The sequence below is a fragment of the Oncorhynchus masou genome, chromosome 5 (genome assembly GCF_036934945.1).
Source record: "Oncorhynchus masou masou isolate Uvic2021 chromosome 5, UVic_Omas_1.1, whole genome shotgun sequence".
Taxonomy (NCBI): Eukaryota; Metazoa; Chordata; class Actinopteri; order Salmoniformes; family Salmonidae; genus Oncorhynchus; species Oncorhynchus masou.
The window spans coordinates 17,857,459-18,124,174 of record NC_088216.1 but is presented as its reverse complement, the minus strand read 5'-3'; the positions used below and the strand labels follow the sequence as shown (position 1 = coordinate 18,124,174).

The window sequence follows — 266,716 nt, the reverse complement described above, 5'->3', positions numbered from 1 at the left end:
AGGGCAGACATCTCTTTCTCCTCTCTTCCACCTTACCAAGGGCAGACATCTCTTTCTCCTCTCTTCCACCTTACCAAGGGCAGACATGTCTTTCTCCTCTCTTCCACCTTACCAAGGGCAGACATCTCTTTCTCCTCTCTTCCACCTTACCAAGGGCAGACATGTCTTTCTCCTCTCTTCCACCTTACCAAGGGCAGACATCTCTTTCTCCTCTCTTCCACCTTACGTGAGGGAGTGCCTACGGTACATGCTGTACATTAGTGTGTGTGTTTGTGTGTCACAGGAGATTGGTGGCACCTTGATTGGGGAGGATGGGTTCATGGTAATGGCTGGAGTGTAATAGAGTGGAATGGTTTCAAATATATCGAACACATATGGCTTGATGCCATTCCATTTACTCCATTCCAACCATTATTATGAGCCGTCCTCCCCTCAGCAGCCTCCACTGGTGTGTGTGTCCGTCTCTGTGTGTAGTGCATTAAGTTGTACTGCTGCTACTGTGTCAGGGGATTATTAAGTAGAACCAAGTAGCACATGGACAGAATACAAAAAACACACTTTTCCCTTGATTGTCACTTAGCTCTTACAGAGGCAATCCTTAGGCAAGTCATTACATTTATATGTTAGTCCTTTAGCAGATGCTCTTATCCAGAACTACTGACAATCAGTGCATTCGACTGTAGGTAGTATAACCACATACCACAATCATTGCAAGTAAAACTTTCTGCAAGATAGCTACCATCTGCAAAATCAGTGCTCATGTGTCAGTGCTGCTGGCTAGTGGGTACAAAAGGTGAGAGAAAGCAATTCCTGGGTGGAAACACTGTGCTCTTTTCCTGGAATTATCAGAGAAAAATACCCACCATGCACCACACTGCGGAACAGAACAGATTTCACAAAGTTGAACTGGATTAAAGTCTTTATCCATAAATGAGTGAAATTTGGAACGACACGTGTAGATTGCTATCATTAACTTTTTTACTCCCATTAAAGTAACAGGGATGTTTCCTGCTGGTGAAAATGCAGTAAGATACCCCTGCAATTCAACTCCAGATTGTTGATTTAATTCCTTCTCCCTTTAAACCTTAATAAGAAAGACGGAGAGGCCTGTGGGTGTATATGGGTCTTAAACCTGAGTCTTAGCCAAACAAAAACACACAAGAAGCCATTTAAACAGGGAGACCAAATCTGTCTGAACAGCAGTGGAAAACGTAAGGCTGAGCCAAGCTAGCCTAAACCAAACGGAATGCTGTGTTCACCATTATGAGAACACCAATCACGTTGGTTTAACCAGGCTAAAGCCAATCCACAGAGAGGAGGGAGACATTTAAGAGTGGGCCAAATCTTATCCAGAAAATGTGTGATGAGCATGCAGGACCAAGCAAAATGTCAATCAAGACCAGTTAATCCTCTCTGAAACCTTATTATATAGTTGAGGCATATGAGACACACAACAACAGCAGGAGTGAACCAAACCAACACAAGCCACAGAGAGTGGAAGACATTTAATAGGGGGCCAAATGGAATAAGGGCTCTGCTGTGTGAAAAATGTCATTTGTCAGCCGGTGAGTATTTCATTACCCTGGACTGGGTTATCAGCTCTGTGAATCACTGATGTGAATCACTGATGTGAATCAGTCACTCAGAGAGAAGCAATCACATTGATACATATTTAGAATGGTGCGTGTGGGGGGGTCGGCAGGTGTGTATGGGGGGTATATGTGTGTGGTGGGGTGGGGGGATGGTGTGTGTGTGTGTGTGTGTGTGTGTGTGTGTGTGTGTGTGTGTGTGTGTGTGTGATGTGAAGACTGGGTGGATGGACGTGTGTGACAGTATGTGTGTGTGTGTTGTGTGTGTGTCTGTGTTTTGGGCAGTCACACACCGAGGTAGTCATAATGATAGGCAGAAGACTGGGAGGGGGTGGATGGACGTGAGCTTTGAAAGTATGATTCTTTTTGTATTGTTGAAACAAATCCAGAACATGAAATAGCTTTTGTTTCATATAATTACGCAGCTGCACTCAGATAATCCTTATGATGGAGATATAAAAGCTGAAAGAAGGGATGATGAGGGAAAGAAAGAAGGGATGATGAGGGAAAGAAAGAAGGGATGATGAGGGAAAGAAAGAAGGGATGATGAGGGAAAAAAGAAAGAAGGGATGATGAGGAAAAAACATGAGAAATGAAGAAACAAGATGATGAGGAAAAGAAACAAGGGATGATGAGGAAAAGAAACAAGGGATGATGAGGAAAAGAAACAAGGGATGATGAGGAAAAGAAACAAGGGATGATGAGGAAAAGAAACAAGGGATGATGAGGAAAAGAAACAAGGGATGATGAGGAAAAGAAAAACAAGAGATGATGAGGAAAAGAAACAGGGGATGATGAGGGAAAGAAAGGGAGGATGATGAGGGGAAAAAGGGGGATGATGAGGGAAAAAAGGAGGATGATAATGGAAAGAAAGGGGGTGATGAGTGGGGGAAAAGGAGGATAGATGAGGGAAAGAAAGAAGGGATGATGAAGGAAAGAAAGGGGGATGATGGCAGTTGGATAGGAGATGACTGGAAGTCAGCTCTGAAATGTATATGTCTTAGTTGTCGAAATAAAACCAGAACAGTGAAACAGTTATTGTTTCATGTAACTACAGTCAGACACAAAACCAATTGTAATGATAGCGAGAGACATGTTTAAAAAGGGCTGGATGGTGGATAGGAACCAGACCATGATTACTTACTGTGTGTTTTTATCTCTTTGGAAACCTAGCTACAATAATTAGGAGATGATATGATTGCGACAAACAAAAGTATGGCTTGAGCGCAATTTGTTGTAAAAAGAAAACGTTTGAGGCTTTCAAAGACTAATTGTGTATCTGTCTACATTCGATCATGTAGGACTATATGTCAACTATCCAAATGTCTGTTGATGCCCTTATTCAATTCTGAAAACAACTTCCCAATATCCTGTGAGATACTATAGGGCACTGTTACACTCCCATTGTGTCCACTGCTCACAAGGTTGACTCGGAAACAGATACAAGATGACACCAGTTGACGAATGTTTAGACATACACTGAGTATACACAACATTGAGAACACCTGCTCGTTCCATGACAGACTGACCAGGTGAGTCCAGGTGAAAGCTGTGATCTCTTGTTGATGTCACTTGTTAAATCCACTTCAAGTCACTGTAGATGAAGGGGAGGAGACGGGTTAAAGACCCATTTTTAAACCTTGAGACAATTGAGACATGGATTGTGTATGTGTGTGCCATTCAGAGGGTGAATGGGCAAGACAAAAGTGTGTTTGAACGGGGTATGGTAGTAGGTACCAGGCACACCGGTTTGAGTGTGTCAAGAACTGCAACGGTGCTGGGGTTTTCACACTCAACAGTTTCCAGTGTGTATCAAGAATTCCCACCACCCAAAGGACATCCAGCCAACTGTGGGAAGCATTGGAGTCAACATGGACCAGCATCCCTGCAGAACACTCTCAACACCTTGTAGAGTCCATGCCTGGACGAATTGAGGCTGTTCTCAGGGCTAAAGGGGGAGGGGCTGCAACTGAATATTAGGAAGGTGTTCCTAATATTTAGTATACTCAGTGTATATTGCAGAGAAGGTCATTCACAACCTTCAGCTTGGCTTTGAATCAATTCAAGAATTGATCACCAATCTTAAATTAGTGCTAAATATTGATATACTATGTTTATTTACAATGATATAATAGTATATGTTTATATGCTAAATACCTGCCTATCTGTACCTTGAGTAGAGCCCAACTTGAGCTGGTCCCCCATTATAAGTATCTAGGTATTTGGAATGATGAGAAGCTGTCCTTTAAAACACACATTGACAAGCTGACTAAACAGTGGTGAGTAAAGATTGGTTTCTTGTCTGGAAATAAGTTCTGTCTCACTTTTGAAAATAGGAGGAAGATCGTTCAAGCAACACTCCTCCTAGTAATTGACTATGGCGACTCAATCTACATGCAGCCTGTGTGTTAAAACCTCTAGATTCAGTCTAGCACTCAGCCTGTGTGTTAAAACCTCTAGATTCAGTCTAGCACTCAGCCTGTGTGTTAAAACCTCTAGATTCAGTCTAGCACTCAGCCTGTGTTAAAACCTCTAGATTCAGTCTAGCACTCAGCCTCTGTGTTAAAACCTCCAGATTCAGTCTAGCACTCAGCCTCTGTGTTAAAACCTCCAGATTCAGTCTAGCACTCAGCCTGTGTTAAAACCTCTAGATTCAGTCTAGCACTCAGCCTGTGTTAAAACCTCTAGATTCAGTCTACCACTCAGCCTCTGTGTTAAAACCTCTAGATTCAGTCTAGCACTCAGTGTTAAAACCTCTAGATTCAGTCTAGCACTCAGATTCCTCTGTGTTAAAACCTCCAGATTCAGTCTAGCACTCTGCCTCTGTTCAGTTAAAACCTCTAGATTCAGTCTAGCACTCAGCCTTGCGTTTTATCACTGGTGATAATGTCTGTACGCATCACTGTCTCTTAAATAGTTCTGTTGGCTGGGAGTCTCAGACGACCAGAAGGGCCCCGACATTGGCTGTTATCGTATATAAAGCACTTCTCCGGAAACTCCCATACTACCTCACCTCACTTCTAAAATGGGAAATCTCGTAACTATTAGACTCTCTAGACTGGATGGTTCTAGAGGTTCCGCGGGTCTCCTCTGAGTTAGGGAAACACTGGAATAACCTACAGGAGGTCTCTCTAAAAACTTGATTATTTGTTGCTTCCATTGCTTGAACTGTTGTTCTCAGGGCATCATTGGAAATGATTCCCTGGTCTCAATGGGTTCCCCTGGTTAAATAAAGTTAATAAAACACTTAGAAGTCACACAGACCTCAGCTATTGTCTATTTATTGTACTCTGCAGAGATCTTTCACAGAAGGCGTGTGTATGCTGTATGGCCAAGGTTAGCAGTACTAACACAGTGCAATGCTTGACACCTTACACTTGGGGATGTCTTAAGTTGTCAGTATTGAGGGATTCCAGGGACATAAAACGGATACAAGATGGAAAACTATATATTGTGTAAATCCAAAATGTCATGCCACTTGGCATCCTTGTTAGGGTTTCCAGACCAACACTGTGCTGCCTGCCCTGCCTTCCACACGGATTCCCAAAGAAAGCAATGGCATACAGTACTAAACCATAGTAACAGTGTCTATTCTGTATCAAATCTAAAATCTCTCCAATCATGGACTTTCAGAAATGCATATATACCCCACCAGACACACCACTATGGGTTTCTTCACAGTACCCAAACCAAAAACAGATTTAATGTGTTGCTCAGTTGTGTTGTGCAGTGGTCTAAGGCACTGCATCTCAGTGCAAGAGGCGTCACTACAGTCCCTGGTTCGAATCCAGGCTGTATCACATCCGGCCGTGATTGGGAGTCCCATAGTGCGGCGCACAATTTACCCAGCGTCGTCCAGGTTTGGCCGGAGTAGGCCGTCATTGTAAATAAGAATTTGTTCTTAATAACTGACTTGCCAAGTTAAATAAAGGTTAAAAAAATATATTTTATGCATAGAACCATGTCATCATGGAATGATCTGCCACCAGAGGTTACTCAGGCAACAAGTTTAACTTAAAACAACAACACACAAAGTATCCTCTTCTCTTTCTAAAGATCTAATTAAACTACTGTACGTAAGAATATGTAAATACCGTATGAATACTGTGTAAATAGCATTTTTGCTGTCTCTTGGTGTCTATATACTGTGTGTGTGTGTGTGTGTTTTATTTATATTATTTAGGGAATTTAATGTCATGCATTTGTATTTTACGTGGACCCCAGGAAGAGTAGCTGCTGCATGCTATTGGGGATCCTAATAAACTGATCAGAACTTGTTAGATACAGTATTATCTGTGTGGCCTGTAGGTAGTCGGTTTAGGGGTTTCCAGTCAACCCAGGAGTACGCTGCTGTGTTGCCTTCTCTGACTTCCCATATTGATTTAATCAGATAGAAACAAGTCGCCTATAGCCATAAAAACCTAGAAACCCCTAGAAACCACATATAGCTCTGTCTTTGTTGTAGAAAATCCCCAGCCTCTTTCACACTATATGCCTTGGAATAGGAGTTTATCATCAGATCGGGAGTCTGCTGTGCTACCTTGCCTTCTCATCCTTGACACATTGATTTGCCTATTTTATAAAGACAGTGCAGACATACAAATGAAATCGTACAAATAGTATCGAGCCGTATCTCTTTCTTCTATTCTGTAGAAATATTCCAATAAGCTTGTTATGTACATTATGTGGCCTTAGTGTTGGCAGTCAGGCCATCCAGGAGTGTGCTGCTCTTCTGCCGTCCACCCTGCCTCTCCTCATCCTGCCTCTCCTCTCACTCCTCATCCTGCCTCATCCTGCCTCTCCTCATCCTGCCTCTCCTCATCCTGCCTCTCCTCATCCTGCCTCTCCTCTCTCCTCATCCTGCCTCTCCTCTCCTCTCTCCTCATCCTGCCTCTCCTCATCCTGCCTCTCCTCTCTCTCCTCATCCTGCCTCTCCTCTCATCCTCATCCTGCCTCTCCTCATCCTGCCTCTCCTCCTCTCTCCTCATCCTGCCTCTCCTCTCTCTCCTCATCCTGCCTCTCCTCATCCTGCCTCTCCTCCCTGCCTCTCCTCTTCCTGCCTCTCCTCATCCTGCCTTTCCTCTTCCTGCCTCTCCTCTCTTCCTGCCTCTCCTCATCTCCTCTCCTCTCTGTCCTCATCCTGCCTCTCCTCTCTCTCCTCATCCTGCCTCTCCTCTCTCCTCATCCTGCCTCTCCTCTCTGTCCTCATCCTGCCTCTCCTCTCTCTCCTCATCCTGCCTCTCCTCCTCATCCTCATCCATCCTCCTCATCCTGCCTCCTCATCCTGCCTCTCCTCTCTCCCTCATCCTGCCTCACCTCTCTCTCCTCATCCTGCCTCTCCTCCCCTGCCTCTCCTCTCTCTCCTCATCCTGCCTCTCCTCTCAATCCCTCATCCTGCCTCTCCTCTCTGTCCTCATCCTGCCTCTCCTCTCTCTCCTCATCCTGCCTCTCCTCATCCTCCTCATCCTGCCTCTCCTCTCTCCTCATCCTGCCTCTCCTCATCCTGCCTCCTCATCCTGCCTCTCCTCTCCCTCCTGCCTCTCCTCTCTCTCCTCATCCTGCCTCTCCTCTCATCCTGCCTCTCCTCTCTCCTCATCCTGCCTCCTCCTCATCCTGCCTCTCCTGCCTCTCCTCTCTCTCTCCTCATCCTGCCTCTCCTCTCCTGCCTCTCCTCTCCTCATCCTGTGTCTCCTCCTTCTCATCCTTCCTCTCCTCTCCTCATCCTGCTCCTTTCTTCTCATCCTGCCTCTCCTCTCCTCATCCTGTGTCTCCTCTTCTCATCCTGCCTCTCCTCTCTCTCCTCATCCTGCCTCTCCTCTCCTCATCCTGCCTCTCCTCTCTCTCCTCATCCTGCCTCTCCTCATCCTGCCTCTCCTCCTCTCTCTCCTCATCCTGCCTCTCCTCTTCCTGCCTCTCCTCTCCTCATCCTGTGTCTCCTTTCTCTCATCCTTCCTCTCCTCTCCTCATCCTGTGTCTCCTTTCTTCTCATCATGCCTCTCCTCATCCTGTGTCTCCTCTCTCTCCTGCCTCTCCTCATCCTGTGTCTCCTTTCTTCTCATCCTGCCTCTCCTCTCCTCATCCTGTGTCTCCTTTCTTCTCATCCTGCCTCTCCTCTCTCTCATCATGTGTCTCCTTTCTTCTCATCCTGCCTCTCCTCTCCTCATCCTGTGTCTCCTTTCTCCTAATCCTGCCTCTCCTCTCCTCATCATGTCTCCTTTCTCATCCTGCCTCTCCTCTCCTCATCCTGTGTCTCCTTTCTCCTCATCCTGCCTCTCCTCTCCTCATCATGTCTCCTTTCTTCTCATCCTGCCTCTCCTCTCCTCATCCTGTGTCTCCTTTCTCCTCATCCTGCCTCTCCTCTCCTCATCCTGTGTCTCCTTTCTCCTCATCCTGCCTCTCCTCTCCTCATCCTGTCTCCTTTCTTCTCATCCTGCCTCTCCTCTCTCTCATCCTGTGTCTCCTTTCTCCTAATCCTGCCTCTCCTCTCCTCATCCTGCCTCTCCTCATCCTGTGTCTCCTTACTTCTCATCCTGCCTCTCCTCTCCTCATCCTGTTTCTCCTTCCTTCTCATCCTGCCTCTCCATCTCCTCATCCTGTGTCTCCTTTCTTCTCATCCTGCCTCTCCTCATCATGCCTCTCCTCCCTGTGTCTCCTTTCTTCTCATCCTGCCTCTCCTCTCCTCATCCTGTTTCTCCTTTCTTCTCATCCTGCCTCTCCTCTCCTCATCCTGTGTCTCCTTTCTTCTCATCCTGCCTCTCCTCTCCTTATCCTGTGTCTCCTTTCTCCTCATCCTGCCTCTCCTCTCCTCATCCTGTGTCCTCCTTTCTCCTCATCCTGCCTCTCCTCTCTCTCCTCATCCTGCCTCTCCTCTTCTCCTCATCCTGCCTCACCTCCTGTCCTCATCCTGCCTCTCCTCATCCTGCCTCTCCTCTCTCTCCTCATCCTGCCTCTCCTCTCTCCTTATCCTGCCTCTCATCATCCTGCCTCTCCTCATCCTGCCTCTCCTCATCCTGCTTCTCATCCTGCCTCTCCTCTCCTCATCCTGCCTCTCCTTTCTTCTCATCCTGCCTCTCCTCTCCTCATCCTGTGTCTCCTTTCTCCTCATCCTGCCTCTCCTCTCCTCATCCTGCTCCTCTCTTCTCATCCTGCCTCTCCTCTCATCCTGTGTCTCCTCTCTCATCCTGCCTCATCTCTCTCTTCATCCTGTGTCTCCTCATCCTGCCTCTCCTCATCCTGCCTCTCCTCATCCTGCCTCTCCTCTCTTCTCATCCTGCCTCACCTCTCTCTCCTCATCCTGTCTCTCCTCATCCTGCCTCATCCTGCCTCTCCTCATCCTGCCTCTCCTCTCTTCTCATCCTGCCTCTCCTCATCCTGCCTCTCCTCTTCTCTCATCCTGCCTCTCCTCTCTCTCATCATCCTGCCTCTCCTCTTCTTCCTCATCCTGCCTCTCCTCCTCTCCTCATCCTGCCTCTCCTCTCTCCTCATCCTGCCTCTCCCTCATCCTGCCTCATCCTGCCTCTCCTCTCCTCTCCTCATCCTGCCTCTCCTCTCTCTCCTCATCCTGCCTCTCCTCTCTCTCATCCTGCCTCTCCTCTTCTCCTCATCCTGCCTCCTCTCTCTCCTCATCCTGCCTCTCCTTTCTCTCCTCATCCTGCCTCTCCTCTCCTCATCCTGCCTTTCTCTCTTCCTGCCTCTCCTCATCCTCATCCTCCTCTCCTCTCTCTCCTCATCCTGCCTCTCCTCATCCTGCCTCTCCTCATCCTGCCTCTCCTCTCTCTCCTCATCCTGCCTCTCCTCTTCCTGCCTCTCCTCATCCTGTGTCTCCTTTCTTCTCATCCTTCCTCTCCTCTCCTCATCCTGTGACTCCTTTCTTCTCATCCTGCCTCTCCTCTCCTCATCATGTGTCTAATTTCTTCTCATCCTGCCTCCCTCTCCTCATCATGTGTCTCCTTTCTTCTCATCCTGCCTCTCTCTCTCATCCTGTGTCTCCTTTCTCCTAATCCTGCCTCTCCTCTCCTCATCCTGTGTCTCCTTTCTCCTCATCCTGCCTCTCCTCATCCTGTGTCTCCTTTCCTCATCCTCCTCATCCTGCCTCTCCTCTCCTTATCCTGTGTCCCTTTCCTCATCCTGCCTCTCCTCCCTCATCCTGTGTCCCTTTCTCTCATCCTGCCTCTCCTCATCCTGCCCTTTCTTCTCATCCTGCCTCTCCTCTCCTCATCCTGCCTCTCCTGCTCATCCTGCCTCTCCTCATCCTGTGTCTCCTTTCTTCTCATCCTGCCTCTCCTCTCCTCATCTTGTTTCTCCTTTCTTCTCATCCTGCCTCTCCTCATCCTGCCTCTTCTCTCTCTCCTCATCCTGCCTCTCCTCTCTCTCCTCATCCTGCCTCTCCTCTCTCTCCTCATCCTGCCTCTCCTCTCTCTCCTCATCCTGCCTCACCTCTCTCTCCCTCATCCTCATCCTGCCTCTCCTCATCCTGCTCTCCTCATCCTGCCTCTCCTCTCTCTCCTCATCCTGCCTCTCCTCTCCTCATCCTGCCTCTCCTCTCCTCATCCTGCCTCTCCTCTCCTCATCCTGCCTCTCCTCTCCTTATCCTGCCTCTCCTTTCTCCTCATCCTGCCTCTCCTCTTCTCATCCCGCTTCTCCTCTCCTCATCCTGTGTCTCCTTTCTTCTCATCCTGCCTCTCCTCTTCTCATCCTGGCTCTCCTCTCCCTCATCCTGCCTCTCCTCATCCTGCCTCTCCTTTCTTCTCATCCTGTGTCTCCTTTCTTCTCATCCTGCCTCTCCTCTCCTCATCCTGTGTCTCCTTTCACCTCATCCTGTGTCTCCTTTCTCCTCATCCTGTGTCTCCTTTCTCCTCATCCTGTGTCTCCTTTCTCCTCATCCTGCCTCTCCTCATCCTGCCTTTCTCCTCATCCTGCCTCTCCTCTCCTCATCCTGCGTCTCCTTTCTTCTCATCCTGCCTTTCCTCTCCTCATCCTGCCTCTCCTCATCCTGCCTCTCCTCTCCTCATCCTGTGTCTCCTTTCTTCTCATCCTGCCTCGCCTCTCCTCATCCTGTGTCTCCTTTCTCCTCATCCTGCCTCTCCTCTCCTTATCATGTGTCTCCTCTCCTCATCCTGCCTCTCCTCTCCTCATCCTGCGACTCCTTTCTTCTCATCCTGCCTCTCCTCTCCTCATCCTGTGTCTCCTTTCTCCTCATCCTGCCTCTCCTCTCCTCATCCTGTGTCTCCTTTCTCCTCATCCTGCCTCTTCTCATCCTGTGTCTCCTCCTTCTCTCCTCATCCTGCCTCTCCTCTCCTCATCCTGTGTCTCCTCATCCTCCTCTCCTCATCCTGCCTCTCCTCTCCTCATCCTGCCTCTCCTCATCCTGCCTCTCCTATTCTCATCCTGCTTCTCCTCTTCTCATCCTGCCTCTCCTCTTCTCATCCTGCCTCTCCTCTTCTCATCCTGCCTCTCCTCTTCTCATCCTGCCTCTCCTTTCTCATCCTGCCTCTCCTCTCCTCATCCTGCCTCTCCTCTCCTCATCCTCCTCTCCTGCCTCTCCTCCTCATCCTGTGTCCTCCTTTCCTCATCCTGCCTCTCCTCTCCTCATCCTGCCTCCATTCTTCTCATCCTGCCTCTCCTCATCCTCTCCTCTCCCTTTCTTCTCATCCTGCCTCTCCTCTCCTCATCCTGCCTCTCCTCTCCTCATCCTGCCTCTCCTTTCTCCTCATCCTGCCTCTCCTCTTCTCATCCTGCTTCTCCTCTCCTCATCCTGTGTCTCCTTTCTTCTCATCCTGCCTCTCCTCTTCTCATCCTGGCTCTCCTCTTCTCATCCTGCCTCTCCTCTTCTCATCCTGGCTTCTCTTTCTTGCCTTTACGTTCCACATTGATTTTCTCCAGCAGCTTGTGGGCTAATTGCCCTTATCAAAATCATGACCGGTAAATGATCGCCGTCTTTAATCGCCAGGAGCCATTGACATTTAGTCAAATTAATGAAGGCAAGCAGCAAGAGGATTGGGGCTCAGTGACTCAGACCTTGGTTTAAATACGATTAGAAATCATTCAAATACTTTGAGCTTTTGCTTTAGTCTGCCCTCAAGTGCCAGGTGGGTGGGGTCTGCACATGTGAGGCTTTGTAATTGGTTCCATTTCTACAGGCAAGCTCAATCAAGCACAGATAAAGTTTTGGAAATGATTTTGAGTAGTATTTGAACCCAGTTTAGAAGCGTCTGTTTAGTTGGCAAAATGGTAGCCTCCTTCACACTGAATAACAAGGCAAGTTAACAGAGACAGAGAGCGAGGGAGATGGTGAGACAGAGAGGGGAGGAATGTAAGAAAGAGAGAGAGCGAGTGTAATGTTTACTGTAAATTTGTTTGTTTATTTCAATTTAGTTTCAATCACGTTTCCCATTTCAATAAAGCCCCTTTGAGAGAGAGAGAGAGAGAGATAAATATATTCATTCATTTTCACCAGCTGCACTATATGCAATCAGGGACTGTGTGTGTGCTGCGTACGCTGCGGGCTTGTGTGTGTGTGGACAATTAATTTTCCATCGCCTACCTTGCTTGCCAGGTTAGAGACTCAGCGAGAAACAGAGCTAATTTGATAAACAATCAATTGATAAACTATCATTTGGGAACACTATTCTGAGAGAATAATAGGCTTCAAACTGGTGGGAAGCTACAGCTTTCGTGTCTGTGTTTCTTTTCCTCATAAAGGATCCAATAAACTAAGCTCATTTGTTTATTTTCCTAGAGCAAACAAAACAACAGAGCTCATAAACCATATGGAAATATTCTAGAAGCCTTTCAAATTCCAAATGGCATCAGTACAAATGTCTCAAATCCTCAAACAGGTGCAGAGTTAAGTATATGCATATATACACATTCATTCACACATACTGTACTGTATGTCAAAACATGCACCTGTACTATCACACCATCTGCTACCCAAACAGCACACTGATTCCCTGTACAGTTGATTCCCTGTACAGTTGATTCCTGTACAGTTGATTCCTATACAGTTGATTCCTGTGCAGCTTATTCCTATGCAGTTTATTCCTATACAGTTTATTCCTATACAGTTGATTCCTATACAGTTGATTCCTATACAGTTGATTCCTATACAGTTGATTCCTATACAGTTGATTCCACAAGTATTCAGACCCCTTGACATTTTCAACATTTTGTTACGTTCCAGCCTTATTCTAAAATGTATTAAATACATACAAATCTTCATCAATCTACACACAATACCCCATAATGACAAAGGGAAAACCGTATTAGTATTCAGGTACTTTGCTATGAGACTCGAAATTCATTGATCATCCTTGAGATGTTTCTAGCAATTGAGTCCACTTGTGGTAAATTCAATTGATTGGATATGATTTGGAAAGGCACACACCTGTCTATAGTTAAGTCCCACAGTTGACAGTGTATGTCAGAGCAAAAACCAAGCCTTGAGGTAGAAGGAATTGTCCGTATAGCACCGAGACAGGGTTGTGCCAAGGGGAAGGGTCCCAAAAAATGTCTGCAGCCTTGAAGGTCCACAAGAACACAGTGGCCTCCATCATTCTTAAATGGAAAAAGTTTAGAACCACCAAGACTCTTCCTAGAGCTGGCCGCCTGGCCAAGCTGAGCAATCAGGGGAGTAGGGCCTTCGTCGGGGAGGTGACCAAGAACCCGATGGTCTCTCTGAAAGAGCTCCAGAGTTCCTCTGTGCAGATGGGAGAACCTTCTAGAAGGACAACCATCTCTGCAGCACTCCACCAATCAGGTTTTAACGGTAGAATGGCCAGAGGGAAGCCACTCCTCAGTAAAAGGCACATGACAGCCCGCTCGGAGTTTGCCAAAAGGCACCTAAAAGACTCTTAGACCATGAGAAAATAGTGGGACTGGGAGAATACTCAGGATCGAGGGAAAGATGAACGGAGCAATGTAGAGAAAGGTGCGTGTGTGTGTGTTGTTCTCCACATCGGGGGAAGACCGATAACAGATTATGAAAAGTTTATCCAAGGGCACCAAGCTAATTCAGCAATTTAGTGTTTTTTGTAACACTTCTGCTCCAAACAAACAGAGATCTTGTTGTACTTCAACCTGTGTGTGTGTGTGTTCTACCCAATTGATGTCAATATTTATCTCTCACAGCCAAGAGCTCTCGAAACTGGGGAGATAACACCTGAAACATGAACCTTGTCCAACACCCACCATCATTGTTTCACCTCTATTATTTCAGAGCTGCCGACCCTGATTCCAAGTATATTGAATTATGCAGTGTGAGTCGAGGACTACTAAATTATTTTTTATACAAGACAGGCGATTCTGGTGATGGTGATTCTGCATAAGTGGCAAACATTGCTTTCCCACCCATAAAAGCATTTTTTTAAACCGTTAAAGCAGCAATATGTAACTTTGTGCAATCTGAGAGAATTAACCTAGAAATGTGAGTTATAGATCTGTCATTCTCGTTGAAAGCAAGTCTAAGAAGTGATCGATCTGTTCTATGTGGGCTAGTTCTATGCTTTTTGTTTTTTAAGATTTGTTTTTGCGTCTTTTAGTTTGGGTTTTGTACACCAGCTTCAAACAGCTGAAAATACAATATTTTTGGTTATGGAAAATATATTTCACAGTGGTTTAGATGGTATAATGACTATCTACACTATACTTGCTTGTTTTGTCAGATAAACTGAAATTAGGCGAACTATTAGAATTTTAACAACCAGGAAATAGCAGTGATAGCATAGTGATAGCTAGCATAGCAGTGATTTCTGCATAGTGCATGTATAAGTCTCCAAACTTAGGACATTATTTATTTACATCATGATGTGTTCAAAGGCAATTACAAACATATTGGTGATTTAATATAGTGGTGCAAAGTTATTGTTTAGACACCTATTGTATTGAGAGCTGGCTGTCCCAAACCCTCACTCCTAAACTTCGTGTTGTAAAGTAATTCATGTTTTTTGTAAAAAACAAAAAACATAACTCTATTTCAATAGAACAACTCCATTTTAAAGTTTCATGTGCCATGCTCTATCAAATTAGAGTTTTGTTTATTTAGAGAAACCATAAAAGGTCCCACCTGGAAAAAACACACACGTAGCCAGCAGGAAGGCTCCAACTGTACTGTGCTCTACTACTCTACTGTACTTTATTACTGTACTGTACTCTAATGTACTGTACTCTACTACTCTACTGTACTCTACTACTGTACTCTACTCTCCTATGCTCTACTGTACTGTGCCCTACTACTCTACTGTACTCTACTACTCTACTCTACTGCACTGTACTCTACTACTCTACTCTACTGCACTGTACTCTACTACTCTACTATGCTCTACTGTACTGTACTCTACTACTATACTGTACTTTATTACTCTACTGTACTCTAATGTACTGTACTCTACTACTCTACTGTACTGTGCTCTACTACTCTACTGTACTCTACTACTCTACTCTACTGCACTGTACTATACTACTCTACTCTACTATGCTCTACTCTACTATACTGTACTCTACTAATCTACTGTACTCTACTCCCCTACGCTCTACTGTACTGCACTCTACTACTCTACTGTACTCTACTGTACTGCTCTACTACTGTACTGTGCTCTACTAATCTACTGTACTCTACTGTACTGCTCTACTACTGTACTGTGCTCTTCTGTACTGTACTGTGCTCTACTACTGTACTGCACTGTGCTCTACTACTGTACTGTGCTCGACTACTGTACTGTGCTCTACTACTGTACTGCACTGTGCTCTACTACTTTACTGTGCCCTACTACTGTACTGCACTGTGCTGTACTGTGCTCTACTACTCTACTGTGCTCTACTACTGTACTGTACTCTACTGTACTCTACTTTAGATTTTTTTACAATTGAAGAAAAGGCCCATGGACTCTTGATCTAGTGGTCTTGGTCTCGAAACCACATACATTTTGTCTTTAACTTGTCATGGTCTCAACTCTGGATCTTGGACAAATGTCCTGGTATAAATCTTGGTCTTGGCTCCTGGATATTAGCTCAGTCTTTGGTTTCCAAATAACATGTCTAAAGTACATCTGTAATATAAGGTAGACCATTATGATCACTACTGTGCATGGTTCTCCCTTTATTGTCACTTTTCACTATGTTTCAAATGTAGTGTGGTGGTCAGAAATTCAGGGAAATATTTCAAGTAAGCAATACAGACAAAGTGTGTGAGTAGTATACTGTATGTCTACCTGACATTTTTATACTTTTTATTTAACCTTTATTTAACTAGGCAAGTCAGTTAAAAACAAATTCTTATTTTCAATGAAGGTTTAGGAACAGTGTGTAAATGCCTTGTTCAGGGGCAGAACAACATATTTTTACCTTGTCAGCTTGGGGATTGGAACTGGCCTGATGCTCTGACCACTAGGCTACCTGCTGTACAGTACAGTACTAGACAACAGTTTGGACAGACCTACTCATTCACAGGTGTTTCTTTATTTGTACTATTTTCTACATTGTAGAATAGTAGTGAAGACAGTGAAAACACATTTTAGATTCTTAAAAGTAGCCACCCTTTGTCTTGATGAGAGCTTTGCACACTCTTGGCATTCTCTCAACCAGCTTCATGAGTTAGTCACTTGTAATGCATTTCAATTAACAGGTGTGCCTTGTTAAAAGTTCATTTGTGGAATTTATTTCCTTTTTAATGTGTTTGGGCCAATCAGTTGTGTTGTGACAAGGTAGGGGTGGTATACAGAAGATGGCACTATTTGGTAAAAGGCCAAGTCCATATTGTGGCAAGAACAGCTCAAATACGCAAAGAGAAATGACAGTCCATCATTACTTTAAGACATGAAGGTCAGTCAATACAGAAAATTTCAAGAACTTTGAAAGTTTCTTCAACTGCAGTCGCAAAAACCATCAAGCGCTATGATGAAACTGGCTCTCATGAGGACCACCGCAGGAAAGGAAGACCCAGAGTTACCTCTGCTGCAGAGGAGAAGTTCATTAGTTACCAGCCTCAAAAATTGCAGCCCAAAAAAATGCTTCACAGAGTTCAAGTAACAGACTCATCTCAACATCAACCGTTCAGAGGAGACTGAGTGAATCAGGTCTTCATGGTCGCTACTAAAGGACACCAATAAAAAGAAGAGACTTTCTTGGGCCAAGAAACACGAGCAATGGACATTAGACCGGTGAAATTAGACATTAGACCGGAGATTTTTGGTTCCAACTGTCGCGTCTTTGTGAGACGCAGAGTAGATGAACGGATGATCTCCGCATGTGTGGTTCCCACCATGAAGCACGGAGGAGGTGTAAGGGTGTGGGGGTTCTTTGCTGGTGACACTGACAGGGATTTATTTAGAATTCAAGGCACACTTAACCAGCATGGCTACCACAGCATTCTGCAGTGATACGCCATCCCATCTGATTTGCACTTGGTGGGAGTATCGTTTGTTTTTAAACATGACAGTGACCCAACACACCTACAGGCTGTGTAAAGGCTATTTGACCAAGAAGGAGAGTGATGGAGTGCTGCATCAGATGACCTGGCCTCCACAATCAGCCGACCACAACCCAATTGCAATGGTTTGGGATGAGTTGAACCACAGAGTGAAGGAAAAGCGGTCAACAAGTGCTCAGCCTAAATAAGGTATTTCTAGGTGTGTCCAAACTTTTGACTGGTACTGTATGTGTCGGCCTATTTATTTTCTCTGTATTTCCCTATATTTCTCAAATTAGTCAACTGAATAGCATTGTCCCCTCAAGCTCCCACACTGACAGCTCCAAAAGGCTCATCACTCATCCTTGTAGCGCCGGCTGTGGTATAGGAGACTTACTGCCACTCTTAAAACGGCAAGCTGCCCCCCTGTGGCAGAGGGGATTTACTGCCCTCCTGGCTGTGGCATAGGGGGTTTACTGCCCTCCTGGCTGTGGCATAGGGGAATTTACTGCCCCCCTCCTGGCTGTAGCACAGGGGAATTACTGCCCCCCCCCCTGCACTGGTGGATGCTGTTGATACTATTTCTGAATATTTAACTCTAGCAGCGCCAAGGCAGTACTTTTGACTGCATATGAATTTAACATTTCAAATCTCTGCCATGTTTAAAGTCCTTTTCCTAAAATAAGTATATTTAGCAACAGTACATCACTGGGGCCAAGCTCCCTGGTATCCAGGACCTCAGAGGAAGGCCTTGAAAAATGTCAGACTCCAGCCACCCAAGTCATAGACTATTCTCTCTGCTACCGCATGGCAAGCGGTATCAATGCACCAAGTCTGGAGCCAACAGGAACCTGAACAGCTTATACCCCTGAGCCAAAAGACTGCATAGTTAACCAAATAGCTACCTGGACTGTCTGCATTGACCCTTTTTGCACAAACTTTTGACTCATCACATGACGCTGCTGCTACTATTTGCTATCTGTCACTTATTCCTATTTATATGTACATACACTTGAAGTCGTAAGTTTACATACACCTTAGCCAAATATATTGAAACTCAGTTTTTCACAATTCCTGACATTTAATCAGAGTAAAAATTCCCTGTTTTAGGTCAGTTATGATCACCACTTTATTTTAAGAATGTGAAATGTCAAAATAATAGGAGAGAGAATGATTTATTTCAGCTTTTATTTCTTTCATCACAGTCCCAGTGGGTCAGAAGTTCACATACACTCAATTAGTATTTGGTAGCATTGCCTTTAAATGTTTTAACATGGGTCAAACGTTTTGTGTTGCCTTCCACTATAAGTTGGGTGAATTTTGGCCCATTCCTCTTGACTCGTGAAACTGAGTCAGGTTTTTTAGGCATCCTTGCTCGCACACGCGTTTTCAGTTCTGCCCATACATTTTCTATTGGATTGAGGTCAGAGCTTTGTGATGGCCACTCCAATACCTTGACTTTGTTGTCCTTAAGCCATTTTGCCACAACTTTGGAAGTATGCTTGGAGTCGTTGTCCATTTGGAAGGTCCATTTGCGACCAAGATTTAACTTCCTGACTGATGTCTTGAGATGTTGCTTCAATATATCCACATAATTGTCTCCTCCCTCATGATGCCATCTATTTTGGGAAGTGCACCTGTCCCTTCTGCAGCAAAGCACCCCCACGCTTCACGGTTGGGATGGTGTTCTTCGGCTTGCAAGCCTCCGCCTTTTTCCTCCAAACATAACAATGGTCTTTATGGCCAAACAGTTCTATTTTTGTTCAGATGAGAACATTTCTCCAAAAAGTACAATCTTTGTCCCCATGTGCAGTTGCAAACCGTAGTATGGCTTTTATGGCGGTTTTGGAGCAGTGGCTTCTTCCTTGCTGAGCAGCCTTTCAGGTTATGTCGATATAGAACTCGTTTTACTGTGGATATAGATACTTTTGTACCTGTTTCCTCCAGCATCTTCACAAGGTCCTTTGCTGTTGTTCTGGGATTGATTTGCACTTTTCGCACCAAAGTACATTCATCTCTAGGAGACAGAACGCGTCTCCTTCCTGAGCGGTATGGCGGCTGAGTTGGTCCCATGGTGTTTATACTTGCGTACTACTGTTTGTACAGATGAACGTGGTACCTTCAGGCGTTTGTAAATTGCTCCCAAGGATGAACCAGACTTGTGGAGGTCTACAAATTGTTTTCTGAGGTCTTGGCTGATTTCTTTTGATTTTCCCATGATGTCAAGCAAAGAGGCACTGAGTTTGAAGGTAGGCCTTGAAATACATCAACAAATACACCAATTGACTCAAATTATGTCAATTAGCCTATCAGGAGCTTCTAAAGCCATGACATAATTTTCTGGAATTTTCCAAGCTGTTTAAAGGCAGTCAACTTAGTGTATATAAACTTCTGACCCACTGGAATTGTGATACAGTGAATGATAAGTGAAATAATCTGTCTGTAAACAATTGTTGGAAAAAATAATTGTCATGCACAAAGTAGATGTCCTAACAGACTTGCCAAAACTATAGTTTGTGTCACGTCCTGACCTTAGTTCCTTTTTCATGTCTCTGTTTTAGTTTGGTCAGGGCGTGAGTTGGGGTGGGCATTCTGTTTTGTATTCTGTTGTATTTCTGTGTTTGGCCTGGTATGGTACCCAATCAGAGGCAGCAGTTTATCATTGTCTCTGATTGAGAACCATACTTAGGCAGCCTGTTTTCCCCCTATGATTTGTGGGTAGGTGTTTTCTGTGTCTGTGTCTCACCATACAGAACTGTTTCGATTTTCATTTATTTCACTTTGGTTATTTTGATATTTCAGTGTTCATTAAATAAATATTGACACATACCACGCTGTGCATTGGTCCGATCCTTCCTACTCCTCCTCAGAAGAGGAGGAAAATCGTTACAGTTTGTTAGTAAGAAATTTGTGGAGTGGTTGAAAAACAACTTTAATTGACTCCAGCCTAAGTATATGTAAACTTCCGACTTTAACTCTACATGTATCCCTTCAATCGACACCGGGTTAGGTAAATCTACTTTTAGTTTTCTTTCACCTTACTGGAATAATCTCAGACTCGCTCTGAAACTGTATGAATTGGTGTCTCCAGGGTCATTCAAAAGGCTGATTTGAAAACCTTTTTACTGAAGAATGTGTTTATTTTCTATGACTGTATTTTGCTTTTGTGTATTGATGTGAATATTGATATGTATAGTGTATTGATGTGAATATTGATATGTATAGTGTATTGATGTGAATATTGATATGTATAGTGTATTGATGTGAATATTGATATGTATAGTGTATTGATGTGAATATTGATATGTATTGTGTATTGATGTGAATATTGACATGTATAGCGTATTGATGTGAATATTGACATGTATAGTGTATTGATGTGAATATTGACATGTATAGTGTATTGATGTGAATATTGACATGTATTGTGTATTGATGTGAATATTGACATGTATAGTGTATTGATGTGAATATTGATATGTATAGTGTATTGATGTGAATATTGAAATGTAGTGTATTGATGTGAATATTGAAATGTAGTGTATTGATGTGAATATTGATATGTATAGTGTATTGATGTGAATATTGATATGTATAGTGTGTTGATGTGAATATTGGTATGTATAGTGTATTGATGTGAATATTGATATGTATAGTGTGTTGATGTGAATATTGATATGTATAGTGTATTGATGTGAATATTGACATGTATAGTGTATTGATGTGAATATTGACATGTATAGTGTATTGATATGTATAGTGTATTGCTGTGAATATTGATATGTATAGTGTATTGATGTGTATAGTGTATTGATGTGAATATTGACATGTATAGTGTATTGATGTGTATAGTGTATTGATGTGAATATTGACATGTATAGTGTATTGATGTGAATATTGATATGTATAGTGTATTGATGTGAATATTGACATGTATAGTGTATTGATGTGAATATTGACATGTGTATGTGAATATTGATATGTATAGTGTATTGATGTGAATATTGACATGTATAGTGTATTGATGTGTATAGTGTATTGATATGTATAGTTTGATGTGAATATTGATATGTATAGTGTATTATTGATATGTATAGTGTGTTGATGTGAATATTGACATGTATAGTGTATTGATGTGAATATTGACATGTATGTGTATTTGATATGTATAGTGTATTGATGTGAATATTGATATGTATAGTGTATTGATGTGAATATTGACATGTATATAGTGTATTGATGTGAATATTGACATGTATAGTGTATTGATGTGAATATTGACATGTATAGTGTATTGATGTGAATATTGACATGTATAGTGTATTGATGTGAATATTGACATGTATAGTGTATTGATGTGAATATTGACATGTATAGTGTATTGATGTGTATAGTGTATTGATGTGAATATTGACATGTATAGTGTATTGATGTGAATATTGACATGTGTAGTGTATTGATGTGTATAGTGTATTGATGTGAATATTGACATGTATAGTGTATTGATGTGTATAGTGTATTGATGTGAATATTGACATGTATAGTGTATTGATATGTATAGTGTATTGATGTGAATATTGACATGTATAGTGTATTGATGTGTATAGTGTATTGATGTGAATATTGACATGTATAGCGTATTGATGTGAATATTGACATGTATAGTGTATTGATGTGAATATTGACATGTATAGTGTATTGATGTGAATATTGACATGTATAGTGTATTGATGTATAGTGTATATTGACATGTATAGTGTATTGATGTGAATATTGACATGTATAGTGTATTGATGTGAATATTGACATGTATAGTGTATTGATGTGAATATTGACATGTATAGCGTATTGATGTGAATATTGACATGTATAGTGTATTGATGTGAATATTGACATGTATAGTGTATTGATGTGAATATTGACATGTATAGTGTATTGATGTATATTCAGGGCTCATCTGTAAAAAAGACCTTGGTCTCAGCATGTCTCCCTGTCAAAATAAAGGTTAAATACATGAAAAAAAAATTATAATGCAGCAATAAAGGCTCTCCACATGTATAGTGTATTGAACTATCTTTATAGTGTTTGGTCAGTGGACATTGACAATCTATTCCTGTTTGATGTGTCAATAAACCAATTTGTATCTCCCCTCGCTCTGCTAGCTATTGATATTATTAAATGTTTGATGTGAATATTGACATAACATGTGTATGTGTAGTAAATGACTGCCCTCTGAGAAACGTATGTATAGTGTAATGTGTATTGACATGTATTTATTTGATTTGGACATTTGTGTCACTGCTGTGTCACTACTATTAAACAAACTTGATCTGGATTTGAGGCAGACCTGGGTTCAAAACTTTTTGCATTTGCTTTAGCCTGCCTTGATGTGAATATTGACATGTATAGTGTATTGATATGTATATTGGTTCCATTGCGCCAATGTATAGTTATTGATGTGAATATTGACATGTCATAGTGTTTGAAATAGTTCCAAACACTATTTGAAGCCGGATCTGATTTCAGGCTGATGCCAAAATCAAATGAAAGTAAATAAAACGTTAGTTTTTCATGACTTATAGTTTAATCTATGCCATAAACTCCATGGTTAGCAAAAATCAATTAAACAAGATGAAGCTAATCAATATACTGGAGACAAGTATAGAATCTGAAAATTACAATGGGGAAATACACACATGTCCAACAGTATGTGGACATTAAAATGAGTGAATTCGGCTATTTTAGCCACACCCGTTGCTGACAGTTGTATAAAATCGAGTGCACAGCTATGCAATCTCCATAGACAAACATTGACAGTAGAATGGCCTTACTGAAGAACTCAGTGACTTTCAATGTGGCACCATCATACAGTAGGATGCCACCTTTCGTCAAATGTCTGCCCTGCTAGAGCTGTCCTGGTCAACTGTAAGAGCTGTAATTGTGAAGTGGACACATCCAGGAGCAACAACTGCTCAGCTGTGAAGTGGTAGGCCACACAAGCGCACAGAAGGGGACCGCTGAGTGCTGAAGCATTGTCCTTGGTTGAATATTGATATGTATAGTGTATTGATGTCAATATTGATATGTATAGCAACGTCAGCACAAGAACTGTTAGTTGGGAGCTTTTATGAAATGGGTTTCCATGTATAGTGTATTGATGCAATATTGACATGTATATGTATCGCCATGTGAATATTGACAAGTGTCAGCTGTATTGATGTGTATAGTTCACTGCCATTGGACTCTGGAGCAGTGAAAATCGTGTATTGATGTGATATTGACTGTTAGTCCATTGATGTGAACGGACTAATCTGGGTATTGAGCGGATGCCAGGACAACGCTACCTGCCTCAATGCATAGTGCCAATGTAACGTTTGGTGGAGGAGGAATAATGGTCTGGGGCTGAATATTGACGGTATAGTGTATTGATGTGAATATTGACATTCAAGTGAAGGGAAATCTTAACGTATTGATGTGAATATTGACATTATAGATATTGATGTGAATATTGACATGTATAGTGTAACAGTTTGAGAATTGGCTGTTTAGTGTTTGATATGTATAGTGTATTGCCCCCAATATTGCACATGTATAGTGTATTGTCCAATATTGAAATGTATAGTATATTGATGTGAATATTGGTATGTATATGTATTGATGTCTATTGTTGTGGAAGAATTGACTGGCCTGCATTGAGCCCTGACCTAAAGTGTATTATGATGAATTGAAACATTGGAGCCAGTCATGTCAACCTCACTTGATTGTGGCTGAATGGATTGCAAGTCCCTAGTGCAATGTTCCAACATCTAGTGGAAAGCCTTCCCAGAAGAGTGATGCTGTTATTGCAGCAATGTTCCAACATTTAGTGGGAAGCCTTCCCAGAAGAGTGGAGGCTGTATTGCAGCAATGTTCCAACATTTATGTGGGATATTGAGCCTTCCCAGAAGAGTGGAGGCTGTTATAGCAGCATGTATGTGTCCAACATCTATGTGGAAAGCCTTCCCAGAAGAGTGGAGGCTGTTATAGATGTTCCAACATCTAGTGGGAGGCCTTCCCAATATTGAAGAGTGGATAGTGTATTATAGAATATTGAATGTTCCAACATCTATGGGAAGCCTTCCCAGAAGATGGAGGCTGTTATAGTGAATGTTCCAACATCTAGTGGAAAGCCTTCCCATAGAGTGGACATTATAGCAGCAATGTTCCAACATCTAGTGTAGCCTTCCCAGAAGAGTATAGGCTGTTGATGTGCAATATTGAACATCTATAGAAAGCCTTCCCAGAAGAGTGGAGGCTGTTATGTATTGATGTTCCAACATCTAGTGGAAAGCCTTCCCAGAAGAGCTAGGCTGTATTGAGTGGAGGCTGTTATAGCAGCAATGTTCCAACATCTAGTGATGTGAATATTGAGGCTGTTATGCAGCAATGTTTGATCTAGTGGAAAGCCTTCCCATGAAGAGTGGAGGCTGTTATATTGAGCAATGTTCCAACATCTAGTGGGAGGAATATTCCCATGAAGAGTGTAGGATGTTATAGCAGCAATGTTCCAACATCTATATGGGATAGTGTATTGCTGAATATTGGAGGTATAGTGCAATGTTCCAACATTGTGGAAAGCCTTCCCAGAAGAGTGATGCTGAATATTGACAATGTATAACATTGAGTATATTCAGGCCTTCCCATCTGTGGAAAAATAGCAGCAATGTTCCAACATCTAGCAAGCCTTCCCAGAAAAGTGGAGGTTAAATACATGTTAAAAAATCTAGTGCAGCAAAGCCTTCCCAGAAGATGGAGGTGTTATAGCAGCAATGTTCCAACATCTAGTGGAAAGCCTTCCCAGAAGAGTGGAGGCTGTTATTGCACCGTGTCAGCAATGTTCCAACATCTAGTGGAAAGCCTTCCCAGAAGAGTGGAGGCTGTTATAGCTGCAATGTTCCAACATCTATGGAAAGCCTTCCCAGAAGAGTGGAGGCTGTTATAGCAGCAATGTTCCAACATCTAGTGGAAAGCCTTCCCAGAAGAGTGGAGGCTGTTATAGCAGCAATGTTCCAACATCTAGTGGAAAGCCTTCCCAGAAGAGTGGAGGCTGTTATAGCAGCAATGTTCCAACATCTAGTGGGAAGCCTCCCAGAAGAGTGGAGGCTGTTATAGCAGCAAAAGGGGGGAACAACTCCATAATAATTCCCATGATTTTGGAATGTGATGATCGACGAGCCCGTGTCCACATACTTTTGGCTGTGTAGTGTATATCACCATTGAAATATGCATTCAGAGCAGATGCATGGGTGCTTCAATAATTCTGCATCAATGAAAAAAATACATTTAAAAACACATCAACTTCCATCAAGCGGTAAGAGAAAATAACAGTGCTGTGCTTTTAACCCATGGGGAGTGTCAGAGCATAGGCTGTTTCGGTCGAAGTAGAACATTTGCTACTAATGCTATGACATTAGTGGAAGGTTTGAAATTAACATATCAGGTTTCGAGTAGCGTAACCTTTTACTAATGCTATGACATGCACTCACTTTCAATGAGTAAACAAAACCGAAAATAACAATGTCTGCTGTGGGTTTAGCCGATGGGGACTATCAGTCTTTAGGTGATCTATAGGAATCTGTATTTATGCAAAGTAGGACCTTTGTTAATGCTAAGACATTAGTATAAAGTCTGAAACAAACAGAATAGACATGGTCTACGACCCAAATGGCACCCTGTTCCCTATTAAGTGCACTAGCTTTGACCTGGCCCATAGGGATTCAGCCATTAAGTAGCCCTATATCCACTATCCATGATACAAACGCTATCAGACAATCTTTTTATAATGTTATGCCAGACGGCTGGAGTATGTACCCTGCTGAGATCGGAGAGTGGATGGGCAACCTGGTGTGTGTGTGTGTGTGTGTGTGTGTGTGTGTGTGTGTGTGTTGAGAGAGAGATTATGTGCATGCAGGCGGGCATGTGTGTGTCTCAAATCGATCAGGAGGGGGATGGATGAACGGAGGGGGTCGAGGTCACCGGTTCGCCTGTTCATCTTTGTTTCATGAGTTCTAATGCATTTTCAAAAAACCTCCCCATTCGTGTCCCCTCACGTCTGGCTGGGCTTTTCAAGCATCAAATGGCCCTGAAGGTGGCATGATCTGCTGGTTATTGTCTGGTAGCATTATCTGCTAGTTATTGTCTGGTAGCATTATCTGCCGATATTTGTTGTTGTGTTGATTAGCGGGGGAGGACACCATCAAGGTGGATCAGTGGGGTTGAAGAGCTGAGGCTCTTCTTGTAGGAGGAATTGAATTAAAGAGGCTGTTGTAATGCGCACACACACTAACACATGCGTGCACACACACGCTAACACATGCGTACACACACACACGCATGCACACACACCGGTGCACCATATAGGGGATCAGCAGGGGGGTTGAGCAAAAGTTCTAGGAATTGAACAGGCAGTTCTAGCGGGCTGTTCTGTTCTTGTGAATTACCCACAGGGTTGGGTTTGAATGTGTCAAGATCTAACATCCATCATGGTTATCTTACTTGATCTGTTTCCAAGTTTAACTCGCAGTTCAGAGACACAAGAAAACAACAACAACACTCGCACACGCATGCACACGCATACACACACACACGAACACACACGAATACACACGTGCACACACACACCATATTTTCTCTTTTCTCCTCTAAACACCTCATCATCACTTGACATTTCATGATGTGAAGCGTCCAGCTGTAGTTCACTGGGTGGATAACAGAGACAAACACGTGTGTGTATGTGTGAACACCACCAGCTGTGTAGTATTTGAGGATGGCAGAGTGTGGCCCGAATGGCACCCTATGGTTCCTGGTCAAAAGTAGTGCACTATGTAGGGAATATGGTACAATTTAAGATGCAGCCATTGTCTTCTCCACTACACCTCTTGTAACCTCTTCAGGGATATGCCATAGGGAAATACATTCAGTGAAATACTTCTCTCTTTGTCTAGGCAATAGAGACTTCCACTCCAGGCAGATATAAATCCACACCTATATATACAGTGGCTTGCAAAAGTATTCACCCCTCTTGGCATTTTTCCTATTTTGATGTCTTACAACCTGGAATTAAAATAGATTTGGGGGGGGGGGGCTTGCATCATTTGATTAACACAACCTGCCTACCACTTTGAAGATGCAAAATATTGAAACAAACAAGAAATGAGACAGGAAAGCTGAACTTGAGTGTGCATGACTATTCACCCCCCCCCAAGTCAATACATTGTAGAGCCACCTTTGCAGCAATTACAGCTGCAAGTCTCTTGGGGTATGTCTCTATAAGCTTTGCACATCTAGCCACTGGGATTTTTTTCTTCAAGACAAAACTGCTCCAGCTCCAGAAATCTTTCAGTCATATCACAGATTCTCAATTGGATTGAGGTCTAGGCTTTGACTAAGCCATTCCAAGACATTTAAATGTTTCCCCTTAAACCACTCCAGTGTTGCTTCAGCAGTATGCTTAGGCTTATTGTCTTGCTGGAAGGTGAACCTCCGTCCCAGTCTCAAATCTCTTGAAGACTGAAACAGGTTTCCCTCAAGAATTTCCCTGTATTTAGCGCCATCCATGATTCCTTCAATTCTGACCAGTTACCCAGTCCCTGCCAATGAAAACATACCCACAGCATGATGCTGCCACCACCATGCTTCATTGTCGGGATGTTGATCTCGGGGTGATGAGATGTTTTGGGTTTGCGCCAGACATAGCATTTTTCTTTTTTCTGGCCACTCTTCTGTTAAGCCAAGCTCTGTGGAGTGTAAGGCTTAAAGTGGTCCTATGGACAGATACTCCAATCTCCGCTGTGGAGCTTTGCAGTTCCAGGGTTATCTTTGGTCTCATTGTTGCCTCTCTGATTGATGCCCTCCTTGCCTGGTCTGTGAGTTTTGGTGGGCGGCCCTCTCTTGGCAAGTTTGTTGTGGTGCCATATTCTTTCCATTTTTTAATAATGGATTTAATGGTGCTCCGTGGGATGTTCAAAGTTTCTGATATTTTTTACCCTTACTCTAAACCGGGATCATATCCTGTACCCAACCCTACCCCAAACCTTTACCCTTTCCCTAAACTGGGTTTGTATCTTGTACTCAACCCTACCCTCCAAAACCGTTACCCTTACTCTAAACTGGGTTCATATCATGTACCCAACCCTACCCTCCAAACCTTTACCCTTAACCCTAAACTGGGTTCATATCATGTACCCAACCCTACCCCCAAACCTAAACCCTAAACCGGGTTTGTATCCTATATCCAACACAACCTTACCCTCACTTTTATGTCAATGTCATTATTGATGTCAATGTCATTATGTCATTATTCTTTCCCCCTTTTAAACCCAATAAAGTTTGTTTTAATAAAAGTCAAGTTGAGAACAACAAGAAAAGCTGAACTACAATGTCCCTACACCCTAGTCTCCCACCAAACCCCAAGCCTCAACCTGGAAACCGAAAAGTCAAGATGAGAACAGAATCCCTGAGCTATCACTACCAGTATCAAAGTCTCTCTCTCTCTGTGTGTGTGTGTGTGTGTGTGTGTGTGTGTGTGTGTGTGTGTGTGTGTGTGTGTGTGTGTGTGTGTGTGTGTGTGTGTGTGTGTGTGTGTGTGTGTGTGTGTGTGTGTGTGTGCACTGTTCCACCATAAAGGATTCATTTATAACTTTCACTGAACAGTCAACAGTTCGATAATCTACATTCCAACTTCAGTTACAGAGCTTGATGACAATTTGAATTCAGGTGGTACAAGGCAACTTAAATAATTTAACCATAATGTCTAGATATCTTTTATACATTTGGATGAGTGCCCTTGAATAAACTGCTACATATTCCACTGTGAATATTTTATTTGACCTACTTACTTTTTATTAACTGAAGGCCAATAAAATATATATATATACAGTGCCTTCGGAAAGTATTCAGACCCCTTGATTTTTCCCCCATTTTGTTACATTACAGCCTTATTCTAAAATGGATTAATAAAAATCCTCAGCAATCTACACACAATACCCCATAATGATGAAGTGAAAACAGGTTTTCAGAAGTGTTTGCAAATGTATAAAACAGAAATACTTTATTTACATAAATATTCAGACCTTTTGCTATGAGACTCAAAATTGAGCTCAGGTGCGTCCTGTTTCCATTGATCATCCTTGAGATGTTTCTACAACTTGGAGTCCACCTGTGGTAAATTCAATTGATTGGACATGATTTGGAAAGACACACACCTGTCTATATAAAGTCCCACAGTTGCCAGTGCATGTCAGAGCAAAAACCAAGCCATGAGGTTGAAATAATTGTCCGTCCAACCATCTCTGTCCAACCATCTCTCACCAATCAGGCCTTTATGGTAGAGTGGCAAGATGGAAGCCACTCCTCAGTAAAAGGCACATGACAGCCCACTTGGAGTTTGCCAAAAGTCACCTAAAGACTCTCAGACCATGAGAAACAAGATTCTCTGGTCTAATTAAACCAAGATTGAACTCTTTGGCCTGAATGCCAAGTGTCACGCCTGGAGGAAACCTGACACCATTCTACAGTGAAGCATGGTGGTGGCAGAATCATGAGGTGGGGATGTTTTTCAGGGCAGGGACTGGGAGACTAGTCAGGATTGAGGGAAAGAAGAACGGAGCAAAGTACAGAGAGATCCTTGATGAAAACCTGCTCCAGAGCGCTCAGGACCTCAGACTGGCCCACCCAGAGCAGTGACGCTCCCCATCCAACCATCCAACCAGACAGAGCTTGAGAGGATCTGCAGAGAAGAATGGGAGAAACTCCCCAAATACAAGCTTGTAGCGCCATGCCCAAGAAGACTCGAGGCTGTACTTGCTGCCAAAGGTGCTTCAACAAAGTACTATGTAAAGGGTCTGAAAACGTATGTAAATGTGATATTTCAGGGTTTTTTTGTCAACCTAATTTTTCCTTTGTCATTATAGGGTATTGTATGTCGATTGATAAGGGAAAAAAACAATGTAATCAATTTCAGAATAAGGCTGTAACGTAAAAGTCAAGGGGTCTGAAAGCCATATCTCAGACTGGACAATAAAAAGAAAAGATTAAGATGGGCAAAAGAACAGACACTGGCCAGAGGAACTCTGTCTAGAAGGCCAGCATCCCGGAGTCACCTCTTCACTCTTGACGTTGGGACTGGTGTTTTGCGGGTACTATTCAATGAAGCTGCCAGTTGAGGACTTGTGAGGCATCCGTTTCTCAAACTAGACACTCTAATGTACTTGTCCACTTGCTCAGTTGTGCACCGGGGCCTCCCACTCCTCTTTCTATTCTGGTTAGAGTCAGTTTGCGCTGTTCTGTGAAGGGAGTAGTACACAGTGTTGTATAAGATATTCAGTTTCTTGGCAATTTCTCGCATGGAATAGCCTTCATTTCTCTGAACAAGAATAGACTGATGAGATTCAGAAGAAAGTGTCTTTGTTTCGGGCCATTTGAGCCTGTAATCAAACCCACAAATGCTGATGCTCCAGATACTTAACGAGTCTAAAGAAGGACAGTTTTATTGCTTCTTTAATCAGAACAACAGTTTTCAGCTGTGCTAACATAATTGCATAAGGGTTTTCTAATGATCAATTAGCCTTTTAAAATGATAAACTTATTAGCTAACACAACGTGCCATTGGAACACAGGAATGATGGTTGCTGATAATGGGCCTCTGTTTATGGAATATCTAGATAGATGTAGAATCAGCCGTTTCCAGCTACAATAGTCATTTACAACATTAACAATGTCTACACTGTAGATCTGATCAATTTGATGTCATTTTAATGGACAACATTTTTTGCTTTTCTTTCAAAAACAAGGACATTTCTAAGTGACTCCAAACCTTTGAACGGTAGTGTATATTAAAAATGACTTGCCTACTACCAGTACAGTATGTTTAACTGAAGGCCGAGCCTGAATGATTTGGGCGAATCAACAATAAATTAAATGCTGATTTAAAACTCCTGAAAGGCTCCACAGGTACTGAAATCTGTTGCCTTGTATTTGGTGTTCATTTTCTCAAATGTTCTCCCTCGTAGGGAGTGCTAATGGCTTATAAATATGACTCTACATCATTCGAATAAGGTTTTGGCTATTCCCAACTCCCTTGGGTACCAGTTGGTTGCCATTAGCGACACGTGGTCACTGGTGCGATCTTACGAAATGTGATTGTAACTAAACTAAGAGAAAAATGTTCTCAAACATTTGACTGTTTTTCTAAGGCCTGTTTTCCACTGTCATTACTGAGAGATGAGAGAGATGGGGGGAGAGAGAGAGATGGGGGAGAGAGAGAGATGGGGGAGAGAGAGATGGGGGGAGAGAGAGAGAGATGGGGGGAGAGAGAGATGGGGGAGGGAGAGAGAGAGATGGGGGAGAGAGAGAGATGGGGGAGGGAGAGAGAGAGATGGGGGGTTGAAAGAGATGGGGGGAGAGAGAGATGGGGGGAGAGAGATGGGGGAGGGGGAGAGAGATGGGGGGAGGAGAGATGGGGGGGAGAGAGATGGGGGAGAGAGAGAGAGATGGGGGGAGAGAGATGGGGGGGAGAGAGAGATGGGGGAGAGAGAGAGAGATGGGGGGAGAGAGAGATGGGGGAGAGAGAGAGAGATGGGGGAGAGAGATGGGGGGGAGAGATGGGGGAGAGAGAGAGAGATGGGGAGAGAGAGAGATGGGGGGAGAGAGAGGGGGAGGGGGGGGAGAGAGATGGGGGGAGAGAGAGATGGGGGGGAGAGAGAGAGATGGGGGGGAGAGAGAGAGATGGGGGAGGGAGAGAGAGATGGGAGAGAGAGAGAGAGAGGGGGAGAGTTGACCTCTTCATTGCTATTCTCTCCACTGTGAGTCATTTGCATGTTCTATGATTCCGTTTCTCTTTTATCATTAAGGTCATTAGTGATAATAATCTAAGAGAATGACTGATAGCTGTGTGACACACACACACACACACACACACACACACACACACACACACACACACACACACACACACACACACACACACACACACACACACACACACACACACACACACACACACACACACACACAGTGTTCATTTGTTCTCCAGAGGGCCATGTGCAGGACAGCCCAAGTTCACATGTATTGATAATATTCCTTCGTAATATTCCTTCCAGTTTGCTACAACAGGAAAATATTTCCACAGCAACAGGAAATGTGAATTATTATGTGGATTATAATTCAGGGACATTTCTGTAGGGGTTGATATATTTTCCTTAACGGAAAAAAAGTCTGAAATGTCAAAGTGGAAATTACAAACTTCAGAAGCCTTTTTAAACCTCAAATACACTACGAGTTTTAAATGTCCTGCACTGCAGGAACGTTCTCCTGCAACAGGGTGATCACATTAAGATCCAACACCAGACGGAAAGGTGAAAGGTTAATAGTCGTGATGAATATGAGTTATATTTCATGATCTCTCAGGTAGGGACAGTATGTGCAAAAGGCATCAGTCAACATTTAAGTGAAGATATACCAGTCAGTTATGCTTTTAACTCTGCGTGCTTCCTACTTCAACATAGCTACTTCAGGGAAGGGAAGATAATATATGCCATTTAAGCAGATGCTTTTAACCCAGAAGTGAGTGCATTTTCGTAGCAAGAATATCTTTATGAAGGCCATATGTTTCTCAACTAGCATCATAAAGGACCACGATAGACAGCATTCACCTCAAAGGACCTATGAACATAACATACGTTACTATCTGTGGGGTTGCTATCTACACAGCCAGCTGGCTGTTTTTATGCCATTTCCTTCTCATTATTTGCTGTCATGCTGTAGATAGATAGATAGATAGATAGATAGATAGATAGATAGATAGATAGATAGATAGATAGATAGATAGATAGATTTTGGAGTCACTTAGAATTGTCCTTGTTTTCCATGAAAACGTACATGAAATGAGTTGCAAAATGAATAGGAAATATAGTCAAGACGTTGACAAGGTAATAAATAATTATTTTTAATTGAAATAGTAATTGTGTCCTTCCAACTTTGCTTTGGTCAAAGAATCCTCCATTTGCAGCAATTACAGCCTTGCAGACCTTTGGCATTCTAGTTGTCAAGTTGTTGATGTAATCTGAAGAGATTTCACCCCATGCTTCCTGAAGCACCTCCCACAAGTTGGATTGGCTTGATGGGCACTTCTTACGTACCATACGGTCAAGCTGCTCCCACAACAGCTCAATAGGGTTGAGATCCGGTGGCTGTGCTAACTGCTCAATAGGGTTGAGATCCGGTGACTGTGCTAACTGCTCAATAGGGTTGAGATCCGGTGACTGTGCTAACTGCTCAATAGGGTTGAGATCCGGTGACTGTGCTAACTGCTCAATAGGGTTGAGATCCGGTGACTGTGCTAACTGCTCAATAGGGTTGAGATCCGGTGACTGTGCTAACTGCTCAATAGGGTTGAGATCCGGTGACTGTGCTAACTGCTCAATAGGGTTGAGATCCGGTGACTGTGCTGGCCACTCCCTTATAGACAGGATACCAGCTGACTGCTTCTTCTCTAAATAGTTTGTGCGTAGTTTGGAGCTGTACTTTAGGTCATTGTCCTGTTGTAGGAGGAAATAGTCTCCAATTAAGCACCGCCCACAGGGTATGTATGACATGGCGTTGCAAAATGGAGTGATAGCCTTCCTTCTTCAAGATCCCTTTTACCCTGTACAAATCTCCCACTTTACCATCACCAAGGCACCCCCAGACCCTCACATTGCCTCCACCATGCTTGACAGATGGCGTCAAGCACTCCTCCAGCATATTTTCATTTTATCTGCGTCTCACGAATGTTCTTCTTTGTGATCCGAACACCTCAAACTTAGATTAGTCTGTCCATAACACTTTATTCCAATCTTCCTCTGTCCAGTGTCTGTGTTCTTTTGCCCATTTTAATCTTTTATTTTTATTGGACAGTCTGAGATATGACTTTTTCTTTGCAACTTTTCCTAGAAGGCCAGCATGCCGGAGTCGCCTCTTCACTCTTGACATTGAGACTGGTGTTTTGCGGGTACTATTTAATGAAGCTACCTGTTGAGGACAGTTTCTCAAACTAGACAGTCTTATGTACTTGTCCTCTTGCTCAGCTGTGCATCGAGGCCTCCCACTCCTCTTTATATTCTGGTCAGAGCCCGTTTGCACTGTTCTGTGAAGGGAGCAATTTCTCGCATGGAATAGCCTTCATTTCTCAGAACAAGAAGTTTCAGAAGAAAGTTCTTTGTTTCTGACCATTTTAAACCTGTAATCGAACCCACAAATGCTGATGCTCCAGATACTCAACTAGTCTAAAGAAGGCCAGTTTTATTGTTCCTTTAATCAGAACAACAGTTTTCAGCTGTGCTAACATAATTGCAAAAGAGTTTTCTAATGATCAATTCACATTTTTAAAATGATAAACTTGGATTAGCTAACACAATGTGCCATTGGAAAACAGGAATGATGGTTAATGATGATGGGCCTCTGTACGCCTACAGTATGTAGATATTCCATAAAAAATCAGCCGTTTCCAGCTACAATAGTCATTTACAACATTAACAATGTCTACACTGTATTTGTGGTCCATTTGGTGTTATTTTAATGGACAAAAAAAGTGTTTTTCTTTCAAAAACAAGGACATTTCTAAGTGATCCTAAACTTTTGAACGGCAGTGTAGATAGAGGAAGCGAAACAGCATAAAGGCCCCACAGTCATTGTAGCCTATGGATAATCACACTGGGGAAGAATGTTGACAAAAGACAACACTACTCACCTAATCAAATGAAACCCTGAAGTTAGTTTTATGAGTCTGGGAAACGTGGAGAGAGGTGTTCTTTACTTCCAGCCGAGTCTAGCTCACAATTATCATTCTTCTCTCTGTACAGAGAGGGGACTGCTGGGAGATGGTTTCCATGGTGATGGGATAAATGCGACGAGGAAGAGGAGGCTTAATGTGACAATATTTCAGCCGCAATATCCCAGAGACCCATAACTAGGATTTCAAAAGGAGGGTATATTACTGGAGACCTTCAAAGTTTAGCACTAAACTATAAGGATTTGATCTAATCTAGCACATCACATCTAGTGGCTCTTTAGGGTACTTCACAGTGTCACAGGTATGTAAATATGTGTGGCCTTATCACATTTAAAATATATCAAATAATTGAATAAGATAAAAAAGTTGTAAAGCTGACAAAGCTGTAAAACGTTATCTGAAATATAAACCATCAACTTAGTGATTGGTGTTTTAATTTGAGGGTTTCAGTATGAAATATCCCTACATGTTTTTTCACAAACTTTTTTACTATATCAATATGTATTTGTTGTAAATGTTTTGGTGTCAATTTGGTGGCAGTTGTGAAAAAAAGTAATTTATTAGTTGCAAGAGTTGCAGAGTTAAATGACAATAATGTCATTGTTGATGAGCGTCATTAATGAAAAGGATCATCTATTTTCCTCTGAATAGTATGATCTATATACTAGAAAATCATGGATAATATGGACACAGATATAATACATTAATACTATATATGAATATATCTTTTTTTGTTATTCAATTATAAATGACCCAGGTTCTGATAGATTGCCATAGATTTTCTGTTAATTACCAAAATTACTCAACATGGTGGTAACTTTGCTAAATAGCCAGTAGCTTTGCAAACCTACTCATTATGAATGAATTCCACTCAATCGCTCTGGTAGGTAGCAACAGAGGGTGAAATAGAAAAACACGTCCGTAGAGAGAAGAGAGTATCATGGTATTTTTAAGACATTAAGATTTCTACTTGATTGAGCAGCTATGCTAAAACATGCATCTATGCTCTTGAACCAAAGTTTACTTTTATTTCTCAAACTTTGAGACTTTATTAATGTTCTGACTCAGGGTTGTAATCCCACTTTGAGCACTAGCCTTCTCTCCCTTCTTGGTAATAGATATGTGGACCTTTAGGGCTGAGTTAGTCTGGGTATTGAGAAAAACAATATGGAGTGAAAATAGGTTTCTTTTCCGCAAAGCCTTCCACACCGCGGGTGTACGCACGTCTATGGAGAAAGAAAGGGAAAGAGAGGGGGAGAGTTAAAGGAAGAAAGAGAGGGGGAGAGAGAGATGAAAGGAGAACAAAATCCATCTAAAGCCCTGTGATCTGGAAAAAAAGGTTCTGAGGAGAGACGGAGTGTGAGGGCAGTCAGGTCACTCGAGATCCAAGGCGATATTCGACGTTCATCCATGTCCCCAGGATGTCGGGAGATGCCTTCAAAACCGGCCATTAGAGGCAACGGTGAGCTCCATTACCATCAAGTAGGCTTGCGGCAAGGGCGATGTGGATGGCGGATAAGCTGCGAGCTCGGGGTTCCGAGGGTCATGTGTTCAATGCCAGTGCTAGGCAGGTCTTGAACCCTATCCCAAACCTTAACCCTTAACTCAACCATTCAGAATGAATGCCTATATTTAACAGTCAAAATGTGATGTGTATCCCCTCCCCCCTTGACAAACGTTGAATACTGAAGTCAAACCGTGAGATGTTGTTGGTGAGCTCTGTAAAAGGGTTCTGATGAGAGGAGGGGTGAGAGGGAATATGAAAGGGGAAAATAGAGAAAGTGTCTATGACAAAAAGAAAATGAGTGAGATGGAAGAAGAGAAGGAGACAGATAGATCAAGAGAAAGACCGAAGAGTGATAGAAATCCCGACAAAGCTAGAGCGAGAGAGCGTGAGGAAGCAAGCGAGTGAGAGAGCGAAGGAGAGAGAAAAAGAGTGAGAGGTCATGCCCTGGGATAATGGCCACCACAACCACATTAGCCACACAATACGGGTCAGCCACACACACACACACACACACACACACACACACACACACACACACACACACACACACACACACACACACACACACACACACACGTGTGTGGTGTGGCCAGGCGGGGAGGTTGTGAGATGTCATTAACCCTCCCAACAGCTGCACTGTGTGAGTGATATACCCACAATAAACAGGCACCAAGATAAATGGTGCAAAATGGCTCACTACACCATCCGTGTTAGATGGATGTGTGTGTGTGTGTGTGTGTGTGTTATCTGGCCTGGCGGGTGGTCATGGCTGGCGACGATGTCAATGAAAACGTTATTAATGTTTGTGTTGCAGGGATAATGGCATTATTTGTCTGGTTGCTCTTGTTGCAGTGTGTGATGTCGTATAGTGGAGTGTGTGGTGGGGGGACAGGATGGGACAGTGAGGGGTGTGTGTGTGTGAGTGTGTGCCTATTGTGCCTGCCCATAAGCATGCAAGTGTGTGGGATGTGACACATTTTTTTACTAAATAAATAATAATGACTGTCACAAGTCCAGCCACCATGATATAGTACACAAACGCCAACCCCCAGAGTTTATGTTCTGAATCATAAATACACTATATTACACCTATATGCCTACATTGTATTATTATGTTTGTTCTCTCACTCTGTTGAAGTGTAATAAAATGTGTTCTTCTCGAAATTGAAAAAATGTCAATACATGTGTGTATATATATATATTAAAAAAACAACTCTCTGGTTTTGAGAGTCGGGAGGCAGCTCTGGCCGATCCGTTCAAATCAATAACGAATTTAAGACGTTAGTGCTCGGGCCTCTACCTCATTGCTTTAGCTCATTATTTACAAGCTTGGCACGACTGTTCCTGGATGGAAGGAAAGTGTTTTACTCAAGAATCCCCCACATTCTCTCTCACTCTCTCTCTACCTCTCTCTACCTCTCTCTCTACCTCTCTCTCACTCTCTCTCTACCTCTCTCTCTACCTCTTTCTCACTCTCTCTCTCTCTCTCTCACTCTCGCTCTACCTACCCATCTCTCTCTTTGTCTGACTCTCTCTCTACCTCTCTCTCGCTCTACCTACCCGTCTCTCTCTGTCTGACTCTCTCTCACTACCTCTCTCTCGCTCTACCTACCCGTCTCTCTCTTTGTCTGACTCTCTCTCTGCTTCTCTTTATTTTTCTCTTTGTCTCTGTCTTTCTCTCTTTCAATTCATTTCAACAGTAAATATTACACTCACAAAATAATAGAGATGTTGCAAATGTCGTATTATGCCTATACAGTGTTGTAACGAAGTTCAAATAGTTAAAGTAGAAAAGGGAAAATAAATCAACATAAATATGGGTTGTATTTACAATGGTGTTTGTTCTTCACTGGTTGCCCTTTTCTTGTGGCAACAGGTCACAAATCTTGCTGCTGTGATGGCACACTGGTATTTCACCCAACAGATATGGTAGTTTATCAAAATCGGGTTTGTTTTCAAATTCTTTGTGGATCTGTATAATCTGAGGGAAATATATGTGTGTCTAATATGGTCATTCCTTAAGTTTGGATCAGTCACAGTGGTCAGGTATTTTGCCACTGTGTACTCTCTGTTTAAGACCAAATAGCATTCTAGTTTGCTCAGGTTTTCTGTTAATTCTTTCCAATGTGTCAAGTAATTATCTTTTTGTTTTCTCCTGATTTGGTTGGGTCTAATTATGCTGCTGTCCTGGGGCTCTGTGTTTGTGTTTGAACAGAGCCCCAGGACCATCTTGCTTAAGGGACTCTTCTCCAGGTTAATCTCTCTGTAGGTGATAGCATTGTTATGGAAGATTTGGGAATCTATTCCTTTTAGGTGGTTTACAGTTTTTTTCTATATTTTGATAATTAGTGGGTATCGGCCTAATTCTGCTCTGCAGGCATTATTTGGTGTTTTACGTTATACACTGGGGATATTTTTGCAGAATTCTGCATGCAGAGTCTCAATTTGGTGTTTTTCCCATTTTGTGAATTCTTGGTTGGTGAGCAGACCCCAGACCTCACAACCATAAAGGGCAATGGGTTCTATAACTGATTCAAGTATTTTTAGCCAGATCCTAATTGGTATGTCACATTTTATCTTCCTTTTGATGACATAGAAGGCCCTTCTTGCCTTGCCTCTCAGGTCGTTCACAGCTTTGTGGAAGTTACCTGTGGCGATGATGTTTAGGTCAAGGTATGTATCGTTTTTTTGCGTGCTCTTGGGCAATGGTGTCTAGATGGAATTTGTATTTGTGGTCCTGGTGACTGGACCTTTTTTGGAACACCATTATTTTTGTCTTACTGAGATCTACTGTCAGGGCCCAGGTCTGGCAGAATCTGTGCAGAACATCTAGGTGCTGCTGTAGACCCTCATTGGTTGGTGACAGAAGCACCAGATCATCAGCAAACAGTAGACCCTTTGACTTCAGATTCCAGTATGGTGAGGCTGGGTGCTGCAGACTGTTCTAGTGCCCTCTCCAATTCGTTGATATATATGTTGAAGAGGGTGTGGGGCTTAAGCTGCATCCCTGTGTCACCCCACGGCCATGTGGGAAGAAATGTGTTTTTTTGCCAATTTTAACCACACACTTGTTTGCGTACATGGATTCTATAATGTTGTATTTCTATCTATCTATCTACTTCTCTTTCTCTCTCTCAGTCTTTATCTCTCTTACTGACACTGTCCTTTAATTCAATTTGATTCAAAGGGCTTTACAGGCATAGGAAACATATGTTTACATTACCATAGCAAGTGAAATGGATAATGAACAAAATGAAAATAAACCATCAGAAATTAACAGTGAAACATTACCCTCACAAAAGTTTTGAAATAATATAGACATTTCAAATGACATTTGGCTATGTGCGGTGTTGTAATAATGTGCAAATAGTTGAAGTAAGAAAGGGAAAATCAATAAACCGATATAAATAGGTTGGATTTACAGTGGTGTTTGTGCTCCACTGGTTGCCCTTTACTTGTGGCAACAGGTCACAAATCTTGCTGCTGTGGTTGCACACCTAATAGATATGGGAGTTTATCAAAATTGGATTTGTTTTCAAATTCTTTCTGGGTCTGTGTAATCGGAGGGAAATATCTGTCTCTAATATGGTCATACATTTGGCAGGAGGTCAGGGAGTGCAGCTCAGATTCCATCTAATTTCTGCACATAGTCTGTCTTTTCTTGAGAGCCAGGTCTGCCTACAGCGGCCTCTATCGATAAGAGGCTATGCTCACTGAGTCTACAACGACACAGGATGAGACCCAGATCAGTCAGGAAGCTAAAGCTTGGTCGCAAATGGGTCTTCCAAATGGACAATGACAATGACTCCAAACATACTTCCAAAGTTGTGGCAAAATGGCTTAAGGACAACAAAGTCAAGGTATTGGAGTGGCCATCACAAAGTCCTGACCTCAATCCTATAGAACTTTTGTGAGCAGAACTGAAAAAGCGTGTGCGAGCAAGGAGGCCTACAAACCTGACTCAGTTACACCAGCTCTGTCAGGAGGAATGGGACAAAATTCACCCAGCTTATTGTGGGAAGCTTGTGGAAGGCTACCCAAAATGTTTGACCCAAGTTAAACAATTTAAAGGCAATGCTCCCAAATACTAATTGAGTGTATGTAAACTTCTGACCCACTGGGATGAAAGGGAACCAGGAAGACAAAGAGAAGTAAAACCACGCTGGGACAAGACAAAGACGAACTGAAAGACCGACAGAAAACCAGGTATAAATACACAAGGGATAATGGGGAAAATAGGAGACACCTGGTGGGGGTGGAACAAGCACGAGACTGGTGAAACAGATCAGGGTGTGACACCTGGTGGGGGTGGAGACTGGTGAAACAGATCAGGGTGTGACACCTGGTGGGGGTGGAGACAAGCACGAGACTGGCAGATCAGACACCTGGTGGGGGTGGAGACAGAAAAAACAGATCAGGTGTGACACCTAACAAGCACGAGACTAAACAGATCAACACCTGGTGAGACAAGCACGAGACTAATGGGGTGACACCTGATGGGGGTGGAGACAAGCACGACTGGTGAAACAGATCAGGGTGTGACACCTGGTGGGGGTGGAGACAAGCACGAGACTGGTGAAACAGATCAGGGTGTGACACCTGGTGGGGGTGGAGACAAGCACGAGACAGGTGAAACAGATGAAACAGATCAGGGTGTGATAGAGTCTGTACATCGTCAAAGCTTTTCTTAATTTTGGGTCAGTCACAGTTGTCAGGTGTTCTGCTACTGTCTACTCTCTGTTTAGTGCCAAAAAGCTTTCCAGTTTGCTCAGTTTGTGGGTGAAGTAATTATCTTTTTGTTTTCTCATGATTTGGTTGTGTTTAATTGTATTGCTGTCCTGGGGCTTTGTGGGGTCTGTTTTTGTTTGTGAGTCCCAATACCTCTTTCTCTATCTCCCTCTCTCTTGCTCTTTCTGTCTTTAACTCCACTCACAAGGACAGAACAAGCTGCTCCTTCCATGTCACTTTGATACTGTAGATATCTCCCCAAACAAAAAATATATTCCTACCACCCCTCCTCTGATTCTAAAATTGGTCTAATGCCCAAGTCTCCTCCCTTACAAAATATGTTGTTGGTTTTAGAAGGCAAGAGGTGGAGCAACAGAAAGTGATAGTGAGTGAGCAAAAGAAAGGGAGAAGGAAAGAGAGAGTGAGCTGTCTAGACACCCTACTCTTCTCGAAACTCTTCACCATGTGTCACGTTATGTACAGAACATCCTAACCCTAATCATGGAGCAGGGGATGCATCCCAAATGACACCATATTCCCTATATTGTGCACTTCTTTTGACCAGAGCCCCATGGGCCTGTGTAGTGAATAGGGTGCCAATTGGGAGTCCGCCTCCTTCCTCCTAGCTCGCCAGTGTTTACCCAATCTGTTTAATCAGGAAGTGACCACCCACGGATTGGAACTGGGGATGGAGACAGGAGTACAGGTTCAAATTCATTTGGCACACTGTAGCAAAATGTTTTGCAACCGGAAATTAAAACGAGCATTTCCTATTGGACAAGTTCAGGTAAAGACCTCCCATTTGTCTGTTTTTTTGTTGTTGAAACATTTGATGCATAATGAACCAGACCCAGAAGAACAGGAGTACAGAGTACCTTCTAGAGCTGCCAAATGAAGCGGTGTATATGTGTGTGTTAATGTACGATGTGTACTAGACCTACTAGAGCTGCCAAATGAGCCAGCAGAATCAGGCTAATCTATATGAGCTGCGCTTACAATGCTACGAGCTGCCAAATGAGGGTGTTCCCCTTAGAGCTGCATTCTGTGTACTAGCCTATTTTTGTTCTCTAGACCTACTAGAGCTGCCAAATGAGCCAGCATATGTGTGTGTTAATGTACGATGTGTACTAGACCTACTAGAGCTGCCATGAATGCGGTGTATATGTGTTCCCAAATTACATGTGTGTGTTAATCGCGATGTGTTCTCTGCCAAATGAAGCGGTATATAATGTACGATTTTCTCCCCATCTCTTTCTTTCTCTACCTCAGTCTCTCTCTTATCCTCCTTCCCCATCCATCTTTCTCTCTATTTTACTCTCCCCTTCTCTCGTTGTCTCTCTCTCCAATATAGACTTTGAAATGTGTCTTTCAAATCTGAGGACAAGTGTCTCCTGTCGCCTGATTCACCATAGAACATTGTTGATTCCACCCTCCTTTCAGGGCAAGACAGACAGGTAGGACTATCTGTCTGTTTGATGCTGCTAGGTGTAAATTGCAGGAAATTACATTTACCACCATTCCCCCACGAGTATTGACAATACCTCTCCCTTTATTCAAATACCGCTTTTATGTTCGACTTCGTCCCAAATGGCCACCTATTCACTATATGGTGTTCTAGGGCCCACAGGGTTCTGGTCAAAAGTAGTGCACTATATAGGCAATAGGGTGCCATTTGGGATGTTACCCTGTAAATTGAGTGGGGGGAGGAAGGGAGGAAAGGAAAATGGTATAAAAAGTGAATGCTCACACCGCATGAATGATAATTGTGTTTCTGTGGGTTGCTTGGTTACCGTTCACATGAAATTGGAGGTTGTGGAGAATTGTGATTCCGCTGTGGGTTTCCTTGCGCTGCTGTGCGTGAGCCGGCGCAAACACACTCCAGGAAATAGCACCATCACTTTGATATCATTTTTGAAAACAGTTTATGGGAGAAAGAGAGTTTGCAGAGAGACAGAATAGGCTGTATGACCTGTCTGTGCAGACAGATCAGATATTCTTCAACTGTTGTTTCGTCATTTCATGGAGAAAGCAGCCGTGCCAAAACTTGGATCACATTTTCAGTAGCATAAAGACACATGGATATTTATGAAAGAGCACAGAATATATTATCATGTCAGTCCAGAGAACAAACTAAAGAACCCAATGTACCATCCAGACAATGCATTTGTTATTGGCATTGACACACACACACACACACACACACTTCTGTTAATGACTGGCATCCTTTAACGAAGTACGACTCACATCGCACCTCATTTGCACATTCTAACCTTCACCCATAGACCCAATACATCTCCTCTCTCAGTATTTCTGCCAGGAAGATCAATAATTTAGGAGAGGCGAGGGAGATGAGGACAGGACAGCACAGGCGACGGAGAGGAGGGGAGAGATAAAGGGAGGAGAGGAGAGGGGAGGAGGAGAAGAGTAAAGAAGAGGAGATGTAACGTTCTAAATGTTCTGTCTGGTACAGTGATCTAATGACCAGTGGTATTTTCTAATAGGCACAATACACCTATTCCCCCCAAAAAGTATTTGCCTATTTGAGGTCAAGTAGTCCACCTACCGAATGTGATGAAAATGTATGGTAATCATAATTAACTTAAGTTAATGAGAACTACTTATTGACATTCACATTCAACTTCCCTCACCTCTTTTGTCGAATTGTTTGCCTGTTTCTTGTGTGTGTGTGTGTGTGTGTGTGTGTGTGTGTGTGAGAGAGAGAGAATGAGTGCATGCCTGCGTCCCCGTGTTTGGGTATAAGACCAGTATTGCTGGATGATTGAACCCAATTGATGAGGCCAAGAGCCTTTGCTGCATAACATTACTGGGGACTCGGGGTGGTTTGGGTCGTGGGTAGATTCCAGTGGAGGCTGGTGGGAGGAGCTATAGAGGGGCGGGCTCATTGAAATGGCTGGAATGGAAACCACATGTTTGACTCCGTTCCATTTATTCCACTCCAATGAGCCCGTCCTCCTATATTTCTTCCCACCTGCCTCCACTGGTAGATCTTGGGCATGGGAATAAGGTATTGCTGGATTCCCACGTGACTAACCTAACAGCCTTTGCACACCTAGCTAGCATTACTGTGCCTTGGTTGTGCTGGTGGTGGGAAGTACATTCTGGACATAAGAATAGTAATATTGGATGATGCAATACTAGTTATAAGACTAGTATTGGTGTATCCCACTATATGGCTCTGGTCTTGGGGTATCACTTCTTCCTATTGGAACATCTTTCATGACTATCGGAGCTCTGCTGCATGCATCATAATCCATTTCTTAGAAAAAGTAGAAATGACAAAATACTGTTTTTGGAAATAGTGACAAGATACACTATGTGAATATAAAAAACGATGTCCTAATGCAACCTGCCAGCCCATATGGAAAAGCGAATTTAACAGGATTCTTGTGTTTTCCTGAAACTTGTACATATGGCAGCAAACACACATGCAAGATTCATAGAATGTTCTTGTAATATATACTTATATGAGTAGATAAAATGTATACTTTACAAAATGCTGCGTGTATTATATAAAAAAAACCATACAAGCTCAGCCTTCTGAGGTCTCACATACATGGGACACTGTCTGATGTATTGAAGAAAGGAGGAGGAGGAGGAAGAGAAGGAGCCGGAAAAAGGAGGAGAAGAGGAGGAATGACTTTCATAGCAGTAGTGAATCTATTTCTATTTAGTGGAGATCTCAACAATCATTCTCATGATAGCACATTGGTCAGCGACAATGACAAATATCAAGGCTAAGCAGGGCTAGGTTAGGGAGACCGTAGATAAATGAACTGTCCCGTAGAAGGTGTTGCCCAGCTTTAACCATGGAAACTCAAATCTGAAAATGTACACTGAGTGTACAAAACATTAGGAACACCTGCTCTTTCCATGACAGACTGACCAGGTGAATCCAGGTGAAAGCTATGATCCCTTATAAATTTGACTTGTTAAATCCACTTCAGTCAGTATAGATGAAGGAGAGGAGACAGGTTAAAGGATTTCTAAGCCTTGAGACGATTGAGACATGGATTGTTTATGTGTGCCATTCAGAGGGTGAAGGAGTACGACAAACTATTTAAGGGCCTTTGAACAGGGTATGGTTGTAGGAGCCAGGCACACCAGTTTGAGTGTATCTAGAACTGAAATACTGTTGGGTATTTCACGCTCAACTGTTTCCTGTGTGTATCAAGATGGTCCACCTCCCAACATACAGCCAGCCAACTTCACACAACTGTGAGAAGCATTGGAGTCAACAGGGGCCAGCAACCCTGAGGAAGGCTTTCGACACCTTGTAAAGTCCATGCCCTGACGAACTGAGGCTGTTCTGAGGACAAACTCAATGTGTTCCTAATGTTTTGTACACTCAGTGTATATACAAATATTGGAATGTTCTTATAGTTTTTTATATGGTAAATTATAAAAACAATGTTAAACCTATAAGGAACGCATTTATTTTGTAGAATTGACATTGTCAGAACATACAATTGTATTATAATAATCATAGATGACTCATGTAATTAATATATTTTGTCTCCAATATGTCATACCATGTTCATGTAGGAAATTCATCACAATCATGTAATCAATTGTGTACGTCATTTAAGGGATATAAGTTAACACATAATCAACTACACCCCTGACATACAGCGCCTTCGGAAAGTATTCAGACCCCTTGACTTTTTCCACATTTTGATACGTTACAGCCTTATTCTTAAATGGATTAAATAAAACAATTTCCTCAGCAATCTACACACAATACCCCATAAAGACAAAGTGAAAACAGGTTTTTGAAAATGTTTATTAAATCCAAAAACCAGAAATACCTGATTTACTTAAGTATTCAGACAATTTGCTATTGGACTCAAAATTGAGCTCAGGTGCGTCCTGTTTCCATTGATCATCCTTGAGCTGTTTCTACAACTTGATTGGATTCCACCTGTGGTAAATTCAATTGGACATGATTTGGAAATGCACACACCTGTCTATATAATGTCCCACAGTTGACAGTGCATGTCAGAGCAAAAATCAAGCCATGAGGTCGAATGAATTGTCCTTGGAGCTCCGAGACAGGATTGTATCGAGGCACAGATCTGGGGAAGGGTACCAAAATATTTCTGCAGCATTGAAGGTCCCCAAGAACACAGTCGCCTCCATTCTTAAATGGAAGAAGTTTGGAACCACCAAGACCCTTCCTAGAGCAGGCCACCCGGCCAAACTGAGCAATCGGGGGAGTAGGGCCTTGGTCAGGGGGTGACCAAGAACCCGACGGTTACTCTGACAGAGCTCCAGAGTTCCTCTGTGGAGATGGGAGAACCTTCCAGAAGGACATCCATCTCTGCAGCACTCCACCAATCACACTTTTATGGTAGAGTGGCCAGACAGAAGCCACTACTAAGTAAAAGGCACATGACAGTCCGCTTGGAGTTTGCCAAAAGGCACCTAAAGACTCTCAGACAATGAGAAACAAGATTCACTGGTCTGATGAAACCAAGATTGAACTCTTTGGCCTGAATGCCAAACGACACGTCTGGGGAAACCTGGCACCATCCCTACGGTGAAGCATGATGGTGGCAGCATCATGCTGTGGGGATGTTTTCCAGTGGCAGGGACTGGGAGACTAGTCAGGATCGAGGGAAAGATGAACGGAGCAAAGTACAGAGCGATCCTTGATGAAAACCTGCTCCTGGGTTCTCAGGACCTCAGACTGGACTGAAGGTTCACCTTCCAACAGGACAATGACCCTAAGCACACAGCCAAGACAACGCAGGAGTGGCTTTGGGACAAGTCTCTGAATGTCCTTGAGTGGCCTAGCCAGAGCCTGGACTTGGACCAGATCGAATGTCTCTGGAGAGACCTGAAAATAGCTGTGCAGCAATGCTCTCCATTCAACCTGACAGGGCTTGAGAGGATCTGCAGAGAAGAATGGGAGAAACTCCCCAAATACAGGCGTGCCAAGCTTGTAGCGTCATACCCAAGAAGACTCAAGGCTGTAATTGCTGCCAAAGGTGCCTCAAAGTACTGAGTTAAGAGTCTTAATACTTACATTAATGTTTAATTTTATTTATTTTGATACATTTCCCAAATTTGATGAACAGTTTTTGCTTTGTCATTATGGGGTATTGTGTGTTGATTGATGAGTGGTTAAAAAAATATTTAATCAACTTTAGAATAAGGCTGTAAAATAACAAAATGTGGAAAAAGTCAAGGGGTCTGAATACTTTCGGAAGAGGTTAATACACAACAAGCGAGTGAAACACAGAGACCTACAGACATGGCATTTACAGAGAGATTGAGCTCTAGAGCAAACAACTGATGGGGTTTTTAAACCAAGGGAAAGGAACTGTGATTGGGTAGGAAACAGGAGGAGGTGTGTCTTCTGATTGATGATTGTTGACTGATTGGGGAGTGATGATTTTCACCTGTGAGGGGAGAAGGAGAGAAAAGAAACACACACACACAGGATACACACACAGGATACTTGTATCCGTAACACACTGTATCAGGAAAACCATTCAACATCTTACCAGATACTTGTTAGATTTTTGTACAAATCCTCTCCTGCAATACAAGGTTCTAATTTGATTTTCAGGATTCGTTTCCTTAATATAGTATATGATCAAATGCAGCTGGTCATCGGGGTCCATAGATACACATATAACAACTAATAAACAATACAAAAAAATGATAGATGATAAAATTCCACCAGGTGTGTCCATATTTAATAATCACACCACGAGATCAAATGAACAACCAGGTCCACACATTTTACATCAACTGATAAACAATGTGAAAATACAATAGTAGATGATCTAATGCCAACAACAGTGAACGAGTGACCTTTCAACCCTCTCTAGCATTAGTGGAGGAGGATGCTAAAGGTGGATGAAGTCCAAGAGTCTGACAAATTTCCAGCGCAAATCAGCCGCTGATGTCGGAATCATCTGTCACCTCTCCTTATAATGTACCTCACCCCTCCCTTTACTGAACATAATGGCTGGAAGGCTGAGCTGAACATAACACAACTATTACACACACACACACTGTCAGCTCATGGAACATACTGTACACGAGGGAAAGAGAGAAATATGTGGACATGCCTGCGTGTGTGTTCACGCACGTGTTCTGTATGCAAGGTGCACGTATGCGCTTGCATGCATGTGTGTGTGTGTGTGTGTGTGTGTGTACTAGCGAACCTAATGGAGGTCGTAGCACCTGGGTGATTACACCCCTCCAAGTATCCCTCTCATGGGTAATTTGGAGCTGCGTGTTCTAGAACACGCTGACAGACAGGAAACGTAACCATGACAAATAAGGCATTTCTCCAAGTTGTAATGTGGGGATAATGGGCCAGCTACAGATCCACTCCATTATGGATGGATGGTTGGTTCTCCCCCTCAGTGTTGTGTGTTGATATGAATCACCATAATGGCTGTTGTTTTAGACTGATGAATTAGACTTGGCGTTTTAATGGATTATGTACAAGTTCAGTGAGTGTATGTGTGTTTGGTTGTCAGGCTGAATTTAAGATGGAAATGAGTATTTTTGTGTCCTGTAGAGTCGAGGACTTGTATGAGTCATTGTAATAGATGTTGTTTTCAACAAGATGTATGTGTTCGACACGTGACAGACTGAAATTCCTATTATTTAATATACACTGCTCAAAAAAATTAAGGGAACACAAAAATAACACATCCTAGATCTGAATGAATGAAATATTCTTATTAAAATACTTTTTTCTTTACATAGTTGAATGTGCTGACAACAAAATCACATAAAATTATTAATGGAAATCAAATTTATCAACCCATGGAGGTCTGGATTTGGAGTGACACTCAAAATTAAAGTGGAAAACCACACTACAGGCTGATCCAACATTGATGTAATGTCCTTAAAACAAGTCAAAATTAGGCTCAGTAGTGTATGTGGCCTCCACATGCCTGTATGACCTACCTACAACGCCTGGGCATGCTCCTGATGAGGTGGCGGATGGTCTCCTGAGGGATCTCCTCCCAGACCTGGACTAAAGCATCCACCAACTCCTGGACAGTCTGTGGTGCAACGTGGCGTTGGTGGATGGAGCGAGACATGATGTCCCAGATGTGCTCAATTGGATTCAGGTCTGGGGAACGGGCGGGCCAGTCCATAGCATCAATGCCTTCCTCTTGCAGGAACTGCTGACACACTCCAGCCACATGAGGTCTAGCATTGTCTTGCATTATGAGGAACCCAGGGCCAACCGCACCAGCATATGGTCTCACAAGGGGTCTGAGGATCTAATCTCGGTACCTAATGGCAGTCAGGCTACCTCTGGCGAGCACATGGAGGGCTGTGCGGCCTCCCAAAGAAATGCCACCCCACACCATGACTGACCCACCGCCAAACCGGTCATGCTGGAGAATGTTGCAGGCAGCAGAACGTTCTCCACGGCATCTCCAGACTCTGTCACGTCTGTCATGTGCTCAGTGTGAACTTGCTTTCATCTGTGAAGAGCACAGGGCTCCAGTGGCAATTGCCAATTTGGCAATCTTGGTGTTCTCTGGCAAATGCGAAACGTCCTGCACAGTGTTGGGCTGTAAGCCCAACCCCCACCTGTGGACGTCGGACCCTCATACCACCCTCATGGAGTCTGTTTCTGACCGTTTGAGCAGACACATGCACATTTGTGGCCTGCTGGAGGTCATTTTGCAGGGCTCTGGCAGCGCTCCTCCTGATCCTCCTTGTACAAAGGCGGAGGTAGCAGTCCTGCTGCTGGGTTGTTGCCCTCCTACGGCCTCCTCCACGTCTCCTAATGTACTGGCCTGTCTCCTGGTAGCGCCTCCATGCTCTGGACACTACGCTGACAGACACAGCAAACCTTCTTGCCACAGCTCGCATTGATGTGCCTTCCTGGATGAGCTGCACTACCTGAGCCACTTGTGTGGGTTGTAGACTCCGTCTCATCCTACCACTAGAGTGAAAGCACCGCCAGTATTCAAAAGTGACCAAAACATCAGCCAGGAAGCATAGGAACTGAGAAGTGGTCTGTGGTTACCACCTGCAGAACCACTCCTTTATTGGGGGTGTCTTGCTAATTGCCTATAATTTCCACCTGTTGTCTATTCCATTTGCACAACAGCATGCGAAATGTATTGTCAATCAGTGTTGCTTCCTAAGTGGACAGTTTGATTTCACAGAAGTGTGATTGACTTGGAGTTACATTGTGTTGTTTAAGGGTTCCCTTTATTTTTTTGAGCAGTGTAGTTGTATGAAGCACTGTTAAGAACGACTGTTGTTTTGGACTCAACCAACATTCAACGAATCATATTCCTGAACTTTACAGTCGTCACATTGAAGTTGAGAATGAAACCCCTAGTACTTTATGCCGTTGTAGAGTTCAGTGACTTTACGTTTTGTCACGTTCCTTTTTCACATTCCTGTCACGTGCACAAAGAATGTCACAGCTGTGTTCAAATCAAAGGGTTCCTTCATCTTGGAGCTGTGGAGCATCTTACCCATTTGAAATAATTATGCAAAAATGTAATGTAGAGAGTATGCAAATATAATGTATCCACTGAGTAAAATGTGACAAATTTCAACCCTGTTAGCACACTCAGTACCATGTTTTCATGAAATTCAGAGTAAGCTGACATGTACAGCTAATCTCTCTACGTATTAAGCCCTTTACACACATACACACACACACACACACACACACACGCACACGTGGGTGTGTATAATCACACACCTTCCTTTGGGATCCCTCTTAGTCCAGTATGATTCCTTCCAAGTATACTGTGTTCGGGTTGTGGTGTGGGTCTGGCTTGCTATTGGTCTGGAGATAGCTGAATAGGCCAATCGGTGACATGCAGAGGTTGTCTCAGTGGGGGCAGGTTCATCCTGTAGACATGGTTTATTGTTACTGGCACTGCTGTCGGTTCTTTGCGGCGTGCTCTTTTCCCGTTAAACTCCATAGAGTCTAAGGGCCCGGGGCTGGGTTTCTAATAAGCTAACATATGTAATTGTTTTAAGATGGTCATACCAAGGAATTGTTTGAATTTTAGGACCCAACAAAAATAATAATTTGATGAAACATTACAATTGGCTTTCCTGCTATTAGCCCATAACAACACATTGAATAACATAGTAAAAAAATACATTAAAATGAAGCATATTTTGAAGCGTCTGTCCTATATCTGAGAGCTATAAGAAAGCTCAAGAAATTATTACATGTATTTTTCCCCATATTTAAGGCTTTTTTGGCACTAAAGTACCTCCATACTTCCATTCCTTTTTTTAAACTGGTACAGGGTTACTTCAGACAAATCTTGTGAAGGTTGTAAGCATCGTAGAGCAAAATCTGACATGTACGTGTTGGTGAGAGTCTCCTCTTTCTACAGTGGGGTAATTAGTTTGTAGCGCGTACTGTTTGGTCGCTACAGACATTTACATGAGAAGACAGACTTCAGATGTCTCCTGGTGTAGCTCTACCAGCTTCCACCGCAGATGGAAGGCTGATGGTCTGTGGACAGTAGCCCATGCAGAAACAGATATCTCTATCTAAAAAGGATGGATTTTGATGAGGATTATTTGTATTATGCTAATTAGATTAGAGTCAATCGCCTCTAGGGGGTAGTTCCCTTCTTTGAGTTCCATTAGTGATTTTAGTCCTCCACACACACACACACAGCCCATCCTGTCCTCATATGACACATACAGTTGAAGTCGGAAGTTTACATACACGTAGGTTGGAGTCATTAAAACTCGTTTTTCAACCACTCCACACATTTCTTGTTAACAAACTATAGTTTTGGCAAGTCGGTTAGGACATCTATTTTGTGCATGACACAAGTAATTTTTCCAACAATTGTTTACAGACAGATTATTTCACTTATAATTCACTGTATCACAATTCCAGTGGGTCAGAAGTTTACATACACTAAGTTGACTGTACCTTTAAACAGTTTGGAAAATTCCAGAAAATAATTCCATGGCTTTAGAAGCTTCTGATAGGCAAATTGACATAATTTGCGTCAATTGGAGGTGTACCTACCTGTGGACAATAATGCGCAAGTATAAACACCATGGGACCACACAGTCGTCATACCGGTCAGGAAGGAGGCGCGTTCTGTCTCCTAAAGATGAACGTACTTGCGAAAAGTGCGAAAAGTGCAAATCAATCCCAGAACAACAGCAAAGGACCTTGTGAAGATGCTGGAGGAAACGGGTACAAAAGTATCTATATCCACAATAAAACTAGTCCTATATCGACATAACCTGAAAGGCCGCTCAGCATGGAGGAAGCCACTGCTCCAAAACCACCATAAAAAAGCCAGACTATGGTTTTCAACTGCATATGTGGACAAAGATCGTACTTTTTGGAGAAATGTCCTCTGGTCTGATGAAACAAAAATAGAACTGTTTGGCTATAATGACCATCATTATGTTTGGAGGAAAAAGGGGGAGGCTTGCAAGCTGAAGAACACCATCCCAACCGTGAAGCATGGCGGTGGCTGCATCATGTTGTGGGGGTGTTTTGCTGCAGGAGGGACTGGTGCACTTCACAAAAGAGATGACATCATGAGAAATGAAAACTATGCGGATATATTGAAGCAGCATCTCAAGACATCAGTCAGAAAGTTAAAGCTTGGTGGCAAATGGGTCTTCCAAATGGACAATGACCCCAAGCATACTTCTAAAGGTGTGGCAAAATGGCTTAAGGACAACAAAGTCAAGGTATTGGAGTGGCCATCACAAAGCCCTGACCTCAAGCCTATAGAACATTTGTGGGCAGAACTGAAAACGTGTGTGCGAGCAAGGAGGCCTATACAAACTTTACTCAATTGCGCTAGCTCTGTCAGGAGGAATGGGCCAAAATTCACTCAAGTTATTGTGGGAAGCTTGTGGAAGGCTACCCAAAATGTTTGACCCAAGTTAAAGAATTTAAAGGCAATGCTACCAAATACTAATTGAGTGTATGTAAACTTCTGACCCACTGGGAATGTGATGAAAGAAATAAAAGCTCAAATAAATCATTCTCTCTAATATTACTCTGACATTTCACGTTCTTAAAATAAAAAAGTGGTGATCCTAACTGACCTAAAATAGGGACTTTTTACTCGGATTAAATGGCAGGAATTGTGAAAAACTGAGTTGAAATGTATTTGGCTCAGGTGTATGTAAACTTCTGACTTCAACTGTACATAGTTGACAAGGTTGGCGTGATAAACCTAAACCTATCCGGATATAGAGCAGGATCTGTAGCACTTTGTGATGATTAAATTGACTGAACAAGCAGTAATAAATCAACACACACAACTGTGTGAACACTGCCCATGCCTGGCTTATAGTGATCTATGAAGCGTGACCACATCACACACACACACACACACACACACACACACACACACACACACACACACACACACACACACACACACACACACACACACACACACACACACACACACACAGTGTTGGCAAATATTGTGAAGCGTGGCTGTCTGAGAATAGGAGCAGGGAAGGGAAAGGGGATACCTAGTCAGATGCCCAACTGAATCCATTCAACTGAAATGGGTCTTCCTTTACCTAAATGTGTGTGTGTGTGTGTGTGTGTGTGTGTGTGTGTGTGTGTGTGTGTGTGTGTGTGTGTGTGTGTGTGTGTGTGTGTGTGTGTGTGTGTGTGTGTGTGTGTGTGTGTGTGTGTGTGTTAAGAAGAAGCAAGCAGATCAATGCGAAAATGAATATATATATTTTATTTTACCTTTATTTCACCAGGTTAATTGAGATTAAACAAATGTTTTCCAAGAGAGACCTGGCCAAAAGAACCGCACACAAAGTTTCAGTCATTTACAACATAAAGCACTACAGTTGAAACACATAAGTTTACACATTGAACAGGCACATAGGGTTTGGGAGGAGGGTTCAAATATGTGTCAAAACATTGACAGCCCACTAAATCATTTCCCACAATAGATTTTACCCTAAATAAACGATATGACCAAAAGTATGTGGACAACTGCTCACTGAACATCTCATTCCAAAATCATGGGTATTAATATGGAGTCGGTCCACCCTTGCTGCTATAACAGCCTCCACTCTTCTGGGAAGGCTTTCCACTAGATGTTGGAACATTGCCACAATAACGTTAGTAAGGGCGATTAGGCGATTAGGCCTGGCTCGCAGTCGGTGTTCCAATTCATTCCAAAGGGCTTTGTGCAGGCCAATCAAGTTCTTCCACATCAGTTTTGTCAAACCATTTCTGTATGGACCTCGCTTTGTGCACGGGGGCATTGTCATGCTGAAACAGGAAAGAGCCTTCTCCAAACTGTTGCCACAAAGTTAGAATCACAGAATCGTCTAGAATGTCATAGTATGCTGTAGCGTTGAGATTTTACTGGAATTAAGGGGGCTAGCCAAACCATAAAAAACATCCCCAGACCATTATCCCTCCTCCACCAAACTTTACAGTTGGCACTATGCATTGGAGCAGGTAGCGTTCTCCTGGCATCGGCCAAACCCAGATTCGTCCGTCGGACGGCCAGATGGGGAAGCGTGATACATCACTCAAGAGAACACGTTTCCACTGCTCCAGAGTTCAATGGCGATGAGCTTTACACCACTCTAGCTAACGTTTGGAATTGTGCATGGTGATCTTATTCTTGTGTGCGGTTCTCGGCCATGGAAACCCATTTCATGAAGCTCCAGACTAACAGTTATTGTGCTGATTTTGCTTTCAGAGGTAGTTTGGAACTCGGTACTGAGTGTGGCAACCGAGGACAGACTATTTTAAGTCCCTATGCGCTTCAGCAGTTGGCGTTCCCATTCTGTGAGCTTGTGTGGCCTACCACTTCACGGCTGAGCCGTTGTTGCTCCTAGACGTTTCAACTTCACAATAACAGCACTTACAGTTGACTGGGGCAGCTCTAATAAGGCAACATTTTAACGAACTGACTTGTTGGAAAGATGGCATCCCATGACTGAGCTCAACAGTACGGGCCATTGTACTGACAATGTTTGTCTATGGCGATAACATGGCTGTGTGCTCGATTTTATAAACCCATCAGCAACGGGTGTGGCTGAAATAGCCAAATCCACACATTTGAATGCGGTCCACATACATATAGCCTGTAGCCTGTTTTTGAGAAATGTCATCATCGAATATTGTAAGTTCTTTCATTATCTGCTTATATTCCCCTTTATTTGTCCATCGATTCTGACTCGGTGTACAGGGAGAATACTGTACGAACGGCCCATGTTCTGAATTCTGACACTGTACATTTCAAAAGGGCTGAACAAATAGTTTTATTGACTATGTCAATCGAAATGACGGATTACCTCTTATCCGCTCGTTGTCCCATTATGCCATCGTTTGTACATCTCAATTGTCAGTAGAAACCACATTTGTTTAACCTCTTTGTCAGGCAAGTAAGCCATATCAGCTGTGTTTTTTAAAAAGGCAGTAAATGAGGCTGAATGAACTGTTTCGCTGATAGCCAGGTGTAGCAGTGGCTGAAAAGAAAGCTCTGCTGTTGGGACAGCTTTATGTCGGACCTAACAGCTTGTGGGCACTTTGTCACTGTTATAGTGCAATTGATGTATTGTTTAGTGTTGCATTTGTTTGCCCCACCAAGATTTACACACACACAGACACATGGTGTTGGCAAATATTGTGAAGGGTGGCTGTCTAAGTGAGAATAGGAGCAGGGAAGGGAAAGGGGATACCTAGTCAGTTGCACAACTGAATCCATTCAACTGAAATGGGTCTTCATTTACCTGACTGACTAATTCAGTTGTTTCTGCACTGTACTAAGAGTTCTTGCATGTGTCAACAGTGAATGCAATGTTAAATATTGATTGTGTGTGTGTGTGTGTGTGTGTGTGTGTGTGTGTGTGTGTGTGTGTGTGTGTGTGTGTGTGTGTGTGTGTGTGTGTGTGTGTGTGTGTGTGTGTGTGTGTGTGCGTGTTTTATGAGAAGGAGCAAACAGAACAATGCACTAAAAACTATATATATATAATTGATTATTTTACCTTTATTTCACCAGGTTCATTGAGATGAAACAAATGTATTCAAAGAGAGACCTGGCCAAAAAAGCAACACAAAGTTTCTGTAACTTACAACATAAAACACAAAGCACTACAGTTGAAAAACATCAGTTTACACATTGAACAGGCACATAGGATTTGGGAGGAGGGTTCAAATGTGGGTCAAAACATTGACAGCCCACTAAATCATTTCCCACAATAGATTTTACCCTCGCTTTTACCCTCGCTAATTTGAGGAGACGATCTCCTGTGCTTTCAAGTCTTTTTGTCGCTCGTTCCAAGTAGAGGGGGCAGAGTGAGCTCCTGGGATGCTTTTTACCTAGCTGTACGGGCCTTAGATCCATTCCTGTGAGCGTAGGCGATAATTGACGTTAGCCTGCTGGACAATGTAGATTATCAGGTCAAATGGGAGCTGTCTCAGTATGGCCTTGTAAATGAAAACATACCAATGACATAGTCTCTGTCTCCCTGAAGAGCTAAGGAAGGCCAGCCACTGTCACATAGAGGGTACAGTGATGAGATGAGTGAGGGTTTTGGTGTTCGTGATAAACCTCAGTGCCCCATGATACACAGTGTCAAGCATACGTAATGACGCAACAGGGGCATACATGTACAAGGTATCACCATAGTCGGATACAAGCAAGAAGGGAGAGGAAACAAGTCTCTTTCTCGCTTCAAGTGAAAAACATGACTTACTTTGAAAAATGTAAAACTTCTTATCTTCTTTTATTAGCACCAGCTAAATGTTCAAATTCACTATTTCTCATTAGCATTACAAATGCTCCCCTTCCTTTCTGACAGCAACACACACACATATATACACACACACACGTGCGCACACGCACGCACACACACACACACACACACACACACACAACACATCCCAGCCCTTCTAACAACTCACGTAGTGGGAAAGTGCAGGCTGTGATCGGTCTAATGGCTTATGGAGTGGTACGTTTAGTGTAAATGACATTGGAATGTTGGTACTGTAGGAGTGTATGACCTTTATAAAAGCGAGAACAAAACCTTCTGTGGCCAATGATAATGGCTGCATCCCAAACCGCACACAATATTGTGCCTGGAGGCCCTATGGGCCCTGGTCAAATGTAGGGTACTAAAAATGAAATGGGGTGCCATTTGGGTCATAGATCATGTGTTTTAATGTCTTCATGCTCAAATACCAGTGTGGGTTTTCAATAAGTGTAACAAAAAAACCTGTAAAATCCTCCAATGTTGGTTCGGGTCGTCCATGACCGTCCAACCAAATGTCTTAAGAGTAATTACATCGAAAATTACATTTTCTTTAAAAAAGTAACATTTATTTTTCAAAACGGAACATTGTTTGCATCCCAAATTGCAACCTTTCCCTATATAGTGCATTACTTTTGACCAGGTCCCATAGGGATTAGAAAACCATTTGGCACGCAGACATTGAAATGCAATGCAGCTATGACTGTAACATTATTACTCACTGACGTGTGTGTGTGTGTGTGTGTGTGTGTGATTGTGTGTGTGTGATTGTGTGTGTGTGTGTGTGTGTGTGTGTGTGTGTGTGTGTGTGTGTGTGTGTGTGTGTGTGTGTGTGTGTGTGTGTGTGTGTGTCAGTGGAGGCTCCTCAGAGGAGGAAGAGGAGGACCATCCTCCTCAGTGAATTTCATAAAAATAAAAATAGTGAAACATTAAAATAATGATCCTTTTTAGATAAAACTACACACAATATATTTACGTCTTCCACAGTAATTACGCCAACTTCCGAAGAATTTCCTCCAACCTATCAGAGCTCATGTAGCATAAACTTACATGTTGTCCACTCAAGCAAAGGATCAGAGAATAAATCTAGTACTCAGAGCATAAGCTACAGCTAACTAGCACTGCAGTTTATAAAATGTGGTGAGTAGTCGACTCAAAGAGCAAGAAAGACAATAGTTGAACAGTTTTGAACAAATGTATTTATTTAAAAATGAATGAGAAGCAGGAGAGAGAGCTAGCTTTATGTCATTGTATTTATTTCACTTTCACTTTGCTAGAGAATGCAGCTAGCTAGTTTAGCCTACTCAAACACCTGGCTCAACCTGAAAGGGATGCTATGTTAGCTGGCTGGCTATGGCTATCTCACATCGGCGAGTTTCCTAATGTGTTAGTTCCAATAGCTATGTTGACTAATATGATGTTAGCTAATTAGGTGACAACAATGTAGGCTGTGTGTAGCGGTTAGCGGTTATGATATAAAGATTTGGTTTAGAAAGTTTTTTTCGCCTGGCCACAACCAGCTGATGTTTTGTGCACTGAAGTCCACAAGCAAAGGGCGAGAGGAGGAGAGTGCATAGATGCGAGAAGGAGTTATACAACGTGCAAAGTGATCATGCTGTTTGTATGTGGCTGCTATGAAAGTGAACTGTGTCTGCGTGTGATCAGGGGTGTATTCATTCCGCCAATTTGGTTGGAAAGCATTTCTTGAATGGAAGCAAAGGAATGAAACAGGGATAAACATACCTGAATTTCTCCAATAGAAACTATATTTTGTAACTGTTGGGCTAATGATTACATGCTAGATGCATGCAAGTGTGTGCAAGGTGTTATTGAATGTGTCACTGTCTGTCACTGTGATTACTCAAATGTTTCTCTCGACCTGTGCAACTACGTCGTAAACTTTCATTCATAGGCTACCAACCTCATGATGGGTATAGAGAAACTGTATCCTGTAGTAGCCTAAACCTATCGATGTTTACATTGAGGTGGGTGAATGGAATATGACTGACAGTCATCCAATATGCTGTAATGGAAATAAGGCCAGGCTCATAAAAACACCGACCGCATCTAGTGTACTGTATGTGTGTGTGTGTGTGTGTGTGTGTACTGTTGTTAAGACAATATTAATTTAGTCACCCCCTTATGAGACAATGAGAATGGAGTTGAATAGAAAAACATCCAACCAATGTATTTCAGCGTCATTTAAGCTTCAAGGTCCCTTACGGAAAAAACATAATTTCACATGTGGAAAATCACACGATTTCACATGAACTTTCACATGTGAAATCATATGAAAATGTTAATTTGGAACACTTCATATGTGATCACATGTATTAACACGTACAGTTCCATGTTATCACGTTGGTTTACATGTTGTCACATTATCATATAAACATTGCAAAAGACCACGTGATCACATGAAAACGTGTTTTTGGAACACTTCACGTGATCAAGTGAAATTCAAAATGTTTTTTTCTGTAAGGGTTGTTTCCCCTCTGTCTCTTTCTCTCTCTCTCTGTCTCTCTCACTCTCTCTTTCTCACGCTCTCTCTCTTTCTCACGCTCTACGCTTACTCTCTGTTCGACAACCTGTGACGCTGTGTGTGTGTGTGTTTACGTGCATGAGAGAGAGAGAGAGAGAGAGAGAGAGAGAGAGAGAGAGAGAGAGAGAGAGAGAGGAGAGAAATTTATTTTTAGGGGGTGGGTCAGCTTTAATATTGCAGATAGATTTAATTGTCTCCGTCGTTTCCAATCCCCCATATACTCTACCGGTCAAAAGTTTTAGAACACCTACTCTTTCAAGTGAATTTCTTTATTTGTACTATTTTCTACATTGTAGTGTAGTGAATAGTGAAGACATCTAAACTATGGAATAACACATAATGGAATCATGTAGTAACCAAAGAAGTGTTAAGTAAATCCAAATATGTTCATATTTGAGATTCTTCAAAGTAGCCTCCCTTCTGCCTTAATGACAGCTTTGCACACTCTTGGCATTCTCTCAGCCAGCTTCATGAGGTAGTCACCTGGAATGCATTTCAATTAACAGGTGTGCCTTCTTAAAAGTTAATTTGTAGAATTACTTTCCTTTTTAATGCGTTTGAGTCAATCAGTTGTGGTGTGACAAGGTAGTGGTGGTATACAGAAGATAGCCCCATGTGGTAAAAGATCAAGTCCATGATATGGCAAGATCAGCTCAAATAAGCAAAGAGAAATGACAGTCCATCATTACTTTAAGACATGGAGGTCAGTCAATACGGAAAATGTCAAGAACTTTGAAAGTTTCTTCAAGTACAGTCGCAAAAACCATCAAGCGCTATGATGAAACTGGCTCTCATGAGGATCGCCACAGGAATGGAAGACCCAGAGTTACCTCTGCTGCAGAGGATAAGTTCATTAGAGTTACTAGCCTCAGAAATTGCAGCCCAAATAAATGCTTCATAGAGTTCAAGTAACAGACACATCTCAACATCAACTGTTCAGAGGAGACTGTGCGAATCAGGCCTTCATGATCGAATTCCTGCAAAGAAACCACTACTAAAGGACACCAATAAGAAGAAGAGACTTGCTTGGGCCAAGAAACACGAGCAATGGACATCCATCAATGGTGGATTCTTTTTTTTGTTGTTGTAGATTTTTCACCCCTTTTTTCTCCCCAATTTCGTGGTATCCAATTGGTAGTAGTTAGAGTCTTGTCTCTTCGCTGCAACTCCCGTACGGACTCGGGAGAGGCGAAGGTCGAGAGCCATGCGTCCTCCGAAGCACAACCCAACCAAGCCGCACTGCTTCTTGACACAATGCCCATCCAACCCGGAAGCCAGCCGCACCAATGTGTTGAAGAAAACACCGTACATCTGGCAACCGTGTCAGATTGCACTTCGCCCGGCCCGCCACAGGAGTTGCTAATGCGCGATGAGACAAGGATATCCCTGCCGGCCAAACCCTCCCTAACCCGGACGACGCTGGGCCAAATGTGCGCCGCCCGTGGGCCTCCCGGTCGCGGCCGGCTGCGACAGAGCCTGGGCTCGAACCTAGAATCTCTAGTGGCACAGCTAGCACTGTGATGAAGTGCCTTAGACCACTGCCCCACTCGGAGGCGACCGGTGGAAATTTGTCCTTGGGTCTGGAGTCCAAATTGGAGATTTTTGGTTCCAACAGCCGTTTCTTTGTGAGACGCGGTGTGGGTGAACTGATGATCTCCGCATGTGTATTTACAACTGTAAAGCATGGAGGAGGAGGTGTTATGGTAGGGGGGTGCTTTGCTGGTGACACTGTCTGTGATTTATTTAGAATTCAGGCACACTTAACCAGCAAGGCTACCACAGCATTCTGCAGCGATACGACCATCCCATCTAGTTTGCGCTTAGTGGGACTATCATTTGTTTTTCAACAGGACAATGACCCAACACACCTCCAGGCTGTGTCAGGACTATTTTACCAAGAAGGAGAGTGATGGAGTGCTGCATCAGATGACCTGGCCTCCACAATCCCCCGACCTCAACCAAATTGAGATAGCTTGGGATGAGTCGGACCGTAGAGTCAAGGAAAAGCAGCCAACAAGTGCTCAGCATATGTGGGAACTCATTCAAGGCTGTTGGAAAAGCATTCCATGTGAAGCTGGTTGAGAGAATGCCAAGAGTGTGCAAAGTTGTCATCAAGGCAAAGGGTGGCTCTTTGAATTATCTCAAATATAAAATATATTTTGATTTGTTTAACACTTTTTTGGTTACTTCATGATTCCATATGTGTTATTTCGTAGTTTTAATGTCTTCACTATTATTCTATGTAAAAATAGTAAAAATAAAGAAAAACCCTTGAATGAGTAGGTGTTCTAAAACTTTTGACCGGTAGTGTATAAATATAGTGTATATGCTATGTTAAAATATAGATATAGATATATTATAATTTGTTCATAAAAATGTCCCTTTATTATTTTCCCCTAACACTACCACTCCTTCCGCAATTGGAGTAAACTAATGAACAACAACACTTAGGCTTCTACTTCCAGCTTATACACACTTGTCACGCCCTGGCCTTAGTATTCTGTGTTTTCGGTATTATTTTGGTTAGCCAGGGTGTGACATGGGGATTTATGTGGTTTGTTTTGTCTGGGGTTGTTTGTAGTTATGGGATTGTGGTTAGAGTAGTACTCTAGGTAAGTCTATGGTTGCCTAGAGTGGTTCTCAATCAGAGGCAGGTGTTTATCGTTGTCTCTGTTTGGGAACCATATTTAGGCAGCCATATTCTTTAGGTCTTTTGTGGGTGATTGTTCCTGTCTCTGTGTTTGTTTGCACCAGATAGGCTGTTTAGGTTTTTTCACGGTTATTGTTTTTGTATACTGTTTGTGTTTTCATCTTTATTAAAGATGTATACAAATAACCACGCTGCATTTTGGTCCGATCCCTGCTACACCTCATCTTCAGAGGAAGAGGAGAAAGAGAACCGTTACAACACTATATACATTTTACAGACCCATTATATTTTACATGAGTTATATTTTGTTTTTCGTCCCATCCTTCAGCTCCACTCAACCCCTCTGATTTATCTCTGAACACCATTCAGTTTTCATTTCTATTTGCCATATATTTTTCCAAATGTGCCGTTTCACAAAAGTTCTCTCTATTCTCATAGTTTCTACAAATTATAAATGAAAGAAAAACATTTCTGCTTAGAGTATTATTATATTATTGATCGATTGACTATGACTTTTCAGATCACCAGGTACGTGTTGCAATTCTTCATCTGTTCCTGGACCTGCAACCAACAACAAGCTAAGTCTGGACAGTATCAAAACAGATCGAATGATTCTGTCTCGTTGCAGCAAAATCTGCAGAGCTGTGATTGTTGTATCCCCATATATACTGTATACCATTCTATTGGTTGCAATATGTTTTTGTAATAATTTATATTGAAAAAAAGGAAAACTCTAAATTGATTTGGTTGGTGGCACCTTCATTGAGGAGGACGGGCCCGTGGTAATGGCTGGAGTAGAATAGATGTAATGGTATCAGATACATTAACCCTGTGTTTCCCATGTGTTTGATTGTCATTCCATTGACTCCATTCCAGCCATTATTATGAGCTGTCCTCCCCTCAGCAGCCTCCTGTGGCACACACACACACACTATGTACATCATCTAAATATTTGTATTTCCTGGAAAAAAGCAACTGACCATGTTTCACGTAGATACCAGTCACATACCAGGCTGTGTGTCATTGCTGTTACAGGATTAAAGGAAAACACACAATATAAATGTCATTGCTGTTATGAGTATACCATACAGACATGTAATATAAGATTGATCTTAAATTACTTCACTGATCCACAAAAGGGTAAATGTAGACAACAATATAAAAAAATCACAAAACATAAATTAATATGATGTAAAATTAAGCATTAGTATATGTTTTATCGTACACAAACTTCATGTTCATATCTATCAAAGAAATAGAGGATATAAACAGTGAGGGGCCGTATTTGTGCTGGTTTTTGGAGTGCTGCTTTGTGCTGCGCTACATGAGAGAGCAGGAAAGAGATGCTTCTCAAACGGCACCCTATCCTCTGCATAGTGCACTTCTTTTGACCAGAGCCCTATTGGCCATTTGGGACACAATGGTTTCCATTTGGGACATAATCTAAGAGAGGTGGTTACTCGTACATGTTATTTAATGCACATCAGAGAGCTAGAAGAACAATGCGGATGTTAAACCTACATGACGAGCAAATATTTAAGCTGGAAATGAGCCTTGTCGCGTAGCACTTAAAACGAAAAACAGGTGCATTAGCAAATATACATTTTTTACAAGACTGTGTGTGTCTCTCTCTTTCTCTCTTTCTCTCTCTCTCTCTCTCTCTCTCTCTCTTTCTCTCTCTCTCTCTCTCTTCTCTCTCTCTCTCTCTCTCTCTCTCTCTCTCTCTCTCTGTGTGTGTGTTTATACTGTACGTTTATTTGATCTGGAAAATGGGTGGCAAATAGGTTCAGTTGGACACTTTTATCAATCCCTAGATTGAATTAGCAATGACAGTTGGCTACTGTTTAATAGGACCTAATCCACATCAAATAATAATCAATTGTCATAAACCGGAGATGATCATATGCTCTAAAATAGTTGATCCACAGTAACTACGTAGTCTATTGCCTTAACTCTAAGCCTACGAGACAACCATAATGAAACAATCTCTCACTTTTCTTTCAAAAGCTTGGGCTTTGTTCTGTTCTTCAGATAGACTTGTTCACAGTGTCATTTGATTATTCTATTCCACTTGATAGCTCAACTTTGATCCAGAACCATCCATTATTATTAGCCAGGCTGCATCACATCCGGCTGGAATTGTAATCCCATAGGGCGGCGTACAATTGGCCCAGTGTCGACAGGGTTTGGCCGTCATTGTAAAATAAATAAGAATTTGTTCTTAACTGACTTGCCTAGTTAAATAAATATTAAATATTCAAATACTTCTGACAGCTAGTGGAAAACTGTATTCCATCCCACTTGGGAGCCCATGCATTTATTTACTATTTGGGAAGAAAAGGCTTTTAAACTATGCCGATGTATTGGTTGCATGGCAGCACAGGTCATAGAAAAGAGAAGCTCTTGTAGAGAGTCTGCAGGGAGTCACTTTGTTTGTATCTCTCTTTGAGCAACACATTGTTAATCAATACAGGTGTGTGTGTGTGTGTGTGTGTGTGTGTGTGTGTGTGTGTGTGTGTGTGTGTGTGTGTGTGTGTGTGTGTGTGTGTGTGTGTGTGTGTGTGTGTGTGTGTGTGTGTGTGTGTGTGTGTGTGTGTGTGTGTGTGTGTGTGTGAGAGAGAGAGAAACAAAGAGTGCATTTTAGAAATAAGCCTTGGCCCCTGAAGCAACTCCATGCTCTCTCTATCCTCTCCTCTACCGCTCCAACCACATCTGCCCTCTATCCTCTTATCCTTCCATCCTCTCACCCCTCCCTCAATCCCTTCCCACAGGGAAAGACAAACGGGAAGCTTTTAAATACATCTTCTACATCAACAATCGCTGAGAAAAAGGCAGAAATATGCTTCATGTTTTTGATTTACAAAGAAGCCTTATATCCTTAGAGCTTATGGTTAGTGGATGGCTGGAAGGATGGGTGGGTGGATGGAAGGATGGGTGGGTGGATGGAAGGATGGGTGGATGGAAGGATGGGTGGGTGGATGGATGGAAGGATGGGTGGATGGAAGGATGGGTGGATGGGTGGATGGAAGGATGGGTGGATGGAAGGATGGGTGGATGGAAGGATGGGTGGGTGGGTGGGTGGATGGAAGGATGGGTGGATGGGTGGATGGGGATGGGGATGGGTGGATGGAAGGATGGGTGGATGGATGGAAGGATGGGTGGATGGATGGAAGGATGGGTGGATGGAAGGATGGGTCAAATCAAATCAGATTTTAATGGACACAAACACATGGTTAGCAGCTGTTAAGGCATGTGTAGTGAAATGCTTGTGCTTCTAGTTAGTGGAAGGATGGGTGGATGGAAGGATGGGTGGGTGGATGGATGGATGGAAGGATGGGTGGATGAGGGAATATAAAAATAAGACACAAAGCAGGTCAAATGCTAATTATTTGACACAAGGGTTGTGTTACAACTGGTATTGTTGTGTCTGACAACGGAGAGCTTCACTGCACAAAAGCGATTACACAACCATTGATTCTTGACAACCTTTGTTTACGTAAAATTGTGCAGACAAACTCTCTGCTGTATTAAAACAGTTGTGTCAAATAATGTTGTACGTCAGTTGTACAACCTGAGTGTGTACGGGGCCATGTACAGGGAGAGGAGTGAGAGAATCAGTTGTCCGTATGAGTTGCTGCGTGGAATGCTGATGAAGTAATCATTTGATCCTTCTTTCCTCACAACAGGCAGATCTGTCCATCCGAGCAGCGGCAGGAAAAGTGGAGAGGAGAGCATAGGGGAGGGAAACCATCTGCTCTGCTCTCTAAACTCTCTCTCGCTCTCTTGTTCTCTTTCTCTCTCTTTCTCTGCTCACATGTTGGTAGTTTTGTTTGTTTCATGGGGAATTACTCAGACCATGGGGGATTTTCTCAGCAAAGTAGTGAGATCGAATCTTTCACGAAATGAAAAATGACCCCAAAAAGCAGCAGATAGTCCGTGGTATTCCATTTGTCATGAACTACTATGTGGTACAGTATGATGTCCAGTCAGAGGCCTCATTTAAACATTCACACACTTTTAGTTCTCTTATAACTGGAGTATTTTCCTGATCTCATGTCTCATGGGTCAAGGAAAAGTGCTGATCCCATATTGATATATATAAACAGAAACATTACCCCATAGCCCACTTTAAGGATGTGATCTTAGAGAGAGGAACGTTTTCCTGGATGTGTCATCCCCCAGTGATTGGTCCAGAGTGTGTGTGTTATCTCTCTGACCCACTCAGCATGGAGCCAGATGGAGCCTGTCCAGAGTTCCTAGTAGTCTATCCTCAGTGTCCCTGGGGGGCCAACATAACAAACAGCCAGCTTATTCTGGTCCCTCTTACTAACAAACCCCACTCCCTCTTCTCCCCCCCCAGTCGTTCTCCAGCTCCACCATCCCTCCCACCATTGCTCTCACATCTGGGGACCTCTCCTCCCCCCTGCTAAGTGGCTAAGTGGGAACTCTCAGCTGAAACATGAAAACAACACGTAGCAGCCTGAGATGTAGTAAGTAAAGTAAGTAGCCTCGCTTGAGAACGGCCCATAGGGCAGGAGCCAGAACGGCCCATAGGGCAGGAGCCAGAACGGCCCATGGGGCAGGAGCCAGAACGGCCCATGGGGCAGGAGCCAGAACGGCCCATGGGGCAGGAGCCAGAACGGCCCATGGGGCAGGAGCCAGAACGGCCCATTGGGCAGGAGCCAGAACGGCCCATGGGGCAGGAGCCAGAACGGCCCATGGGGCAGGAGCCAGAACGGCCCATGGGGCAGGAGCCAGAACGGCCCATGGGCAGGAGCCAGAACGGCCCATGGGGCAGGAGCCAGAACGGCCCATGGGGCAGGAGCCAGAACGGCCCATGGGGCAGGAGCCAGAACGGCCCATGGGGCAGGAGCCAGAACGGCCCATGGGGCAGGAGCCAGAACGGCCCATGGGGCAGGAACCAGAACGGCCCATGGGGCAGGAACCAGAACGGCCCATAGGGCAGGAGCCAGAACGGCCCATAGGAAAGGAGCCAGAACGGCCCATAGGAAAGGAGCCAGAACGGCCCATAGGAAAGGAGCCAGAACAGCCCATTGGTCAGGAACTTATCTCTTGTTGTAACTTGAGGCAATTTGATGTATAAGTACACCCCCTGGACAGGACACAGATTGGCCTGATTTGGCATGGGATCAAACTCCACCCAGTCCCCTTCTGTCTCACACTCATACCTTTATTGTCTTCTTTTCACTGTCCTATCGTCCAATAAAACCACACAAACATGGAAGAGAGAGTGGGACTCAAGGCTGTACTGTAGGCTATACAGGCCTGCCACCATCGTCACCGGCTGGTGTCGGCGTGGCAGCGCTTGAGGAGATAAGCGATAACGAGTATTTGTTCTTTCAGAAGCTCCTCATCCTTGGAGAGACACACACACCCCGAAGGTAATGCAACAGGAAAAGATTACAGATGTGCTTCAAATGGTTGAAATTAGAGGCAGTCAGGCAACCGACAGAGGTTCAATTGCTGGCATCCTTCTTAGGTTTGCAGAGACTCCCGGAGGAGGATGTCTCACCGCGCCAACATTACATCAGGGTTATTGCAAGGTGTGGAAGGAGATTGTTATGATCATTACCAGCATGTGATTGAGATTCATTGAACCAATAAGGAGAAGCCTAGACAGTGATAATTGTTGTTTTGCTCTAATCTCCAACATAGATGGTCTACGAGATGTTTGTAATGTGTGATTACTTGGACTAACGGTGGCAAGTTTTGTCGAGTTTATCGAAGCACAGACAAACGGCTCTTTCTACAGTGACAGCCAGGAAATAAAGAGAAAATGTCTGAGAAATCATCAATATCCCGATTGTTGTTTTGTCCTCCAACATAGACGGTAGAACATTACATGATGTTATGTTTGGTTGTGGGCTTGGAAACATATTGATAAACAGATTATCGATGAACAACCGAACAGCTCTTTCACAGTGACAGCCAGGAGAAAATGAGTGTAAAAAAACAGACCCATTTTTTGTATAGTTGTGGCAGCAGAGGGTAGAGACCAGACAGACTCAGTTATTAGCTATTTGCTGTAAAAGCCCAAACAAACCAATAAAGGTGGGGAGTAGGGACTGCCTGGCAGCCTGGCATCTTCAGGACTGTGAGTTATCCGATCTGGATGAGGCCCTCTGGCTGTATTTGATTGAGCAGAGATTACTGTGTTTACTCTGGGGGATGCTGTGTGTGTGCGTGTGCGCATGTGTGCTCTGTGGATGGTCTGCAAGTCATAAAACAGTGGTAATTGAATGAGTGAGAGACTGGAGCCCCCCTTCAGACAGATAGGTAGTAAATCACAGGCTGTGAAAGGAAGGTTATCCTCTAGTATCCTCCTCCTACACTGTGGGGCTGTGAACAGGCCCATGAAGACATCTCTGACAGGCTAGGGCCCAACACGCAGTCAAGGCACTATCCCAACTGACATACAGGTAGTGAGTCAGACTATGACAGTAAGGCTATCTTCCTCCTACTATATATTGACCTAGACTAGAGGCCTGAATTGCATTCTAGGAAGCACCCCAAGTAACACCCTATTCCCTATATAATGCACCCTATTCCCCATAACGTGCACAAAAAATACAGTGTCAGTTGAAATGAAGCAATGTTGTAAAATAATTTTTGAAAGTTTACCAAAGATGAGTGAAAATATCTAATTTGTCGAATAATACATTCATCATGACACGCTTGGCCCTCTTCAATATCTGTTGGCCCTCTTCAATATCTGTTTGCCACTTCACAATATCTGTTTCATTCATGTCATCCCATTAAGAGCTCTCTGCTCCTGGCTGATTGTTGTCCATCACACACATTAACACACACATCCCTCCCTCAGGTGCATCAGGTTCCAGCTACAACAAGATACTCATAGAAAAATGCAGTTGTATAAAAAAATCTGCATTTATGAATCACCGGCATGATTTTTTTCTAGAAATGCAAAAATGTATAAAACTTCTAATGACGCATTGCGATGACAGAGGGAAGTGGTGTGTGTGTGTGCCCCCAATACTTTCCACAGGCCATTGGGTTCTAATAGGATAAGAAGGCATTCCATTAATTTCTAGCATTCTCTTTTAGTAGGTACCAGTAATGAAAAAACCCCATAGAGACTGTGGAGAGAGAATGACAGGAGAGATGTGCATAATATAATATAATATAATGCTTTATGGGCTGGAGACCAGAGACGGACTGGGACCAGAAATCGGCCTGGGCATTTCTAACACACCGGTTTTCCTCGAGGTCCCCAAACTAGCCCATTGTTTTCTTCAAGGCCACCATAATGGCCCATTGTTTTCTTCAAGGCCCCCACACTGGCCCATTGTTTCCTTCAAGGCCCCCACACTGGCCCATTGTTTTCTTCAAGGCCACCATAATGGCCCATTGTTTTCTTCAAGGCCCCCACACTGGCCCATTGTTTTCTTCAAGGTCCCCATAATGGCCCATGGTTTTCTTCAAGGCCCCCAGTATTAGCCAAATAATGATAATTCTGCTCAAGAAAAAAACTATTTAGACAGGCACACTCAGCTAACAATGGACCAGCCCATCTGGCATTTGCCAAACTGCCCTACGGCCGGTCTGTTTCTGCTGGAGACTGGAGCGCTAGGCTGGTGTATAGATTCATTATAAACCAACGGATGGAGAGGAAGAGTTACCGTGGTAAATTTGCAGACTGTGTCTGATTAGGACAGAGACGGACTGTTTCAACTGTGTCAGGAAAGGCGAGGTGTGTGTGTGTGTGTGTGTGTGTGTGTGTGTGTGTGTGTGTGTGTGTGTGTGTGTGTGTGTGTGTGTGTGTGTGTGTGTGTGTGTGTGTAACAGGAGATTGAAATGAGTTATGATCACAATGCATCTCAGTAGGAAGTATAAGAGACGTATCTTTGATAGGAAACTTTCCTCTAACAACATAACAGATACAGAATCAAGGTGTCGGGTTCCAATATGAAAGATAACACCATTACATTCAACCCCAATAAAATGGCACAGAGATGCTTTCTGTAGGTATCTGTTCCAGCCCGGTAGCTCACGGTACAAGTCAGTATTCGACGTCCATCCATCTGAGGACGTCAGGAGATTACGTGGAAATCAGCCACTAGGGGCAACAGTGAGCGCTGTTACCTTCAAGTAGGTTTTAGTTTTGCTAGGGTGTTATGGACGGGGATAGCCAGGAATTTCATCACAATGCAAGCACGCACACACACACACACACACACACACACACACACACACACACACACACACACACACACACACACACACACACACACACACACACACACACACACCTGTTGGTTGTGAACCTGAATCTCTTTGCGTCTGGTTTGAAATATGTGAAGGAATTCTTTGGCAATACAATCTCTGCCTGAGAGTTTACAGTTATGTGAATGTTAGTCTAGCCCTAGCTATAAATGTTAGTCTAGCCCTAGCTATGAATGTTAGTCTAGCCATGGCTATAAATGTTAGTCTAGCCCTAGCTATAAATGTTAGTCTAGCCCTAGCTATAAATGTTAGTCTAGCCCTAGTTATGTTAGTCTAGCCCTAGCTATGAATGTTAGTCTAGACCTAGCTATAAATGTTAGTCTAGCCCTAGTTATGTTAGTCTAGCCCTAGCTATGAATGTTAGTCTAGCCCTAGCTATGAATGTTAGTCTAGTTCATGTTGCGTTGAATGACACTGCATGTTACGAGCCTGATCAAGGTTTTGCATCCGTCTAGCTAGTATCTATAAGGTTCTTCCGAGGATCTCTTGGGGGGGGATTGTCATCACCACAGCAGCCTTACTACCACAGCCTGACGGGAACGTCTACCTGAGACTCCAAGCCAAACTCTACAGGGTCAACCCTCTGGATCCTTCATCTGCGCCCCTCTGCTTCATCCATTCCATTCTCAGTGACTTCCTGAATCCTCATTATCACATCCATTCTGTTTCCACAATACATTTTCTAAACTGGTCCTTTAACTAATGAATAGTCATTTCCTCTGTCTTGCTAACTCTGCCAGCAGTCCTCAGCCTTATCATAAGTTGTCAGCTGCTGTCTTCATTTCCCACCATAGTAGATGCCTGATACATAATAGTCTGCCTTTTGGGTTGTTAGTCTAGCCCTAGCTATGAATGTTAGTTTAATCCTAGCTAGGAATGTTAGTCTAATCCTAGCTAGGAATGTTAGTCTAGCCCTAGCTAGGAATGTTAGTCTAACCCTAGCTAGGAATGTTAGTCTAGCCCTAGCTAGGAATGTTAGTCTAGCCCTAGCTATGAATGTTAGTCTAATCCTAGCTAGGAATGTTAGTCTAATCCTAGCTATGAATGTTAGTTTAATCCTAGCTAGGAATGTTAGTCTAATCCTAGCTAGGAATGTTAGTCTAGCCCTAGCTAGGAATGTTAGTCTCGCCCTAGCTAGGAATGTTAGTCTAGCGCTAGCTAGGTATGTTAGTCTAGCCCTAGCTAGGAATTTTAGTCTAGCCCTAGCTAGGAATGTTAGTCTAATCCTAGCTATGAATGTTAGTCTAGCCCTAGCTAGGAATGTTAGTCTAGCCCTAGCTAGGAATGTTAGTTTAACCCTAGCTATGAATGTTAGTCTAATCCTAGCAAGGAATGTTAGTCTAGCCCTAGCTAGGAATGTTAGTTTAACCCTAGCTATGAATGTTAGTCTAATCCTAGCTATGAATGTTAGTCTAGCCCTAGCTAGGAATGTTAGTCTAGCCCTAGCTAGGAATGTTAGTTTAACCCTAGTTATGAATGTTAGTCTAATCCTAGCAAGGAATGTTAGTCTAGCCCTAGCTAGGAATGTTAGTTTAACCCTAGCTATGAATGTTAGTCTAATCCTAGCTATGAATGTTAGTCTAGCCCTAGCTAGGAATGTTAGTCTAGCCCTAGCTAGGAATGTTAGTTTAACCCTAGCTATGAATGTTAGTCTAATCCTAGCAAGGAATGTTAGTCTAGCCCTAGCTAGGAATGTTAGTTTAACCCTAGCTATGAATGTTAGTCTAATCCTAGCTATGAATGTTAGTCTAGCCCTAGCTAGGAATGTTAGTCTAGCCCTAGCTAGGAATGTTAGTTTAACCCTAGCTATGAATGTTAGTCTAATCCTAGCTAGGAATGTTAGTCTAGCCCTAGCTAGGAATGTTAGTCTAATCCTAGCTAGGAATGTTAGTCTAGCCCTAGCTAGGAATGTTAGTCTAATCCTAGCAAGGAATGTTAGTCTAGCCCTAGCTAGGAATGTTAGTCTAATCCTAGCTAGAAATGTTAGTCTAGCCCTAGCTAGGAATGATAGTTTAGCCCTAGCTAGGAATGTTAGTCTAACCCAAGCTAAGAATGTTCATCTAGACTTAGCTATACGTGTTATTTTAGTCCTAGCTATGAATATCAGTGTCACGACCGTCGTATGGAATGGACCAAGGTGTAGCGTTGTGAGCGTACATTTTCCTTTATTTGCAAATGTCGCCAACAAAACAATAATACAACAAAAACGACCGTGAAACTCCGTAAGGGTTTACATGCACAAATGAAGACAACTACCCACAACTACCAAAAGGAAAAAAGGATGCCTAAGTATGATTCCCAATCAGAGACAACGATAGACAGCTGTCCCTGATTGAGAACCATACCCAGACAAAACATAGAAACAAACAACATAGAATGCCCACCCCACATCACATCCTGACCTAACCAAATAGAGAAATAAAATGGCTCTCTAAGGTCAGGGCGTGACAGTCAGTCTAACCCTAATGATGAATTAAGGTCAGTAGTTATGTTTGGCAACACTGCTTCCTGTCAATGTATTTGTTCAGTCACATTGTTAATCAGAGAGCCTTTACCACCTACTGTTCACCACCTCTGTGTTCATCATAAGACAACCATATCAGGTGCCCGTATCCACAATGGTTTCTGGATCAAAATGTCAGTTTATGTTTAATGCCATTACAGACTGCCAAATAGGAGAGTTCTTAGGTCTAATCTCCATCACACACCCACAAGCTGTCCATCATCACCCACTCAATGTGACTTCAGATTAAAATAATAATATCTCTCCCTGAACATGAATTTGAGAACCCAGTGAAGCTCTGTCCCTCCTTTACAACAGTCTTTATACTGTATGCCCTCACACAGTGAGGAATGAACACCCAGAACACTGGACCAGAGAGCACCAATAGGAATGGGTCTTAATATAACTGTTATAATCATCTATCATTATTATATCAGAATTAAACCCTATAATATAATATACTCTACAGTAATATCCATGATTGACGTTTGTTCATGGGAAGAATCTCCTTTATGATTCTGTGTGTGTGTGTGTGTGTGTGTGTGTGTGTGTGTGTGTGTGTGTGTGTGTGTGTGTGTGTGTGTGTGTGTGTGTGTGTGTGTGTGTGTGTGTGTGTGTGTGTGTGTGTGTGTGTGTGTGTGTGTCTTTGCTGTATTCTGTTAAAGCCTCATTAATGCAACTGTGAGCGACTGAAAACATCAATTTTACGTCTCTTATCAGAGTGAACAGGAAATCTTCCTGTTTCCATCGATGGCACAGAGAGAGAGGAGAGAAATAACGGCTGAGTATGTGTGTCTGTTTAGAGTTTGTGTCTGTGTGTGTATGAATGTGTGCATGTGTGTGTTTCAGAATGGCAGGAAGGTTCAATAATCAAATCCCCAAATGTCCTCTGTTAGTCTGTGAGAGGATGAGAGATAATTGCGTTCGGTAATAATGAGCTCTGGAAAATAGATTGTCCACCCAAATAGTTTTCCGGGAAATCTGTGTTTAGGGAATTTGGCATCATGGTATACAATACACCCAGCCTAATATAGTACTATCCATAGAAAGATAGATCTATTCATTTAAAATAGATAATCATTATATTTCTATGGTACTATCATATACAGGTAACTGACAACATAAAGGAAACACCAACATGAAGTGTCTTAATAGGGAGTTGGGCCACGACGAGCTGCCAGAACAGCTTCAATGCACCTTGGCATAGATTCTAGAAGTGTCTGGAACTCCTGGAGGGATGCAACACCATTCTCCCACGAGAAATTCCATCATTTAGTGGAAAAGGCTGTCTCAGGTGCTGCTCCAGAATCTCCCATAAGTGTTCAATTGGGTTGAGATCTGGTGACTGACTGACACACACACACACACACACACACACACACACACACACACACACACACACACACACACACACACACACACACACACACACACACACACACACACACACTTTATACTCCCTATGCTCCTTTGCGACCCCTCTTTCAAAGTCACTGAGAACTCTTCTTCTAGCCGTGGTAGCCACAGTAATGGGCAACTGGGCATTTTTATACATGACTCTAAGCATGATAGGATGTTAATTGCTTAATTAACTCAGAAAACCACACCTGTGTGGAAGCACCTGCTTTCAATATACTTTGTATCCCTCGTTTAATCAAGTGTTTCCCTTATTTTGGCATTTCCCTGTATTTATCAAAGAGATTATTAAGGTTATTATTAAGGTTAACCATAAACTGGTGTTGGCATATATTCATCATGTGTTGGACATACAGCCCAATCCATTATCAAATAGATTATTCCAGTTAGTGAATAATAGCTTTATGTGTTCACCCAGACTAGAATACAGTAGCTACCATCTTTATAAATAAGAATTTGTTCTTAACTGACTTGCCTAGTTAAATAAAGGTTAAATCTAATAAAAAATGATAATGTAGTTGTCATGGAGATTATTATTAAGGTTACCATGACCTATTGTTGGTATGTCCAAACTCTAGGCTACAATCTCAGTGTACAAACAGTACTAATTGCAAATAGATTGTTGCCGTTATTAAGCTAACATATTTAATAATAGGTATTAACTGGAAGTTAATAACAGGTTTTAAATCAGATGAATCATCAACATTTTGGGGGGCATTCAACCACCACGTAGACTACATTCTCATTGTGGAAAACACAGGTAGCCAAATACATTCATGTATCTCTTTCTCTCTCTCTGTGTTATTTTTTAATTATTATTATTATTTTTTTACAATTCATCCATTTTTAAAAATCCGTGGACCACATACAGTTGAAGTCGGAAGTTTACATGCGCCGTCGCCAAATACATTTATACTCAGTTTTTCACAATTCCTGACATTTAATCCTAGTAAAAATTCCCTGTCTTAGGTCAGTTAGGATCACCACTTTATTTTATCAATGTGAAATGTCAGAATAATAGTAGAGAGAATGATTTTATTTCAGCTTTTATTTCTTTCATCACATTCCCAGTGGGTCAGAAGTTTACATACACTCAATTAGTATTTGGTAGCATTGCCTTTAAATTGTTTAAGTTGTGTCAAACATTTTGGGTAGCCTTCCACAAGCTTCCCACAATAAGTTTGGTGAATTTTGTCCCATTCTTCCCGGAACCTTCTGACCACTGGAATTGTGATACAGTGAATTATAAGTGAAATAATCTGTCTGTAAGCAATTGTTGGAAAAATTACTTCATGCATGTGTCATGTGTCATGTGTCATGCACAAAGTAGATGTCCTAACCGACTTGCCAAAACTATTGTTTGTTAACCTAAGTGTATGTAAACTTGCGACTTCAACTGTACCTGAAAATTCTACTCTGTGTACTTTTGATGTTACCAGTCTATATACTAACATCCCCCATCAGGGCGGCCAAGAGGCCCTCATGTTCTACCTCAATGTACGTCCCCCTAATGCTCTACCCAGCACCAATTGTATGGTGGACTTGGCTGAACTGGCACTACCCTCCAACTATTTTCTCTTCAGAGGAGACTTCTTCCTCCAGGCCAAAGGGACAGCGATGGGGAGCACTATGTTCCTATTTATACTAACCTGTATCTAGGTATGTATGAAAAACAGGTGGTGCTGAATCCAGACCGTAACCATTTTCTCTCCAATATTCTCCTAATTCGTAGATATTTGGATGACATTTTTGTGATCTATACAGGCACCCAGGAAGAACTTTTGGAATTCCATGCTTACCTAAACTCTATGAATGAACACCTTCACTTCAGCATTAACTATGACCTATTGCAAATCCGTTTTCTTGATGTGATGGTTATTCAGGACAAAACCTCCCTCTCTGCAGATCTCTATAGGAAACCTATGGACAGAATTACCCTCCTTAGTGGTGACAGCTATCATCCACATCCACTTATTCAAAATCTCACTATCAGTCAATTCATGCTTACCCAATACTCACCATTGGAGAAGGCATTTAAGGACATTATCGGGAAGCACTGGTACATTATTGATACTGACCCACAATTGAAACCTATTTTAAATATCCCCCACGTATGGTTTTTAAAAGACCCCCAAGCGTGAGAGATATTGTGGTTAAATCTGATTTACCCACCAGAGGAAAGGGAAACATTTTTGGACAAGGTTCCGGAGGGTAATTACAAATGTGGCCGATGTGCTCAATGCAGCTTCACATACAAATGCAACTCACAAATGCCCCCCCCCCAAAGATTTAAGATTAAGTGCCTGATTACTTGTATGTCCACCAATGTTATTTACATGTTGAAATGTCGTTGTGGCCTGTCTTACATAGGGAAAACCCATAGAAGCCTTAAGGCACAGATCAGTGAGCACCGCAGCAACACACAGACAGGTGAGACAAAACAACCTGGTTGCTGCTCATTTTGTACATGCTGGACTTCCTATTAGTTCTCTGTGATACATTGGAATAGAAATGGTCAAGATGTCACACAGGGGTGGGGACATTGAGAGGAAACTTCCTCAAAGGGATTCTTTCTGGATCCACAGGCTCAACACACTGTCTCCTCTTGGCCTTAATGACGAGTTTGACTTGAAACCGTTTTTATAGTTTCAATATGTCTAAACTGTGTTAAAAAAAATCCTAATTGAATATTGTATGTGTATGTATATTACTGTAAATATTGATCACATTCCCTGTGTATGATCATATATATTGATACATTGCATGTTAATATTGGGAAACTATGTTATAATTTATTTTACCTCCTGTTTCAGGAAGTGATGTCACTGAGTACTGCCCCTATATATAGGGCCTTTCACCCCCACCTGGGTTATGGATGCCTGGTGAAGACCTAAGGGTCGAAACGTTGTTGTTAATAAATATCACCTGGGAGCATGAGCAGAAGTGTGCAGCGTTTTCCTTCCTGTTGTCCATTAGTTTGCCTACAACTCCAGTACCTGAGAAAAGTACCTGGATGTGCGTATGTTTTTCAGCTTTGTACAATTCATCATCACACCAATGCCCATAATCATATTGCCCTATTCTGCTCCGATGATATTGTTTGGTATGTTTGGGTAGGCCCCTTGAAAAAGCTGATGTTTTTTGCTGAAAGTGCACTGGAGGTCAGAATATTACACAGGTGTGTTGGATTCATCATCATTTCCCTCCTCCACTATACGGTATTACAACATCACCAGTGAGGCAGTCAGGTCAAATGTGATTCCAGCTCCACAGCATCTCCTCCTAACTTCAATTGATATGTCTGAGATGGCAGGAAAGAGGGTGACATTGATTCCTTTATTTTGATTGGTTGGGCCCTCTTGGTGACAAATGAGCACTCAGGTTTGTTGATCTATTACCATGAGGGATGTGTGTGTGTGTGTGTGTGTGTGTGTGTGTGTGTGTGTGTGTGTGTGTGTGTGTGTGTGTGTGTGTGTGTGTGTGTGTGTGTGTGTGTGTGTGTGTGTGTGTGTGTGTGTGTGTGTGTGTGTGTGTGTGTGTGTGTGTGTGTGTGTGTGTGTGTGTGTGTGTGTGTGTGTGTGTGTGTAGGGAGGGCTGTAGACTTACCAGCAGTTCTGTTAGTTGAGCTGATTCATATGAGGTTCTTGTTATGTGGCCCAAGTGAACGAACACAGAGCATGGTGGTTTGTTTGTAGTAAAAATCTACAAAAAAGTCTATGGTCTGTTTCTCTGCCTGAAAATGAGGGAACATAGCCAATATCTTCACACAGACGATATTGGCATTTAAAAACCATGCTGTGCTCCTCTATGAGCTAGGTATAGACTAACATTCTTAGCTAGGGCTAAACTAACATAACTAGGGCTAGACTAACATTCATAGCTAGGGCTAGACTAACATAACTAGGGCTAGACTAACATTCATAGATAGGTCTAGACTAACATTCATAGCTAGGGCTAGACTAACATTCATAGCTAAGACTAGACTAACATTCATAGCTAGGGCTAGACTAACATAACTAGGTCTGGACAAACATTCATAGCTCGGCTAGACTAACATAACTAGGGCTAGACTAACATTCATAGCTAGGGCTAGACTAACATTCATAGCCAGTTCTAGACTAACATTCATAGCCAGTTCTAGACTAACATTCACAGCTAGGTCTAGACTAACATTCATAGCTAGGGTTAGACTAACATTCATTTGATGTCTTCTTTAAATGTGAGCTCAGTAGTTAGAGAGAGCGAGAGAGGGTGTGTGTTTGTTTGTGAGTGTTCTGCCCATGACCAGTCTATCAGGTTCTGGTTTGATGAGCCAGCTAGATCCACATCCTGGGTTTAATGATGCGTGAGGCGGCGGTACGTGGAACTCTAAATGATACGTTACTCTGCAACATAGATGAGACCTGCTCTCATAACTGCCTAACTACCAGTGTGTGTGTGTGTGCGTGTGTGTGTCAGTCTGAACAGACTGGGAATTAACATTGTTCCTTTGATTACAGCTGCTAGGCTATGTTGAAAATTATTATTATTTATTATTATTATTTATTATGATTTTCATCAGAAGTAACACTGCTCTGTGTGTGTGTGTTTTTTTATTTTTTTATTTTACCTTTATTTTACTAGGCAAGTCAGTTAAGAACAAATTCTTATTTTCAATGACGGCCTAGGAACAGGTTAACTGCCTGTTCAGGGGCGGAACGACAGATTTGTACCTTGTCAGCTCGGGGATTTGAACTTGCAACCTTCCGGTTACTAGTCCAACACTCTAACTACTAGGTTACCCTGTGTGTGACCACGTATACTATTGTGATGCTGTCATCTCAGAGTTGACCTTCATATAAGAGTTCAGAAACCATGACAATGGTCATTGAGAGATGTTTATTCTTTAACATAACTATGGTAACCCATTCTCCCAGTTGTGGCTTGATATCATATGAAATGGCCGTGTGTTTCAATAACAATGAATAGAACACACCAAGGTGGCTCAGAAAGAGACAATTATTTCAACATCATATCAACATATCATAAAATACTACATATAGTATCATACTCCTGGCCACGTTTATCCAATATTGTGATTCAAACATTCACAAAACTGTAGAAAAACATTGGTTGAATGTTGGATGAACGTGGCTGGAATGGTTGAGCTTTTTTAAAGTCTGTATTCACAGGATAGTTGGTTTCCAAGCTGTGGTGTGGCGTAGTGCTGCCGACCTTTTGGAAAAACAATATTTGCTTTTACTGCACGTACTCTAGTGGGTTTTAGTCTTTCGCCCAAAAGGCTTTGCAACATAAAACATGTAGATGTTTTGTCACAGGTAGGTACATTATTTGTTTAAAGCCACGGATCCGACCATGCACGATAACAATTTATATTAAAAAAAACAACATACAAACAACCAAAAAGTCCCAAGTCTAATCATACCATTCTTCGGTTATCCCTGCAGAGAATCTTTTTAAAAGATCTCCGGAAGTCATTGTTGAAGATTGTATAGATAATGGGATTGGCTGAACTGTTACAGTAGCCGAACCAGAAGAAGAATTTAAACAGTGTGTCAGGTATGTAACACGAGTCACAGAGCGCCGTCAGAGTGTAGGTAAAGAAGAAGGGGAACCAGCAAACAACAAAAACTCCAATGACCACAGCCAAGACGAAGGTGAAACGTTTCTCCCTGTTCTGTCTCCCCTTCCATCGACTCCCCTTAGAGCTCTGTCTCACCACCAGTTTAGGCAGCGCCAGGTGGTCCACTCCTGGTTTGATCTGGCTCAGTTTGGTTTTAGCCGTGTGTTTCTTCTTCTTGATAGAACAGGGGTTGTTGACCTGGTGGTCAGACGATGAGGAGTCCTCCATGTCCACGCCGTTTATCTCCCCTTCTTTCTCGTCCTCTCCTCTGTGTTCATCCCCCTCTCTGTCTCCTTGCTCTCCGTTGAGCTTCTCGTGACAAGCGTGTTGGTCACCTCCGACTCCCCCAGCTCCGTTCTCCTTCTTGCCCGTCACCGGCGACACTGTGGCCGCCATTTTGGGTTTGCGGTCGCCCGGTGGTACCCGCGTCCGTTTCTTAGCGATCTGATAGATCCGGATGTAAACGAGGATCATGATGATGCAGGGCACGAAGAACGAGCCGATACTGGATGAGATCATGTACCACTTGTCTTCATTGATCTTACACACCGGACCCTCCTCTTTATCGCTCTCCTTCTCCATGCTGATGAGGGGCGGGAACGAGATCACCGCGGCAATGACCCACACGATGACGATGATGCACTTGATCCTGCGCGGTGTCCGTTTCAGGTTGTACTCGATGGCCTTGGTGATTGACCAGTACCTGTCCAGACTAATGGCGCACAGATGGGCGATGGATGCCGTACAGAAGAGAACGTCCAGTGCAAGGTAGATCTCGCACCAGACTTTACCAAAGTACCAGTAGCCCATGAGTTCGTTGGCCAGGGAGAAGGGAATGACCAGGGTCGCAACCAAAATGTCCGCCGACGCCAACGAAACCAGGAAGAGGTTCTGAGGGGCCTTCAGGGCCCGGCTAGTAAACACAGCGATGACCACTAAGACGTTGCCGAAGACTGTCAATAGGATGAGCATCCCGACCAGGATCGTTAGGGGCAACGAGATCTGGAGGCTATAGGGCGGACCCCAAAGGATGGTCTCATTGGTCATGTTGCTCATGATGGTCGTGCTTGTAAGAGTCTCATTGGTCACGTTTCGTCATGTTATCCCACCCCGCCATTGATTCTCCTTAGATCCTCAGGGATCCAATCATGTAAGGTCAGCAAATGTCATCCAGGAGACCATGTAGTTTGCAACTGGAAGACTGGAAAGTGAGAGTGTGGGACTCTTCAGTGTTTTTGTTTTAGTTATTTTTCGCTCCATTGCATGTTGGTCGATCAAGAACAGTTTAGGTTGAATACTGCTGATTGTCACTTCATCTGAAAAATAGGAGGTGCAGAAGTAAGAATTTTAGCAGGAACTGGAGATGCCTTAAGTGTCAATTTACACAAATACAACATAACTCTCCAGTTATACTTTCCAAGAATATAGCAGGTACACACTAAATATAACTCTTACCTCAAGCATTGTGCTGTGTCACTTGGGTCCTTTTGAGTGGCCGACAATAGAATGGACAGTGAGCAACTTCTTCATGCAGGTCAGTTACCCGAATCAGCTGGCTTCTCACGCATCTCTTCTGTGTTCCATGGACGAGCGCGAGCTAAGGTTTCACAGTCAGTTTTCCTCTGCACAGCTCCGTATCTAAGTCTGTCTCACTAGCGGAGAGCTAATAGAGCCGTAATCACGTTATCCTGTGGCTGCTGCTCCTGCTGCCACTGTCGGTTCTATCAGTGGAGACTATCGCCCTACTATGCTACTGTTGGCCGCTCCAAACTCAGATCCGCCACGCCCTCTATTTATAACCCCAACCTCCCAGAACTGCGTTGCTATAGCAGCACCCGGAGCCTACACCACGTGGAAATTAAACACGGGCTTTTTATTTACTTGGCGCGCGCCAACTCCATTCCGTTCACGAACCAACCCATTTTAAGCACCATTTATTGTCACACCAACCATTCTAAAACTGTTAAAACGATATAGAAAAAAACGAAAGGGGCTGGGGTTCATAGGCAATGGTAAATAATTATAGGCTAGGCCTACTAAGCAGTAAACTATTGACCAGTTAACATTGGCTTTAGCCTAAGATTAATAGTTAGCCTATAGGGTAAAATAACCAATGTCAGCCCATGTGATGATCATTGATGGATCAACATTGATGGGACGACCGTGAAATGTGAGTTACAGATTTGTCATTTTCATTGAAAGCAAGTCTAAGACGCGATAGATCTGTTCCATGTGCGCTACTTCTATGCTTCCTGTTCTTAAGTTTAGTTTTCGTGTATTTTATTTTCGGTTTTGCACACCCGCTTCAAACAGCTGAAAAAACAACATTTGTGGTTATTGAAAACATATTTCATAGCAGTTTAGATGATACAATTGCTTGTTTTGTCACAAACTGAAATTCGGCTATAAGGATTTTAGCAACCAAGAAATGGCAGAGCGATTTCTGCATATTGTAACATATATTATTGAGACAGACCGCATTGGAACAACTTGAAGAGTGATAACACCAAGAGGTAGGCTATGCCCAATTTTTCAATTTTGGAACAGGTGCTTTCAATAACATAGCCTTTTATCAGTATAAAGCTTTTCTATCATATCATGTGTAGTTGGGGAGTGGAGGAAGGTGTTGTTAGTGTGATATCATATGACAGAGGAATCCTGTGTTTTGAGTAAACATCACTGCTAGTGATCATGCGTCAGCGTGCGGATGGAGCGCGAGGACACAGTGACACCTGTCGTCTTCTGAAAAAGCTTCCGCGCCCGGCGTCGGTCTCTCCGATTCGCTTTGGAAGAAATAGCCTGAGGCGCGCCATCACCACTGATGTTATGTGACATTCAGGATTGTAAAGCCTACCGTTAAGTATCGAATGATACCACATAGTACTTTATGCTTTTACTGAAAACAATATGAATTATTATGCGTTTTAACTTTGACCTTTTCCAATAAGACCATAGGTGCTTCCAACTTCTGTTCTCCCATAAAACATTTTTAAAAATGCAAAAGCGTCACATATTTGACATAATTTAAATAGGTTAAGAAAGGACTAACCTAGGTAAATCTTTAGGCAAGGTATTTGGTTAATGCACTAAATTGTAATGTACTCCGATGCAACATCATCACGTGCTAAGTGCAGTCCAAATTTGGACTTCCAGTTCAGATGACACATGAAGTATTGTGATACTTTACCAGATACTTATATGTCTAATGTAATGTATTCTGAAACCCCAGTCAAAAACCTCAATCTGACTAGAATTCAAATACATTTAGAAGTTGAAGGGTGAAAGTAATTGATGTTGACTGGAGTCGAGATGTGAGGGACCATGTTTTCAATGATCCAGTAGGGGACGCTCTTGTATTGGGACAGGCAGAGCCGTTTTCGCCTCTCTGGGTACAGGTGCAATAGAATGGAACGTGTCGAGATTGAGAATTACAATTTCCAGTTTTATTACACAGACCATATCCATCTTCTTATTCATAATTAATCAACTGTAATATTGAATCAAAGTCAGACGTACCCATCCATATAAATAGAAAGTGTAATTATGTATATATCGTTTTTATTTAGACAGTTTGGAAACAGAGTGGGAGGCAGGGAAGCATCAGTACAGAAGAATGAGTGGATGTGAGATTGAACAGTGGGGAGTGGTACATGTGCCATGAATGTTACCACTCGACTACAGCTCTACACGAAGTTAGTCATTCAGATATTCTACGTGCCTGTTATTGCTCTTCGATTGCAGTTTAGACCTTTCATTGGTCAGTCTGACGTAACCTTACTGTATGTATGCATCCCAAATGGCACGCTTTTCCCAATATAGTGCACTACTTTTGACTGTAACCCTAGGGACCCTAGTCAAAAGTAGTGCAGTGCATTGTATAGGGTGCCATTTGGGATAAACGGTCATGTGCCATAAGTGAAGTAAAGAGGAAGATATTGAACTAATGTAAGACTGTATTGAAACAGCAAGACACTACCAGTCTATGAATTTGTTATCGCTTTATCCAATTGGACAATATAGGGGCAGTCTCCCACACACTAATGAAGCCTAATTGAGTTCGCTTTTAGTCCATGACGACCAGGCTTAATCTTTGGCCGGGAAACTGATATAGTGGTCAGTTATATTTTCTCATTTGAAAGAACAACACATCCATACAACATAATTTATACATTCAAGATAGGGTAACCGTTTTCTTTATATTGAACAAGTAACAAACTGCACATTACAATTCATTGGATTAAAAGTACATTTATCAGTTTTTTTTCAGAGCTTAAATTCCACAATTTGACAAATAGTGGGAAAACCTCAATTAGAAAATGAAAACCAAAGTATTGTGCAGGCATAACGGGAGTAATATACAAACATCAGAACATTCTGAAATGATAAAGTTTGTACACTCGAATGACAACAAATGACACACATGACACGTTTTACATTTTTCTAGGTACAAAAGAGACATTTGAGAGATAACAGCCCAGTCCTGAACATATGAAAAAAGGCACAATATTGCCTCTTTTTCAAATATGGGAAACATTTCAACTGCTTTTTTTGGGGGGAGGTTGGTTAACTAACATGATAATCAATTCCATTTAAAATTAAATCAAGAAGTACAAAATCAAATTCCAATTTTCTTCAATGCTCCTCTATGTAGTTTCAGCAAACATCAGGAATGAACTGAATTGAAATGGATCCCGGCATACTGTTCAAAGGTCCCCAGCTGATACGGCTGTCTATAATAGACAGAGATATTGAATGCACTTCACTACCAAAGATATATACTGAACTCATTTTTACCTTTAGCAAAAGGGCCAGACAATGTAGCTAGGACCGGATAATGTAGATAATGCTTCTAGAATCTACGTAGCCCAAAAACATTCTGGGCCTAGACGGTATAGCAACAAAAGCCTATATGAGTTTAGTTTTTAATTTAGCTTCAGGCAACAAGTTTGGGCATCCTACGTATCAAGTGTTCCAGAGTAGGTGTGCTGCTGATGTAGGATCAGTTTTGCCCTTTAGATCATACTGAATAAGATTACATGGACAGGTGGGACCCTGGGCCAGTGTTCAAAAAGCATCTCACAGTAGGAGTGCTGATCTCGGATCAGGTCTCCACCTGTCCATATAATCTTATTCAATATGATCTAAAGGGTGAAACGGATCCTACATCAACACTCTTACTTTGAGACAGACACTTGGGCTGCGTTTAGACAGGAAGCCCAATTCTGATCTTTTTTCACTAATTGGTATTTTGACCAATCAGAGTAACTCTGAAAAATAGCTGATGTGAAATAATCTTGTGTGATTGGTCAAAAGACCAATTACTGGGAAAAAAGATCAGAATTGGGCTGCCTGTGTAAACAGTCTAAGTGCCATTCTCTTCTGTATGATTGGGATTTTGAAATTGTGCCCTTGCTGTGCTTGTGCAAATCATTGCTAAAAGGTCATATACTGTGCAGGACTCTTGGCTTAAATGCTGCTTCATGTGTTTTGAAAAGAAATACAAATTCAGTTACAGAGAAGAAGGGAAAAAAAGAACAAAGACAAAAATAGGAATTACTTGAGGACATAGGCAGCTCTGTTCTGCTCTCTCAATGTGACAGGCAAACAACCAACCATGTTCATTTTGCAGTACTTTTTGGTGAAAGCAACATTTAAAAAAATTACAAGTCACTTTTTTTTTCAATTTGTTAATGTTTATAGGTTTATTAATTAAAAAGATGTATGTACATGCAGTTTGTCACCCATTTTGCAAACTTGAGTCTGAATAATTTTCTTTACAATGGGTCGGCTTTGATTAATAATTGTGTCATTTACAACCAAGCAAACAAATCCTTTTTCTAATTTCATTTGCCAAGTAATATTTAGTAAAGGCATGTCTCTCGGTACTAAACAGTAGGATGTTAAGGTAAAATAAATATGTCATGTCACCATTTTTCCAATTCTCTTACATACGCTACTTGGACCATGGTGGCCACCGTAGTCAGGTAGTCACGTCTGCATATACTGTACTCATATTGGTAGACAGAAAAGAGAACCTTTAAAAAGGTAACGTGGTGTTCTAGTTTTGGAACATAGTCGATCAATCTAATTTCTGACCATTAAACAATCAACTCACTTGTTATGTATAGGCCTAGGGCCAGGAGTTATTCCTAACCCTGCTGTGACCTGAGAATGTGTGGGGGGGGGTCCTGGCTGTAGCCAATAATAAAATATTAGCCTTAGTATTTCCTGGTCAGGTGACTGGTCACATAAAAGGTTGGGGAAAGCATTTTCCCCGATTTTATATCAAACTGATTTTCTGTTTTACGTGAGTAAAAACAGCCAAGTGACTGAAGGTCTGACTGGGTGACTGGTCTGACTGGGTGACTGGTCTGACTGGGTGAAAGTTGAGGGAGAGGTGATGCTTGGTGCACGACTTAAGGCAGTCAAATTAATGTTGGTTTTTGCTCCAACCCCCGTTGTAACTAACCTGATTCAGTTTATCAACCAGCTAATTATTAGAATCAGGTGAGTTAGTTTAGGGTTAGAGCAAAAACCTACAGGACAGTAGCACTCCAGGAACAGGGTTGGAGACCACTGGTATAGGGATTGTTTGGGGTGGACTGGAGCTAGCATGGAATCTGAACTGAATTGTGTTGTTTCACTATTGCTCACTAGTGTTCCAGAATAATGAAACTGAACACAGAATTCAGTTTGGAGAGTCATGTGAACTGTCAATCAATCATCAGGTCAGGTTAAAATATGCATGCACAGAGCAAGAAAGGACAGAAAATGAAAGTTATCTACTACAGCCACAAAGAAGGGTTAGTAACAAAAAGGTTTAACAGTTAAGGCTGCTTGATAAAGAATAGGTAGGTAAACCATTGCTGGCTGCACAATGTTTCAAATACGGTGAAATGTACAAAAAAAATCTACAGGAAACATTTTTGCAGATACCAAATAGTAGCAACATTAGCTGGTCTTCTATATACAACGACTCGCCACACCAACGTAGTTCCAACCCAGACAAAAAACCATGTCAAATTATTTTTCAACATGCTTGGTTTCCTACACAATAGTCAGGCAAGAAAAAGGATTGAGACACAAAATACATTGTGCTAAAAGAAAAAAATGGCCATGATTACACACGTTATGACCCAAAATCAGACGCTTGAAGAATAAACACCACCTAGTTGTCTCCAAATCATTAGGATGCATCAGAACAATACCTCTTCGTCATCAACCTCAGATACAATAATACAAAATATGACCACCCCCAAACCTAGACACATTTATTTTCCAAAAAGCGTGTTTTACATTCCTTGTTTTGATAAATGCTTTTCTGAATAATGACGATTATGTCTCAGGTTCTCTAGACATACGTCAGTCATCCACCCCTCACCTTGCAAATGGCACATAGATACAAATATGAACAAAAACAGACTCAACATTATATGAGATAACAGCGTTTCTCTCGCTGCATACCCTAATGTACATCTCACTGAAGGCATTTTCACAATGATTCCATTTTGTTTATAGCTAAAACAAATACACAACCAATCCCCCAAAACAATTTACATTTTTTTTTTCTTCCGAAGCTTTTTTAAAATATAAAACCAGGAATGCAATGCCTCTGGTGGTGTTCTTTGAGCGTGAACGAGAAGAAAGCCCTTTTTACATTTTTTTTGTCTTTTCAAAAAAGTATTGTGTTGTAACTGCGTCGTTATAGGCTCAAATATGCACCTTGGTTTTTCCTCGTTGTACGTCGGTCCAAACAATTTGATCTGTTTGAAAACCACCAGACCTCATGTGACCCCAAACTCAGAGGTCAAGGGCAGAGTTCAATCTTCCCAGCCAGGCTACTGTACGAGTCTTGAATATCGATGTTGATTTTGTTTAGGATATATCTCACTTTTCCCGCCCCATCAATCGTTTACAGCATATTTTTCAAGCAGCAACAGGTTCTGCTGGTAGGATTAGAAGCAGCAATACATTTTGTCTGGGTGTGTGCTCTGCCCAGGCCTCGTTTTTCTTAGCAGTCCACAACCCACATCGAAACTGTAATCGTAAGCTGCTGCCAAAAAACTAGACCCACACTTGATTGAAAATAAATACTAAAAGATGATTGAGTACAAAGCTTGGACGCAACACGTTCATTTCCAAAACCAAACAAGCTTTTGGTTTGATCTACCTTAGTTGGGATTTTAATGTACAGTCACGTGATATAATACTAACCCAATACAGTGTCAAAAAATTATAATAACAGAAAATGATTTACATTTTACAATGTGGATCTCAATGAATTGCAATAATTTGACAAAACATTTTTGCTTGTAGTACATATGAGCAAGATATGGGGTACTTTAATACATCTTTAAACATATCAATAAGACCCTTATTGGACATACACAGTTCAAGCTAATATTTTCCATCAAGATTGATAGGACGAAAGCCAAAATGTCTGAATTCGACGCTCCACATACTAACTAGTTTAGATTTATTTTGAGCTTGTCATCTCTTCCTTAATATTCATTTGACACCATTATAAAATATACATGATAAACTGTTCAGAGAAAATACTTCTTCACTGTGAAACAAAAATGCCCCAGTTCAACGTAACCATGGAGATAAGGATATTGTCATTGTTAAAAGAGGATGATGCCAATGTCATTTAGAAAGTGCATAAGAACAGCATCATTGCTGGGACAGTGTGGGACAACAAAAAAAAGGAAGCCAAGTAACAAACTTTCAGATCTCGTGAAGAGGCGTATTAAAAAAGCAGTCAAAGAAACTGGATGTAAAATGACAACAATGGGTTTTGATTCGTGTTTTTGGCATACCTTAATGACCGTAACCATGGCAACGTTAGTCATTAGTTATATTGACACCTTTCCTTCAACGTTCCTGATATGTTGTTGTTGGTCAATCGTTTCCACGTTGTATGACAACCAACACTGAAGACATAGCAAAAAAGTAAACATTACAATGACTCAATTGCACTCAAGGCAACAATCAGTATTTATAGAATATATAAAAATCACTACAGATCACTTATCTAATCACCTGTCTTTTTATAGTTTAACTATTTTTTTTTTTTTCAAAGCAAAAACAAATCTAATATCTTAAAACATGAGGGCAACATTACTGCCTATTTTGGAAAGGTTTGAGTCAAACTTGTTAAGTCCATTTTTTAAAGCATTAAAGATTTCGCATTTATTTTATATATTACTCGCTTACTGATTAAAGATGACTGCTTATTTTTTAAATGTAAAACCTCCGAACGCCATTGATTCAAATGTATACTTTACCGCTTTATTATATAGAATCATTGTCATCCAACTATGACAGAACTAATATAAAACAAATGTAAAAAGTAATACCATAATTCTAGAAAGAAAATTTGTTTAACTAAATGATACCTTTGTATAATGGAGCGTCAGAAAAACCAGTGGACCTTCCCGGGCATATAGGCACTGTTTTTTTACGTATTAATGTGAAATTAAAAACAACATTAGACCTTTGTTCTTTAACCTCAAACCTCACAATAACAAATCTTTAGTCGAGTGGTAAAAAAAAAAAAAAGTATATACATATCAAAAAGAAATGACAAAATGAACATTGATAATGGCAGCAGCAGTAAAAATTAAAGTTTCAAATATTTTTGCATACAATAGTTGTATCCTAAGCTCTCCTAATATACATACCTAATTACTGTAAATATGTTGGCATTGGGAATCTGGTTTCTATGTTAAGAATCATAGCCACTTTAGCTCACTGTTACTCAATATACATGATCCGGTTTGGCAAAAGGTGGTAGAGATATTAAAGGGCAATTCCACCACTTTTTAATCTCCTATTCATTACCTCCAGCACTATACCAGTGTCTTCATATGTATGAAAACAGATTATGTATCATATGGTGCTGGAATTAATGAATATAATGTAAAAAAACAAAAAAAAGTTGTAATGACCCTTTAAGTTTTGTCTTACATGATTCGGGAATAAAATATTGGAGAAGTTGGCCTTCTAAATGGCTATGATTCCTCAACAGAAACGCTGGAGCACAGTCTCAATATAAATGTACTTGTTTAGTTTTTTTCCGCATATAGATAGATAATGTATGAACCGAAAATGTTTTCCTCTTTTTGTACATTTAGTTTGTTTTTGTTATGATGTATTTTGAATATTTTTTTTTACAGTGTATGACACACGAAGTTGGATAGGTAAGTGATCGGGTGGGCGTCGGGCCTTCAGAATATGGGCGTGGTCTATCCAATTATGGGCGTGGCCCATTGTCAGATCATGGGCCTTGCGTGGGCCTGGTATATCTGCCATCAAATCAGCTCTCAGACCATGGCCTCCTTCTGGGCCCTCAGACCACAATCTTGGCCTCCGGGCCCTATCAGACCATGGCCCGGTAGGGCCCCTGCATCTTGAGGAACTGGATAATGAAGGAGGGGCCCCCGGCGACGATCTGCGGGGGCAGATGGCTGAGAGGACAGTTCTCGATGCTCATGATGGACAGCTTGCTGCACAGGGCCAGCTCAAACGGGAGGCTGTGCAGGTTGGGGTTGTCATTGAGGTACAGCTCCTCCAAGTTCTCCAGTGTACCTAGGATGGAAAGGAAGGAGGAAAGGATAGAGAGAGGAATGGAGGGGGAGGGGTGGAGGATACAGGAGTGTTATATTCTACCTGGAGGCACAGACAGATCAGGTGCATACAGTAATTATTGCTGGGGCTAAAATATGCTAATTAAACTGTTTAGCTGAAGTTACGTTTTATATGTAATATATAAAATATATACCATCTAGCAGACGCTTTTATCCAAAGCGACTTAGTCATAGTCGTATATAGACTTATTTTCCTACTGTATTATTGACTGTATGTTTGTTTTACTCCATGTGTAACTGTTGTTGTTCGCGTCGAACTGCTTTGCTTTATCTTGGCCAGGTCGCAATTGTAAATGAGAACTTGTACTCAACTTGCCTACCTGGTTAAATAATGTGAAATAAATGCGTGCATACATTTTAAGTATGGGTGGTCCCGAGAATCTAACCACCACCCTGGCGTTACAAGCACCATGGTCTACCAAGTGACATACAAAGGACCACATGTAGTTATCTCTCTATTCTGTATCCAAATGAAAGCTTGTGACCTCCTCCAATAAGCTCCTTGTTTCTCGATGACATTTGGAGTTCAGGTGAGGATGGAAGGAATCAAGGAAGTACTTTTGAGATTCACTCCTAGTCTGAGTTGTTTGTAGCCTGGGTACCATTCTTTCTGTATATTTGGCAAATAACAGAGTACTACGTGTGGTCTCAGCAGATAAAGACCGGTACCCAGTGGTATGAGGTAAAATGTACTTACCGATCTCCTCTGGCAGGTGTTGCAACAGGTTCTCTCCCAGACCCAGGTGGGTCAGGTTGGTGAGGTGACCGATCCCACGGGGCAACGTGGTCAGCTGATTATTGGTCAACACTAGTTTCTGATAGGATACAAGCAAAAATGGAATGTCAATATCACATGATGAAAACAGCTTAGCTGTCGAAACGTTGGTGAATAAATGATTCTGAGCTCCATCGTTCAAACCCTGGAGATATAAAATGGTTTATTTAAAAAGGTCCAATGCAGCAGATCAATATCAAATTTTTTTCAATAAATAATAATAAAAAAAAAAAGGATTATTATCCAAGAGCAATTTCTCCAGCAAAAATATGAGCTAGGAGTGTCGGAGTGGTCTGAGTGGGGAGGGGACAAGTGAAAGATTGCTCTTATTGGTTTGGGACTCTTTCTTATTGGTCTATTAACTCTTTTACCACTTGGTGATGTCAGGCCAAAACTCCAATCCACCAAAACAGGCTTACGTTTTAGAGACGGTCTTTTCAAACAGCTCTTACACTAAAATAGCATTATCATAATTTTTACAATTTCACAGCATTATTCCCACCTAAGTGTGGAAATACAAAAGTATGTGGACACCTGCGCGCCAAACATCTCATTCCAAAATCATGGGCCTTAATATGGAGTTGGTATCCCCTTTGCTGCTAGACCAGCCTCCACTCTTCTGGAAAGGCTTTCCACTAGATGTTGGGACTGGCTTCCATTCAGCCACAAGAGCATTAGTGAGGTCAGGCACTGATGTTGGCCGATTAAGCCTGGCTCACAGTCGGCGTCCCAATTCATCCCAAAGGTGTTCGATGGGGACTGCCAGATGGTGAAGCATGATCCATCGCTCCAGAGAATGCGTTTCTACTGCTCCAGAGTCCAATGGCAGCGAGCTTTACACCACTCCAGACGCGTGGCATTTTGCATAGTGATTTTAGGCTTGTGTGCGGCTGCTCGGCCATGGAAAGACCTGGACTTTTCACATTTTGTAAGATTCTTGTTTCCCCCCCCTCCAATCTACTGACAAAGCAAAACAGGTCACATTTACATAAGTATTCAGACCCTTTACTCAGTACTTTGTTGAAGCACCTTTGGCAGTAATTACAGCCATTTCATGAAACTCCTGACCGACAGTTCTTGTGCTGACGCTGCTTCCAGAGGCAGTTTGGAACTCAGTAGTGAGTGTTGCAACCGAGGACAGATGATTTTTACACTCTACACGCTTCAGCACTCGGCGGTCCCATTCTGTGAGCTTGTGTGATCTACCACTTCACGACTGAGCCGTTGTTGCTCCTAGACATTTCTACTTCACAATATAAGCACTTACAGTTGACCGTAGCAGCTCTAGAAGGACAGAAATTTTACAAAATGACTTGTTGGAAAGGTGGCATCCTATAACGATGCCATGTTGAAAGTCAGAGCTCTACACTAAGGCCATTCTACTGCCAATGTTGTGCTATGGAGATTGCATAGCTGTGTGCTCAATTTTATACACCAGTCATCAACAAGTATCACTACATCTGCCAGTGGTCTTTAAATGGTTTATAACTCAACACATTTTAGTTAAAGGTCTAAAAGTCCGGGCTCTGGCTGGGTTACTCAAGAACATGGTCTAAATTAATAGTATCAAACCTGTAAATCTTTCAGGTAAGCGATTTCATTCGGGAGCGATTCCAGCTTGTTCTCCTCCAAGTCCAGCTCCCGTAGTTTCCTCAGGTTGCCAATACCATGTGGCAACTTCTTGAGAAGATTGTTGGACAATATCAAGACCTGTGAAAAAAACAAGATGTTTCAGAACACTGAAGCGAACGGTCACAACCTGTAGCTTGTGTTACAGACCTAAAAATAACTAAATAGTTGATCACCTACTGTTTGCTGAAATGGGAGAGTGATAATCATTTAGATTTTCTGGTCCGTTTGAATAATGTATGAATTGATGACGGCATCAGAAAAGTAGTAAGTCCACATTTGTCACGAAAGATCCCATCTGGGAATTCCATCTAGGCCTCACCTCAAGCGAAACGAGACCGCAGATGTCCTCAGGGATCTTTGTCAGCTGATTGGTGGCCAGGTTGAGCTCCACCATACTGGTCCACGTGCCAAAGTCTAGAGGCAGAGACGTCAACTGGTTGTCCTGAAAAAAACAATGACATTGACAACAATTCCAGAACCAGAACAGAAAGACGACATGATGAGCAACATCTTATTGAACAATGTCACCTCTTTACCTAAGCCACCACCATCACCAACCATTGTCAACCTTAAAGGGATAGTTCGGGATTTTGGCAATGAGGCCCTTTAGCTACTGTTAAAGTCAGAAGAAAGAGATGTTGTCCTGCCTACATAATGTCTGGGACTATAGTCTTGGTCCTCTTACTAGAAGTCATCAAAACAGAGGGAAGGAGATGACAACACGTAACAATGGACAGCATCCTTACCTTCATGTTGAGTTTGCTGAGGACTTTGGCCCTGGAGAAGATTCCAAAGGGGATCTTGTTGATGCGGTTGTGCTCCATGTTGAGAGAGTAGATGGTGGAGAACTGGGAGGGTCCTCCCACCGGGTAGGACTGGAAACAGTTCCTCGCCAGGGTTAGACTGGTCAGATTCACCAGACTAGACAGGAGACCCTGGAATAGAGAGAAGGGGGTAGATAGATATGCTATATCCCTAACAATACCATTAAATGCAGCAATCAATAAAAGCACCACTCACTTCTGGTAACACGGAGATGTTGTTGTTTTCTAGGTTGAGCTCTTCCAGTTCTCTGCACTTGGCTAGCGACCTGGGGATGGCTGACAACCGGTTGTACCGCAGACCCAAGCGGTTTATGCTTGCCAAGTTACCTGCAACGAGAGACGGTTAAATACGAAAATGACAATCAACAAAGTCAGATATTAGATATCATGTTAAGCATTTCAAATGTATGAAATGTATGTATGTTTTGTCTGGTGCAATCAAATTCCCCCTCTGGGGGATCAATAAAGTACCATCTTATCTTAAATACCAGCACTTGCAGTTCCTAAAACTGTAGATTATACAATTAATGACAATTCTCAAAATGTTTTATAGTCACAATGTACAGTTAAGAATGTGCACTGTGCAGCTGTGTCAGTATTGGTATCCTGTAGGCAGAGTAGAGGCAGATGATTGCATTGAGGAGAGAACATTTTGACTGCTGAGCTCCCGGTCAGTCTCACCTATAGTTTCTGGTAGGTCCAGTAGCTCGTTGTGCTGTAGGTCCAGGTTGGTGATCTGGGTGCAGTTGCCGATCTCCTTGGGTAGATGTTCCAGCTGGTTATGGGCTACATCCAGGGTGATGAGGTTACAGAGCTCCCCTGCAGAGAGGCAGGGCCAATACAACAGTCAACACACAAACGTGACTAATCTGGACAAGAAGTGCAATCAGAGTTATTAAAAGACTGGTTTAGCTGATGGCTTTAGCTTATTGACAACACTGCAGCAATGTCTTCTGTAATGCCGGGTTTACACGAGACGACTTTCAAAATCCTAACGTCGTTGAGCTGCTCACGTTTAACCAACGTCTTTCCTGTAGTTCTTTTTGTCTGGCTAACGTAGTGGTGCGCACACTAAACCATGTGACTCAGACAAGCCTCAAACATTTTCAGTCAGACATTCACGCTTGCCATAAGAGTTGAAATGTCTAGCCAATACATTTGGAATTGAATAACACTGGTAGTGAACTTCAGAGCTGTAACGATTTGATACTTTGGCTTTGGTTAAAGGCAAGTACAAACGGATACTAGTCGTAGTCATCACTCCTGCTGGAGAGTCCACACATTCTGAGTGATGTGATGCAACATCATCCTCATCTCTCTGGCGAGCTCTCATTGGCTATTGCTGATCACTGTTCTCAAAACTTGTCATTGCACCTCTCACACTACAAGAGCATTGGAGATTTAGAAAATATTGGGACGTCTGAAAGACGGGATCGGTAGCCCTCAGATTGCATCACTGAACCGAGCGTCGGTGACGGCCGTGCGCCCCAAGTACACAACGACATGGGGATTTTGTCTCCGATCTCAAAAACTTGTCTGGGACAGCTAAAATCAGGGCCAAACGAGTGAGTATGCCCCCAGCTTATGTTAGGCAAAAATGACGATGCATCGTCATCACCCAATCTGCCAGCCTCAACTCCCTCCTCCTCAACACTCATCGGTTTGATCTTGTTCTCATGGATGACTCTCCTTCCCGCTCTCCTCCCACTCCTTCCCCCACTCACATTTCCCTCCCTCCCCCATATCCATCCCTCCACTCACCGCTCTCTCCCATTTCCCTCCTCACCCCAACCCCCCCCCCCATTTCCCTCCCTCTTCCTCCCTCATTCACCTATTTCGGCAGGCAGCTGTTTGATCTTGTTCTCACGGATGCTGAGCATGGTCAACTTCGCCAGGTTCCGGATGTCCCTCTCCACCGCCGTGATCCGGTTGAACCTCAGGTACAGTGTGGTCAGCGACGTCACCCGGTAAACCACCGCCGGTATCTCCCTCAGTTTGTTATGCCTCAGGTCCAGCATCCTCAACTTCTTCAGGGAGTCCAAGGACTCTGGGAGGCTGGTTAGAGAGTTCTCACTCAGGGCTAAGGTGACCAGGCCAGACAGGCAGCCCACTTCTGAGGGGAGGCTCTGGAGCTTGTTGCTGTACAGGTAGAGCTCTGCCAGCTGGGTGAGTTCCTTGATGGAGGTGGGTAACATGTGGATGGAACGCTTGGACAGGTCCAGACGCATGGAGTTCTCCTCTCGGCACTTGTTGAGCTCTTTGATCACCTGGGAATGGGAAAGTTGTGTGTCCATGTTATTGAAGACATGTTATGTGTTTCCAAAACTCAGTCTTGTGGTCCCACGGTTAGTTTGCCTTAGCACTACACAGCGGATTTAAATAAATCGACTCATCAACAAGCATTGATTATTTGAATGAATGGTGCAGTGCTAGAATAAAAAAAGATATGCCCCTCCTGGGGTCCCCAGGACTGAGTTTGAGAAACGCTGTGTTGTGTGATGTAGAATAATAATAATTTAAAAAAAATTCTGGATCAAAATTAGGTGGTGGGTGAGGCAGGGGTGTGGCCATGGTGGACGCCAACCCAATTTTTTTGGCATTTCTACACAATTTGCCATGTAGCGGAGACGAAAATGTGTAATTTTAAATCTAAATTCCTGCAATTCTACACATTTTGCCATGGCTTATACTATCAGAGTGACTCAAACATTAAATTTTAGACATTTGTAATAATATCTATAGACATTTGTTCTATATATATATTTGTTATCAAAGATGATCTTATTGAAAAGAATATTGGTCCATTATCTTTTATACATACTTTACATCTGTATCCGAAAGTTACACAACGCCATACATGTGGTCTGCGGTTGAGAGGCCTGTTGGACGTACTGCCAAATTCTCTAAAATGACGTTGGATGTGGCTTATGTTAGAGAGATTAACATTCAAATTCTCTGGCAACAGCTCTGGTGAACATTCCTGCAGTCAGCATGCCAACTGCAAGCCCCCTCAACTTGAGACAACCATGGCATTGAGTGACAAAACTGCACATTTTAGTGGCCTTTTATTGTACCCAGCACAAGGTGCACCTGTGTAATGATCATGCTGTTGAGTCGGCTTCTTGATATGCCCCACTTGTCAGGTGGATGGATTATCTTGACAAAGGAGAAATGCTCACTAACAGGGATGTAAACAAATGTGTGCACAAAATTGAGAAATAATATTTTGGTGCTGTGGAACATTTCTGGGATCTTAATTTTTTTTCTCCAGCTGATGAAACATGGGACCAACACTACATGTTTAATTTTATATATATATATTATGTACCTGTTATTTATTTATTTAATATATATATATATATATATATATATATATATATATATATTTTTTTTTTTTTTTGGGGGGGGGGATATATAAGACAGATTGTTCAGCAGTCGGATGGCACGCACTGCTATAAGTCACTTTGGGTTAAAGTGTCTTCTAAATGGCATATATTACAGGTTTGTTTCTGCAAATAAAAGTCCTGGGCGGGCCGCCTAAGTGGCTTTTTTCGGGCTGCCCATGTCCAAACAGTACCCCCCCTCCCAAAAAAAACAATTACATTTAAAAAAAGACATATATATTGAATATAAATATATATTGAGACTGGTCTTTTGCAGGAACTATTTAATGAAGCTGCCAAATATAAAAAAATGTATATATACACACTGCTCAAAAAATAAAGGGAACACTTAAACAACACAATGTAACTCCAAGTCAATCACACTTCTGTGAAATCAAACTGTCCACTTAAGGAAGCAACACTATTTGAAAATAAATTTCACATGCTGTTGTGCAAATGGAATAGACAACAGGTGGATATAATAGGCATTTAGCAAGACGCCCCCAATAAAGGAGTGTAACCACTTCTCAGTTCCTATGCTTCCTGGTTGATGTTTTGGTCACTTTTGAATGCTGGCGGTGCTTTCACTCCAGCTTTCACAACCCACACAAGTGGCTCTGGTAGTGCAGCTCATCCAGGATGGCACATCAATGCAAGACGTGGCAAGAAGGTTTGCTGTGTCTGTCAGCGTAGTGTCCAGAGCATGGATGCGCTACCAGGAGACAGGCCAGTACATTAGGAGACGTGGAGGAGGCCGTAGGAGGGCAACAACCCAGCAGCAGGACCGCTACCTCCGCCTTTGTGCAAGAAGGAGCACAGCCAGAGCCCTGCAAAATGACCTCCAGCTGGCCACAAATGTGCATGTGTCTGCTCAAACGGTCAGAAACAGACTCCATGAGGGTGGTATGAGGGCCCGACGTCCACAGGTGGGGGTTGTGCTTACAGCCCAACACCGTGCAGGACGTTTGGCATTTGCCAGAGAACACAAAGATTGGCAAATTCGCCACTGGCGCCCTGTGCTCTTCACAGATGAAAGCAGGTTCACACTGAGCACATGTGACAGACGTGACAATCTGGAGACGCAGTGGAGAACGTTCTGCTGCCTGCAACATCCTCCAGCATGACCGGTTTGGCGGTGGGTCAGTCATGGTGTGGGGTGGCATTTCTTTGGGGGGCCGCACAGCCCTCCATGTGCTCGCCAGAGGTAGTCTGACTGCCATTAGGTACCGAGATCCTCAGATCCCTTGTGAGACCATATGCTGGTGTGGTTGGCCCTGGGTTCCTCCTAATGCAAGACAATGCTAGACCTCATGTGGCTGGAGTGTGTCAGCAGTTCCTGCAAGAGGAAAGCATTGATGCTATGGACTGGCCCGCCCGTTCCCCAGACCTGAATCCAATTGAGCGCATCATGTCTCGCTCCATCCACCAACGCCACGTTGCACCACAGACTGTCCAGGAGTTGGCGGATGCTTTAGTCCAGGTCTGGGAGGAGATCCCTCAGGAGACCATCCGCCACCTCATCAGGAGCATGCCTAGGAGTTGTAGGGAGGTCATACAGGCACGTGGAGGCCACACACACACTACTGAGCCTAATTTTGACTTGTTTTAAGGACATTACATCAAAGTTGGATCAGCCTGTAGTGTGGTTTTCCACTTGAATTTTGAGTGTGACTCCAAATCCAGACCTCTATGGGTTGATAAATTTGATTTCCATTGATCATTTGTGTGTGATTTTGTTGTCAGCACATTCAACTATGTAAAGAAAAAAAGTATTTAATAAGAATATTTCATTCAGATCTAGGATGTGTTATTTTAGTGTTGTCTTTATTTTTTGAGCAGTGTATATAAATATATAATAAATAAAAATTCTAGTTCCTGCAAAAGACCAGTCTCAACGTCAACAAGGAAGAGGTGACTCCGGGATGCTGGCCTCCTAGGCAGAGTGCCTATGTCAAGTGTCTGTTCTTTTGCCCATCTTAATCTTTTAAAATCAGCCAGTCTGAGATAGAGATATGGCTTTTTCTTTGCAACTCTGCCAAGGCCAGCATCCCAGAGTCGCCACTTCACTGTTGACACTGGTGTTTTGCGGGTACTATTTAATGAAGCGTCCATTTGAGGACTAGTGAGGCGTCTGTTTCTCAATAGACACTAATGTACTTGTCCTCTTGCTCAGTTGTGCACCGTGGCCTCCCACTCTATTCTGGTTAGAGCCAGTTTGCGCTGTTCTGTGAAGGGAGTAGTACACAGCGTTGTATGAGATCTTCAGTGTCTTGGAAATTTCTCGCATGGAATAGCCTTCATTTCTCAGAACAAGAATAGACTGACGAGTTTCATAAGAAAGTTCTTTGTTTCTGGCCATTTTGAGCCTGTAATTGAACCCACAAATGCTGATGCTCCAGATACTCAACTAGTCTAAAGGCCAATTTAATTGCTTATTTAAAATCAGCACAACAGTTTTCAGCTGTGCTAACACAATTACAAATGTTTTTTTTAAGAACAATTAGCCTTATAAATGAATAAACTTGGATTAGCTAACACAATGTGACATTAGAACACAGGAGTGATGGTTGCTGATAATAGGCCTCTGTACACCTACGTAGATATTCCATAAAAATCTGCTGTTTCCGGCCTACAATAGTCTTTTACGTTCATTAACAATGTCTACACTGTATTTCTAATCAATTTAATGTTATTTTAAAATGGACAATGTTTTTGTGCTTTTCTTTAAAAAACAAGGACATTTCTAAGTAACCCCAAACTTTTGAACAGTTATGTATGTATGCATGTATATATGTATATCTCTCTGTAACTTCACAAAATTAATTTCCATGTAAATGGACAATAAAGTATATTGTATCGTACATTCATTTTCTTATGAGTTGACCCTGCAGGAAACAAACCCCTGGACAATAGCGTTGCAAGCGCTATGCTCTACCAACTACCACATAGGAACACAAATAATGTGTCTAATTAATATGCGTTTCGACAAAAAAAAATATTTTCAGCCACAAATAATGTGTACGTTATGATAGGCTGTGTGTTTTGTCATAAATTGTCACCTCATCTTACCTCGGCGTTGCTGGACTTCTTGCGTGTCCCCGGCGCCGGGTTGGGCCTCTTTATCGTGTTGTCCACAGAGAAGGCGACGGCAGGCGACGCGGAACCTGCATCCTTCTTTCCTTCTTTGGCGTCTTTCCCTTTGGCCTTGGGATCCTTGCCTAAACCAGCCAGAGCCTTGGCCTCTTTTTCCTTTTCTTTCCCTCCTGTCGGACCTCCTTTCAGGTCCTTCTCTTTCCAGTCTTTGTCTTTGTTACCTAAAGTACTACTCATGGCGTCGACGTGATTGTCGGTCCCCCTGCGGAGTCTCTCATGGGACCGCAACTCCCCAACTGTCACTCTCCTTGGTTTGTGTGGAGTTTTCCCTCAAAAAAGCAGTCAACCGACAAGTAGGCGTGGAGAGGGTTAAGAGTAGGAGACGACCTTTATAAACACACCAGCTGATACATACCTGTGTGGGCCTATACATTTACTTCACAAATAAATCCCTGTGATCCAAGCGGTTTCGTTTCTCAGAACGCCATAGGGGAGTAAATCCTTTGAAGCTGTGACTTGACAGGAGTGGTGATGGCAGCCATGGGCCACCTAGTTGTTTGAACTGTAGACGATTCCCCTCAGTTCGGTTTGAAGCCAGTTCAGACTAGAAAGGTCATCGAGGTTCTCATCATCCTTTGGGCTTTTTAAATGCTGTTGAATAAAACATAGACGAGTCAAAAGGCTGTTCAACGTGATCATATTTGAAATGACGAGTCAAAATCACATTTGATATCTTAGTGAATAGCCGTAAAAAAGAACTATTTAAAAAAATGACGCAGGTGGATGATATTTTAGGCCGATATTCAATATCATTAAAGGGGCAATCAGTAGTTGCTACATTCATTTTTGGACGAATGATATGTACCCATTGATTCTTGATGAATATACACTTAGAAATGCCTCATGATTTTAATTCAATTGTCACACCCCAACAGAACCCGAAACATAAGCTTGTTTCACTCCAATGTTAAAACAAAGTAAAATGAAAACAAACACTATATAGCCTCAAAACATGGTTAAAACTAAATGTTGATATCATGGATGACTAATCCTTGCATCCAAAGTTCCGTCTATGAATTTGAGAGTGATCCAATGTCTCCAGCCCCATGTCTCAGCTTTTTGCCTAACCAGGGGTGGGGAGTACGCATTACTATTGTTTCTACTACTGATTGCCGCTTTAAAATGTGAACATTTTGATAACAGAATTTCCCCAGAGAGCCATGTCCGCATTCATGTATCAATTAAAAAAAATAATAATCTAACAATACATTTTACTTTGTTTTTACCAATTTAACTACAAAACAATGGTAATAATTTTATTTGAATGGTAAATCTCTTGTAAATGAAGATGGCATACGCCTACTCACAATACAGGTAAATGCATATTCAATAGGGGCGTCGAGTTAGAGCTAGTTTTGGCTGATCAGTGGAGTCATACCTTATTTACATAAGTATTCAGACCCTTTGCTCAGGTGCATCCTGTTTACATTGATCAACCTTGAAATGTTTCTACAACTTGATTGGAGTCCACCTGTGGTCAATTCAATTGATTGGACAGGATTTGGAAAGGCACATATAAGGCCCCGCAGTTGACAGTGCATGTCAGAGCAAAAACCAAGCCATGAGGTTGAAGGAATTGTCTGAAGAGCTCAGAGACAGGATTGTGTCGAGGCACAGATCTGGGGAGGGGTACCAAAACATTTTTTTTGCAGCATTGAAGGTCCCCAAGAACACAGTAGCCTCGGAGAAGGGCCTTGGTCAGGGAGGTGACCAAGAACCCACACACTGACAGAGCTCCAGAGTTCCTTTGTGGAGATGAGAACATTCCAGAAGGACAACCATCTCTGCAGCACTACACCAATCAAACTTTTATGGTAGAGTGGCAAGACAGAAGCCACTCCTCAGTAAAAAGGCACATGACAGTCCGCTTGGTGTTTGCCAAAAGGCACCCAAAGACTCTCAGACCATGACAAACAAGATTCTCTGGTCTGAACAAAGATTGAGCTCTTTGGCTTGAATGCCAAGCGTCACATCTGGAAGAAACCTGGCACCATCCCTACGGTGAAGCATGGTGCTGTCATGCTGTGGGGAAGTTTTTCAGCAGCAGGGACTGGGAGACTAGTCAGGATTGAGGGAAAGATGAACGGAGCAAAGTACCAAGAGATCCGTGATGGGGGTGAAGGTTCACCTTCCAAAAGGACAATGACCCTAAGCACTCAGCCAAAACAACATAGGAGTGGTTTCGGGACAAGTCTCTGAAAGTCCTTGAGTGGCCCAGCCAGAGCCCGGACTTGAACCCGATCGAAAAACTCTATAGAAGCCAGGAAAAAGTCCATCCAACTTGACAGAGCTTGAGAGGATCTGCAGGGAAGAATGGGAGGATTTTATTTATTTGATAAATTAGCAAAAAAATGTGGGAAAAGTGAAGGGGTCCAAATACACAATATATTAGCTTACTGATTAACAACATTTACATAGAAGCATCACTCCGGCATGTAGGCACTGCTGTTAGTTTGAGGATATGAAATAACATCTATGCAATGTAAATGGGTTTGCTTATGAAACTAGTATTCTTGTCATTTTCTGTGATTTTTTTTCTGCAGTCAGGACAGAACTGTAAACAACTCACCTACCAGGACAAAATTCAAACAACTCAATCGGCTAGTTCAGCCATCTGTCAATAAATGGGCGGGTTCTAACTTGTATCCTACTGCTACGATTGGATAGCGTGAAGCTGTAACTTCGTTTACTTTCTCATCTCTCTCCATCGCTCATATCACTTGGTGCGGTGTACTGCTACTATGACAACTAGCTCAATGGCATTTGCTACCAAGTCATAAATGTACATAATATCTAACAAGGACAAGGGAAGGGGGAAATGTCTCGTTGCCGAAAATGGTGCATGTGTAAAAACCAGCTAATGTTAGGAGCTAATAGCCAACGTAGCTAGCAATTTGATATCTTAGGACCATGCTTATCTAGCCGGCCAGAGTAGCTAATATAGCCGGCCAGAGTAGCTAATATAGCCGGCCAGAGTAGCTAATATAGCCGGCCAGAGTAGCTAATATAGCCGGCCAGAGTAGCTAATATAGCCAGCCAGAGTAGCTAATATTGCCGGCCAGAGTAGCTAATATAGCCGGCCAGAGTAGCTAATATAGCCGGCCAGAGTAGCTAATATAGCCTGCCAGAGTAGCTAATATAGCCTGCCAGAGTAGCTAATATAGCCTGCCAGAGTAGCTAATATAGCCGGCCAGAGTAGCTAATATAGCCGGCCAGAGTAGCTAATATAGCCGGCCAGAGTAGCTAATATAGCCGGCCAGAGTAGCTAATATAGCCGGCCAGAGTAGCTAATATAGCTGGCTAGAGTAGCTAATATAGCTGGCTAGCTAACACCACAGATGACATGGCTAATAATCTTAATCTTTGCTAACAGGTCACATGTGCTTAGCTAGCTTATTTTCTTCCACCTTTAACTTAACCAGGTAGACTAGTTTAAAACAAGTTCTCATTTACAACTGCAACCTGGCCAAGATAAAGCAAAGCAGTGTGACACAAACAGCAGAGTTACACATGGAATAAACAAACATACAGTCAATAAACACAATAGGAAAAAAGTATATATACAGCATGTGCAAATGAGGTAAGGCAATAAATAGACCAAAGTGGCAAAATAATTACAATTGAGCAATTAAACACTGGAGTGATAGATGTGCAGAAGATGAATGTGCAAGTAGAGATACTGGGGTGCAAAGGAGCAAAACAAATGAATAATAACAGTATGGGGATGAGGTAGTTGGATGGGCTATTTACAGATGGGCTATGTACAGGTGCAGTGATCTGTGAGCTGCTCTGACAGCTGGTGCTTAAAGTTTGTGAGGGCGAGATGAGTCTCCAGCTTCATTGATTTTTGCAATTTGTTCCAGTCATTGGCATCAGAGAACTGGAAGGAAAGGCGGCCACAAAAGGAATTGGCTTTGGGGGTGACCAGTAAAATATACCTGCTGAAGCACATGCTACGGGTGGGTGCTGCTATTGTGATCAGTGAGCTGAGATGAGGCGGGGCTTTACCGAGCAAAGACTTATAGATGACCTGGAGCCAGTGGGTTTGGCGGCCAGCCAAAGTGAGGGCCAGCCAATGAGATTATACAGGTCACAGTGGTGGGTAGTATATGGGGCTATGGTGACAAAACGTATGGCACTGTGATAGACTGCATTCAATTTGCTGAGTAGTGTTGGAGGATATTTTGTAAATGACATCACCCGAAGTCAAGGATCGTCCGTTTTACGAGGGTGTTTGGCAACATGAGTGAAGGATGCTTTGTTGGGAAATAGGAAGCCGATTCTAGATTTAATTTTGGATTAGAGATGCTTAATGTGAGTCTGGAAGGAGTGTTTACAGTCTAACCAGACACCTAGGTATTTGTAGATGTCCACATATTCTAAGTCAGAACCGTCCAGAGTAGTGATGCTGGACGGGCTGGTAGCGATTGGTTGAAGAGCATGCATTTAGTTTTACTTGCATTTAAGAGCAGTTGAAGGCCATGGAAGGAGTGTTGTATGGCATTGAAGCTTGTTTGAAGGTTTGTTAATACAGTGTCCAAAGAAGGGCCAGAAGTATACAATGGTATTGTCTGCGTAGAGGTGGATCAGAGAATCTCCAGCAGCAAGAGCGACATCATTGATGTATACAGAGAAAAGAGTCAGCCCGAGAATTGAACCCTGTGGCACCCCCATAGACTGCCAGAGGTCCGGACAACAGGCCCTCCGATTTGACACACTGAACTCTGAGAAGTAGTTGGTGAACTAGGCGAGGCAGTCATTTGAGAAACCAAGGATGTTGAGTCTGCCGATGAGAATGTGGTGATTGACAGAGTCGAAAGCCTTGGCCAGGTCTGTGAATACAGCTGCACAGTAATTGTCAAATCGGTGGAGATTATGATATCGTTTAGGACCTTGAGCGTGGCTGAGGTGCACCCAGACCAGCTTGGAAACCAGATTGCATAGAGGAGACGGTACGGTGAGATTCTAAATGGTCGGTGATCTGTTTTTTAACTTGGCTTTCGAAGACCTTAGAAAGGCAGGGTAGGATAGATGTGTCTGTAACAGTTTGGGTCTGGAGTGTCTCCCCCTTTGAAGAGGGGGATGACCACGGCAGCTTTCCAATATATGGGGATCTCAGACGATACGAAGGAGGAGGTTGAACAGGCTAGTAACAGGAGTTGCAACACTTTTAGCTGATAATTTTAGAAAGAGAGGGTCCAGATTTTGCAGCTCTTTCAGAACATCAGCCATCTGGATTTGGGTAAGGAGAAATGGGGGAGGCTTGGGCAAGTTGTTGTGGGGGGGGGGGGTGCAGGACTGTTGACCAGGGTAGGGGTGGAAAGGTGGAAAGCATGGCCAGCCATAGAAAAATGGTTAATGAAATTCTCAATTATCATGGATGTATCAGTGTTTCCTAGCCTCAGTGCAGTGGGCAGCTGGGAGGAGGTGCTCTTATTGACCATATACTTTTTGGAGTTTGTGGTGCAGGATGCACATTTCTGTTTGAAAAAGCTATCCTTTGCTTTCCTAACTGCCTGTGCATATTGGTTCCTAACTTCCCTGAAATCGTGGGGGTGATTTGATGCTTGCTTACTGCATGCAGTCCGGGCACGTCGACACAAGCCTTATTATTAGTGAATTAACTCAAATAGTTTATTTTGGTCAGTGTCAATTCATCCATTTCTCAATACTGCACCTTCCTGTTGGAGAATGAGCCAGCTTGCTGCTGTGGTTGATTTTCCCAGCTAGACATTCCTCAGCATTGTGCAATTAGAGCTAGGGCTATCATATCATGGTGTTTTTTACAGTACATTTTGTCTGCATTTCCTGCACTTATTTGAGAATTTCCACACTGCCACATAGGGCTGTACAATACGGGCAACAAATCTAAGCCTTATTTTTAACCAAATGTTTCAATTGTGATTTAGATCAAAAACACTTGGGTGAACTGTTGGAATCATGGAAGTAGAATGTGGGCACTTAGAATACAGTGTTATTTGACATGACAGGAAATAAAAATGCAAATTAATTACTTAAAATTCATACAATGTTGATTTTCTGGATATTTGTGGACACACACACCCCTCTCACGTGGGGGATAGGCAGAGTTCATGACATCCTCGGGAAAAGACAACTGTTTATGGCTTTCCTTATGTACATATAGCCCCCTACTGCTGAATTGATTAGAAAAAACATTGCTTCAAACACATTCCACAGTTCAACGAGGTCACTACCCATCTGTCACGCCTTGGCCATAGAGAGGCTTTTATTCTCTATTTTGGTTTGGCCAGGGTGTGACTATGGTGGGCATTCTATGTTCATTTTCTATGTTTGGTATTTCTTTGTTGTTTGGCCGTGTGGTTCTCAATCAGAGGCAGCTGTCTATCGTTGTCTCTGATAGAGAACCCTACTTAGGTAGCTTTTCCACATGGATTTTGTGGGTAGTAGTTTTATGTTTTTGTGTCAGCTGCACCAGACAGAACTGTTTCGGTTTCGTTCGTTCTCTTTGTTGTTTTTGTTATTCAGTGTTCAGTTCAAATAAAAAAGATGAACACGTACCATGCTGCGCTTTGGCCCACACCTTCTTCATACGACAACCGTCACACCATCAATCACCTTGACAGCTTTAATGTAAACACAGGCTTTACTTCAAATGAACAGCTGCACTATCAGGTTACATAAACACTCACTTGATACCGTGAGAACTTCTGGACAGGATGTACATATATGGGCATAAACACGTGACCCATAAAATACCTCAATCACTTTTTTGACACATGCCGTCTACTGTATTCTCTCTGTCCTGATACGTCGGCTTGGAAGATTATCGGTCGTTCTCTAAGTCCTATCATTTGACAACATTGCAATATTATTTGAGCTAGCTGGCTGTACCAAAACTACAGTATTTTTCCATCACAGCTTGTTCAAATCGAATTATATTTGTCACATGTCCTGAAGACAACAGATGTAGACTTTACTGTGAAATGCTAACTTGAGTCCTTTTCACAATAAAATGTTTCAATTTAATTCAATTTAAAAAAAATTGCAAATAAGAAAAAAATTAAATACTGACAATAAAATAACAATAGTGAGGCTATATAAAAGGAGTAGAGGTAATATGTACATGTAGGTAGAGGTAAAAGTGACTAGGCAGCAGAATATGTGGAGAGTGTGAAAGTGTGTCTGTGCGACTGAGTGTGTGGTGTCATAATGAGTGTGTATGTGTTGGAGCGTCAGTGTAGTCAGTGTGTGGGTAGAGTCCAGTGAGTGTGCATAGAGCCAATGCAATAATGTCTCTACATCTTTTTAAATAGGGAGACAATGTTTTCAGCGCTTATTTCCATGACTGATCAAAATCATTTTCTCATTGCTCTCTTGTCCCTATGCAGGAGACCAAGGTGAGCAATAAATCACAGTACCGAATCTACGGCGGACCCCATTTAGTCGACTGGTTGATTGGCTTTTGGTCGACCAAGATTTTTTTAGTCTAGCAGTAGCAAAAAATAAATAAATCATGGTGTACAAGACACCTGTCTGACTGGCACCTGTTTGAGTGGACTGATCCATTGTGGGGGTGGCACAGTCCATCACTAAGACATATGCTACTTAAATTGTATATGGTTATATTATGTAAGAACAAATGGTGCAACACTAATAAAAATAATATTTTATAACAAATGTGCCTTCTCCTGCGATGGATAGTGTTCTCTGTCCTCAGTTCTGAAACACATCAGCGCGTTGTTGAATTGGCACATTTTCCTGGACCATGTTGCTATGTGCATAATAAAGAAGTTAACCAGCATATTGGTGTTGAGAAGAATGCTGTGGAGGCAGCAGTGAAGTTAGGAGAGAAGAACACAGCCCTTGCCTTAATCATCTAAGAAAAGTGAGGAGAGGAAACCAACTTAAATTAGGTCTATAATCAATAACCTAACTGTTAAATGTGCCTGGCTTTATAAATCATCCATATATACACTACCAGTCAAAAGTTCTAACCCTTGAATTACTAGGTGTTCTTTATTTTTAATATTTTCTACATTGTAGAATAGTGAAGACATCAAAACTCTGAAATAACATATGTAGTAGCCAAAAGTGTTAAATCAAAATATATTTGAGATTCTTCAAAATAGCCACCCTTTGCCTTGACAGCTTTGCACACTCTTGGCATTCTCTCAACCAGCGTCATGAGGTAGTCACATGGAATGCATTTCAATTAACAGGTGTGCCTTGCTAAAAGTTCATTTGTGGAATTTCCTTCCTTAATGTGTTTGAGCCAAATCAGTTGTGTTGTGACAAGGTAGGGGGTATACAGAATATATATTTTACCAAATAGGGCTCAAGTCCATAATATGGCAAGAACAGCTCAAATAAACAAAGAGAAATGACAGGCCATCATTACTTTAAGACATGAAGGTCAGTCAATATGGAAAACTTTGATAACTTCGACAGTTTCTTCAAATGCAGTCACAAAAACCATCAAGCGCTATGAAACTGGCTCTCATGAGGACCGCCACAGGAAAGGAAGACCCAGAGTTACCTTTGCTGCAGAGGATAAGTTCAGCACAGTTACCAGCCTCAGAAATTGCAGCCCAAATAAATGCTTCAGAGTTCAAGTAACAGGCACATAACATCAACTGTTCAGATGAGACTGAGTGAATCAGGCCTTCATGGTTGAATTGCTGCAAAGAAACCACTACTAAAGGACACAAATAAGAAGAGGAGACTTGCTTGGGCCAAGAAACACGAGCAATGGACATTAGACCGGTGGAAATCTGTCCTTTGGTCTAATGAGTCCAAATGTGAGATTTTTGGTTCCAACCGCCATGTCTTTGTGATACGCAGAGTTAGTGAACGGATGATCTCTGCATGTGTGGTTCCCACCTTGAAGCATGGAGGAGGTAGTGTGATGGTGCTTTGCTGGTGACACTGTCAGTGATTTATTTAGAATGCAAGGCACACTTAACCAGCATGGCTAACTCAGCATTCTGCAGCGATACACCATCCCATCTGGTTTGCGTTTAGTGGGACTATAATTTGTTTTTCAACAGGACAATGACCCAAAATACACCTCCAGGCTGTGTAAGGGCTATTTGACCAAGAAGGACAGTGCTGCGTCAGATGACCTGGCATCCACAATCACCCGACCTCAAACCAATTGACATGGTTTGGGATGAGTTGGACCGCAGAGTGAAGGAAAAGCAGCCAACATGTGCTCAGCATATGTGGGAACTCCTTCAAGACTGTTGGAAAAGCATTCCATGTGAAGCTGGTTGAGAGAATGCCAAATGTGCAAAGCTGTCAAGGCAAAGGGTGGCTACTTTGCAGAATCTCAAATATAAAATATATTTTGATTTGTTCAACACTTTTTTGAACAGCATACAAGTCATTCATGATTTGAAATGCAATCAACCATTTTAGTTTTAAAATAAAATAGCGTAAACAACAAATTAACCATGCCATTTCGAAAATTTCATTCACAAACGTTACAACAAACTCTGGTATGCTTATAATTTATTTAGTGTTGTTTACATTGTTCCAGTCAGAAAATGTTTGTTGTAATCTAACAGCCCCTGTTTGGGACACATAATATGCACATACTGCTTGCTCCTTACTTTCTTTTTCTTGATCTATTTACCATAACTAGTCAAACTACCATATTTACCATAACTAGTCAAACTCATTTCACACATCTGACTTCCCCTTTACCTACTGAGCAACCAGTAAACATTCCCCCGTTTGAGTTTGTCACGTCCTCTACATTCATTTTGCTGTAACGTGTTAGTGTTCGGAGTTTGTTATAAGCAATTACTGATGTGATTATGATATGCTGTAGGTCAGGCCCTATTGGTGACACGCATGCAATACATACATGTGGAGACAGCAAGGATTGAGGGAATGTTTTTCCTAAAAAAAAATTAAGGATTTCAGCAACGAATTTTCAGTCAGAAATGACTGTTGCAGCTTCAGCAACACGGACAGCGCGTTAAACACTTGATGTTCTGTGGTGGTCGCTGCAGCAGGGAGGATTGCGATCGTCCTCCCTCTAGTCATTTGTGTCTTAATTATTTAATTGAACAGTTTGTTTAAAGCATCAGACAAGCTCAGTGCATATCTGATTTGATTAAAGCACATGGAATGTGTTTATATAATGGTAAAATACACATTATAAAATGTCAACCAAATAATTGGTCAAAAGAACAGATGACTCGGTTGACCAATATAGAATTTCTCTCTTCTTCTTGGGGACAGCTCTAATCAAAATACATAGAATCACAATACATACCGTATCGGCGCCTAAGTATCGTGATATCGTATTGTGATGTCTCTGGCAATTCCCAGCTCTATTAGTGAATAAGCTAGGCCATAGGCAACTTCAACAGGTTGAGATGACAATGTAAGCCAATGAATGTACTACAATAGTTACAAGTGATGTTGAGAACCTGGTAAGTAGGTTGGCCTGACTTAACCTAAAGGTCATAAAAGACAAATTGACAACAACTGTCGAGAGCTTCAACATCAAAATGATTTATATAAAACTAAAGTCTCTTGGTTTCTGTCTTTGTTCTGTCCATAGAAATAGATTATCTAGGAAGGGTTTGGAACCTCTAACCCCTCATTCTAGTTCTGTGGTTCCATCTCACAGCCTGTAGTACAGTAATAGCATCATTTGTATGTAGTAATAGGTTACAGTATGAAGCCTAATAAAGTCATCTGTTATGCTCTAGGTATGTGTGTGTAGAAAAAGAGCAGGCTTGGCAACAGATCAGAGCTAAGGGAAAGGTTAGCACTGCTGCTGAGAGTAGGTGTTTGTGTGTGTCTAATCTTTGGGAGGAAGCGGTCTTCAAAGCATAAGACTCATAAAACACATAGGGGTAAAAAGGGGTCCTGTTGATCCCGTTAATGACAAATAGATAAGCTTAAAGGCCCAATTTCTGCTGTTTTTATATCAATTCAATTCTGTAATAGCTCATAATTAAAAATGGTCAAAAATAACAAATATTGATTAGCAAATAAAACTAAAAATTAATTTACTAGGACTGTCAGAGTGGGGAAAACTGGAAACTTGCTGTTATTGGCAGAGGTTTGTAACTCTGTTATTCATCTATTAATTCATTTTCCCCTAGTGACGTCATCGGGCAAGCTGAAACTCCACCCATGCAAAACCAAGTGATTAGAAGGTCCTGTGTAGATTGTATTTTCAACCAGCAACTATCAGGAAATAACAATGATCAAATGGTGTTCACACTTTTACAGTGTTAGTTTCATCAGCTGTTGTACAATATTATACAAAAACACAGGAAAAACTGAATGGTGACTACACAGGGTCTTTAATAATGCTCTGTAGGTACATTTTGTGCTGCTCCTCTCAGTAACAGTTATGTTCACTCAACAGAGAAGTATCTAGCAGCACTGACCTCACCGACTTAGGATAACTGTGAACTCTATATTAGGCTACTAATAAAATGAGAGAAAATAGATGGTGAATATTAAAAATACATAAATAACAATGAGACTATACTGTGAACTAGGCCTAGAGCAAAGCAGCAATCACTGAATGACCTCTGACTCAACCCAGATTATAATGAACTAAGAGAAAGGTGATGGACGTTGAATATCAAAACACATGACTGTATAAAATAATAGTTGGTTGTATCAAAGCAGGCAGCTTCTTTGTATTTTCTTTTGGGAATAGTCCCTCAAATAGGGTCGTCACTAGTTGCCACAAAGTCATAAACCCCGTGCCACAAAGTCACTGCTAAACTTAAGACCAAAAAGCACATTGTTGTTTTCATATAGAGTATTTTTACGATATAGCCAATTTTGACTTTGTGGCATTGGTAACTTGTGGAAACCCTAAAATAGGGTAAGTAGGCTATCACATCAATCATGTCTTAGATAAAGGCAACTATGCAACACGGCAGTGGGGTCTGGGGTTGCCTGGCGACTCATTCTGAATTTCATTTTGCTGCTCTAACTATCATTCAGTCAGACTGCCATCGTAGAAGTCCTTTCTGCTGACGTTAAAGTGAGGGGCTTTGTACAAAAGTCAACTGCGATTGGATTATCTCTAACCAATCAGAGTATCAAAAGCAATGACCATTTCTGAAACGCCGCTTGACCCACGTGTACAGGCTCTGGCCACACCCATCAGTTACTGGGGCCAACCAGAACGGTTTGAACGTGTTCGCATTCGAGAAGTCCTCTGGGAGGAGATCAAATTCAGACTCATTGTGGAGAATACATTTTAATGGGCGTGGCGTTTGGCCGGAGAGATTGGTCACCAGGCATAGTCTGGGGTACAACAAGTGTCAAAATCCCAACAACAAACATGGCAACGGCAAGCTGACAACTAACCTACTGCCCCTCACCTAAACAAGCAGTGGGTGTAATGTCAGTGTTTGTTTATTCTTTAAATTCCTCTTCAAAATCATAAAATGTACCCAAAGGTTTGAAACAAACATGAGCTAGTTTAATAATATGCAGGTGACCAAACCGAAGAAGCACTCTCACCCCCCAACTCCAGAAAAATTACTTGTGGGCGAAGTCATGCTGTAGAAAAAGCACATAAGGTCAAGGGTCATGGAGCGCAGCAACTTTCCAGTTATTTTTCATCACTGACTGACTAAATGTATCATTCCAGATTCCACTCCATGGAGAGAAACCAAAAGGAGAAGAACCAAGTTTGGGACGAATGACAGGCAGTGCAATAGATGATATACATAAAATGAGAAGGCTGGACACCATTTTCCTCTGATTATTATGATGATCCACCACCATCATCACTGTAGCTTTCCTCAATTCATGTGCCAATTGTTAAGCCTCTACTTGTATAATGTAGCCTATAGCCAGTTGGTGGACATCTTGGGCAAAGCAAGCAGTCACTACTACCAATCCTGCCAAGTCTTCCCATGTTGTTGCGTCATGTTTGCTCAAGACTGGCCAATTTTCTTCATCTGTCCTCTCCCTTTGAGGATTGCATAAGTATACGCATATATCATCATCACTGGAATAAAGTTGGAATAACACATAGGTTTAGGCTTTGATATGATAGAATCACTACAATTGTGCAAATACATTTAGCTGCCAGATTTGTGATTGGGGGTTAAGGACTTTGGAACAATCAATCTCCCCATGTCCACTCCTGAATGAATGAATGACAGACAAACAGTTTATTTCTGCTCTCTTTCCCCTGCATATCTTTTTTCATTTTACAAAGCATTTAGCTAACTAGGCAGGCTTAACAACTCTCTCACTGACTGACTATCAAAGATGATTACAACCAATAGGCCTAATACTACGCAGCTCCTGTAATTGTGTCTACATTTGACAGTGATGGCAAGAGATGCACTGGTGAGGTGGCAGGCAGCTACTAGCTACATAACCAGCCCACAGCACAAGCAGGATGTAACCGTGCCAATGACAAATCCGTGGAAAGAGAGATTATCGATAAAACCGGTGCCACAGTTCGTGGAAGTCAAGTTACGTCCAAGATCACGATTGATATGCGTAAAAACAAGACGCAAGCCAACCTGTATGTGTATGATACAGCAGCAAACGATGGGGTGGTCCTGCTGTGCTTGTCAGAGCCACATACTAACGTTAAATTGGTTAGTTAGCCAGCCTACGAACTGGCTGACAAAACTAGCTAGTTAGCTATTGATTGTTTGGGAAAAGTAGCCGCAAATAGCTAGCCATTCTTAATTTAGTGTCACCCTTGTCGTGCTAACAAAATCTGTAAGCAAGCTAGCTAAATAATTTCAACTGGTCATGAAATCAAAAAACGAAACGTCAACACATCAAGCTAACTTCAGAAGCTAAGTGAGGCTGGCAAACATTTTTTGCAAACATTCAGTCAAATCGTAGAGCAAACAACTTGGACAACGTCATATCTAGGTACAATTCTGGTAGAGGAAACAAATATCAGTCTCAGTAGCTAGATGGCCTTCTTATTTATAAAAATTAATTGCTAACGTTAACCTCCAAGCTCACATACCCGAGCGTTCTGACTGCGCGGTTCCCGACAATCGCGAGCCTATCACGGCGAAATAAGCAATCACGCAACCCCACTATCGCGCTGCTCAATCCTGTAGCTACCTTCAACTGTACTGACACCTAAATAATAACAACTATTATGTTCAAATCGTTAGTTTACAGATTGACACTTGGTCATTCAAGACCGTTTTCTCGTCAAGTATTTTCGCAGCGCCCTTTTCTCGCTCTCGTAGTGAAATGAGGAAAAAATAAAACATTCTCAAAACAGCGGCCATTCCGAACGAAGCTTGAACAAAAGAGTGCGGTTCTCAGCCTACTGAAAGGCTGCGTCATCAACCAAGCTATGCGGACGACAAAAGGGACATTTAAGAAGCCTACTATAAAAAGATCAGCTTGATTTAAAGGTGTATTGAAAGGTGTGAAATAATATAACTGTTTTACCTTCAGAGGTGTGACTCTACCATCCCTGCTTCCTCCTCTTTCCTACCACTGCTGTTGCTTGGGTCCCCTCCCTACCACCAAATTGCGTCACACGCACGCATTACCAATGTATCACGAGACTTACTTGAACAGAAAAAGGTGTTTGGGTAAGTGAAAGTGGTGAAAATGTGTAATTTAGCTACCTGGCATATTTATTGTCATCATAAAAGTGTAAAAGTCAGAAAAACCCGGAATATAACTCAAAGCTTTTTCCTGGGAGTGAAATTGAATGTTTGAAGCAAGCATATATTGCTCGTAGGGTTTAGTATAAATTCGTTTATATTCGTATTCAAACAGTCCGTTAGAATAATAATGCACATCCGAAGAGGTTGGATTAGGTCTGCTCCATGAGCATCTATTTTAGCCACGACCAGAGCTGCTAACTCTCACGCATTGGCGGTGAGACACGCATTTGACCCTCTTCTCATGTTCTCACGGCACAGCTTTTATATCACACTCATTGAAAAGTACTGATTTTATTTGTCTAATTATTCAATTGTATAGACAGCGCGTTCACTTTTCAACTGTGCTCCAAATCGTTTTGAAATCAGGGCATCTGCGGCTGCAATGTAACATCACGAGCAGAGCCTTGTCATGCCACAGCGCTGTGAACAGCGGCACATTGAAGCATATGATTGGCCTAATTATGTAAGAGATCAAGGGGATTGGAGGCATGTTTTAAGAAACGCCCCTCAAGATTTGAGTGGCGCTAAATAGAGAGAGAGACCACGTTCTGTGCTGAGGTGTGTGCACAACGGTAGCGCGCTGTTTTATGTACAATGTCGTCAACAAAATGTGCTTGCTGTTACTGCCTTCCCTATTGCAGAATACAGATTTTAGACAGCATGTACTAATGTCGATTTAATCCACGTTTACATTAGTCCCCTCGTTTGGTGAATGGCATTTAGGTTGTGACAACGAACATGCAGCAGACAGACAGACCCACACAGTTTTAGTAGGGAAGTTTGGTATTGTGACCTAACTATAACAAATAATTTGGTCAAACAGATTGTGAACCCAACACTACGTTTGATTCAAGAGGGGGGACAAAACAATATAGAACAATTATTTGGTTTTGGTGAAGAGGTAGATTTATGTGATTTTCAGTAGATTGTATCATCTATTTACTTTATTTAGTCTGATCAGTGGATCAATTCTCATTCTTACCATTGGGCTAAATTTTCAGCAAGAACACTACTGTTATTCCCCACACGTATTTTATTATTCTGCTTCTTCCCAATTTTGCCAGTGTATTTAAGTATTTGAAATCTGATATGCTGACCTGTGTCTTTGAAAATTATTTTTTTATTTGAATGTTTATTTTATTTCACCTTTATTTAACCAGGTAAGCCAGTTGAGAACAAGTTCTCATTTACAACTGCGACCTGGCCAGGATAAAGCAAAGCAGTGCAACAGAGACAACAACACAGAGTTACACATGGAATAAACAAGTGTACAGTCAATAACACAATAGAAAAAAAGAGAGTGTATATACAGTGTGTGCAAATGATATGAGGCTATGTATTTTTTCAGCCATACATGAACAGTTTTGAATAAGTCATACAAATAAGCATTGGATATTACATTCTCCAGGAATCAAATATCATTTTTGACATTGTAGAATTGTGTGGCGGTTCTAGCTTGTATGGCTCCCTGGGCGAACCCCTGTGCTAACTTGTCATTTTTATTCAGACATTTGGAACAACATAAATAAATAATCATAACATTTAAAACGATATAAATATATACACAAAAATAAGACTCATAAATATAAAAAATAAGTAACAAAGACAAATAGAAACAAATTGTAGTTTATAAATACATTTAAAAAAAGATAATTGAATTATTAAACTATTACCCTATTGCTAACAAAAAACACACAAATAAAACTAAACTGCACCAATCCTATATCACACAAATACACAAAGAGAATAACACACTTATAGAGAAGAGAACCTGATTATTACACTATTGAACTTCAAACAAGAAACACACACAACTAAATTGCACAAGTAATTGCATTACTAATTACATTAGTACTGTACCAAGTTAGAGGTGCACTATTTGAGAGATTCCCCACTCCCCCTCCCTCTGGCTTCCAGTGGGGAGACCTGAAGTCAAACTACCCCCGCCCCCTCCCCATCTCATACTTTTGAGTGGGAGAATTTCCCAGGCAGGAGCCTGCTTAGCTCACAAACTAGAATCAGGGCACCCACTCCGACAAGGTTAATTGACCCACAGTCCCACACGGTGACATGATATCATTGACATGACGTGCAAATGAGTGATAGAAAACCATCGCGCAAATGTCACCATTCGGAATATTTGTTGTTTCTTTGTGGGGGTTTTTATTAATATTTTAATTTTTTTGTGGGCGCCCTATGTCGCCCCCGGCAAGATGCTGTCCCGGGCGGCTGCCCATGGCGCCCCCGGCAAGATGCTGCCCCGGGCGGCTGCCCATGTCGCCCCCGGCAAGATGCTGCCCCGGGCGGCTGCCCATGTCGCCCCCGGCAAGATGCTGCCCCGGGCGGCTGCCCATGTCGCCCCCGGCAAGATGCTGCCCCGGGCGGCTGCCCATGACGTCCCCGGCAAGATGCTGCTTTGGGCGGCTGCCTATGTCGCCCCCGGCAAGATGCTGCCCCGGGCGGCTGCCCATGTCGCCCCCGGCGAGATGCTGCCCCGGGCGGCTGCCCATGTCGCCCCCGGCAAGATGCTGCCCCGGGCGGCTGCCCATGTCGCCTATGCCTAAATCTGCCACTGGTGTGCATGCTAGGCAGAGATGGTAGGGGGTCTCACAACTCATAAACGCATCATATCAAATTAATTTACGCCTACGAGTTGAAGGTCCTTGGCATCATCTTGTTGTACATAGACAATAGTTGTGTCTATGTAGAGTAAGATGATGCCACTGATATTCAACTAGTAGATGATGCCACTGATATTCAACTAGTAGATGATGCCACTGATATTCAACTAGTAGATGATGCCACTGATATTCAACTAGTAGATGATGCCACTGATATTCAACTAGTAGATGATGCCACTGATATTCAACTAGTAGATGATGCCACTGATATTCAACTAGTAGATGATGCCACTGATATTCAACTAGTAGATGATGCCACTGATATTCAACTAGTAGATGATGCCACTGATATTCAACTAGTAGGCATGAACCACCTGAATATTGATAATCATTCGATTTTTCTTGAAGGTTGGATGATCTTGAAAAATGTATTGTTATAACAACAACATTTTCAAACACCTAGCACTTGGAAAATATACAGGGTCAGGGGTGGTCAACCCTCTTGGAGAGCAAATTACATTTTCTTCCAGCCTGATTTTAAAGAGAGTTCACCCAAATTACAAAATACAAATGTTTGTGTCCTTACCTTGAAAGCAGTCTATGGACAAGGAGAGTTCAGTCTATAATTTGGTTACCCACTGTCATGAACCGTTAATATTAACATTTCCTGTGGAGAGCCTTGGTGTACTGGTACATGTCCGTGGCACATGTCACATACAACTTTCCACCTGAGAACAGGGATCAATCCCTACTTCTTTTTGAATTCTGAGAGCTCGTTTCATGTTCAAAACCTCCTGTGGTTTTTATTTTGCACTGCCTACCTCTACATATGACATATCTTCTCACTCCTTATTTTCTCTCTAGGCTAGATAAGATATATTTAAATTAAATTATGTAAAGAAAATTCGTGATTTCTGTCTTTATCACATTTTCTCCAGTTATGATGTGTAGTGTTTTTTTTTTTTTTTTTGATTTTATGAACTCAATATAAACTTCCAACTCTGCCCACCAGATGGCTGCAATGCGATGCACTGTTTCTAAACCGGGTCGTAAAACCGTAGAAGAAAAAGCCAGCTGACAATCCCGGAAAGGAGCAAACATTGGTTTGTTTGGCTTAGCAACCCATCACCCTGAGGTAATGTTATGGTTATAAATCAATTTCGCGACGATAACATCACGTACCTATATGACTGAAGAAGGATGAATAAATATGTTTTGAATCATCAGTGACTAAATACATCGTGTAGTAGCTAACTAAGCTCAACAACAGTTGCTAGCCATCTTATCGTGCCTTAATATTTTGCCAGATGCCAACTATAATTATTCATGCTTTTATTTCAGCTGGACCTAACAATACATAATGCCTGAAGTCAAATCGATGTTCAGAGAAGTGTTGCCCAAACAAGGTGAGTAAACGACCATTATCAATAAAGTCTGTGGTATAAATGAGCAATTTCGTCTATCATGCAACTCAACACAGCCACCCCTTCACTTCTGCAGTGACGTTAGATGCTCTAAAATACCGTAAACACATTCCTTTCAGTCGAAGGAACACTTCGAAACACTGCCAAGTGTGTGCCGACCGATGTTATGTTCCTTCAGGTTTTTACTCCTACTGAAAATACTTATCTGCTATCTACTGTTGAAACCGGTCACTGACCCCAAAAGATACACCTACACGTAGCCCACCAGATTGGTTTTCTCTTTACCTGAAAAAGTAACTACAGTATGTTCAGAGGAAAACTGCACAGTGCTACAAGAGTTTACCATGTTGATTATATTGATCATAGTATTGAGTCTATTCTATTAAGACAGTCTTGGTAAGTGTACGAGTTGGTTCATTCCTAGGCTTGTGGCATGCAGGAAACCTGGGTTTGTCTTATTTTCTGGATGCATTCTGATAACTAGAAGCCAAGCCTGTAACTTCTCACTCTTGGTTATGTTACCATCCAAAGGGCAGTTGTCCATGGAGGATGTCCCCACCATGGTGCTGTGTAAGGCCAAGCTGATGCCTCTGAAATCAGTCACCCTGGAGAAACTGGAGAAGATGCAACTGGAGGCCCAGGAGGCCATCAAGCAACAGGATCTGGCACTGAAAGAGCAGCAGGAGACACAGTAGACATGCAATGGCAGCCCATGGAGTAGTAGGGTCAGTAGACACAAAATGGACAATAGCCAGAGTAGTTTTATTATCAAGCAACAGGAACTGAATGAGCCACAGTGGAGGACAGTAGCTACACAAGTAGACACAAAATGGACTACAGACAGAAGATATGGATACAATGGAGGGCAGAGGTTCACACTAGTCACAACCTAATATTGCAATATAGCAATGTTGGCATCAATCTCATGGATTATTTTGATTGCTGTGAATGTATAATAGCCTTGTAATTATGGGAAGTCTTATTTCTTGAGAGAAGTTGCATTGGAGTTTAGGTAAATAACATCTGTTGTGAACATGTTCTTCAAATAAAAGATTTATTTCCCCTTTTATGTGATCTAAAGCTAGTACCATGATTCAAGTCATCTTTCATCTACACACAAAGACATTGACAATAGAAAACATTTTGTATAGCAATTTATTTAACTTTTGACAATCAGGGAGCAATTAAGACTTGGTACATTTCACAACAGTGTTCCCCAAATATAAAAATAAACATTCTGGACACCATTTTGTTGTGAAATGATTGCAAACCAGTTCCCAATCTCTTATCTTAACTTTATTTTTTATTAATTGCCTTGAGAAATTAAAAAAAAAAAGAAAGTCAAGCACAGCATAGAAATAGACTAGTCTGGTACCCAGATCTGTTTGTGCAATGTTGCCCAATTTCCTATGATAGAAGTTGTGTAAAACAGCACAAACAGATCTTGAAACCAGGCTAGAAACAAGACAGCAGCTGGTGAGGGAAGGTGTTGCTTCGAACCAACAATCTGTCCCCCCTTTTCATTAAAAAGCTTTATACACAAACCAGTTTAATTCTTGTACAAACACTTTCATCTAGAACAAGAAAGGAGTGGCAGTGAAATAAAGAGAAAATATAAAAACAACATGGAATGACTCGTTGAGGTGTGGCACTTTCTGGGTTTTTAGCTTATACATGTATACTCAAACACCTTAAATGGGTGTATCGTCTAACTTTTCTTCAACTAAAGAACAAAGTGCGATTTTACGAATTAAAAAAAAAAAAAAGTACATTCTTTCACTGTTAAGGAAAACAATAACTGACATATGGATCATAGTAAAAAAGTAGCTTCAGTATAGCGGAACATCTCTGGCACAAAATGGCTTCTCAGTAGCTTTCCAATTTGAAGCGACCTCCGTCCCCCTCGCTCACAAATCTCTTCCGGCCCCTGTGAAAATAGCCAAAATCAGTACATCTCCATCAATCTTAAAACATGGATGTGTGTGAGAGAGAAACAAAAATAGCAAATTAAAAAGACACTTACCGACTAGGACAAAGATCCCTCAGCTTTTCACAGATGAAGCCAGTACTGAAACTCTTGTCGACAAACTGCTCCAAGATGAAGTACGCACGAGGGACGTCGATGTTGATTTCAGCTATGTCCATGTAAACTCTTTCGTATCCCTGCAAACAAAATAATTATCATGTAAACAGTGACTTTCAATGTAATTCCAATGAAAACAATAAGTGTGGAACATTTTATAGATCACATCAATGGTAAACAAGGAGATGCAGTTGATTTTTAGGTAAAAAGTATTATATATACACCATTGGTTCTCGACCCACAATAGTTTCAACACCAGGTGGCGCCATATGCACTGCAGTAGTATAATGTTACCACCAGGTGGCACTCAAGCTCACCCTTCTCATTTGGTCCACAGTGATGATGGAGGACACCCACAGAAACTTCAGCAGCTGCAGAACCATTTTGAACGTTTTCTCCCCTTTGGATTCTAGGACCATGACTATGGCCTATTGATAATAGGAAGACAAGGTGAATAACTTTTCTTACAATCAACTAAGGAAAATTCAGTATGTCAGTTTGATATTCTCAAGCAAAACAACCCTCCAACAGAGAGTACATTTCCAATGCACCTACAGGTAATACATTCATACAAGATAGCATGAAAACTGGGGAAAGAAAAACTAGACAACGGATGCCGTGAGTTACCTCATAGACAAACTCATGGTGGAAGTGTGGCACCTCCAGTTCTCTCAGACACCTCTCTGCTTCCTTGTTGTCTCCAGACAGAAGATACTCCTTCAGCAACAGGGTCATCTAATACAAGTAGAGAAAAGGGGATATCCAAAGTCAATGTATGCCCATTGAACACCTGAGGTTCATCGATGACAACAAAAAGGCCTGCTCATAGATAGGGAATAGGAAAAACACATGAAACTAAGACCTAGTTCAGCAACGGCTGAGATATTCACGTGAAGGGTGGCATGTACATCAGAGTAGCCGTAATGGACGTGTCGATATCATGTGATCACTGGAGACATCAGTTAAACTAAAGCAGGTCTTGATGACCTCACCCTTTCATAGTGAAAGCTCAATGAAATTACAATCCAATAACTTAATTTGGAGAACAGCACAGACAGGATTTAAATAGCTGGCAGACAAAGGACAGAGCATAGAGAACACACCTGACAAGCAGCTCGTTCCGTCCTGTATAAAATGAGCAGGTCTCACCTCTCTGACGAGCTGGGTGACAGGTCTCTGACCCCCTCCTGTTCCCCAGAGGTTGTCGATGCGCAGGCCGCCCAGACCCATCTTCAACAGCACCGCCGCCCGGTCCAAGGCCGCCCTATATGGAAAAACACATGGCGACAAGTCAGCGTGGACGCTGTCATCATTCAGTCAATCATCCACCTCTACCTCCCTCGTTCATGGAATTATCCTTCCCTTAGTCATGAATTCTGCTGCCCTGGTTTATACCCTCTCATTCCAAACTCCCATAAGCCATCCCTCGGGATCTATTAGATTTCCCTCAAATTCTCTCAATGCATTCATAGAACAAAGACATTTAATTACGTAAACTCTGCCTAGCAACAAGCCACCAACTAGTCTGTAATCCATGTGTGACACTCCCCCAAAAGCTTCACTCATTGGTCTCTGTGAATACGCCCACCAAATTACAAGGCGAAACACAACATAACCCAAGGGGTTCCCAAACTTTTTGGGGCCGGGGGACCCCTTTTATGATAGCAAATTCATCAGGGACCCCTCAATATCAGAACACAACTCCAACTTGAGTGTAATAAAACATTTTTTTATTACGATTGCTGCAGTGCATGCGAAGTCTCAAGACCTGGGAAAGAATATTTTAAAAAGGCCCACCCCTCTGCATCGGAGAGAACATTTTGCCATTTTAAAGCTCATTTCCTGAAACTCCACACATTTTCCCACAGAGCAGGCAATTTTAGAGTAGAGTTGAAAAACTGGTATGGAGTTGAAAACTGAATCTTTGATGGAGTATTGTAGATCTCTGAGAGCCTCCCAGACCTTGTTGTGCCTATAAGGGTATACTGTAAACCCCCTCAACAACATCTCCATGATCATACCACATAGACATGCGAGAAGGCGTTTCGTGTTTAATAAGGACACCAACACATACCTTGCATGGACACAGTCGACTCTCCCCTTGTAGCCGTCTAAGTAGCTCTTGGAGAGGATCTTGTCTTTGACAGCCCGGGCAATGAATTGGCCGACGAGCTGAAAGACAAAAAGAAAACACTGTTAACACACACTGGTCTCGAACACTGTTCTCTCTGGTCCACCCAAAACAACAGAACAGGAAGTTAGCTCTGCCAACAAAGAAATCAAAATAAAGAGGACAGACTGAACTGTTGCCAGATAGCATGCCCATGGGCCTGAAATATCCTGCCTGCAGAATAATGTCATCCATTTGGAAATAAAGCATCATGGAACACATGTAGGTGTAACTGCACAGCCATAAACCATTATAGTACGATACACACATTTTATAATGAATTACTGCAGAGGCAAATAGACAACAAATCACTTGCATTTAGCATCAAAGTAGGCCAATGGAGAGACCAGAGGCTGGATGGATGCATAAACACTTGTTGTTTGGGATGAGGTGACAGTGACAATGTTTGTTGACATGCGTCAGAGATATGAGAGAGAGCGTGACGGGGAGGAGAAAAGCCAGAGAAAGAGCTGGCCTTGCTGTTCTGGACAGGACAAACTGGACAAAGCCTGTTGCTAACAAGCCATTGTGTCTGTGCAGACAAGAGAGCCCCAAACTCATCTGACCAGAACCAGTCTGGAAAGAGAGGAATGAGAAAGAAAGAGACTGCACAGTCAGGGGGAAGAACAGAGAGAGGGTGGCCTTGCAGGGAAGTGAGAGAGAGTAGGAGGACAGACACGTGAGAGAGAAAGTGAGAGAGGGAGGGATGATAAATAACCCTTCTATCAGCCTCCTACGCTGAGCTGGCATTTTGTGCCTGGCGCTGCCGAGACAATGAGGCGAGAGATCGCATGTCTGCTCTGTGTGGACGGGGAGAACAGAAAGAAAAGAGCTGAAACTCACCATCGCTTTCTTTCAGTCTTATCTACAGTAAACAGTACCACAGTGTTATTCAATGGTGTAAAGTACCTAAGTATAAATAATTTAAAGCACTACTTTAGTTTTGTACTTTAGGAACGTAGTGGAGTAAAAGTTGGAAAGAATATAATGTACTTTTTACTCCACACATTTTCCGACACCCAAAAGTATGTTACATTTAGAATGCTTAGCAGGACATGAAAATGGTCCAATTCACACACTTATCAAGAGAACATCCCTGGTCAGCCCTACTGCTTCTGATCTGGAGGACTCATTAAACACAAATGCTTAATTTGTAAATTATGTCTGAGTGCCCCTGGCTATCAGTAAATATATACAGTACCAGTCAGAAGTTTGCATACATCTACTCATTCAAGGGTTTTCTATATTTTTACTATTTTCTACATTGTAGAATAGTGAAGACATCAAAACTATAAAATAATACATCATGTATCATGTAGTAATAAAAAAAAAATAAGTGGTGAACAAATCAAAATATATGTTATATTTGAGATTCAGCAAAGTAGTCCCCCTTTGCTTTGACAGCTTTGCACACTCATGGTATTCTCTCAACCAGCTTCATGAGGTAGTCACATGAATGCATTTCAATTAACAGGTGTGCCTTGTTAAAAGTTCATTTGTGGAATTTCTTTCCTTCTTAATGCTTTTGAACCTGTCAGTTGTGTTGTGACACGATAGGGGTTGTATACAGAAGATAGCCCTATTTGGTAAAAGACCAAGTCCATGGCAAGAACAGCTCAGATAAGCAAAGAGAAAACAGTCCATCGTTACTTTAAGACATGAAGGTCAGTCAATAAGGAAAAGGTCAAGAACTTAACATTTCTTCAAGTGTAGTCATTGTAAATAACAATTTGTTCTTAACTGGGCTTGCCTAGTATAAATAAAATAAATAACCAAGTGCTATGATGAAACTGGCTCTCATGAGGACCGCCACAGGAAAGAGTTACCTCTGATGCAGAGGATAAGTTGATTAGAGTTACCAGCCTCAGAAATTTCAGCCCAAATAAATGAAGTAACAGACAACTGTTCAGAAGAGACTGTGTGAATCAGGCCGTCATGGTCGAATTGCTGAAAGGAATTTGACCAAGGAGGAGAGAGATGGAGCACTGCATCAGATGATCTGGCCTCCACAATCACCAAACCTCAACCCAATTGATATGGTTTGGGATGAGGTGGACTGCAGAGTGAATTAAAGCAGCAAAAAAGCACTCCGCATATGAGGGAACTCCTTCAAGACTGTTGGAAAATCATTCCAGGTGAAGCTGGTTGAGACAATTCTTCAACTGGGCTTGATTGAGCTTGCCTGGCGCAGTGGAACGGAACACACAAAGTGGAAACCTTGTCCACCTGGCACTCTGAGGCAAATGTATTTCAAATACTGTTTGAACCCAGCCCTGTTATGCACACAGGGTACAGTACAACAACAACATACATCCCACACAGTAGTGACACCAACAAAAGCATTGCATCTGGGACAAATCATTCACCAAATCTTGTAATGAATAAACTGTCATGATAAAAACACATTGATACAACAGCAGCTAAAATGGGGAGAAGTCTGTCCATAATAAAGCGCTGCTCTGCATTCTTAACAGCACTATCAACAAGGCAGGTCCTACAGGCCCTAGTTTTGTCGCACCTTGACTACTGTTCAGTCTTGTGGTCATGTGCCACAAAGAGGGACAGGAAAATGACAATTGGCTCAGAACAGGGCAGCACGGCTGGCTCAGAACAGGGCAGCACGGCTGGCTCAGAACAGGGCACACGGCTGGCCCTTAAATGTACACAGAGAGCTAATATTAATAACATGCATGTCAATCTCATGGCTCAAAGTGGAAGAGAGATTGACTTCATCACTACTTGTTTTTGTAAGAAGTGTTGACAAGTTGAATGTACCGAGGTGTCCGTTTAAAAACTACTAGCACACAGCTCGGACAGCCATGCATACTAGAGGTCGACCGAGTAATCAGGGCCGATTTCAAGTTATAACAATCGGTAATCAGCCTTTTTGGACGCCGATTACATTGCAATTCACGAGGAAACTGCATGGAAGGCTGACTACCTGTTACTCGAGTGCAGTGTCAAAAGGACCTTGTGGCTGCAAGGAGCCAAGGTAAGTTGCATTAAACTTCTCTTATAAAAATTTAAAAAAAATCTCTTCACAGAATCACTAGTTAACTTAGTAATATCATCAACCATGTGTAGTTAACTAGCTTGTCCTGCGTTGCATATAATCAATGCAGCTCCTGTAAATGTATCATCGAACCACAGACTACGTCAACTTCGCCAAACGGGTGATGATTTAACAAAAGTGCATTTGTGGAAAAAGCACAATTGTACCTAACTATCAATGCCTTTCTTAAAATCAATAGACAGAAGTATATTTTTTAAACCTAAGAAATTCATGTTAACAGGCAATATTAACTTGGGAAATTGTGTCACTTCTCTTGCATTCATTGCACGCAGAGTCAGGGTATATGCAACAGTTTGGGCCGCCTGGCTGGTTGCGAACTGTGAACGAATTTGCCAGAATTTTACGTAATTATGACATAACATTGAAAGTTGTGCAACGTAACAGCAATATTTAGACTGGATGCCACCCGTTAGATAAAATACTGAACGGTTCCATATTTCATTGAAAGAATAAACGTTTAGTTTTCAAAATGATAGTTTCTGGATGACCACATTAATGACCAATGGCTCGTAGTTCTGTGTGTTTATTATAATTAAGTCTATCATTTGATAGAGCAGTCTGACTGAGCAGTGGTAGGTAGCAGCAGGCTCATAAGCATTCATTCAAACAGCACTTTACTGCGTTTGCCAGCAGCTCTTAGCAATGCTTGATGCACAGCGCTGTTTATCACTTCAAGCCTATCAACTCCTGAGATTAGGCTGGCAATACTAAAATGCCCATTAGAACATCCAATAGTCAAAGGTATATGAAATACAAATGGTATAGAGGGAAATAGTCAACGCATCATAATTCCTATAATAACTACAACCTAAAACTTCTTACCTGGGAATATTGAACCTCCAGATTTCATATTTTCTCATGTTCTGAGCAAGGAACTTAAACGGTCGCTTTTTTACATGGCACATATTGCACTTTTACTTTCTCCAACACTTTTTGCATTATTTAAACACGTTTTATTATTTATTTGAGACTAAATAGATTTTATTTATGTATTAAAGTTAAAATAAAAAGGGTTCATTGTTCATTCAGGATTGTTGTAAATATTATTACAAATGAGAAAAAAAAATTGTTGGCTGATTAACTGGTATCGGATTTGTTTTGGTCCTCCAATAATCGGTCAACCTCTAATGCATACCCCACAAGACATTTTACACTGCTGCTACTCTGTTATTGTCAATGCAGTCACTTTAATAACTACCTACATGTACATAATACCTTGACTAACCGGTACCCCCTGTATATAGCCTCGCTATTGTTATTTTACTACCGTTCCATTTGTTACTTTTATTGGCTTACTGGTGCGCTTTCATGCCGTCCCTAGGAGGGGTACGTCACTTGAGTGGGTTGAGTCACTGACGTGATCTTCCTGTCTGGGTTGGCGCCCCCCCTTGGGTTGTGCCGTGGCGGAGATCTTTGTGGGCTATACTCGGGCTTGTCTCAGGATGGTAAGTTGGTGGTTGAAGATATCCCTCTAGTGGTGTGGGGGCTGTGCTTTGGCAAAGTGGGTGGAGCTATATCCTGCCTGTTTGGACCTGTCCGGGGGTATCGTTGGCCGGGGCCACAGTGTCTCCCGACCCCTCCTGTCTCAGCCTCCAGTATTTATACTGCAGTAGTTTGTGTCGGGGGGCTAGGGTCAGTTTGTTATATCTGGAGTACTTCTCCTGTCTTATCCGGTGTTCTGTGTGAATTTAAGTATGCTCTCTTTCTCTCTGAGGACCTGAGCCCTAGGACCATGCCACAGGACTACCTGGCATAATGACTCCTTGCTGTCCCCAGTCCACCTGGCCGTGCTGCTGCTCCAGTTTCAACTGTTCTGCATGCGGCTATGGAATCCTGACCTGTTCACCGGACGTGCTACCTGTCCCAGACCTGCTGTTTTCAACTCTCTAGAGACAGCAGGAGTGGTAGAGATACTCTGAATGATCGGCTATGAAAAGCCAACGGACATTTACTCCTGAGGTGCTGACTTGCTGCACCCTCGATAACTACTGTGATTATTATTATTTGACCATGCTGGTGATTTATGAACATCTTGGCCATGTTCTGTTATAATCTCCACCCGGCACAGCCAGAAGAGGACTGGCCACCCATCATAGCCTGGTTCCTCTCTACGTTTCTTCCTAGGTTTTGGCCACCGTGCTTCTACACCTGCATTGCTTGCTGTTTGGGGTTTTAAGCTGGGTTTCTGTACAGCACTTTGAGATATCAGCTGATGTACGAAGGGCTATATAAATACATTTGATTTGAGCTCTATTCCACATCAGTTAACTGATCTAAGCAGTAGAATCAGACTAAAAAAAACAAACAGGTAAAAATACACCTTTTGGAACAGCGGGGACTGAAGAGACAAAGGTACAGACCAACGCATATTGTTGTACGGTGGTATTATACATGTTGTATTGTAGTGATGTAGTGGTGTATGGTGGTATTATACATGTTGTATTGTAGTGATGTAGTGGTGTATGGTGGTATTATACATGTTGTATTGTAGTGATGTAGTGGTGTATGGTGGTATATGGTGGTATTATACATGTTGTATTGGTGTAATATTGTTGTATGGTGGTATTATACATGTTGTATTGTAGTGGTGTCGTGGTGTATGGTGGTATTATACATGTTGTATTGTAGTGGTGTAATATTGTTGTATGATGGTATTATACATGTTGTATTGTAGATGTGTAATATTGTTGTATGATGGTATTATACATGTTGTATTGTAGTGGTGTAATATTGTTGTATGGTGGTATTATACATGTTGTATTGTAGTGGTGTAATATTGTTGTATGGTGGTATTATACATGTTGTATTGTAGTGGTGTAATATTGTTGTATAGTGGTATTATACATGTTGTATTGTAGATGTATAGTGGTGTAATATTGTTGTATAGTGGTATTATACATGTTGTATTGTAGTGGTGTAATATTGTTGTATGGTGGTATTATACATGTAGATGTGTAGTGGTGTAATATTGTTGTATGGTGGTATTATACATGTAGATGTGTAGTGGTGTAATATTGTTGTATGATGGTATTATACATGTTGTATTGTAGATGTGTAGTGGTGTAATATTGTTGTATGATGGTATTATACATGTTGTATTATACATGTTGTATTGTAGATGTGTAGTGGTGTGATATTGTTGTATGATGGCATTATACATGTTGTATTGTAGATGTGTAGTGGTGTAATAATGTTGTATGGTGGTATTATACATGTTGTATTGTAGTGGTGTAATATTGTTGTATGGTGGTATTATACATGTTGTATTGTAATATTGTTGTATGGTGGTATTATACATGTTGTATTGTATATGTGTAGTGGTGTAATAATGTTGTATGATGTATTGTATTATATGTGATGTAAATGCCTTAATGTGTTTGGACCCCAGGAAGAGTAGCTGCTGCCTTGGCAACAGCTAATGGGGATCCCTAATAAATACCATGTTTGAACAGTGCGTCTGACTTTACAGTAGATCGGAACGGTCCGATGACCATTGTAACTGTCAAGCTCTTATTTTATGACCCGCATATAGAATTTCCAAACAGAACATATGCGTTCTGTTCTGAGATACACCGGTCCAGTTTGCATGCAGAACAGAACACAGAAGCACAGCACAAGCATAAAAAGACACCACAGACACACTGCAGTGCGCCTGCTAAGTCACTCAAACATTCACAAGGGCACACGGTCAATTAGACATTTTCACAGATACACCCAAACACTTCTATTGTTAGACGGCGCGATATCACACACACTACCTGAGGGGCTCCAGGTGTGTCCAACACCAGGTCAGGCAGCTCCCTTAGTAACTTGTCAAATGAGCTCTCCACGTCGCTACGGCTCAGCACGCGGCCACACAGGTCCGTCAACAGCCTGGACGTCAGCTCTCTGTGGCTGGCCTTTGCCTCCAGGGCCAGGCTCACAGCCAGCATGGGCACCCCGCTAGACATGGAGCCCAGGTTGAGTTCACCCAGGAGCTCCTACAGAGGGGAGAGAGGGGGATGGGTTTTGGTCAGATGGAGTAAAGAGTCGATCATGGAGAGAGAGGGTATTGGCCAAGAAGAGGGAGTGGGCTCATAGGGTCAAATCAGAGAACATAGCTACATCATAAAAAAGGCAGAAGCAGGTCCACCAGTGTTTAGGACATTAAAAGAACTAGTTTGCCCTACAGAAAACTCTGTTGAAGTTAACCTACCGCTACTTCATTGGTGTCGCCGTGTTCAAAGTACTCCTGCACGATGGGAGTGAGCGTCTTCTCAAAGACCCCCTCCTCCAGTGGCGGAACCACCGTCTCATACACACAGTTCTCCTGTAGACAACGAAGCCGATCAAGACTGGATACCGAAAAACTTGTATGGTTTACTTAAGGCCCCGAGTTCTCATGAGCAGGTAAAACTCAGGTACAATTTGGTTAGGACCCTAACGCAGACGGTCATAGGTCCAATATAAAAATGGTCCAATACCTGAGCTTCGTCATAGTTGGGGTCTTTGACGTCGACCTCCTCCAGGTCGTACACTTCTCCAGGTGGGCCCCACACCCCTTTGCCCCCGCCCCACCTGACAAAGAACAAGGACAATGCCTGTGATGTTTTCAAAACAGAAACAGTTTCATGGTGCAAAATAGTTTAAATCTGTAGCAAAACGTTAAAATATTATAATCCAGCAGTGTGATTTAAAAGATGCAATATGCAGAAATTGCGCTGCCATTTCCTGGTTGCTAAAATAGTTTGCGACAAAACAAGTAAATATAGTGTAGAGAATCATTGTACCATCTAAACCACTGAAGTGTCTTTTCCGTAGCCCAAAATGTTGTATTTCAACTGCAAAGACAAAACAGGAAGCATAGAAATCGCCACATATACTGAACAGAAATATAAAAAGCAACATGCAAAGTGTTGGTCCCATGTTTTCCATACGCACAAAAAGCGTATTCTCCCAAATTATGCGCACAAATTTGCTTATATCCCTGTGAGGTGAGCATTTCTCCTTTGCCAATATAATCCATCCACCTGACAGTTGTGGCATAACAAGAAGCTGATTAAGCAGCATGACCATTACACAGATGCACCTTGTACTGGGGACAATACAAATCCACTCTAAAATGTGCAGTTGTGTCACACAGAATGCTACAGACGTCTCAGGTTGAGGGAGCGTGCAATTGGGAAGCTGACTGCAAAAATGTCCACCAGATCTCTTGCCAGAGAATTAAATGTTCATTTCTCTACCATAAACCACCTCCAATGTCATATTAGAGAATTTGTCTGTACGTCCAACAGGCCTCACAACCGCTGACCACGTGTAACCACACCAGCCCAGGAGCTCCACATCCAGCTTCTTCACCTAAAGGATCTGAGACCAGCCACCCGGCTGGTAATAAAGTATTTTTTTGTGGGGAAAACACATTCTGATGCACTGGGAAGCCAGGCCCAGCCAGTGGGCCTATGCCCTCCCAGGCCCACCCATGTCTGCACCCCTGCCCAGTCATGTAAAATCCATAGATTAGGGCCTAATGATTTATTTCAATTGACTGATGTCCTTATATGAACTGTAACTCCATAAAATCGTTGTTTATATATTTGTTCAGTATAAAAATAGCCACAGAATGCTCCTTTCTTCAGCAATGTGCATTATAAAAAGGGGCTACTGTTGATGCATTGCTCAGATTAAGGTGAAGTCATCCCTAGACATTGGTTTTAGGGTCAGTTTCGCATTTCCCCCGCTTAGGGTTAAGGTTAGGATTTAGGGAAGGCAAGCTGATCCTGGATCTGAGTCACCCCAGAGCTTTCGAAACATACTACTATCCAGTAGCCGATATGTGGTCACCTGCAGCGGGTTGACATTACAATGCAGCCTACATTTGACCGGCACACACACACTGTGCTGACAAAGGAAAGAAGATCAACAGTACCCCATGTACAATATACAGCACGGCACACACACAGCACGGCACAATATACAGCACGGCACACACACAGCAGCCTTCTGTGCTTGAGACAGGATGTCTCCAATACAACTGAAGTGAAACACTGAAAACCACCTTCTCCAGAAAGACAGAACATACGTCACAAAATACCACAGGCAGTAAGAGACACAACTGATTGCGGAAGCCAATACGAAACATTGCAAACAGGAACTGGCCTAACTATACAGGGGTACAGATAAGGGGAGCACAACAATACCCCCTTCCTCGATATGACACTTCCTATATAGTGTGTGTTGTCAGAAAGGATAGCACTTTAAAGGCTCAACTGGTGACAGACCACATATTTTTAAAAAGGGGTCATTCCTCATTAGTAAGTAAGTGTTTACACAACGCCACATCTGTTGGTGGCTCTGTAGAAACAGATTGCCAGTCTATTTAAGAAGAGAGCCATTTCCAAAGCAGCTCAGCTTGTCTAGGCCTACATGTTTTAAACCCCCCCACCCTCCTATAAGTCCCACCCAGTGTGTGTGTGTGTTACATTTCGCCTGTATATAGCTCTGCCCCTTTAGAATGTTGTCTGTGCCGTGGCTGATTCCGGAACATGATGTACCTATTACCCTTGTTGCCCTGAGAGATTCCACCCATAGAATAGTTTCGGTTACGCTTCCAAAACCTTACACCACTAACTTTTACAGGAGCCCCTAAACCACAGCGGGACCTAGACTGTGTTCCAAACAGCACCCTTACTCCCTTTACTATAGTGAATAGGTTGCCATTTGGGACAGAAGCCCAGGCATTTACATTGACATCATGGCACAGTTCTTTGGTTACATAACTCAAAAATCAGTCTGTGCCAAGACAATATGTCTCTTTCCTATCAGAAAATAACTAACTGTGCTTCTGAACTAACTGTACTGTGCTTCTGCAAGATGTTATTTTGGCAATGGGGACTGACATCAAAGGCCAAGAAAGATACTGCAGTTTCATTTTATCAGATAAGAACTGAACCAACCAGTTCAAAAGGTGTCTCAGAGCATGAGTACAGGTCTGGGATCAGATTCCCACATTTCCACATAATCATATCCATTAAGATCTAAAAAGGCTAAACTGATCCTTTATCAGCACTCTTACCCTGAAAGTCACTGTCAATATGGGACCAGAGGACAGACAGCTGGGGGTATGGCAAGCTGCTCTGCCTACAGCCCAAATGACACCCTATTCCCTATGTAGTGCACTACTTTTGACCGGGGCCCATAGGGATCTGGCTAAAAGTAGTGCACGATATATAGAATAGGGTACCATTTGGGACACACACTGACTCTGCTGAGAAGCAGCTTCCTCTCCAGTAGTACATGCATGACAATTCAGCAGTTATGTATAAGGTGATTACAAAGTAGTAAATAGCTTATCACCTTGAAGATTAATATGCATGCAACTATAAGATTTAAAAGGAGTCAATCATGTCATTGGTAAACAAGCCAGGCTAGTTGGAGCTGTTGGCCACCATGGGAAGGGGAGGTGATGTCATCTACAACAAACCACCATGCTCTTACCATCTAGGTTACTTTATTGTTATTGCCTAGTTTGCATGTCTTTGGACAAATGCTCAATCTTGTTTCAGTTATCCAAATCTGTTAGACAAAGAGCCATTGGTTAGATATTATAATGGCCTGAATTATGGAGCCTCTATTAGTAATATGATTTCAATCTTATTTTTGACTCCAGGAAGGATCTTACATCACCCACAAATCATCTACAAAGTCAGTCACCTTCAAGGTCATAGGTCATAGGTCTAGTGGAAACTTCTATCAGGAAAAAAAAAGTATTCAGCGGATGGATGCCAAAAGGAGATAAGAGTTGTGTTAATATAAGTGAATGTGATCGGATCAGCCTCACCTTGCCATTATTTTTTTTTAAACACGCTAATCGGTTTACTACTGGGCTGGCAGTTGGAGAGGCAGGGACAGATCTCTTGGGGACTAGATCATGAGTAGCCTTGATTCCAGCCAACAAGAATATGGTGTGATCTCTGGTCACGCAAGACTAGGACACACGACATTGTAACTCTGTAGGCAATGATGTGTTATTCCTTGAAGAATATTTTCGCTCAAAACACTAACTTGTTGCTTATCAAGTAATGCAGCAACAGTATTAAACCTGTTATGTATTACATTATTCTATAAAATGTTAACGTCCCATTACTGGTCTTTGGTAGGCTTCAATGGCCTTACCTTCCCTAGCCGTGACTTCACGTTATCACAAGTAGGCCTGTTAACACCACATCATCACATAACCACATAAATAGTCACTCCCCCATTCCTTTCTCTGATAGTCCTCTTCCATTTAACATTATATATGTTTTTAACATCGACATAACTCCCCATACCTTTCTTTGGAAGTCCTCTTCCCTTCCCTGCCCGAGACTTCCTGTCCAGCAGTTTGCTCTTGGGGCTGGTGGGGGGTACGGTGCCATTAGTACCCCGGGAGGGGTCCCCGTTCTCGCTAAACGAGTCCCCTCTCCCAGAGTCTCTAGAAGAAGTCTTCCTCAGCCTCCTCTTCGCTTTGGCTTTGAGACGGGCCTCGTGGATACTGTTAGGTGCTGAAATCCAGTTGCCATTTATTTCATTCTTGATGTTTTTGGTGATAATGCCGTTCTCCTCTTCGCCCGATAGGAAAGAGTCACTCAGATCGTCTGCGTCTGTTGGCAGGGGGTGAAAGAGGTGATGGAAGACAAGGTAAGAAGGCAGTTTGACTGATTTACCAGAACAAACTCTATTTGCAGATGTTATATTTCATGACAGAGGTTATGGGTAACTATAAGGTCATTTGATGTTCACAATGCACTAATTGTCTTATAAACATAGTTTTAAAGTGATAGTGTGTGTATTTAATATAATGCATTATGTTATTCTTGGCTATATAACATGTAAGGCCAGCAGAATACAAATCATGATCAGTGGTTACAGAAACCGCTGCAGTCACTGCAAGTTAGAGTCACCAGTAATCATTGAGCTACTTCCGCATCAAAAGTCCAGCCAGACTAGACTGGTAAAGATAACTTACCAAGGGGGTTAGCGTTCAGCCATGCCTCGCAGTCAGTTGCCATTGTTTTAAAAAGTGGATTTGGAGCAGCGGAAATGCGTGCGAATAAAAATAAATTATGCAGACACCTAAAATGATAAAATAACGTTTCAATTAATTTTGATGTGCATTAATTTCATTGGCACGTCAACATGTCCAGACAAGCCCCCCCACCCCTGACCTAATTCATGCATTGATAATCTCCAGACTAAATACAAATCGGTCTACAAAATGTTTTTGGAAAGCAGCAAAGCAAATCACTTCTGTCAGTTAATCGCAAACTCCTGCTGCGACGACGCACCACTACGCAGGCAAAACAATGACCGCATCGTTGTGCAGAAATCAATGACGAGTTATTACACGGTAAAAATGGTAAGCATTGAAACAACAAGAGTTAAATACAACTTAAAGTTGATGCACTCTATATATAATTTATATTTCAGGGATAAGTTGTATATTGTCATTAGCGTTGCAGTTATCACAAAGTTGAAGGCTGCCTCGATTGTTGTCATTTGGCAGCCCAAGTCCCAAGCGACGGGAAAATGCACGACAACAACAAAGCCAGCTATATTGCAGTAGGTAAAATCATTTATCGTCGACTTAAAAGAGCTGCTCCATAATGTCATACATTAGCTGTCTATCTTTTGCGTATCCAAAGGAAAATCACTGACCGTGTCTGCCGTTGAAGCTTCTAGTTGATGTGGGTTTTAAATTCTGTTGTTTTTATGTTGTATACCCAGCAACACTTGGCATAGAATTGTGTTTGAGATATACGATTGGCTGACCTTGCAAACGTGTTGTGAAGAGGGCACCAATCAAAATCCCGGATGAGACCTGGCTTCTCGTATTTTCTGTAGGGTCGACTTCCTAATGATGTATTGCTGCCCCCTATCGTTGGGGTTGCAGAGTAGCAACAATGCGTTTTTGTAAAACACTATTGCTGTAATAACGTCTTATAATAAGCATTTTTGTGTTGGAGAAAAGGTAAAATAACATTCTTTGTTTTATTTGAAACCCAACAAAATAAGCCTAAGTCCTAAATGGTGCAATGTTAGACCCTAAAATAGCTAGAACATTTAGTTCTCAAACTTTTGGGGGCCTGGGACCCCTTTTGTGATAACAAATTCACCAGGGACCCCCTCATAATCAGAACACAAGTCAAGTGAGATAAAAACAGCATACAAGGAGTACTATGACTGGCAGTGCATGGCCGGATGAACCTAATCTCAGCCCTGGGAAGGAACATTTTAAAGGCCCATGTCTTGTCATCGGAAAATACATTTAGCAGTTTTCAAGCTAATTTCCGGCAATTCTGCACATTCAGTTATGGGGCAGAGAGATGTTTTTGTTGTTGCAGCTTTAAAGCTAATATCAATCAAATGTATTTATAAAGCCCTTTTTACATCAGCCAATGTCACAAAGTGCTATACAGAAACCCAGCCTAAAACTCCAAACAGCAAGCAATGTAAATGTAGAAGCATGGTAGCTAGGAAAAACTCCCTAGGAAGGCAGGAACCTAGGAAGAAACTTAGAGAGGAACCAGGCTCTGAGGGGTGGACAGTCCTCTTCTGGCTGTGCCGGGTGGAGATTATAACAGTACATGGCCAAGATGTTCAAACATTCATAGATGACCAGCAGGGTCAAATAATAATAATCACAGTGGTTGTACAGGGTGCAAAAGGTCAGCACCTCAGGAGTAAATGTCAGTTGGCTTTTCATAGGGGATCATTTAGAGTTCGAGACAGCAGGTGCGGTAGAGAGAGAGAGAGCCGAAAACAGCAGGTCCGGAACAAGGTAGCACGTCCGGTGAACAGGTCAGGGTTCCATAGCAGGCAGAACAGTTGAAACTGGAGCAGTAGCACTGACCAGGTGGACTGGGTGACAGCAAGGGTCATCGGGCCAGGTAGTCCTGAGGAATGGTCCTAGGGCTCATGTCCTTAGAGAGAAGAGAAAGAGAAAGAGAGAGAGAGACAGAGAGAGAGAGAGAGAGAAAGAGAAAAAGAGAGAGAGAGAGAATTAGAGGGAGCATACTTAAATTCACACAGGACACCGGATAAGACAGGAGTAATACTCCAGATATAACAGACTGACCCTAGCCCCCGACACGTAAACTATTGCAGCATAATTACTGGGGGCTGATACAAGAGGGGTCCTGAGACACTCTGGGCCCGTCCGACGATACCCCAGGACAGGGCCAACCAGGCAGGATATAACCCCACCCACTTTGCCAAAGCACAGCCCCCACACCACTAGAGGGATATCTTAAACCACCAACTTACTACCCTGAGACAAGGCCGAGTATAGCCCACAAAAATCTCCCCCACGGCACGAACCTGAGGGTGGCGCCAACCCGGACAGGAAGATCACATCAGTGACTCAACCCACTCAAGTGACGCATCCCTCCTAGGGACGGCATGGAAGAGCTCCAGTAAGCCAGTGACTCAGCCCCCGTGATAGGGTTAGAGGCAGAGAATCCCAGTGGAGAGGGGAACCGGCCAGGCAGAGACAGCAAGGGTGGTTCGTCACTCCAGGGCCTTTCCGTTCACCTTCACACCCCTGGGCCAGACTACACTCAATCATAGCACCTACTGAAGAGATGAGTCTTCAATAAAGTCTTAAAGGTCGAGCCCGAGTCTGCGTCTCTCACATGGGTAGGCAGACCATTCCATAAAAATGGAGCTCTATGGGAGAAAGCCCTGCCTCCAGCTGTTTGTTTAGACATTCTAGGGACAGTAAGGAGGCCTGCGTCTTGTGACCGTAGCGTACGTGTAGGTATGTACGGCAGGACCAAATCGGAAAGATAGGTAGGAGCAAGAGCAGTAAAACTTTGTAATCAGCCCTAGCCTTAACAGGAAGCCAGTGTAGAGATGCTAGCACTGGAGTAATATGAGAACATTGTTGGGTTCTAGTCAAGACTCTAGCAGAGGTGTTTAGTACTAACTGAAGTATCCTGCAATTCTACACATTTCGCCAAAAGGCCGAGATAAAACTTTGCCAAAGCACCCCCACACAATCACTCCTCCTCCCCCATGCTTCATGGTGGGGACCACACATGCAGAAATCATCATCCGTTAACCTACTCTGCATCTTTTTTTTAACTAGGCAAATATTTAACCAAAGGTTGGAAACAAAAATATCAAATTTGGACTCAAATTTGCTTGTGTTTCTTGGTCCAAGGAAGTCTCGTCTTATTATTGGTGTCCTTTAGAAGTGGTTTCTTTGCAGCAATTCGACCATGAAGGCCTGATTCACTCAGTCTCCTCTGAACAGTTGATGTTGAGATGTGTCTGTTACTTGAACTCTGTGAAGTATTTATTTAGGCAGCAATTTCTGAGGCTGGTAACTCTAATTAACTTATCCTCTGCAGCAGAGGTAAGTAACTCTGGGTCTTCCTTTCCTGTGGCGGTTCTCATGCGAGACAGTTTCATCATAGCGTTTTTGCGACTTTCAAAGTTCTTGAAATGTTCTGCATTGACAGACCTTCATGTCTTGAAGTAACGATGAACTGTCGTTTCTCTTTGCTTATTTGAGCTGTTCTTGCCAAAATATGGACTTAGTATTTTACCAAATAGGGCTATCTTCTGTGTACCACCCCTACCTTGTCACAACACAACTGATCGGCTCAAACGCATTAAGAAGGAAAGAAATTCCACAAATTAACTTTTAACAAGGCACACCTATTAATTGAAATGCATTCCAGGTGACTACCTCATGAAGCTGGTTGAGAGAATGCCAAGAGTGTGCAAGGCTGTCATCAAGGCAAAGGGTGGCTACCTAGAAGAATCTCAAATATAAAATATATTTTGATTTAACACTTTTTTGGTTACATGATTCCATATTTGTTGTTTTATAGTTGTGATGTATTCACTATTATTCTACAATGTAGAAAATAGTAAAAATAAAGAAACACCTTTTAATAAGTAGGTGTGTCCAAACCTTTGACTGTTACTGTAGATATTTAAGTAATACACAATTTCCCTAATCTCTACTACACTACTTTTCCCAATTTCAAAACGTATAGCATTGTGTTCTGTAAATGAGAAAAGTCCAATCGATTATACATAACAAGTTGTTACTGGGAAACTGTCCAAAGATAGATAGTTTATTGTATATATTTTTTTCTATTTGACTGTAATGTGTAGTCAATGATCATGTCCAAGATTGCAATTGACTTGACCAAGTCTGTGCTATCAAAAGGAATAATCATTATACAATTAGTTTTGTCTGACAAGTGTAATTTCCTACCTTAACATCTGGGGGCGCTCCCCTCAAACAGTAGAACGTCACAATGCCCCATGCACATGAAAGTAGCAGTTTTTCTCATCCTCAAGGATTTTATTTATGCACGTAGTCTTTTACTGTGTTTTGCTTTTCCAAATTGTCTAATAAACTAAACTCATTATTTTGCGTCCCATTATTCAATGTGAGAAAATAGAGAAAATTGCTAAATTGGCAATACACACACCACAGGAGGTTGGTGGCACCTTAATTGAGGAGGACAGGCTCGTACGCATGTTTTCCATGTGTTTGTTGTCATTCCATCTGTGCCTTTCCAGCCATTATTATGAGCCGTCCTCCCCTCAGCCTCCGCCACTGATACGCAAACAGCTTTCTCTCTTAACATTTTTATTCAAATGATTTCATCAGAACATAACCATAAGAAAAGTTCAACAAAATCTTAAACACAATCTTAAAACTTGGAGCAACATTCACAGTGTAGAAAACAGAGAGAGAGAGAGCAAGTTTCAAACCCTGCCTCGACAATATATTATACTGACTTAAAATCACACTTAATTTAACTCTTAACACTTAATTTAACTCTTAAATAACACACATGGTCCAGTTCAAGTTTCTCTACAGTTTAAAGGCACTGTATAAATTATTTAGACATTTGCAAAATATTGAACCTGATTGTGACAAACTTTACAATTCACAAAGTTGTCAAAGTATTTTTTAAATTAAATCAAATAAGGGACAAAACACAATAGAAGAAAACATGAAGAAAACGTATGGCGATACTTTAGCAAAACTGTATCTCAATTTAAAGGAAAATTCCACACATAAAATATTTGTAGGTGTTTGTTTCATTAGTCGATTGTTGATATAGTCCCAAAATGACCTGCTTGTCAGAATTTCGGGACTAAAGCATTTACAGCACTTAACCTTTCAAGATGTGTAACTTTCAAAATTGATGCAAAATGCATCATACTGGGATGATTTCTGTATTTTGGAAGTTCCACATCTTTCAGACTGATATGTCTTTGTCCATGTCTGTTGGGAACTGTATTCCATTTTGTCTCAATGAACAGACACAGTAGGTATAACAAGTGTAGGCCTTCATATCCTCCAGTTATACACAAAAACACTGTGTAATGAAATATACATTCAAAATTCAATATCCGAATTAAACCAACCTGAGGATTACTTCTAAACTGCTACATCTAACAATGGCAGACATGTTCCAAGGCACTTTGCATCTATGTCATATCCCTAACACTTTACAGACTAAAATGAAAAGTTAAACCAAATGATTAACGTACTATTTGGAGTACAGCTACATGGAACAACATGGAACCAGAACCAGGACAAATACTAATATGGATGACTTTCAGTTCACTATATCACAGAGTCTGACTTCTACAATAATGACTAGAAAGAAGGCTGTGTTTATTCCAGCGATGAAAAACAAACACATTTATTCTCTACTGCAAATAAATCAAAGGGTGAAAGATAGATAAATATCTTTTTAACACAAATCTTTGGTGACCGGTTTTCATTTTCACAAATGTAGTACATTAACACTGGAACCTTTTTAAACTACAGTATTGTTTATACTATGTACAAAATCAAACATATTGTTTATTGTTATTGTTATTTTGTTGCGTTACTATTTTCTTTAGCAAATATTTGTCTTTCTTTTTATCTTGCATGGTTGGGAATGGGCTCGTAAGTCAGCATTTCACGGTAATATGTATTACTGTATATGGAGCATGTGACCAATAACATTTAATTTGATTTGTAGCAATGAGTTTTAGTCCAAACAATTCTCAGAGAATTGCTCTTCTCTCCTGGTCCAGTGCATTTCACTGTGTGACTTCCATCCGATATGTCATTTATTCATGTCTCTTTCGTTGAGTAGTCCTTGGCAAGCTCAGATCACTCAGTCTGTAGCACACACGCAACGCTGTCCACCATCTCAACTTGACAGTACCGAATGATGAGTATAGGTCAGAGGTCACTCTGTAGCTGAGGGGTCAGTTAGTGCACCAAGTAGACTCTCCTCTGCCAGCTGAGACAGGTACTTCTGTGAAGGGCACAAATATAAAAGTTAGCTTTGTGTACGTAGTTGTAGAGTTCCCCTTTAAGTGGGATATTCAACTGCCTTCAAATACTTAGACGATAACACGACTATCCGCGTTTCACCCTTATTTTGCTTTCCACTATGATACACTATAACTCCATCCGACTTCCTGTGAATTTTAAAATAAGGAGACCCGATTTATCTGTACTGAGTTACTTATGCATATTCCGCTATAGAAACTCCTCAGCCAGAGCTACTGCTGTTTGACACAATAGTGAAGGAGGGAGACCTCAGAGAGTGGAATGTTCTGAGAGAGAGGCAGGTGTTTCCTGAACAGACATTAACCTGTCTAGTTTCTACATTCACTGTATTTCCCCAGTCCTGTTAAAGGCCAAAACCATCAGCAGCAGCCCTCTCTCGGCTAAGCGGGTAGCAGCAGGGAGCCCCCACACACACAATCACACACACAAAACCCCTCAGCTTTTGACGGACAGCGCAACTGTTCTTGAGGTTTTTTACCCTCGCAATGTAATCCATCAAATGTGAAGGAATCTTTTCCCCTTCTGGCTGCTTTCAGCTGTGCAGCTTTGCATGTGTGTGGGGTGTTAGCGTGCGAGTGTGTGTGTGTGTGTGTGTGTGTCTGGATGGGCATTGGGCACTAATAGGTAACCTAATACAACTCCCAGTACTCAACACTGTGAGGGGGCCTTCCTGTAGTCAATGGGCTGCCCCTTCCACTGCCTGTTCACAGCCGCACAGAAATACCCTGGCCTGCTGAACCAAGAGCCTATTGGGAATGAACCTTCAGAATGTTATTACTTTACTTGAAGAGCACAATGGGTCTAACAAATGTAGGACTTTCTATCCGCTAGTTAGTCTACACGTTGCCTGTGCACAAAGGAGGTCCCCAGGAAGGACTAGAGCAGCTGGGCCCTTTGGAAGGGAGCCTTTAGGAAGTAAAGTCATGGATAGACTCCCATGGGTGCCACACTAACACCCTCTACTCTACTCACTCATCGAAAGTCTCCTTTTCTGACACCCCATTGTAGGATTCCCCCCCCCCCCGCGGTGTAGAGGGGAAAAAGCTTTGGATTGTGCTGCCAGTTTTGACGTGTGTGTGTGTGTAATAGAGAGAGTGAGTGACTGATCTCTCTATCTCGTGTTCTGTCCCATGGTTGGGTAACATGTGCCACACTGTAACTCAATTCTAAAGACATTTTTCTAAACTTTGGTCTCACAATGATGTCACTGAGTTTCCAAGCTTTCCCTGTAATAACTAATACACATGTTCACACATATATGTTCATGGCTCTTCTGCAAGGGGTAGTGTAAGTTAAGAGGGTTAGTGTTTCCTGCTATCAAAATCATCATCATCGTTCATCCCCTTCCTTCTTTCTTCTCCTCCTCCTCTTCTTCCTAACCCGGGCGACGCTAGGCCAATTGTGCATCACCCCACGGACCTCCCGGTCGTGGCCGGTTACGACGGAGCCTGGGCGCGGACCCAGAGTCTCTGATGGCACAGCTGGCGCTGCAGTACAGCGCCCTTAACCACTGCGCCACCCGGGAGGCCTGAATGACCCATGTTAATAGTAAATGTGTTGCTGTACCTGAAGATTCCTGTAGTGGACAGTACTACGACAGTGAGAGGTCTTGGCTGTCTCCTCGCTGGTGTAGAACAGGTCACACAGCTTACAGTAGAACCCCGTACTGGGCACGATGAACTCCACCCCTAGAACAACAACACACCAATCAGAAAACTGCTAATATACCTCTAGAACAGCACAAACCAATCAGAGAACAGAACATGTACCCCTACAGCAGCCACAGACCAATTAGAGAAGAGAATCCCCCGACCATACAACAGCATCAGACCAATCAGAACACAGCCCATGTACCTCTAAAACTCGTATTAAAAGTTGTTACAAATCTGATTCGATTGTTACTACACAAGGACTAGAGTAACGTAATGTAGTGTTACCAATGTAACTGATTGGCTAGAGAGGTTATCCAGGGCTAACTCCCAGGTCTGAAACAGACACGTTTTCAAAGGCAGCTAGGAGGAAAGTCAACGGGGCAGCATGGCCCCTCTCCCCCTCATCTGTAGCCTCGTTGTCAGTGTGACAGAGTGAAGTTGTTAACTCTTCTGATCTCGATCAGCTGCACTGTCACTATCTCTCTCATGGGAGAACACAACACAACACTGCAGCCAGACACTACTCAATTGTGAATCTATCTCAGCCATGCTATCAATGACTGTAGCATTTGTCTGTGAAACACACACACACACACATGGTGCACATACACTGACACACACCCACGTACACACACACACAGCATACGCACACAGACACACACACACGGTGCACATACACACACACACTCGAAGGCCATCATAGTCCACTCATGTGTAGCGTTCACCAACGAGGCACAGTAGGTCATGTGTTGTGTGTGCCTATGTCATTCCAGGCCTAAATAAACACATCTCAGGGGTGCGTTTAACACCTTGCTCTCAACAAGTGGCCAGCTGAAGCTACCACATGTGCTCTTTCACTCCAGGCACAGATAGCATTGGTATAACAGGTTGTTGATTAATAATCATATTATATTCAATAAGCTTTATTTGTCACCAAGGCCAAGGGGCAGTTTTTACTGGGCTTAAAATGACATTGCAGATCGCATACATACAACAAAAAAACAACAACAATACTTCATGTAAATAAAAGTAATTTGGTCCTTACCCAGAGGGATGCTGTGTTCACTGATAATCTTCTCCTGCCCTCTAGAAGGTGAGGGAGCCCCTATGTCTATCAGGTTTATAGGACGTGGGACATGTGTTGAATTCTGGATGACTGTAAATGAGAAGTGAACATAAGTTACCTATAAAATCTAGAAGAATAACATCTGTACAATAATAAACAGGAAACATGGATGACGATTCAGAATCCCGATACTGGCTTATTTGATCAGGAAGTCAAATTCTGGACATATTATTTCATAGTGAGAGCAAATGTTCTGTACCTCTAGGAGTCTCAGCCTTGTGCTGCTGTATGTCTGGCTTCATGACCGTTACTTCCCTCCCCACGTCCTCCATCTTGTGTATTACATCCTGGGTCTTGCTGTTTTCACACGAGTCAGCGTGATTGGTTAGCGCCAGCTCCTGCGTCGGCGCTCCACTCTTCAGTACTTCAGCTTCCAAACACGTCTCTTCCAGGGCTGCCTTGAACTCCGGGTTGGGGAAATCATCCAGATCTGAACTGAGCTGTTCTGAGGCTACTGGGATGGGTGGCTGTGGCTGTGGCTGTGGCTGTGACTGTGGCTGTGGCTGTGGCTGTGGCTGTGACTGTGGCTGTGGCTGTGGCTGTGGCTGTGGCTGTGGCTGTGACTGTGGCTGTGGCTGTGGCTGTGGCTGTGGCTGTGACTGTGACTGTGACTGTGACTGTGGCTGTGGCTGTGGCTGTGGCTGTGACTGTGGCTGTGACTGGTCTGTGGGGCTGGGGTTTGTGCTAATCTCCCCATCTTTCTGCTCTGTAGGTATAGGATCCACCACCCCACCTACCCCACCTCCTCTACCCAACTCTGTATCCTCTCTCTGGGCTAACTCCTTCTCAGAGCAGGGCCTGGGACTGGGGGTGGATGTTGATCGTGGAGCCTCCCCCTCCTCCTCCTCCGTAGGATCCTTTTGGAGGTCTGAGGCTGACACATCCTCGTCATCCTGCAGCTCAGGGAGGTCCGGTTCGATGATGGAGTCGTCCTCTCCTACCTCGTCCACTGTGACCAGCTCCTCCATGTTCTTGGGGTACCAGCCCTCTCCCTCTGTGTCGTCCCCACTCTCCCACTCCTCCGCCTCGCTGTCTTTTTCTCTCTCATGCTTGCCACTTCGTTGAGGAGAAACAGACTTCTCTTTGGATCGCTGATCCTCAGCGGTTTCTCCCTGTAATGATACGGCATTTGTTTGTAGATAAGATATACTGTACATGTCCAACTTCTGATTTACGTATTAATCTTACTTACTAATAAAAAAAATCATATCACTTACGTTATTTTCAGTAATCTCTATTTCCGGTTTCTCCTGGTGTCTCATGGTGGGTTTCTTGCTCCTTCCCCATGTTGGGGAGCCTCCTCTCTGTCTTCTGTCTTCTCCTGTCCTGGTGGGTAGAGACTCCTCTCCCAGCTCTGACTCTGAGTGTCTGGATCTGTGGTAGTCCCCTCCATCCCTCCTCTTTGACTTGACTCTCCCCTCCTCATGTCTCTGGTACTGTGGCCTCAGGGGCTTCTCTGACTTATACACCTGCTGTGTTTTGTAGGAGTCCTCATCCATGTTCCTGTACGAAGGGAAGGGGGGCATCCCCTGAGGGCTACACCGCGGGTGGGGGTACCAGTCTCCCCCCCTGTTCCCCCCCTCATCCCCTCCCCTCTTCCTCCTCCTCTTTCGTCCGCTGATCTGGGACTGATCCGGTCTCGGTCGGAGGGTTTCAGGTACGGCTTGTTCCGTCGATCCTGCATCCTCCCGGTCAGCCTGTCGTCATCCACTGTACCTCCGTTCCTCCATGGCACCTCGTCCCTTTCCCTCTCTCGTTCTCTGTCCTCGTCCCCCTTTCTCATGTGATTAGCGGTCCAGGAGCCCCGTTCCGGGCCTCCTCGGCAGGGTGCCCCCTGCGGGCTGTGGGCTGAACTACAGGAGGTAAAGCTGGGGCTGTGGGAGCGAGGGCTCAGAGAGCGGCTGATGGGACTACGGGACCGCGCTCTCTCTGGCAGGTAGCTGGGAGGAAATCATAGAATTACTATGCAGTTTGTAGTCAGGAAGTAGTGTTGGATAATTTCATCCATTATTTGTCGTTTTGTCGATCGATCGTACATAGACAATCGCATATTACAACAAAAAATTGCAGCTAAGAAAATGTACAAGGAAAGAATGAAACAAGTCGCCTTACTGATCAGTCTCCTGCATCTCGTCCCTTTCCCTCAGAGAGTTGATATCCTGGATGATTGAATCAACGTCTTTACCTGGTTTCTGTATGAACAGAGCGTATCACACCATAACATGATACTGTACTGTAGATTCAGTACACAGTTGGTGCGACCTAAATAAAAACTGTAATAAACATTTCAACACCACATTGTCAACCTAATTCAACTCACCTTGAGCTGAAGCTCCTTGTATCTCTTGGACATCCTGATCAGTAGTTGCTGATCGTTGATCGTGGCTGGAGTCAGCTGGTAGTATTGAACCATAGCCTGGGCCGCCTCAATGTACGCCATCTCCACAAACGCCTGTGGGGTGAAGAGGAGGAGGAGGAAGAATAGTTTATTGATTCCTTACAGTCCAAGAAAATGTGTCTTACATTTTACCCCAAGCCCTTCTAAAGGCATGCAAACACACACACACAGGTTGGAGATGTTTGCGCAGAGGGTATTCACAGTGCAGATTTTAGGGCTTAAGTGCCTTGCTCAAGGGCACAACGGCAGTTGAGTGGAGTGAGAGAAAGACACCAATGTTAGACATCTGTTTGTGACAGTTTAACGTCCTTTTTTTCAAATAACATTTTTGCAATAACATATGTCAAACAAGGTGCGAGCAAATCTTCTATATCCCAGCCAGGTTATCATATTTCATTGGCATCATAAATCAAAAAGACAGTTACAATCTGCTCAGATACATTTCTGGGTAACCAACACCCATGATTTTAGTGTAGTCGAGCCCCTTGACTGTGATGTGGGTGACATTAACGAGTCATTTTAATACAGTGTCTGATAAATGAAATTCTAGAGACTGAGTGAGACATCATGTTCTGTGATAAAATGGTTGGATGGACCGTAGGGAAAAAAAGACATCATTATCACATTACAATAGAAAATGGTCCATGAAACTGTAGGAAAAGGCATCTTATCGTATTACAAGATAATATGAAGTGGAAACAATTCATCTGGTCTATAGCAACACAGGGGTACTGGTCCATAGCAACACAGGAGTATTGGTCTATAGCAACACAGGGGTATTGGTCTATAGCAACACAGGGGTATTGGTCTATAGCAACACAGGGGTATTGGTCTATAGCAACACAGGGGTACTGGTCCATAGCAACACAGGGGTATTGGTCTATAGCAACACAGGGGTATTGGTCTATAGCAACACAGGGGTATTGGTCTATAGCAACACAGGGGTACTGGTCCATAGCAACACAGGGGTACTGGTCCATAGCAACACAGGGGTATTGGTCTATAGCAACACAGGGGTCCTGGTCCATAGCAACACAGGGGTTACTGGTCCATAGCAACACAGGGGTACTGGTCCATAGCAACACAGGGGTATTTAAAGATATTAGATAACTGCTCCAGTTGTCAAGGGCATTGACCCTTTTCTCCCAACAAATATATGTGACTAATATTGTGACTAGACTCCACAGTAGAGCAGCAGACATTTGTGAGGGGGAAAATGGTGTATCTGGTCCTTAGCAACCGAGGGTTTTTTCAAGACATTTGCAAAGGGGCACACGTCCTTTGGTTTCCGTTTCTCCATGGCAGTTATTTATTCATTGAAGTGTGACTTGACTCCCTAGTGGAGCTGTATACATTAGTGAGTATTTGTTCTGCAGTGATATCCCACAGGGCTAATGGCAGTAGCTGTGAGGGTAAAGCGAAACCACAGGTTTGTTCTTTGAGGCATTTCCAACGACTCGGGCTCACTGTGAGGAGTCTGTCGGGATAGGCCTCAGTCGTTAAGTTCATCTCACTGTGAGGAGTCTGTCGGGATAGGCCTCAGTCGTTAAGTTCATCTCACTGTGAGGAGTCTGTCGGGATAGGCCTCAGTCGTTAAGTTCATCTCACTGTGAGGAGTCTGTCGGGATAGGCCTCAGTCGTTAAGTTCATCTCACTGTGAGGAGTCTGTCGGGACAGGTCTCAGTCGTTAAGTTCATCTCACTGTGAGGAGTCTGTCGGGATAGGCCTCAGTCGTTAAGTTCATCTCACTGTGAGGAGTCTGTCGGGACAGGCCTCAGTCGTTAAGATAATCTCACTGTGAGGGTCTGTCGGGACAGGCCTCAGTTTAATCTCACTGTGAGGAGTCTGTCGGGACAGGCCTAACTAAGTTCATCTCACTGTGAGGAGTCTGTCGGGATAGGCCTCAGTCGTTAAGTTCATCTCACTGTGAGGAGTCTGTCGGGATAGGCCTCAGCCGTTAAGTTCATCTCACTGTGAGGAGTCTGTCGGGATAGGCCTCAGTCGTTAAGTTCATCTCACTGTGAGGAGTCTGTCGGGATAGGCCTCAGTCGTTAAGTTCATCTCACTGTGAGGAGTCTGTCATAGACCTCAGTTTAAGTTCATCTCACTGTGAGGAGTCTGTCGGGACAGGCCTCAGTCGTTAAGTTCATCTCACTGTGAGGAGTCTGTCATAGGCCTCAGTCGTTAAGTTCATCTCACTGTGAGGAGTCTGTCGGGATAGGCCTCAGCCGTTAAGTTCATCTCACTGTGAGGAGTCTGTCGGGATAGGCCTCAGTCGTTAAGTTCATCTCACTGTGAGGAGTCTGTCGGGACAGGCCTCAGTCGTTAAGTTCATCTCACTGTGAGGAGTCTGTCGGGACAGGCCTCAGTCGTTAAGTTCATCTCACTGTGAGGAGTCTGTCGGGACAGGCCTCAGTCGTTAAGTTCATCTCACTGTGAGGAGTCTGTCGGGATAGACCTCAGTCGTTAAGTTCATCTCACTGTGAGGAGTCTGTCGGGACAGACCTCAGCCGTTAAGTTCATCTCACTGTGAGGAGTCTGTCGGGATAGGCCTCAGCCGTTAAGTTCATCTCACTGTGAGGAGTCTGTCGGGACAGGCCTCAGTCGTTAAGTTCCTCTCACTGTGAGGAGTCTGTCGGGACAGGCCTCAGTCGTTAAGTTCATCTCACTGTGAGGAGTCTGTCGGGACAGGCCTCAGTCGTTAAGTTCATCTCACTGTGAGGAGTCTGTCGGGACAGGCCTCAGCCGTTAAGTTCATCTCACTGTGAGGAGTCTGTCGGGACAGGCCTCAGCCGTTAAGTTCATCTCACTGTGAGGAGTCTGTCGGGACAGGCCTCAGCCGTTAAGTTCATCTCACTGTGAGGAGTCTGTCGGGATAGGCCTCAGCCGTTAAGTTCATCTCACTGTGAGGAGTCTGTCGGGACAGGCCTCAGTCGTTAAGTTCATCTCACTGTGAGGAGTCTGTCGGGACAGGCCTCAGTCATTAAGTTCATCTCACTGTGAGGAATCTGTCGGGATAGGCCTCAGTCGTTAAGTTCATCTCACTGTGAGGAGTCTGTCGGGACAGGCCTCAGCCGTTAAGTTCATCTCACTGTGAGGAGTCTGTCGGGACAGGCCTCAGCCGTTAAGTTCATCTCACTGTGAGGAGTCTGTCGGGATAGGCCTCAGCCGTTAAGTTCATCTCACTGTGAGGAGTCTGTCGGGACAGGCCTCAGTCGTTAAGTTCATCTCACTGTGAGGAGTCTGTCGGGACAGGCCTCAGTCGTTAAGTTCATCTCACTGTGAGGAGTCTGTCGGGATAGGCCTCAGCCGTTAAGTTCATCTCACTGTGAGGAGTCTGTCGGGACAGGCCTCAGTCGTTAAGTTCATCTCACTGTGAGGAGTCTGTCGGGATAGGCCTCAGTCGTTAAGTTCATCTCACTGTGAGGAGTCTGTCGGGACAGGCCTCAGTCGTTAAGTTCATCTCACTGTGAGGAGTCTGTCGGGACAGGCCTCAGTCGTTAAGTTCATCTCACTGTGAGGAGTCTGTCGGGATAGGCCTCAGTCGTTAAGTTAATCGTTAAATTCATCTTTTAATAATCATCAGGTAAGACCAAAAACGAGCTCACTTTTTGGCCATTCTGGGACTGGAGGACTGGAGTTGTCTACTTGTGTTTGAAGTTGTGTGGTTGTGTTTGGAGTTGTGTACTTGTGTTTGGAGTTGTGTGGTTGTGTTTGGAGTTGTGTACTTGTGTTTGGAGTTGTGTGGTTGTGTTTGGAGTTGTGTGGTTGTGTTTGGAGTTGTGTGGTTGTGTTTGGAGTTGTACACTCATGTTTTAAGAGAATAACATTGTACTGTACCTGGTGGGTAGAGCGCATGAGGATGTAGTTGGTGACTTTCCGAAGGGCAGTCCCAGGTTGATGACATCATTCTCTGTGCAGCTGCCCTCGGGGAGGTTGCAGATGTGGACGACCCGTCCTGTGATTGATTTCCTGGGTGGAAATGCCTAAAATAAAGAGAAATAAGAAAAATGCATCAGTATGTTTATTACTGTTAAAACATCATACGATTCGTGTAATATTTCACTGTACTTCATGTATTATTTACACTAGTAAAAGTCTGATTAAAATTACAAATATGGAAAAACATGTCCGCTTTTAAGAAAACAGCACAATGATCTGAGAAATGATCATACAGAAATGCAGTCCATTCTAGGCTGTTGCTGTCTTCTTCCCTCTTTTTGGAAGACTTTTAAGGTCAATAAAAATATGTGACCCTACTTCAGCCACAGACTGTAGATCTGGACTAGACTGTAGGGAACTATTTCCTCTCTAATGTCAAAGCACTTCAACATTATCACTCACACTCAGCTGCAGAATGTGATGTATCCCTCCACTCTTAGAGCGCATCCCTCCACCTCAGTGGCTCTGCTATAAATAGATCCCTGGTGAAGCGACACAGTCGCCGTGACAGCGTGACAATGATAATGAGAGCTTTCTCGCCAGTAACCCCTTGGACATGTCAGCTGACCAGGTACAGACATACATAGCACACACACACGCACACACACACACAAAGACCCAGACATCCCAGTCATCTTTGTCACTAATCCCTCTGGATTGCCAAGTATAGCAACCCCCGCTGCTCCTCTCCCCCCACCTCCTCCCTACTTCCCCCTCTCTCTCCCTCTCAGAGTGGTGTGACTTACACCCAGGGGCAGCACTCAGCTCTGAGGTAAAAACCATTGGCCTCTCGTCTGGCTGACTAATGGCCAACAAAGTAAGTGAATGAAGAGGACGTCAACACTATTCCCTAATAGCTACGACACCAGATGTAATGGGAATCAGCATCATGGGTCAGCCTATGGAATATATCAACCACGGTGTTGTTCACTTGATACAGCACTGGATATACAGTAGCATATGGTTCTGTACACTACTCAGACATTTAATGTTCCCTTACCGGAAGACGTTCAACATGTCTTTATTTTTTATGGATCTGTAATCTTTAATTCTGCATTGTTGGAAAAAGGCCCCGTAACTAAGTATTTCGCTGTTAGACCTGTTGTTTACAAAGAATGTGACAAATTTGATTTGATTTGTATTTGGAAATTCCAGGCCAAACTGAGATCGTTCCTAACCCTAACTTTCACCTTCAGATCACTTCAAAGCAAAATGTGTTTATGTGTCACATAAAACAGCACTGACAGACAGTCCCTGACAGCCGGGGGTTTGGGTGACCATGACATTACCCAGGATGGTCATAAGTCCCTCCATGTTGTCCCTAACCTCTGCCCTCTCTACTGTACAATATGTCAGGTAGTGCTGGATTTCTGCAGATCAGACTTATAAGAACAACAACTCTGCAGCCTATCAGACCTGATCTGTCCTTAACCATGACATTACCCAGAGACGGGCTGCCCAGCTAGCCTGACAGACAGTCCCCCTCTTACCTCTACCCTTTGTCCTCTCTGCCTTCTGTAAAATGTCCGGTAGTGCTGGATTTCTTACGAAAAAATCCCTTTACAGGTAAGAACAACACTGTAGCCTGACTAGGGTTGTAAAGGGAGGGTATATTAGTGGTAACTTTCTACGTTTACCAGTACACTACCTGAATTTTGGTAACTTTCAAGGCATTTATGGGATTTTATAGTGGTCTTTTTTGTGTGGCGTTATCGCATGTCAAATATATAAATGAATAAAATAAGATGATTTTAAAACAGAGAAATAGAATGACAAAGCTGTACAACATGCGAAATATAAACCATCAACTTAGTGAACACCATTGGTGTTAAATATGAGCGTTTCAACATGAAGTATCTTTTATTTATTTTTACACTGTTATTTATTTTACTAAGCCAATATGTCTTTGTTGTAAATATTTTGGTGCCAAACTAGTGGCAGTTGTGAAAAAAGGCAATAGTTGGAAGAGTTGTAGAGTTTATTGAAAATAATGCCATTGTTGATTAGAAGCTTTTTTCATTAATTAGACTATTTTCTCTTGAAACTGGACAATATGGATACATATATAAAACATGACTACTTTAAGAAATAGTTATTAAAGTATAAATTACCAAAGTTACCATAGATTGCCACAGATTACCTGTTAATTGCCAAAATTACTGAAAGTTCTGTTAACTTTTGTAAATTACCGGTAGTTTTGCAACCCAAGCCTGACGGGCCTAAACTGTCCTTAATCATGATACTAACCAGAGAACAATGATTCTACCCCAGGGACGGGCCGCCCAGCCCGCCTGACAGACAGGCACACATGTGGGACAGTCTGGGATCTGATTCTCCTGGGTCTGGGCCTGAGTCAGTAACAGAAGCCAGGGCCAGCGATGGTGTTGTTGTTATAAGGAACTTGTACAGAGGAAATCTAGCACCAACAGATGTTCTACAAGTGGTAGAGAGGACAGGGGGACAGGGATATTGAAGTACTGATGCTGCTCTGTTTTTAAAGTTTCCTTTCGCTGCCACGCCCCCCCATAACGTCCCTGATGCGAGTTTGAGTAATGCCCATCGATCTTCTGTAAACTAACTTGATTGTCTTTTAAGAAAATCAAACGTGCATTGTGCTTGATGGTCCCTATACACCCCAGGTCACAGGCTAAAATTGGGGAACTCTTACCAGCGTATCTGTATAGCTACCTATTTCCAATAAGGAACACTGCTACATTTGATAATAGACAGAAAACTAGACTATACTAGTAGATGTGATGAGTTGGGAAAGTTGTGCCAAAAGAACATTGCTACTATGCTGCTACCCTATAATCCTCCCCTCAACCCAATATTAGAACCAAGATGTTACACCCCAAGATTAGAACCAAGATGTTACACCCAAAGATTAGAACCAAAATGTTACACCACAAGATTAGAACCAAGATGTTACACCACAAAATTACAACCAAGATGGTACACCCCAACATTAGAACCAAGATGTTACATACCAAGATTAGAACCAAGATGTTACACCCCAAGATTAGAACCAACATGTTACAAATTAGTATTCAGTTTGTGAAAAGAGCATTGCTACTGTGCTGCTCATCCCATAAAACCTACGATTAGAAGCAAAATGTTACACCCCAAGATTAGTAGGTAGTTTATGTAAAGAACATTGCTACTGTGCTGCTATACCCTAGACTAATCCGCTATCCCCAATGTTAATCTATCCAAAGCCCTGATTGCCTACAGAGTTAAATAACTGTCGTTTAACTGCCCCTGGCCTGCCACCTGATTTTAACGGTTTCAGATGCGAGAGTGATAATTCTATTAGCGGCTCTGTGCCAACTACCACTAAACTAAGCTAGCTATCTAGCTAGCGCACACACACACACACACACACACACACAGACACACACACACACACAGACACACACACACACACACACACACACACACACACACACACACACACGAAAGGTCACAGCAGCCCAGTCAGTAAACAGCTACAAAAATAGACAGCAACAGGCTGTTAATGTCCTTGAGGTGAAAGAGGGAAGAGGAGTTTTGCCACCGGCCCGGCCGGTCGTCGGGTTGTATCAGTCAGAGTGTTTGCCTTGTAAATATGTGGTCCAGCGATCTGGACACTTGTTCATGCTTTTACATCCTTTGGATCCATAAATTGAGGGTCAAACAGTGTCTGTTTCTGGGCTTGGGGAAGACGTTGACGCTTCTAAATCACAGATCTTGGATCAGATTACCCTAGTCATAAACCATTAGGAGGATGAATGTCTGACCTTGTATCACTGGTTAAGGGCTAGACCTCTTCATACTTTTATACAGCCTGAGCCTTACCCCTGACTTGAGGGTCATACAGTGTAAATGTTCTTGGGCTGTGGAAAGATGTCAACGCTTCTTAACCTTTATTTAACTAGGCAAGTCAGTTAAGAACAAATTCTTATTTTTAATGACGGCCTAGGAACAGTGGGTTAACTGCCTTGTTCAGGGGCAGAAAGACAGATTTTTTACCTTGTCAGCTCGGGGATTCGATCTAGCAACCTTTCGGGTTACTGGCCCAAGTGCTCTAACCACTAGGCTACCTACAGCAGCAATGACATTACCCCTTGCTTCAATTGGAACTATTTAGAATGGTGTAACAAAAAAAAAGCTTCACATTGTATCAGTGGTTAAAGACCATTTCTTTACTATAAATCTATGTATTGTAGTATATTGCAGACCAAAAGGAAACACTAGTCCTTACGTTGACATTGGACATTGTTAGTGTGTATATGACTCATTTAGCTGATCTACAACAGCTGTGGATGGACTGGAGTGTTGCTGTTGATTAGTGTGTGGAGGCTGACAACGGCAGATGATTTATACATCTCGTAAACGTGATTGGGTTTACTGGGGTACAGGGAGCTGCATTTCTGTTGGGAGATTGTATTACAAATCACACACTATCTGACCTTCAGATCTGGGTTCAAATACTGTTTCTAATACTTTATCTGGGCTTACTTGAGCTTCACCGAGCGCGATGGAACCAATAGAATAGTTGTAAAAGTGCAATCCCCGCCCATCTGGCAGTCAAGGCAGACTAGAGCAAACTGTTAGTATTTGAAAGATTTCAAATAGTATTTGAACTGTGGTCTGATGACCTATTCATCAGGAAATGAAGTGAAGTTACAATTGTACAAATACATGAGGCAGTTAGCTAAGTTACCGGAACGGCCTGGCAAATGTCATTGCTGCTGGTAAACCACATTTGAAACGTGCGACTGGAATGATATGACATTGTGATGTTTATCACATGGTTTACATGTGATGGTCTTTGATGTCAGTGTTCAATTGATATTGACTTTGCAATCAATTACAAGAAAGACAGATGGAAAAAAAAGAGAGCGAGAGAGAGAGAGAGAGAGATGTTTTTGTGCACCAGTGAATGTTTTGATACTGCTACCAAGAGTCAATCAAACATGCTTGCAAATTTCCACTTCCACTCTCAGCAGTCTCAGCAGTAGTTCCGCCCCATAGACAAAACACAAAACCCACAGCCCTTTACACCCATACCTATATGGGTTGAAAGTGGCAGATTTGGACACTAATAGGCTCTTACATTGGAGAGCAGTGGCTGTACAGTAACATGCTATACATGACGTCAGAGCTCAGGCTTTGCGCTTCACAGCTATGAATGGGTTTTGACTGACAACCATTCTGAACATGAGCACCGCGAGCGACAAGAAGTTGCCTCAAGGACTCTATGTATTTAGAAAGATGAGACGATGAGGATTATTATAAATACTGCTTCGATGTCATACAAGCCAAACACCTGTCAGTCCAGATGTACAATTCACATGTCCATATCATGTTTGATGTCCAGTTACAAGATGACATGGTGTTATACTCTGGGTTGTCCTGAACAGAATGAGTCTATGTTTGTTGTATTGTGAAGACAATGTGAGGACCATGCATCTGAATGCTCGGATGACTCTATTCCATGCGCACCAAATGTACGATCTGCTTCTCTGAATTGCCTTGTGAAAGCCTTACACTGTAAGATCCTATTTTATAACTTGGTTAGTCATGTTTGCAATAGACCAAGCTTTTAAATGATGCTTACCAGACCCTGACTGCGATTTAATGGACCACTTTATACTCTCAACCAAACCTTTAATTTTGAACGATACACTTTACATTCTCAACGTTTAATTTTGATATATACACTTTACAATCTCAATGTTTAATTTTGAACTATACACTTTACATTCTCAATGTTTAATTTTGAACTATACACTTTACACTCTCAACGTTTAATTTTGAACTATACACTTTACACTCTCAACGTTTAATTTTGAACTATACACTTTACACTCTCAATTTTGAACTTTAATTTTTAATTTTGAACTATACACTTTACACTCTCAACGTTTAATTTTGAACTATACACTTTACACTCTCAACGTTTAATTTTGAACTATACACTTTACACTCTCAACGTTTAATTTTGAACTATACACTTTACACTCTCAACGTTTAATTTTGAACTATACACTTTACACTCTCAACGTTTAGTTTTGAACTATACACTTTACACGCTCAACGTTTAATTTTGAACTGGGTAAAGTGAGTGTAAAGTGTATACTTTACACTCTCAATCAAACGTTATGACGAGCAGCGTGCTGTTCCCCTCGAGAGACATTCCTGTTAGTTTATCCAACGTTGGATGAACGTTAGATCCTTGTTGTTGTACGACCAGGGTGCTGACCACAACGTTCAGTTTCTCCCGGCGTTCCTAAAACAGAGGGCCCGGCCACGCCTTGGATCGCCGTGGAGTCCCCTTGGTTTAAAACCCAACCTCTCTGCACCGCCAAGCCCTCCTGTGGATCTGTGTGTGTGCTTGAGGTCTCGATTCTGTTTCAGTTATTTCATTTGGCCTTTAAATTAAAGACACTTTTGCATATTGTGCAACGGCATTCTTCGTTTGTTGAATGAGAGTCGGACCGAAATGCAGCGTGTTGGTTACTCATGTTTTTTAATGAAGAAAAAACGGAACTATACATGAAATAACTAATAAATACAAAACAACAAAACGGAACGTGAAACCTAATTACAGCCTATCTGGTGAAACTACACAGAGACAGGAACAATCACCCACGAAATACACAGTGAAACCCAGGCTACCTAAATATGGTTCCCCATCAGAGACAACAAGAATCACCTGACTCTTATTGAGAACCGCCTCAGGCAGCCAAACCTAAACTAAACACACCCCTAATCAACCACAATCCCAATGCCTACAAAAACCCCAATACGACAACACAATAACATAAACCCATGTCACACCCTGGCCTGACCAACTAATGAACTAAAACACAAAATACTAAGACCAAGGCGTGACATATTGTTTTCATGTATAATGCATTGTAGTTAAGCACTATATTTAATTGGACTCTGCATATCAATACTACTACTAAAGATAAATGAAAATATCAGCAGTGCTTGTATCAGGTACTTTGAGTTTGAGAAAAATAAATTGCAAAGACCTAGGCTATGAATGCAAATCATTATGTTAGAATAATTTGGAACTTGATATTCAAGTGTGCTACTACAAAATCACAAAAAAGTCTCAAACCGTACCATAGACTAGTTGACAGTTTAGCTGATAGAGTGTCTGTTGACTATTAAATCTGTTTTAACAGACCACCAAAGTCATTTTGCTATAGGCTGCCCTGCAAGGCTTGTCTTTCGCTGGGAACAACACCACCTCCATCTGTTGGGTTGTTGGGAGGGACGGGTGTAGTGTTTACAGGTCCAACATTAGCACACCACGGACATGATAAAAGGCCTCGTACATCAAAGGGTGTCAAACAGATACATAGGTTTCTGTGGAAGCCTTTCTAGCCTGGTCCCACATCTGTTTGTGCTTGCCAACTTGGTAAGACCGAACAGACAGGTCGGGAACCAGGCTAGTTTTTTGTAGGAGTTCCACAATTCACATCAAATGTTTTTAAATCTCCAATTAAAGGTGTTGCCTAACAACAGCTGACAATGTTAAAAGGTGTTGCTAACAACAGTTGACAATGATACAAGGTGTTGCCTAACAACAGTTGACAATGATAAAAGGTGTTGCCTAACAACAGTTGACAATGATAAAAGGTGTTGCCTAACAACCGTTGACAAATGATAAAAGGTGTTGCCTGACAACAGTTGACAATGATAAAAGGTGTTGCCTAACAACAGTTGACAATGATAAAAGGTGTTGCCTAACAACAGTTGACAATGATAAAAGGTGTTGCCTAACAACAGTTGACAATGATAAAAGGTGTTGCCTAACAACAGTTGACAATGATAAAAGGTGTTGCCTAACAACAGTTGACAATGATAAAAGGTGTTGCCTAACAACAATTGACAATGATAAAAGGTGTTGCCTAACAACAGTTGACAATGAAGACATATGTTTGTTGGTGCAATGCAATAGGCATCAGTGTGTTGTTCCAAGGAAGAAATGTGAACATGTTCATAGTGGAAAGGGACGGAGGCCTATTCCAAGTCAAAATAGGGATAAAGCAGACACAGACACAGCAACATAAAAAACATGATGGGACTTGAGCTCCATATTTTCTCGCTATAGATGACTATCACTCAGTCAAATCCTCCATTCAACGACTTAAAAATACTTCACCTCGGACAAGAAATAGCTCAAAAAGTTTCCTCAATTAATTCCACAGATAAAATGGCCACCTATAAATGCCACGCTGAAATAGCCCGACAAGCCGTCATGGCGATACTCTACACCTCAAGTAAACCCAAGTAAGACCTCACATCAAAAAGTATGCTGCCAGACACACACACACACAGATGCGCACAGACACACACACACACGGATGCAGGCACCCACGTCACCCCTCTCCTCACCACCTCTCCTGATGGAGAGGGTGTCTTGGCCACGTGGCACCTCCAAGCCAACCTGTCATGTGGTGTAACGGGGTGTAACAACTGTTTCTTACATATACCACATGGCACAAATAATATAATATAACAGAATAAAATAGAATGGATCATTGGTGAAAAAGGATGAATCTATCATTTAAAAAAAGCTATACTGAAAATGTCACGACTTCCACTGAAGTCGGTTCCTCTCCTTGTTCGGCGGTCGACGTCACCGGTCTTCTAGCCATCGCCCATCCACCTTTCATTTTCCATTTGTTTTGTCTTGTTTTCCCACACACCTCGTTTACATTTCCCCCATTACTTGTCGTGTATTTAACCCTCTGTCCCCCCCATGTCTGTGTGGGGTATTGTTTATTGTCAAGGTTGGCACGCTTCCGGCTGGTTTGCACCGGGTTTTGTTTTATGCCCGTGCTTTGTGGCAGCTGGTACTTTGTACTTGGGTTTTTGTACTTTGTGCTGCCCCACTTGTTTGTTGGGCATTTGTTTTGTGATGCGGTTGCGTTCTGTGCAAATGGTTGCCTAAGTAAAGTGCTTTGTCCACTCATCTCTGCTCTCCTGCACCTGACTTCCATGCACCAGCTGCACTCACCCCTTGACAGAAAATGAAATAACACACGTAAAAAGATCTATTCATACTCCAAGTAAATTAATACCAACAGTTCAACAGTTACATGTATAAACCGTTATTATCTGGCCAAAGTCTACGGGGGTTTTGTAGCTGTGTAACTACATCTTCGCATACGGTTGCGATTTAATCAGTTCGACCCCTTTCATCACTAAAGAGAAAGCTGAAATCTGTGTTTACAAGCCAGGCATTTAATTACATAGTTTGTAGTCGGATATATCAGTTAGAAATCAAATCAACTCACAACATCAACAAATAGTATAAAAAGCAACAAAAATGAACCGTGATTATGAAAATCTATCTTGCCACAGCCAATGTCTTTTTTTGCCGCTTTGCACTGTAGAGTCCTCGCATATGGTTGTGATAAAGTCCATTAGACCCATTTTATCACTAAAGAGAAAGCTTAAATCTGTTCATTTCACACACGCGTTTTCAAGCCAGGCATTTAATTACATAGTTTGCCGGAGATATCAGTTTAAACGGAGTTAAGTTGTCTAGCAAAGACAAAAGCTTCTCTCTGGATCCACAGCTGTCAACAAGGCCTTTCGCTGGTCCGTTATTATCCACTGACACAACACACAACCCCATCCGCCACCACAGCTTAGAAATCCTAATAGCTGAAACACAGTTGAAGTGCGTACGCTCAAAACCAGAGAGATGTGGAGGGAAGCCAGTGGTCAAACTAAAACAAGAGTGCACATCTCAGTCAAAATGGCTCTTTAGTTCTTGAAATAAAAAAATATACTGTATTTAAAAAATAAATCAAATAAGTAGAACTGACTGGAGAAACTGACATACAACATGAAAAATACATCTTGGCACAAATACATAGCCTACTATGTGCCCCCATGTTGGGCCCCCGTGTTGAGCCCTTCCTCTGCCATGCTCTCTCTAGGCACAGAGGCAGGCCGGGATAGACACGTTCAATTATATTAATAACTGTAAGAGCAGAGACTGTGCGCCAAAGATGGTGGTTAAATTAAAATACTTCACTCAGGCCAGTCACCATTGAAAAAAATTGTCGGTTCCTGTCTACTTAAGCTGTGATAGCATGGGTCTGGTCTACTTAGTTCATTGACTTCCATTAAAACAAAACAAAACGAGGGAGTGGGATGTCTCTCTTCCTCTTTCATCTCTGCTGTGCGCAAAGTAGAAAATCCCTGCACATGCGAAGAAGCTTCAGACCTTTAGCTGTCGGGAAGAGGGTTCCAGAAAACATGGATCTGCAGCCACTCCGTAACTTTAATTAATAAGCCATACTAAATGCTTTTTAGTATTTTATAAATGATTGTAATGCATATAATGCTTAGAATTTGCAATGCTTATACATGTTTATAAATGCACTATTACTACTCATTTATTGATAGTGTATTTACTACGTATAAATAGTTGATGCATGTTGACTTGTTAAATTAAAGTAATATTTTATATTATAAAGTCATTATAAAGTGTTACCATAAAATCAATCTGTCATTCAGCCCAAATGTACTATATGTATTTCACAAAAGCATGTATTCACTAATCTTGATATACAAAATCCAAAACATTGACCTTTAAATGGTTTAATCATGCTTATTAAGGAAAGCGTTACCCAAACTACAGTCCTTATATCTCATTCAGTAGGGCATTTACAGTTTTTGTTTCACAGCAGCATTCTAACGGATCTTGATAAGAGAAAGCCAAACGTTTATCTGACCTTTTACAAGTTTATGTAACCCAAACTGTACAATCTGTCATATTTAGCCTTCACGAATTTACATCCACACACAGCAGGAGCACATATCCCCTAATCTTGATAAGCGAAAGCCAAAACATTTGTCTGACCTTTGACCCAGGTGGGAGTTGGGTAAATCCAGCCCCTGACATGGGATAGGTTCTCATTACTCCAGCTGGTAGGTTAGCTCCGGATGAAACATCTGGATAAATGTGGAGGAAACAGGAACGACAGGACCATGAAACACATGGGATCGAGGGAAGTTTATGTTGTGTTAATTCTTGACTGTGAAGAAACCAGAAAATCACAATGACCTATGTTAAAATGTTGTCATGCTATCCTAGTTTTGCTTGTTATGTTTGTATCATGGCTGTTCTTGAAATTAAAGGACCAGCCTACTTCACAAGCTCACCTTAAAAAATAATAATATTGGCTCCGATAAGAAAATACCACATTTCTATTATTTTATTATTATTATTATTTTATTTAATCTTTATTTAACTAGGCAAGCCAGTTAAGAACAAATTCTTATTTACAATGACGGCCTACCCCAGCCAAACCCGGACGACGCTGGGCCAATTGTGCGCCGTCCTATGGGACTCCCAATCACGGCCGGATGTGATACAGCCTGGAATCGAACCAGGGACTTAAGGGACGCCTCTTGCACTGAGATGCAGTGCCTTAGACCGCTGCGACACTCGGGAGCCCAAAAATAAGTTGTACTCTCAAAATACTGTAATCTTTACTGAAAAAAACTATAAACCCCAGACAAATAGTGTAAAATACAAGATGCACAATTAGTAATAGTAATTTACATCGATATTACAAGTTTTATTTGTGTTTTATAAGTACCATATTGAGATGATATGAACACATGCACGATCCAGTTAGCCCGATCTGCTCCCTACTCCCGAGATCGAAAAATCCAAAATGAGACCCATGCCATGCACCCTGCAGTCTAAAAATAGCAGCAGTTCCACCCCCATCTACCGCATATCTACCACATATCACATATTTCCCCTCTTACAAACACCACAACATTGACCTTCAACCTCCAACCCGAAGTCTTTGAGACACAGACACACACTCCAACCTACCTTGATTGGCGGTGGAAGAGTAAGCCATGGAGTTATTCACTCCGACGTTGTTTAGGCATCCTTCAGACGACCCGGCGGGACCGTAGTAGGCGGCTCCGGCTGTGATTGTAGCACTGCGGACAGAACCGGACGCCACGAGAGGCTTGTTTTAGTTTCCTGACTAACTGATTGAGTGATCTGTCTACCTGCACTGCTCTGTCCTCCCTGGCTAGTCTATCTGGCTGACTAATGGAAAAGTGAACGTATGAAAGAAAATGAAATAAAGAATGTTGCACACTCTATATACAGTATATCCCCATGATTTAATGGGTATTAATTACACCAATGTTTTGGGCATTATGCCCCTGCTGCAGGGACACTACCGGAGACTAGTTTTAGATTTCTGACAGACTGACTACCCTCCCCTCGACTGTCCATGCCTGGCTGTTGCTAAATCTTGTGACTGGAGACCTCAAGTCTCATATTCAAAAGCCATTAAGGCTGTATATGGAACACAAGTGTAAAGATCTAATGCTCGACTGTCCGGGGATATTTACTTTGGGAATAACGGAGGAGATCAGAATAAGGTGAAGACATGACTTAATGGTCACAAGAGTATGACAATTAAACTTACAACATAAGGACAGAAACTAATACATTAAGTAACTTATAAAGCATGTATAAACAGGTATAATGGCTTAATCATTAAAGTTATTACAATTTTGTAGGCTATATCTGACTGAAAAGTACCCTAAGAACAAACTTTCAGTGATGCACATGCAACTCAACTGCTACGCAACACAAAAATGTACTACATTTAGGAAACGTTTTTTTTAATACTTTGCAATAAGGTACCCTTTCTAAACCGTTTCTAATTATGTTATTCATGATTTATAATGCATTTACAAATGATTAAATAACCATTAATGTAGTTATAAACCCTTTAAACTCTATATGAATGGTACCCTATTGTAAAGGGTTTTTTCCTTATATCTGACTGAAAATACTTCTCAAACCCACAGTGGAGCACACATTACACAAAATGTCAAAACAAGATCAAAACAGAACACATTTAAGAACTAGTTTTAGCCTATACTGTATCTATCTGAAAGGCAGCCTCAATACTGTCCTTCACAACCCACAGTATGAGTGGAGCACGTCACACATGAGTCATTTGTTGTCAGTCACTCCCTATTCCTAGACAGGAAGCAGAAAGCCGTTTCTAGATCACACAGAAGCATATCAACGTGCTGTCTAATCTATTTGACCTCCCTATAACTCATCCCTATAACTCACCCTTCAGAGTACAGCAAGCGGTTCTGCAGGTGTAGTTTACCTTTCACGTGCTGGTCCCAGTCCTGAAAACACACATCCAACCAAACCCAGTCAGATAGATAGACGCTGACTCGCTGAACGCTATACCCTACCTCAGTGCACCCCCTTTGAGGACAGCAACATTCCTCCCCCTGTGTGTCTGGCCCTGATCATGGGTGGCTGGACTATAATTAAAGGGGCAACGACTTAGAGCGGAGAGCAACTGCTTCTGGAGCAGCTACAGTTTGCCTGGTCTCAGATCTGTTTGTGCTGTAGAGCCAACTTGTCATGCCAATGGGATATATGAGTCCCAAAGGAGTTGGCTAGACCACACAAACAGATCTGGGACCAGGCTAACTGTAGTTGGCTCTGTTGGGTAATGATGTTATAACCCGCACACCACAGTAAAACTAAACTGTTCCTCACACCCTGTTCAAGGAACAGGCCATTTACAGTTCAGTTCACACACACTAATGAACTAGTAGTTGTTGAGCAAAGGATCTATTACAGAGCTTAACATTAGAAAGAGCAAGATGCTAAAGGGATTGAGTTCAATATTTACACCATAGAATCTACATGAACCTTCTTATGATGGGATAAATGTCAGCCATTTTGGTCAGGAAGCAAACCATGGTTTGCCAGTGTTGTGATAAGATATTGTGTAAAATAATGATTTGAAGAATTTATCTGCACTGTGTTTGTCAGCTAGCTAGCCAGACAGTTTTAGAGGAATGATTCCAATAATTATTCAAATAAACTGCCAATATGCCAACATTCCATTGAAACAATGCAGTCAACCCACAGCCATACACTGGCTGACATCAGTTGATGACAGGACTTAGACAAGTTGTAAATGCAACAAGTACTGATTGTATCATATAATAGCACTCACATCATTCAAAGAAAACTAAAATAGAGACATTAATGGTCTGTTTACATATATTTTTGTCATGCCCTGATCTGTTTCACCTGTCCTCATGCCTGTCTCCACCCCCTCCAGGTGTCGCCCCACTTCCAAATTATGTCCTGTGTATTTATACCTGTGTTCTCTGTCTGTTTGTTGCCAGTTCGTCTTGTTCGTTCAAGCTAACCAGCGTTTTCCTGTCAGCTCCTATCATTTCCCAGCCTCTCTTTCCTCGTCCTCCTGGTTTTTGATCTCTGCTTGTCCTGACCCTGTACCCGCCCACCTCTCTGACTGACCTGTGTCTGCCTCTCCTGACTGTCCCAGATCCCTGTTGCTCTGGATTACTGAACTCTGCCTGTCCTGACCCTACTGTTGCTCCACCTCTGGATTACTGAACTCTGCCTGTCCCTGACCCTGAGTCTGCCTGCCATCCTGTACCTTGGCCTTACCCTGGATCTTCCAACCCTGCCTGCCTTGACCTGTCTTTGTCTGCCATTGTTGCGACAATAAACATTGTTACCTCGACAGCCTGCGCCTGGGTCTTACCTTGATTCCTGATCATTTTAGAGGCTATTTATACAGAAAATTGGTATAAAACCTGTATAAACTGTATATATAATTATATGACAATATTTTAAGTTGACAATAATTCCATTACACAATTTCCGATATATCACACGCCTTACTTTTATTTCCTGCATAATTAAGTCAGGATTATGCCTCTGCTGCCATTCATTCCAATCAGACTGGTCTGGATTTCTCCCTGACCAATATGGCTGCCATTCATTCCAATCAGACTGGTCTGGATTTCTCCCTGACCAATATGGCTGACATTTTCACTCCATTCTGGAACTTTGAGGCTTTATGTCATAGCCCCTCCAGTAATTTAATAGGATCTCTATGGTTCACACACTACAGTACATGAAAATTGAAACGGATTGATGATATATGTTCACTAGAATAAAACCATATTTTCCCACATCGTCTATGCCTGCATCTCAGTTTCAAAGAGCAATACATTCTAATAGGAGTGTCACCAAGCTTGTTCAAGACTTTACAGGAAGTACATGTTTCTCCACAGGAAGTGACATACTGTCCAAGGGAAATGATATAATCCCCGTCCAGTGAGCTCCACCCACCTTGAGGTTGTAGACCTTCTTCTCACAGATGGTGCACTGGTGGGGCAGGTGGGATGGCGTCACGGTGTGGAAGTCATTCAGCTGGTGAGGTTGGAGTTGTACGGAACCACCTGTAGACAGGGTCTCCTCTCCCCCCTGCAGGGGCTGCTTGTGGTATCCCACAAACCCCTTGGTGCCACACATGCCTGCTCCGAACGAGGAAGTAACTCCCCCACCGCCGGAATTTAACTTGGGTTCAGAGGTTGGCTCCTCTGGATTGTACAGATCCTCTCTGGCACGGACTGGCTGCCCAGTCCCCATCCATACTGTGGCAGTATTGGAAACCATGTCCAACCCTTTTCCCGCGTGGCTCATGTTACCTGGGCTTTTCCACTGCTGCTCATTAAAAGCATTCTTGTTCTGATAGTTTTGATTCCCAACACCGAACCCAGCCTGTTGTTGTTGACTCTGACCATAGAAGTCAATCTGAAAGCCTTGGTTTGTACTCTTTGCCTGAGTCATGATTGGCACGTACTGTCCTTGTCCCTCTCCAGTTTCACTCAACGCCACCGACGTCCCCCCTGTGAAGCCATACTGGAGACGCCTATCCATATCTGAAGGGTATGTTGAGCCAGCTTTCTTGCCGTAGTCTGATCCACCATGCTGGTTGGCCTGTTGCTGCTGCTGTTGGTTCCCAGAAACACCCCCACCTCCGTAATGGTTCAGCCTCAGATTACCATGATTCTGGTTGAATCCGGCCCCTACCAAAGTCCCCAGGGCAGAGTTGGGGGGTGGCGGCGGTGGCGGCGGTGGCGGCGGTGGTGGAGGCAGTTGGAAGGCTAGGGCACTGGAGTGGAAACCACCACCAACTGCTTGGGGATTACTGACCATGGCCGAGGCGCGGAGCTGGTTGAAGAGGGGCTGGGACATGGCCACATTGGCAAGGACCTGATTGAGGGAGAAGATAGATTCAAAAACATTAGTCTCGAAAACAGACAAAAAGTGTGAACACTTGAAACACTTAAAAAGTGTGTGAAAATAAGAGTTTGCATTTCAGAATAAAATTCCCAGATATGTAAATATAAGAAAACCAACCAACCCTGTTACAGACCTGATTGAGGAAATAAAAGTAAAATTGAGAAAATAAAAGCTTGCATTCCAAAGTACCAAAAAAAATACAGGCAAACCAATAAATTCTGTAACAGACCTGATTAAGGATGCTGGCTGCGTTTGCAGAGTTAGCGTTGCCCCCCACAGCACTCTGGGCCAGTTTAAGGCGGTGGAAGGTGAGCTGGGCCTGGAGATGGGCTAGCTGGATACTGGCGGGTGTCAAGAGGAGCTGTGTGTTCTGGTGGTTCTGGTGGGTCCCACCCCCACCACTCAGCTGGCCCTGGACACCACCCACTGGCTGGGGCTTGTTATCATTGCCGTCGGACACGCTGGTGCTAGAAACAAACAGGGAATAGATGGATGAGAAAATGTAAACAACCGGAGCTATAAAACACAGCTTTTAATCAGAGATTTGGGTCCCACTGTTTAAAACGAATAAATAAATACATTATGTAGCCTTAACATTTAGCTTCTATGGAGGAACTACAATTCGTATCAGGGTCATAGACCATTGCATTATAGAGGAACCGGCAGCAGAGCAGTAACAGCTTGTTTCGCACCAAGCATGGTTAAACGAGACAACAAAGTTTTGCAAACCAGCTGTAGACATGAACACTTATCCACATACCCACATACCCACCACACAACCCCAGACCCTTCCCGGATGCAAAAGCTTTTGACTGGGCCCTGTCCTTTCGTGTTCTGATGAATGTGCTCACATGCTGGCTAAATTTAGTATCTTGCACTATCAATCAAATCATATATAGAACCCCATGACTTGACACAGCCCAACCCGACCAACCATCAGCTCCGATCCAACACTCTAGAACTAGAAGGCGAGAGACCAATTGGATTAGGGGTGGGCAAGGTCCCAAGAGAAAGTTGTTTTAGACATTGATGGACACAGCAGCCATGTTGTTTTCTCGCACACATGAAGGTCTATAGCGCCACATAAGGGGCATTTTGTTTGTGAAACGTAACAACACAGCTTCTTCACAGGGTTAAGCGTCTGCTGGGTTCAAATTGTCAAATATGGACAAGAGACTAATGTAGATATTTAGATCGTTGTGGTTTCGTTCGGAACATTGAGAAGCAACTGAATCTTTGTGAGGATTAGCACCTCTTGGTTTGTGGTGCTACTGGCTTGTAGAGTTGTCATATGGTCTTACGAAGAGGTACGTTTCCACATCATAAAGACATCACGTCAGTGCTGGCGCTAATTTAGACATGTATATTATAGACCACGGGTGGATTTTGTTATTGAGATTTCACCATTTTTACAACCGATTACATTTGAACAATATGCCATCATTATTCCATAGATTATTCAAATAATATTTATTCCATAGTATTAGGCTACTCTTTATTTCACAAAATAGTCTAACATTATACACAGTTATACTGCACCTGCAACTTACATTTAGAGACATCTTGATATTAGCATACTGTATTACACACTTCTGATAGTACACATGTCCCCCTGTGACTTAATTCAAACTTGGACAATTAACCGCTTTGACTTAACGGTCACAAGATGACCTCATATTGACATCCTCATACAGTATTACTGTGTATATCATATCACTATGACTTTGGTCTTACATGGTACATGCTACTGTATAACATCATCATACTTTGTTTGCACCGTGGCACCAGAGCATCGTGTTAAATTACAGACTAGCTTGTACTGAGGCTAAGACTTTAGGACCCCACAGCAGCTGCCCTTTTAATTGCCTGTCTGTCTTTTCATCCTGGCAACACCACCACACGCTAACTCTGTAGTAGTATACGTAGCCATCTTTAAAAGTCCTGCTTTACAGCCTGCACGCTGTTAAACCACACAAACAACAACTGCCCCGGTTGCCCTCGTTGTCCTTCTGTTAGCTGAGATTGAAGTGCCAGTAATGTCACAATGATACCCTCTGTCTCAGTCAGAACAGACCAGACTATAGGCCGAGCTGCCCAGATCAGATGTAGCTGTTTATGTCATGTCACCCAGTAAACGGATAAAGACTGTGATTGTCACGGTATAGGTGGATAATCAGGGTGACTTGTGCTAGAGCACAGGACAATATGAGAGGTGATTTATAAATACAGGTTTATAAAGGAAGCAAGGAAGCAAAAAGATTGACTAACTTAAAATACTTTGCAGCATATTGTTGTCTTTCCACAAGATGCTTTGAGCACCAATACCAATATGTACTTTATTTAAAAGCTACATAAGTCAGTGTTGAACTAGATCTCTTGGACACTTGACAGGGCAGTCAGTCCCCTGTGCTGCATGTTGTACACACTCTTATCAGTACAAGCACGCTGATGGATCATATAAACACTGCCGCAGCCGATGACTCGCTGCTAAAAATACTAGTCTCTCATCTGTTCTGACACACAGCCCTTAATAGACAAATATGGCCTTGGCTCTTATTGAGGCAGCTGGCTCTGAGTAGAGCAGACCTGGGTCCAAATTGTATTTGGTTCTTTCAAATAGTTTAGCTGCTCTTGATTGAGCTGGCGTAATGGAACCAATGCAATAGTCCCAAAAGTTCAAACCCTGCCCACCTGGCATTCAGGGCCAAGCTCAATCCAACGGAGAAAGTATTTTAAACACCGAAAGTACTATTTGAACCGAGGTCTGGCTCGCTGATTGCTGCTGGCCAGGCCACTTCAGACTTGTCCAGATCGTGTAATATGAAACAGATTTAGTAGTAGAGGTATAGATCCATGGATGCATCTCGAATTGCACTTTATTTTCTATATACTACTACTTTTTACAATTGGCCCTCTTAAAAGTAGCTTTCTACAGTTATTTTATTTTATTTAACCTTTATTTAACTAGGCAAGTCAGTTTAGAACAAATTCTTATTTACAATGACGGCCTACCCATAAGGAATTAAGACCATTTAAGACTCAGGTTTCAAGTCGTCCCGGACAGTAATTTATTAATTCAAATCAGGTGGTGGGATATTGGAGCGTAATATGATAAGCCATCATTAGATGCCCCCTGAAGAATGTGTGTGTGTGTCTGCCTGTCATACAATCATTAATAAATTCAAACCAGGTGTTAGGGTTATTGGAGCGTGATCTGATAATAGATCATTAGATGCTCTAAAGGATTGGGGGCCTTTACACCAATCAGAGATGGATACAGTGTATATTACACTGACTGATGACAATATGACTGTCACACTGAATTTCTCTGGAGCGATCCTCAGCTGAAGATGACTCTACATATGTTAATTGCTCTTCTACCTGTGTATTAACTAAAGAAACAACGTTGTATTAAATAGTACCTAAGTAATTGCATTATAATTGCGTTAAACATGTTTTTTATTACAGAGGAATAAACTGTTGCTTTTAAAAAACACTGAGTACCCTGTTGTTTTGCTAAAGACCTTGTAACTGACTAGACTATTAGGCCCAAATGCTTGTCTGAGGTCCTATTGTGTGTCTGCTGTCTGCTGGGAATCTCTTACCATGTCATAAATGCTGGGCCCAGTCTCCTATACGCCAGAAAAAGACTCTCGCACACACAGGGTGACGTCATTGCTGCCTTAGCTTATGTCGCCACGGTTCAACAAGCTCAACCTTGAGTGCATAGTTGAAGGTGTTCGGTTTTAGAAACACAATAGCGATGTAGGGGGTGAGCTATTATAGAATTAAGATCTCATAAATCACTATATCAGAGACAACATTGTGAATAAATATAATACAGAAATACATCCCAAATACAAATTATTAGTCAGCCTTAACAATATTAGCAATATTCAATCCTATACATAATTCAATCAAATCAGACTAGTTTTAACTGTGGCATTTGTCATGTTCTCGTGTGAAACTATTTCATGCTCCTGTTTTTAACGGTGTAACAATGTGGACGGGACGGTGTTGTGCTGTGGGTATAGTCGCATGCTTCATCATTAATTAGTAGTAGTTATTATAAGCAGGGAAGGGCGGACAGCTCCCTGGCATTGTTATGCTGCATACAGGTGTTGGATCTTAATTTCACCAGTATTGTCAAAGCAAAATAATCCTGCAGCAAAAGAATTTGAACATTTAGTCCATAATGTTGCTTGATCGTTGTTTAGCTGGCCAAAATTATGCTACATGAAAACTGCAATACTGTTAGTGTAACCAACCATGTGTTAGTGCGGGTTTTCAGTGAATTCATGAAGCTCATCTGCATTTCCCGAGGTGCATGAAAATTCTCATCAACAAAAGAGTGATCAAATTAATATCCTACATCTGTACGTATATGGTAACGTGATAATATGTTAAACGTTGGAAATGTAGTTCATATAAGCAGTCATTTAAAGAAACAGCATACTAATAATGTTAATGATGTCATATGGCCATAAAGTGTATGCGTTCAAAAACATAAATATAGTCACTATTTTGTTATTTATTTGAATTGGGTTGTTTCTCTCAACATGCTGAGAGACCATATTGCAGTCTAACTTTTACTAACAGAAAACAATTAAGCTAATAATAATTTATTAGCTAATTTTCCGTTTACAATTTTATTCATAGAAAATGTGCAGTAATTTAAATAAATGAACATGAGACATATTTGTATTTGTGCTGCTGCTAGAACACACATATTATACATTCTATAAAGTTTAGATAAAATTATATTTTTTAATTATGTCTTTTATTTAAGTATATGTCCACATTTATTAACATATACTTAAGTTATATGTATTTAACTTATACTTACTGGATACACGGTGTGTTCCAAAACATTAGGAACACCTGCTTTTTCCATGTTCCCTGTGGAACGCTTTTGACACCTTGTAGAGTCCATGCCCGGACAAATTGAGGCTGGTCTGAGCGCAAAATGAGTGGGGTGCAACTCAATATTAGGAATGTGTTCTTAATGTTTTCTGCACAGTGTATGTTATAAGTATAATTATAATCGTGTATGTTTTGGACAAAAACATGCTAGGAACAAGGGCATTCAAATTGGTTGATTATTATTGTTTCCCACACATACTGTTGGGTTCTACTTCATTCAATAACTTACATTTACACAAGGAACAGTTTATGTATTATGAAACAACAATTATTTTAATGTATTAATTTATTATGAAACACAAATTATTTTAACGTATTTATTTATTATGAAACACTAATTATTTGTCCAAACAACGCTTCAAGCAAATGTGTTACTAGCAAAATTGCATATTGTTGTGTAGAAGATACTGTATATATTAATGCTACTCACAAATTCAAACAAATTCTTAATGAATCATTCTAAATGAACAAAAACAAACACAATCCAGCAAAGTAAGTCCCTCTATCTAGGCTCCCGACTTTCCTTCTCTCTCTCCCTTGTTCCCTCTTTCCTCTCATGCAACACAAGACACTATTTGGAGCAGCTGGTTCCCTCTCCTCTGTGTGTATAACCAATTTGTCATGATCAGACTTCTCACCAACATTCAAACACACAGTCCCCCTCTCCTCTGCAGCCTGATAGATGACTGTCCTAACCATTACCACCCTTTTCTGTTATGTGACTGTCTCAAAGCCCAATGAGTGTTGACTCCATAACAAATGAAGACAGAGTAGCTTCGCCGTGTCGCATGTCTCCATAATGGACTCTGTAACTTACACTACGTGCATATATGGTACATTGCTAGTAAATACAGTATATGTGTATGGCTGTATGTATGGCGTGTGTGCATGTATGGCGCATTACACGGACGTACTATACGTAGCCTGCATGTTGGGGATTGCTTTTCTAGGAACATAGTATGGATATAGCACATACATATTTTAAATGAATAGAAAGAGTATATATTAATTAGCTCAATATATTATTGACACTATATTTTAGTCTCACGCTGAAAGATTTTGTCTTTAAGACAAGTGTTCCTGCTGAAAATATTAACATGCACTTGAACTTGAATGAATATGTAAGAACTGAAATAGTATATTTAACAGACTTAGGGAGAAGGAGATATGATATGAATTAATCGTATGTCCAAACAAATAAAATAATGATCTTATATTATTAGTGCAATAAAAAATGCTAAGGATAAAGCTTCATGTTGATTCATTGAATAATTAAAAAGGACACCAATTACATAATTTGATAAACAAATCATAAATCATTTGAACACATTATTTGTGGACAAAAGTCAAACTAGAAAAATAAAGTCAAAACCTATCTGAAACAAACTCAAAATCACTCCCACTTTCCAACAAATCCCAAAACCCCCAGTGTCTACCAGTAAGTCATCAGACATAGTAAACCAAGTCCAATATTCGGATATAAGCCCATATTGTTTGGACATAAGCAGCGTTACTCAACCAGTCCCATTCAAGTAGAGATCCATTGTTCCTTCCACACAACACTTAGAACCTAGAAGACTTCTGAAGACATCAAAGAGAACCCTTCATCATAAAGTTCTACACACCAAACAGGCCAAGTCCCGCTAGCTTTATGAGAGGAAATATACTACTTAACTGGACCCTAAGGTGCCGAATGAGTGAAGCAGTTTAGGAGCACAGTTCCAAAGTGAACAGTGTGTGGAACAAGATGGCCCATGCTTTCCCCAACCAATTCAATCAAATGTATTTATAAAGCCCTTTTTACAACAGCAGATGTGTCAAAATGCTTATACAGAAACCCAGCCTAAAACCCCAAAGACCAAGCAATGCAGAGCAGATGTAGAACCACTGCCCAAACACAGCAAGCCTACAGAGAGACATCAATTAGATTTTTGGATTTGATGTTTTAAGATCCTCATTAGCTGACGCCAATGGCTCTATAGGTGGCTGGGCGCTACAACCCACCACTACACAACATAGAGAGCTATCAATCTGTACAACACAGCGAGCCTACAGAGAGCTATCAATCTGTACAACACAGCGAGCCTACAGAGAGCTATCAATCTGTACAACACAGCGAGCCTACAGAGAGCTATCAATCTGTACAACACAGCGAGCCTACAGAGAGCTATCAATCTGTACAACACAACGAGCCTACAGAGAACTATCAATCTGTACAACACAGCGGGCCTACAGAGAGCTATCAATCTGTACAACACAGCGGGCCTACAGAGAGCTATCAATCTGTACAACACAACGAGCCTACAGAGAACTATCAATCTGCACAACACAGCGAGCCTACAGAGAGCTATCAATCTGTACAACACAGCCTTGACCCTATACCCCTATACTCCTATACTCCTATACTCAACAGAACCATCTCCAGTCTCAGAAACACCCCCGGAGGAACAGAAAAGTCACACCAACCTGGAGCAGCAGTTGCACTGTAGGAGTCCTCTTTATGTTACACCCCACTAGCAGCTACTGTAGTTACGTTATGACCTACGTCTAGTGGCTGAGGAAGCATGAGACTTGCTTACTGCCCGTCTCTCTACTAGCACTGTGACTAACTGTACACCAACTCCACCACCCCAACCCTTTCCTATGTGGTTAAAGTTAACTACACCCCTGCCCTTGAGAGTGCACTGACTCTATAGTCCAACACACTGCCCTGTGAGGCCCTGTATGAGAGTGCACTGACTCTATAGTCCAACACACTGCCCTGTGAGTCCCTGTATGAGAGTGCACTGACACTATAGTCCAACACACTGCCCTGTGAGTCCCTGTATGAGAGTGCCCCTATGTAAGTCCAATGTTGTTAACGCTAAGTTGACCACTATACCACTACCCTCGGCTGTTCCCTGAGCTGGTCCCCCAGTCCACCTGGTTTTTTATTTACCACCAGATGTATTGGGAGAGATGGGGGCCATTTTGAGGGTCAACTCTACTAGGATTGGGGAGGCAGGGTAGCCTAGTGGTTAGAGCGTTGGACTAGCAACTGGAAGGTTGCAAGTTCAAACCCCCGAGCTGACAAGGTACAAATCTGTCATTCTGCCCCTGAACAGGCAGTTAACCCACTGTTCCTAGGCCGTCATTGAAAATAAGAATTTGTTCTTAACTGACTTGCCTAGTAAAATAACGGTAAAATAAAAAAGGATTCCACTATGACAAAAAAATACAGTATTTAAGAAAATATGTATAATTTATAGGTTTAAAATAAATTATATTTAAATGACTTGGCTGTTGCAAGGTAATATAATGTGAATGATAAGACATCTAAATACATAAAACAAAAACAAAAATGTCTTCTAAAACACAACAGATATTTTAGATAGAAGCTGGAATATCGGGTCGGTTAAAGATAGTATTTTTAAAGGTGCGTTACCTTTATAACATATCTGAAAATAATGATTAGGTGATATGTTCAACTCGGCTTTCTCATACTGCCCGTAACACGGCTTAAACGCGCGCGCACACACACACACACTGACAATTATATTGAGAATTATATTAATATTTTACCCTATTTTACCCTATTATTTTACCCATTTATAATAGGAAACATTTAGCAACAGGTTTAACAACACAAAGCCTATCCTAAATGGATATATCAACACACGCCAATGACCGTCATGAGAGATTTCTTTCCCATAACGTTTTCTTCGCACACATATTAAAAACAGCTGCAGGTATGCTCATAATTTGCTTGAATAAATAGTTTCTTTCTATTCTTCTACCTATTATTGTTATTATTATTTTTTACAAAGAACCCATTTCATTCACAAAATATTTCGAACGGCTTTATGAATTATTAGGTGTTAAAACTGTATGTTTACTGACAATGTAGTAATGATTTTGTAACAACTACATAGGCCTACTTCATATATCTATTATATCCACCCAAAAAAGAATATTCACAACATCGTATAGATTGTGTATTTGAATTTGACATCGAAGGAATACTATGGCATCTTCAAATGTGTTTAATGAAGATATTTTGTTTAATCAATTTTCCTAGGCTTATCAGAATCAGATAAATGTCCACAAGCAAATTAATGAAAGTAAATGAATAGGCCTACATTAACTTTAATTAAGTTGTAAAGTTTCATAGCATGTTTGGATAATGTTTAATATAGTATGTTGTGTAAAATGCATAGCCTATGCTATTATAACAAAGAAGAAGACTAAACATAATTAATAAGAAGCCTACGACACAGACTTAACAACGTTGGCAAATGCGGACAATATAGGCTATTTAAATCAATTAACTTTTCTCCAACCTTTTTCATCTATTTGAAGAAAAAATGTACAATTTGTTTTCTGCCTTTTAGTCACCAGATAGCCTCATTCTACCTCATGTTTGTCAACACTGTAATTTCAAAACTCAAAATAAAGATCTAAATCAAATTCGATCGATATTTGAAACACTACCCACTTCGGACGACTAGGTCTAATATCCTGTTAATATATCCTTATTATGTATTAATACAAATTATGATTGGGCCAAACCTCGAATCAATAAACTGTAGGCCTACTTTATTTACATGCGGATAGTTAATTTGGTGACATCTCGCCACTTTTGCGCATTGGTTTCCAGCTCTCATAGAGATAAGCATTTTACCTAAACTCCCAGGCATCCTATTCTCTGTGAGGTGCCAAAGCAACAGATTTACATCCCCTCCATCTGTTGCAGTTCAGCTCGCGGCGGCCCATCCGGGGGAGAGAGAGAACAAACTGCTTTTAGTGAGCCTATCTCCAACTTATTTTAAAAGTCCGGAACAGGACATGACTGGGCCAAAATGTTAGGCCCTAAATTCAGTGCACCGTGCAACACGGTTCTTTCCACCGAGTTTCTCTCAGGACAGCAGCCTACAAGGTGACGCCTGTGACCTACAGGTAAACTCCCCACCTGGCTGACCGTAAATATCATTCAGGGAGCATCCATTTGATTGCGCAATAAAAAACTTTTATATTGAGTTACCAAGAAATGTGCCTGCAGAGGACGAACGTTTGCCTAAAAACTACAACATTAATATCACAATAATCATCATTAATATAAAAAAGTGACAAGAAAAATTGACAAGCAGAATTAATGCATTATGACCTACAAACCTGTTCACTTGCAAATAAATGAAATTGACAGATGATCAATTACCATCACCTCTGTATGAATACAATCTCAAATTAACCTGGTCTCATTTAATCCCACTAGGTGGCACTAAATGCTTTGCTCTGTGGCTCCAGGAGTCCCTGTGGAGATAGGATTTAACCATATGAGGGCACCACTCTCTTTCTGAGGAATCTATCAACCTGGGGTCTCCAAGCCTTTTCCCAGAGTGACCCTCCTGCAGGTTTTCACTACAACCCCAGTTGTAACTAACCTGATTCAGTTTATCAACCAGCTAATAATCTATATTAGGGCTGGATCGAAAACCTACAGGAAGGTAGCTCTCCAGGAACAGGGTTGGAGATCTCTGATCTAAACTGTCATGTCTGTCTATCCTGTCTCTGTGGTGTCTGTCTATCATGTCTCTGTCGTGTCTGTCTATCATGTCTGTCTATCATGTCTCTGTCTATCATGTCTCTGTCTATCATGTCTCTGTCGTGTCTGTCTATCATGTCTCTGTCATGTCTCTGTCTCTGTTGTGTCTGTCTATCATGTCTCTGTCGTGTCTGTCTATCATGTCTCTGTCGTGTCTGTCTATCATGTCTCTGTGGTGTCTGTCTATCATGTCTCTGTCTATCATGTCTCTGTCATGTCTGTCTATCATGTCTCTGTCTATCATGTCTCTGTCATGTCTCTGTCGTGTCTGTCTATCATGTCTCTGTCGTGTCTGTCTATCATGTCTCTGTGGTGTCTGTCTATCATGTCTCTGTGTTGCCACACAGGGGTCATGGGTTTGTTTCCGGGTGGGGCCACCCATACGTAATGTATACATGCATAACTTTAAGTTGCTTTGGATAGTTATTATATTATTATTATATTATTAAAAACTGCAGCCATAAATGGCAGGTCGCCTGCAGTGAACCCACTGTTCCTAAATAAAGGTCAAATGAATGTAGCATTAGAATGCAAGAAAAAGCCAAGAGTCCGTGATAAAATGGTCCCTAGTGGCTCAGTTAGTAGAGCATGGTGCTTGCAATGTCAGGGTTGTGGGTTTGATTCCCACAGGGGACCAGGATGAAAATGTATCCACTCACTACTGTAAGTCGCTCTGGATAAGAATGTCTGCTAAACGACTAACATGTAAATAAAATCACCTGCCTGATGATAACTAATATAATAAAGAATAACACATTTAGGATGATGACCATCTCTCTGACACGGGTGTTCGCCGCTACGCTGTCTGTGTCTCACCCGAACGCACACAGTGGAGGCTGCTGAGGGGAGGATGGCTTATAATAATGTCTGGACATTAGCGAATGGAAACCATGTATTTCATACCGATCCACCTATTCCGCTCCAGCCATTACCACGAGCCTGTCCTCCCCAATTAAGGTGCCGACAACCTCCTGTGACACACCCACCCAAACCCCCAATCTCACGTAGAAGACACAGATCAGGTTGTCAAGTCCATCAACCCTAACCGTGCCCCTTGACTTTTCCCAATACGGAACAACCAGTCAATCACATTCCACAACCCTAATGAAAGTTTTCAACAGATCCATCACATAACGCTCGACTGCTTACTCATCACGTGGTTGTCATGTTCACTGAGGTGAGGGAGGGTGAGTTATGGATGGATGGGTCAGCTAGATTACTCATCATGTTTGTTAGGGTGTGTGTGTGGGGGATAGGGTAAAGTATGTATGGATGAGTCCGGGGGTCTGGGTCAGCTAGATTGAGCCTGAGTTTGCAGCTCCAGGGGATCAAATACATGGTATATGGCACAGCTGAGGGAGCCTCTGATTTATAGCTGCCCAGGAACGGGTGAGGAATCCTGGCCACAGACACATGGACAGGATCCTGAGGACTGGAGCTCCATGAGGCTGATGGGTGGTAACTGTGGTAGTGTGTGTGTGTGGTCTAAGTATAATGGCAGTGATTGGCACATTCCACCTGACGTTTTTAAAAGGTGGAAAGGTATGTTACAGGTTAAATGTGGGGTTTTATTAAGTAATATAAAAACAGTTACTTTAGGGTAACACACACTACAAGCATCACGTCTCCTCTGTCCTCTGTCAAATACATGTTGAGTCACATGGTAGCAAACACAAATTCTCTCTCTCTCTCTCACTCACTCACTCACTCACTCACTCACTCACTCACTCACTCACTCACTCACTCACTCACTCACTCACTCACTCACACTCACACTCACACACACGCACCATAGCTCTTATTTCAGCCACCAGCTATTAGGAAGGTGTAACATAGGATATCAGGGTCACAGAGAAACACACAGGTCAAATGGAATCTTCTGGTCGAAGACAGCTGGACCATAACTGTGTTTCAGCACTAAGAGCATTCCTGCTAAAATGATCATACGTGTGTGTGTGTGTGTGTGTGTGTGTGTGTGTGTGTGTGTGTGTGTGTGTGTGTGTGTGTGTGTGTGTGTGTGTGTGTGTGTGTGTGTGTGTGTGTGTGTGTGTGTGTGTGTGTGTGTGTGTGTGTGTGTGTGTGTGCCTTCCTGCTAAAACACACAGCGGAATAACCTAAATGAGTGTTTGACACTGACTACCAGTGGAAGTGAGGAATTGTTCCCTAGAGTACTATGGAAATGCACTGACACCTGTTGCAATAATTAAGTAAAACATTTATTTAAACAGGAAGTTAAGGTTATAAACAATGGATTTACCTTAATCTATACCCATCATTGCCTTCATTATAACCTATCAATCATTGCAACCACACAGTAGTAAGTAGCAAGCTCACTTTAACGCCAATTTAAGAGAAAAATAGTCTGAATTCAACCAGACAAAATATCAACCAAAACAGAAAAATGACTAATTGATTGATTCTCAATGGACCAACACTTACAACTGTAATGCATGAATACAACACATTCCTACGGCTAATGTTTTTCAGTTGCTAGATAATGTCTCTGAGTAGAGCGTTATTTTTTCAGCTGGTGTTTCCGAGCACGAAGCTAGCTCATAATACAGCTAATGTTTTTGAAACGCTTCGCCAGTACTTATCCACTGTATCGAATGCTCCTCTGCGGTTTGCATTGTGAGGTGTGCATTGAGCTCTGCATGTGTGTGTCTAAGGTGGTTGGACCTTCTGCAGACTGGCACAGGAGCCCCCTAGGAACTAGATGGGAGACGAGAGACAGAGAATGTCTAAAACTAACTGACAGACGTTTATTATAGTGGGTGGCCTTAGGGATCACTTCCAGGTCAATAGGTCAATTCTTCGCTCCACTATCAGGTCGACGACACTACAGCCCTGCCCAAAAACAAAACCTAACCCTTCCTCCTGGATTTAGCACTAGATCAGAAAGCATTGGACAGGTATAAGCAATATTATTGCAGATCCAACTTGGCTTCTGACAGGATAGTTCCGATGTAGGTATTTGCTCAAACCTAATGCTTTCAGATCTACACCAGGAGAATCTTTGGCAGACAGTGAATTGTTTTGGCTATAATATAAAGGGAGAATTGCTATAACAGCTGTCTGACAAGCAATTTTCCTGTTCTGTTGTAAAATATATTTATAGCTTTACTAGTGTACCCTTGTGGAGAATCAATTCTCCATTTTCATTGGCTGAGCTGTTCCTGTGACAGATTAAAAAGCCATATTTTTTTCTGATGAAATTCCACAGTCAAAACAACAGTGAAATCCAATGTTCCACTGACATTTTGGACAATTTGAAGAATGAAGTGCAGCTCCGTGCCACTCAGGAGTCTTCCCTCTCTGCAGACAGCAACACAGGAGCTTTTTTTGGAGTACAGGGTGACGTTTTCGTATCTCCCCCTCTGTCCCTCTCTCTCCTTCTCTGTCCCTCTCTCTCCTTCTCTCCCTCATCCCTCTTTCTCCCTCTCTGTCCCTCTCTCTCCTTCTCTCCCTCATCCCTCTTTCTCCCTCTCTGTCCCTCTCTCTCCTTCTCTGTCCCTCTCTCTCCTTCTCTCCCTCATCCCTCTTTCTCCCTCTCTGTCCCTCTCTCTCCTTCTCTCCCTCATCCCTCTTTCTCCCTCTCTGTCCCTCTCTCTCCTTCTCTCCCTCATCCCTCTTTCTCCTCCCTCTCTGTCCCTCTCTCTCCTTCTCTCCCTCATCCCTCTCTCTCGCTCATCCCTCTTTCTCCCTCTCTGTCCCTCTCTCTCCTTCTCTCCCTCATCCCTCTTTCTCCCTCTCTTTCCCTCGCTCTCCTTCTCTTTCCCTCCCTCCCTCGTCCCTCTATCCAAAGCAAGCGTAGCATTTAACCATCTGTCAGCGCCATCAGCCAGCGACTGCCAATCACACCCTGTCACACCGTGGCAGCGTGTGCCTCATCAGCCAATCGGAATGCAGTTTCCCCTCCACCTGCTCACCCCCCCTCCCTCCCAACCCTGACCCCTACCACCCCTGCTGTCCACACGTGAAAAACTATGGCCACTCACAACAGGAGGTGCGAGGTAAGGCCTCTCTAGCCTCTCTCCCTGGCTTGCCTGCCTGCAAACCTCTCTGTGCTCTCATTGCTAAAGACGAGATGGCCCCCTTGAAAGCGATAGTGCCCTGTGCACAGATGAGTAGGATCCCTTTGCCATGGCAGTCTGTGTATATCAGTTCAGAGCAGAGGGAGAGAAAGGAGAGGGAGAAGAAAAAGTAGAGTATGGAGAGGATAAAGTGAAGAGAGAGAGGGAAAAGGCTTGTCTGTCTACCCAGACTCTTTGCTCCGGCCAAACGCCACGCCCACTGATGTTAGTTTTTTCTCCGCAATGAGTCTGGATCTGAATACCTCCCAGACGATTTATAGAATGGAAATCCATTCCAGACAGTCTGATTGGTCCCAGAAACCAATGGGTTGGGCCAGAGCAGAGTCAGAACACTCGTGGGTACAGAGGCGTTTGAAAATGTGTCATTGTCTTTGTTTTGTACAACACCCCTCATTTTGACATCATCATCATCACAACTGACTTCAACGATGGCAGTCTCAGACTGAAGGAACATAGATCAGGGAAGAGAGTGAGAGAGAGAGAGAGAGAGAGAGAGAGAGAGAGAGAGAGAGAGAGAGAGAGAGAGAGAGAGAGAGAGAGAGAGAGGGAGGAAAGATGAGAGTATTGAGAGAGTGAAGAAAAGAGAGAGTGTAAGACAGGAAAGTAGCAAGAGAGTGGGGTAAGGAGAGAGAGAACATGAGGCATAGCCTAAACATCTTTAGATGTCTTTCTCTCAGTCGACCCTGTGGGACAATTTTTTCCACATCTCATTCGTATCCACCCTGACAGGGAGTGTTGAGCCTACTTGAGTTAAGTTACGTTGTAAGATAAGCTCTCTCCTTCCATCTCTGTCAGATGGATTCGACACGGCCGTTCTCCACAGGAGTGGTTCAATTCATGACTCATATTTCTAAGATGGATTTGACTCCAACTGTATTGGATTCCTTCTGCTGTGAGGTAGCCTGGTACCAGATTTCTTTGTGTTGTCTTGCCAACACACTATGACCACAGGAGTTGGCCAAACAGACAGACCAAACTACCCCTGCCTTGCTGTAAGGTAAAAAAAAGTCTACTCAATTTCAATATAAGGGCTTTATTGTCATGGGAAACACGTTTACATTTCCAAAACAAGTGAAGTAGATAATAAACAAAAGTGAAATGAACAATACAAATTGACAGTACACATTACACTTACACAAGTTCTAAAGGAATAAAGACATTTCAAATGTCATATTATGTGCAAATAGTTAAAGAACAAAAAGGAAAATAAGTCAACTTAAATATGGGTTCTATTTACAATGGTGTTTGTTCTTCACTGGTTGCCCCTTTCTTGTGGCAACAGGTCACACATATTGCTGCTGTGATGGCACACATTGGGTTCGTTTTCAAATTCTTTGTGGGTCTGTGTAATCTGAGGGCAATATGTGTCTCTAATATGGTCATACATTTGGCAGGAGGTTGTGGGCAGTGAGCACATAGCCTGTCTTCTCTTGAGAGCCAGGTCTCTGCCAACGGCGGCCTTTCTCAATAGCAAGACTATGCTCACTGAGTCTGTACGTAGTCAAAGCTTTGGGTCAGTCACAGTGGTCTTCTCAGGTACTCTTCCTCTCTCACCAGTAAGAGTGGATTGATGGGGTGTCTAATGTGTGAAAGACAAATCTATTGAAATATGTACAGTCCCGGAGAAATACAGGGGAAATGGAGATCGATTAAGCTTTCTAGTTAAGACAGAGGAAACAGTTTAGGGAAAACCTTGCATAACACACACACACGCACACACGCACACACGCACACACACACACACACACACACACACACACACACACACACACACACACACACACACACACACACACACACACACACACACACACACACACACACACACACACACACACACACACACACACACACACACACACACACACGTGATTCTGACAGCCAAGCCATGTGGTCCCATATGTCTCCTTCCCAGAAGCCATTGGGATCATTTTCAGGCCACATAAATAGCCAAATAGCCATTAGCACAAATGAACGTAAACAATGAGAAGAAGGAAGCGATCTCGCTAACAGCTGCCATGGAACTTCAACAGGAGAGAAAGCCAGCTCAGTGAAAGCCAGTGGACAGAACGCGTTGTATTTGCCCTGACATAATCACCATCTTGCGCTGGATATCAAGACCTGGGTTTAAATAGTATTTGCATTTTTTTCAAATAATTTAGCTGCTGCTTCATTGAGCTTGCCTGGCGCAATGGAAACAAATGAAATAGTCCCAATAGTACAAACTCTGTTCCTCTCACACTCCAGGCAGTCTCAATTAAACGCTGAAAGTATTTCAAAGAAAACAAATACTATTTGAACCCAGTTAGATATCAAAGCTATCCAGGTCCAAAGGTAGTGTGATGATCCGTCATTCACTACACTGCACGGACGTTTGAGGAAATCAGAGTGCTTTGTGGATGAAGACATGCAAACTTGTCAAAGTCCAAAGACAAATGGCAACCACGGTCAAGTCTCAGAGTAGTGCTGATCTAGGAACAGTTCCCCCCTTGTCCATATAATCTTATCAATTGTGATCCAAAAGGCAAAACTGGATCCTAAATCAGAACGGGCCCAGCTATATCGACAGGAGGGCATGCCGCTGTCACTGTGGTAGCTGGTGCTTCGCCCTCTTTCCCTCCTCCTCTCTCTCTCTCTCTCTCTCTCTCTCTCTCTCTCTCTCTCTCTCTCTCTCTCTCACAGATCTCTCTCTCTCTCTCTCTCTCTCTCTCTCCTCCCTCTCTCCTACTCTCCTGTCACTGTGGTAGCTGGTGCTTCACCCTCTTTCCCTCCTCCTCTCTCTCTCTCTCTCTCTCTCCTCCCTCTCTCCTACTCTCCTGTCACTGTGATAGCTGGTGCTTCACCCTCTCTTTCTCTTTCTCTCCCCCTCTCTCTCTCTCTCTCTCTCTCTCTCTCTCTCTCCCTCTCTCTCACTTTCTCTCTCTTTCTCTCTCTCTCTCTCCTACTCTCCTGTCACTGTGGTAGCTGGTGCTATGCTTATTGATGGTGCTACCAGAATGGATCTTGGCTGCTGTTTTGAAGGGATGATGAGTGAGGAATTGTCACGTTCCATGTAAGACAATATACTGTCAGAAATGATCAGATATATTTCACAGGTACTTGATCCTCATGCCAGAGGGGATACTGTGTAAGATTTTAAAAAAACTGTCACTGATGTTTTTCACCAAAGGTTGCCAAGATATTGTTATATTGAGAGAGAGAGAGAGAGAGAGAGAGAGAGAGAGAGAGAGAGAGAGAGAGAGAGAGAGAGAGAGAGAGAGAGAGAGAGAGAGAAGGAAAAGAGGGCGGAAAACAGATTCCAAAGTTGCCAAGATATAACCAGAAATATTTCCCAGGTGTGTGCAGGCCAGGCCTACAGTCTATGTATGGCTTAAAGCCATAGGTGAGAGGGCAACAAGACAGGCCAAGAGCTCCCATTCTGTAACCTACAGATCACCTCTGCAGGTATGCTGGTCTGGATAGTAAAGAATAAAGAACTGACCCACCTCGGATGTAGTTGAACATCTCAAACTAAAGCAACGTGGGTTTACTATCTTCAGTTAACAACCTGGAATGAGGGGCTGGCTAGACTGGGAGCCGCAGGAGGGGACAAAACATTACGGCCACCTCTCTCTCTCTCCTCACACAATCAAACTTGTCAAGTTGGCATCTCTGTCTTGCAGAGCGAGAATACATTCACAACTAGGGTCCAATTATTTAATAGCAGCTATCATCAGGTCTCCATCAGCTATCATCAGGTCTCCATCAGCTATCATCAGGTCTCCATCAGCTATCATCAGGTCTCCATCAGCTATCATCAGGTCTCCATCAGCTACCTCCCCCAGTCCCTTCCCTGGACTCCTCTCCCTTTGGGCCCAATGATTAGCTAAGAGTTAATAAGCAGGAGACTCTTTAGCTGGAGTCACGACCTTGTACTGACAGACCAACATTTTCCAGGCCCTCACTGTTGTCCTATATGGGTGTTGTGGGGTAGGCCATTAACATGCCTGATGTTAAATGAGTGCAGCCAACAATGCACTCTCTCTGTCACGCTCTGTCGTTCTGTCTCTATCTGTCGCTCTTTCTCCCTCTCTCTCACTCTCGCTCTCCCCCTCTCTCTCCCTCTCTCCCCCTCTCTCTCCCCATCCTCTCCCCATCCCCTCTCTCCCTCCCTCCCTCTCACCCCATCCCCTCCCTCCCTCCCTCTCACCACGTATGTCCCTGACACTCATCTATGTTAGCAGATAGCTGTAGAGGAAGGGGTGATAGCAGTGGTCCGGAATAGCGTTCTGAGGTCCGGGGAGTTTTTTCCAGAGCCAGGTGCTGTGATTAGAGCCAAGGGGAGGAGGACACTTCATAGAAGGATATCTCATTAAGCCCTTGCTGAAGGGACACACAGTGACACCATCGGTGGCAGAGCAGTTGGTCTGAGCTGAGAATGATTAATGACGTCATACTGTATGTTCTGTAATGAAGGTATCCTCCATGTGATGTCCTGAAGACACTTCCCTCTGGGCACACACTGGTTGAATCAACGTTGTTTCCACGTCGTTTCAATGAAATGATGTTGAACCAACGTGGAATAGATGTTGAATTGTTAGTTATGAGAGTTATGAAAGACTCGTCCACAGCACCCAATTCAGAGGAGGCATAGAACACTTCACTGACAACATACAAAAGCATACAATAGATAAAAGCCTCACTGTAACTGACCTTAGTACTTCAAACAGCGTTTTGGAGGCGTTTCCATTTTCAAATCCTTCGATCCAAACTTTCCAAACTTTCCTGGGTTACCTCAGAATACATTTAATAACCGACAACACAAAGCGACACATTTCATAACCCACACGGCTGACTCTGCCTTCAGTCAGTGTTGTTATGGTTTGCGTACTATAGACCTGCTGCTTCAAACTAACACATTGCATCCCTCTTAGAAGTGGTGACCCAGTTATCAAAGTAGTACCAAAGTGTGTGTTTGTGCGTGTGTGTGTGGGGGGGGTTTGTGTGCGGTTGGTGTGTGTGTGTGCCTGCGTGCGTGTGTATGCGAGAGCATGTGGTGTGTGCATGTGTGTTGTGTGGTGTGTGTGTGTGCGTGCGTGTGTGGTGTGTGTGTGTTATGCAAAGTGTAGGAGTATAGACGGTCAGTGAGTTATCATTGTAGTACCAAAGTGTGTGTGTGTGTGTGTGTGTGTGTGTGTGTGTGTGTGTGTGTGTGTGTGTGTGTGTGTGTGTGTGTGTGTGTGGTTTGTGTGTGTGTGTGCCTGCGTGAGCGTGCGAGCTCGTGTGGTGTGGTGTGGGGTGTGTGCATGTGTGTGTGTGTGTGTGTGCGTGCGTGTGTGTTATGCAAGGTGTAGGAGTATAGACGGTCAGTTGTGACTCACTCAGACCCACCAACCAACCTGTCATATGAGTCACTAGAGACTCAGGTCTTTAACACTGTTCCACACCAGCTATGTGCCGTGTCCAGACCCACGCATGCTATTTCAAACGGTACACATTCAATAAATAAATGAAATGAAGACATATTTAAAGACATTAATGAAGCCACAAAAATACCAAGTGTTATTTGCACTTGACTTTGCAACTGCCGTGATCAAACTCTCGCCAACGGGAGGAAGAATCAGGAACACTCGTCAACGTCTGACTTAATGAATAGTTTGAAGGTGTGTAGGCACATTCAGGGACCTGCAGGGGCTCAGTTATTAATAACCTCCCGTGAAGAGGAAGAAAGCAACATTTGATTAGAAACGTCTCCATGTCAGGGGAAATAATAATGTATGTAATTAACTGTATGAGCAATCATATTATATTTAACGTCTTCACGTGTTCCGGTCATGACTAATGATGATTCATGTGTTAAAAAGTTGTGGGATTTAAACACCCAAAGTGTAATGGGGTGGTGAATAGAACTAACCAGAGAGCTGGGCCAACTTTTAGAATGGACGCCATGTTAGCGCCTTTGAGCATTCTATTTATCCATTCATGAGAGAATTTGGACTATTGTACATAGCATTGTTTAAAATGTAGAAAATTCTGTGAACTGCTATTGGTCAATATTGCCCATGCGGAGCTAACATGGCTGCCATGGAATGTAGCGTCAGGTAAATCCACCATAATGCAGAAACCTCAATGTCTGAACTCTCTATATTCACTACATGACCAAAAGTATATGGACACCGGCCTGTCAAACATCTTATTCCAAAATCATGGGCATTAATAAGGAGTTGGTCTCCATTTGCTGCTGTAACAGCCTCCACTCTTCTGGGAAGGCTTTCCACAAGATGTTGGAACATTGCTGCAGGGACTTGCTTCTATTCAGCCACAAGAGCACGAGTGAGTTTTGGCACTGATGTAAGGCGATTAGGCCTGGCTCACAGTCTGCGTTCCAGTTCATCCCAAAGGTGTTTGATGGGGTTGAGGTCAGGGCTCTGGACAGACCAGTCTAGTTCTTCCACACGGATCTCTACAAAACATTTCTACATGGACCTCGTTTTGTGCAAGGCGGCATTGTTATGCTGAAACAGGAAAGGGCCTTCTCCAAACTGTTGCCACAACATTGGAAGCACATAATAGTCTAGAATGTTATTGTATGCTGAAGCGTTAAGATTTCCCTTCACTGGAACTAAGGGGCCTCGTGCGACTCGTCCGTCAGTACTATTTTTTTTTTTTATCTTTATTTAACTAGGCAAGTCAGTTAAGAACAAATTCTTATTTTCAATGTTCAGGGGCAGAACGACAGATTTGTACCTTGTCAGCTCGGGGGTCTGAACATGCAACCTTCCGGTTACTAGTCCAACGCTCTAACCACTAGGCTACCCTGCTGCCCGATGGGGAAGCGTGATTCATCACACCAGAGAATGCATTTCCACTGATTCAAAGTCCAATGGCGGCGAGCATTACACCACTCTAGCCAACGCTTGTTATTGCGCATAATGATCTTATGCTTGTGTGAGGATGGTCGGCCATGGAAACCCATTTCATGAAGCTCCCAACAAACAGATCTTGCGCTGACGTTGCTTCCAGAGGCAGTTTGGAACTCAGTAGGGAGTGTTGCAACAAACAGACGATCAGCACTCGGCGGTCCCCTTCTGAGAGCTTGTGTGGCCTACTACTTCGCAGCTGAGCTGTTGTTGCTCCTAGACGTTTCCTATAACAGCACTTACAGTTGACCGTAGCAGCTCTAGCAGGGTAGAAATTTGACAAAAGGACTTTTTGGAAAGGTGGCGGTGCCACGTTGAAAGTCACTGAGCTCTTCAGTAAGGCCATTCCACTGCCAATGTTTGTCTATGGAGATTGAATGGCTGTGTGCTTGATTTTATACAACTGTCAGCAACGGGTGTGGCTGAAATAGCTGAATCCATATAGAGTGTATATGGCTCTGGGTCTGACGGTATATCACATCTGCACCCACCTAGATAGACTGACAAATCACAAACGCAACTGTTCCACAGTGAAATGACTTCAGTTTATGGTTTCTGTGAAAACAAAATCCATGTGTGGGCCATTAATTCAATTGCTAATATGGTGTAGAGCAGGGGAGGAGAGTTTGGCATGGCCCTCCAAGCCTCTGATTACATGGAAAGATAATACGGCTCGGGCCTGGCCGGTGCCGGGGACAGATTCCCGGGGACAGATTCCCGGTGCTGGGCCGGAGTCAATTCTCCCGACCCTCAGTCGGACAGCGTGAATGTTTCTGCTGCCACTCGGGCTTGTCCCATTTCCTTTCCATCTTTCATCCCAGCTCCTTTGGGAGAAATCCATGTTGGTTCCCATTTGTGTTGAATCAGGTGTCAAAAAGGGACTGAAGCCAGAGAGGGGGAGACTGAGAGGACATGGGATGATGATTCTCTCTCTCTCTTGCTCTTAATTCAATTTCATGTGAAACATATGTTTACATTGCCAAAGCAAGTGAAATCGATAATAAACAAAAGTGAACTCTCTCTCTCACACCCTCTCTCTCTCTCCCTCTCTCTCTCTCTCTCTCTCTCTCTCTCTCTTCCTCTCTCTCTCTCTCACCCTCTCTCTCTCCCTCTCTCACTCTCTCTCTCTCTCTCTCTCTCTCTCTCTCTCTCTCACCCTCTCTCCCTCTCTCTCTCACTCTCTCTCTCTCACCCTATCTCTCCCTATCTATCTCTCACACTCTCTCTCTCTCTCACACTCTCTTTCTCACTCTCTCTCCCTCTCACTCTCTCTCTCTCACTCTCTCTCTCACCCTATCTCCCCCTCTCTCTCTCTCTCACCCTCTCACCCTCTCTCTTTCACCCTATCTCTCTCTCTCTCACCCTCTCTCTCTCTCTCTCTCTCTCTCTCTCTCTCTCTCTCGATGTACTGTAGCAGCTTTATCTTTAGCAGCTAGTTCCTCCCATGTGATCCTAATTGTTCTAATTCTACTCCTGTGGTTTCCTCTGTGTGAGAATACGGACTACAGTATAACTGGTTCACATAGACCTCCATGCAAGGCCTCCTCTTCTCATGAACTCATCTAATGCTCCATGAATATGCTGTAACATTCACTGAAATCCACAAGCTTTAATTCTACATGGATTTAACATCTGCTGGCAATAAGAAACAGAAAGGTATCATAAATCAAATTAAAAATAGATTTTTCTGTTTGGGAAGTTTATCCAACCCTATTTTGTGAGACTTCTAAGATGTCCTGTCAAAGCAGCCAAGCCAGACTAAATGTACTGTATTTCTTCTTGATAGTAAGAGTTATTTTTCAGAAGATTATTTTTTTTCGCCTATCAGCAGTAGAATTAGAGTCCCCCGAGTGCCGAAACGAGCGGATTACAGAATATTAGTATTGCCATGCTAAACCCTTCTTATTTATTTAACATAATGCACAGTAGGTGTTGGCCGTTAGACACCTTGGCACAAGACGAATGGTGACCTGTTTTCAACTGTCAACAAGTCCCACAAAACGTCACCGGGGCCTTGATCCTCGCTCAACCCCCATTGGCTGAGCACCACCCGCACGTACCTCATTGGCCGAGACGGGTCTTGTGACACTCCGGGGAGAGTTCCGTGGCGAATAGCACACATTGTTCATTTATGATGCGGTGGTGAGTATCATATCTAAAATAACCAAATGGTGAGGTGTAACATTTTCTATTACCCCCCCCTCTTCTAGCACACCTGCTGGCCAATCTGATCAGGGGCACAGTGGAGGGGACAGGGGGTGAGGGGGGAGGATTCGGGGGGTGAGGGGGAGGATTCGGGGGGTGTTGGTGTGACAGATCATTTATACACATCCCATCTGGTGTTATACTCAGATAGGCCACAGCTGGGTTCAAATACTATTCGAAACCATTTCAAATACTTCAGCTGTTCTCGATTGAGCTTGCCTGCCACAATGGACCCAATAGCAGAAAAAGTACAAAAGTGAAGAAAAGTGGAAACCCAGCATCCAGGCAAGCTAAAGCAAACACTGAACGTATTTGAACCCAGGTCTGGGACAGGCTGTCTATAGGCCCAGACATTAGACATGATTCAGGCCCCAACCGATCTCCTTGTAGTGTGTCGTTGGTGTAGCTTAATACGCCACAAATCACTGTCACTGGTGTCATTGGTGTCAGGTAAAAACATGCAGTAAATGTGCTTCGGTATGCATCAGCACCTCCCTGGGAGACATAGGTCTGGGTAGATGGGATACATGTAGGCTACAGGGACTACTTTCAAACATTAAGCACCTGGACCCACCGCCAGAGACACTTACCCACCTACGATCCAAAATACAAAACACAAACTCAGAAATGGCATCTCCCCTGTCCCCTGTTCATTCCATGGTTACCAATGTGATTACATGATCACCAAGTTGTCAAATACACCTACTGCATGTGGTTCTTCAGAGAGACACACAGCACTTGCTATACAGACCCTTCCCCTCCTCCCCTATCTCCTGCCATTGTCCTCCCCCTCTCATTCTCTCTCCATTGACACTGAGCGACAGGCATATTGGCCTGCTGACGGGGCGATGGTCGTGTCATACAGGGCTCTCTGATTTCACTAGTTTTCAAAGGCTAGGCCATAGGAATGCTCTACACACTCCTCCGTTTTACCCCTCCCCCCCTCCCTTCCACCCACTTTCCCCTCGTGATCAGGCTCCACATGTGAATTTTCGATATCGCTTACACACCACCAGGTGTTTTGTGGGTCTCTATCTCTCTCTCTCTCCGATGCTGCCGGAGCCGGTTTTCCATTGGACAGCCGGAATGTTTCTGTTGCCACCTGGCTTTCCCCATTTAATTCCCATCCTCCATACCAACTCCTTTGGGAGAAATCCCATGTTGGTTCCCCCAGTTGTGGGACTGAAGCCAGAGAAGGGTAGACTGAGAGAACATGGGATGATGATTCTCTCTCTCTCTCTCTCCGTAATGTTACCTATAACCCTAATGTTACCATAATGTTACCTATAACCCTAATGTTACCATAATGTTACCTATAACCCTAATGTAATGTTACCTATAACCATAATGTTACCATAATGTTACCTATAACCCTAATGTTACCATAATGTTACCTATAACCCTAATGTTACCATAATGTTACCTATAACCCTAATGTTACCATAATGTTACCTATAACCCTAATGTTACCATAATGTTACCTATAACCCTAATGTTACCATAAACCCTGTTACCTATAACCCTAATGTTACCATAATGTTACCTATAACCCTAATGTTACCATAATGTTACCTATAACCCTAATGTTACCATAATGTTACCTATAACCCTAATGTTACCCTAATGTTACCATAATGTTACCTATAACCCTAATGTTACCATAATGTTACCTATAACCCTAATGTTACCATAATGTTACCTATAACCCTAATGTTACCATAATGTTACCTATAACCCTAATGTTACCATAATGTTACCTATAACCCTAATGTTACCATAATGTTACCTATAACCCTAATGTTACCATAATGTTACCTATAACCCTAATGTTACCATAATGTTACCTATAACCCTAATGTTACCATAATGTTACCTATAACCCTAATGTTACCATAATGTTACCTATAACCCTAATGTTACCATAATGTTACCTATAACCCTAATGTTACCATAATGTTACCTATAACCCTAATGTTACCATAATGTTACCTATAACCCTAATGTTACCATAATGTTACCTATAACCCTAATGTTACCATAATGTTACCTATAACCCTAATGTTACCATAATGTTACCTATAACCCTAATGTTACCATAATGTTACCTATAACCCTAATGTTACCATAATGTTACCTATAACCCTAATGTTACCATAATGTTACCTATAACCCTAATGTTACCATAATGTTACCTATAACCCTAATGTTACCATAATGTTACCTATAACCCAAACCGTTACCATAATGTTACCTATAACCCTAATGTTACCATAATGTTACCTATAACCCTAATGTTACCATAATGTTACCTATGTTACCATAATGTTACCTATAACCCTAATGTTTACCTATACATTTAATTTTGTCCCCCTAATGTTACCATAATGTTACCTATAACCCTAATGTTACCATAATGTTACCTATAACCCTAATGTTACCAATGTTACCATAAAACATGAACATAACAATAAACAAATCTCTAATGTTACAAGGACCTATGAGGGTTACCATAATGTTAAACCCTAGAGGTTAAATACAATGTTACAAATGTTACAATTAATGAATGGGATTGTTACCATAATGAACCCTAATGTTACCATAATGTTACCTATAACCTTAATGTTACCATAATGAATAACCCTAATGACCATAATGTTACATAAACCAATGAAAAAATGTTAAACCATAATGATCCCTAATGATAATGTTACCTATAACCCTAATGTTACCATAATGTTACCTATAACCCTAATGTTACCATAATGTTACCTATAACCCTAATGTTACCATAATGTTACCTATAACCCTAATGTTACCATAATGTTACCTATAACCCTAATGTTACCATAATGTTAACCCTAACCCATACATTTATTTTGTCCCCCTAACAAGGAGAGGCCAGGTGTAAGAAGACCAGACAAAACCAATGGAAAATGAAACATAGATCAATGATCGACTTGACGGTAGAAGAGGTCGAAAAGCATTAAACATTTATGGCAATTTGGCTAGTTAGCTTGCACTTGCTAGCTAATTTGTCCGGGGATATAAACACTGAGTTGTTATTTTACCTGAAATGCCTAATGTTACCTATAACCCTAATGTTACCTATAACCCTAATGTTACCTATAACCCTAATGTTACCTATAACCCTAATGTTACCTATAACCCTAATGTTATCTATAACCCTAATGTTACCTATAACCCTAATGTTACCTATAACCCTAATGTTACCTATAACCCTAATGTTACCTATAACCCTAATGTTACCTATAACCCTAATGTTACCTATAACCCTAATGTTACCTTAATGTTACCTATAACCCTAATGTTACCTATAACCCTAATGTTACCTATAACCCTAATGTTACCTATAACCCTAATGTAATGTTACCTATAACCCTAATGTTACCTATAACCCTAATGTTACCTATAACCCTAATGTTATAACTATAACCCTAATAAGTTACCTATAACCCTAATGTTACCTATAACCCTAATGTTACCTATAACCCTAATGTTACCTATAACCCTAATGTTACCTATAACCCTAATGTTACCTATAACCCTAATGTTACCTATAACCCTAATGTTACCTATAACCCTAATGTTACCTATAACCCTAATGTTACCTATAACCCTAATGTTACCTATAACCCTAATGTTACCTATAACCCTAACCTATGTTGTTACCTATAACCCTAATGTTACCTATAACCCTAATGTTACCTATAACCCTAATGTTACCTATAACCCTAATGTTACCTATAACCCTAATGTTACCTATAACCCTAATGTTACCTATAACCCTAATGTTACCTATAACCCTAATGTTACCTATAACCCTAATGTTACCTATAACCCTAATGTTACCTATAACCCTAATGTTACCTATAACCCTAATGTTACCTATAACCCTAATGTTATATGTTACCTATAACCCTAATGTTATCTATAACCCTAATGTTATCTATAACCCTAATGTTACCTATAACCCTAATGTTATATAACCCTAATTTACCTATAACCCTAATGTTACCTATAACCCTAATGTTACCTATAACCCTTGTTACCTATAACCCTAATGTTACCTATAACCCTAATGTTAATAACCCTAATGTTACCTATAACCCTAATGCATAACCCTAATGTTACCTATAACCCTAATGTTACCTATAACCCTAATGTTACCTATAACCCTAATGTTACCTATAACCCTAATGTTATCTATAACCCCCATGTTACCTATAACCCCCATGTTACCTATAACCCTAATGTTACCTATAACCCTAATGTTACCTACAACCCTAATGTTACCTATAACCCTAATGTTATCTATAACCCCCATGTTACCTATAACCCCCATGTTACCTATAACCCTAATGTTACCTATAACCCTAATGTTACCTATAACCCTAATGTTACCTATAACCCTAATGTTACCTATAACCCCCATGTTACCTATAACCCCCATGTTACCTATAACTATATCCTATTCTTATCTTTTATTATTTCTTATTGTTGTTGCATCGTCGAGAAGGAACCTGCATGTAAGCATGGCTCTGGACTTCATAGTAAATCTAGAATCTAGAGACGTAAATCTAGAATCTAGAGACGTACATCTAGAATCTAGAGACGTACATCTAGAATCTAGAGACGTACATCTAGAATCTAGAGACGTAAATCTAGAATCTAGAGACGTAAATCTAGAATCTAGAGACGTAAATCTAGAATCTAGAGACGTAAATCTAGAATCTAGAGACGTACATCTAGAATCTAGAGACGTAAATCTAGAATCTAGAGACGTAAATCTAGAATCTAGAGACGTAAATCTAGAATCTAGAGACGTAAATCTAGAATCTAGAGACGTAAATCTAGAATCTAGAGACGTAAATCTAGAATCTAGAGACGTACATCTAGAATCTAGAGACGTAAATCTAGAATCTAGAGACGTAAATCTAGAATCTAGAGACGTACATCTAGAATCTAGAGACGTAAATCTAGAATCTAGAGATCTAGAATCTAGAGACGTACATCTAGAATCTAGAGACGTACATCTAGAATCTAGAGACGTACATCTAGAATCTAGAGACGTACATCTAGAATCTAGAGACGTAAATCTAGAATCTAGAGACGTAAATCTAGAATCTAGAGACGTAAATCTAGAATCTAGAGACGTAAATCTAGAATCTAGAGACGTACATCTAGAATCTAGAGACGTACATCTAGAATCTAGAGACGTAAATCTAGAATCTAGAGACGTACATCTAGAATCTATTGACGTCAGGAGTATGAGTCATGTTTCACTTGTCTGTCATTTTCTGGTGGATTACTAATAATTAACCAGCTCATTAACACTCCGTCTTTAGCTCCCCATCGAGTCTAAACATCCACGCACCCTCCTCAGTCATCTTCTACACGGCCAAGAAGTCTGAACCCAGTGTCGCTGCCAGCAGGGGTTGCTTTAGATAGCAGAGAGGACGAGGGCGCCACACCACGGCTCTGACCGTGATACAATTCTGTAATCTTCAAAACACAAAACCTCTTTTGTTACGTAATCTACTAACAGCACAACTTTGAAACACTAAAACACTGTAACGTTGACTCAAAGGTGTTATGTCTGCATTGTCAAGTGTGAGATATCCAGTTTCATCTGCCTCCCCATTGGCTTCTCTAACGCGGCTGTTTTTGAAAATAGAATGTGGTATTAACAGGGGGTTAGCGCTAGACAATAACACACAGTCATTATAAATAATAGCGTGTGCCAGATGAGCGCGGGGCCAGGCTATATTCTGCTCTGGGCTCTCACACTGTGAGAAACACTACCCCCACCAATGGAAGCTCTCAGGGGGTAGGTCCATCTAAAGGAGGTAGCCTAAACACAGTAAGGACATCGAAGATGATGTAACTAAATTAGAATGGGCTTCTATTAATATTCGTATCTAGAGGGGGACTGCATTTACATTAACATGATATGATGTTTTGCACATTATTTTGTCCCGCTTCCTGAAGTCAGCTATGGCTGTTTATGCGAGCTATAGACTTACATGTTCACTATACAGTCCAAACTGTTGCCACCAATGGGAATTTGACCCATTTGAGCAGACCAATCAAATAAGTGTAGAAGAAAGAAGTGTGTAGGACTTGTGTCTGCACCCCACTTCCAGTCCTGCAGTTCACATTCATCAATGAACAACTAGTTGAAGTATTAGCCTGCTAGCATTAGCATGCTGCCATTGTGAAATGTGTGAGGGTTTATATTTGATTTCCTGTATTCTGTTCCCATGTAGATGAAAGCAGAGAGATGCCTTTGGGGTGAGCACACGTGCTGCACACTCTACCAGTCCTTCAGCTGTTCACACACAAACAGACGCATGCGCACACACTCACACACAGACATGCATGCACGCGCACACAAACACACACGCGTAAACACACACACACGCGTACACACACACACACAGCATGGCTCTGGCCTTCATACAGGGTGGTTATTATCTTCTGTAAAACAGGCTATCCTGTTAGGCTAACCCCTGCTAGGAGGACCCCCATTGGGTAGACCTGGGCAGCAACATGCATACAGTACATTCTCCACATTGGAACACACAGGGATGTCCTCAGCATTTCACACAGGTGGTTGGGTGCAGACCTGGGTTCAAATACCAGTCTGAAATCCTTTCAAATACTTTGTCTGTGCTTGATTGATCTTGCCTGCAATCAATAGAGTAGTCACAAAAGTGTTAACCCTGCCCATCTGGCACTCCAGGAAGGCTGATGTTTGAACCCAGGTCTGGTGGTTGGTACATATTTGAGGAAGAGAAGGCAGCGAGAGACAGAGAGAGAGGAAGACGGAGAGAGAGACAGAGAGAGAGAGAGAGGAGAGAGAGAGAGACGGAGAGACGGAGAGAGAGACGGAGAGAGAGAGAGAGAGAGAGAGGAGAGAGAGAGACGGAGAGAGAGAGACGGAGAGAGAGAGAGAGAGAGAGAGAGAGACGGAGAGAGAGAGACGGAGAGAGAGAGAGAGAGAGAGAGACAGAGAGAGAGAGAGACAGAGAGAGAGAGACGGAGAGAGAGAGAGACGGAGAGAGAGAGACGGAGAGAGAGAGAGACGGGGAGAGAGAGAGAGAGACAGAGAGAGAGAGAGAGACGGAGAGAGAGAGAGAGACGGAGAGAGAGAGAGAGAGAGAGAGAGAGAGACGGAGAGAGAGAGAGCAAGTCAATAGGCATTACTTCGTTGAAGCCCTGATCTCTTTGTCACTAATAATAACCAAATGAATTTTGGTGACATGCTCGGTCGATAGAAACCCTTTCTTTTTTGATGTGCCTACGCAACCTGACGACCTCTGATATAAACCATGGATTAATGGATTGTCCACACACACACGGACGCACGCACACGCACGCACACACACACACACACACACACACACACACACACACACACACACACACACACACACACACACACACACACACACACACACACACACACACACACACACACACACACACACACACGCGCCCGCACGCACTGACGCACACGTACACTCTGAATGTAAAACTCTTATATAAATAGTCCACGTGTTTTCTGTGTTACCACGTGTTATATGTTACCCATGGTACACTGCGTCTTTTCACAGTCAAATAAAGCCTATATATGATTTTCTATCAAGTTGACAGCCTGTCCCACATTCACCATGACCATTCCTAGTGTGATCTACATGAACAGCTCTTTCATTTTAGATACTGTTTAACACTGACTGGGACATTTACATGTTGCCAGATTGGCCTTCTAAATTACAGTACAAGACAAAGACCTACCAGTAAATGGGCCAATTATGGTGACACATGATCTAATACCTTAAATGAGTACTTTAAAGGAGATTTAAAGGCTATTTAGTTAGATTTCCAGCTGCAAATTGCACTAAATGTCCATTGTATATCTGTAGTAGTAAAGGAATAGAATTCCCAGAGAGGAGCCTTCCACAACAAAGGTGGAAAATGTGATGATCTGTGGAAATGAGTACAGTATATCTCTCTGATTCCCACCTCTGTGTGTGAAAAGCTCTTGGCTGTGTAAGAAACAACAAGCCGAGGGACAATCTTTCATTGAGCGCTTATCTAAAGTCGGCTAAACTCTCGCCTGTCAACATTGAGTTATCAAACAGGCGTTTAAACACCTTCAAAATCCTCTTGTTCTGAACAAAGTTCCAGATGCTTAGTTCTGTTAAGTCGACTCCACACCTCTACTCTGATTGTGTTTCACCATTGGTTTATTATTCAGCCCTCCTGTTCATAAGATGCTCTGGATTTCCTAGCCTGGTCGCAGATCATTTTGTGGTGTCTTGTCAACTCCTCTGATCATTGGCAACAACACAAACAGTTTTGGGACCAGGCCACAAATTCTCTTGAAGCCGTAAAGGGAAAAAAAACTCTTTCATATCCAACAAAAATCTCTCTTAATCTGTGATGTCTACGGATGTAGGAGGCCGTTTGCTACAGCAGGGAAATAATCCTGCAATAACAGGACATGTGAATTATTATGTGGATTATAATTCATGGACATTTTTTGTAGATTTTTCATAAGGGGAAAATCAAGTCTGAAATTAAACCTTTTTAAACCTCACATACACTACTGATTTGCATTTACTGCTGTGCAGTAGAATTCTCAGCAACAGAAGGGTGTTCAAATTAAGATCCTACATTTGTGCCTTGTAGGGTAGCTCAGGTGTCATAGGGGTCACAAACAGTATCTATAGGAGAATATATTATCAATGGTGTAATTAATGGTTATGTTTAATCTCTCTGGCTGCTTTAAGGCTCTTTCAGTCGTATAGTACAGCTCGAAGGATTTTGGCAGGGAAACTGAGTAAGGCATCAATAATTGGGCACAAGCACCTGTGAGAGAGATCCCTGCTAGATTGGGATCACCAGCCTTAATTCTTCTGAACACGGATATTTTGTTACTTTGCAACGTTTCTATGACATCACATACTTTGTACTTCCCCAATCAAATCCTAAAGTTTTGTAACTTAAGTTACAATGATTTATCTGATGTAGCAAAGATTCCTGAGAAGCATAGATTTTCTTTTCCAGAGGCAGGCACACTTGCTAGATTTGAGGGTTTCGTTTGAACAAAAGAGAGAAGCTGACTTTGGTCTTCCACATGTATCAACTATCAACCAAAATATCTGCGTACCTTTTCAATATCAGTTTCTTATTTCTCTAAAGGAGGAAAGACTTTGTGAAACAACACAGTAGATCGTCAGACAGGTGTCAAAGACCTCAGAAACCTCGACCTCACAGCCGGGCACCTTCTCCTAATTCCACTGGGTTACACTATGCAAACATTAGAAAGGTTGACCTGGATAAGCCTACCTTTCCGATATCAACATATTTTCGCTTGACATTACTTTTCTAAAAAAGCTGTTGAAGCAACATCAATCTGTTAATATGACCATGTGGTGTTCGAGTCAGGAGTTAGGAGCAGTGACACAACTGTCTGCCACCTAACCTTCTAGCTTTCCAATATCTGTTCATTTCCCCTTGATAAAAGTTTCCTCATGCCCCGGTGCCCACAACACTATTCAAACACAACACTATTCAAACACAACACTATTCAAACACAACACTACTCAAACACAACACTACTCAAACACAACACTACTCAAACACAACACTACTCAAACACAACACTACTCAAACACAACACTATTCAAACACAACACTATTCAAACACAACACTACTCAAACACAACAACACTACTCAAACACAACCTGCTCTAAACACATCTTTGTGAAACCACATGCTAGTGAGTCAGGTCAAGAGCACTAACTGAAGCATCCTGGTCAAGGAGCTCCGTGCTGCTTTCTTAGTGCCACGGACCTGTCAGCCATTTATCATACAGATTAGCCCAGATGCTGCCAGGTGTCAACACAGCAATGAACACATGCTCAGGGTCCAGGGTTAGATGGGAGGTGGAGAGGAAGAAGGAGGAAGGTGAGGGACGAGGGGGAAGAGGAGGAGGTGATGCTCCAAATACACAACTTCTGTAGCAAGGGAGATATTAAATGATCCCTGTCCAGATCAGTTTGTGCCTGCCAGCTGACCGTAGGAATGGGCAAGACTGGACAAACAGATCTGGGACCATGATAGAATAAAATCACCTATCTACAAATAGGCCTTAGTTGGTGGTCTGTGTGTGTTGCAGCTGTGGCCTACTGTGGCCTACTGTGGTTGGGCAGAGCAAATAAGATCTGTCCCCTGGCACCAAGGCAGTTAATGTGTCATGCTAATGTTGCTAACGTCCTTCTAATGGTATTTTATAAATCCATTTTATAAGAAGCAACAGCCACACAGAGTATTGTTTTTATATCGCTCTCCTTACTGCCATGCCCCGGCTTGACTCGGTAAACTGTTTACTTTCACAGAGGCACGAGGATTAGGACAAGCCACCTGTCGTCCGGGTTTAGCCAAGGTAGGCCGTCATTGTAGATAAGAATTTGTTCTTAACTGACTTGCCTAGTTAAATAAAGGTTATGTAAATAAAAATAAACCTGCATTTCCTTGAATAAACAAATGCAAAGTGGGGTAATGCTATTTCAACTTGATGTCCCCCTACTGTTAGTCGATTATCCCAGAGCTGTTCATCTAGCCACTAATCAATCATCTAGCCACTAATCAATCATCTAGCCACTAATCAATCATCTAGCCACTAATCAATCATCTAGCCACTAATCAATCATCTAGCCACTAATCATTACATTTACATCAATCATCTAGCCACTAATCAATCATCTAGCCACTAATTAATGTCAAGGCTGACATTATTATTGCCTGGCAGGGGGTCCTGTGCCGTGCCGGACCTGGGAAAACACATTAGAGAGCTTTGGTTAATGTCCCCTATCTGTCTGGTCAGTGTGACAGAACTACTGACACCTTCTTTCTCATCAACTGTAGCACTTTACTTCACGTTATAGCACTTTACTGCAGCAATTAACATTTATGGTCCTTATGGTGTTTATGATTATTGTATTATTTTGTTCAAATACTTGTATCATAACAATATAACTACTATGGTAACAATGTTGTAATAACAGGCTGTAATAGCATATTAATGTAGTCGAGTGCTTTTTGCAAAAGAACATGATTGTCGCGCCTTCAACCATTTGTCTTCCTGAGACCTTCAGCGGGATCACCAGCATCAATGGTGAGCTATTGTTCTCTACACCATCGTGGCATTCAGAACATGTTCTCCATGTTTTCCACAGGTCTTTACCCGTCGTCAGCTAGGCTAAATCATAAGTCCTACTACAGCATGGACAGCTATCCCCTCGCTAGGCTAAACCATAAGTCCTACTACAGCATGGACAGCTATCCCCTAGCTAGGCTAAACCATAAGTCCTACTACAGCATGGACAGCTATCCCCTCGCTAGGCTAAACCATAAGTCAGCTATCTACTACAGTATGGACAGCTATCCCCTTAGGCTAAACCATAAGTCCTAACAGTATGGACAGCTATCCCCTTCCACAGCTATCCCCTAGCTAGGCTAAACCATAAGTCCTACTACAGCATGGACAGCTATCCCCTAGCTAGGCTAAACCATAAGTCCTACTACAGCATGGACAGCTATCCCCTAGCTAGGCTAAACCATAAGTCCTACTACAGTATGGACAGCTATCCCCTCACTAGGCTAAACCATAAGTCCTACTACAGTATGGACAGCTATCCCCTCGCTAGGCTAAATCATAAGTCCTACTACAGCATGGACAGCTATCCCCTCGCTAGGCTAAACCATCAAATCAAATCAAATTTATTTTTATATAGCCCTTCGTACATCAGCTGATATCTCAAAGTGCTGTACAGAAACCCAGCCTAAAACCCCAAACAGCAAGCAATGCAGGTGTAGAAGCACGGTGGCTAGGAAAAACTCCCTAGAAAGGCCAAAACCTAGGAAGAAACCTAGAGAGGAACCAGGCTATGTGGGGTGGCCAGTCCTCCCTAGCGATAAGTCCTACTACAGTATGGACAGCTATCCCCTCGCTAGTCTAAACCCTTAGTCATACTACAGTATGGACAGCTATCCCCTAGCTAGTCTAAACCCTTAGTCATACTACAGTATGGACAGCTATCCCCTAGTCTAAACTAGTCTAAACCCTTAGTCATACTACAGTATGGACAGCTATCCCCTAGCTAGTCTAAACCCTTAGTCATACTACAGTATGGACAGCTATCCCCTAGCTAGTCTAAACCCTTAGTCATACTACAGTATGGACAGCTATCCCCTAGCTAGTCTAAACCCTTAGTCATACTACAGTATGGACAGCTATCCCCTAGCTAGTCTAAACCCCCTTAGTCATACTACAGTATGGACAGCTATCCCCTAGCTAGTCTAAACCCTTAGTCATACTACAGTATGGACAGCTATCCCCTAGCTAGTCTAAACCCTTAGTCATACTACAGTATGGACAGCTATCCCCTAGCTAGTCTAAACCCTTAGTCATACTACAGTATGGACAGCTATCCCCTAGCTAGTCTACTACAGTATGGACAGCTAAACCCTTAGTCATACTACAGTATGGACAGCTATCCCCTAGCTAGTCTAAACCCTTAGTCATACTACAGTATGGACAGCTATCCCCTAGCTAGTCTAAACCATAAGTCCTACTACAGTATGGACAGCTATCCCCTAGCTAGTCTAAACCCTTAGTCATACTACAGTATGGACAGCTATCCCCTAGCTAGTCTAAACCCTTAGTCATACTACAGTATGGACAGCTATCCCCTAGCTAGTCTAAACCCTTAGTCATACTACAGTATGGACAGCTATCCCCTAGCTAGTCTAAACCCTTAGTCATACTACAGTATGGACAGCTATCCCCTAGCTAGTCTAAACCCTTAGTCATACTACAGTATGGACAGCTATCCCCTAGCTAGTCTAAACCCTTAGTCATACTACAGTATGGACAGCTATCCCCTAGCTAGTCTAAACCCTTAGTCATACTACAGTATGGACAGCTATCCCCTAGCTAGTCTAAACCCTTAGTCATACTAAACCCTTAGTCACTACAGTATGGACAGCTATCCCCTCGCTAGTCTAAACCCTTAGTCATACTACAGTATGGACAGCTATCCCCTAGCTAGTCTAAACCCTTAGTCATACTACAGTATGGACAGCTATCCCCTAGCTAGTCTAAACCCTTAGTCATACTACAGTATGGACAGCTATCCCCTAGCTAGTCTAAACCCTTAGTCATACTACAGTATGGACAGCTATCCCCTAGCTAGTCTAAACCCTTAGTCATACTACAGTATGGACAGCTATCCCCTAGCTAGTCTAAACCCTTAGTCATACTACAGTATGGACATACTGTGTCTGCAATAGGAGTCATCACAACAAGAGAAGAATAGAAAAACAACAACATCCATAACAACAACAATAACAGCTAGAGAAGAATAGGAATATTACAACAACATCCATAAAAATAACAACAGCTAGAGAAGAATAGTTAAACAACAACAACATCCATAACAACAACAACAACAACAGCTAGAGAAGAATAGAAAGAAAATAACAACAACATCCATAACAATAACAATAGCTAGAGAAGAATAGCTAAACAACAACAACATCCACAAGAACAACAACAACAGCTAGAGAAGAATAGAAAGAAAACAACAACATCCACAACAATAAAATGTTCTACAGCCTCAGAGGAACATTCACTGAGGAGGCAGGCTTTCTGTAGGGGCTGCGGATGAGAGAGGAGGGGGGGAGTGAGAGTGAAAGAGATATAGAGACTACTAAATGGCAGAAGAAAAACAGCCCTGCACTTCAGGCTGCAGATGAGTTGTGGGCCTAGAATGGTGTCTGGGGCGCTAATCAGTGCTGCCTAAGGAGAGGGGTCAGAGGCAACTTCCCCTTCTCTGACAAACTGGGCAGGGTGATATAAAGCACACAGCTGGGGAAAGAGAGGGATGAGAGAAAGAGAGAGAGTGAGAAAGGGGAGAGAGAGAGAAAGGGGGAGAGAAGAGAAAGGGGGAGAGAGAGAAAGGGGAGAGTGTGTAAGACAGAGAGGTATCGGTATAAATGAAGCACTGTGTAAGGCGATACATAAACCTCCCTACTGTACTATGTTATGGCTGCTTGGGTGTAAAACCTTAACATGTGGTTCCTGGTTCCTGGTTCAGGAACAGCTAAGCGAGGAACTGCCTGGTATTCCCGTAATGTATAGAACCTGCGGTAGTAGTAATGTATAGCACATAAACTACAGTACTGGGCTATGTTATGTTATGGTTCCTTGTGTGAAGTCTTAACACATGTTAAGATGCCTCGGGAACTGGTATTCCCATTACGCTAAGATAGAAAACCTGTGTCCTGTAAACGTATAACTCACACAGGTGTGACAGCTGCTCTAAAGCTGGGCTGAGACTAGGTTACATCAAAACTTAACTGACTCAACAAAGAGTAGTGAGAGAGAGAGAGCACATCTACTGCTTAACTTTATACAAACAAGTAGCGTATACTGATGTGTAAAAGTCATTCCATCCGTGTCTTTACCTAGACACATTTCTCCAGATAAATACAAGAAATGAATGGAGGATTTTTGGGGGACAAAGACCGCGACTGAAGACTTCTCCTTTTAAGAGAAACCATTTGATCTATAATCCGAATAATCAGTTATCTCCACATCTGTCCACAGTTAAAGCAGATTCTCTACATGAAACAATGATTTATTTACAATTCACTGGTTGAGGTCATTTTTCATTGAATTAGCTACTACAGTGGTTACTATGTAGTTACATGTAATTACACACATTTCAAGAAATGGATGCAAGTTGATAGTTCAACCAAATTTCAAATGTACATTTTTGTTTTCTTATCTTTAAACCAATTTAAGGTCAAGGAGAGACTACAAATGTCTACATTTGTAACAGCCTTTCCCTTTAAGTGTACTGTGACCCAAAATGAATGTGTATTATTAGTTAGGACTGGTGAGTAGGCTATAAATCATGTGTAGAGAGGTTAATCATTCTATGTTCTTCTAATTGATGGACGGCTATAAACCATGTTGTGTGAGGTGAGGGGTCTGCGTATATAGAAATTGTTGCTGTTTCAAAATAGAATGAGTGGGCAGGCAAGCCATATAAGGACTGCTCTAACATTTCACTTTCTAGCTCAGCAACACACAAACATGGCCGCTTGAACCTACGCCTCTCTACACACACACATGTGCATACACGTGCACAAATACACACACAAACACACACGGGTGTGCACACACACCAACACACACATTTAACTCTTTTCCGTTCCATCCCCAGTCAAATCCTTACTCGTTTCCTTATCGTTACTCAGAGGGCTTGTAAAACAGGGGTGTAAATTGCACATATTTACTCTACTATGTACTGTCTCAAACTCAAACACATAAAGGCCTAGTTCATAGACTCATATTATATTCTGTGACGACGATCAAAAATTGAAGCGTCAAGAAAAATCGCCTACCTGTGCCGTTTCACTGGGCTATAATTCTAAGAAATATAGATTTTGGTTGCAGTAACGGTAATAAATGTACATTTGTTGGTAAAATGACATTTAAAAAGTGATTTAGAAACAGACATCAAGAACCCGTGCCGTGCTGCATTCGCTTGTCTTGATCGAGCAGATCGCTTCTCTCACGACTGTTATACCGAATGACGTCTTATATACTTTAAGCCACGAGACATATAATCTGACATATTCCTTATGATCTCTCCCCTTTTCTAGTTACTCCAACATGATAAGTCCCCATAAACTCCCTTTAAACTGTGAAAATGTTCTCCCTCAAACAGCATACTTTACCACGGCTCACTGGTTTACATGGTAAAATGATCAAATTGTACATATTAGTGCACTAAAATACTGCTTGTACACTTTTTCATGTACACTAGGTGTACAAAGACATGGACAGTAGAGCGGCTTCACGCCAGTAAACAGTTGGGCCAACTTTATCATTACAAGTAGTAGCAAAAACAAAGGCTGACTTTACTATTGTAAAAGTTAACACTGAAAGTCACTGTTATATAAGAGTCAACATTGAGAAGTTAACATTGATAATCTATTATAAACCAGACTAAATCCAGTATAAACTACCCTTGCATAAGTATTCACACCGATGTTGAATAAAATTTTAATACAGTCAATAATTACAGCTTTCTTAATATACATTCACAAAATTATATTTAATCAGTGGAAAATATGTCAATAAATAGCAAATAAGATAATACCTGGTTTTTAACATGTAAGTCAAGGTCAAGGTTGCATAATACAAGATAGATAATCAGTTATATTACACTGGTAAACTTTACACACCTGAAAATAATCATGGTTTGGGAAATTCCGTATGTGTCATTACTGTAATATTGTATCAAATGTACTTTTTGAAGAAGACACCAAAGGCAATTTATTGCATTGTACATATAAGATTATTTATTACATATTATTTTATTTTTACATAAGATTACAAAGTTAAATGTTGAACCTGATATCAAATAATGATTTATTGTTGCTATGGCATTTGTTCCACTGACAATGTAAGCATAAGATGGGACATTATAATAAAATGAAGTGGATATCTATCTTCACTGTAGGGGGATTAGATTAAATTGTCAGTTTACTTTTCATAGAATGAGATAGTCTTCAATAAACCCAATTCATCTCTTCATTATCGATAATACATATTGTAGTATTTTAACTAGTGAAATAAATAAAATATGTATTTACTCCAACTTGTGTAATGTGCTTGAATGGCAAGTTAATTTGGCCTAGGAGAAGCTAAAGGCTATAAGAAAAGTGGTAAACATTGTATTTGTGATTTCTCTTAAAAACAAATATATTTGATTTATTCTACACTATATTGAGAACAGAATATTCCATAAGGTTATAGTTAAGTTATAGTTATAAATAACAATAAAGTTGTTGTCACAAGGTCTCCATCCAACTTCTCATATAAGGGTTGATACAAGTTGTTAATGAAAGGTCTCGTATTTAGCTCACGTTCATTTAGAAAGTCAGGGTTTTCACTTATTTAACAAAAACAATTATGTATTCATTATTTAAGAGGAAGATTAGCACTCATTTACTTCTAAAGTTCCTCAACTCATATAAGCACGGGTTTCAGTCTAACCCAAAGGATTTTTGTGCTAATATTCTCTAAAGAAGAAATACTAAAAAACAAACAAATTAAAGTATAATAACATCAAAACAAAGGGAATGTTTTAGGAAACACAAATATAAGGAGAATCGACTAATACATTCTTCAACATATTAAAGTTCTATATAACTATGACTAGCAAATGTATTTTCATTTCAACAAAATTAAAACTTCAATCTACTATTTTCAGTTTTGCCTTTAGTACGTCCTGCCTACTTTACTTTGAGCACAGTACAGCTTGTGTTTCAATAGGAGACCTTACTGTCTGTTACAAACATATACGGTGTGTGTGTTTGAGGCGGAGTGAGACAGCTCTTCTATAAAAGATCTTTGTTCTAATATTCTCTGTTTTCTCTTTTTCTCTCTTCCTGACTGTTTCCATGGTAGGACTGCCTGTAAAACTCTGTTTGAGACCGTGCTACTCCGCTGGGAGGATGAACACTAGTGAGCCACAGTGAAATAAATGATTGTACAGAAACACTGTAGGCCATTGAGTCCACCCCTTCCACCTCATCCATCTTGCTCACAGGGATGACATTGAGGAGTTTTGGGATGTGTTTTTTCCTCTTTCCACAGCCTTTCTGAAACGTATATACTCTAGAACTCATCTACCACCATCCGACTACAGTATTCCTTGGAACTGTTGTTCAGGAGTTTGAATTCCATCATCCACAGCTAGTTAGAGAAAGATATATTCATGAATACCAGCCTGCCAAATCTCCCCTCAACGTCCCTATTCCTCGGAAGTTGGAATTCCCTCGATGCCGCTAAGGAGACATTTATAAATTGATATATTCCTCCTAAATCCCCCTTGGAACTAATTCATTTTCATACATACCTTTGGGATAACAGTCATGGCGTGTATTTAATATGACATATATATATATATATCTTCCCATAGCCTGTCTATGGCACATAGCATACGTGCATATATGTGCGTATATTTGCAGCAATATTTCCCTTACCTCTGGGAGTGTTCGTTGGACGTCTTGGTTCCCATATATCCTCCTTGGCTTTTCCCCGACATTTCACCAGTTTGGCCGTTCTTGACACCTTCGATGTGAGCCTCAAAGAGAGCCTTATCCCAGGCCTGTTGCATGGCCAAACAAAATCACTAACTAGTCCTTTATCTCCACTAACCAACCACACATACCCCTCGGACAAGTTGTTACTGGCTGTTGCCGTTGGAGGGGCTATAAATAAAAAATCCTTTGGTGTAACTCTCCCTCTCTCTCTCTCTCTCTCTCTCTCTCTCTCTCTCTCCCTCTCTCTCTCTCTCCCTCTCTCTCTCTCTCCCTCTCTCTCCCTCTCTCTCTCTCTCTCTCTCTCCCTTGCGATGGCCGACTGATAGCCTAGGGAAGCTGTTGAATACTGTACGCGCGGTCCCGTGGACTACTTTAACTCAGCAGGAACTTTTCCTCTCTCTTCCCTCTCTCTCGCTTTCTCCCCAGTGCTTCTCCTGACAGACAGCGACAATGGCAGCCAGCAACGCCCCTGGCCTTAGTTCCCTCTCTCTCTCTCCCCTCTCTCCCCCTCTCTCTCCCTCTCTCCCTCCTCTTCTCCCTCTCTCCCTCTCTCTCTCCCCCACTCTCTCTCTCTCTCTCTCTCTCTCTCTTCCTCTCTCCCTCTCTCCGCTCTCTCTCTTCCTCCTCTTCTCCCCAGTGACAGAAAGTAAAACCCCAGGGGAGGTGGGTGTTCAAAGGTAAACGACGACAGTTGAATGAAGAGTTTGAGGAAATGACAGAGGTGGGGAGGTTTGGAGGGATAGGGAGGGAGGGAGGGAGGGGGTGGTAAGTTAAAAGGCTCTTGACCAAATTGGGAGTCCCTGCCTGCTGGCCCTGTGGCGGTAGTGTGTGCATCATATTCGGACGGTGTGTGTAACAACAGGGGAAGAGTCCTCCTTACGCCACACTGTTGATTATCACCTCATGCTCACATATACACACACACAGACACACACACGCATGCAAGCAGGCACACACGTGTGTATATGTGTGACTGTGTGTTTGTGTGCAGGCGTGTGTGCGTGTGCATGCGTGTGTGTAGGGGCTGCTCCCAGTCCCTAATTCCCCAGGATACAGTGTCAGAATATTCACATTTTGTGGTGGCCTGTCTGTCTGGGGTTAGACATCTGTGCCTGAGCCAAAAGTTCCAGGACCCCTTTCAATCATAAATCACGACTGGGGAATAAAAGTACTGATTGGAAGATTTAGCAACTACCCTCTCTACTGGTTCACTTTACAGAGTCAGCTACTACCCTCTTTACCAGTTCACTTTACAGAGTCAGCTACTACCCTCTCTACTGGTTCAAAGAGTCAGCTACTACCCTCTCTACCAGTTCACTTTACAGAGTCAGCTACTACCCTCTCTACTGGTTCAAAGAGTCAGCTACTACCCTCTCTACCAGTTCACTTTACAGAGTCAGCTACTACCCTCTCTACTGGTTCACTTTACCCTTAACGAGTCAGCTACTACCCTCTCTACCAGGTTCACTTTACCCTTAAAGAGTCAGCTACTACCCTCTCTACAGGTTTCCAAAGGATGAATAGTGGTGCTGAATAGTAGTGCTGGCTGACTGAGGAGTGAGAGAGTGTCAGCAGTTAGTAAACAACCCCTTCTCCTTGCTTACTTTACACAAAAGACAGTCCTTAAATTGTACTGGCACATCTCATAGAATATTGGATCTAAAATATGAACATCTGTACTGTAAATTATTAACACCTGTACTGTAAAATAGGAACACCTGAGTGTAAATTATTAACAGCTGTACTGTAAAATAGGAACACCTGAGTGTAAATTATTAACAGATGTACTGTAAAATATTAACACCTTAACTGTAAAAATAATAATAATTAGAACGGGTATCACTGTACTGTAAAATATTAACACCTTAACTGTAAAAATAATAATAATTAGTACGGGTATCACTGCCTGAAGGGACTGGGTGGTGGTGAGTGCAGACTGTGGTATCACTGCCTGAAGGGACTGGGTGGTGGTGTGATAAGACTGTGGTATCACTGCCTGAAGGGACTGGGTGGTGGTGGGATCAGACTGTGGTATCACTGCCTGAAGGGACAGGGTGGTGGTGGGTGCAGACTGTGGTATCACTGCCTGAAGGGACAGGGTGGTGGTGGGTGCAGACTGTGGTATCACTGCCTGAAGGGACTGGGTGGTGGTGTGATCAGACTGTGGTATCACTGCCTGAAGGGACTGGATGGTGGTGGGATCAGACTATGGTATCACTGCCTGAAGGGACAGGGTGGTGGTGTGATCAGACTGTGGTATCACTGCCTGAAGGGACAGGGTGGTGGTGTGATCAGACTGTGGTATCACTGCCTGAAGGGACAGGGTGGTGGTGTGATCAGACTGTGGTATCACTGCCTGAAGGGACAGGGTGGTGGTGTGATCAGACTGTGGTATCACTGCCTGAAGGGACAGGGTGGTGGTGGGTGCAGACTGTGGTATCACTGCCTGAAGGGACTGGGTGGTGGTGGGATCAGACTGTGGTATCACTGCCTGAAGGGACAGGGTGGTGGTGTGATCAGACTGTGGTATCACTGCCTGAAGGGACAGGGTGGTGGTGAGAGCAAACTGTGAAATAATGCACGTTAAACAGAGGAGTTGATTCAAGAAACGGTTACTCGGGGCATAATATTATGTCTGGCAACCAACCCTAGGCTTGTTTCCACAGGACAAGAGTAGAGGACTGTCTAAGCAGGGATTTCCTCTCTCTTCTCGTTGCCAGATATAGTATAAAAGCACAACAGTTCTCTTTGATAGTCCTGAATGGCTGGCTTGATGATATAACCACATCATTCAGACAGAATAAAAACACACCTTATGTAATAGTGGCCTACCAATAGAACATAACGGACAATTTCACATGTATGACTCCGTATGACCCGTCTAATGTATCCCCTGTCTCAAACTAGTAGTGGCCACTGTTTCATCAATGGATGTTTTTCTCCCTGAAAGGCTTGCTTCTATTATTCAGTTGTAACCTAACCCTACTGATGGAACATAATGGACTTCACAATGTCACATGTATAACACTTCGTTAAATGTGTCATCTCCCACTGGGCACAGACGTCAATTGAGCGTCTATTCAACGTTGGATCCACGTCATTTCATTGAAAAGACGTGGAGACAACGTTGATTCAACCAGTGTGTACACAGCAGCGTCACGTTCATAACAACATCTGTATCCCTGAAAACATGTATGTCTCTTAATCAAACCATAATGCTTTTGACTGTGTGAAGACAGGTCAGCCTCCCCAATGTGCTAGAACCACGGACAGGGAGATAAATGTCTTCTGACTAGATAGACAAATAAATCATGATAATGCAGAGAGAACAGGCCGCTCAGGGCCCAGTGCCCTGGACAGGAGACATCAACTCTACATCTACACATCATCTGTTTTGATGAGTGATGGCAAAGCTGATAGATTTCTTGTTGACAACCCCCGGTAACTCTGGGGGAGCATGCAGGCATGTACATACTCAACCGTGTGAGCACACACACACGTGTATTTTTGGACCGCGAGAGAGATACTACCACTGTACTGAGCCTGTGACAGAAGGAAGAAAGGTGCTTTTTGTCCCCTGCGATGAAATGGGGGAGGGGACTGTGGATCTGTCTCTGTACGTTCGTACGTCCCACACGGTATCTCAGACATCATTGGTCCAATTTTTATGAAACTTGAGTGAATGGTGCATCTTGCCATAGAAATCTGGCATTTACGAAATTACACTGATTGTCGAGATGGTGGCGCGATAACAAGAGATTGAACATGAAAACTTTGAAAAGTCATGGCTCTCACCCCGTTCAACCGAGACTCGTGAAATTCGTTACATAGGTCCCTCATCATTCGTGGGGACGACATGTTTACTGTTGACGTGTTCCATGATGAACTGAGTAATGAAACTTTCAAAAAGAATATTCAGTGTTTGAGAATTCTATTTTAGGACGTTCAGTGTTCGAAAGTTTAATTTCGGAATGTTCAGTGGTTGAGAGTTCAATTCCAGGTGAAGCTGGTTGAGAGAATGCCAAAAGTGTGCAAAGCTGTCATCAAGGCAAAGAGTGGCTACTTTGAAGAATCTAAATATATGTTGATTTGTTTAACACTTTTTTACTACAGTATTCCATATGTGTTATTTCATTGTTTTGATATCTTCACTATTATTCTACAATGAGCTCTTTGGTCTTGGCCATGGTGGAGAGTCTGGAATCTGATTGATTTGATTGCTTCTGTGGACATGTGTCTATTATACAGGTAACAAACTGAGATTAGGAGCACTACCTTTAAGAGTGTGCTCCTAATCTCAGCTCGTTACCTGTATAAAAGACACCTGGGAGGCAGAAATCTTTCTGATTGAGAGGGGGTCAAATACTTATTTCCCTCATTAAAATGCAAATCAATTTATAACATTTTTGACATGCGTTTTTCTGGATTTTTTTTGGTGTTATTCTGTCTCTCACTGTTCAAATAAACCTACCATTAAAATTATAGACTGATCATGTCTTTGTCAGTGGGCAAACGTACAAAATCAGCAGGGGATCAAATACTTTTTTCCCTCACTGTACATCTTCCACCTGTATTGTAATCGTGTATTGTATTTTACTGTACTTATGTTTTGTAGTGGTCCTGTACGTGGCTCAGTTCATAAGAGCATGGCACTAGAGTTGTGGGTTCGATTCCCACTGGGGTCACATACCAAAATGTGTGGACTGTTGTCACTTTATATCAAAGTGTCTGCTACGTAAATGGCATATATTACAGTATTACAGTACTGTATTGGCCAATGCAATTTTAATAAATCAGTGTGACCCCACCCCCACCAATCAAAAAGACCCCAGAAACTTCCCTTTGGATTCATGTTTACTGTTTAAGGGATGCAGCATTTCTTTCTTGTTTTGGACTTTCTGGATTATTTGCATATTGAATTGATATTGCATTACTGCACCGTAGAGCTAGAAAACACAATTATTTTGCTGCACCTGCTGTAACATGTTAAAATGCGCAACCAATAAAGTTTTATTTTATTTGTTGCATAAAGTACATCTCTGACCTTGTCAATATCAGATTAGTAAAAAGCTGACTGTGAAGTAGAACCATAATAGTTATCATCATAGTGGTACGTCTGAGTTACAGTTGCCTTCAGAATGTATTCAGACTTTTTCCACATGTTGTTACGTTGCAACCTTATTCTAAAATGCATTCAATTGTTTTTTCCCCTCGTCAATCTACACACAATAATCCATAATGACAAAGCAAAAAAATATTTTTTGAAATGTTTGCTAATTTATTAAAAATAAAAAAATAAACACTGAAATATCACACTTAGATAAGTATTGAGACCCTTTATTCAGTACTTTGTTGAAGCACCTTTGACCGCGATTACAGCATCGAGTCTTCTTGGGTATGATGCTATAAGCTTGACACACCTGTATTTCTCCCATTCTTCACTGCAGATCCTCTCAAGCTCTGTCAAGATGGATGGGGAGCATTGCTGCACAGCTATTTTCAGATCTGTCCAGAGAAGTTCAATCGGGTTCAACTCCGGGCTCTGGCTGGGCCACTCAAGAACATTCAGAGACTTGTCCAAAGCCTTCAGTCTGGCAACTACTGTAAAGGCCTGATTGGTGGAGTGCTGCAGAGATGATTGTCCTTCTGGAAGACTCTAGAGCTCTGTGAGAGTGAGCATCGGGTTCTTGGTCACCTCCCTGACCAATGCCCTTCTCCCTCTATGGATCAGTTTGGCATGTCCAATCAATTTAATTTACCACAGGTGGACTCCAATGAAGTTGTAGAAACATCTCAATGATGGTTAATGGAAACAGGATGCACCTGAGCTCAATTTCGAGTCTCATAGCAAAGGGTCTGAATACTTATGCAAACAACTTATTTCTGTTTTTTACTAGTTATAAATTTGCTAACATTTATAAAAAACTGTTCTGTTTTGTCATTATGGTGTATTGTGTGTAGATTGATGAGGATTTTATTTATTTCATCCATTTTAGAATAAGGCTGTAACATAACAAAATGTGGAAAAGGTCAAGAGGTCTGAATACTTTCCGAATGCACTGTATATCATAAGCTTTATGTTTCTACTTTACAGACATACATAATCATTATGTCGTTCTCAGAATCTGTAGTAGACAAACCAATTGACATGTAAAATGTACAGGTTTACCAAACATTTAAGTGGTCATCATTTAAGAGCAATTCGATTAAGTAATAGTAAAATGTCTTCCAACAAAAGAGAAGAGAATCATATTAAAAGTAACGTGGGTGTTGCAAAGGCAATTACTTTATATGAACATATATTGCAATGTGAAACGTGTATTTTAGATGAAACACTGATTAGGTTTGGTGAAAAAGTGATTTTATGATATTGTGTGTTGTACTTAGTCGATTGAAAATGTGCTTAGAGTTATTAAACAACTGCCTTATTGATTGTGTTTTGAGTTTTGTACTAAGACTTGTGAAAATGTACCACAAAATTGCACCAAAGTGATAAGAAATGGCAATGAAATATGCCGTAGCACTGACAGATGTCAATAATTTTTAATAAACTGAGAGTTGCCCATCTTTATTAAATAAACACATTTTTTTGGTTTTATCAGTAGATTTGAGGGAGAGTTGAGAGGAACCTGTGGATTAGAACCATTTTTGACAAACAATAAATGAAAGAGAAACAAAAAACTCTGTATGTCCCTGTCGGACTATGGTTTAGTCTCATCACTTCGTTACAATAATTCACCAAAACACAGACAACCATAACAATCCACCCGGGCCTGCCTGGTTAAGAGCAGCTCCCTTCCCTTTCCATACGATCAGTTTTCCAGAACAGAAACGTTTACGAGGGTACAGTTGAGAATTCCATTCCACAGAACACGGCAGCAGGACATTCCCATGAAGGGGTTGGGGATGTTTATTTTGCGGGGGATTTAACCAGATGTGAGAAGTCATTATCTAGGCTTAGCTTTATAATGAAAACCATTTGAATATGCTACCTTTATGACTCATTACCAAATCAAATCAAATGCTATTTATCACATGCGCCGAATAGACTTTACAGTGAAATGCTTATTTACGAGCCCCTAACCAACAACGCTTTAAGAAGTACAAAAAAAAGTGTTAAGTAAAAAATAGATAAATAGAAAATAAAAGTAACAAGTAATTAAACAGCAGCAGTAAAATAACAAGCGAGGCTAAATACAGGGGGTACCGGTACAGAGTCAATGTGCGGGGGAGTCGAGGATTATGCTAAACCCTCTGTGTTTGGACTCGACAGCGGTTATTTAACGTATGCATACACACACACACACACACACACACACACACACACACACACACACTCTGTCTCTCCTAGTGTCGCTAACTAAAAAGGAAGAAGCAAACAAAATGTCATGTTTGTAGCTGTTATGGTAAGGTTGAGGCGAAGGTTTGGGTCTGTTCTGTCTCTCATTCTTCAGGTTCTAAGGTTTGGGTCCATGAAGCTAGGTTAGGTTGTAATGAGGCCCTAACTCAGTGGTTGAGGTTAGGCTGTAACAGGCCAGGGTAACAGCTGTTAACATCTCGTAGGTCATTGGCTATGATTTAAAATTATATACCACATTTCCAACTACGGCCAAACTGAATCCCAACAACATTCACTCAGCACATTTATTAAAGAATCATTATTAATGTCATGTCTTGTTATGTCTGTTCCTGTCCTTTCTCTTCATCGTCTCCTCTACTGGTCTTTTAGGTTCCTTCTCTGTCTCCTCCTTCAGCTGTTCTACATCTCCCCTAACTAGCTGTCTTTCCCACCCTGTTCTCTCTTCCCCTCTGATTAGGTCTCTATTTCTCTCTCTGGGTTTTTGACCAGGTCAGCTGTGGCTAAGGCCATGGCGTGAGAAGAAGGTATCTATTTCGCCATGTCTGTTCTCTCATTATCTTGCTCTTTCATTCTCTCTCCCTCTCATGCTCACTCTAACCCTACTGGGGCCTGGGGCTCTAAGTCGTTTATGCCTGGAGCCGCCCCCCAATCCACAGAGGACGTTGGTCCCTGTTGCTACCTCCATATCTACGCGGAGAACGCCTGACCTCATAAAATAGGCTTAAAAAAGGAATGAAGGCACAGGCCGTCGCCGATGACAACAGCTCGTAAATTCCATTGTTCACACGGGTATGGCAGATGCAGTTTTTCTATGGAGAACTAAAATGACATAGTGACAGAGCATGGCGCTGACCATGGCACTGGGTTCAGATACGCTGTGTCTCCTGTGTTATATTAGTGGGGGTTTAGGTTTGAGGAAGAGGTACAAAGACGACTGTTTTAAATGGTTGTGAAAAAACCTTTGTAACGACTTTGGAACCTGGCACTAGTTAACGACGTCCTGAGAGACATGCTGAAACTTTATGTGAAGGCTGAGAAGTGCTTTAACTGTCTCTGGTAATCATAGCGAAACCATGGAATTGTTAAGACGTGCTTTAAGTGGTCCTTTTTCCGTCCCAACAGCACTCGCACACCAACACTTAGTTAACACTAGGTGTTAGGATTGTAAAAGCACAGGATGGAACAAGCCTAGTGTCGCTAACCAAAAGATTGAAGAAGCAAAACAAATGTCATGTACATTGTAATGACTTTCGATGCTGAGTAAAGAGGTAAGGTTGAGGCGAAGGTTTGGGTCGAACCGGGATGTGGACAAGAAGCTCGGGTTAGGTTGTGGTTGAGGCTAAGGTTTGGGTCGAACCGGGATGTGGACATGAAGCTAGGGTTAGGTTGTGGTTGAGGCTAAGGTTTGGGTCGAAAATGTGGACATGAAGCTAGGGTTAGGTTGTGGTTGAGGCTAAGGTTTGGGTCGAAGGGATGTGGACATGAAGCTAGGGTTAGGTTGTGGTTGAGGCTAAGGTTTGGGTCAAATGTGGACATGAAGCTAGGGTTAGGTTGTGGTTGAGGCTAAGGTTTGGGTCAACCGGGATTCCCTGGACATGAAGCTAGGGTTAGGTTGTGGTTGAGGCTAAGGTTTGGGTCGAACCGGGATGTGGACATGAAGCTAGGGTTAGGTTGTGGTTGAGGCTAAGGTTTGGAATGTTTTCGAACCGGGATGGACATGAAGCTAGGGTTAGGTTGTGGTTGAGGCTAAGGTTTGGGTCGATGTGGACATGAAGCTAGGGTTAGGTTGTGGTTGAGGCTAAGGTTTGGGTCGAACCGGGAAGTGGACATGAAGCTAGGGTTAGGTTGTGGTTGAGGCTAAGGTTTGGGTCGAACCGGGATGTGGACATGAAGCTAGGGTTAGGTTGTGGTTGAGGCTAAGGTTTGGGTCGAACCGGGATGTGGACATGAAGCTAGGGTTAGGTTGTGGTTGAGGCTAAGGTTTGGGTCGAACTGGGATGTGGACATGAAGCTAGGGTTAGGTTGTGGTTGAGGCTAAGGTTTGGGTCGAACCGGGATGTGGACATGAAGCTAGGGTTAGGTTGTGGTTGAGGGTTAGGTTGTACAGGCTAGGGTAACAGCTGTTAACATCTACGAACTGTGGATGTTGTTTATTCCCATAGACATACTGTAGGTCATTGGCTATGATTTAAAATTATATTACCACATTTCCAACTACGGCCAAACTGAATCCAACAACATTCACTCAGCACATTTATTAAAGAATCATTATTAAACTGAATTTAATCCAACAACATTCACTCAACACATGTATTAAATAACCATTATTGAACTGTATTTAATCCAACAACATTCACTCAACACATTTATTAAAGAACCATCATTAAACTATATTTAATCCAACAACATTCACTCAACACATGTATTAAATAACCATTATTAAACTGTAGTTTGATTTATTGTATCTTTATTTTATGTCTCACTCTCTAAGGGCTACATTGAAACCAACACCATTTAGTTCTGGGTAGTTAGTTACCAAACAAACACTAGTTTAATACTAGTCCCATCAAATAAAGTGCTACTGATATAATATTACAGTAATTGAATTAGAGGGTAAATCCATCTCATCTCCATTGGGACCCCGGCGCCATGGTGTCTGAACCGCTAAACTGGCCTCCTGCGAGGGTAACGGGGGGAGGGAGGGCAGCCCCAACCCCAGTCCTCCAGCCCCAGCCCCATTAGGCACCAAACAGAACTAAACTGACTTAACAGGGAGGGATCGCTATCTGCTCATTTTCATTTTCTGTTGCAATTACAAAACGTAAAAAGCATTTTCTGTTGCCTGCCCTAATGAACATGACCCTGGAGTTGCACATGAGGTGCCCTTGTGAACATGACTCTCATCTAGTAGCCTGCCTAACAACTGTTGTTTCATCTCCCTGACGTCTCCTCTCCCCATGACATGTTTATTGAATGTGTGACACTGTACAGATCTTGTCAGACCAGACCACCGCAGTGCAAGGACAGGGCATCCAGTGTTAATAACTGGTCCCTCACCACCACAGTCAGACCTGGATTCAAACAGTATTAGGAACATTTCAAATTCTTTTTGCGATTGCTTTAACCTGCCTGGTGTGCCAGATGGATGGGATTTGCTATTTTGTAGCTATTCTATTGGTTCAATTGTGCCTGACAAGCCCAGATCGAGCATTTGAAATATTCCAAATAGTATTTGAACCCAGCTCTGATTCGTACAGTACCAGCAGTATAACGGCACCTGTCGGACAACAAATTAACTTGTTGGTGTGAATGGCTGTACATCCCGGACAGATTTATGTTGTGGTTTATTGAAGTTAGTCTCTCGCTTTATGTCTCTGGCCTGATTATGGGCTTGGGATCATCTGTTGATTACTGTGGGTGCATCCCAAATGGCACTTTATTCCCTATTTAGTGCACTACTTTTGACCCAAGCCCTATGGCCCTGGTCAAAAGTAGTGCACGATAAAGGGAATAGGAGGCGGAACCTGTAGCAGGATATGAGTGGGAGGGTATGGAGGGGAGGAGCAGGTTGACATTTATTGTCATGAGTCTTCCCCTTAGATAGGCCAGCTGCAAAGTCAAAATGGTCTTTTGTAAAAAAAAAAATGTTTAAAAAGTCTTAATTTAAGGTTAGGTTTAGGCATTAGTGTTAACAATGTGGTTAAGGTTAGGTTTAAAATTCAATGTTATGACTTTGTGGCTGTGCCAGCTAGTGACCACCGTGCAGAGCTGCCTCCAGAACAAGATTCATGAAGAAAAAACACTAATCTGCAGGGGAGGAAGAGAGGATGTGGGGGAGGAAGAGAGGAAGTGGGGGAGGTTGGAAACACGATTTTATATGTTCTGTAGAGGTGAGGGTGGAGGGAAGGAAAAGAGTACTGTATTTAAATATGATAGATATATCTTTTAGTAGAACGGGAGTGGGCAGAGGGAATGGATGGTAGGAAGAGGAGGGGGTGTGAGTTGATTTCAGCTGACGAGAAGGGCAACATTGCTTAGGTAGTCTTGGATAGATGTCAGATCATCTGACAGCAATTACTTGACACTTGGATAAAATACAGAGTTCAGATCAGCTGACTAAGGACAGTGAGAGAGTATGGAGTATTGCCTGCTCCCTGGCTAATGGCTTGGGCCTGGCAGGGCACAGGGGTATGAGGTGTTCTGTTGGCAGGGTGTGAGACGAGTCTGGTGGTCAGTAATCAGTGTACTGTAGTCACGGTCAGTAGGGACATTAAGCATATGACTATCTATCTATCCCAGATGTCTGGCTGACTCTGGGTACACGGTCTGGGGGGGGGTCTCACCCTTTTACATTCATGAACAGGGCACTGGGTTACCCTGGTCCCAGAGAGACTAACTGGCAAGACAGCACAAACAGACATTGGGCCAGGCTAGGGCATGGGGATTTCATCAGACAGAAAATAAAAAGTGTGAGGAGACGAGAGGATCACAATTAACTTCTGGGTGTCCCACTTGGCAGTTTGAAATCCATTCAATGGTTCAATTAGGGCCTTTGATCAGATGTTAATCTGGGTTTCATTACCTTCCTGACTAGTCATACCACTATACTGTTTCAGATTGACATCTTATCAACCAACTTCAGAAATACAATCAGGCTCAGTGGTAGAAATATATTTTCTTCGTCATATTTAGGTGCCCCGCATGGCAGAATGAAATTCATTCAATGGTGGCCATTGAATGTTCAACTGGGTTTCTGGTAGCTAGCCTCTTCACTGATATGATCCCCATGTCTGATATTACATCCTACAGCATGAAACACCAGTAGGCTCATTTGGTGATATTAAGTGTCATGATCACAAATCAATCTCTGTGCCACTCCTCTAGACATTCACTATGTATATTATAGATCCCTCGTTACACCTCGTGGTGTAACTTCATCTTATTTGTGGTCCATGTAGTTACCAGACAGATGTATGGTTCGGGAGGTGAAGAGTTTGTAACCTAGCGCCACCCAGTGGTATAATGCAACACAGATCACATGTCACACTACAACTTACTTCACTACAAATGCACACAACTTCTCTTCAGGAAATGTTCTTATACAATTTTTATTGTTTTCTAATAGAGTAATATGGAGAGAACAAATAGTTAAAATGCTGCAGTCAGTGTAGAACTAACTGGTTACAAGATAATGACCTACAACAGGGAATGCCAAGACACCGTTAACAAAAAGAAAGAATTAAAAAAATTCAGATTGTTTCAAACCATTTTTCTGGTAACGACATTACAACAAGTTAATAATATGTCATATCTTAAAAAAGATTATTCTGACAAACGGGTTATTATTTCTGTCTTTCACTATACCTCACAGTTTGAGATTCAAAGTGACCAACCAATTTATGAGGAAAAATCCTCGGCACAACATCAGCACAGACCAACAGCTTCAAATGAAAAAAGAACATGCATTTAAATCTGAAAAGGTCTCCATTTTCAATATACAATGAGGTCAAAGGCTGCGCCAGCACTGAAATTCAACCCTCATCTCAAACATCAACATGACCACCTGAAAACAATTTTATTTTTTAAATGAACTTTTATTTCCCCTCCTCGGCCACTAAGACAATGGATGTCGTCATAACGATGTCATAGAGGAGGGAACAGTGGTGGAGCTACTGAACGCTAGATGATGGACCTGGGAGTTCTGACGCTAGAGTGGGAATAGATTCCAATAATGGCTGACCATAGAGTCCTGGTTGAGTTCTGTCGGAGTGGAGAGGACTGAAGGCTCAGAGATAGGCAGTGCACTACGGAGGTGGATGAGGAAGAGTTGATTATTCTTAACCATGGGTAGTGTCGTCCTCCACAAAGTCTTTCGCCTGCTCTGCCGAGATCACGTCAATGTGACTCACCTGGAAACACACACACAGTGAGTGACCAATGCCTGTGTCTGAGTTCCACTGAGACAACCATCTTATGAAACATACTTTTCACGTCTCTGAATGCCAGAGGTTATTAAACTAGTCTAAAACTAGCCAGTGAGTGAGTAACCAGTACCCACACATTCATACCGATGTGGACCAACGTATAAAGGTGTAAGTAACTCCACCTTGTTTCTGAACTTGACTCCGTAGAACTTGTCGGCTGACTCCAGAAGCTCAGGTCTGAACGTAGTGGTGATAAACTGGGCATGGCCCGCCAGCTCTACAATCATATCTGGAACACACATCACACACTGGTAAGGATAAGAGATTTATACATGTTAAGTTATAATGCTCACATTTCTTCATGCTTGCTTGAAGGATTGTGGTTGCCTGACGACCCAAACTGAATTCTTCCACTGCTCTATATACTTCAGTTGACTGCCATCATTGAAGCCGTTTGTGGGGACGTCAAAATGATGGGTGTTGTACAAAACAAAGTCAACAGCTATTGGATCATTTCTAACCAATCAAAAGTATCAAAGCCAATGACGAATTTTCAAATTGCTGCTTTGCTTAAGTGTGTTCGGGCTCTGGCCCAACCCATCCGTTTCTGGGACCAATCACAACATGTTCGAGTTCTAGAAATCGTTGGGGAGGTACTCAGATCCAGACTCATTGTGGAGAAGAAACTAACGTCTATGGGCGTAGCGTTTGGCCGGAGCAAGGAGTTCGGGCAGCCAGGCAAGGGTTGTGGAAGGCCGAACATTGAAAATCAAGACAGAAATGCTAGCTGTAAATTCAGACTTATTAAAGTCAGAACATTTATTTTACAGATACATTTGTCATTCATCAGACACTCCAGAGTGACTCACAGGAGCAATTAGGGTTAAGTGCTTTGCTCAAGGGCACATCGACCAATTTGGCTCTGGGATTTGAAACAGCGACCTTCCAGTTACTGGCCCAATGCTCTTAACTGCTAAGCTACCTGCCACCCATTGAAAATCAAGACAGAAAGGCGAGCTGTAAATTCAACACACTTATTCCATCTCTTCTTATCCAAGGGAGGCAATATGCTGTATTTATTTGCTATGAGTGGTGTTATTACCCGAGACAGCCTTCCTGTGCTGTGCGTCCAGGGCCTGGTCGATCTCATCAAACAGGTAGAAAGGAGCGGGGTCACACTTCTGGATGGCGAAGATGAGGGCCAGGGCCACCAGGGACTTCTGACCTCCAGAGAGCTGCTGCATCTCCCTCATCTCCCCCTGCTTCCCCGTGAACGACACCTGGAGGGGGCAAGACCAGAGAAACAAATGTGGAATATTATTGAAAAGGATATACACATACAGTGCCTTCGGAAAGTATTCACGCCCCTTGACTTTTTCCACATTTTGTTGTGTTACAGCCTGAATTTAAAATGGATTCAATAGAGATTTTGTATCACTGGCCTACACAAAATACACCATAATGTCAAAGTGGAATTATGTTTTTTTTAACTAATAAAAAATGAAAAGCTGAAATGTCTTGAATCAGTAAGTATTCAACCCTTTTGTTACGGCAAGCCTAAACATGTTAAGGAGTAAATATTTGCTTAACAAGTAAGTTGTATGGACTCACTATGTGTGTTCAATAATAGTGTTTAACATAAATGACTACCTCATCTCTGTACCCGACACATACAATTATCTGCAAGGTCCCTCAGTCGAGCAGTGAAATTCAAACACAGAGTCAACCACAAATACCTCGCAAAGGGCACCCATTGGTAAAAATGTATCCCTTTGAGCTTGGTTAAGTTATTAATGACACTATGGATGGTGTATAAATACACCCAATCACTACAAAGATACAGGCGTCCTTCCTAACTCAGTTGTCAGAGAGGAAGGAAACCATGAGGCCAATGGTGACTTTAAAACAGTTACAGAGTTTAATGGCTGTGATAGAAAACTGAGGATGGATCAACAACATTGTAGTTACTCCATAATACTAATCTAAATGACTAATCTAAATGAGTCAAAATAAGCATGTAAGAATACATAAAAAAAAAAAAACGTTTGCAATAAGGCACTAAAAAAATTTGGCAAAGAAATTAACTTTGTCCTGAATATAAAGCGTTATGTTTGGGGCAAATCCAACAACACAACACTTCATATTTTCAAGCATAGTGGTGGCTGCATCATGTAATGGGTATGCTTGTTGTCGGCAAGGACTAGGGAGTTTAGGATAAAAATAAATGGAATGGAGCTAAGAGGAAAACCTGGTTCAGTCTGCTTCCCAAAAGACACAGAACCAAATGAACCTTTCAGCAGGACAATAATCTAAAAACACAAGGCCAAATATACACTGGAGTTGCTTACCAAGACGAATACCGTTTTTACTTAAATTGGCTTGAAAATCTATTGCAAAACTTGAAAATGGCTGTCTAGCAATGACCAACATCCAACTTGACAGAGCTTGAATAATTTTTTAAATAATAAATGGGCAAATATTGTACAATCCAGGTGTGCAAAGCTCTTAGACTTACCCAGAAAGACTCACAGCTGTAATCGCTGCCAAAGATGATTGTAACATTGACTCAGGGGTGTGAATACCTATTTACATGAGATATTTCTGTATAAAATGTTCTATAAATTAGTTGTTGTTTTTTAAAATCTGAAAACATGTTTTCACTGTCCTTATGGGGCATGTGTGTAGATGGGTGATATGTATTTGAATGTTTATCTATATTGAATTCAGGACGTAACAACAAAATGTGGGTATGCATACTTTCTACATACACATTGACATATCGAATTTCATGACTTTTAACCAGATTTCCATGACCAACAATTGGTGTCGTCTCTGTGTACGCATAAAAAATAAGTGTAATGTGGTATCGACACTGGGAGACTACTCTTTGATTAGAGCAGTGTAAAATTGGGAGAAAAAAATACTGTATAAAAGCTATTCAGAGTACATATGACATTTACACTATTTATCACAAATCTCTAGTGGTTCTCGGGTTCACTCTCAAACACACACACCGGTCCACAAACATTCTTACCCTGATGCCGACTCCGGTGAACTGGTCTACAGAGGGCACACTGCTCTGAGAGCCTGAGCCCTTCTCGCTGTCGGTGCCCCCCTCCCCCTCGTCCTGGGATTGACCCCCCTCCGTGTCACCCTTTTTCATCACCAGGGTGGCCTTGCCCCCTGGAACCAGCTTCTGGAACACCTCACTGAAGTTCTTAGACACCTGAAGAGAGGAAAGATGGAATTTGTCCTGATATGGTCACTTTAAAAAAATATATATATTTAAAATTTTACCCCCCTTTTCGTAGTACCCAATTGTTAGTAGTTACTATCTTGTCTCATCGCTGTGTCGGAGATAACACCGTGCACCTGGCGACCTTGGTTAGCATGCACTGCGCCCGGGCCCGCCACAGGAGTCACTAGTGCGCGATGAGACAAGGATATCCCTCCCTAACCCGGACGACGCTCGGCCAATTGTGCATCGCCCCATGGATCTCCCGGTCGCGACTGCGACAGAGCCTGGGCTCGAACCCAGAGTCTCTGGTGGCACAGCTAGCACTGCGATGCTTAGACCACTGCGCCACCCGGGAGGCCCTGGTTAGTCACTTTGGAACAGAGATTATTACTGTAAAATTAAAAGAACTTGTAAGTAAAAACTACTATTATCAATCCAGCAATGTGAATGTGCTTGATTGAACTCATGCTGACAGAACTCAACAACCATGTCCTTCATTTGGAGTCTTGAGTTTCATATGGTTAAATCATGAACATTTGTGTTGAAGGTTAAGGACTTATTCGGGGGTTGAATACTCTGATTGAGACCTTGCTCAGGGGTACAGGTGTATGTGCAGAAGGCATCACAGTCTATCTGTTAGAGATGTAAATCAGGTTGAAAGCGTACCAATTTGAGACTCGATTGAGATTTTGATTCAAGGGTTGAAGCGCACCCGTCACCTAATGAAGGGGTTGGGTACTTGCCCAGTGAGGACAACGTACCTGTTTGAATGTGAGCTGGATGGCCTCGTACTTCCTGAGCTCCAGCACGTTCATGAGCTCCATGATGGACTTGTGTCCTCGCTCCAGCTCGTCCTGGCGCTTGATCAGCTTCTCCTTCTGCTCAGAGAAGTTGACAAACTGGTCCAGGGCCTTCTTGTTCACGTGGCTGTACTTCTTCAGCTCTGTGTTGCACTGCTCTAGCTTACGGAACAGCTACAGAGGGAGGGAGAGGAAGAGAGAGAGAGTTAGGGTAACATTAAACATGTCTTGTTCTCGTGGCCGTACTTCTTCAGCTCTGTGTTTCACTGCTTCAGCTTACAGAACAACTTGTGGAGAGGAACATTTGGATGAAGAGGCGAGGTAACGCGTTACTACGCATGCTGTATTGTAGACATACACGATTCAGGCGAAAAGCTCGATGGCAAAGTGCCAAAGATGATATTTCTAATCATCATCTCTTGAGTATGAAGAGGAGTTAAAATAACCATAATCCCAACTCTGACACGTATCCCTTCAAAACACTCAAAACTATTAATAATCTTCAGTTTCTATGTCAAGTCAAGAGACCTATCATAAAGAGAGGCTGTATAAGAGGTAGACTATCATCCTTTGGCTTCATCCACTTCTAGAATCCACTATCTGACCTGGCCAGCTAATCAAAACTCAATGTCTTGGGGAGAAAGATTAAGGAAGCTAACGCTCATCCTCACGAAGTATGGGATATTTCTAGTCTGGTCAAGGAGACACACTTATGAGAGATGAGCCAGCAGCCCACTCGACACACACCGAGGTGCCCAGGGATGTCTGGCGGCAGGAGCCGGCTAACTAGGTGTCTGAGTCACAGTGAGGTGGCTGCTGCTGCTTTCATAAGTGTGAGAGTGGGTGGGCGGTGTCTCAGCCGTGTGTTTGTGACCAGGCCCTGGCCCCTCGGTCGAGGCTTGAGGAGGCTCTCTGAGATTATTGTCGTCGTGACTGTTTGGCTTTTTGCTGCTAATCAAAGTCCTGAAAGTTAAAAACAGGACAGGGAGTCCAGAGAGAGAGAGAGAGAAAAAGAGAGCGAGAGAGAGAAAAAGAGAGAGTGTGTTTACCTATAGAGTGTGTGTTCAGAGTATGTGTGCAGGTTTATCCCTAGGGAGTGTGCAGGTTTATCCCTAGAGAGAGTGTGTGTGTGTGTGTGTGTGTGTGTGTGTGTGTGTGTGTGTTTTATTCCGAGAGAGAGAATTCACCTGTTTGAGTGTGAGGGTCTGGTACTTCTCGAAGGCCTCCTGGGGTAAGGACCCCAGCTCCCTGATCTTCTTCATGCACTCCTCTTTCTTCTTCAGCAGCATGCCCTGTAGTAGGAGTAGCAACAGTAGCAATATGGCTTTAGTAGTAGTAACAGTACTTTATTACCACACAGCATCAGCAATGATCAGAGACACAAGACGCAATAACAGGTGTTACCTATCAGGTATTTTAAACTATACTAATATCTGCTTATCAAATGTTTTTAAATGTCTACTACTGTCGTCTTTTCAACATAAATTGTCAAGTATTTTTAGTCGTGTGTATGGACCGCAGGAAGATTAGCAGTCGTCATGGGGTCAGTCAATGGGCATCCTAATAAGGTACAGTAAGTAGCCTTGGTTTGTGCGAGCCAGAACGGCTCATAGGAGCAGGAGCCCATCTCCTGTTTCTGTACACCGACTGGGCAGGATCTAGTTTATTGCAGGGCCTTACCCCCAATCTATCCAAAATAATGGAAACACTGAACTCTAATATAGCTGACGATTCAAAAGGCGGACCTGTCGGTTGGTCATCTTCTCCAACTCCTTGGTGTCATGGTTGATGGCGTCGTTCTGTTCCTTCTCTACGTTCTTCCAGCGGTCCATGCTCTTGGCGTGGTCCTTGACCTCAATCTCCGCCTTGTCGATCAGCACATCCAGGTCTGGGGGATGAACAGGGACAGTTGGCACTTTGAAGACGTAACTATTATACTTGAGTTGTACCTCTATTGATATTGACGATTGTGTGTAGGTTTTCATCAATTCAGGTCAAATAAGGTACTACTGTTCAAGAGAGACCAATACAATACTTCCTGTGAGCTCCATTATTTATATTGCTAATGCCTGTGTGTGTGTGTGTGTGTGTGTGTGTGTGTGTGTGTGTGTGTGTGTGTGTGTGTGTGTGTGTGTGTGTGTGTGTGTGTGTGTGTGTGTGTGAGAGACCTACCCTCGGAGCGTGCCAGTGTATCTTTGATGCGTTTGTTGATTCCCTCCAGCTCTGAGGAGGTGGCTGTGAGCATGGTGCCTCCCTCAGTCTCTCTCAGCTCATTCAACTCCTACAGGATCACATGGAGAAATAAGTTAATAAGGAGTAACAAACACATTCACAAGCCCTTCCCTATGTTCCTCTCAGCTCATACATCTCCTACAGCAGTGGAATTCAAAGTCGGGAACAAAAAAATAAACAGTACAGGTTATCGTATGGGACAACATACAAACGTTTTTGAGAAAGATATTTAGAAAAAGTACATTTTATTGAGTATTTTTTTAATGGTTTCTTTTCAGTTTGATAACATATTAAAATGTAATGAATTGAAGGTTATTTGTTGATGTAAAAAAGTTAATGTTGCAATTTTAAGGTTGTGTAAATATGTGGGGTGGGGTCACGAGACATTGTGAAATAAATTCGGACTGAAAAAAATGTTGAAGATTAAATAAACTAAAAATAATAATAAAAATGTCACTATTGTGATATTCTGGAATTCTACCTACCTAGGTTCCCATCTAGTCATTCTGGAACCAGACCGGTTCTAGTTTCTGTTTGAAAAATTCTGGAACCGTATCTCTACTGTGGAACCGGACTTGTTCTAGTTTTAGTTTTGCACAATGTGTAACACCATACCTGTTCTACTTGGTCGAGGCGTTTCCGTAGGTTCTCGTTGAGGTACGTCTCCACCCTGGTCATGATCCCCTCCAGCTTGATCCTCTCATTCAGCAGCTGCCTGTTGTCCTACACACAAAGATAACATGATGAATTGCTCCTTTCATACAACAATACATCACACACAAACACAACAATCATGTTTGTTGTTCAACATTCATGTCCTCATCTTTCATAACAAAATACAGAACACATTTCAGAGAGAGACTCCCTCTGTATGTAATAGAATAGATGAGAGAAATAGAGCGTACCCCCCCACCCCAAACAAAGGAGCCTTCATAAGAAAGAAAGAGAAATGAATTTAGAGAAAAAAAAATCTGAAAAGAACTGCAGGCGGGGAGAGAAAGAGAGAGGAGACTGAGGGTCACAGCCGTCTACCTACTCCTGTACAGAACATGAGTCTATTTCTATAATCGGGGACGATTGCATAACGTTAGCAGATAGAACGGCTGAGGTGGCTACTGAGGTGGTCATTGTGAGCAGCTGGTAGTGTGTCTGTGTGGTTGGCTGTGAATGCAGTGCCCACACCACCGCAGCTAGCTAGCACTCAACTCATCGAGGACACTTAAAAATCGACTGTGAGTCTGAGGGTGTTTGTGTGTTTTTGTATCAAAAAGGCAAAGACAAAACTGTTAACAATCCATGTATGATATAACAACGGAAGGAACAAGACAGTGAAATGACCATAAGCCATCATTTTCTTCTATCATCAGGGACAGGGTGATAAATTAGAATCAAGTGAACTTTCGGTATTCATTCAATCACTGTCTGTATTCTTGATAATATCCACAAACTTCCTCAACCAGGTAATACATCATTCGGGGCAGAAGAGACATACACCGTACAGGCCAAATTACAAGAAGATACATACCCCGTACAGGCCTAATTACAAGAAGATACATACCCCGTACAGGCCAAATTACAAGAATATACATACCCCGTACAGGCCAAATTACAAGACGATACATACCTCGTACAGGCCTGATTACAAGAATATAATACCCCGTACAGGCCTAATTACAAGAAGATAAATGTGCTAAATGACTTTCTATGTTCTGAACTGGCACGTAGAGCTCTGGTGGAACTCATCAATACCTTGCCAAGAAACAGCATTTGATTTAGATGTGTGGTATGAAACATTTTGTGACACTATATATTCTGAAATATGAAAAAAAAGTATGCGAATAAGGAAGTCCAGGAAAGCTTACAAGCCAAACAAGCCTTATTGGAATGATAAGGTAAAGGATCTATGGTCAGTAATGCGCAAGACTAAGTACTTATTTTTACAATGTAAAGATAGGAACACAAGAGAACATTTTAGGAAGGAATTTAAGAAAAATTAGCCTGTGTTTGATAAAAGACTGCACCTATTTAAACGGAGATATAAGAGAGCGCAGTTATTACACCTTGAAGGGATACAGACAATAAATCCTCAACAGTTTGAGCCAAATAAACAAGTTGTTACCAAAATGACATAAGAAAATTCCAATGGAAGTCAGGGAAGGGGGCTGAACTCTGATATTACACATGTTCCCTCGTATATATGTAACCCGTACTTAAATGAGGAGCTGTCTGCAAAAGTTAAGAAAGTGATTGTGTTTAGGCTAAGTGTTTAGCCTAATGAGGTTTAAAAATCACCTAAATTGACGGTAGGCTGTCATTGTAAAAAATCATTTGTTCTTAACTGACTTGCCTAGTTAAATAAAGGTTAAAAAAATACAAAAAATAATAATTAATTGAAGTCCTATATAATTTGCTCCAAATTTGTTTATGAGTACAGTATACTGCCATACAAGTCTATAGTGAATCCCATATCTTCAAAACAATGACCCGGAAGTGCCACTGAACTATAGAGTCATAAGTTCATTAAGTACGGTTTATAAATTATATTCATCCATCCTCAACAATAGGCTACTGACCTTTTTGGAGGATTTATAAATTATATTCATCCATCCTCAACAATAGGCTACTGACCTTTGAGGAGGAGAAACACATTTTATTTGGTCCATTGTGTATTTCCATTTGTGGAAAATTTAGATAAAGCCTGGAGTAAAAGAAAAGGGCTACCTATAATTACATTGTAAAAAATATTTACCTTATATGTGGTAAATTGTACGTGTGTATATAGATTGTGTATAGGCTTGTCTCCCAAATGAATCTTCTCTTTGTGCCAGACTGGGTTTAAATGTCTTCTGTTTAATATTTATTTATTTATCTGTATATGCATGCATGTATGATTTTACTGCTCTAGGAATATAATTACTGTTTGGATAACCTTATTTACTATTATGTATTGATTGAACTTGTTTCCCTCTTTATGCGATGCTAATGCAGAGAACAGAAGAAGAATGATCATTACAATAATTCACTGTGGTATTGCAATGTTTGTTTATGTGTCAATTAAAGGGATGGGTTGGCAATTAGCGATTTGACAAAAATAAAAATGTAATTCATTCATTCTAGATATAATCTGTGCCCCATTTAAACGTGTTTCCTGTCTCTAGCTGTAATGTTTACATGTTGGAGTGGCCTGATTTCGACGTCAAGGTCTTAACAGTAGGTAAAACCATCTAGCTATCCAGCCATTCAAACACCACATACAACCATACATCCACACAGTGCCCCGTTTAAACTTGTTCCCCCTGTAGTCTTTCATTAACTGTCTCCTTACCTGCTGCAGCTGTCTGATCTCGTCGTTGAGGTCATCCACACGTCTCTGGTCCTCCAGACTGAGCTGAGAGAGCAGGTCTGTCCCCAGCTCAGCCTTCAGAGACTCCCTGGTGGACTCCATGGCATGGAGACTGGCCTCTAGAGACTGCAGTGAACGTTGCTGTGAGGAGAGAACAAAGGAGAGATAGTTGAAGAGAGGAAGAGTTACAGGGTAGACTCCATGGAATGGAGACTGGCCTCTAGAGACTGGAGAGAGCGATGCTGTGAGGAGAGATTAAATGGGTTGAAATTACTTCATCAAAGCCCAAAAGATGACATTTGGTTTGCAAGCAGCAGGCACAGTTTATGCTAGAACAGTGCAGCAATGTGTTCAACTGGTGGACAACCATAAAGTTAGCTATATAACTGTAGGCTACCTAAGGCATGAATGTCTCAGACTGCTGCATTTTCTCAGATGTAAAAAGGCGGGGTGCTTGTCATGGCAGCATAATACTGACATTTGTAGGGTATAAAAATACACCCTTCTTATCATCCTCCTGGATGTGTACGGTACTTTTCTGAATCTCAAAACAATCTGACATTTTCTGTCATAACGCTGAACTGGATCACGGTCTGATTCAGTCAACTACGGCTACATTTTATTCATGATTCCCTTGAATAGGGCCCGATAGAAACCAAGAGACATAGAAGTCCAAATCAACCTCACCTTCGGCATGAACGTCTTCTCGGACTGCTGCCTCTTCTCCTTGAGCATCTTCATCTCAGACAGGATGGAGTCTCTGGAGGCCTTGAACTTCCTCTGCTGGGTCTCAATCTGTTGCATCTGGTTCATCAGCTGGTCGATCTCATTGTTGATACGTGATGCAGGGTTAAGGAACATACTTTATAAACAAATAGGACCTATATAACCTATAGATCTCATTGTTGTTACATACAGGGTTACGGAACATACTTTATATACAAATAGGACCTATATATCTCATTGTTGATATATACAGGGGAGGGTTAAGGAACATACTTCATACATGATGGATATCATTGTTCAATTGATTGATTGGTTGGTTTTTGGGATTTTATAACACTTTTGGAAAGGCTCAAAGCATGTAACATTGTATTGGTTAAACTCAAATTATCCAAAACTAGATCTTTCGTTTTCCATACAATTGAAGTGGCCATCAGCAATTTAAACAATAAAAAATGGACTCCCTGGACTCCTTGCCCGTTTGGGTTAAAAGCTGAGGGACAGGGCTGGAGAAATGTAACTGCTCTCAAATGCATAGGACTGACTGTCCATGATATCAAAATTATAGTTTTAACCATGTTTTGAGTCGATATAGTGTTTGTTTACATTTACAAACATTGGCATATTTTTTGGGGGGTATGACAGGTGAACTAAGCTCATCAGTCATTTCTAAATTTGATTCAATGGGTCCATATCATAATTAATAAGTCAAAAAATGATGTAGCAATGACAGATTGCCCCCTTAAAGACTGATTTAAAATAAAACAGACAGGCATCTCCCTAATGGCAAGCTTACCTAAGGGCCAGTGGTGGTGTAGATAAAAATATATATCTATATAAATAAACATCCTTTTAAAATCATTGATTGAACCTCTGACTCATTGCTGGGGGCTTACAGGAGTGATGCCATGTCAACAATCAACTCAAGCGCAGGCACACACTACCAGTGACTCACAGAGAAAGAGGTCTGAGGGCAATGCTCTTGCTCTCCCTCTTTCTCTTTCTCTCACACTCTAGCTAATCCTCTGGCTCGCCATCACACACACTCATATTATACATGTAATCCTTCAACATCCACTTACACACACCTCCTCCCTCCTGCTGGGTTCAAGACATAACCTGGAGGCATGAAATACCCTCCAACCAGCCAATCACACACAACCTCCTGAGAACCAGGGAGAGGAAAACATGACACTCCATTACCTGCTTAATCCCCATGTTTTACAACTAAATGACATGAAACACCACACACACTATCCCAGCCATTTCAATACGAAACCTGTTCATCTTTTACACATTAGTTCTCCTCCAACTTAGAGCGAGAGAGATGACAACACACCATCACCTACTGAGCCCCTGTATTTAGGACTAAAATGGCATATTAGTATCTCTGGTGTGACTCACTTCAGGTCCACTGTAGGGAGTGGAGTTAGTGTACGACAAGCTAGACTGAGACAGGACCATGGTAAATGGGTCAAATCACAAATCAATACATGCCTGTATTCCTGACTAATCAGAAACATAAACAGTGCCTATAAAATCCCCGATGTGGAAAACGCAGACAGAATCATGGAATCCAGATATTAAAACGGAATTCAACAATATATATTTTTTTTTTTTAAACGCATTGAACTTAGTAGGGACTCAACTAAATGTATTGAATATTAATTTTCCAAAGTTTATCATAATAAATTAACAGAATGCATTAGTTATTCGTATTTCCTAAAACTGCGTGTCTACCACCTTGTTGTAGCCATTCGAGATGATGCTAATGAAAAGTCTTGTTAGATGGAAAGGGCTTTCCCAAAAACCTTTCCATTTAAATGTTAACTACAAAGTAGCCTATGCTTACCTGGCAGAATATGGTTATTTGCATCAGTATGTGTTTTGCAATCTCTACCGTCACGTGCATTACAAAAACACAAATTAACTCTACTCTATGTACATACTACCTCAACTAACTGGTGCCTCTGCACATTGACTCTGTACCGGCACCCCCTGTATATATATATATATATACTTTTTTTTTGTACTTCTTAAAGTGTTGTTGGTTAGGGGCTCGTAAGTAAGCATTTCACTGTAAGGTCTACACCTGCTATTATCGGCGCATGTGACTAATACAATTTGATTTGATTTAAACAACAGTCAAGAGCTTGGTGTGCACTAGAATGAAAAGGGTAACCACATCCAAAAATACACATTTCCAATTAAGTTGTTTTTCGTTTTCTTTTTTTAAAGTGTGATTTTGAGAACGAAAACCTGAAGAAACAAGGGAAAACAGAAACCTGGAAAAACAAAAAATGGAGAAAACAGAATTTGGGGAGAAACAAAGCGGATATTAGACAAAAACAATCTAATTTTATAAGGCCCTACAAAAAAATCTGTTTGGGTCTCTAATTTAGAGGACTAGGAAGATCTGTATGAATGAATGAACCAAAAAACTAACAATGGAGTTAAAAGATATGTTCGATGTTCCTGCGGAGGTTCTCATTGAGTTTAGCCTCCAGCTCTCCCAGCTCCTCCTCAGCCTTCCTCATGTCCTTCTGCAGCTCCAGACGTGACTTCCTGGTGTCATAGTAACCCCCTGTCAGTGCTCCACGGTGGGACACCTGGTCTCCTGAGAGACACAATAACAAAAAATAACAAAAAATATATATAAATAACAAAATCACACACCAGATTTTAATTTATTTTTAAATTACAATTAACTAAATTACTAAACTGTCCCACAGCACACTAACTGGTATGGTACTGTGCTGGTCACCTCTGCAGCAGAAAAAAACCTGTGATCTCAACTCACAAACACAACAACAAAAACCGAAACACTTCAAAATCTACACCAAGAAAACTCTAGTTACTTGAACATAGACTGTAAAAGGCAGATGAGAATTGCTGTCATTTACATTAATTGTCATCTTGATCACGTTAGTCGATACCTACCCTCCAGTGTTATACAGTCCATGGTGAATGCCCTGGCCAGCTGGGTGGACACCTCCATGCTACGACAGATCAGGGTCTTTCCAAACACGTGCTTGAAGGCCTTGTCAAACTGCTGGCTGTAGCGCAGCTTGCTGATCATAGGGATGGCATCCTAAAAGAGAGAGAAGAAATATAGGTCAGTTTAACACTCTTTGACGAGCCTAAGTCATAGCAGGCCTGGGTCAAATACATAGTACGGTATTTGAGGGATAGTAGATTTTTTTGCTTGGTTACACTTTTAGGACAATTCCATTCAAGAATATTCCCTTACGTTGGTCTCAGGGTAGGCGGTGTCCCTGACGTCCAGCTTGCTGAGGGGCAGGAAGGTGACCTCTCCAGGCAGGTTCATCTTGTTGAACTCCGTCAGGATCTTGGTGCTCACCTCGTCTGTCTCCACTATGTGGTAAAACAACCTGGTCGGGAGGGGGACATGAAGGAGTATGAGCCAACAAGTTTGAGTAACAGTTACTTTTACATTGAGGAAACAAGCTTCTCTCTGGCCTTCTCAATGGTCTTTCCACGATTCAGTGTGTCCCCTCTCCCCGTCTCCCTCTCAAAACACCCCGGAGGTCAGAGAGGAAGAAACTCAGATCTTCTCCTCCAATGTGTCCTCCAATCCAGGAGAAAAGAAAGACATAAGGAATACAAAAAAAATACTATTGAAAAAGAGCTCGTCACTCACCTGGTTCCCGCGGTGACCTCCACACAGGTGTAAAAGGCGGGCTCACACTCAAAGTTGTTCATGACGATGCCATGGTAACCGTTGATGACGTGCTGGTTGATCCCCTTTCTGCGGAAATGCTCCAGCACCTTGTTGATGCTGTCAATACCGTTCAGAATGGCCTAGTGTGGACAAAAACAGCAAGATTTACCTTAACATTTAAACTATTTTTAAATGCATATTTATCTGTGGCGTCATACAAGTGTCGTCATACAAGTGTCTTAGATGTTTTAAAGAAAGCACTTGTTTTGATCCCCATGTCCTTGTCTACAACTCAATTCATATTAAAACAGCCTACTTGTTGGTTGCTCATTGTAGCCGAATCATCATAATTTAGCCAATTTAATTCCATAATTCTAAATCCATTTAGCATTGATTAGAAATCTCCCAGTTCACTTGCTACACATGGAGCCTTTGATGGTAGTGAAGCTTTGATTGACCCACAATAAGCCCCATGCATGAAAAGTGTGTAGGCTACCGGCACCTCTTTATCTGTTTGTTATGGGGCCCAGTCATAAAAACGGACAAACTGTTGTTTTATTAAAATGTCATGGTCTATCTTTGTATGTACTCTCGGAAGTCATTGAAAACTAACGTCCGTTTGGATATTTATAATAATAGTGCCCATCACTAGTCTACGTAGGTGAAAATAGTGATTTTCCACATTCTGTAGTCCAAAAGATAAGTACTCTCTGTGACGTCCCGGGTATAAGTCAGCTTCGACCGGACCACTCAAGCAAGTAAAGACGGCAATCACCAAGCTAACCACCTGGAATTTTGATAGAACGTCATTTTGAGGAGATTTTGATTGAAGAAAGGACTGATTAGAGTGTGACTGAAAAAAGCAGCTGAGTCATAGACATACACTGTAGATTTCTAGGAGAGTGGGAAGAAAGGGGTGGGCTGATTCTTTGTTAGACTGTCTTTACCTCTACCCAATTTCTTTCCCTAATAATTGGTTGAGTCACAAAATCACTACCTCTCTCTCTTTCCCCAATAATGGAGTCACAAAGTGAATCTTCAGTGTTCAGGTGGGATTGCTTTCATCAGTGACTCATCGTTGCCAAAGCCGAGCCACCGACCATCGGTTGAGTAGGTAGTGAGACGGCGTGTGTGTAGCCTTTATTTCATGGTGTGGACTTAGTAATTCATCTGTAACACCAGGCCCATGACATGACTGGTAGTAAACAGTAAATGTGTGGAAATGAGTGTCCGTGTGAAGGTGTGTGTATCTTTCTCCTTGGCCGTGGGGCAGGGAGTATATAAATGGATGGGTGTATGTAAAGGTGTGACCTTTGTCATTTCTGATTGCCTCAGAAGATTTACCACAAGGCTAGTATGATCACGTGTAAAGGGGAAGGTGTGTGTCCTATCTAATCTGGCATTGATTCATAGATAAATGGAACTACCACACATGGTTTAGCATAAGGCTAGTAGGATGAAATGGATTACATAGACATTCATGTAGAGGTGAAGGTGGGTCTTCTATAATTAATATGACTCATAGGTCAATCTAACGCAATAGGGGAGAGGTTATTTTGACCTTACAGGTGGCAGTATGATGATATGCATGATATGACAATGCATGCTAAGGTGCGAGTGTGTGTGTGTGTTTCGTTGGGTAGGAGGTCACACTGACCTTGCCGGTGGCTGCTCTAAGGAGCTGTTGTTTCTTCTCCAGCTCCTCTCGTTTGGCTGCCAGGGCTTGCTGCTCAGCGTTCTCCTCCCGCCACAGATAGCTGTTGGAGGCACACAGACAAACACACTGCTAGTTTAATGCATTAACTTGTCATTCAGTCCAAAAGACATTGTACCAAATTATGCAGCCAGGGCAAATATTGTAGATGCTAATTTTGTTGAATCATTTCCAGGAAAATGCCTTAATTTTGAGAGCAGCTCTATTGTAAACATTAATGATCCATATGTCATATTCTATTCATCGTCTCTGGTCTTCTCCCTCCCCCTCACACAACTCAGTATCTCAAGGCCCCTCTCTACAGCACACAGTGCAAAGCACCAGGCAGCATCCACCTCACAGGGTTATAAATACCTCTCCATTGTTAAGGAGAGGAGAGGGGAAGGGCATGCTGACATTCACAGCAGAGCAGACCAGTCTGGTAAGGAAATAAAGGTTGCCAGGCGGAAGCTGAATGTAAGTCTTAAGGGGAACAACCATCCAACCTTTAACACGGTGGAGATCGAGTCAGGGCTTATAGGCCTTCGTCTTGGATTCCAGACAAAGTAGATACATATTTTCTAAGTAAATAAATATTTAAAGTGCAAACCCATGACTCAATGAGGAAAGAGTAAAAAATAAAATAAAAAAAGAGCAAAGAAAGTTACAATTTATAAAGATAGAATCTATAAATAAAAGCACAAATGATGACTCAATGAACATTGACCAAAAAGCAGTAAAGAAGAAAGAAAAGCGCGAAGACGAAGTAAAGATTTACAGGTTCAAATCAATATCTTTGCCTAACAGTGCAATAACACAACCCAAGAAACAAGATGGAGCAAAACAAATGATTAAGATATAGATCATGATCTTACTTTCTCTCGCTCTGCAGCTCGTCCTTCTTATTCTTGACTTCGTAGTATTTCTTGTCCAGCTCTTCCACCCTGGTCTTCACCTCATTCAGGTCCTGGTCCAGTTTCTACAGGGGAAAACAGACCAGTCAAATAGAAACTTGATCCCAAGAATTATAGAACAGAGTGAAATCTAGAACAGAATCAAACGTTCTATTTAAATAATATCATTCGCACTATAATCAACCATAATAGTTCCAATTGAACTGTTAATGAGTCATGAGTAAGGTTCTATACACTATACTGTTCCAGGTTCTTCTCCTTGTTGGTCTCAGTGTCCTCCAGGTCTTTATGGATGGCAGCAATCTGCCTCTTCTTGTCATTGATGGCCTGGTCTAGGGACTTGAGTTCCTTCTTGATCCACTTGTCCCTCTCCTCTTTAGAAGTAAACTGGCTGCCACGGCCCTGCTTGGCGTACAGGTCTGTTCTCTCCTGGGTGGCCTGGGCCAGTCTGGGTGGAGCGAGGGATGCCAGGAGGTGTTAAAAGGTACATAGGGAAGTTCAGAAAACAATTCTGAAGGGGAGCTTAATCCTTATTTAGTGGCCTACTACTAAGGTGCCATGTTGGACACTCTCCAGTCTTTCACCAATGAGGATTACAAGACAACCAACTTCATTCACTTTCTAGTGGCTCATCATCAGGTGTCATTAACATTACATGGGGGGAACATGAGTAAATATCCTTTTACTAATACATTAAAAAGTTGTTGCCTATTACAAACGATTAATTCATTGTTGAGCCTTGAGCAGCGTAGGGTTTTCCTACAGACCTGGCGATGCCCCTCTCCTCCCTCTCCTTCACAGTGTTGAACTTGGGCTCAGTCTCCTGCAGCTCCTTCTGCTTCTCCTCTATCTTCTCTAGCAGCTTCTGCCGCTCCTTCAGCAGACGTTTCTGGAGGAGGAATTCATTATTATTAAATAGAAACAAGTAGTGACAACGGGTGACACTCAGAGGCATTTGAGGATACTCATATGTGTGTGGGGTCATCACTGAAATAAGTTCAAACGCCAGCAGATAATATTTTATCTACACACGTGATTACTCTGGATATGTCAACCATAAGGGAAAGGGGATACCTAGTCAGTTGCACAACAATGCAACTGAAATGTGTCTTCTTCATTTAACCCAACCCCTCTGAAGAAGAGAGGTGCCGGGAGCTGCCTTCATCGATGTCATCGCCGCCCGGGAGCTTCCTAAAGTCTGCTTTGATCCACATCACTCAGATAGGATCATGAGACTCCCAGCAGTCAGAAAGGCAGATGACGCAGGTACACCCACCCGCTTTCTCCCTACTTCCCTCTTCCTGCCCCCTCCAACCATCCCAACAAAACAAAGCTAACAAGAAAGCTGTTGCAACATTCTCCCGGCCAGGTGGGCCTAATCCAACCTCGCTGAGATGCTGCCGTCTAATCTGCAACACACACAGGGATTGGGGCCAGATCTCTTCCCTTGGGCCACTGCCCAGAATGAAGGGATGCAGGGAGAGAGAGAAAGAGAGGTTAAGACTAGCAGTAGGGGAGAGAGATGGAGGTGTGTGGTGAATCAGTGACGCAGATGGAGAGGCTTCTGTCCTTACCCTCTGAGAAAAAGAAGGGGGAGGGATGGGTGGATGGAGAAAAGAAGAGGTAGGGGGTGTTGGAGGTGTGGGGGGGATCATCACTGACGCAGATGAAGAGGCTCCCGTTCGAGGATGGAGAGGTAGGTACGTAGTAGGTAAGGATGGGGGGTCTCACACACACATCTAAACCCACACACAGTGACGCAGATGAGGAGGTTTCTGACCGCCCCGTTTCTTCGGTTCACTGTTGCCAACTACACACACCATTCTCTATCTCAAACACGCACCCCGCCCTCCACCCCACCACTGTGCTCCCCTACCTTCTGTTCACTGTTGCCGGCCAGCTCCTCCTGCAGGTCTTTGGATTTGAGCTCCAGCTTGGTCCTCTGTTTAATCTGCTCCTGTCTCTCTGAGCTCAGCTGCTCCTTCTCCTCCTTCATGGCACTGATCTTAGACTTCTTCTCACGCACCACACGCTCCGTCTCCTTCAATGGGAGGAAGAGGAGAAGAGGCAATGAGAGGAATAATACGTAGACTAGATGGACACTGACTGTAGAGGAAATAGAAAAAAAGCTGGTGAGGTTTACATACACAGGAGCCCTAAGATAGAAACCTATTTTTGTTTTACCCCCCTTTTCTCTTAAATTTTGTGATATCCAATTACAATCTTGTCTCGTCGCTGCAACTCCCCAACGGGCTCGGGAGAGGCGAAGGTCTAGTCATGCATCCCCTTGAAACATGACCCGCCAAACCGCGCTTCTTAACGCCCCGCTTAACCCGCTTGTGTCGTGTGTCGGAGGAAACACCATTCAACAGATGACCAAAATCAGCCTGCAGGCGCCCGGCCCGCCACAAGGAGTCGCTAGAGCGTGATGAGCCCCCCCGATCAAACCCTCCCCTAACCCAAACCCTCCCCTAGTCCTTTTCAGCACGGTTACAGGAACTGTGGTGGATGGATGCGTAACCATGCCAGCTCAGTACAGTTTGGCTCTGTAAGGTGAAAAGCTGATCAGATCCATAAACACCCCAAGCCATTCTTTGCAAATACTGTATGCAGAATCACTTACCTCTACTTTGTCTCTGGCATCCTGCTGGGCATCTCTCAGATGTCTGGACTTGTCTCCACAGGTCTCTCTCTTGGAGGACAACTGAAAGAGGAAACAAAATTTAAAGAACAGTTAACTATGCAATCAAAAATATCAAATGCCATTTAAAAAAGGAAGAATTTGAAAGGTCAGACCACAAAAGCAAACCCCTACCAACTGAAAGTTACTTTTTGTTAGACATCCTGTGCCCATGATGAATACAATTTGATTTGACAGATATTTATTTCTCAACCCAAACTCCATAAACACATTTAGTTGATTTAAAAAAAATCTTGTTACCTCGTCCAGCTTGGCACGTGTCTCGTTGAGCTCCTGGTTATAGATAGTGTACTCAAGAGCCCTCCTCATCTTGTCCCACTTCTGGTACTGAGCCAGCTCCTCCTTCTCATCCTCCAGGGTCTGGAGACGCTCCTCAATGTACTTCAGCAGCTCATTGATCTTCTCTCTCTTACCCTCTGGGGGAAACACAAAAACAGAGCACCAGTATGTTATTTAGGTCTACAGTTATATCTACAGCTGTGGTGGCCCAACCAAGGGCCATTAGTAATAGGAAAGGGAGATGCTTATTCTGGGAACTAAATTATAGAGCCTTTCCTTGGAAAAGTATTTGGAAATTGAAAGAGCAGCATTTATTTTGAAAGTTTGTGCGATACGCCTGAAAGTCGACTGTTTCCCCGTAGATAACTGCACACTTTGAATGTCTAAATCACAACCAATCTTAGGTAGTGAGTCAGAATACCTCTGCTTAGATCTGGTGACTGAATGCATGTGAACAGAGTCTTAGATGGTGTCATCGTAGACATATAGAGACTTTGGTTCTTATACTGTACCTGTTTCCTTCATGAGGGAGATGGACTCCTCCTTGCGCTCGTCGTACACCCTGGTTCCTGCAACCTCACGCAGCAGCTTCAGACGCTGGGAATCAGGGGCTGTAGCCATCTGGTTAATCTGGATACATGATAAAGAGAGGAAACACACATGAACGATACCCATGTATAACGTACGTATAAAGTGATCTGGATACAGGATAAAGAGAGGAAACATATGAAAGGTATCCTATGTATAAAGTTATATGGTTGATCTGGATACATGATGAATCAAATTTTATTTGTCACATGCGCCGAATACATCAGGTGTAGCCCTTACAGTGAAATGCTTACTTACAAGGCCTTAACCAACAATGCAGTTAAGAAAAATACCTAAAAAACAAGAAATAAAAGTAACAAATAATTCAAGAGCAGCAGTAAAATAACAATAGCGAGGCTACATACAGGGGGTACCGGTACAGGAGTCAATGTGCGGGGGAAGCGGTTAGTCGAAGTAATACGTGCATGTAGGTAGAGTTAATAACAGAGTAGCAACAGCATAAAGATGGGGGGCGCAAATAGTCTGGGTAGCCATTTGAGAGACAAAACATATTAAAGTTATTCTTTGTATAATTTATGTAGAAAGTTATATGGTTGTTCTGGACACAGATTACAAACAAGGGAAAACATGTTACTTGAGATATCATTGTATGAGACGTTGGGTTGTATGAACAGATATATAGTCAGCACAGTGGTGCAAAGAAACATGTTTGCAGCAAATAACAAATGAATGTTGCACAACGGAGCCTGTTTAGAGCATATGTTCATAGTGCCGTCTTACCTTCCCCTGCTTGACGATGTAGTAGGGGTTACTACGGGAGAAACCAGCACTCTCCAAGAGGTTCATGACGTCATTTTTACTGGAACAAAATCAACATACATGATTGCTGATTACATGATGGTTACATATTCAAATAGAGAGGCAATTTTCGATCTTTGCTCAGTCACAACAGACAGTCAACAGACACTTACGTCACCATCTTCTTGTCTAAGAAGTACTGGTCCTTCTTGGCGCCGATGACACGGCGGAGGGATACCTCCTCTTTGTCGATCTGGAGGGAGGGTGAATTTATTGACCAACGAACGGAGAGATATCAAACTAAACATGACTGACTAAATAGCCAAAGGTGACAATTGTGTTTGGTGAGAAACTTACCGGCAACCTGTTGTCAGAATTGTCAAATATAATCTCCACAAAAGCTGAGATGACACGAGGACCAGTTCCCTCCTGCAGTGACAGGGAATAACATTGTTATAACAGTGTTATGGGGTTAACAAGAGACTGAGGATTGGACAGTAGTGGAGAGGGTAGTAAGTTTTAAGTTCCTCGGCGTACACATCACGGACAAACTGAATTGGTCCACCCACACAGACAGCGTTGTGAAGAAGGCGAAGTAGCGCCTCTTCAACCTCAGTAGAAATTCAGCTTGTCACCAAAAGCACTCACAAACTTCTACAGATGCACAATCGAGAGCATCTTGTCAGGCTGTATCACCGCCTGGTACGGCAACTGCTCCGCCCACAACCGTAAGGCTCTCCAGAGGGTAGTGAGGTCTGCACAATGCATCACCGGGGGCAAACTACCTGCCCTCCAGGACACCTACACCACCCGATGTCACAGGAAGGCCATAAAGATCATCAAGTACAACAACCACCCAAGCCACTGCCTGTTCACCCCGCTATCATCCATAAGGCAAGGTCAGTACAGGTGCATCAAAGCAGGGACCGAGAGACTGAAAACAGCTTCTATCTCAAGGCCATCAGACTGTTAAACAGCCACCACTAACATTGAGTGGCTGCTGCCAACATACTGACTCAACTCCAGCCACTGTAATAATGGAAATGGATGTAAAAAAAAATGTATCACTAGCCACTTTAAACAATGCCACTTAATATAATGTTTACATACCCTACATTACTCATCTCATATGTATATACTGTACTCGATACCATCTACTGCATCTTGCCTATGCCGTTCTGTACCATCACTCATTCATATACCTTTATGTACATATTCTTTACCCCTTTACACTTGTGTGTATAAGGTAGTAGTTGTGGAATTGTTAGGTTAGATTACTTGTTGGTTACTACTGCATTGTCGGAACTAGAAGCACAAGCATTTCACTACACTCACATTAACATCTGCTAACCATGTGTATGTGACAAATAAATTTGATTTTGATTTGAACAACAGACGGAGGATTATATAATATCCATTACTGTTAGTATAACTTCCACTACTTACATGGAGCAAGGCCAGGCGCTGTTCGGGGCGAAGATGGCTGAATTCATCACTGAGCACAAACTGAATGGCTGAAAGAAAAACAAACATTTGTTTTTATTATATACAGCAAATAAATGCATCACCATTTTTTATATTCTTCTAATTTCATGTGGTAGAAAACATCAGAAGGGGAGAGCGCACACATACCGTAGAAAAAGTTACTTTTTCCAGATCCATTTCTTCCCACTGTGAGAAAACAACACACAGGGAGGGAAATGTCAGTCAATCAATCAATGGATGGAAAGGCAGCAGCCCATTGTTTCCTCTACCTACATCGTGAGGTGTTGTTTATGACTAAAGATAGCTAGAGGTTTTGGGAGAGGGTAAACTTTGCAGAATCTCACCGATGACATTGGACTTTGGACTGAAAGGATCCACCACAGTCTGGTCCCTGTAACTGCGGAACCCCTGAATGATGACCTGAGAGGATAAGAACGGAAAGTGCAACTGCTATCACAAATCTTAAATGATCCAAGCTTGCTAGTTACAGCACCATTGCATTGAATAAACGATTCAGACATTCACCAATAGTTTATTTTCACAGGATGTTGAAATTAGCTGCCAACAATTGCTAGCCAGCTAACTTCTTAGCTATGTCAAAAGGCAAACTAATGTTATGCAAGCTGGATGGGGCAGTATCTTCCGAGCTAGCTTAGCTAATAACAAACAACGTTATCTTAATAGCTAGCTAATGTGACTACTTTATGAATGGCTTGTCTTGATAGCTAACTGGCAAAATAGTTAATGTATCTGCACTAATCTGCACTAACTAGTTACGTTAGCTAGATTGAAGAAAGTTACCACATATTGCTAGCTACTATAACATTAGCGAGCGACTAGCATCACTACTACTAGTACCTCAGCTAACTAGCCTACTGACAGACATGATCCAGAATTGTTTGCAATCCGGCACATGACCCTTTTTGTAGATTACTTTTCTAAGTGCAGTATTGTAGACTATATCTAGCTAGCTAGCTACGTGTAAATGTTAATTTATTTACAATACTTCTTAGCTACAGCTAGCTATCTGGCTAGGCCGCAAGCATCATTTTCAGAGAGCGGGTCGTCGACATGGAGCTCGCGCCGCTAGTTTACCTGTTTGATGTACATGGTCGCCTAATCAGGAACTTTCCTCAGAAAGCGAAACAAACAACTTCAATAAATACCCCTTCTCCTTCAATAAAGGGAAGGTGGGCCTTTAAAGTGATTATTGTGAATATTTGTTCAAAATGCATGTATCCAAGTTTGTTGAAATATCCTGGCGAAAGAGAAACAACAAGGAAAATGGCGTCACGAGCGGGATGAAATGGAACAGTCAATAATGAGAAAAGAGGGGGAGCATAGATATTTTTATTAATGAATATGAGATACAATCGAAATATAAAATGTTACTCGTTTACCCGTTAAAATACAGATATACTAAGGATATGTATGAATGTGAATTTGATTTATACAAGTACATACAACATATTTATTATTAGCATTCAGTTTTATCACATCCCCATTATTTATACTTGGTATGGTCCTCATGCGTGCGATTGTTGGGCGCCAAAGAGCTGACAGAGAAAGTATATTTTGGTACAGTATTTAAAACTGAAATACTGTATTTTGAAAAACTGTATTTTATTCGCCAAACGAAGGACTGATGGAGGGATATTTAAACACGAGAGAGACGAAACAGGCTACCCATTCTTATAATCGTTTCCTAAATGTGACACTGAATGATGTTCTATGATTTCCACTTAGTGTATATATATATATATATTTTAACTAGGCAAGTCTAAGCATGTATGGTCAACAATGTTTCTGTATCATTAATAAACTCAAAATTGCTACAATGTAGTCATCATAGACTACATTTGTGGGAGTGTCCATGCATGCATTTCAAAGTCAGTGGCCAGTGGAGTGTTCTAGTTTGGATCTCTCTTTTTTAGGTCGCTGCAGGTGTCACTGTTGCCTAATGCTAATCTCTTGGCCTAGCCTACTACTGTATGGTTATGTATACATTATCCTAATTATGCATATGTGTCAGAAGAAACTGGTGGAAGGAGGTATAGGGGGATGGGCTCATTTTAATGTCTGGAATTTAATCAAAGGAAGGGTATCAACATGTTTGAATCCATTTATTCCATTCCAGTCTTTAAAATGAGCCTGTCCTCCTATAACTCCTCCCACCAACTTCCAATGATTACTTTGTTACTGCGTTTGAAATACGGTTCAAATAATGATTGTGATCGATCAATCAATCACATTTATTTATAAAGCCCTTCGTACATCATCTGATGTCACAAAGTGTTGTACAGAAACCCAGCCTAAAACCCCAAACAGCAAGCAATGCAGATGTAGAAGCACGGTGGCTAGGAAAAGCTCCCTAGAAAGGCCAGAACCTAGGAGGAAACCTAGAGGGGAACCAGGTTATGAGGGGTGGCCAGTCCTCTTCTGGCTGTGCTGGGTGGAGATTATAACAGCACATGGCCAAGATGTTCAAATGTTCATAGATGACCAGCAGGGTCAAATAATAATAATCACAGTGGTTGTCGAGGGTGCAACAGGTCAGCACCTCAGGAGTAAATGTCAGTTGGCTTTTCATAGCCAATCCTTCAGAGTATCTCTACCGTTCCTGCTGTCTCTAGAGAATTAAAAACAGCAGGCCTGGGACAGGTAGCACGTCCGGTGAACAGGTCAGGGTTCCATAGTTGCAGGCAGAACAGTTGAAACTCAAGCAGCAGCAGGGCCAGGTGGACTGGGGACAGCAAGGAGTCATCAGGCCAGGTAGTCCTGAGGCATGGTCCTAGGGCTCAGGTCCTCCGAGAGAGAGAAAGGGAGAGAGAATTAGAGAGAGCATACTTAAATTCACACATGACACTGGATAAGACAGGAGAAATGGTCCAGATATAACAGTCTGACCCTAGCCCCCCGACACAAACAACTGCAGCATAAATACTGGAGGCTGAGACAGGAGGGGTCAGGAGACACTGTGGCCCCATCCGACGATACCCACGGACAGGTCCAAACAGGCAGGATATAACCCCACCCACTTTGCCAAAATACAGCCCTCACACCACTAGAGGGATATCTTCAACCACCAACTAACCATCCTGAGACAAGGACGAGTATAGCCCACAAAGATCTCCGTCACGGCAATAAACTGTCCCTAGGAGGGGTGCGTCACTTGAGTGGGTTGAGTCACTGACGTGATCTTCCTGTCCGGGTTGGCACCCCCCTTGGGGGGTGACTCAACCCACTCAAGTGACGCACCCCTCCTAGAGACAGTTTATTGATTGGCAATATTTGATGTTGTATGTTGTGTTGTGCATGTTGTTGTGGCCAAAGACAGATTCCGGTGGCAGAAGATTGTTGTGGCCTATATGTCCCACCTGGGACTAAGAAAGGCTTAATGTAAGTAGTAGCACATGTCGCCCTGTGGAGGCTTTTGGGAGGAGCTATAGAAGGACTAAACACCTCCCTCTGCAACTGGATCCTGGACTTCCTGACGGGCCGCCCCAGGTGATAAGGGTAGGTAACAACACATCTGCCACGCTGATCCTCAACACTGGAGCCCCTCAGGGGTGTGTGCTCAGTCCCCTCCTGTACTCCCTGTTCACCCACAACTGCATGGCCAGGCACGACTCCAACACCATCATTAAGTTTGCAGATGACACAGCAGTGCCTGATCACTGACAACGACGAGGCAGCCTATAGGGAGGAGGTCAGAGTTCTGGTCGGGTGGTGCCAGAATAACAACCTATCCCTCAACGTAATCAAGACAAAGGAGATGATTGTGGACTACAGGAAAAGGCCCAGTACATCACTGGGGCTAAGTTGCCTGCCATCCAGGACCTCTATACCAGGCAGTGTCAGAGGAAGGCCCTAAAAATTGTAAAAGACTCCAGCCACCCCAGTAATAGACTGTTCTCTCTGCTACCGCATGGCAAACGGTATCCGAGCACCAAGTCCAGTACCAAAAGGCTTCTCGACAGCTTTTACCCCCAAGCCATAAGACCCCTGAACAGCTAATCAAATGGATACCCGGACTATGCATTGCATCCCACCTGTTGTATTCAGCGCACATGACAAATAAACTTTGATTTGACAGGCTCATTGTAATGGCTGGAATGGAACAGAGTCAAACCTGGTTTCCATATCATTTACAATGAGCCTGTCCTTCTATAACTCCTCTCACCAGCCTCCTCCAATGTTTCCCATATATATATATGAGGCCCTATAAAGCCATGTTTTTTTATACATACATATACACATGTATATACATACATATACACATGTATAAACATACATATACACATGTATATACATACATACATATACACACATATATATATATACACATATATATACATATACATATATATATATATATATACATATACATAAAAAGATGGCTTTATAGGGCCTCATATTTATATCACAATTGTATTCTTATGAGGTTCATATTTGAGAAAAAGAGAACATGAACACAAAGGTACTTTTTGGTGGAAACATTTATTGGCATCCACATTTGTATTTAGAAAAAACACAGACAATCAGACGAACAAGATGTATCAAATAAATTAGGTTAAAATGCCTTGATGCGGCATGTGAATAGGCAAAACATCACATTATCAACCTAAGGCATGTATTGCAGTAGTCTTTATGGTTTCACGCTCAAAGTTCAAACAAAGACTGTAGTCTGAATTTCAGGGACTTTTCTCAACTTGAATGAAAAATTCCATGTAGACGATCAACGCAATATCTTCTCTCAGTCTTTGTTTCTGTATAGCCAGTCGTTCCACTTCGTTACTGGCTTGTGCCAGCACCAGATATAGAGCATTTATTTGTATTTTGTTATTGTTATTTTTCAAGTAATCTGAGACCTACTAAACAGTCACATCTTAAGGCAGTGCAGTTATAGGGCTCAATTTAAAATGGCGGAGTGGAGGAGTCTGAAGAGGCATGGGGGTGAGGAAGGAGGTAGGGAGGGGGGCGAAAACTGTGGAAGGTTCAAAGTCAAAGTTATTGTTGTTGAATGTGCACTCTTTCGAACTCCCAAAGAAGGAGACAGTCTCTTTACCGATGCAACAGGGCGTGGCGGGTTCGGTGGCGGTTTCGGGGGTCGTTGCCGCGGTAATAGGTGTCGAAGACAGGACCTCAGACTCGAACTGCAGCAGCTGGCCCATGAAGCTGAAGTTGGGCGAGATGAGGGAGCGGCGCTGTTTGATGATGTCGAAGGCCTCTTCGAGCTGTAGCCGCTTGGTACTCATGATATAGGCCAGACAGATGGTCGGGGAGCGGGAGATGCCTGCCTCACAGTGCACCAAGACTCTACCCCCTGTCTGCTTCACACCATCTGGAGAGGAGACAAAACGGTAACATTTACGTTAATGACATGATAAGCATGAGCTATAATACATTGCTACATTTGGTCAGAAATGGAGTATGGCCACGTAGCCACTTACACTGTAACTCAAATATAGAAGAATTTAATAGGATAACTGCATCCTAGAATAGAACCACTCTGGCTAAATTCTCACAGGAAACGAGTGCTGTCAAAGCTATTTTAGTTTGTTAACGCAGAGATTGAATCCCGTTCTTCAGTGTCTAATCATCACCTGCCTCCCCACCCCTTCGCTCTTCCTCTCTTCTCGCCCACACAGAACCTATAAGAGCCCTGCTGCCACTCAGCCACCACTCTCCCATTAGAACCACACACCGTGGCAGGGCTGACTGACTCACCCTGCACAGCTGCACACGAGACCATGTCTCTCTCTCTCCTACGTGCCCGTGGGGGAGCTGAGCAGTACTATACTAAGTTCACCACGGCTGGGAGAGGAGGGAACTTATTCTACTTCAGTATTACATGCACTTCCTCCACACTACCTGACACACACACACACACACACACACACGTATGAGCCACAGGGGGGGAACAGCCAGCGATGGTTTCTGACAGCTCCGATCCTGTGAAAACCAAATGAATGAATCATTAAGCTGCTCCCATCTGGAGTGCTGGGAGGCTGCTAGAGAGCCTGTGGGTGTTTTAATGACCCATCCTCTGGCTAATGGCACCCTATTCTCTACATATTGCACTACTTTGACTGGGACCCATATGGCTCTGGTTAAATGTAGTGCACTATATAGGGAATAGGGTGCCTAAAGATCTTCTTGACTGCTGTTGTTATCCTCTATTTCCAGCTAAATGGTTGGTTGACAGAAGAATATTCCACCTCTACCACATTGAATTCATCCAGAGGTTCGGGGAATTGGGAATAGGGATGTCTTCTTCATAAAGAGAAACAAGCCCATTGTTTTAGATTTGGATGCAATGAGTGAATATCTGAACACTCCCTGTATAGAGCTCCATTCTTGTGTATTTTATTTGTATTCCTCTTGTGTTAGTTACTATTTCATTTTGTATAATTGTTTTTCAAACCCTGCGTTGTTGGGAAAGGTTCTTAAGCAAGCATTTCACCGTACAGTATACACCAATTGTATTTGGCGCATGTGATAAATCCAGTTGGATTTTATTTAATTGAAGGTGTTTTTTTCAAGGAGACATCCTCTTGTTAAGATTCAGCCCTGGGCTGAGAAGGACACCTCTTTGTCTTACGTAATGCTTCCAGGCTTTAGGCAAAGACGCTTAAATGTGGGGGCTTAAAACAAAGAACAGCAGCAACACCTCCACCATTGATACAGGTCAGGTGAGGCCTCCATGGTGGGTGAGAATGAGATTCAAGCTTGTCCTCGGCTGTGCCTGGATATTACGTTTATAAATAGAAGTGCAGGCTGCTCAACATCTTTGTGAGCGCTATTATCCAACACTTCAAGCCTCTTTCTATCACACATTCACTCTCTGTTCCCTCAAGGCTCTGTCTCTGAACACATGCACCATAGTTGAGTTACTTTGGTACCAAACAGAAGAAAAACAACTGAAACAGGGAGGGCGTGACTACCTGAAGTTGACCAATAAATGCTTGTTTTCATTTTCTGTTGCCAATCATTTCGCTACGGTTTGCCCTGACCTAGATAAACAATAACTAAACAACCTTTGTGTACCTTTTGTGTCTCTGGACACAGCCTCCCTCCTTCAAAAACCCTCCACCCACCATTAGTGAGTAGGGCTAGTAACAACATTTGTCACACTGACAAACTGACTGAGTGAACTGACCACACCCGGTAATAACCCGCAATAAGCCACTAGCCGAGATTAACTGTGAGCCGGGAGGCAATGACGGCATTGCAGAGAATCTCTTTTTAAACTTAAAATGGGGGAGGATGAGAGAGAGGTGAAGGGAGGGGTAGGGAGGGAGGGAGAACACAGAATCTGTTCTCTGAATGAAGCCAACCTGGCGATTTGTGAAAGGAGAGAGAGAGCGAGAAATGGAAGGAAGGCAGATGCGCTAACAGATTAGTGAGAGGTTGTTGCCTGTCCTCCTTTCAGATTGGCAGTGGGGGGGGGGGTGAAGCCATTAACTATTTTAATTGAGTTGCTCCATCCCCTCTGTTAATGGACTTGGAATCCTATCTTTTCCATGAGAGGAGAAGAAAGGAGAAAAGAAGAGAGCAGAGAATAAATCTGAAAAAAAGGAGAAGAGAGCAGGAAAAAAAGAGAGAACAAAATGTCCAGACCGCGACACTCACCAATGAACTGGAAGGCCTCTTGGAAATGTGAGCTGATATCTGCTGTGACGTTGTCCTCCACCGGGATCCACTTGTAGTCGTAGTGGCCCTTGGAGGGCCTGGTGTCCCTCCTGGAGACGTTCAGCAGGGCTGTGACTCCAAGGCCACTCAGATAGTCCTGCCTGGAGGCATGGTAGGCACTGCCCAGGTACAGGAAAGGAAGGATCTCCACCGGCTTGCCCTGAAGAGAGAGGGGAGATAATAAAGGGGGGGAGATATTAGACATAAGAACCGCAGTGTGTGAGCCAAGATAGAAGGGAGACTCAACAAAGTGATATTAAATCCGTGAGCGGTAGAGACAGTGTGGCAGAGATACAGTACATGAAACAGGGTTTTCCTAAAGACACAACAATGGGGAGGGGAGGGGAAGGGGGTAGAGATCAAATACAGATGTAGGATCTTAATTTGAGCCAGTTTTCTACAGCAGGAAAATAATCCTGCACAGCAACAGGAAATGTGGATTATTATAAATGGACTTTTGTAGAGGTTGATACATTTTTCATAAGGGAAAATCAAGTTTGAAATTTCAAAGTGGAATTTTCAAACTTCAGAAACCTTTTTAAAACCTCAAACACACTACAAAGTTATTCTGCAACAGAGTGATCATACACCTTTAGTACATACATCAATGGAGATACTGAGAGGTATGTACGGTGCAAGACGCAATAGTACATTTTCTGTACCGTAAACAGATTGTATTAGCCTATCATGATGGTGCAAGAGGTCGGGAAAAGGTCAGGGATGAAAGGGTTATAAAAGGACTTCTGATGTCAGCTGGGGGTCTCTGACTAGTGGCCATCTTCTCTTGATGACTGGGATGCAGTGAAGGTCAAAGCTAATATCAAGCGTGTGACAGAGAGAATGTTGAATGGTGAAGGCCACTGTTTTGAGAATGGTCAGTAATATATCTGGCACCATAGACAAAATATTATCATTATGAATGTACAGCTGTACATTTAAGGTCAGCTAGACAATATGTACCTTTTATAATCCTATGAGTAGGCTTTTTGTTTTTTTTTATTTATTTCCTTGAATGAAACTAAATGTGCTCTATCAAGTCCACAAATATCTCTGAACATACAGTACATTCGGCTGTATAAATCTATTTTGAATTGCCAAGAAGACAGTATGACTAAACCAGTACAGAACAGTCATTCTTATCTAACGGATATTCCACTCAGTTAAAAACCCTGCAGCCACCGCCTCAACCCTAAACCCCAGCCCAACCTAGGGGAAGTGGCTAGCCACCTAACCCTGAAAGAGTAGGCAGCAGGCTAAAAAAGGAAGTTGTGTTCGTTTCCATACCTGATCGTAATCTGGTTTGAGGTTGGAGCCCAGTTTCTCACAGAATAGGGTGATACTCGGCCTGCATTTCCCGGTATCGGTTCCGTTGTTCTGGTCGACGCCGACGGGCTTCACCACCTCAGTGCAAAGTTCAGGGTACTGGCCTTGGAAGTTCTCAAACCCCCCTGGTAAATACACAGAACAAAACAAAATACCTTTAAAAAACTTGAATGAAATTCAATAGCCTACAATTGAATGTATTCCATCAGGGGGGATTTTTAAAGAAATTATACACCCAAGACAGCTTTGTCTGACTTGCCTAGAAGGTTAAATAAAACATTGAAAAAAATGATAAAATGTTTATTTTTGCGTCATAAATGTTAGCATTTGCCAACTAGATTTAGGCCTCATACCAGGCCGTGAAAACGATGTGTTTATAATGGATTATAACGAAATATAACCTTATTCTAACGTCGTAATTAATCTGCGTTTCAATTAAAATAATCAATTTAGGTCTATGAGTACAAGGTGACAATCTGACAGACTTTAAATGAATGGTTCTGGCACATAATCGAAAGGAAGAGGTATAAATGTTCGAAACGAATGATAGAAAAGGTATGCTTTCCTTGTGAACATTCACACACAGAACATTCTCAGAACAACCAGTCATGATGTTCTCGAGTTCTCACAAGCCTTTCGCGCACTGACTCATCTGGACTAGTTTGACGCACACATTTATCTCCCCGGAGAGCTCGACCTGAGAAGTGTATTGCTCAAATGGGAATGTTGCTAGAACACGGTCAAATAAAACAATGACTTTGCGTCATAGGTCAGTCCATGGAAAACAATACCAAGGCCTTTAAAATGTTTTTTTTTTTTGTTGATTTGAAGATATGGGGATATGGGTCACACACACAGTTTTGTAAACAAAACGGGGGGATGTTATAAGGCATATTGAATGTCAACCATTTCATGTTATTATCTCCAAAATATAGCTTTTATAATAGCATCATTTATTAGCTTAGCCAATCGGTTATAATAAACATTGTGTTCAAGTGGCTTCAGACAGTGAATTAGCCCAGGACACTTAGTGAAAAAGTTACCCAGACAAATTTATAATGGATTTATAGTTTTATAGTCCAATGATTTCAGAATTTTGTAACAATTCTCACCTTTTAGGAAACAGATGTTTGTCCCACTCGCCAGATTATTGAGTGTATTAATCACTATCTGTGCGATACTGTCCTTTTTCAGTTTCTGCCAGTGAGGAGCTCGGTCATCAAGAACCACCACTGCCGATATGCTCCCCTCTCGCAGCCGTAACAGGGCTTTCTCATCCGGGATCACAAACTGAAGAGGTACCGGCCCTCCTCTGGATCTCCGGACAACAACTGAGTTCAGGTTGGCATTGACAGAGCCTTTGATATTAGAGTTCGAGAACGAAAAATAAGGTCGACAATCCACAATGAGAGAGGTTCCACATTCCTTCCTGATAATCTTCTTGAGGCGACGGCAATCTATGCTTGAGACTTTCATGTTTGCCTCTAAAAGTATGTCTTATTTTATAAGCAATTACTGTATACGGGCCGCCAGAGACAAGTAAACTGAACGCGCCCTAGTGAACCTGGTAGTTACTAAGATTTCCTCCAAGGGGATACCGTCGGATCGGTTTTATATCGACGGAACCTCCGGCTCGTGACATCACGAACCATATATGGACACCGACAAGTATGATCAAAAGAGAGCCTGCCCACACCGGAGTATTGACTACGTTCTAACCGTTCTAACCCCGCTCTGTCTGGGGGGAAGTGAATTTATGTTCTCAGTTTGACTTAACTATTACTCATGGCTATCCAAACGTTTCGTTCGCATGTTTATACGGCCCATTCTAGGAACCACAACAACAGCATTCTTCAAGGAAATACTATGAATGCCTCTCATATTTGAGTAGACATTAGAATATTATCCGTGTTATCATGAACTAACAATATCTGAAATTCCCCCTGCCCCAATAGAGTAAAGGTAGACTATTGACTCTATACAATATAAATATAATTTAGATTCGATTTCTATACTCTATACACCTGACCTCACCACCACCAGCCCACTGATAGCCTATAGGTCTATGAATCAGGAAACTAAATCAATGATTGACAGAATAGTCAGAGAAAGAGAGAGGACTCTATTGGACTATGTAGCCTATTGACTAAAGCAAGGTAAACTTCAGTCTGTTATTCCATGTTTAGCTGGCTGTTTTAGGCAAAATCTGCTGGTTGTAATCTCATTATGGGCTAATGGGGCTTAAATGTCATGCTACTGGACTCATGCAATACTGTATGTTAGGCTATAGACAACAGTTAGAAAGACTATGCCATTGTGTATGTGTCTTAGAATGGGAATGGATAGATGTGAATAATGCTACAAGATAAGCAAGACAGTGAGAAGTCTCTCTCTCTTTTACTCTCTCTTCCTTTGTAGCCTGCCTATTTTTCTCTCTGTCAGACACACACAGAGACAGTGTGTGTGTGTGTGTGTGTGAGAGAGAGAGAGAGAGAGAATAAACAAAAATGAACAGAGAAAGAATGAGAGAGAAAAATACTTCAACCTTCTCTGCTCCTTAGCTAGTCCAAAACGTGAGCTTGACATAAGTGACACAGGGATCCAAGGTGCCAGGATGACAGGAAGGAAAGGTGGATGCCAGTGGATTAGTAGTAGAACAGACAGCAGGCAGTAAGGCAGTATTAGTAGCAGACCGGACAGCAGGCAGTAAGGCAGTATTAGTAGCAGAACAGACAGCAGGCAGTAAGGCAGTATTAGTAGCAGACCAGCAGGCAGTAGAGTATTAGTAGCAGACCAGACAAAAATGAAGAACAGCAGGCAGTAAAGAATGCAGTATTAGTAGCAGAAGACAGCAGGCAGTACAGACCAGACAGCAGGCAGTTCTCTGCTCCAGTTTAGCTAGTCCAGAAGCAGGCAGTGAGCTTTAGTAGCAGACCAGACAGCAGGCAGTAAGTGACACAGGGATCCAGACCAGACAGCAGACAGCAAGGCAGTGGTGAACAGACAGGATGGCAGTATTAGTAGCAGACCAGACAGCAGGCAGTAAGGCAGTATTAGTAGCAGACCAGACAGCAGGCAGTAGGATGTAGCCAGGCAGTAAGGATTAGTAGCAGAACAGACAGCAGGCAGTATTAGTAGAGACAGACAGCAGGCAGTAAGGCAGTATTAGTAGCAGACCAGACAGCAGGCAGTATTAGTTGCAGACCAGACAGCAGGCAGTAAGGCAGTATTAGTAGCAGACCAGACAGTAGGCAGTATTAGTAGCAGACCAGACAGCAGGCAGTATTAGTAGCAGACCAGACAGCAGGCAGTATTAGTAGCAGAACAGACAGCAGGCAGTAAGGCAGTATTAGTAGCAGACCAGACAGCAGGCAGTAAGGCAGTATTAGTAGCAGACCAGACAGCAGGCAGTAAGGCAGTATTAGTAGCAGACCAGACAGCAGGCAGTAAGGCAGTATTAGTAGCAGACCAGACAGCAGGCAGTAAGGCAGTATTAGTAGCAGACCAGACAGCAGGCAGTAAGGCAGTATTAGTAGCAGACCAGACAGCAGGCAGTAAGGCAGTATTAGTAGCAGACCAGACAGCAGGCAGTAAGGCAGTATTAGTAGCAGACCAGACAGCAGGCAGTAAGGCAGTATTAGTAGCAGACCAGACAGCAGGTAGTATTAGTAGCAGACAGACAGCAGTAAGGCAGTATTAGTAGCAGACCAGACAGCAGACAGTATTAGTAGCAGACAGACAGCAGGCAGTAAGTAGCAGTATTAGTAGCAGACCAGACAGCAGGCAGTAAGGCAGTATTAGTAGCAGACCAGACAGCAGGCAGTAAGGCAGTATTAGCAGACCAGACAGCAGGCACAGACAGACAGCAGGCAGTAAGGCAGTATTAGTAGCAGACCAGACAGCAGGCAGTAAGGCAGTATTAGTAGCAGACCAGACAGCAGGCAGTAAGGCAGTATTAGTAGCAGAACAGACAGCAGGCAGTAAGGCAGTATTAGTAGCAGACCAGACAGCAGGCAGTAAGGCAGTATTAGTAGCAGAACAGACAGCAGGCAGTAAGGCAGTATTAGTAGCAGAACAGACAGCAGGCAGTAAGGCAGTATTAGTAGCAGACCAGACAGCAGGCAGTAAGGCAGTATTAGTAGCAGAACAGACAGCAGGCAGTAAGGCAGTATTAGTAGCAGACCAGACAGCAGGCAGTAAGGCAGTATTAGTAGCAGACCAGACAGCAGGCAGTAAGGCAGTATTAGTAGCAGACCAGACAGCAGGCAGTAAGGCAGTATTAGTAGCAGAACAGACAGACAGAACAGACAGCAGGCAGTAAGGCAGTATTAGTAGCAGACCAGACAGCAGGCAGTAAGGCAGTATTAGTAGCAGACCAGACAGCAGGCAGTATTAGTAGCAGACCAGACAGCAGGCAGTAAGGCAGTATTAGTAGCAGACCAGACAGCAGGCAGTAAGGCAGTATTAGTAGCAGACCAGACAGCAGGCAGTAAGGCAGTATTAGTAGCAGACCAGACAGCAGGCAGTAAGGCAGTATTAGTAGCAGACCAGACAGCAGGCAGTAAGGCAGTATTAGTAGCAGACCAGACAGCAGGCAGTAAGGCAGTATTAGTAGCAGACCAGACAGCAGGCAGTAAGGCAGTATTAGTAGCAGACCAGACAGCAGGCAGTAAGGCAGTATTAGTAGCAGACCAGACAGGGCAGTAAGGCAGTTAGTAGCAGACCAGACAGCAGGCAGTAAGGCAGTATTAGTAGCAGAACAGACAGCAGGCAGTAAGGCACAGCAGACCAGACAGCAGGCAGTAAGGCAGTATTAGTAGCAGACCAGACAGCAGGCAGTAAGGCAGTATTAGTAGCAGTAAGCAGATTAGTAGCAGAACAGACAGCAGGCAGTAAGGCAGTATTAGTAGCAGACCAGACAGCAGGCAGTAAGGCAGTATTAGTAGCAGACCAGACAGCAGGCAGTAAGGCAGTATTAGTAGCAGAACAGACAGCAGGCAGTATTAGTAGCAGAACAGACAGCAGGCAGTAAGGCAGTATTAGTAGCAGAACAGACAGCAGGCAGTAAGGCAGTATTAGTAGCAGACCAGACAGCAGGCAGTAAGGCAGTATTAGTAGCAGAACAGACAGCAGTATTAGCAGACCAGACAGCAGGCAGTAAGGCAGTATTAGTAGCAGAACAGACAGCAGGCAGTAAGGCAGTATTAGTTGCAGACCAGACAGCAGGCAGTAAGGCAGTATTAGTAGCAGACCAGACAGCAGGCAGTAAGGCAGTATTAGTAGCAGAACAGACAGCAGGCAGTAAGGCAGTATTAGTAGCAGACCAGACAGCAGGCAGTAAGGCAGTATTAGTAGCAGACCAGACAGCAGGCAGTAAGGCAGTATTAGTAGCAGACCAGACAGCAGGCAGTATTAGTAGCAGAACAGACAGCAGGCAGTAAGGCAGTATTAGTTGCAGACCAGACAGCAGGCACAGTATTAGTAGCAGACCAGGCAGTAAGGCAGTATTAGTAGCAGACCAGACAGCAGGCAGTAAGGCAGTAGTAGCAGCAGACAGCAGGCAGTAAGGCAGTATTAGTAGCAGACCAGACAGCAGGCAGTAAGGCAGCAGACCAGACAGCAGGCAGTAAGGCAGTATTAGTAGCAGACAGACAGCAGGCAGTAAGGCAGTATTAGTAGCAGCAGACCAGACACAGCAGGCAGTAAGGCAGTATTTGCAGACAATCTGGGGACCGTGACATCAGACTATACTGAGGAGTGGGTAAGCACTCAGAACACCATCCACCATCCGTTTCTCTAGTCTTTGACACAGCAGGCAGTAAGGCAGTATTAGTAACAGACCAAACAGCAGGCAGTAAGGCAGTATTTGCTCAATCTGGGGCCGTGACATCACTTACTGAGGAGTGGGAAGCACTCACACCATCCACCATCCGTTTCTCTAGTCTTTGACACGCACACACACACACACACACACACACACACACACACACACACACACACACACACACACACACACACACACACACACACACACACACACACACACACACATGCCTCAGTGCACGTGCTGTAGCTAATATGGATTGCCTTGGTTTCATTCATGCCTCAGTGCAGTGTTGTAGCTAATATGTTTAGGATGTTGTCTGCAGACTGTGCAGGCATTAATCCTTCTTACAGGCAAGTCTTTTGTGAATGACTGATACACTAAATATACTGTACTTAAGCTACAGACAGTCTGACAGTGATAAGGACCGTTTAGGCCTTGTGGTAATTATTGATTGAATACTTTATTGTCCCTTTCGCTGTCATTTGTCTGGAAACATACTGCAGCTCCTGGCACACACACACACACATACACAAAACACAGGACATACTTCACTTATGTACAACACATATGTCAGGACATACGGGAAGCAGATCAAATAGTATTTGTTTTCTCTGACACTTGGGCTTTGTTTGATGAGGCATGCCTGCATGGAGCATTGTCACTCCAGACAGGCTCAATGACATGTCAATGTCCCGACATACAATATTCCATGAAAATGCACTGGGTTTCTGGGTAACTTGGTTGAGATTTCAATCAATGTAACCAAATCATTCATCTCACATGGTCTCTCTTCCTCTGAATTTGTTCAAGCTACGGATGTTTATTTATTTACAGGATAGTAAACAATCACTTCTCTCTCTGGAGTGGTAGTATGTGTAGCCTATGAGTGACTTCCTGAAAGAATATAGCCACGCACACATACATTTACACACACGCACGCACGCTCACACACTTACATACACAGTGGTGGTATGTAGCCTACGCATCCAGTAGCTTCCTCTTTCAAGAAGAACTATAGATACTCTCATCATGGGGTTTATAAAAAGATTCCCACACAATGGCCGCCACATAGACATGTCCCTGTGCAACACACAGGTGCTTCCTGGTTCTCTGACAACCCATCAAATTCCTATGGCAAAACACCATTTCCCCCAATAAGAACACACGATTACTCACCTCAGCTGACTGTTGGACAATGTGTGTTCTAAAGGATTGTTCCCAAAATGGTAATGTGTTGCTGATGTTGGGGATTTCACAATCCAGGGGCCGACTGGTCATAGGGCAGTTTGGGCAACGGTCAGATGGGCTGGTCCATTTGGGCTGTCTGTGTGGGATTTCTTTGTAAAAAACAGCTCCACTGTTGTCAACCAACTCGAATGCAACGTTAAATCACCATAACATTTCACCATCTCATCAGACTTAGGTTAAAAGTTGGGTGAAAAAAAGACGAAATGCCCTCATGTTGATGACTGATTTATTACATTTGATTTCCACGCTGATTCGGTGGAATTGACGTGGAAACAATGTCGATTCAACCAGTTTTTGCACAGTGGGCAGTGACGTACAACGAAGAGAGAACAAAGGGAGTGTGAGTCTATGTCATGTCGTGTTAAATGTCATAACTACAGTTATGAAGACAATGGCTTCATCCCAAATAGCACCCTATTCCCATTAATGTGCACTACTTTTGACCAGGGCCCAAAGGGAATAGGGTGCCATTTGGGACGAAGCCAGTGTCTGTCTGCGTTTTTCAAGACATGGTATATGAGGGTGCAGTGAGATACCCGATGGGTTGGACGATACCTTTCTTGTCAATCATCTTGAAAAAACATATACTTAAAAACAGGAAGTCAACTAATCCTCTGTTGTTAACACAATGGAAAGGTCAAATGCTTTATTATCTAAATGTTGAAAGTAGGTGAGGTGATGGAGAGAAACAAAATGGTGCAGTTTGAGGTCATGTGGCGGAGAGCGATGCGGGCGTTGGAGATGGAGGTGTGAGCAGGTGGGTCTGGGTAGGTGGGTCTGGGCAGGTGGGTCTGGGCAGGTGGGTCTGGGCAGGTGTGATGTTGTTGTTGTTTGTGTATGTATGTCTAATAATACAGCCTTACAATGAAATGAACAGAGTGCAATTTGGGACACAGACACTGACTGTTGTACAATTTGTGTTCCAAATGAATCCTTCCAAAAATGGTAATGAATTGCTGATGTTGGGGATTTCGCAATCATAACAAGGAATTTCTTCCCAATCTGGTAGTGGTCCCAAGGAATTCCGGTAATTTTCTCTTTATCTTGATTTGGATGCCTTTTAACAATAGCTATTCTTCCTGGGTTCCATAGCTATTCTAAGGAATGTTGGTAGTAGTTCCAAGAAACATTTGTATACATTCTTTAAGAGGGGATGGTTGTGTCCAACAATGTGGGTTAATGAGGAGCCCTTTTTATGACTACAGTAACTAGTATGGAGACATCGACTGTTGTACGATATGTTCAAACTGACCCTTTCTGAGCTAATAATGCAATGTTTATAGTGGGAATTTCTCAATAACTAACATCTCTGATAATAATACTACCATGGAATGAAGCATTGTATACTTTATAAAGGGATGGTTTGCTACCCAAGAAAGGGAGTCACTCTTATGAGTAACTACAGGGTGAAGACCCTGGCTCAGAATAGCACAACCAACTGGAAATGAAAGAAGAACATACAAGATATCATAACAGATGAATACACACACACACACACACACACACACACACACACACACACACACACACACACACACACACACACACACACACACACACACACACACACTCCGGAGACTTGACTGACTCACCCCAGGTTCCACCCACTGCTCCTCCTGTGTCACAAGAGGCACTCACAGAGGAGAGAGAGACAACTAGAGAGGGAGAGAGAGGCAACTAGAGAGAGAGAGAGAGGTGGGGGATAGAGGAGAGAGAGACAACTAGAGAGGGAGAGAGAGACAACGAGAGAGAGAGAGAGAGAGACAACTAGAGAGGGAGAGAGAGAGAGAGAGAGACAACTAGAGAGGGAGAGAGAGACAATGAGAGAGAGAGAGAGAGAGAGAGAGAGAGAGATGGGGGATAGAGGAGAGAGAGACAACTAGAGAGGGAGAGAGAGACAATGAGAGAGAGAGAGAGAGAGAGAGGGGGTTAGAGGAGAGAGAGACAACTAGAGAGGGAGAGAGAGATGGGGGATAGAGGAGAGAGAGACAACTAGAGAGGGAGAGAGAGAGAGAGAGAGAGAGATGGGGGATAGAGGAGAGAGGAGAGAGAGAGAGAGAGAGAGATGGGGGATAGAGGAGAGAGAGACAACTAGAGAGAGAGAGAGAGAGAGAGAGAGGAGAGAGAGAGAGAGAGAGGGGGGGTTAGAGGAGAGAGAGACAACTAGAGAGGGAGAGAGAGAGAGAGAGAGAGAGATGGGGGATAGAGGAGAGAGAGACAACTAGAGAGGGAGAGAGAGAGAGAGAGAGAGAGAGAGAGAGATGGGGGATAGAGGAGAAGAAGAAAAGAAAAGCTCATCTTTATCCACTGTTGTTCAGAGACCTCAGAGAGAAAGTCTGCTCTGTGAAAATAGAAATAGCAGGGGCCTTAGGTGGCGATCTTCTGTCAACATTATCAGCCGATGCATCATTATCTTCTGTCAACATTATCAGCTAATTTAAAAAAAATCATTGTGTCTCTGCCTTTTGCAGTGCAGCAGACTCAACTCTCCAGGACATCTGTTAATAACGACGGTAACCTTAAATTACCCAAAGAAAAGTGACAGCGTAGTATTGATGGATTGAAATACCCTGTCCCTATTTCCTCTTTGATCAGAATAGAAAGTAAATACTTTGGTAGTTCTCTACACTATGATGTGTATCTTTGTGGTGTACTAGTGCCATAACCACAACAGAGGCATCACTGACACTGCTACTTTGGTGCTTAGTCAGATCTCTGTCAATTTCCGCTTTTATTCAGAGGCTGAGTTCTAAATGGTATCCTATTCCCTACATAGTGCATTACTTTTAATCAGAGCCCTATGGGATGTGTACTATATAGGGAATAGGGTGCCATTTCAGACTTTACAGGGCAAACTGAGGGGAAATTTGGAAACCACTCTGGGCTGTGAGAATTCTACAAAGACTTGACAGACATTGGAAACTGTCTGAACCATCACCCTTTGTCTTGCTGCCACATCTCAATATATCCTCTCCAATATACAGCACAATACATCCTCTCCAATATACAGAACAATACATTCTCTCCAATATACAGAACAATATATCCTCTCCAATATACAGAACAATACATCCTCTCCAATATACAGAACAATACATCCTCTCCAATATACAGAACAATATATCCTCTCCAATATACAGAACAATACATCCTCTCCAATATACAGAACAATATATCCTCTCCAATATACAGAACAATATATCCTCTCCAATATACAGAACAATACATCCTCTCCAATATACAGCACAATACATCCTCTCCAATATACAGAACAATACATTCTCTCCAATATACAGAACAATATATCCTCTCCGATATACAGCACAATACATCCTCTCCAATATACAGAACAATACATTCTCTCCAATATACAGAACAATATATCCTCTCCAATATACATAATAATACACCCTCTCCAATATACAGAACAATACATCCTCTCCAATATACAGAACAATACATCCTCTCCAATATACAGAACAATATATCCTCTCCAATATACAGAACAATACATCCTCTCCAATATACAGAACAATACATCCTCTCCAATATACAGAACAATATATCCTCTCCAATATACAGAACAATACATCCTCTCCAATATACAGAACAATACATCCTCTCCAATATACAGAACAATATTACTCCTCCAGAGCTACGGCCCTCTTTCTACAAAGTGTGTGTATATCTCAGTGTATATTGTATATATATGTATATATGCTGTACATGAATACAAAGTATTAAACATTATGATTACAGAGTATACACCTCCCCCTGAAAGCGTCTTCCACCCCTTCCCACCCCCCTAGCAACGAGGGTTGCTTGTAAGTCGCCCCCCCTCCAAACCCCCACATCTCTATCTGCCCGCCCATCACCCAACCTCCCAGAAGTATATAAGTCGTCTGACAGCAAAAGGAAACAGACAGATAAATAGACTTGGTGAGTGGATGGAACAGAGTGGTGAGAAGCTTGCCGAGATTGAGTTTTCCTCATACTGAAGTCCTCAATGCAGCTTCTAGGAGGAAATCAATATAGGTTTAAGCTCCATGGTATAAGTCAGACTGGATCTATGTCCTAAATGATATCCTATTCCCTATATAGTGCACTGCTTTTGACTATGGGCCCTGGGAGAAAGTAGTGCACTACATAAGGAATAGGGTGCCATTTGGCACTCAAGCCTATGGATCATAATGGACTGTCAGCCCCTGCATCCATAGCTCCATCCATGAATTTTACAGTGGCTGGTGGTTTCATTTTTTATCCCCATATTTCAGCTTTATTGGGCTGTCATTTTGTTGTTTTTCAAATATCGGAGAGGGCCTTTAATGCTACATCAAGGAGGAATTATGAATTGAGTTGCAAGTCCCTAGTATGAGTCAGACGAGCTAGGCTCATAAACTTCAGAGCACAGTGCAAATAATGTCATCCGTGCCTGCATTGAGGAAGACTATACGTAATATAGAGACAGTATCTGAAAGACCTGGGTTTCAGTTAGCTACCAAGGAAAGGATGGAGGGCAAACTTAGTGGAAGCAGTGAGTGACATTGTGAAAAAGTCATTCAAATACTGACATTGGTTATTATACAGACCCATATGCTGTCGGGCCATCTATTGCAATAAAGGGGTCTGCTGGAGGCTAGTGATTTTTAAAGGTTTGACAGGATGAGAGAATGTTTCATTCTGATCCTAGATGTTTTCAATAGAACACACAACTTGCACCAAGAGTATCCTTTATTTTGCTGTTGTTGTTGTGACCTATTTCTTTAGCTAGCGACGTCCATCATCTCACAGAAACGTTGGTGTGAAAAGCGGTCAGCCGCCGAAAATAACAACCAACTTTTCTGGAACATTTCCTGAAGATTGGAAAGAAGGGCGAGCTACTAGCCTTTGTTGTTGGAGGAAGTACATTCCCTTACCAGCTCAAAAACATTCCACGAAACAATTGGACATTTGTGTTGTGCCATGCGACTGTGTGTGATGTGTGAAAGTGTGTACAGAGGGGGAGAGGATTGAATATGAACTATAAATCATTTGGTGACTGCAAGAACCTCTGTAAGCGTCTTAGGGAAAATAAGGAAAGTAAAGAAAGGGATTTGACCTGTACCTAAGCCTCATTCCACACGACTTCACAACAACAGAAGCTATAATTAATACAAAATGGCCGACGCTAGAAGGAACCACAGGGTCCAGTGGAGGGAAACCATGTCAGAGATCACCAACCCCACAGATGCAACAGAGATAAAGAAGTTCTATTAAAGAATCGGAACAAAATAATCTCTCTCTCCCTCCCCCTCTCTCTCTCTCTCTCTCTTTCTCTATCCTGTGCCAGGGAGGGATGGATGTGTCATTCCCTCTGCCTTATCCCTCTCTCTTCTCCTGCCATCGCTCTCTCTGACTCTATCACTCTACTCTCTGTGTCATTCCCCTCTACCCCTCTTCTATCCCTGTAGCTCTGCCCCTCCCTCCCTTCACCTGTGTGGGAGGCAGAAAGCCAAATCCACTCAGCTGGAATTAAAGGCAGCAGGACCACAGATTGCACCGGTCTACTCCTACCTCCCTAGTCACACATAGACAGACAGCCCCACTCACCCAGAGCAGGGAGGGAGGGATGGAGGGGAGGTGGAGGTGGGGGGTTGGAGCACATCCACGTCATAGGAAGAGTTTCTCCTGACTCTCTCTCTCTCTCTCTCTCTCTCTCTCTCTCTCTCTCTCTCTCTCTCTCTCTCTCTCGTCATCAGGAGCAGGTGTTGGAGTGTCCGAGAAATGGATTTGTCATTTGTGGCAGGCTTGACATAGCATGAGACAAACACAAGGAGAGATCCTATCTGGGTAACACCTACAGTAACGCCACTACGTCATAGAAACATATATTTGTGTTCTCTCTACCCTTCTGCTTTTAAAGAGGAACCAGAACAGTAAAGGGTTTCCATTAGTGTTTTAATCGATAGGTTTTTGTGGGGGGTGTACAGTAGCTTCAATGCTATATTTAAAATTCCATTATAAACTGGGTGGTTCGAGCCCTGAATGCTAAGTGGCTGGAAGCCATGGGAAATTAGACTGTATACCACGGGTATGACAAAACATTTATTTTTACTGCTCTAATTATGTTGTTAACCAGTTTATAACAG

At 42.5% G+C, this 266,716-nt stretch overlaps 7 protein-coding genes and 1 non-coding gene across 8 annotated transcripts; 1 reads left to right on the top strand and 7 right to left on the bottom strand.

Moving 5' to 3' along the window:
* Positions 1-79,044: 79,044 nt before the first annotated feature.
* Positions 79,045-81,567, bottom strand: adra2a (adrenoceptor alpha 2A). The gene is made up of 2 exons (XM_064962066.1): positions 81,262-81,567; positions 79,045-81,122 (listed from the first exon to the last, which is right to left on the bottom strand). Exon 2 carries the CDS (start codon positions 80,860-80,862, stop codon positions 79,603-79,605), a length of 1,260 nt encoding a protein of 419 aa, XP_064818138.1. The 5' UTR covers positions 80,863-81,122; positions 81,262-81,567; the 3' UTR covers positions 79,045-79,602.
* Positions 81,568-84,038: 2,471 nt separating this feature from the next.
* shoc2 (SHOC2 leucine rich repeat scaffold protein) lies at positions 84,039-114,724 on the bottom strand. The gene is made up of 10 exons (XM_064962053.1): positions 114,638-114,724; positions 100,139-100,813; positions 95,518-95,953; positions 94,368-94,505; positions 93,883-94,013; positions 93,609-93,797; positions 93,182-93,304; positions 92,803-92,940; positions 91,153-91,270; positions 84,039-90,396 (listed from the first exon to the last, which is right to left on the bottom strand). Exons 2-10 carry the CDS (start codon positions 100,397-100,399, stop codon positions 90,188-90,190), a joined length of 1,743 nt encoding a protein of 580 aa, XP_064818125.1. The 5' UTR covers positions 100,400-100,813; positions 114,638-114,724; the 3' UTR covers positions 84,039-90,187.
* A 3,785-nt stretch (positions 114,725-118,509) lies between these two features.
* On the top strand, positions 118,510-119,975 carry bbip1 (BBSome interacting protein 1). Its single transcript, XM_064962027.1, has 3 exons — positions 118,510-118,617; positions 118,824-118,888; positions 119,438-119,975. Exons 2-3 carry the CDS (start codon positions 118,843-118,845, stop codon positions 119,599-119,601), a joined length of 210 nt encoding a protein of 69 aa, XP_064818099.1. The 5' UTR covers positions 118,510-118,617; positions 118,824-118,842; the 3' UTR covers positions 119,602-119,975.
* Positions 119,976-120,043: 68 nt separating this feature from the next.
* pdcd4b (programmed cell death 4b) lies at positions 120,044-136,015 on the bottom strand. Its single transcript, XM_064962037.1, has 13 exons — positions 135,908-136,015; positions 135,219-135,325; positions 134,542-134,853; positions 132,657-132,660; positions 130,696-130,789; positions 130,428-130,541; positions 129,991-130,212; positions 123,064-123,161; positions 122,139-122,253; positions 121,617-121,724; positions 121,307-121,417; positions 120,930-121,069; positions 120,044-120,833 (listed from the first exon to the last, which is right to left on the bottom strand). The coding sequence occupies exons 2-13, from the start codon at positions 135,259-135,261 to the stop codon at positions 120,773-120,775; spliced, it is 1,422 nt and encodes a 473-aa protein (XP_064818109.1). The 5' UTR covers positions 135,262-135,325; positions 135,908-136,015; the 3' UTR covers positions 120,044-120,772.
* Positions 136,016-139,942: 3,927 nt separating this feature from the next.
* Positions 139,943-208,968, bottom strand: rbm20 (RNA binding motif protein 20). Its single transcript, XM_064954509.1, is given in 16 exon segments — positions 139,943-141,540; positions 143,145-143,266; positions 144,276-144,386; positions 144,556-145,468; positions 145,574-145,938; positions 145,941-146,296; positions 146,469-146,548; positions 146,677-146,808; positions 150,595-150,629; positions 150,632-150,740; positions 161,576-161,667; positions 162,563-162,675; positions 163,838-163,899; positions 165,899-166,825; positions 167,085-167,322; positions 208,715-208,968. Coding segments are annotated over 16 exon segments (3,858 nt in total). The 5' UTR covers positions 208,849-208,968; the 3' UTR covers positions 139,943-141,471.
* On the bottom strand, positions 148,118-148,251 carry LOC135540544 (small nucleolar RNA SNORA18). The gene has a single exon (XR_010455835.1). It is a non-coding gene; the product is annotated as a small nucleolar RNA SNORA18 (small nucleolar RNA).
* A 12,258-nt stretch (positions 208,969-221,226) lies between the features above and the next one.
* On the bottom strand, positions 221,227-245,797 carry smc3 (structural maintenance of chromosomes 3). Its single transcript, XM_064962021.1, has 30 exons — positions 245,591-245,797; positions 244,840-244,915; positions 244,643-244,681; positions 244,457-244,524; positions 243,368-243,439; positions 243,184-243,263; positions 242,993-243,071; positions 242,176-242,293; positions 241,625-241,800; positions 241,307-241,387; positions 240,560-240,724; positions 239,451-239,572; positions 238,918-239,131; positions 238,645-238,748; positions 237,734-237,833; positions 236,056-236,216; positions 235,645-235,786; positions 235,335-235,485; positions 234,861-235,011; positions 232,359-232,512; positions 231,654-231,812; positions 228,944-229,051; positions 228,269-228,377; positions 227,842-227,984; positions 227,284-227,388; positions 226,058-226,270; positions 225,093-225,284; positions 223,161-223,338; positions 222,241-222,347; positions 221,227-222,043 (listed from the first exon to the last, which is right to left on the bottom strand). The coding sequence occupies exons 1-30, from the start codon at positions 245,603-245,605 to the stop codon at positions 221,972-221,974; spliced, it is 3,654 nt and encodes a 1,217-aa protein (XP_064818093.1). The 5' UTR covers positions 245,606-245,797; the 3' UTR covers positions 221,227-221,971.
* A 3,179-nt stretch (positions 245,798-248,976) lies between these two features.
* On the bottom strand, positions 248,977-255,116 carry dusp5 (dual specificity phosphatase 5). The gene is made up of 4 exons (XM_064962011.1): positions 254,626-255,116; positions 253,475-253,638; positions 252,131-252,350; positions 248,977-249,839 (listed from the first exon to the last, which is right to left on the bottom strand). The coding sequence occupies exons 1-4, from the start codon at positions 254,987-254,989 to the stop codon at positions 249,385-249,387; spliced, it is 1,203 nt and encodes a 400-aa protein (XP_064818083.1). The 5' UTR covers positions 254,990-255,116; the 3' UTR covers positions 248,977-249,384.
* Positions 255,117-266,716: the final 11,600 nt, after the last annotated feature.

Coding starts and splice junctions, on each gene's coding strand:
- shoc2 (XM_064962053.1), bottom strand. CDS start 100,399: ATGAGTAGTACTTTAGGTAACAAAGACAAAGACTGGAAAGAGAAGGAC. Junction 95,954..100,138: donor AGAAGTCCAGCAACGCCGAG/GTAAGATGAGGT, acceptor TCCCATTCCCAG/GTGATCAAAGAGCTCAACAA. Junction 90,397..91,152: donor ACACCTGCCAGAGGAGATCG/GTAAGTACATTT, acceptor TTTCCATCCTAG/GTACACTGGAGAACTTGGAG.
- smc3 (XM_064962021.1), bottom strand. Junction 235,012..235,334: donor GGACTGTATAACACTGGAGG/GTAGGTATCGAC, acceptor TGTGTCTCTCAG/GAGACCAGGTGTCCCACCGT. Junction 222,348..223,160: donor GCACAGGAAGGCTGTCTCGG/GTAATAACACCA, acceptor TGTGTGTTCCAG/ATATGATTGTAGAGCTGGCG.
- dusp5 (XM_064962011.1), bottom strand. CDS start 254,989: ATGAAAGTCTCAAGCATAGATTGCCGTCGCCTCAAGAAGATTATCAGG. Junction 252,351..253,474: donor TCAAACCAGATTACGATCAG/GTATGGAAACGA, acceptor CTCTCTCTTCAG/GGCAAGCCGGTGGAGATCCT. Junction 249,840..252,130: donor AGAGGCCTTCCAGTTCATTG/GTGAGTGTCGCG, acceptor TCTCCTCTCCAG/ATGGTGTGAAGCAGACAGGG.
- adra2a (XM_064962066.1), bottom strand. CDS start 80,862: ATGAGCAACATGACCAATGAGACCATCCTTTGGGGTCCGCCCTATAGC.
- pdcd4b (XM_064962037.1), bottom strand. CDS start 135,261: ATGGCAACTGACTGCGAGGCATGGCTGAACGCTAACCCCCTTG. Junction 134,854..135,218: donor GCTGAACGCTAACCCCCTTG/GTAAGTTATCTT, acceptor CCCTGCCAACAG/ACGCAGACGATCTGAGTGAC. Junction 130,213..130,427: donor GCGACACCAATGAAGTAGCG/GTAGGTTAACTT, acceptor TCCCCTCTGTAG/GAGCTCCTGGGTGAACTCAA.
- bbip1 (XM_064962027.1), top strand. CDS start 118,843: ATGCCTGAAGTCAAATCGATGTTCAGAGAAGTGTTGCCCAAACAAG. Junction 118,889..119,437: donor AGAAGTGTTGCCCAAACAAG/GTGAGTAAACGA, acceptor TACCATCCAAAG/GGCAGTTGTCCATGGAGGAT.